Source organism: Mesoplodon bidens, assembly GCF_964165515.1.
Source record: "Mesoplodon bidens genome assembly, chromosome: 8".
Classification (NCBI taxonomy): domain Eukaryota; kingdom Metazoa; phylum Chordata; class Mammalia; order Artiodactyla; family Ziphiidae; genus Mesoplodon; species Mesoplodon bidens.
Window position 1 is genome coordinate 97,081,797 of NC_138165.1, and position 288,358 is coordinate 97,370,154.

A 288,358-nucleotide genomic window follows, 5' to 3' on the forward strand; every position below is an offset into this window, starting at 1 on the left:
TGCAGAGGAGCTATAAGAGTGCTGCCTCTGTCTGAAAACTTCAAAACCAAAGGTTACTGTGTAAGATAAGGCATCTTCTGAGCTTGCTCTCTACTCATACAAACTTTATCTCAGCAGCCAATGGGGGAAGTTTTCTCTGAATCAGAGATTATTTATTAGTCCTTGAGTAAGTTATGTAACCCGGCTGAGGCTCACTGCCCTTATCTGAAAATAAAAAGGGTGTTAATACTTGCCTCCCCTGTACAAGATTGAGGTGAGTCAGATGATCCAGTGTATGTATAAGTGCTTTGTGATGAATCAATTGATGCACAAATGCTCACCATTGCAATCAGTGCTGCAATGAGAGAGAAAGAAAGGTGATTTACAGACACAAGTGGTAGAAAACTACACTGAGCATTACAAGGCATACAAAGAGTATTCCCCTAGTGCTGAACATATAGAGAGAAAACAGGGAGGAGAACATATCTTTGAGGAGGGGTAAGAGCTGGGAGAGCTTGGTCTAGAAGGTTTTCATAGAGAAGATGAGACTTGAACAAACACCTGAGGAAGGAGGGAGTCCTCATGTAGCATACAGAAAGAAGAAAGGATGATTTGAGGGAAGTAACCACTACCAGAGGTCAGAGATTTTTCAAAAAGTGAAGCAGAAACAGGTATAGGGAAGTGCCAGGCAGGTTTGTCTGACAGGAGGATAAAAGCCGGGGGTGTAACAAGAGATGACAAAAATGAAATTAGAGAGGGACCAAATGGTGGGAGGGCTTAGAGATGGTGAGTAGGTCTGGAGGCAGGCAAGGGCATGATCAAAATAATATCTGAGACCACTGAGGGTCCTTCTCCCGTAGCAAATGAAAAAGTGTGCCTGAATTAAGGGAGCAGGGAGAGCCCCACTGCACTTTGTCAAGTCAGGTCACATCTGGAGAGCTGGGTTTTGTCTCCAGTGCCACATTTTTCAAAGGACATTGACTTGAAAACACCTAGAGGAGGCTGACCAGACTGGAGAAGTGAAGGAAACGTATATCCTGCAGGGAAGAATCGAAGGGTCTGGTTACATGTAAACCAGAAAAGTCAAGAAAAGAGAAGTAACCTTTTCTGTTTGGGTTGATCTCAGCTGACTTCAAGAGATTAAGGAAAATTTAAAACATAGGAGACACCACATGATTGAGAAGTCAGAGGTGCATGGGAATGTCCACTTACCTGGAAGCCAGAAGACTTGGATTTAGTTCCAACATTACTCCAACTTGTGGGTGCATTACTCACTTTCCAAGTCCTTAGTTAATTCATGTGTTTTTTAAAAATCTGATTAGACTAGAAAATCTCTAATATGTTCACCTAGCTGGCTAGGGCAGAGGCACAAGACATTGTCTATTGTGTTAAGTCTAGTAGTTACTTAAGTTCCCAGAAATATTGATTAATTTCCTGATCGTCATTTGGACTTACCTAAAAGAATGCAAACCAGACGCCAGAAATGGGAGGAGTTTGGAACTTCCCCATTGGTCCAGTGGTTAAGACTCCACCTTCCAATGCAGGCAGCGTGGGTTCAATCCCTGGTCAGGGAACTAAGATGCTGCATGCTACGTGGTGCAGGCAAAAAATTTTTTTAAAAGAAAGAAAGAAATGGAAGGAGTTTGTTCTAGTGCAAATTGGGCAAAATAATAAACAGAGTATTGAAACCCAATTACCCAAGAGATCCTACCAGAGTCATAGATAAGGAAAAACTCACTGAGAGTGTGGCTTAGAGGGAGGGTAGGTGAGAAGCCAGAGAAAGATGCCACTTCTGTTCAAGCTGTGTTCAAAGAAGCTTTGTGTTGGGGACTGAAGTTTTTTTGCCCCCTTCCTCCACAATTCATATGTGGAAACCCTACACCTGATGATGGTATTTGGAGGTGGGACCTTTGAGAGGCAATTAGATTTAAATGAGGTCATGAGGGTGGGATTAGCAGCCTTAAAAGGAGAGGAAGAGAGACCAGAGCTGTCTTTCTCTCTCTCTGCCAGGTGAGGACATAGCGAGAAGCCTACACTTTACAAGCCAGGAAGAGGGCTCTTTCTAAGAACCCATCCATGCTGGAACCCTGATCTTGGACTTCCAGCCTCCTGACCCGTGAGAAATAAATTTCTGCTGTTTAAGCCAGCCAGTCTGTAGTATTTTCTTAGAGCAGCTCGAGCTAAGACATCTAGTGTTTCTGGATGCTAAATGTCATTACTTCTCAGAAAAAATAAAAAATCAGAAGAGTTCCATGGCCAAATTAATCTGGGAAATGGCAGATTCAACAAAATAAAAGAGCTTTCTTTACTGAAGGATTTCTCAGCACCTTTAATTTGTTCAGGTGTCTGGTGATTCCACAAGGACATTGTGCAAAACAGTTTCTTTCTTTCTTTTATTTTTTTAAACCACAAAGGTGACCTTCCTCCTTACAACACCCACCACCTCTCCCTGCAAGCATTTTAGGGGAAGAAGTGTTTATCAAATTCCACTTTACAAAAACACTGGAGAGCCCAGCCCCTGGGTTGGATGATATCCTGGAGTTCAACTCACCCGGTGGAAACAAAGATCCCTAAATCAATCCTTAAACACTAATTAAGCACCTGCTGTTTGTCACTTACTGCATCGGATACAGAGACTAAAACCTACGGTCACTATTCCTAGAAATTTTCAAGATACTAAGAAAATAAAACTTGCACACATAAAAAGATAAATGCTCTGTAAGACTCATTTGCCAAGTGTCAAAAGGAGCAGACTGCTGTGGTCTCTGAGTCCTGCAGGAGCCCGGGAAGCTCTTCATAACTTGGGCAGCCAGGGGAGCGCTTCTCCAGGAGGGGAGTTGGGTACCCTTCCTGGAAAGACGAGCAGAGCCAGACTGGTTTATAAGAGTCAGGCATTCAGTAGAGAAAGTAATATGATCAAAGGACCAGGCAAACACCAGGGATACGGGGGGACATTAAAGAGATGAGTCCGAAGCTAAAAGTTCTGGAATAGAAGGGAATAATGCAGGGTGACGGGGGAGCTGATTAAAAAGAGACTCAAATACAAAATGCAGTGCATCCAGCCCCTGTCTTATAAGCAAAGGCAAGCTGCTAAAATTCTATAGCAAGTGTGTGACAAGATCAGAACACTCATGTCACCTTCAACTTCGCAGAAACAGACTGAAGGTGCCAACTCCTCATTAGTCCCCATTTCAAGGCAAAGAACTTTTATTTCTGGAGCAAAATATTCACTCGGTTTCAGAAGGAATTCAGGGAGAGGGGTGAAGAGTGCGTTTCTGTTTTCTCTCTTCTTCTGGCAAATAAACAATTCTTCTGGTGAAGGAAAGCATGCGGTGGACTATTTTTAGCCTCCTGCCAGTGGCCCCCCATGATAGAAGACATAAATGTGTTGTTCTATGCCAGCTCTGCACACTTTTTAAGTAAACATTCTAAAAACAATACAATAAACTTATAGAACCAGTAGAGACAAGCTGTGGATTACAAAGTGATATAAAGTTTTTCCTCATTCATTCTGGATGTTTCTTTGAATTTTAGCCAAGAAAAAACCACCATTGTGTCTAAAGGAAGGAGCCATCTTCCAGGGTATGGGAACTGGATTGCAACCCTCAGGACACTTTCCTTGCTCATCAAAGAGCAGGTCAGGGTGGCCAGGAGTGGTGGTATTTTATGGACCCTCCTCGTGTTCAGCTCAGAGTTGAGGATGGGGATGGAAATGGAGCAGAGAGAGAAAGGTGTAGAGAGTATGGTCCTGCATCATCACTCCCCAGCCTTATTCTTCCTCATCCTGCCCCATCCCAGTTGGCCTCACCTACCACCTGTTCACTGATACCGTAGGGCCATCAAGAAAGTAATCATGCTCCAAGGAGCTCTTTCTCCCACAAAGTCTTTCTTAGGTGAGGGAGTGGAGGAGAGGGACCATCTAGGCTGTGAGATAATAGAAAATATATATTGGTCTCTTCTCCCTGTTCCTGACCCAGAACCCCTGAAACCCTTGTAATTTCCTGGGTGATAGGAGTGTCTTTTGTTCTAATGAGGCGACTCTTAGTGGGCTACTGGTTGGCGCCTGGAGGAGGGCTGGTCACTGGAAACAAACCATGATTAGAAGCTTGGAATTTTCAGCCCCTCCCCTCATTCCCTTGAGAAGGGAGAAGGGTTGAAAATGAAGTTAATTGTCCATCATGCCTACCTGATGAAGCCTCACGTAAAAATCTCCATCATATGGGGTCTGGGAGCCTCCCAGTTGGTGAACGTATTCACGTACTGGGAGAATGATGCACCCCAACTCCTTGTGGACAGAAGCTCCTGCGCCTGGAACCCTCCCAGAGGGTCTATCTGGCTGTTTATCTGTATCCTTAATCATATCCTTTAATAAACTGGTAAACATAAATAAGCATTTCCCTGAGTTCTGTGAGCCTCTCTAGTAAATTAATCAAACCTGAGCAGGGGGTCATGGGAAACTGATTTGTAGCCAAGTTGGATAGCAGTTGTGGGTAACCTGGGGACCTACTGCTTGCGACTGGCATCTGAAGTGGGGAGCAGTCTCGTGGGACTGAGCCCTTAACCTGTGGGATCTGACGTTATCTCCAAGTAGATGGTGCCAGAAATGAATTAAATTGCAGGACACCCAGCTTGTTGGTGGGAGAAAACCTCCACACATCCGGGGACCACAGGTATCAGAAGTGAAGGGTTCTATGTGAGCAGTAAAGGAGACACACAGGAAAGAAGGATACGGGAGGAAAGAACTAGGTTTCCCCCTACATAGTAGGGAAGAACTGGGTTTTTCCTGATACAGGTATCAAATCCTTACTCTTAAGACTAGATCCCTTGGTTAATAGTTCAGGTATGTTTGCAAGAGTTACTTTAGACATCTATTTTTCTTTTCCTATGAATATCTCTAAGTACTGCTTCAGATAAAATACCATGCATCCATATTGGGAAGATTTCCCTTTTTCAATTTATATTTTTTATTATGAAGATCTGCACTCCCTATATACTTTAGTTAACCTAAGATTTAGGAGATCTTTCTACTGGTATGTTTTGTCATAAATAAAAGACACAAAAACAAAGGACCAACATTGCTAGGCAAGTAAAATATCAGACATTCTGAAATTATTTTCCAGGCTTCAGTGCTGACCCCCTACAAAACCTACAGTTCTATTGAGTGCAAGTTAAAAACCACTGCTGCCTTAGCCTCTGACTACTCCTTCTTAGAAGTGTTGCCAGCCTCCCCACCCAGAGAGGAGAGCCGTCCTGGCAAGGGCATGTGCTCAGCATTGTGAATGAATGCAACTGGATGGAAAATAAGCAAAAATGATATCCCTCTAGAACAGAGAACAGACCATGGATCGAACATTCAGTTGTCACTTCCCCCTTTTTAAATGAAACGGCCATCAGCTCTCCCCTTTAGAAGGAAAAGGCTGAGAGTCAAGCACTTCGCTTTTTTGGGTTTTGCTTACTCTAAATAATGCAATCAATCCAGCCTTTCCCTGGAAGAGAACATGGGAGGACAATATCCAATCTCATCACCAGTCCAGCGGGCTCTATCAAGCCAGAGCCTGACGCTCCCCTGAAAGCTCATTTATGGAAAAATACAATCAAGCCGGTCTCTAAGGGGCTGCCCACTGGGGAACTTCTGTGTTGTTGCCTTGAGGAGAAAGAAATTCACCTTGAGCTGCAATAAACTGACATTTTCTCCCTGATGTTATGCACCTGATTGAATGCAGCAAAAAATAAATCCAAGCTGCCCAGAATCTATCCGCTGACGGTTACGTTGGAGCAAGGAGGTAGGCAAGATGATGTTATATCGTTATGACACATGGCAATCATCTTCCTAAGATGATGAATCAAGAGACACACTATTCAGCCTATGAGAAACAAGAGTCTATGAACCAGGGAAGGAAACCAGTGGCTCATTATCATTTCAAATCACATACTGAGCAGGGGTTTGAGGAGATGCAGCACAAGGATTCCTGCCCTCTCTATAAGGGCTTGACAGAGTGAAATAAATCTGCCCATTGAAGACACCAAGCAGTCCCCATGGGCAAGGGAGTGGGGGAGGGCACTTAGACCACCTGAAGTTCCTGAAGCATCTTCAAGGCTAGTCAACTCCGGGAGAACCCACATGGAAGATGATAAAGATTGGAGTGGCTGCTGGTAACTGTGGTAAGCCCTCTTCCCTGTGAGTGCACAGGCAAGGTGTCAGCTGTGTGTTGAGTAGGCAGGACAATAGATACTGAGCCCCAGGTCCTGACGCTTCACAATTCTTTCTGACCATGGCTGGGCTCTGACCTCACTCAAAGGTGGATTCGTAGGGCAGATGATTTGGGAACCTGCAGGAGTTGGCCACCATCTGGGAAAGCCAACGTGTTAAAGCACAGAGAGCAAGTCACCAAAAATAAATGAGAAGGAACATGGAGAGTGGAGGCTAGCAGACCAGCTCCCAGCCACCTGGAACGGTTGTGGACAGAGTGACCAAGTGATGTAGAGCCCACACAGGGACCCTCACTATCAATAATTATACAACCAGAGAAAACTGAGACTGCTCTGACAAACCAGGATGGAGTGTCGCTCTAGTTGTGGGCAATATCAGGAGAGAAAATGAGAGTAACTTCATTTTAAATCTTCTCTCCCTGAGGAGTGTCTATGCCTATTTCCCCATCCAACTCTGGAGTCTGGGAAAAGAGTAGAAGATCCTACTCCAATTGGGCAGTGTCTCAGGTCAAGGTCAGCCCTACAGGGATGGCGACTCCTTAGCAAATGGTGTGACACCAAAGGCACTCCTAACTGGAGACAGAAAGATTGGGCCAGAAGGACCTGGGTTTGGGTCCAGATTCTGGCACTTCCTTAACTTCTTTAAGCCCCATCCAGTTTTCTCACATGTAAAATAAGAAGTAGAGACTTCTGTGTGGGGTGACTAGGAAGATTCAACAAGAGAATATAGGCTTAGAAATATCACTGCAGCTCACCAGGCATCAGGTACTCTTCTAACTCCACGTATGATTTACCTGTATTTATGTGTATTGTTGCTTTCAAGGCAGAGCGTCCAGCAGAGAAAAAGTTTTCAAAATGTACTAATTATTAACTTCTATGATTTTGTCACTTCTTTCTTGGCTTACAAATTACACTATTATGGGAAGCATGAAGAATAAAATTGGAGTAGGCACATGAAAAATACTCAACATCGCTAATTACTAGAGAAATACAAATCAAAACTACAGTGGGGTATCACCTCACATGGGTCAGAATGACCATCATTCAAAATTCTATAAACAATAACTGCTGGAGAGGGTGTAGAGAAAAGGGAACCCTCCTACGCTGTCGGTGGGAATGTAAATTGGTGCAGCAACTATGGAGAACGGTATGGAGGTTCCTTCAAAAACTAAAAATAGAGCTGCCATATGATCTAGCAATTCCACTCCTGAGCATATATCCCAAAAGATGAAAACACTTAAGTCAAAAAGATACGTAAACCCCAATGTCCCTAGTAGCACTATTTACAATAGCTAAGCCATCGAAGCAAACTAAATGTCCAGCAATGGATGAATGGATAAAGAAGATGTGGTATATATACACAATAGAATATTACTCAGCCATGAAAAAGAATGAAATAATGCTATTTGCAGCAACATGGATGGACCTAGAGATTATCATACTAAGAGAAGTAAGTCAGGTAGAGAAAGACAAATATTACATGATATCGCTTATGTGTGGAATCTAAAAAAAAAAAAGATACAAATGAACTTATTTACAAAACAGATATAGACTCACAGACATAGAAAACAAACTTCTGGTTACCAAAGAGGAAGAGGAGGGGAGGTAGAGGGATAAATTAGGAGTTTGGGATTAGCAGATACAAACTACTATATATAAAATAGATAAACAACAAGGAGCTACTGTATAACACAGGGAACTATATTCAGTATCCTGTGATAAACCATAATGGAAAAGAATCTGAAAAAGAATATATATATGTGTGTGTATATAATATATATATATATGTGTGTATATATAATATATATATATAACTGAATCTTTTTGCTGTACACATGAAACTAACACAACTACACCTCAATCAAAAAACAAAAAAAGAAAGGATACAATTAGAGCCAAATATAGTTGACGTCACTGCCCTAGAGGCCTCCCAATTAGACAATAAATACAGACTCTGTTAAGTCACGTGGAGGAAAACAATGCAGGCAGTATGAGACAGGATCACAGAGTGAATCTACTTTAGATGAGATGTTCAGGGAAGGCCTCGCGAGGAGGTAGCACCTCTCTGCTGGGTCCTGAATGGCAAGGAGGAAACAGCCCTCTGAGAGCAGGGCAAGGGCATTCCGGGGGCAGGGGAGGTGTGGGAGCAAAGCCCCTGACCCAGGCAAGGACTTGGCACATTTGGGGACCCTGGGGGAACGTGGAAGAGAAGGGAAGAAGAGGAGAAAGGCAGAGGGCAAAAGACTGCCTTGAGTAAGGCTCCAACAGTGAGTAGTGGCCATGCCATGTAGGGCCTTGGTAACCATTCATTCAATAAATACTTATGTGTGCCTACTATGTGCTCTTCTAGGTACCAAATGTTTGAATTTAACGGAAGGGTAATGAAAAGCCATTGAAGAGTTTCAAGCCTGGAAGAAGCATGATCTAATTACATTTGAAAAGTATCATTCTGATTGCCCAGTGGAAAAATCAGTGAGGAAGGAGGGGAAAGGAGTTGAAGGGGGCAATTAGGAAGCTCATTCTGTAATTCAGGAAATGGTGGATGATGGCCTGGACTGGGGCCATCTTGATAGAACTGCAAAGAAGTGGCTGAACTGATAACATACTTGGAGATGTGCTGATAGGACTTGGTGATACTGAGTGTGGAGAGAAAGAAGGATGGTATGAAGAATAATTCTACTCTGATACTTGGACCCCCTGGATGAATAAAGACTGGGAGAGGGCCAGGCTTGAGAAGAAAAGTAAAAATGCTGTTTGGATTTGTAAATTTTCAGATATTTGTCAGATATACTAGATAACTCAAGTAGGCAGGTCTCTGCATGGCTGTGAAGCCCAGCGGCGAGGTGTACATAATTAGGTGTAGTTGAAATATATATGATATTTAAAGATAAGGATAGATGCAATTATATGGAAAACTTGTAGAAAAAGAAAGGGCAAAATGTGTTAAAAACATTAATTTCCCCATCCCCTCACTGACCCTGAGAATTACTTTAAAAATAATGTTTGATCTTTGGCAAAAAGAAGGCATCTCATTATCAGCAACTTGATTTTTTATTACCTGCCTGTATAAGGTCTTCTCCCATATTTCTATTAAGAGAGTCATATTTTTGATTCATGAATATGCTTTTTATATTGAGGATATTTACTTTTACTACTTATGTTGCAAATCTCAGTTTGTCATTTGTCTTTTAAAATTCTTTTTGAGATTGAGTTTGTTTCCACCCTTTTTTCAGTAGTATAATTTTTGTGTTTTTGGTAGAGAAATTTAGACTTTTTCTTCATGGTTCTGCCTTTGGTATAATGTTTAGAAAGTCCTTGTTCACTACCAAGGTTTTAGAATAAAAATATAGAGCCATAGAAGTTTATTCCAGTGTTGTTTATAATAATATATTTTTAAAAACCAGAAAGCCTAAGAGTATATCAAAAATTGATTTGTTAAATATGTGACTTTACATAATAGAATGCTTTTCAGGTGTTAAAAATAATATGTGCCTCTATTTACTGACTATTCCGTCTACTAAATATTTAGTGAAAAAAAATAAAATATCATTGTAGAATGATTCCATTTTTGGAAAACATTTTGTATTAACCACTATATTTCTATCTACTACTGTTTCTATAATTTGAAAAGTAATCATTTTATTTATGTATATTTTTTCTCAATTAATTCTTGAGCTTGTATATTCTCTTTATATGTTACCTACTCAAAATCATAAATGATCTCTTACTGATGTGTATAAAATTTAATTAATTAACTGAAATTAGTCAAGTAATTGATTAATTTTATATACATTAATAAGAGATCATTTATAATTTTAAAAACATATTACTAATAATGATGCCCATCATTTATTTAGCATATAATATGTGCCAGAATTTGGCACACGCATACATCAGTTTAGAAGGATAGAGAACTAGCAACAAATATTTCAACGAACACAGAATGAAGTTATCACTGCCTTTCACCTAATTGGCAAGTCGGAAATTTGACTGTTGACTCTCTTTCATAAAACTCTTCCAGCTCTTTTCCTGGAAGTCATCAGGCTGGGAGCTTTCCTCCCTTCCATGGCCAGGGGCAAACATTTCAAATAATCCAGTATTGACCTTGACAGCCTCCTACCCGCCTTTTTTGCTCCACTCCACACACCTCTAGATACCCAGAACCAGCAAGCAACCCCCAGCCTCAGATTCTATTACCTACAGAGACCTCCTCTACCTTCCCTCCAGCCAGAGTTCTCTCCAACAAATCCCCTCCTTACCCTGCAGGGGTCTTATTTCTTTAGCACAGCTGGTTTTATCTAGGAATCATACGGAAGACAATCTGATTCAATTAGTTTATTCTGAAGTATTAATAGCTGACAGTCTTTTGATCTTCCAGGAGTTATTTGCATTGAAAATAAAATTAAGATGTAAAAGGGGAGGGAAGCCTACAACAAAAGTGACTCTTAATGGTGGAATGTTAACTAGTATGGCCAATTAAAGTGAAGAAATCCAGGCAGATGCCTGTGGACTGTCCTGCTTTGGCTAAGGGTCTAGCAGGAGGGAAGGGCAAGAAGGCAAATGTGTGTGTGTAGGGGGGAGGGTTGGGGGAGAGGGGATGGGAGGACCATTTTCTTTATGATGTTGTTGATTTTTGCAATGTCTTCCTTGTCTACCTACACTTTGAAACCTATAGATCCTCTAAAATCTCCACATTTGGTCTTGCCTTATTTTGTCGTGTTTTTCTGTAGACCTTTTTTCCCACTTCAGTGGCAGTGAGATCTCTGGAAATAGACAGGACCCACAAGGGGAGTGGGCTCCTGGTCCCTGATTGTACTCCCATGGGGAAAGTCAAGGAGATGTACCCCAAACCATTTCACCCATTTGCACTCTACATCCAACCTCATATTTCCTGTCTCCAAAGAGTCTCACCAGATCCTAAGTAGGCCAGGCCTTGAGAAAACTGAGAAACCACACTGTCTTTGTCCAAAGAAATGGAGACCCAGGGCTGACATTTTTTCTTCCATTAACATTCAAGTATTTTAATGAACACCAGATTTTACTATTTGTTCCTAGGGGAGGATATTTGAGTTTTCTGTGGCTTACTTTATTTTTAATACTTAAAAATCTTTTCCCTCAATGAGGCATAACCATAATTGTGTTTGTAAGAAGTAGGCTGTATTCGGTTAGTGGAACTCTTTTATAAATGTGGTGACAAAAATTAACTTTATGTTCCTTTTGTAAAGTGCTTTTCTCTTTTTTTTCATTTAATTTATCAAGACCTGAAGGTTTTTAAAGACAGCCCAGGTGCTGTAATGTGTGAATACCAATGCATAATAACTTATAAGACGCCACCTAAGCAGGTATATATAAGGAAAAACTCATGTGCAATAGGAAGGGTATTCAAATTGCTCCATCTAACCACAAAGAAGAGCAAATCATCCCCAAAGCATAAAGTGGTTTAAAGACAGGGAATTGAGAACTAAATTTGAAGCTGACATCTTGACAGTCTCATGACCTAGTTTCAGGCACAAAGCTATACAAGAGTGACAAATGAGGAAAAAGAAGGAGAGGCAGACAGAAGGAGCCAGAAAAAAAGAAGAAAAAGAAAAAAAAAGTGTGATGCCATGGAGGGAGGAGAAGAAAAGGCATCAGAAAACAATTAAGAATAAAGTATATTTTACATCAATTATACTTAAATTAAAAAAAAGAACGAAATACTATAACACAATATAGCAGACAGACTGACTGCCTTAAAGCTGTTCTTTGACAGGTGATCAAAACATGGAATAAAGATTACACATTTAAATATTTATAATATTTATTATTTATTATAATATTCAAATATTTATAATATTTATTATTATATTTATGAATAGAAATTTACGCTTTTCAGTACACTAGTGTCCAATTCTCTGTCTGCCAAAACAGCAACCCAGTGAAAACTGCAGGAGGGGAGATAAGTTTTATCTCATCTACTTTTTCCAACTTTTTAGATGATTAATACCAGGCATCCCAAATATATGAAGATTTTTTCATGACGTATGGGTAGATATCCCATTGAAGAACATGAATTTCCCAGAACACTGATCCAGAATTTATGGTTGTTGGATCTTCTTAAATCTCTGCCTTTCTTTTGACAAGGAGATGATTTCCAAACTTTTCACTCTCACTACCTCTGGGTTTAAAAGACAACATAAGGACCGCAAAATAACCAGAGGAAAAACGAAGACTACAGCACTGACTGGGGTTTGTAACAGTCTGTATCTCAGCTTTCAGCCCAAGCCCAGACCCCCACTACTTTTAAGTACATAATGGTTTATCAGAAAAGTACTACTTTTAGTTCCATTTACATTTTTTTTTTCTTTTCAATTTTTTTTTTTTTTTTTTTTTTTTTTTTTTTTTGCGGTATGCAGGCCTCTCACTGTTGTGGCCTCTCCCGTTGTGGAGCACAGGCTCCGGATGAGCAGGTTCAGCGGCCATGGCTCATGGGCCCAGCCGCTCCACGGCATGTGGAATCTTCCCAGACCGGGGCACGAACCCGTGTCCCCTGCATTGGCAGGCGGACCCTCAACCACTGTGCCACCAGGGAAGCCCTCCATTTACTTTTATAGGCAATCTTTCTGTGTGTCAGTGAGCCTTCTACTCAGTATCTATATGGCATCAACCAATTGGATGATGAAATCTGAAGAATGCTTTTTTGGGTGGGTATTTTTAAAACATTTAGATGTTTGTTGATATATGTCTGTATTGGGTTTCAATTTAAGATAATCCTTTTGGTGGGAATATTGCTAGAAGGAATGCTCCAAGATGGTCAAACTTAGTCCAGGACAGATCCCCTGGGGACATAGATTTATAGGAAATTAAAAGATTGATTGAAAAGAATCAGGTGCATGTTATAGAATTAATTATATGCAGTTTTCTAGCGAACATATATATGTATAGAAAATTGCTAATAATACATAGATATACCTACTGTGTACTCTTGCTTGCTATTTACTGATATATTTTCTCACTAACAAGTTCCTAGTTTCCACCCTGGGTTGTTAGGGAACATGGTGGTAATCAGAATTTTCAGAATGCTCAGAAGATTCTATTGCAAATGGTGCTGAGACCACATTTTGAACCTCAACTTTGATAATTGCAAAGTTCAAAAGTGAACATATGTAGTTTTTTACCCCTACTACTTAGAGTTCAACAGCAGCATTTTTACTTCACCAGTGCTTGAATGGAGAAGATATGAGGCTCAAACATGGTGATAAAAGAACTCAGTTACAACTCCTACTCTAAAGAATCCACTAGAGTTTAAGGCTTGGATTTGGATGAGAGCAGAATTGGTTGGATCCCTCCTCTCAAGAATCTTCTTGTTTCTAATTGACATAGATAAAAAGGAGATCCGCTGGGGGGAACCAAGATTACATTCTGTTCTTATTAGAGATTCAAACATGCATCCCTGATTCTTAGAATAACCCAGATTATAGGAAAGACAAGAAAAGTCCTGGAGGTGACCTCACAAGGTTGAGAGTGCATACATCAGCCAGATAACATTAGGCCTGAGGGTCATAGAAGAGAGCAAAGAAATACCCCTAGTAGAGTGTGCAGGTGGTCTTGAAGCCCAGCCTGGTATAGCCACCCAGCAGCGTGTGCATCACAGAATGGAGGAGGATTCATAGGCAGCTACCCTTCTATAAACAGAAGGGGTGGGTCTCCCAGACATTATGCATGGTACCACAGCAGCAACCAGATGACAGAAAGTAAGTCTTGCCTCAATGGGGCAAGTTCACAGCATCCTCCAGATTTGGGCTGTAGGGAATTGGCACTGGGTATTACAGCTTGTGGGGCAGCAACACCCAGGATTGAGGTATGGACTTTATAAACAATCCTGGGAAACCTTAGATATGTTAGGGGAATGGGAGACTTACACAGACTGTATCTCTTGACATCAATCAGGTAAGGTTTTGGAGCCAATGAAAATTGGGGATTCAAATCAATATAACCCACTCATAATCCCACATAAAGAAGGAGAGAAGGGTGGGTTAACTGGTTCCATTCGTACTGGTTGGTGCTTTTTTCTTTTTTCTTTTTTTTTTTTTTGGCTATAATACAAATCTGCCTAACAAAGGAAATCCTAAAGACAATTCCTCTGAGTGATGATTTTGAATGCCCAAAATTCCTTTTGCTAATAGTCTCCAATTTATGCCTCAGAGATGGAAGGGTTGTTTTTTAAAAAAATATATGCTAAGACTTAGGGTGAAAAATATATATGTACCTTCCAGGTTAAGAGTTACCTAGCACACTGTCATTACTCAAATGTCCATTCTTCTGGTGATGCTTTCCCCATTGCTTTAGCAGGGCTAAGGATGGCAGGGATCTTTGACGTTTCAGGTTTGTGAACACTGCATGTGGATTTCATTGTGGAAACCCAGCTCTAGGCCTTCTACATTCAGGCTTTGAGAAGCAGCCTCTCAATGGATCAATCCAATGCTTAATTTCAAATTCCATTTAATGTCCTCCCAAGGTGTTTTCAAAATGAACGGACTGAGTTTTCATTTGTGTATAACTTGAGCTTTTTAAAAGGTTAAGATAAAATTTGTCATAACAAAAATGAAGCACTGGTTAAGATCAATGTTCTGTCTGGGGCTCAACACACTTTTTCTGTAAAGAGCCAGTAAGTAAATATTTTGGGCTATGTGTGCCATACAGTTTCTGTCACAACTACCCAACTCTACCATTGGACCATGAAATAAACAATGATAATATATAAACAAATGGGTGTGGCAGTGTTCCAATAAAACTTTATTTACAAAAACAAGCAACCAGCCTACAGGTCACAGGTTGTTGACTCCTGTTCTAGGCTCTCATGTTCTGTCACAGATATCTTTGTTTTGCTTTGTTGTGTTGTGTTTAAAACAACAGTAGCCGTCTTTAGACGTGAGTAGAGAAGAGACAATATATTTCAGAAGATGGATACAGCCATTAAAACTGTGAAATGCCTAACTCCGTACAAAAGCATCAGATTGCTAAACAAACAACAAATTAAGTTAGTTTAGTAAACAAACACTTCCCCATGTTAAGAAAAAAATATCACAAAGGAGAAAACATATACCATGGTAAACTCTTGGTATGAAGAGCCTACAATAAGGATCTGGTAAATGTGTAGCCTAATTTTAAGACCACATCCATGCACACAGTGAAAAGCATGATGCTGTATAAAAACCATAAAGGAATTACCTTACTATGTGGATTGATGAATATTTGAAATGTATCGCTACATAAAGTCCCAACTAGCCAGGTAAGCAACAAAGCTGTGTCTCTTGACTGCTGATTAAACCCATAAATTCTTGGGAATGATAGGCATAAACAGCAAAAGCCAAAGAGTGAAGCCAAAAAAACAAAACAAAACTGCAAGCCTCTTACTTTGCTCTGGTCTCTTTCCATGGTAACCACTCTCAAAGCCATGAAGGGGCAGAAGAGAAACTTGCCTGTTAAAGAAGCCGATGGTTTTTCATTAGCAAATGTCATTTCCAAAGATAATATGTTGATTTAAACTTTCAACTTTCTTCAGGAAATATTTTTTATAGGTCTACATTTGAGTCAAGCCTCTCTTTCAAGAAATGAATATGCAAGCGGGGAGAGGGGATGTGACTGTTTTGTGGTTTCTATCATAATATAAACATAAATTCCTCTTGCAATTCTCCACTTTGTAGATCAGAAAACTAGCTTTATTCCAACTTGAAAAATAAAATCATGAATTCCTAGCAGCTTGTCTGGTAGGGATTCAGTAGTTTCTTTGACTTCTATGTGCAACTAGAAAGAAATCCCTTTGGCACTGGTTTCTTTTGTAAAAATTGTACTTAAATTTCGAAGAAAGAATGTTTGATATTCTTTTCTGTCCATCTTCCTACCTCTTTATTAAAGCTGAACTTATCATTAATATGTAGTAAAATTATCTTTTTCAGATGTACAGTTCTATGAATTTTAACACATGCGTACATTCAAGTAAACACTACAATAATCAGGATACAAAACAGCTCTTGCACACCCGAAAATTCCCTCATGCTGTTTCTTTACAATCACTCCTTCCTCCACCTCTACTCCCTGGCAACCTCTGATCTGTTCTCTGTCACTATAGTTTTAGCCTTTTGAGACTTCCTATAAAAAGAATCACTCAGTATGCAATCTTTTGAAATTGCTGTCTTTTTTCACTCATTATAGTGGTTTTGAGATCCAGCCAAGCTCTTCCATGTGTCAGCAGTCCATTCCTTTTTATTGCTGAGTAGTTTTCCATTATATTGATGTATCATGGATTGTTTACTCATGCACTGAAAGATAGTTGGAGTTTTTCTAGGGTTTGGTAATGAGGAATAGAACTGCTGTAAACATTCACGTATAGGTTTTTATACGAACATAAATTTTCATTGCACTTAGGTAAATTCCTAAGAATGGGATGCTGAATCATATGAGAACTGTATCTTTTGTTTCCAAAGTAGCTGTACCATTTTGCATCCCCAACAGCAATGTATGAGAGTTCCAGTTGCTCCGCTCACCAGCATCTGGTGTTGTAGGTTTTTTTTTTTTTTTTTTTTTTTACGTCATTTGAATTGGTGTGTAGTAGTAGCTCATCATCTTTCTTTCAAAAAAATTAATTTTCTCTTTCTGGTCTTCTATCTTATACTCTCACTAAAAACCATATCTTCTAACTCCCTGTTCTGTTCTAAGTACTACAGAATCTATGCCCTAAGGAAGATCGCACTTACTCCTTCAACTTTTTTTTCTCTATTTTTGGTGACTCCAACCTAACTGTAGATACAGTTTCTATTTTAGAAGAAACAAACTCATTTGATTAGGTCATTGTAGTAAGTTGTTAATAGAGAATGAATCACCCACTTTGGAGCAACACTCCTATTTGCCAGGAGTAAGCCATGTTGATTCAGGTGTGTGTGGTGTATTTTAAGAGCAGAGCCAGATTGTTCCAGCAAGGTAATGCACCTACAAATTAAATTAAGGCTTGACATCTAAAGGAGGTTCTTAACAAATACAATGCATCTCCCTGTATGTTGACAATCTATATAATAATAGGGTTACACAAGTCTCTAAACATCAGAAGGGACAAACTTGTCTCTGCATATCTAATATTTGGGTGAAGATTCTGTGGGCTAATTAACAATGGTAATGATAAGAGGATGTAATTGGAGATTTCAGTGCAAGGATTCATTTTGAAAACTGCCAAGGCAGAGAGAGTGGAGAGAAGAGTGGCGAGAGGGATGGTGCTGAGTGACCAGACAGGAAATGATGTTAACCTTGGTCTGGATCCACTTCCTTGGTTATCCATTCTTTTAAAGTGGGTAGCACTAGGGGAGCTTACAAATGAACATAAAGTAATGGGGATGAGAGGAGCTTTGCAGAAGTGTGGAGGTGAGAATGGGAAAACTGATGTTATGAGAACGTGCATGGGGTATTTTAAAGAAACTTTTCGCATTTTATTCATTCGAGGTTTTCAAGATTGTAAGTCACATATCACCTAAAAAATAGTTTTAAAGAGGATCTCAAAGCTACTATACTGAGTGAAAGCTTAGGATAACTTGGAGAAAGTAAGAGGGAAGAAGGGAAGCTTGTTGGAAGGCTCTTGGAATAATCTTGACCTAAAATTGTGAGGCACCAGACTCTGCTTTGTCTCTCATGTCCAGTCAATCTCAAATTCCTCTCTATTCCTTTCTTTACGTTCATATGAGCCTTACTTCGAGCAGCACCCTGATTCTTCACGCTTAGGTTACTAATGGTTCCATACTGACTAAATTATTCTCTCCTGCAGAATGTTTGGAACAAGTATCTCCTGTAGACAGCATACATATGGATAACTTTTAGAAGGGCAGAGGCTTAAAAATTTTTATCAAGAATGTTTTCAGTGTAAACTTTTTGTTTCATACTCTATTATTTCCCATTAAAAGAGAGGTTCAAGTTCAATGACATATGTGTCAGCAGAGTTCCTAAACTACTCTTCAATGAATATATTTCAACAGGCCCTCCCAAAACCCTTAGAATACACTAAAGACCTTTCTTGGGACTACTTTTTCTTGAATTTGAAGAGAGGAAGCAGCTAGAATCTGGACATTTCCAGGGTCGGGACCCCAAGAACTGCATAAATAAAGTCTGTGAAAATGGCTAAACTCAAACTTCAAGAATTTAGCACAGGCCTTACAGGCAGTAGTTAAAGTATACTTAGTAAATTGAAATGCATTACACCATTTTATTTGACATACCATTTTTTTTCTGCTCCACTTTCTTCCTTACTAGAAGACCAAGTAAAAATGAGCAGTTAGAGAGAAAAGGTTTTTGAAAGAGAAAAACACTAACCAACTAGATGTAGAAATTTTAAATGGCTATAAAACTCTTGACTTGTGGAGACATAATTTTTGTGGAGTCTTATGATGAAGCACTGCATGGCATGTGTATAAAACTCTCTGGGTGGTAAGTTTGATGATACACAATCAAGCTTACCTTTATTTAGAGTTCAGAGAGAAAGTTTCCATCAGAAAGTCTTCTGATTGGCTGCCACTGTCAATTTTTTATTCACTCTTATTTTCTACCTCTAGCTAGAGGCAATACAGAAGGAGACAAATCTTTGAATCACCTTGTCTTCTGTAGGCCCTGCTTAATTGCATGCATTTGGCTAACAATTTACTATATAAAAGTACCAGAAAGTCCGATAAGGTTAATACTACTTTCTAAGTATTACTTGGCAGTACCAACCTTCACCCATTCAATTATTCCATCAATCTGTAACTCAATCATTCTGCATTTTCTGAACAAATCTGCCTATCTAACTGATTAAAAACCAAGAAACCCAAAGTAATGTCTCTGATAAGAAATGTGTTAGCATGGCCTTTTAAAAAATATCTGAACATAAATCTAATCTCATCATTTTGGAGGTAAGATGGCAGGCTTAGCTGTTTTTTTCTTTTTAATAAAATAATCTAAGATGAGTGAGCAAGATACTACAGTAAGGCATACATAATATCCATCCACAGTTCATCTCTCCATCTGGAGCGGATATCACATGCAGGGCTTCCATACAAGATAACCTAACCAGTACCAGACTGACCTGACCAACCCCCATTGGTAATGATATCTAGTTTTCCTACTTACTGGGCAGTATGTTTTTAATTGACCACATTTTTAAAAGCTTCTACAGGATCAGTTCTATCATTTTCAGTGTTATGGCTACAAAATTTTTTTTTTAAAAAGCTCCTTTTTGGAAAATCACAGCATTTCTCATTATGTTTCTATTGTCAGAATCTGAGTTTGACATTTAAAAGAGTTACAGAAAACTATACCCACCTCATGCATTTTCCCCTTTTCCTTTTCCCATTTGTCTCATATAATCATACATCTGCATATAATCCATCAAAAAGATAATTAAATGTAACCCTGGGAAAAGCCAGGGTAAGTGTAATTTCACAAATATTTACAGGCTTTGTCTGAGGCTTTGCATATGGACATTTACCATTTTCATTTGTGCCAAGTTTTGGTTATATCTGGAGGATGACCGGTTGCTAAAAGAAGAATTAAGGAGACACGGGTTCTAACTGAGCCTGCTACTCACTTGAGACGTGACCTTAGGCAGAAAACATCTTGAATCCCAGCTGCTATTTCTATAAATGTTAAGGTGTGAGAGAGACAACCCCTCCAGGTAATCGTCCATTCTCCTTCCACCAGCAGTAGTCTGAGACTCCAAAGATAAATTTCTTTTTGTTGTCACCAGTCAGCCTGTAATTATTTGCATGTTTAACAAACAAGTCAAGACAGTTAGAAGCACAGTTTCATGGCTCCATGTTTCCCCTTGTGCTCCAGCTCCTGCTGTGCCTGCATAATTTCCAAGCATAGTTTGTCAACCGTAGAGGGCTACCTATACGAAATCCCACACTTCGCTCTTTGAGGTTGCTGAGTTCATCCTTTTCCTTCCCCACTGCCTCCATTTCATAACCTCTACAATAGCCAGGTGGCCTCGTCTAAATCACGTAGGGTTAATTAGTCGCTGTTTATTTGTAAGCTTCAGTACTCTCTGCTTCTAACCTCTGCTTCTTGTATTCAGTGTTTAGCATCAATCACTGCTCACCGTTGCCTCTGATGAGGTAGATTGGTCACTGGAGCAAGGTTTCAGGCAAATTTTAAGTCAGTTTTCTTCATTTTGTCACACTGAACAAAACTTTGTTGAGTAATGACTGAATTTGGTTAGGGAGAATTTATAGGCTCATGTAAAGTCCATGGTTTCTACTAAATTTAGTGTTAAATTTTATCTGTTAATGTTATTTACTGCCATTGCATGGACATAATAGTGGTAAAGAAAGACAATACAGTATTTTATAGGGTTCTTTTACTATCAGCTGCAATGAATGACTGCCTAATAATTGGGCCCTAAATTTTACCTTGGCATCTCCAACAGGAAAGAAAACTGTAAGATTGATCCTTAAAAGATTGTTATCATAGGAAAACAAACACATTTCACCCCTCTCCAAAGAGCTGTGAGGCATCTTGGCTGCACCCTGGATGGGGGAGGGTCTTGTTCAGTTTCCCAAGTGTAGTTTAGTTAAGGTGTATTCCAAGAGACACATGTAAAGATGAACCTCAAGAAACTTTAGTCCTGTCCATCATAAATGTGGCTCAGGGTGGCAATCCAAAAGGATCTCATTCTCTACTCCCAAGAAATATGGGGCTGGAGTCCTCCCAAAAGGAGAGAGTGGAAGAGAGAGAATAAATACTAGAGGTATTAGCTTGGCCAAAAAGTTCATTCGGATTGTTCCATAACGTCTTATGGGAAAACCCGAACGAACATTTTCGCCACCCCAAATATTTCTAACACTACAAAAATGGCATTTAAATTGATGTCATTATCTGCCATTTCAATTTCAGACAATAGCTGAAAATATTTTCAGCTACCCCACCCACTACTCCCAGGTAAAACACCATTTTATCAAAAGTTGATGTACTTATTATTTGCTCTATGTCTTGAGTTACTAGAAAGAAGCTTGAACTCCAAAGAATCAGTTCTGAACTAGCAGCCAATAGTGATTCCATGCCTCCTTCCAGAGAGCCTCAGCCACAGCCCAGGAATTCAAACACAAGTGGAAGTAGGAACTCGGCTTGTCTCAACATCAATAAACATGTCTTTATAATGAAAGACAAGACTTGTTTGCCAGAACTGGAAGGAAAACATATCTGTTTTGTGTACTGCAGAAAACTGGTCCATGGACAGTGTCACGAAATGAAGGCAGAGGCCTTTCAAGCCAGAAAGAAAGGTCTAATGAGACCCGAGGTTGCTGGCGGTGCGAGGGTCGCCTGATTTTACCAAATGTTCTCAGATGCTGCCTTCAAACGATTATCTGTTTTTTATCCACCCCTGATTGTCCCTTTTCAGCTCGTCCTGAAACCTATTTAAATTTTGCCAGTCAAATTTCTGGGGATTGATACCAAATCAAGACAGACTGATTGACGTTGATTTGGAGTTTATAAAAGGCAGGAAGAGTGCATAAATTTTCCATATGATTTTTTTTTTTTTTTTTTTTTTTTGCGGTACGTGGGCCTCTCACTGTTGTGGCCTCTCCCATTGTGGAGCACAGGCTCCGGACGCGCAGGCTCAGCGGCCATGGCTCACGGGCCCAGCCACTCCGCGGCATGTGGGATCTTCCCGGACCGGGGCACGAACCCGTGTCCCCTGCATCGGCAGGTGGACTCTCCACCACTGCATCACCAGGGAAGCCCTCCATATGATCTTTTATAGAAAAACATCTGAACCTGGATATGTTCATTGATAAGTGAAATCTTGAGGTATATTTATTTATGTTTGTCAGTTCCTTAAAGAGAAAGGAAGAGAGAGGGGAGAGAGAAAGAGAAGTTGATTGCGTTTGGAGCATGAGTTTCATAAAACCTCTCTAAAATGGGGCAAAATGAGTTGTTTCAAAAAACCAAAATGATAATGTCCCTAAACTATCTTGGTAAGCTTAGTTGGCTGGTATAAGAGAAAATAATTTAATTAGGAAAAGGAACTAGGAAATTGCATTAATTTAGTGACTTAAGTATGAAAATGAATGTAAAAAAAAACCAAATGTACATCAGCCAGAGGAATTTTTCTATTCATTCTTTTTTCCCCTTTTGGCATTCTGGAGAGTTTACATGAGCTGAGTAGGAAGGGCTTGTCTTGTTAGAAACAAGAGCCTAAGCCACATAGCCACCGTGAGCTTATTCCTTTTGCCCCGTTGCTATAGACAGTCTCAACTTTAACATTTAACTATTCTGTATTACCCTCTTTTATTAGAAGCATGAAAAGCAGATGCCACATCCTGAACTCAAGAGAGCAATCATTTGAATGTCCCAGGGTGTGGAATAACTTGTTCCTGTTGGCTAGGACAGCAGGTGTAATGGTTAGAGCACAGGCTTTGGGAACACAACATCCTAATTTAAATTCTGGCTCAGGCACTACTCTCTGGTTGAACTTGGGGAAAATGTTTTCAGTTACATAGTGGGAATAATAAGTCCCATCTCAGAAGGCCATTGGGGGGACTAAACCAAAATCAATTTGATCACTCGTAAGCTGTTACATTGTATCTGGCACACGTGCTAGGCCCTGAGTTTGGTGATGCTAGTGGGATGTGTATCATTTTATGTCATTTTAGACAGGGGAGGCAGTCAGAGATTCTACTCTAATCCTCTCATTTCCATCCTACTAGTATATAGATTGAATGCTTCTCTTCCAGCCATTGTTTAGAAGCAAACAGAGAAATCTTGCTCTGTTGGTCATGAAAAAAAAAAAAGAACTGTTATTGGAGGTGCCCAGGAGAAGCAACAAGGATATAGTAAATATAATAATGACTGAAATAAGAGGAATCGAAACAGGAATAAAGTTTTTCCTTTGTCCTAACTTAAAATAATGAAAAATAAACACCAGAGGCAGGTTTCTCTTGAAGACAAAGATAGTCAAATTTCTGAGCCCTCATTTCCTAAACACCTTCTAAAGTAATATTTACTTTCAGGTTGAATTTTGTATTATCTTCCCTAAGGAGGGTCCTCAGAATCATATCAGCTTCAAGCTGCATAAGACCTGGGTCCACCCTTGTGAAAGTGGTTTCTAGTTACATTTTCTCATATTCCTCCAGCTCTTCTTCCATACTAAACTTTTTATTTAAACTTTGAATGTGAAATTTGGAATCTGATGTGCAAAACAAACAGAAGGAAAGTGATCATCTTATTAACTGGCAAAACTCTCACACTCCGAAAGCACTGACATATGTTCACTCAGCAGTAGAACAGTACATCACATTTGGGTAATGCTTGCTCAATTATAGAGCATCATTTGAAAATTTCTTAACTGACAAATAGCATATACATTAATGAGCAGACAAACCATAAGTGAATAGCGGGTGGATGATTAGAAATTGAAGACATCCTTGCAACAAGGATCCATGTCTAATTAAATAAGCAACATTACCAACTTCCCAGAAAGCCCCCTACGCTCTGTCATTCATTTATTTTCTCAATTTCTTTAATCTAAGAAACTTCAAACCTTCAAAGAAATGAAATAATACAATCACCAAGGCACACGTTTTAGCTAGATTCATCCACCTCAACCGTTAACATGTAGCCACATTCCCCTTGCCCCTGCAGTCTCCCTCCCATCGTCTCTCTCATTTATCCATTTGAGAAGCATCATAACACCTCGCTCCTAAAAATTTCATGCATTCCCTAAGAGCAGGACATCCTCCTCTATAACCGCATTACCATTCTTACAATAAAATAAATGTTGATTCAGCGACACCATCTAATATCTAGTCCACATTCAAATTTCCCAATGTCCCCAAAGTTTCTTTTTAATTTTTTTCTCCATCCGCGATATAATCACTGTTTCTGTATTGCTTCTGTTTGTCATGGCTCTTTGGTCTTCTTTACTCTTGAACAGTCTCAGAACTATTTCTGCCTTTGGGACATTGAAAGCACAAAATACCTTACGAAGTGTCCTAGAGCTGAGTTTTGAAAGTGAGTCTCCTGACTTTACTCTTGTTCATGTTTATCATGTCTACTCTTAAGTGTGGCTACCTCAGATGTCCCAGGCAAGACCAGCTACATAATTTTGGAAACTGAGCAAAATTAAAATTCAAGACCTCTTGCTAAAAAGCAGGGGGAGAATGCTGTTTAAGATACTAAAATATAAAGCTTCTATCTTTAAAAATATTTTATTAGTATGAAATGTAATGGGGTAGCAGTAATACATAAAAAACAACATAAACTTATAAATTACAAAAATAAATTTTCATGTCATTTTTTTTTTTTTTTTTTTTTTTTTTTTGCAGTACGCGGGCCTCTCACTGTTGTGGCCTCTCCCATTGTGGAGCACAGGCTCCAGATGTGCAGGCTCAGCGGCCATGGCTCACGGGCCCAGCTGCTCCGCGGCATGTGGGATCTTCCCGAACTGGGGCACAAACCCGCATCCGCTGCATCGGCAGGCGGACTCTCAACCACTGCGCCACCAGGGAAGCCCTCATGTCATATTTTTATACAATAAATAATAATACTAATAAAGCCAATTCTTTATTAATAAGGACTACTATGGTATCGTGATCAATCATGAGATTTTTCTGGCTCTCTTTTCTGCCTATTCCTTTATTAGATCAATCAAATTTATAGTTTTAGCAACTTTGTTCTCAGTCAGTATAATTGAAAGTAATCATTGTTGGCAAATGAAATGTAGCAAATGATTTTTTATAATTTTTAGCTTTGAGAGGACTTTATGCCGATGCAACTGTTACTATAGCTGTTAAGAGTATTTTATATGATTCACAATACTGGGAGAAATTTTTGATAAGGCATTTTGAAATACAAATTTTAGAATATCTAGACTAATGATTCTTGAGAAACAATTTTTCTAAAAAGATTTAACTCTTTGTACAAATCCATTTTGTGTAAGCCTGAATATAATTTTAAGTGTAAATTTATACGATGGCATTTAAATGTTTCCTCTGACATTTTATGTAACTTGCAGAGATCATACAAGAAACTGAAAATGGCTTCATGGTGTGTATATAATTCAAATGCCTATTTATGCATTATACTGCTGTATCTTCAATTATAAGGAAACATTCATATAAAATTGTTTTCTTGCTAATAATTTGTTAATCCAAAGCTTCAAATGAAAATAACATTCTTTTCTTTCAAATGTGATCATTTTAAAATTTAGTTTCTATTTCTAAGCTTCTGAATAGTTGCTTTGCAATGGTACAACTGTTTTCAAGCACAGAGATTCTAAAGTTTTTGAAGAATTCTAGTAACGTCTTTTTTTTTTTCTTTTTTTTTCTTTTTTGGCTGTGTTGGGTCTTCATTGCTGCGTGCAGGCTTTCTCTAGTTGTGGCGAGCAGGGCCTATTCTTCTTTGCAGTGCTCGGGCTTCTCACTGCAGTGGCTTCTCTTGTCGTGGAGCACAGGCTCAGTAGTTGTGGCTCACGGGCTTGTTGCTCTGGGGCATGTAGGATCTTCCCAGACCAGGGATTGAACCCATGTTCCCTGCATTGCTAGGCAGATTCTTAACCACTGCGCCACCAGGGAAGTCTGCTAGTAACTTGTTAATATGCCTTATTGCAATGTCTATGCATACACTATTATTTTGTAGTAATTTACTGACGAAGTTTACTGCCTGAGTGCCAGTAGTTCCTGTGCTGGTTGTATATAGTCAGAAAGAATGTTCATCCCATCACTTCTTTGGGGACCCGTGGTGCCCTGGACTGCCCCAGGCATGCACGTGGACACTGGGCACCCAGGCCAATTGTACAGCAGGCATGCTGCCCACTGCCCCTCTGTGTCCATCAGCCTAAGCCCATACATGCTGCCAACAGGTATATCTATTCTGCTCACAGGCATGCTCCATTGTCTGAACACACTTCACTTACAAAACACAAAATCAAAGATAAAAGGATTAAGAATTTCAAGACAGAATAGCAGAGCATTAAATCAAACTCAGGACTCTTCTGAGAGTGGGGCCCTGTGACTGCAGAGATCACAGACCCTTGAGGCTGGCTGGCCCCAGGGACTTGCTAGGAAATTGTTCTTAATAAGGTCAGAGGCAAGTGAGTATAGGCACACCCATCATTTCTACAACTGGGTCCACAGCCAGCCGGGCCATCAAAGACCAGTGAGAGATGTCTGCTTCCAGGAAACTCCAGCAGATTGCTGCCGTAGGGCAGAGGGTCTCACACTTGGTGTGCATCAGAGTGAAATGGAGGGTGATTAAGATATGGGTTGCTGCGCCAAACCCCAGAGTTTCTGACTTCGTAGGTCTGGGAGGGCCCATGAATTTGCATTTCTGGGTGATGCTGATGTAGCGACTGCACTTTGAGAACCACTGCCATAGGGTAGAGTGGCACTGGTTTGCTTGATACTCCATTTTTGCTAAGAGAGAGCCAAAACCCAGATTTTATGTAAAATCTTCCAATTCTTTTCTTTTTTCCGCTTTATAACAAATTTAATCAGTCATACATATACATATGTTCCCATATCCCCTCCCTTTTGCGTCTCCCTCCCACCCTCCCTATCCCACCCCTACAGGCGGTCACAAAGCACCGAGCTGATCTCCCTGTGCTATGCGGCTGCTTCCCACTAGTTATCTACCTTACGTTTGGTAGTGTATATATGTCCATGCCGCTCTTTCACTTTGTCACAGCTTACCCTTCCCCCTCCCCATATCCTCAAGTCCATTCTCTAGTAGGTCTGTGTCTTTATTCCTGTCTTACCCCTAGGTTCTTCATGACATTTTTTTCCTTAAATTCCATATATATGTGTCAGCATACAGTATTTGTCTTTCTCTTTCTGACTTACTTCACTCTGTATGACAGACTCTAGGTCCATCCACCTCATTCCAAATAGCTCAATTTCATTTCTTTTTATGGCTGAGTAATATTCCATTGTATATATGTGCCACATCTTCTTTACCCATTCATCTGATGATGGACACTTAGGTTGTTTCCATCTCTGGGCTATTGTAAATAGGGCTGCTATGAACATTTTGGTACATGTCTCTTTTTGAATTATGGTTTTCTCAGGGTATATGCCTAGTAGTGGGATTGCTGGGTCATATGGTAGCTCTATTTGTAGTTTTTTAAGGAACCTCCATACCGTTCTCCATAGTGGCTGTACCAATTCACATTCCCACCAGCAGTGCAAGAGTGTTCCTTTTTTTCCACACCCTCTCCAGCATTTATTGTTTCTAGATTTTTTGATGATGGCCATTCTGACTGGTGTGAGATGATATCTCATTGTAGTTTTGATTTACATTTCTCTAATGAGCAAAGATGTTGAGCATCCTTTCATGTGTTTGTTGGCAGTCTGTATATCTTCTGTTGAGAAATGTCTATTTAGGTCTTCTGCCCATTTTTGGATTGGGTTGTTTGTTTTTTTTGTTATTGAGCTGCATGAACTGCTTATAAATTTTGGAGATTAATCCTTTGTCAGTTGCTTCATTTGCAAATATTTTCTCCCATTCTGAGGGTTGTCTTAAAAAATATTTAAAAAAATTAAAAAAATTCTTAAAAAATATTTGTTTGAAAGTTTTCAAACACCAAATGAAACATATGTGTGGGTAGAATTTGACCTGAGTGTTCTTGGTTTATTACTCTCCTGCCAGAAATTATGCTAAATTAGATCGAAATAACACTCAAAATCTTAATGTTGAAAAGTCTAGTAGGAAACTGGGTCAGGGATACAATTTCTGAAGAACCATCACCAATGAAAGTAGACTGTATTATTTATTCTAATAAGTTTTAGATAAAACTGCTATTATTTTCCCCCTGGACTCTAGTAAAAAAACAAAAAGTATGATGAGTAAAATGCATGGATACCTTCAGACTTATGTTATCAAAAGAAAAGGAAAACACATTAAACAAATTAGGTAATGGATTTCCCACTGTGGGTAGGAGTTACAAGGTAAAATAGATATATAGTGTCTGCCTCATTTTCGTCTGAAATGTCAAGTGCCTCTTTCACGTGAAGCCATCTCTCTCCAACACCTTCAACTCCTTTTCCTTCCAATCCCCAAACTTTCCTTTATCACAAATACCATACCATTGGCTGTGCAAATCCAATATTCAACCGTTCTAATTAAGATGGGGGAGAAAGGAATGAAGGCACGTTTTTCATAAAGTGAAAAACTACAGCTGAATTCATTTTACTTAGCAGCAATTAAAACACATTTGTGAATTTATAAATATTTTGTAGCGTGGTTCGGCAAGTGTTTCTAATTTGAGCGATGACAGGTGTTTGTTTAAAATAAATAGCGATCCTGGGGTCTTTTACTTAAGATTCAAAATATGTCACTGTGGAAGAATGAAATTGAATGTAAGCTATGTTTTCTCCAGAAATCAGTTGTGATATGCCCTGTTTAGTTAACTTTGACATATGTCAGAGTAGCATGTGAAAAGCACCTACTATGTGTCAGTGGCTAGTTCTCCTACTTGCATTTAACCTTCAGAACAATTCTGAGACATAGGTCTTTTAGCCCCTTGTTATGGATGAGGAAGCCGAGTTCGGAAAGGGTAAGTGACTTAGCCAAGCTCATATGTCCAAGAAGTACAGAGATGAAATCTGAGCACAAAGCCTGGATCTTACCCATCGGGATAGTCACTGGTGATGATCCTTACCTTTGCCAACCCTAGATCAGATGAATACCTGCAGGGACTGTCCCATTAGAGCAATGTCAGTCTTACACGCAGCTTACAGGGACGGGTAGCTGAGGGCCTCAAGTGAACAGTGATCCAGGTGCCCTCCTGGATTTGTTTTTGGGAGATGATTGCAAGATTAAATCCTAGACTGTGAAATCAGACTGTATTCAAATTTGATCTTTGTCACTTAGTAGTTTATGACCTTTGGCAAGTTGCTTGGCTGCTCAAAGCCTCAGTTTCCCTCCTTGGTAAAATGAGGATGATAATAGCACATACCCCAGGGACTGCACTGGGGATAAAATTAGATGATGAGTCGCTGGGCAGTCTACCTGGCACACCGTGGATGCTCTGTAAATCTGGGCTATTATGATGTTGTTTCATTTAAAGGGATTTTGGGGAGCACCTCCACCTCCAAATACCTTATCTATCCAAGAGCCACTTCTGAAGTCACAACAGGACAAATTCAGCAGGTCACTGACTCCTACTCTTAAGAGTCAATTCAGGTGTCATTTCTCCCAGGAAACTTTCCCATACCTTTTGTACACATTTGCCTACCATTCTGCTTATCCGATTATACACTATAGTAAAATAAATTCTTTTCTATTATGAAGTTTACAAATTTGACGTTTGCTCCACTTAGGCTGTGCGTTCTCTGAGAACTGACCTTCTTTCTTTCTTACCCACCTTGAGGTAGGTCTAGAAGTGTTGGCTCTTGCCCTAACTTGCTGGCACAGGGTCCTACCTCTGCAAAGCAGCCCCTCTGCCTGCAAAGCATTTCTGCGAATCACCAATAGCGTTGCTTTGCCTGGCAGGCACCATGGCCCTGCTGAGTTCCGTGAACTCACCTGCCTCTCCCTCTGGGTGTCACTTCCCCTGGTCCACCACAATCATCACCCCCCAAGCAGTGTAGGGACACCCTAAGTAACAAAACTGAGCAGTGGTCTGTGAACAAGAGGAAAAGAACCTTCTTTGCTGTCTGGATTTTGCTTTTTCCTAGAATTTCCCTCAGTAATAGTGGAGTAGGAATGGTGGGAAAATGGGAGTGATTCACTTTAGGTGAAGGTAGTACAGGGGGCATTGTCTGCAGACATTAAAAACTGGGACTTCCCTGCTGGGCCAGTGGTTAAGACTCTGCGCTCCCAATGCAGGGGGCCCAGGTTCAATCCCTAGTCAGGGAAGTAGATCCCGTATGCTTCAGCGAAGATCTAGCATGCTACAACTGAGAGCTGGTGCAGCCAAATAAATAAATATTAAAAATAATAAAACCAGGCTTCCCTGGTGGCGCAGTGGTTGAGAGTCCACCTGCCGATGCAGGGCACACGGGTTCATGCCCCAGTCCGGGAAGATCCCACATGCTGCGGAGTGGCTGGGCCCGTGAGCCATGGCCGCTGAGCCTGCGCGTCCGGAGCCTGTGCTCTGCAGCGGGAGAGGCCACAGCGGTGAGTGGCCTGCGTACCGCAAAAGAATAATAATAATAATAATAAAAGAAATAATAATAATAAAACCAACTAGAAGTCAATCTGCGGTTTTTTATTTTCTTTTTCTCTGGCCACACCACTCGGCTTGCAGGATCTCAGTTCCCCGACCAGGAATTGAATCCCTGGTTGAACCTGGGCCACGGGCAGTGAATGCCCAAATCCTAGCCACGAGACCACCGGGGAACTCCCTCAATCTGCTTTATTCTATCACTATGCACTGGCAATTCCAACAGTGCTAAACTAGTCCTCCCTGAAAAGCATCTTTAGTTGAGCTAAGTTCTAAACAACGGCTGCAATTGTTGTAGAGTTTTAATAATAATAAAGCAATGACTGTTTTAAGAGGAGATAAGGAAAAAGAAGCAGTTAAGTCTAAAATGTTGACTCAATTTTCCTTCCTTATCAAGTGGTGACCGGGAGTGAAGCAACATTTTATAGACTCTACCATTTTGAAGCCTAAGGGTATTTGGTGCTTTGATCTTTCAATAGGGCAGACAGTTGAAACTCAGCAAACAAGAATTTAAGTAAGACTTCCAGAGTTCTATGGAGACTGCCAGCTGTGGGCCTCCCTGTTGTTTGGACTGTAGCACCACCCACTGACTTCAGGGTGCCTCCTGACACCCCGCCACATCCTTGGGAAATTCAGGGAGGCCCACAAAACTCCATGGACTCCTGGTAAGATGGTCTTTGCTGCAGCCATGCCACCACCCACCTCACCCCTACCACCTGACCAAGTCTAAGAAAAGGCTATGAGAAGAGTTTAGTATTCACCTTCATCTAAAAGGCCATCACAGTCAAGCCAATTATGCTTTTTTTTTTTTTTTGCGGTACGCGTGCCTCTCACTGTTGTGCCGTCTCCCGTTGCGGAGCACAGGCTCCAGATGCGCAGGCTCAGCGGCCATGGCTCACGGGCCCAGCCGCTCCGCGGCATGTGGGATCTTCCCGGACCGGGGCACAAACCCGTGTCCCCTGCATCGGCAGCGAGACTCTCAACCACTGCGCCACCAGGGAAGCCCCAATTATGCTTTTAAATCAATCACTGCCAGAAGTTCAGGATTTCCAAGTTCCCATTATTACTCAGGTTTTATTCTCCTGTAGCCCTATAATCCCCTAATCTGACCCAGTCTCCCATCACTTCTCTGCCTCACAATCCTTTTCACTCTTTGATCTGAGATTTAGCGTCTATTATCAGCCGAATCCCATTATCTACAACACTTCCTCCAGGTGCGTCCTTTTCCTTCTTTCTCTAACAGCAGTCTGGCTGTTATCTGACAGCACTACTCCCCCCAACAGCCTTCACCAGCAACGATGATGTTTTTCTTCTGCTCCCATGTACCCTAGGGCCTGGGCATCATGTGGTATCTTCCCAGCTCCTCTTGGCCACTTCTGAACAATTTCTCATCCCTTCTTCCTCAAACATTCAGGCCTCTTAGACCCACATCTGTCAGGCAGGACCACCAACCACCCCTCCTTGGTTTACTCATCTAACAAGTATGCAATTTGGCCTCCATATTCATTGAAAATATTAACATCCAGCTCACTGCCTTTCTTGACAAAATTAACCCCATCCCTGTCATATTCTTGGCAGCTTCAACATCTAACAAAATAATCTGCCCATCACTCTAGACTCTCACTTCCAACAATCTATCCTTCAGTTCATCTTAGATATTAACTCCTATGATCTTAACAACTTAGATTTTTATGATCCCACACCCATGGTTATGTTACTTCCACTATCTTGATTTTAAGCATTGTACACTCTGATCATCAGTTCTATCTCTCTAGCTCACATAGTCTAACATCTGTCTCAATCCAACCATTCTTTGATCTTCATTGGAACTTCCAATCTATTGACTTTAATCTGCCTATCAGTCCCCCTAATGGGCTCATATCTTTCAATTCTCGACTTAGATTCTATGGATCACACAGTTTATATGGATCAAAATCAGAGAGAAGCTGGGTATTTCTGATTCAGAATCTCTGATGAAGTTGAAGTCAAGATGCCAGCTAGGATGATGGTTATCTAAAGGCTTGATTGGATCTGGGGGATCTGCTTCTAAGTTGGATCAGTCACATGGCTATTGGTAGGAGTCTTCAGTTCCTCACTAGGTGGACCTCTCCATAGGGCTGCTTGAGTATCTTTACAACATGGCAGCCAACTTCCCCCAGAGGAAAGGATCCAAACATGAGAGTAAACAGGAAGCCACAAGACCTTCTATAACCTCATCTTAGAAGCCACACGCCACTACGCCCACTATATTCTGTTAGAAAACAAGCACTAAGTCCAGAGCACACCTAAAAGGAGGAAAATTATACTCCACCTCTTGAAGGGAGGAGTGTCCATGAGTTTTGTGTACATATTTTAGAACTGCACACCACTTAACAGGTGAGGAAATTGATGTGTATAGAGGGCAAATAACTTACCTGTGGTCACATAGTCTCAAACATGATAGGATTCTACTTCTTGCTTATCTAAATTCCTGATCAGTGGATGCTTTGCCAAGTGGTAGCTCAAAGATCCAGTGTCCTTTCATTTTATGGCTCTACTATCTTCAATGCATGGCTTCCAAGACTGGCATTTTTGTCTACATTAAGCCCTGGAAAGGGAAAGAAGATGGAGAATCAAACATGGGATGTTTTTATGGGTCAGTCTTAGGAATGACACAGCATCATTTCTGCTCACACTCCATTGGCTAGAACTCAGTCACATGGCCACAACTACCCTCAAGGAACTTGCAAAATGTAATCTAGCCATGTATTCGGGAAGAAGAAGAAATGGATTTGGTAAGAAGTTAGCCCTCTGCCACACACAACCCCCATGCTCACACTTGTAGTCACTGTGATGGGACAACATCCACATGCATGTGTTAGTGGGAAAACGATGGCAGATGGAGGAGCAGGTAGGATCATAAACTGCTTCCACAAATAGGAGTTTTGTGTCTTTTTAGGATAAAATGGCAAAACCACATGGTATATCTTCAAATTGTTTCCAATTTTCTTTTAAATGTTTGTTCAATTGTTAGTTGACTAAAACCACCACTTGACATGTATATCCATTCCATTGTTTGTCTAAAAATAAGTTATGTAGGCCATTCTATACATAAATATATAGTTGCAGGCAAAATATGTTCTCTTGTCTTCACAATATGGATATAAGACTCATTGGGGGCTTTATTTTGGAATTATCTAGAAAGTGAGGTTAATCTCTCACTTAGTTTACCAAACAACACTATCCAAAGGAAACAAATACAAATTAATCTGTACCAATGCTCCTGCTTGTTTAGAAGTTTAGCCCCACTGAAAGTCTCTCCCAGGTAGTTCTTAGATTCTCCAAGGGTAGTAGCATCTAGTGTGCACTCAGCAACAAAAACACGCCTGCTTCACTGCTCCAACGTCTTACCAAGGCACCTGGCCACTGACTATAGGCAAGAGGCCTCTGGAGAAATACTGTTCTACCATGTTCATCAATTCTCTGCTGGTGGCAACTCTAAACCCTGGGTGCCAAAGCTGCACTATGGTCCTTGGCACTGTTTGGACCAACACTCATGAATATTTCATGAACACATATCCTTACTTTCTGGCTTTACCACTTGCAGTAGATTATAATGTTGTTCAGGAAATATTTGCTCACTTCCCCCTCCCTCACAACGGGAGAATGTGTCCTTCCCATCGATGTTGGTCTTAGGTATGTGATTTGTTTTAACCTCATGGTGGGTGAATGGACTTCCATACACTTTGGTCTTGAATTCAGCCATGTAACTTGTTTTTACTGAGGAGATATTAGTGTATAAGGTATATGCAGAAGTTTGAAATGTGCTTGGCATTTTAGGATAACTTGTAAGCAGATTTTATGCATCAAGAGGCAAGTTTCATCCTCTTCTCTGGTCTCAAGATCAGTCTTTGAGGCTGAGCCAGGGGAGTAGACACCAATCCATCCATTCCACTGTTTTTCCTCCTCCTCTGTTCCATTCAGACACTCCAGGATCAAACCAATCAAAATGAAACAAGGACCTAAATCCAGTTTGGGACTCAGCTGGGATCTCCTGGTACATTTGACCAACAGTGACCTGCCCATGTTCTTCATGAGTCAGCTTGTAGAATTTCCTAAAATTGGCATTTGGAAATAAAACTTTGGAATGAGTTTTCATTATCCCCTTAAAAATTCAGGCTTAACATTTCCTTTGAAAGAGAAGTTTACTGAAGTTTTCTCTAATTAGGCTTTCATGAGTTGTAGGTCTTTCACATAAGTGAACTCTCGCTGCAGGGTCGATGGAGTCTTTGGTGGCAAATATTTTACAAAGAAGGCATTTGTTTCAGAAATAAACATTTAATTTGGATGAATTTTAATAGCCACAGTGCTTGATTCTGATGAAAATGTTTACTAGCAGTATTTCTACTTTGGAACCAATTGTTTCTATTATTTTGACAGAAATAAAATTTGGTTGGTTGTTGTTTGAGATGTGAAATGGTTTTGTAAGCATTTCAGCTTGATGCCCAGGCAGGCAGTCACAATAATTCTTCTCCAGATAAATGGGAACCACCGTTTTTCTATTCATTACTTCAATAAGGAAGTTTAACCAGTGAAAGGATTTGCAAAACACTGCATCATAAAAACCCTAAAGAAAATTCAACAAAAGTTAGACACTGTAAATATTTTTGCAAAGGTCTGGGCAATCTTTTCTTTCTATAAATACTTGTCTGCACAGTAAGAGAAATGAAAAGTCAAAAGAGAAAACTGTGTTGTCTCATTTATAGTTTGGAACAGCAAATATTGAATTCAGCGGAGGGTTATTATATGCCTTATGAGTTGTACATAAGGTGGAAAAGTAGGGTAAATTTCCTGTCAGCATATTAAGCAACATAAAAGTGAATTCTGTAATTAAATCATTTTTTTAATCATCAAAGTTGAAAATAAGAGAAAACAACTTTTGAAGAAGTCCAGGGTCAATCGGCTAAATAAACTAAAGTCATTCAGTCAACTAGCATTGATTGGATTTTAGCAAGATGAAATTGACTTTGCTCCATCTCCACCCACTTCACAAACTAATTAAAAAAGCACATTAGTGACATCTTCAATCAGCTAAGGAAGATAAGTGGGCTTCAAAGCAATCAACTACAAAACTCTGTCAAGAATAGCAATAGATCCTCAAAGAACTTCGGAGAGATTTCTGGAAGTTACTCACGTCAATCAGAAAAACAAAAACTCAGAGCCATGCGCTTGTATTTTGGGGGGACTTTTTTGGACAATGTGGCCGACTTATAAGAAAGAAAACCACACACCAGCAGGGCATATATTAGCTTCCAAGATCTCACTCAACTTCAGTCCACCTAAATTCCCATCAAGCAAGAGTAATAACAATGCTTGGATCAGAAGGGCTTGAAGGTTCATTGGGCAAATCATTTAAGATGTCGGGAAATGTACAAGCTCATATAGTCCTTAAATGGAATAGAGGATTATTAGATTACCTTTTGCAAGGAACAGTGACTGCAGGTCAGTAAAAGACCTTGCATTGTGAGTACCTCATTCTTTTTACCATTCAAAACACCACAGATCATTCTGCTCATTTTTTGAATAAAGGAATGAATAAAAGAAGCACTTTGAGTTTATTTAATAGCACAAGAAATGTTCTCTATGTGCTTTCAGTCTCAAAGTACTGAAAGTTTAATTTTTTAATGAAAGATATCTACCTATTCAAAGCTCTGTGCTATTGACAATTCTAGGAAAAAAGATTCAGGAAATGCCTGAAAATAGAAATTTCTTTTCTTTAACTCTTGGATAATATAAAAAGAAGAAACAAAAGGAAAAGAGGGAAAAAAGAAAGAAAAGACAGAATGACACCAGAGACTATACATGTCTAATATAGTGTTAAGTTTTCATGTCATTCTTATTGATGTTTAGTGATAGCCATTGCACCTCTCTCTCTCTCTCTCTCTTTCTCTATCCTAGGTGTCTTTTTAAATTTATGTCTGCATACTCTATTTAGAGTTATTGTTATTTTATACATGTGAAAATATTTCTAAACCTTTCAAAAAATAATAAACTTCCATGAAATACCTTGACTCAATGATTGTGGGACTGCATAGGGGATAACGCATACAGCTAGGGTAATATGAGCCACTCAGGGTGCCTCAGAACAGAAGCCAGGTACCAACTAGCATGAAAGTACTTAAATATACAACTGCTACAGAAATACCAGTGCATATCTACTAAATAAAAGCAGTGCTGGCTGCCTTTCTTTTCTGTGTCTGTGTATAAACATTCCGGAATTCAGAAACTCATACACAGGAACCAAGAAATTTAAATTATACATTGAAATTTAGAGCAGAAAGACAGAGCTTAGGAAGCACAAATCCTGGTTTTAGAATAAGGAGTCATGAGTGACATACTTGCACTCATAAAGCTCTTTGTGTCAGAGTTCAGGCTAGATGGAATACCTTTTAAACTATACAATATTCTTTTTCAACAGCTCAAGGAGAGAGTACCTATTACACTAAGTAGATTTTCTATCACATTGGTCAACAGCTGGGGGAAAATCAATTTCAGGCCATAGACCAGAGAATTAAAAGTCTTACTTAAGAAGTGAAATATTTCTGGTTCTTACAAAAATTACAAATTTCCCCTATACCCCACTCCCCATCAAGACATTTGGACAGATAATAATGATAGGCAATTTATACCAAAAGAATGGCTGAAACAGATGGAAAGCAATACTTTCACAGGTTTGCTTTGTGGAAATACCACAGGAAATTAACCAGTGAGCCACGTTTCTCTTCACTTCTATTTCACTCCTTCAGGAGGCAGGAATGATGGTCTTATAGGAAGAACAGCATCTTCGGTGGCAGATGGATATGGCACAAATCTCAGTGTGGCCATTTCATAAGTAGGTAAAACCTGAATTAAATTCTTGATATTATAACTGTAAAATAGGAGTAATAATACTTGCAACCTGTTTGTTGTGGAAATTAAACAAGAAATCTACATATAACTCATAAGTCATCAGCCTCACCTGCCTGTGACTACAAAATGATGTTGCATTTTCTTTTCAAGCCCAGACTATTATGATCTGAACCCTTTACAGCTAACTCTTGGCACAGAAAACCTCCTCAAAGTTTTCTGGGTATTTCCCAGCATCCTACCTTCCACATGGTCTAGAACAAATCTGTCAGTTTCCTCCCCTTGCAACTTCTCCTGTGCTGCTGACAATCCTCATGATAGCACTTCCCTTCTGGGCAGCTATTTTTGACCACAGGCCCCCACTGCTCCTCCCTGATTTGATCATGAGCTTACTGCTGAACCCAATTCCCCACATTACAACCGGGAAAGGATTAGGGAAGATGTGATTTACTCTCAACTAAGGTTTAGGGTTACAGGGAATAACTCACAACTGCTAGCATCCCACATGCCCCAAATCTACCTTAGCTCCACTTATTAGGTCAACACCCATTCTACCTTCCAGCCTGCCTCCTTGCACAAGGGCTCACTAACTCTCACCACTGGAAATGCTCCAAACACTCCCATATCTAGAGTCCGGGACAACCTTCACTTCCCCACCTGGGGACCCATAAAAGAAAAGTGCCCTCTCCACCAGTCCAAGCGCTAGCTCATCTCCAGCTCTAGAACTGCCTACTTCCAGGAAAATTGATAGTGATTAACCTTTCATCCAGGGCAAAATTACCACCCATCATGAGTGGTCTGGCCAGATGGCTCAACTATGACATTCTTTAGAGTCAAGGGGATATTTTCCAAAGTCTGATATATTCAGTCTCAAATAACAACACATGCAGGAGAAGAGTTACTCAGTCCAAGTTGCTAAGACACACCCAGCATTTAAAAAATTTTTTCGAAGTATTTTTTCCAAAATGAAATACAAAAACATGACAAAGTACACATCACTCTTGTCATGGCCTGGTCTTACATTCTAATCTCATGTGAGCAAGGCTCAGTGACACACACACACACACACACAGGATCTAATAAGAAAAATGAAATGGATTTAGAGATAAATCATAGCCCAAACCTAAAATAAGAAACTTCTTACAAACCCATAAGTAGTAGACTTTCAGTTTAAAAAGACTCCAGTCTCCTATGATATATAGTAATACTTGTGTCTATTGTTATTTATAATTATAATTAGTATTAGTAGGATGAAGTAGTAGTTTGTAATATCCAAACTAAGAAAATGAAGGTCAGACACTAAATCTTAGGTGATAGTACTGGGGGCATATATATTATATGACTAAGGTTGTAGGGCATGAAGATAAGGAGTTACCATTTCTTAAGTGTCTATTACCACGTACCTGGCCACTTAACAACTATTTACTTTCACACAGCAACCTTAAATGTTAGATATCAGTCCCATTTTACAGATGAGGAAAGTATGCAAGTTACCTAAGATGACACTGGTAGTGAATGGTGAGGCTAGAATTCATGTCCAGTCTATTTCACACAAAAGCCAATGATCCTTCTAATCTTCTCAACACATTATTCCATCTGTCCAATACCTACACAGACAATGCCTGATGATGAAAGATGGTGACATTGAACATGAGAAAAATGAAGACAAAGAGTTTTGATAGCTTTATGATGATTCGCATATTTAGTACAAGAATATGTATTAAGGGTAATGACAGAGGATTCTTTCTTTCCTTGAATTTCAAAGCAGCAAAAACACATCACGAAGTTTCATTCTTTCATTCATTCAAGTAATTCAACCAGCATTAGTTAAACAGCTACCATGTGGAGAGCCATGGTAGCAGGCTTGAAGATATGGACAAGAAAAATTAAAGATTCCTAAGAATCTGATCATCTTAGGGTCAAGTGGGGGAAACCAACAAGAAAATCAGTAAGTACTTGGCATTGTTAAAAACACTGTCGGCAAGGTAGGCTCAAGGTGATGTGAGGAATCACGCGGCTGAGACTGAGGGGATGAAGAAGAACTTCTGTGAGGCACTGACTCAGGATCTTGAAGGATGATGGGCATTAACCAGGTGGACATGGTCTATAAACAGAATAGACAGCACAGGGGAGGCACTAAGGCATGAAAACGCTTGGTGCATTTGGAAAACTGTAGTAGTCTCAAACTACTGTACTTTGAGAAACCTGTAGTAGGTCTCTTTGAAACTTGGACAAGTGGTGCTTGTACCCTGAGGCTTAGTTTCTTCATGTGTGAATCAGAAATAATAAAAGTACTTTTTTTTTGTAGACCTGGATGTTTTATTTGAGCTAAAGTAAATTTGCACTTAGCACAGTTCTTGGTCCTTAGTACAGGCTCCATAAATTTTAGCTCTTATGATCACGGAGAACTTTGCAGGTCACGGAGGATATGCCTTTGGTTAATAGCACCCAAAAATCATCTGGGTCAAACTTACTTAACAATAAGGGGAGACTTTCTAGACTTCTGATATGAAAAGTGCAGGAGTCAGCCAAGGCTTCAGGCATGATTCAGTCAGAGGGCCAGCCAGTGGGAAGCTGGTAAATGTTTAACAACCAGATCTGTAAGCTAGGAGGAGGAGAAGGAGGAAGAGGAAAAAGAAAGAGGAGGAAAAGGGGAAGGAGAAAAAGAAGAAGCAGCCCTGATTTTTAGTGTTTGCAGATTTCCGTGGCATGAATACTTGCACCGTGGCCAATTTTAAGCTACCAACATGCTGACCGGCTCACAAGTTTCCTGAAAATTTAACAATTGGCTCTTGCGAGCTGGTTGGTGCTAGCCGGCTCCAGGAGACCACTGGATCCAGCTCTGTTTCTTTGAGATTCTTTTCACCTATGTGTGTCACTTTCATACCGAAGGTGACTTTTCTTATGATGGCAGAATGGCTGCCAGAGGAAATGGTACATTTTGTTCATGCAGGAGTGGGGTAGGGTTTCAGATAGGTGGTTTCCCACCCTATGGAAAAGGAGTCTCAAGTTTCACTTTGATTGGACCTCCTCTGAACCAATCCTTGTGTCAAGGGTTTATTGTGATTCAGACCCACTAGGGTAACTATAGCTGGGGATGGGTCAGTCCCACTCACATGATATAAAGAGAGGACATGTGTCGTGAAGTTAGGTGCTATTAGGAAGAGAACCAAGGGGGAGTGAATTCTGGTTGAACTACCAGCAAAAGTCCAAGACACAGCCTGGGGAGTTTATACCTTATTGCTAGGATGATGCAAAAATCCTGGGGAGACAAATCATTGGAAATGTAGTCTCCCAATATCAGATGCCAATCCTTATTTTAAAAACTTATCAAAAAAGCACTGTTTCTAGCATCATTATATCAGGGAAAAATGTGTATTACGTTAGCTAAGGTTTTCACATCAGATATTTTATAAACAACCAGGACCTAAGCTTTAAAGAGGCAATTTACAAGGATCTTCTCATTTTACAAACGAGAATTTGTTTTGATTGTCCAAGTTTCTGACCATTTCGAGGGGGAAAAAAAGATGAACTCAATTAAACTTTAACTGAATAGTAAATGCTGTGGCAATTCTATTGTGTCATCTACAAGATAATGCATAAGCAAGAAGAACTTACAGGGCAATTAGCCCCCTGAGAGCTTCTAATATTTCAATAAGTCATGGAAATAAATTCTGGGCAATTTAAAGAATAAAAACTCTATTGATTGTAATGTTCTCTTGCCCATATAAAAAAATGTGCATGTGTGTCTTCTTGCCTTTTTCTATCAAGTAGTTCCTGAACTTCTTTGCAACTTTCCAGCCCCTCACATTTGCCTCTGGCTGATTTTAAATTATGCTAATTGAAAGAGGGAAAAATGCTGGTAATGGAATAAAATGGAATGCTACTTCTTATAGCATCTGGTGCAATCTGAGCCATTTAAAAGTGCATCTTATGGAACAGAGATCTGAATAAGCAATGCCAGTCTGATTACAAACAACATGGGTCTCATTAGAATACGTCAATCTGATTGCTAGGTAGTGATACACTGCAGATTACTAAGCCGTAATTGCCTCTTACATATTATGGGTATAATATATAGTTTCTCTGGGTGCATGTTAAAGACACTTTCTCTCATGGCTATCTTTTCCAGCTCTACACAAAGCAATGTCTATGTTCTACTAAGTTGATTTTAACTAGGTCCTTAGGTCCTAATTCTATTTTCTTCTAAGCATTCATCAAGTTTTCCACAGCAGTGCTGTAAACAAAGAATTATATCTAGGATGATTGCCTGAAACAAGATATGTCAGGGGTCTATTACCCATTCAGCTGGGAGCAGTCAGTGGCTCAAGGCACTTCCTCCAAAGGGAAAGGGTAAAATCATTGAGGCCAAAGCCCATAATATAGCTACGAGTCCTAATTAGGTTGTTGATTTAAGTGTGTGGTACATTTTTTCATTGTCAAAATCCATTTGGTCCTTTACTATGACTAGGAGAATTCAGACATTAAGCCCATGTCATGACTGCTTCACACTGGTCATTTCATGACTTAAAACCTCCTATATGGGCTCCGAAATCAGGACTCAACAGTCAGACTCTCCAGTAGCACAATCTCTCCAACCTATGCTCCTGCATCACATGCTCTACCGCAGCCAGTTCATTGCAGCCCCTAGACCACCAATGAACAAAAGGCAAATCTCCGTGCAGCTGCAAATCCAGGTAAGTCCTTGGACTCTGCCTTGGGGTGTGGAGGTAGATGCACCATGGGCTGGGAGTCAAGCAACAGGACATCAGAGTTGTGCAATGTGGTGTGCATCTGTGGGCCTCTCCCTCCTTCAGTTTTCTCATCTGAATCCCCAGAGAATAGATGTCCAAATTGTGTTGCAGAGAACTTTCATTCTGTGGAGATGTTAAAAGGGTTTCATTATCAAATGTATTTGGAAAATGCTCAAAGTAGCAAAATTGGTTCCTTTCCCATAAGACTTCTCAGAGCCTTTAATGTATTAATGTATTAAAATGTTCTATGAATCTCCAAAAAGGAGTAGTGAAATGTATCACTGTTTTCCAATCCTATTTGACCATAGAAACCTTCTGACCCCAACCTACCATCTATTCAATAATACTCATTAACATCTTATCAACCTAATGTTTTATCTAAATACCTACTCTCTATTGTGTCACATTTGGACAACATGGCTTATTCACGTGGTCTAACTGGCCTATGTAGACATCCATATTTGCAGCTCTGGTTTTCCTTAGAATTGATGACTCTGAATTCTCACAAGACCCTGACAAAGTAGGCTCCCATTTTAAAGATGAGTAAACTGAGTTTCAGGGCAGTTAAGTGATTTGCCCAAGGTCACAAATGTAGTGAGTAGCCAAGGCAGGGTCCACATCAAATCTGTGTACGTTTTTATTCCATCATGCTTAGCCTTTACTTTGGTTAATTTTTCTCTCGTCTTTGGACCCTGTGAAGCAGTCATGACTTGGGCTTAATGTCTGAATTCTCCTAGTCATAGCAAAGGACCAAATGGATTTTGACAATGAAAAAATGTACCACACACTTAAATCAACAACCTAATTAAGACTCGTAGCTTTTTTTTTCTATTTGGTTAATAACTAGCCTCTTTGTCACAGGTCATCATCAAATGAAGAATGGCATTTGAGAAACGCTGTCCATGGTTTTTATGCTTAGAACATGAAAATGATAATTAAAGAAAATCACCACTTCCTCCCCCACTATATATCACAGGTGGTATCTTAGCAATAATAGCTTACACTCTGCTTTTAGTGAAAAGTAGACTTTGAAAATTAATTCTCACAAAACAAAGTGTGTAGGTGAACATTGTGCTTAAGGTATAGTTTGTTTCACTAGAGTTTATCAAAAATAATTAACATGACAAATCTGTCGAAAGTAAGCCATCTGGCACCAGAATAGGCAAGTGGTGTTTAGGGAAGAATGCACCAACGGATATACTGCTCACAATGGTCTGTAACATCATCATCAAACTGGAACATACCCATCGGACAAATTGATTAATAAGCTAGAAGGGAGCAACCCGGGTTCATCACATGGTATGGCAGTGGGAGTAGAGGCAACAAGCAATCTCTGGAGTCCAACTATTTGTCTTTAAATCCCAAATTCCAACACTTATTAGCAAGGTGGCCTTGGACTAGCTGTCTAATCAACTTATGCCTTAGTGTTTTCATCTATAAAATGGGTGTAAGAGTGCTTCTGTCATAGGCTGTTGTATTTAAATAAACAGAGTTTAGTACGTGGCTGGCACGCAGTTAAGTGTTTACAAATGTTTAAAGGAATGAAATCCTCTAAGCCTGCACTTTGTCTCTAATTCTGAAGATGTCTCAGAATAAGTCTTCAGGGTCATGTCCATCTGATAGGCATCAAGGGGTTAAGGTGGTGTGGTTTTACACACTCTAGTTGTGTCTTTATTTGGAGGAAAAAATAACACCTCAAATCTGTTGCTTACGTCAGGATTTATTCTATGCTCCCCACCCTCCTTTTCTCCTAGGGAAACTGAGTGGCTAAGGCAAGTTAAACCCTAAGAGGCAGGACTTTTGTGTATAAACCGAAGGTTGTGTGTAGCCAAAGTGTAGAGATCTGTGATGCAGAAAGGAAAATGCAATCCCTAAAGCATCTAGATAGACAAGGATGAGAAAGCAAATGTTGTAACAAGTCTGCTGATGCTTGTCTGCATCTCTGAGAAATGACCATGGGACACGTTTATAGGAGATCAGGCAAAGCTTACAGATGCACTTCACTTCTACAGGAAGTTTCCCTGACCTCCCCTAGGTGCATGGGGCTGCTGTACTTGTGATCGAGCCTGGCTAACTACTATAAGCATTTTAGTTCTTTTTCCTGTGCACACTTCCCAGCCTCCAAACAGGTTAGGCCCATGTGATTGGGTTCTGGTCAATGAAGAAGGGAAGTAGGAATATAATCTCTTTCCAAGCCTGGCCTTAAAGCCTCAAGACAATCTTCCACATTCTCTTCCCATTACACGTTGCCTTGGACACCACACGTGGCAGCCTCACAGGAGGGGAAGAGCTTGGATTCCTGAGTCACTGCTTGGAAAATTTCCAGGAAGATCCTCTGAATCTTCTCCAGGCTGTGATGTGAGCTGGAAAGAAAACTTTAGTGTTTTCACCACTGAGAATATAGGGTCAGAAGCTAGCTTGCACTACACTGAAATAAATCTCATAATTATTAAGACTACATGTGACAATTTTGACACCAGTCTACCAGCTCATTCTAGAAAATGTAGGGGAAAATACCGACAATGTGACAGTTAATTTTATGTGTCAAACTGATTGGCCATGGGGTGCCCAGGTTAAACATCATTTCTGGGTGTGCCTGTGAGGGTGTTTTCAGTTGAGATTAGCATTTGAATCAGTGGACTCAGCAGATTGCCCTCCCACTGTGGGTCCGAATCATCCAGTATGTTAGGATATAGATGGAGGAACCCCCACCCCGCCCCTTTTTCCCTGCCTCACTGTTTGAGCTGAGACATTTCATCTCATTTTCTCCTGCCCTTGGATAAGGATTTACACCATTGGCTTGACTGGTTCTCAGGCCTTTGGACTTGGGCTGAATTACACCTCTGGCCTTCCTGGGTATCCAGTTTGCAGATTGTGGAACTTTTCATTCTCCATAATTTTGTGAGCCATTTCCTCATAAAGAGGGTCTTTATATACTTATATCTTTATATCTCCATATATAGATATACATCTCCTATTAGTTATTTCTCTGGAGAATCACAGTTGCTTTTCCATCTTGCTGAACAAATCTGGGAGAAAATGTCAAGCCTAGTCTCCTTCCAATCACAAATACGTTGTCAACTACTCTACATATCAATATAGCTGATTCTAGAGAGGTGTTTCAGTAAGAAATAAACACGAAATAACCAGACGTAACCCAGATTCTTTTCATTTCAAGGCCCATGTTTTAAAATGTCCCTGGTAACACTAAAAGGCATGCCCTGCTCTCTGAAGCTAGCTGCACTTAAGTGCTTTAATTTATTATAGTAAGTCTTCAAGTCTGACTTCCAATTAACAAGGGCTTAGCCAATGGTAGTTTATTGAATGAAATAATATGTGGAGAGCATCCATTCTTAAAACTGTGGCCTTTAATATTTTCGTATCCTACACCAATTTAAGATTTGATAAAATTTATGAACTTTCTCCCCATCAAACCACACATATAATCATTAACAACTGCACCATGTTTTAGGAAAACTTTTCGACACCTTGGAGCTCCAGTGGTGTATCGTCAAGGGTCCATGGATCCTGGATTAAAAGCTCATGGTAGGGACGCGTAGCTAGCCACTTGGATCAGTAGCAACGGTGTTAGAGAGGTGCAGAACTGGGAATGTTAAAGACAGCTTGTATCCTCAGAAGAGCTACTGTTTGTTGAGTTCTGACTAGATGCTAGACATTGTGCTGACATTTGAATATAGTCTTCATAAAAGCTCTTGGCATTGTAATTGCCATTCTACAAAGAAATGGGCACAGGGAAATTAAGAAACTTGCCCTAGATTGTATGATGAGTAAGAGGTGGAGACTGAATTCTAACCAAAGTTCAGTCTTAATTACAGTGGGATACAGGATCTCACGGAATCTAAGCTAGATTTGTTAATACGTTGTTCTCAAGGGCGAGGACCATTTAGAAATCAATGCTTTTTATTCTCTAAATAAGCAAAATTAGAATTGAAGATGTTGTGTTCTAACCAAATGACAACAAGTGATTAATTTAGAAACACCATGCATGTGGCAAAAGTTGTTGAAAAGAGACAACTAGATTCCACGTTTGTATACGGCAACTACTTTATTATTTTCAAATGCAAACTCTTTGCATTTAGTTTGCTATTTTACAATTTTACAAACTAGGTATAAAAGACCATAAATAAATGACATAAGTTATGTGTACCTAAAATTCATGAAGGGAAAAAAAAATACCTTGACAAATTAAAACAAAATAGAAAAATCTCTGTCTAACTCAAGAGATCGCTCAAATTTTGGAACATGTCTGAACCAAGCATTGTTCTGTTAATTTCTTCTTCAGTATGAACTAAATTATAATATGCCTTATACATTCTAATTTTAACCACAGTCCTTGCATATTCCAACATGCTTGGAGTGATACAAAAAATAAATGCACTCTTCAGTGTGTACCAATGCTTGATGTTGTTTGGAGAATGTTAAAGAAGTGAAAATATTGCTTCTAGAACCTTCCTTTACTTGTCAGAATTTAAGTGTCTTCAGACAAATATTGAGGCTATAAGTGTGTATGGATTAATACACATATCCTTCACAGATTGAATACAAGAGGTCTCAAAAACACACACCAGCAGTGTAGTGAGCATAACTTTTCTTTAAAATAACTTTTTAAAACACACCGAAACATTTCATTCTTAAGATTGTTAAAAATAATTTGGGGCCAGCGAACACATGGTGAAGCTACTTGATTTGGTGCAGGGGAACAGCTTAATGCTGCCTAATGATTTAGCATCTGAGTATAAATTAGCATCTGACCTCACTAGGGCAGCATTCATTCCTGGGGCTAAATACAGCACCTTAAGTTGGTCTCCTGCCCTGACCTCCAGGGAAAGAAAACCCACTCAGAGATTCAACCTCATTTCTTTATACATATTTTTTCAGGCATCAATGCATAGGCACATCCCTTTAGAAATACATTAAAGTCCCCAAAAAGGGGTGAATTAACTTTGTCACTCTGGCATAGTTATGAGAATACAATGCCATACACCCTGTCAGAATGTAATAAATATTTATTGATGGTTTTCTCTACTTATCCAACAATATAAGGTTTGGAATCTTTTTTTTCCCCCATTTTTCCCTGATTTGATGTTATAGCTTATATAAATGGCCACAGTTTCTGCAACCATAGCTTAGAATAAGCAAGGCAGCCACTCTGATTATGAAAAATGGCAGTATGTTGGCTGGATTTTGGTATACATTATCAGATCAAAACTGAATCTTCACACACTGAACCTCAGATTCCAGAAGGCTGATGCACTTTTGAGGGTCATAGAAGTTAGCTGCATATTCATAACAGTCGAACTTTCCGTGTAAATTGGGAACCTGAAGTTGCTTGAGGCCATTTCATCCCTACTATGCTAACCTTAAGAGTCGCTGGCATGTATTTTTCTGTGATATTGGGAGACACAGTATTAATCCAGGACACAACATCTCAAAGCCGACACACGCGTCTACGTTCATCTCCGAAAGTATATGAATTGCATATATTTGTTCGCATTCAACACGTCCATTTATGCAGGAAAACAAAGGCTACTTGTATTCCATTTGGGGTTACTAGACAAATTCCATCCCCTTCTCTCCCTCCACCAAGGAACTGGTGATCCAGGTGAGGAGTTCAATCAGAATTCGTGATTTTGATGATGGGTTGTCACCTGAATGGATTTATATTCTAAAATCACTCCACCGCTAAGGTGAAAATGCCTCTGTCCAAAGCTGTAGGATGACTTACTAAGGTTAGCGTGGCTGCTACAAAATACACTTATAGATATAGGACATTTAACACTTCCGGGTTGTCCTTCTAAGGGGATGAGGCATGGTTTCCAGGCCCACTATCTCACGTGGCTCTTCATCTCAGAACTGGTGGCAAACCAGACCTCTCCACGTGTAGCATTCCGCAACATTCACAGGCAGTTCTAAGCATGAGGTTATATACTCACACACACGTACACACGCATACATACACACACACCTATGTACACACACCAAAAGAGATAGTCAGCTCATATTTAGTCTAGGAAAAAAATATATTTATATCACTGCGATGGCACACTCTGGGTAAAACGTTACTTTAGCAATGCATATCGTAGGCAGCTCACGGGAACTGGCTTTGTTTTGTGTGGTGGCACCGGACCTGGTGTCCATGGTAAAACCTGTAGCCTTCGGTCACTTGCTGCCACACCAATGCAGCAGGGACATACAGAAATGAGATATGGAAATACATATAAATAAAACCAAAGGAGTTGGGGAACAGGGGCTCTGCAGAGCTGGTGCTGCCAGACAGGACATTCCTCAGTGCAATTGGAAAACAGATGCCGAAGCTTGAATGTTTGCCATTTCTTTCACCGGGAAAGGGGATTTGAAAGTCAGAAATGTGTTCTTTTCAGGAATGAGTGTTGTTTCATCAGCGTCTTTGCTCCAGAACTGGCATAGTAGAAGCAGAAGAAACACGTTTAGAAGGAACTGAGGAGGGTGTGTTCTGTTTGCTTCTGTGGGCTTTGTAATCAAAAGGAAGGGCTGTGAGGCCAAGATAGCAGAATGTACTCCCTGGAGAGAAAAGAACAAGACTTCAGACAAAACATCAACCTATCTCACCAGCCAGTTGTCAACCCGTATAAGTACAGAGAAGGCAGGATGGCTCGGTATGGAGCCCAGGGAGAAGATCATAAATTCTTACTTTCCTCCTCTGAAAAAATGATAACTATAATAATAAAAATGTTTATTAACAGCTTCATTATTATAACTCAGAGTAAGATACTATTCATATCCCTATTATATGGATGAGGATATGGAAATGGAGAGAGGTTAAAAAACCTGCTTGTGTTTGTACGTTCTGAAGTAGCAGAGCTGGGATTAGAATCCATACAGTCCAAGTGTACAGCCAAGCTTTACCTACTATGGAAACAGCCTTTCTCTGAAATAAAAATTCTGAACTGTTATGGTTCATTTGTGCAAGAAGGGCTTAGAGCTGCTGAAAGGATGCAGATTGTACTACTCTAAAAAGTCAGTTGTTCCAAAGAGGGAAATTGTGTATTTTAGGGACATATCTGGAAACATCCCAATCCACCAATATTCAACAATATGATTGAAAAAATGCCAGCTACGAAATAAAAAGCATTGGATGTTTTTCGTAAAGAGAAAGTAACTTCTAACAAATGGGAGTATCTAATTAGTAAAGGATCCGTGCAATCTGCATATAACAGGTAGAGAGAGGAAACCCGGGGCCATGGGCACAGTGAGGGAGGTCTTGGGGACTGAAGTCCACCAAGAGACAGTCGCCACCGCCCCATCAGCTTAGATTCTAACAAGGCTGGCACAATGCAATGGAACCATTGTCCTCTCATTCATCAAATAATCAACTCAGGCCAAAAGAAGCAACTCTTCTTCTTTCCTTTTGATAACTTTCCATCAAGATTGCTCTTGGACTATATCTTCCACCACAGTGTCCGTGTTTAGCAGTTGGTGGCCTCAAGTGTAGAGCAAAAATTCAGACCAAAGTGCATCTTAGTATAGATCATTTTCCTTATTTTATCAAATCAATTTATCTGCTTGTTTTGTATATGTGCATTGTTTATTGTGTGAGGGAGATAAATCAAATTTAGTTTCTTGGAGGTAAATGACCATTACTTAAACCTGTAGAAAATACTTTAGTCTACTTGGAGAAAGTAATAAGATTTTTGTATAAAATATTTGGATAGACATTACTTCTTAAGCAATTTAAAATTATAAATGTGGGTAAGGACATTACTACCAAGGTCTTCAGGTAGTCACTTGTCAACATCATTCATTTTTGACAATTATGAAAAAAAATTAAAGAAAAAGGATCAGATCTATTTTTCCAACTCTTTTTTCTCTGGAAATCAGTAACTCTATCGAACATAGTTTTTTAAACCTGAATGTGCAGGGATTCCATCAGACAGACATGTATTTACATGAAGGACAAAGTGAACACAAACTTGACCTTAAAGACCCTGAAGGAGAATAACCAACTCCATATGGATATGCACACTTTTTGAAGGTGATTTTCTTTTGCTACTTAGAGGAGAAAGGGTCATCTCAAAAACACGTTTGCCCCGTTTGTGTCTGCCAACTCCCTTCTTCACTAAATGCCTGGATATAGATATATTTGTAATGTTCAGTGGCTATTTGGATACTCGGTGCATATATGAAAAAAGTGTGGGAATGTGGAGGGTTATATCTAGGTGATGTCAGAATAAAAGGGAGAAAAATAAATCTTTTCTTCCTTGAATTCAAGCAACCCCTTTATCGTGAGGAATTGCTTGAACAGAGACCAGACAAAGCATGTGGTCTGTGTGGGATCAGGAGTGAAAGATGTGACTTTCATGGTGACTAAATAAACAGCTTTGTTCCTCTGAGTCAGTCATGAAGACATCAAAGTGTCTTTATCATCCAGTTCTTTTCATTGCAATGGGGTCTTACTTGTACATTTCACTCTTCCCAATTATAAAATAACAATGTCATACATTTCAAGGCTAAATAATACAGGAGTGATTTGATAAGTCTACCACCTTCTGTATAGATACACATCTATCCCCAAACCCTCATACATCCATTGAAAGTGAAGAAGCTTCATCTGGATGGTTCCCTACCACTGAACTTTTCACCCCGCTCTGGCCTGCTGCAATAAAACGTTTGGGTTCACAAGTGAAAGATGGGTGAATAACACTTGGGAAACCTTGGAGGAAGAGTACTCCTTTCTTCTGTGAAGTTCAGTGTGTTCTACATAGGAGTAGTTCATATACACAACAACACCATGTGTTAGGAAAGGTGTTATTGTTAAAGTGTCATTATCGCTGATTTACAGGTGGAGGAACTGAGTTATAAAGAAACACAGAGTGAACTTCCCACTGTCAACAACTCAGTTGGTTTTGGAATCCAAGCTGTCTGGATGCCAGAGTCTGGCTCCACACCCTGGGCAACAATACAAATTCCTATTGTCCTCACATCTCTCTTTCAACGTGCATGACTTCCTGGAAGCAGTGGAGTTCCACTTTTACTGCTATTGGATATTATTTTAGACACATAGAAAGCCTTTTTTTGGTCTTTCCATTGGCCTGGGCTCTAACTCAGACAATGTGTAAAAATTAAGATTCAGAAAGCAACCTTTGAATGAATTTCCTATTCCACCTTTTCCTCAGTTCTCAGCTGAATATTTCATTTGCAGAGATACCTGCTAAGATGTAACAAATCCACTCCAACACAGTACATAACATGAACGTGTTAGGACATCTTAGAATTGACACACTCTCTTTTTAAAAACATTCTGCTTTGACTATGTTCGATGTTTAGAAAAATACCTCAAGTCTTAAGCTGCTGATTGTAAGAAAGCAAGACTTTTAATTATTCAATGTGTGCAAGGTAACATTCTCTTTTTACTCACAAGATAACACTATAATGCCACCTTATTTGAATTGGACTGCGGGAACTGAAAACAGAATATCCCACAGCTTTACAGAAGGAAAACAAATAATTTTTTTTAAAAGCAAGTGAACCTCCCCAAGATTTGTCAACTTTTAACATGAATAGCCAGAACTCCCTGACTTCAGCAAAAGCGGTGATAAAACAGAAATCCTTGGAGTAGTTTAGAAAACAAATTTCACAATCCTTCTGAACAGAAAAGTTTTCACGACTAGTGTTGTCAGAAGGTTCTTTCTAAGCTGTCATGATTTGACAGCATCAAATTTAACATTCCTTTTTGCTCTATAAGGACAAAACCAAGTGGGGGAGAAAGGCCATGAAAAGCAGCCAAGCTCTTCTTTAAAAGTGATAAAAACGGAAGAGGTAAAAAAGTTAAAATTTGTCCAGTCAAAAAAAGGTAGGCCATTTGCTTCTAGGAATCAACAGAGGCATTTAAAGTCACATGCGTTAAGAAGAAAATCCGGGATCAAAATAGAAGTACCTAAGGCTAATGGGCTGGATGGACGAAAAGACTATGTTTTTAGTAGGTCACTTTCTGATAATGAGTCAGTCAAGGTGTCTTCCAAGTCTCACCATTGACATCTAAGGTAAATCCTCCTTGGCTGACCCAGTTAGGTACAGGGGCTACTGGAGCAGGATAGGAACACTCCTGGGCATGTATCCGGAAGAACCACACTTTGAAAAGATACCTGCACCCAACGTTCATAGCAGCACTATTTACAATGGCCAAGACAGGGAAGCAACCTAAATGTCCATCGATAAAGAAACGGATAAAGAACATGTGGTGTGTATATATATATATATATATATATATATATATATGTATATATGTATGGTATGTATATATATATATATATACACACACACAGTGGAATATTACTTAGCCATAAAGAGAATAAAATAACGCCATTTGCAGCAATATGGATGGACGTAGAGATTATCATACTAAGTGAAGTAAGTCAGAGAAAGACAAATATCATATGATATCGCTTATATGTGGAATCTAGAACAATGATACAAATGAACTTATTTATAAAACAGAAACAGACTCACAGACTTCAAAAACAAACTTATGGTTACCAAAGGGGAAAGGGGAGGGGGAGGGATAAATTAGGAGGCTGGGATTAACATATACACACTACTGTATATAAAACAGGTAACCAACAAGGACCTACTGTACAGCACAGGGAACTCTACTCAGTATTCTGTAATAACCTCTGTGGGAAAAGAATCTGAAAAACGGTGGATATATGTATATGTATAACTGAATCACTTTGCTGCACATCTGAAACTAACACAACATTTTAATCAACTATACTCCAATATAAAATAAAAATTAAATTAAAAATAAAAGAAGGAAAAAAAAAAAGAAAATGAAACTCATGGAAAGACCCTCCAGTACTCCTTAACCGAAGCAAATTCTCCAAAGAATGGGGCATGTGCATGACCCAACAAGGTTAGAGGTTACTACCCAGTACCCAAAAGATGCTCAGTAAGCATCTGTGGCAGGAATGAAGGGCACCAAAGGACAAGAGGACCCTCATAGTATGAAAGAAAGCACAGCCAGTGGAGGTCTAGATGCCATCCTGACCTCATATAGTTCCTATTTCACTTCCTCCTGGAAGAACAGCAGAGAAGCCATACTGCTTTGGGTCTCCTCTCCCAATGTCAAGAGGGCTGAAATCTTTAAAAAAAACCTAAACTACCTGATAGCCATGAAAGATATTTACTGCTTAGTGTTTCAAATAAGAAAGTTTCAAAAAAAAGCTTTCATTGGAGAAGGACTCATTGCTGGTTCTTTTGCCTTACCTTGTAGATTTGGGTTTGCTTCTTTAAAGGAGGAAAGTATGAAACTTCCCTACACGAGATTGTCACAATCCACTATCCATAAGGTAGTTACGATAAGTTTGTAGAGTCCCCAGATAAGACTTATATGGCACAGCCTCGGGCCCAAAGAAACAGACCTCGTTTGTCCAGGTAGGGGGTATGGTGCTTGGGTTTTATTATTATTATTATTATTATTATTATTATTATTATTTTAAAATCCACTTTCCTTTTCTCTCCAGCCCCGCGTGTCTGCATAATCCACCAGGTGGCCCGAGCACCAAGCGGCAACACTGATGAGTCACATGACGTTCACCTAGGTTTTATCCCCGGTACGAACCAAGCCTTAAAAGTTTAACTGAGTCCTTCAAAAATGGGCATGGTCTTCATTCCAGTGAAAGAAGGATGGACTGTAATTTATGCCACAAACAAAACACTGCGGTTGTAATTCCAAATGGAGAGAAGATCAAGGATGTCTCGGAGAAGCTCAGCGCCTGGCAGCAAATACGGCATTGAAACAGGAGGCGGGTGTTCTATTTATATAGGTACATGTATTTTACAAATTGGTGATGGATGGATGGACTTCTGAGAAACAATTTGTTCCAGGTCTAATTCAAATGAAGGTTGTCATTTCTGTAAGCCCCACAGTTTCAGCCATCTGTACACCAAGCAACGCTGCAGATATTTTTTTCTTTAATTTCAGAGGGCGAAGACGAAGTAAAAAAAGTGCAGTTCTTCAATTAAAGTGCATGGATGAGGTAAACTAATTTCAAGAGTCTTGAGTTTATTCAATACTGGCTCAGACTGGAACCATTCTGCCGTGTATCTGCTGCATTTGGGTTCTCATTGCCTGGACACTGCTCAAGATCTTATTCTGGTGTGTGATAGCTGTGATGCCAATTCTGGCCAGGTCACTGTAAGTAGAGGGAGAAAAAAGTGGGAGAGGAGAACGTGATGAGGGCTGAGAATCTCTTTTCTGGGCTTCATGCAGACATGCATTTGAATCAGCCACAATTAATACAGCACAACAAGGCAGGTGTATTAAAATGTTTAATTAAGCAACTGAATGCAACAATGTAGGTGCTTTATAGAGGCTGTGCAAAATTACACTCAATCAATCAAAATGAAAGGCATTCCAGTTTTCTTTTCTTTTAAAAAATGAGTAGGATGATTATGCAGCTCAAAGCAAAAGAAGCAAAATACTATGAAATCTAGATTTACCCTTTTGTGTTACATCGCTGAGTACTTACTCCTGGTTCATGTGCACTACAGCCTCTAGTGTGGTATAACCAGCAGCAGTGAAGTTATCCTTATACCGGTCCATTTTAATGGCCTGGAGCCAATCACCCACCGATACCACAGCAGAGAATTCAGGGGAGCTTGGATCCAACAAGGCAGTGTTAGGTCTGGAAATGGAACGTGAAAGTGTAGACAGACAAGAATTATTAGGGAGACAGCCTGACTCAGAAGTCAAATGGTCTAAGACAGGCGAGGGGAACCGAAGCACCAAGAACGGGCTTCAGATGGAATCACCAACGTCAAATGTCATCATGTGATTTTTCACCCCTAATTTCATAAAGCTGCAAAAGCATGTCTCAATCACCCTATTTGTTCTTAACTTCATTTCCCACATTTGTTTTACGTGGACCTCTTAATGCATTAAGGACCAGAGGAGGTCTTTTAACATCCTAGCCTGGGGTAAAGAATGGGGGAGCCCTTGTGGCTGAAACCAGCTCAGTCTTTGAAGGAAGGGTCCAGTCCCTGCCAGCACTGAATATCACAGACTTTAGTTCAGCAACTATGGAAACCCTAGTGAAGGATGCGTAAGGAAAACTGTGAGCTTGTAACCCGCCAGACTTGATGGAAGCAGAGAAAACAGCGAGAGTTCAAGTCCGGCATGCTTCCAGCCAGGTTTGCAGGCAGGCTCAGTGCATTCAAACAAACTTGGGACAGCAGGGAGTTAATCCTCTCTTTAATCAACGCAGCCTGACCAGCACGTGTGCCAAGACTGGCAGGAAGAATGGCCACTTTGATCACTGTTTGGACTGTGGAATGTGCTTCTCGTTTTCCCTTGCTGGGGCTCCTAAAAGAATCATTTCAACAAATTCCAAGCCCTTCTTATTAACTTATTTATTAGTTGATGCATTTCTCAGGCCAGGTGTTTTACATTAGATCACTGTCAAGAGGGACTAGAGTTCAAGGCAAGTATTCTGTCATCCCTCTTGACATTGATACAGAATAAATAATCTATTTATGGAAAGTATTTCTTAAGAGAATTATAGTCATCTTCATCTCAAACTACATAATAATCATAAGGTAGACATTAACAGGGTATTTTATACCACCTTTATTATAATTACCTGTATAGCAACCTTGCTACTTGTTAAGTTCTATTTTCTTGAACTCCCTTTCCCTAGGAATTATAGAATGTGGTTGATCTTAACATTTTGACCTGATTTTCACCCTGAGACTATGCTGCTTGAATACGAACATCTAAATCAGAATTATATCATCACTACTGAATTTTCAACCAAAAAAATCCTTTTCTTGTAAAAACAAAATTAAGTCCCTCTAGTGGCTTAACTTTCTACATAGTAGAATTAATCCAATCCATTTTTCATTTTCATTGTTACCTAAATTAACTTGATTTGCATTACTTCTTTTTTTATATCAATATGTTAACAAAGACTTGCTTTATCAATCAGTTTTGTGTCCAAATAATAGCTTGTCTTTGTGACCTTTCTTTTTTTTTTGTCCATTATTTCAATTAAATCCAATTTTCTGAGTAAAATTCTGCAGATTTTTATGGTAAGAATCATCAAGATTTCATTCTTTTCCCAATTTTGAGCCAATAACAAACACTACCACATAGAATTTTAGACATTAGTGTTGAATGTTTACCAGGAATACTAACGAACAAAAACCAAAAGTTTGCATTTACTTCTAACTTTAAGCCAAAGCATTAAAAGGGCCACGTGGAGGTTCTAGGTACCTGACAAGGTCAAAATGACCTTAGAATGAAAATACCCTTACTCAGTATGGATGAACTCTAAGGGTCATTCTCAAGCTTGTTCTGGAAGTCTTTGTGTTCTTTGTGGAACACTGTGACATTTGCCTAATTTTGTGCTGAATCACATACCATGTTACACTACCTTGCATTATCAGCAAGCAGTAAGAAGCATCAAAGCTCTTAAGTCCCATCAATGAGAAAAATCTAGAAGTGAGAAAAGTGTGTCCAACAACCCAATTTGTTCTGTACTTTGGTGCAAAGCACACATTATACAGTGTTAGCAACTAAAGAGTTTATACCAGCAGGAGAAGCCCCAAGTACCAAAGAACCTTCAGACAAAATAACGTGGCATCCGGAGCTGGAGATAAAAAGCTGGAGGAGTTTTACCTTGGAATAAAAGAAACTAGCTACACCTGGAAAAGAGGCCTTAGTGCCATCTATTTTCACCCTCTTGGAGAAGAGAAGAACCAAAAATAGACCAGAAATGATTTTATTTTAGGTCATATAGCTACCAGTGGCAGAAGTGAGATGTGAATTCAGCCCAGTGTTATTTCAGGAGAGCATGGTCATTAACTCTTTGTATGGTGGCTAGTGGTACAGGATCTGAAAGTCTAAGAGAACACAGGGTATCTCTGCTGTTCACTCCCAATTCTTTTCCTCACATATTGTAATGGTAAGCGTATTCCTTCTCCTCCAATCTGTAGGCTAAGTTTTCAAGAAAAAGACTGCAGAAGAGCATCCTAGTGCCAGCCAAGACTGGAAGGGCTTGGATACTATGGGCAAAAATGTCTTCCTACTTTTAACTCAGGGTCTTGATGAAAGAGAAGACTTTGAGAAACACAGATCTGGAGATGAGTAGAGGCCTCTCTTCCTGCGGGCCTGAATCACCTAATCCTATTATGCCTGTCTTCTTAAACCATTTAACTCCTAACAATGGTCAATGGGACTGGTATCTAGGTATCCTGGATCTTATACCAGTAAAGCCCAATTTCCAGGTAGAAAAGGTCCTACTGAATTAATTATAAGACCTGCAGTATCTTTATCTTCTTTCTGGACTGAAATGCTTCTTTTTGCTCTTTTCAATGAAGTAACTACCTATTTTACAGGTGATTCAATCATTTTAGTTTTTAAAACTCTTCTCAAATATTCATCTGCATGCTTTGTAACTTGATCAGTTTTTATCTTGGTCCTGTTTCCTTCCCCTCTTGAAAGACTCAGAAAAGAGCAACTTTAAGAACTGAAACCCAGGAATCTCTTGCTAACAATTCACACTTTATTAAGTCGACTTAAAGATGTCTTCGAATTCTTATTTTTTGCTAACTCCATGTTCCTTCCCCTTTCAAAATACAGCATCTAGTAACCTGACCATCTTCCAAAAGTACATTTCATCCATCTTCCTAAGTTTTCAGGTCCAGCCTCACAAAATAATCACTTGAGCTGTTCCTTTGTCGTTGTTGTTGTTTTAAATTTGTTTTTCTGACTTCTGTTTGAGGCCTGACAAGTACTAGGGTCTTCAAAATGGTGAAAAGAACTACCATAAATACTCAAGGAGGAAGAAGCCACCCAGGTTGCAGACAGCTGTGAAGTGGCCTCTGACTAGAAGGCAGGAATTAAACTAAGTCACCACTTGCCTGCCATCTCTGATGTATCCTTTCATACATCAGTACTAAGTAAGCACGGCTGACCTGGAGCTCTCGGTCCCCGTCCTCTTCAAGCTGTTGGGATTGCGGATGAGTTTGTCCAACATGTTGACAATCTGCCCAAATTTAGGCCTGTCGCTTCTCTCCTTCTGCCAACAGTCTAGCATCAGCTGGTGGAGTGCAATGGGGCAGTCCATTGGAGGGGGCAGCCGATAGCCTTCCTCGATGGCCTTAATCACCTATCAAAAAAGCAAAACAAAACCAAAAACCCAGAATGGTATGTTAAGCTGCCAGGAAAGCTGTTGTTAGAGGTTCACCCTCCTGCTCAGCAAGTTTCCTGTCCATTAAGCTGCCAGCAAGCTTGAGCATGGGAATGGCTCCAATTCTTTCACAGAAGCCAGAGCTGGACCTGAGTATTGCTGGCAACAGGGCAGGGAAGCCAGCTGTTGCTATGAGGGGTTCTCAAATGGTAGACAATGCCCATCTGAAACTCCAAACTGAAGAAGTATCAACGTTCCAAAGTGGTTAGAACCTAATCAGATCAACCACATGGTGTTGGCCTGGCCCCAAGAGACCACAGGGCGACGACCCTCTCATTCTTCTATCAGCTAAACACTCTTAGCAAAAGAGACTCTAGCTTAGTGTTAAAGGCATTCCTTAGGAAGCATTAATAGTTGCCTACGAAACAAAAGTCCCTTTGCGTCACTTTAAGCCTCTGTATTCTTGCTCAGACAGCTGGTGGGTCAATACCAGAGCCCAACTTCCAGACCTTCCAATCCAGAAGACACTACCTCTCTCAGAAATAGCACATTCCTCAACCCCTCCAGATGTGCAGCCATTTTTAGTTTTGGAAGACCAAAATATACCAGTTTACCAATTCTGTATCTCTTTCTTGGTCTCAGTTGGCTGTCAACTGACCCTGTTAAAGGTGCTCAAAACTAGATTTAAAATTTTAAAAATAATTAATAATCCTTGGGGCATTTATATTTTAAAGAGGACCCTTACACATCTAAGGAAAGAAGTGATAATGGTAGGTGATAATTGCCTCCCGCCCAGAGCGGTCCTCCTGCCTGATAAGCCATAAATCATTCCACAGGCTTTCTTCTAATTCTAATTTTTCTAATCTATCTTCACAGGTATTACAACATTTCTTATTGGCTTTTCTCTAAACCCCCCTTCTTCAGGGTGTGAATTCCAATAACACAATATGATATGACTCATGCCAAATTTAAAAAGGGGAATTACTTCTTAATTTCTTGGCTACTCATAAGCTGGGTTTACGGGTATCCTATGAGATTGTGGAGGTGATTTTCTTTGGGGATTTTTAAAGTTTTAATTGTTTTAAATCAGTCCTTTTTCTCCCCCTACTAAAATGACAGCTCCTAGTGAGACCACCACTGGCTGCAGCCATCTCAGTGATCATGACAGAGTCCCCCTGAGGCGGGTCTATTACTGCTCAATGACTGGCCTTCAAGAGAAAATAATCAATTCAGTTGGGTCCAGTTTATTTGTACCAGTATAACTGTGGTTCTTTTAACCAGGATACTGTTTCAGTTTAACAATCATCTTGTGATTTATTAAGCCCTCTGAACCCTTTTCTCCCATGTATTTTTTGCCAACCTCCTACTGTATTAGTATTAATTTACTTCTCCTTCTAAAGTAGACTTCTATATGCTATCTAACTGAATGTGATTCTATTTATTTCTGGCAATGACATTAGGTCAGTTTGATCCTCTGACTTTCTTTTATCTTTCCAGGTGCATGGTGCTGACTCTAGATTTGATGAAAACATTTTACATTGAATTGATGAGAATGCAAGCAACATTGGGCTGATGCCAGGTTAACACAATTTGTTACAAACCCTCAGACTGCTTAGTATTCTTTCATTAGCTCCCTATCCACTGCCAGCTTGGAAGATGGCTTGTGGGTTAACAAAGCATATTTTCTCAGTTTACTGCTGAATGTCTTGGGGGGGAAGGTCGAGGATTAAAACAAACAAAAAACTTCATAAATTTGACATATTCTTAACAGTTACTTTGACTCCATTCACCATATGCCAAATGAATTCTACCCATGAAAGTAATTCTCCAGTTACATTTCCTGTAGATTCCTGTTCTACACAGACTCCAACAGAGACAAATACACGTGAATGATAGATCAATATTATTTGTGGGAGAGAATTGGCTTCAGATGCTTTTTCATGGATAAAGGCAGACAACTGAAAGTTTAAACCAACAAAATTATTTTAATATAATATAGAAGCTGTCAAAGCTACAGGTCTGAAAATATTTAGGGTGGGAAAACTGACAACATCTTTAGATATTCTGCTCTTATGAGCATTTGGCCACCACTCTCAACTGAAATAAAAGCTTAAATATCCAATAATTGAATAAGTAAATACAGGCACTCCTCCTTCTTCTAGGTTGTTGGTCTTTGTTCCTCTGAATGTCTCTAACTCAAAACCAAACGTTACTGTACAAGAAAGGTACTTGATGGTGTCTGCATAATCACATCAAACAATAGATTACACACTGTTCACTCCCATAGTCTGTCTCCAGCCTGTAATTATCTATCAGTTATGCTAGCTGCTGTTTTTCTTGCTATTTGCTATGAACTTTCCTTTATAATTTATAGATACTACAGTGTCAACACTACCGTTCCTCTTATACTGATTAGAGAATTCTTTTTGCCCCACTGGACACAGAATGCATTAGCTTCTGTATTGCTCTAAACATTCTTCTACTGATAAGGCAACATCCTATTTCTTGAGTGCACCTGGTTTTTCACTTAATTGTCAAGGTTTTGCAACATCCTGTTGTTTCAGGACAAGGCAGATGATCAGGTAACATTCCACATCAGAGAAAATTTTTTAAAAAAATCTCTTTGTAAAATACAATTTTTATTGATAAATTGAATACCACACATGCATAAACACACTCTATGATAATATTTTACCTCTCATATAAAAAAATTAGGAAGTTCAAGAAATGGCTATTTCAGTTTGTTCTGGTTTCCAACCCTTCTAGAACTAACTAACACCTTCCCAGAATTAGCTAATAAGTGTTCTAGGAAGATCCCCCCGGTCTAGGTTTGTTTTTTTCCTTTCTCACTGGAAATGTTTGTAATTAAATTCTATTACTCTGGAATCTTATTAGTGTCATTATTGAATGCTTTTCTAAAATTGGAGGCATTGTGGATACTCCCTTACAAAGTAGTCCAGATGGTACATTTAAAGGGATGTGTATAATTTACAAAGGGTCATTTAGTGAAGCTTTATTTTAGAGTCCTCAAGGGGCAAGCTCTAATTACAACTTTGCCAGCTTTAAAATATTCACTAATTTTCTTCCAATAAACCTTTCATGTCAGTTTCATCTCATGTGAAATTTGTGTTTTTCAGATATCCTTGCATTTTCTTAAAATTCAAGGTTTAGTTTTATTTCAGTATGGGTTTGAAAGTTAACAAAGTAAAAGTACTGTTCCATATCACTAATCGATCAAGCTATGCACATATCTATCTATCTTCCATATTATACCATTAAGGCTTTGTAATTTTGGTCCTCAAAATCCAGGACAGTAAGTTTTAGCTAGATTACTAGACACACCTGTATTAAGAATTTTAAGTTTAATGTATCATTTCAAGCTCAACACTTACTCCATCATACATTAATGCAAAGACATATATTTCAGAACATAAAGACTTACATCTTGATTGGACATATCCCAATAGGGTCTCTCTCCATACGACATCACTTCCCACATGACGATCCCGTAGCTCCATACATCACTTGCTGATGTGAATTTACGATAGGCAATTGCTTCTGGCGCAGTCCACCGGATAGGAATCTTGCCACCCTGTGAACATCCAAACTCTATGTTATCCCCCAAGTACACTGATGTGCCATTTTAGTTTCTGAATGTTGTTACTGTTTGCTAAGCAGGGCAAAAGCATTCCTGAGACAGCTTTCCAAACAATAACAGGATATTTGTTTATTCTAACTAAAATCTTCCAGGTTGAGACAGTTCTCATATATTTTCTTTAGTCACAGGGAAGTAAGCAACTAATATGTTTAATTATTTTTTAAAAAGCCTACCTATTATCTAAGCTCTACTTAAGGCAATACTGTAGAAGAAAGGACATTTTAGGTTTTACAAAATACACGTTATCCGTGGTATATAACATTGGATGTGCAGCTGACAGTAATTTTAAATTCTTGTTAGGTTCTCTCATCCAGCAGCACAAAGGCAGTACTTAATACTGCTTTGGAAATCATGACCTAAAAAAGTTAAATATGAACATTTCTATCCATCCCACTGTCATCCAACTCCTATAGAGCACGAGAAACATGACCAACGTAGCTAGAAGATAATAGGCTAAACAGACTCTTGGAGGAAGTCAAATAATACCAGATGCTAGAACCATTATTAATTTTAATGGCAGGAGGGCCAGATTTTGATTATTATTTACTTTTCTAAAAAAACCCTGCAAAAATGGTAAAGCAATTGAATATTACCCAAGAAAAGTTTAAACGCCTCAGATGTCTCTTGTTTGATTATGCTTATGTGCAAGGTATTTTTAATGGAGTTTCAAATTTCTTAGGGTTCCATCTGGGGAAATGAATTCAACTTCAATTCAGACCCTTAAGCTGTTCAAGAGGACATAATTTAAAAGTTTGCTTTATTAGAGCTACTAAACAGGGCAGTAAATTGTACTGCAAATTGCATTGATTCACTGCAGTTTACTCTGAAAATACACTGTATTACATTTATGTTTGTTCCATACAGCAAGACACTTGTGCTGCCTTCTGCTTTCCTTAAATATTTTGGCTATATAAGTGTATCATTCTAGAAGCTTCCTTTTACTTTCCTTTCTCCAACTACTGGGGAAAAATAAAAAGTCTTTAGCATGGACAAGGATGTATTCTTTCCTGAATGAATGGACTTTGAATTCAGAAGAGGGTATGTGTAGGAATCAACACTACAGCCAAAGAAACTGAACACTACCAGAAAACACACACACACATATACACACACCTCCAACAAACTATACCAAAAAACCCCAATGCTTACCATTGTAGATGCAAAATGGTGAGCATTAAAAGAAGAAAATGGCTGGTCTACTTCATGTTGATTTTAAGTATCAGCCCTAATGGACAATAACTTTTATGATTCTGTGTTTATTCCATTAGTATCTTATATTCAGATTGTCCGGCTAAGATAGCATAGCCATTAACTGTATACTGATAACTCTTAACTGTGCCTTAATCCTGGCTTATCTACCAGTAGTAAAACGCAGGCCATTAGATACTGGGAAACCTTGCGTAGTGTAAATGTTTTATAAATCCTGTATATACATTCTCAGATTCGGTAGGCAGCCGACTAGAAATATTGTTCTGTCCTGTTTAAAATATGAGTTTTTTTTAAATAATAAAAAGGAACCAAGTAGAAAATCTAAAACAAACAAGAAGAAAGGAAGGAAGGAAGGTAGGTTAAGTGTGAAAAAATACAATAATAAGTGACGCTCTAACTTGTGGCTTTGTAAAGTGGTCACACATCTAGAGGCTGTTTCAAAATCCCTCTTGGAAACATGGTTTAAAAATGGGTGCATGGCTATGACGGGGCTCTGAAGGATGAGGAAACTTGTAAAAATCACAAAGGTTTAAACATCAAAGTGAGAGGAACAGTTTCATCAGAGTCAAAGACCAGAGGTCACGAATCTTTCTTACCCTGGTGGTATAAGCTGCTTCTGGATCATCCTCTAGCACTCGGGACATGCCAAAATCAGACACTTTGCAGACCAAGTTGCTATTGACCAGAATGTTCCGTGCAGCCAGATCTCGATGCACGTAGCTCATATCAGATAAATACTTCATCCCGGACCCTATGCCACGAAGCATGCCCACCAGCTGAATGACCGTAAATCTGCCATCATTCTTCTGCAGAGGAAAGAAATAAGGGACAATCTCATTAGCATTAGGCCAAATTAATTTTCACCAAGCATTTATTACGTGGATCTTTTTTGATATCTGTATCCGGTGTGCAGTGAAACTCAATAGGATTTCCGGGCCTTTTTGACCAAAGCCACTAATTCATGAGTAGAGTATATCCTAGGAGCTGGGTTTGCTTCCTGTATAATAGATGGAAATTATCCAACTGTAATGAATTTATGACTCAAACAGCCCCACGATACAAGAATAAATCAAATACTACCCTCCTTGTACGTGGATTATTGAAGAGCCTTTAAAAATCACATCATTCTCTATTTCTCCTCTTCTTCCTTTGCCTCATTAGAAAAACGTCCATGAATACAACCAAACAGAACAAATACTCAAAGTCTGTTAGAGTTTTCTAAATACCAACATTCTTGGGTTTAATATAAAGTAGTCACATACCCTGAGGAATGCATCCAAGGAGCCATTCTCCATGTACTCTGTTATGATCATTACTGGTTTACCTAGAGTTTCCAGAAAGAAAAACACAAAACCCTTGATGAGCACTGCAGTTAATGAGATAAAAATGGGCTGTGCACAATTTTCCTGCCAGGACACCTGTCTTGTGCGATCTAATTTAATTAAAACAAGCCAAGCTTATGCCTCAGCTGTGGGGAGCTAGGAATGAAATATTAAAAGGACGAGTAGGTTTAAATTCCATCTGGAAGGTTAACCCTTTGGGTGGCTTGTTGACAAGTTCTTTAATAAAGTGGCCTCTGATATCCAGGGAGCACGTGGATGGGTATTTGCTCTCTCAAGCAAATGGAGAAGAAGATAAATGGCCCGTTTAAAGGAGAAAAAAATCTTTAAGACAATTAATTAATTCTGTCCCCAGAAGAGCCACTTGTGCAATGCTAAAGGAATCAATGAACAGAGAAACTCTTTTTTTTGTTACCTATTTGGAGGAACCCAAGCTTCTGGGAGCTATGTTGGATACTTCATTACCCAGACTCATCTTAAAGCTCAAGCATGTACCATCTTAGCTTTTCCCCCTGCCTCACTCAGGTCAGGGGCTATATCCTTTCTTTTCCCTTTTCCTATCTATAAATAAACTCAGTCTATTTGCTTCCTTAAGCTGCCAACCTCAGCAGCAGCAACAACAAAATCACAGAAAAGGGTCAATAAGTGATTTCATCCTAGGCAGCAAATTTAATTCAGGACTAGAACCTTTGTGTGCCCTTCTACCTTTTCTAAGCAAAGAAATCAGAATGATTTTATGGTTTTGAGAGAAGTGGGAAACACTTTCATTTCACTTTGGTTTTCTTTCTGAGGACCTTAGGAAATAAGGACCATTCTTTAGTTTCTTAATCCCTGGCAATGGACTCAAGGTCTGAAATTCCTTCTTTCTAAAGGGTATTTGTGGCAGTGGGGTGTAAATCTTCGATATTTTACTCAGGCAAGGGGTAAAGCCAAGAAAACAGAAGAGTTCCTGTGAGGAAAATAAAATGTTAGTTTGAAAAATCAAAAATATTCATTACTGTCCTTGTGGATTGTTTGGACGGAGACATCCAGTCAGGGAAAATGGGCTGGGCTGGGCTGTGCCACTGCCGGAAAGCCCCCAGAATTATTCTAAACGAGTACATTTCCCACCCAGAGCCCCTATCAGATGAGACTCTGTACTGGTGTGGGGAAAGGAGAAATGTCTTCATTTCAGAGGCACAATTTTAGAAGAGCAGACGTTTTTAATTTCAATGAAGTCTCATTTATCCATTTGTTCTTCGATTGAACATTTGGTACCGTGCCCAAGGAATTTTTCCGAGGCAAAAGTGCTGGATTAGAAAACACCACCACGAACATTTAATTTTCAAGTGATGAATGAAAGCAGGCAGAAAAAGCAGGAATCTCGGTGTAGACCAGAGGGTGGGTCAAAACCACTTCTAATCTCTTTCTCCTCGGCTGGAGGGAGTGGTCCCCGTACACCTTTCCATCCTCCATCAATATTACTAGGAAGCCTTTAGTCCTCAGGCTCATTTACCCTCTGCATCTGTGACCACATAGAACAAATGCATCTAAATGAGTTTTAATGAACCTGCCTCAATCAAATGATACTTTGTCAACTCATGAGAAGGGGTGACTCCCCTGATGGTGTATTAACACCTACTTCCATTTCACCAGATCCCTCTGGAAATGTGGGGAAGCAAGGAGATCCGCGGGCTAGTGGAGAGAATCTATAGTCTCCCTGTCCATTTACAAAGTTACTCAAGGAACTCCAGTCATGAATTCAGACTCTCCCACTCTTTCACCCTCACACCTCCCTAGTCTGTCGGCACTATCTTCACAATTATTCTCCGTTTTTTTGTTTATGAAAAGTATCCATTTGTCAGAATCTTTATCAGCTCTACAAGAGAAATAAAGATGAATATCTCCATAAGCACAGAGGGCTTATGAAATGGGTCCAGGTTGGGCTCCAGGGTAGAGACAGACCCTTTCCCGGAACAGGCAGGGAGGCAATGGGGAGGGGACGGGGGGTGGGGGAAGGGGATGGCGCCTCTGGTGGAAATTTTAAACCATTTTAATTCAGTGACAAGTGCATTATGCAAATGCATCCAGTCGTTTGTAACAGTTACAGCTGTAATAGCCACGGGTTTTAGAGGTGCGGTGGGACTTTAACACAAAGATGCCGTTTCTTCGCTCTTCTGCAGAGGTGCTACAAAAATCACTGTCTGCCCCAGGAAAAACACCCCAAGCTGAACAGAGCCTCCTTTTGAGAAAATGGACCTGCAGAAGTATTTAAAGGGAATGTTATCTTTTAATTAATGTAGTGAAGGGCTCTGGGCAGCTCCACAGACCACAGGCCACAGAAAAAAATATCCTGTCTGTAAAACTCATCTTAAAAAGCAAATAGAGCTATTCTACGCTAATTATAGCCTTCACCTTAGGTGAAAAATTATATACCCTTAGCACCAAAGTTCCTTTTTGAAAGGATTCCAAAGATGGGGAAAGATGTACTTTTTAAGACATAATAATGCCAGTTAACACTTAGCTTTTTTTTTTTAATTTGCTAAATAAGCATTATGCCAAACAGGCTAAATATTCTATTCCATTTTTATCTCTATTTTACAGATGAGGAAACTGAGAACTTGAGCAACTAGTCAAGGCCTCATAATTTACTAGCAGTAGATGATGTGTAAATCTTTGGTCACTAGGCCAAAGGTGCTCAAAGTGTGGTTCCAGGGACTATAGCTTGATTGACCTTGAGCTCTTCAGAAATGTGAACTCATGGGCTCCCACTCACTAAATCAAACCTCTGAAGATGAGGTCCAGGAAAGTGTTTTAATGAGTTTTCCAGAATTCTGATGTATGTTTAAGTTTGAGGACCTCTAAATTAGTGTATATCTGCTCTCACTTTTTAGTAATTTCCAAATTTTCCCTGCCTAAAGATTGTGTACCCTTGTCTTACTGCCCCCTTAGCCCCAGACCTAACATCCAACGTTTACACCTCCACTTCACCCACTGCGGCAGCCACTCTGCACCGGTTGATGGAGGACGCTTTTCCCAGGCACTTGGAATCTAATGGCACTTTGGCCGTCCTGGACACATAGCCCCAGGCTTACAAGATCCTTGACTTGTAGTAACTGTATTAGGTACTAAGGCTTCTGGAACAGAGCCACCTTCAATAGTAACCATTTCAGCTGCCCTGTCCATGTGGTGCTTTATAAGTTGGTCTTAGACAGTCTTACAGGTGTATTCAGGGTCTGCTTCGCAAAATGCATTTGTTGAGCTGTGTCGTATTTTAACTGAAGCGTGGTTCATGGGCTGAGCGAATGCTAATGGACTAAAAAAGGAAGGTGCAACCAGGTGTTACTGGAAATAGGTGCTGAACTGCAACTACAGCTGCCATAAATCAGGCAGAGCAGACAAGCAAATCCCCCAATATAATAGATTACCAAGATGTACTCCCTGCATCTGGAACCGAAGCTTCGAACATAAGGTGTGGTGAGGTTTTGTTGTGTTTTATATGAAAAGTACTTAAAATTTATTTTGCTTACCATCTGCTTGCACCTATCCTGTGACAATCAGTTTGGTCTAGCAAAGATTCGAAAGATGGCAAGGCACACCAAAAATCTGCAGTACTAATTTCGCTAAAATCTCACACAAGCTGCCTTGGAAATAGGGTATCAGCCTACACCATACACCCATTTAGAAATGACTACAAGATTAATGACTTGTCCTGCACTGATTTCCACCTATTAGCAATCAGTGGGTCTGCTCCATCTGTCATTTCCCCGGAAAGAAAATGTGTGTTTAATTTGCCAGTAACTTCTAACTTGGCTTTGTAAAGGGAGCGACGCACATACATTTGGTGACAACGCCTTCCAAGTGAATGATATTTGGGTGGTCAAACTGTCCCATGATGCTGGCCTCACTCAGGAAGTCCCTCCTCTGTTTGTCTGTATAACCAGCTTTCAATGTCTTGATAGCCACGTAGATTTCTCTTTTGCCAGGCACTTTGAGACGCCCACTGCATACTTCACCAAATTCACCTTTGAGAGAGAAAAAGAATTGACTCTGAACCAGAAACACGTTCAAGGAGAAGGAATAACAGCCAATAGCTAACATTTGTTGAGTGCTTATTATACACTAGGCACTGTGCTGGTGTTTTATGTAGATCAAGCAAATTTCAGGTACACAGATATTTACATATACAGGCACATACACTACATTCTAATGCATTTATATAATCCACATACATATATTTAATATCCACAAAGAAAATAGGCTTATAGACACAGACACTTACCAACTCCTATGACTTTTTCAATCTTAATGCAGGATGCGTCGATTTCTTTGGCAAATTCTCGAACTGCTTGGTTGGGATCTTCATACGTAAAGGGATCCACGTAAGTTCTAACACCTGAGTAATAAACACGCAAAAGGTTGGCGGAACACTTCTCAGGAACGACTAATAAACTGAAGTTCTCTGGGTCTAAAAATATTCAGCACAGAAAAAAATTTCTTAGCATGGGAAAAATACTTAGTGTAGACATAGGAAAATGTTTAAATTCTTGCTCTGGTTTTCGTTAGTGGGTAAACAAGAATTGTTTGCTACTTAAGAGGCTGTAGCTCTACTGAGTTCCTGGAATGTCTTCACACTTCAGGGATGAAATTTTAAAAACAACCTATCCCGTGGAAGAAAAGAGAGTCTCTATAAGGAAATTTGGAATGTGTTATCTAAATATTGCTGTCCCAAATGCTGGAGAGGGTGTGGAGAAAAGGGAACCCTCTTGCACTGTTGGTGGGAATGTAAATTGATACAGCCACTATGGAGAACAGTATGGAGGTTCCTTAAAAAACTAAAAATAGAACTACCATATGATCCAGCAATCCCACTACTGGGCATATACCCTGAGAAAACCATAATTCAAAGAGACACATGCACCCCAGTGTTCATTGCAGCACTATTTACAATAGCCAGGTCATGGAAACACCCTAAATGTCCATTGACAGACGAATGGATAAAGAAGATGTGGTACATATATACAATGGGATATTACTCAGCCATAAAAAGGAACGAAATTGGGTCATTTGTAGAGATGTGGATGAATCTAGAGACTGTCATACAGAGTGAAGTAAGTCAGAAAGAGAAAAACAAATATCACATATTAACGCATATAGGTGGAACCTAGAAAAATGGTACAGATGAACTGGTTTGCAGGGCAGAAATTGAGACACGGATGTAGAGAACAAATGTATGGACACCAAGGGGGGAAAGAGGTGGCGGGGTGGTGGTAGTGGTGGGATGAATTGGGAGATTGGGATTGACATGTATACACTAATATGTATAAAATGGATAACTAATAAGAACTTGCTGTATTAAAAAATAAATAAAATAAAATTCAAAAACTCAAAAAAAAACCACTAAACACAATTTTAAAAAATAATAAATAAATATTGTTGTCCCAATCAATTGCTCACATCCTACCCACCATCTCTAGTTTTCTTCCCTTAGGGAAGATGATAGAAACTTTCTCAAATGACCTGTGTTACAAGATATCATCTTTTGCCTCATATCTGGACCAAAAATTGACAACAATTAACAACAATTAACAAACTAAGATTAAAATTAGGTTAAGTGGACGAGAGGGATAGTAACTGCTATTTGATTTGAAAATACAAACTCTGTATTGGAGTTCCACTTTTATTCTGTTTTGGAAAGAAAGTGCTGTAAGAAAAGACATTGAATTTCACCTGGAAATTTTGGTAAATCAATGGTTTAAATACTAGAAAGGGTAATTCGGCCACAACCCATAGTCACTGGTAAACTGAATTTGGAATGTGAGCTCTGGGGCAGCCAGAGATGTCCGGGACAAGATGCATTAGAGATTACTGGGAACTTTCCACTGGCATTCACACCCCGCCTCTCCCTGCTCGAGCTCCTGGGGCTTTGGGGCGTTGAGAGGTGTAGGATACCGGTTGGCCCAAACCCTTTGATTTTCCAAGACTGTCAGTTTTGTCCTCATCTCAAAAAAATGCATCATTTTTGTTTTTAAAAATATATACCACATGCAAATGAGAAAGTGTGGTTTTAGAAAGGAAACAAGATGAACAAACGGAAAATTATCAGACACTCCATGACCCTTCATCACTTCACATGCTCTAGCCATGAAAACCTTTCTCAGGATTATTCTTCCAGCCCTTCTACCTCCCTGTGCTAATAAGGTAGCTATTAACCACTTGGTGTTATTTAGATATAAATCAGTTAAAATTAAATAAAATTTAAAATTCACTTCCTCATTCACACTAACTACTTTTCACGTATTCAGTGGTGCTTGTGGCCCCTTGGCTAATGCATTGGGTGGTGTAGATAAAGACCACTGCCATCACCTCAGAAAGTTCTCATGGATAGTACTCCTGGAGAGACACCAACCACTGTCCATTCCAGAGTCTTCTATCTTGTTCAAGTCATTCAGAGACGATTCTTTGAATTTAGTCTTTGACTCCACTTGGACTATCAAAATAACTAAAATCCACTAAAGAAATATTGATAGTCCTGAATTCCACAGCACATATTCTGTGGTGTGTTCAATTTCTTATTCTATTGTCTCCAAAATGTTTACCTTATAATAAGAGAAAAATTGTTACCTTCTAAATCCTGCCACCCAGCTACAAAAATGAGCCAGCTAGACCAATACTTTTTCAGGTTGGAGGATAAAATAAGGAAAAAGAAGCATCTAAGGAAATTACCCAAACTCCATCTTTAATTTCACTTAAAAAAAAAATACCAATCACCTATTTCAGTTTGAAACCCTGAAGTACATTATTTGGATAATTTCATGAAAGGAATATAATATTAATAGCCATGTGAATATTATTTACACATTTCTAAACTGAAAACACGAGACATGCTCTAAAAATAAAATTACTTTTAATCCAGTTTTCTGTACCTTGGTTCAAATGTTTCTCTTCATCTGCTTCTTGTTTTGCTTTACTGTATTTACTCCGTCTATTAAAAGATAAAAAACAATATTTTCAAAAGCTGTAAACCACAAGTTCTCTACTACCATAATATAAGTCAGGCAGATATGTAATGCACATTTCACAGATGAGAAAACTGAGGTTTATGGGAGTTGAAATAACAGGGTAAGTAACTTGTCACCACAGAGTCTCTGCTCGTAACCATAGTATTAAACTGAGGTGATACAGCAAATATTTTACAATACAATTATAATTTTAAATCCCCAGGAGAAATTTATTGTATTGAAAATAGATTAGAAGTTTACTGGCTAATTTCCCCACATACATATTCTGAATTAAAATAAGTTTCCCTAGGTGAATTCTGCATACATCAAAGGCAATCGTAGTCAGTATGTGATAAGTAATAGTAAGCCGTGTTGCTTTCACCACAATAACTACTACCACAAAAAAACTCATTATCCTATTATATGATATTCTTAAAACAATAGTTTTGTGGTTATTGGCTTCAGCTGCTGCATACAAATTCCTAAATGATTAACGACAATTTAAAAGGTAAACATTTGCTTCGTACTGGATTACATTCCTTAAGAGTTTGTAGAAAACTTGCAGCAGTAAAAATAAGGATTCAGGACTTCCCTGGAGGCCCAGTGGTTAAGAATCCGCCTTCCAATGCAGGGGACTTGAGTTCAATCCCTGGTCAGGGAACTAAGATTCCACATGCCGCAGGCCAACTAAGCCTGTGTGCTCTAGAGCCCGCGGGCCGCAACTACTGACCCCGTGCGCTCAGGAGCCCATGCGCCATAACTAGAGAGAAGCCGGCGCACAGCAACAGAAGATCCCACGTGTCACAACAAAGATCCCGCAATTAAGACCCCATTCAGGGCTTCCCTGGTGGCGCAGTGGTTGAGAGTCCGCTTGCCGATGCAGGGGACGTGGGTTCGTGCCCCGGTCCGGGAAGATCCCACATGCCGCGGGGCGGCTGGGCCCGTGAGCCATGGCTGCTGAGCCTGCGCGTCCGGAGCCTGTGCTCCGCAACGAGAGAGGCCACAACAGTGAGAGGCCCACGTACCGCAAAAAAAAAAAAAAAAAAAAAGACCCCATTCAGCCAAATAAAAACAAAACAAAAAATAAGTTTCCATTTGTCGCCTAATTCTTTTCTCCAAAAAACAGTGTATGGTCCCACAGTTGGCCTTCTTCTCTCCGTGTCCCATAGGAGTGAGATCAGGCTTGGTTATAAAAAGTCTTGGGAAAAAGAACTCTTGAATATATATAATTCTTGAATCAGTAATCTTGATACATTATACATAGACACATATATATGTGTCTATGTGTATGTATGTTAAATTGGAAAATCAATTCAGTCCATATTAGAACTCTGTAAAGTTGGAAGATGAGACCATATTAGTGAATAAAATATGTACATGTATGTTTTTGGTCAAAAATGTGAAGTTTATATTGCACTTTATAATCATCTTGTAATTTTCTTAGAGCTTTAAAGATGAGGTCAGTCAAGACTCTTATATATGAGGAAACAGGCTTTGTGGTGACAAGAGTCCCTGGAGGCCACAGGGGGTCGCAGCAGTGTGGTCCTGTCTGAATCTGATAACCTGAACCCCTGCACTTTGAACAAGTCAAGAAGGGCAGGATGGTCATGGAAAAGAGAGAGGGCCATGCAGTGTCACCAGAGAGCAGCCCAGTCACAGTCACGTGTCCCAGCCCCTCACCCACATTCCTCTCCTAATTGTCAGCAACGCAGGAACCAGCTCTGCAAGCAGACCCTCAGAGCCTACAGATGTTCCTCTGTGTGTATAATTCCCTTGCAAATAATAATACTTGGCATTTTTACACTGCATTTAACTTCTCAAAGTGCTCTCATCACATATATTATCTCTTCCCCTAAATGTTTGCAAAGCAGGAACCAGCTCAGTAAACAGAGACCTCAGTTACTAGAGTTCACTTCGAAGTGTGAGTCATTCAGTCCCAAATAATAGCTTGCATTTTTACTTTGTATTTAACTTTTAAAAGAGCCTTCACATATAACATTTCATGGCATCTTCTCAACAACCCTATGAAAGCAATCAGGCAGACAGACACATGTTCAGTCCCATTGTACAGATGAGAACATGGAGGCAGGAGGGCAAGTCATTTACCCACGACCCTCCTAGCAAATACAGGAGGAGTGTGTCTGCCCCGTCCAGCTCACTACCTCACACGCCTCTCCCAGAGTGGACGAAGTTATATGATGATAGCTGGTGAGAGTTAATTATAAGTTATAGCACATTTTATATGAGTAAATCCACTTAAATTGGATTCCACTTGCTCTCAAAATCCATTGCTTCATCAAAGAAGCTAAACAGGTTTAAACATCCAGAAACCAAACATTTGTATGAAAGATGTAGTCCTCTCCAAAACTCCCCCTCCCCTCTCCTTTTAAAGGAAATATAAGAGTGTTAGGTCAGGGACTATGAAGATAGCATTTTATGCCAGGGAAATGCGTGCCTAGGTCCCAAGGGTGTGATAGGGTCCTGCCAGCCCGGGAGATTGTATCTTATCAGAGCTCCTAAAAGCATTATCTTAAATTACAAGTATATATTTTAAACCACTTTAGATCTTGAATACTGATTTGAATTTCTTTCCTTTAAAGAAGAAAAAAATGCATCGAGCAGGGAAGCTTTTGTCCCAACTTTAAATTGTCAGAGTTCATCAAAAACCCTTGTAGATACCAAAAGAAAGGAGCAGCCTCAAGCAGCCCAGGAGTGCCATTTTCCATCAACATATTCATGAAATCTGTGCAAAGCCAGAGAAATGTAAAATGGCAGGGATCATTACAAGGCTGACCTGCCCATCCCCTCCTCAGGCTTCTGAACATAGAAGGAGGAAGTAAATTAGAGGAGAAAGTGTATTTTTTTTATATAAAACTCTATATTTTTATTCCCTCCCCACCAATGTTTTATGTTTGTTTGTTTGTTTCCGGTATGCGGGCCTCCCACTGTTGTGGCCTCTCCCGTTGTGGAGCACAGGCTCCGGACACGCAGGCTCAGCGGCCATGGCTCACGGGCCCAGCCGCTCCGCGGCATGTGGGATCCTCCCGGACCAGGGCATGAACCCGTGTCCCCTGCATCGGCAGGCGGACTCTCAACCACCGCACCACCAGAGAAGCCCTGTTTTATGTTTTTGGTGTCACAGTTTACATATTTTTATCTTGTGTATCTCTTAGCAAAGTATTGTAGTTATAGCTGTTTTTACTACTCATGTCTTTTAATCTTCATACACGCTTTGTAAGTAATTAGCCTTACAACTTTAAATTATTCTGATTTTTACTGCATATTTACCTTTACCAGTGAGATTTATACTTTCATACGTTCTCCTGCAACTAATTAACACCCTGTTGTTTCAGCTTAAATAAGTCCTTTTAACATTTCTTGTAAGGCCAGTCTAGGGGTAATGAGCTCCATTAGCTTTTGCTTGTCTGGAAAACTCTTTCTCTCTCCTTCAACTCTGAAGGACAGCTTTTCTGGTAGAGGTGTATTTTTATTTTCATTTTTTTTTACATCTTTATTGGAGTATAATTGCTTTACAATGGTGTGTTAGTTTCTGCTTTATAACAAAAGTGAATCAGTTATACATATACATCTGTTCCCATATCTCTTCCCTCTTGCGTCTCCCTCCCTCCCACACTCCCTATAAAGAAACTTTACTTGGAGTGTTACTTGGAGGAGAAGACCCCGGTAGAGTACAGGGAATGCTGACAAAGAAACACAGGGATTACTGTTCAAAAGCTAATTGTAGCCTATTAGCTACTTAATAATACCTTTAAAACTAAAAAGCCTGAGTCCTGCTCTACCTTTGTCACCTGATGACCCTTTCTCCTTTGGCTCAGGGTGGGACAATGTGCTCGTTATTGTCCAGAGAAAAGAAAGCCTATGGAAGCTTAGCGTTGGGTCAGCCAGCCCAGAGGAAACCACATCGCCTAAAAGAGTGCTAAATTGACATCCAAGGCAGATCACCTGAATGACAGAAGGAAACCTTTGTGGAAGGTTTTCTAATTATTGAGATGTGGGCAAGCTGATTAAAAAAAGGGGGGAAGGAGGGGAGTGGTTTGTGAGTGAATGCTCCAGAAGGAAACATGGAACCTTTTAACTGCAGGAGGTAAAGGGACTCCTCTGCAGGTGAAACTTTGAAAGCCTGTGACTAAGCTCGCCTCTGTCAAAGGGAGGCGGAATCAGGGTATTAACAGACATTGTCCAGGGACAGCATGAGACCCCAGCCCTGCCCTCCCAACCAATGTGTTGTTCCTGGCACCCTGACTACCCGATAATATCAACAAAATAGTGGAGCAAAGCGTGACAGGGCCCAGCGCGCACCCCACTTTTACTAAAATACTGACTTCCCTGATCAAGTCGATGGATTTGATTGATGGGGCTCACTGTTCCAAAACTAATTAGCAAAAGGTAAGTAATTTATTCAGCTAAAGTGCAGATTAAAGAAGATAAAGCAATGTAATAACTAGCATAGCTCCAGGAGGACACTTTCCAGCGTTTAACGGCATGACCTATGAAGATTCATCGAAGCTATTCTTCTTTTTCCCCTTCCTTAAGCTGTCACGGTTCTTGCACCAAATGACGGCTAAATGTTCTTCATGAGCAACATCTTGACATGGGTGGGATTGAACCACACGAGTGCACACAGGTTGTTTAGAAATGTTCCCGCAGTACCATCTGCCAACTAATGGTAGGAATTTACATGACTTTATCAGAGCCAATTTAGGCTAACATTTAAGTGTATTCATTCTTATGTGACCATAATATTACAATTAGGACACCGGGGAAGATAAAGTCTGAATGGTGACTGTTTTAGCATTCAGCTCCAAAGTGGAAAATCGTAACCTTCCAAAGAAGATAAAACTAACTTGCAAGGTCTGACTTTATAGCATGTGTTAGATTGTACATCAAATCACACATCACACATGGTACCAACATCATGAAGAAGACTCCTGAAGCTCTGGTTTGCTACAATTGTCAATGCTAATTTTTTTTTTTTTTCGTGGTACGAGGGCCTCTCATTGTTGTGGCCTCTCCCGTTAGGGAGCACAGGCTCCGAATGCGCAGGCTCAGCGGCCATGGCTCACGGGCCCAGCCGCTCCGCGGCATGTGGGATCTTCCCAGACCGGGGCACGAACCCGCATCCCCTGCATCGGCAGGCAGACTCTCAACCAGTGCGCCACCAGGGAAGCCCATCAATGCTAACTTTTGATGTAGGTCAATGTTTTCAGTCCAGAAGACATTAAAATAATCTATCTAGGCCAGTACTGGAAGCCAGGAGAGATGGACTCCTGTCCTGATTAGGCAACTAACTAGCTGTGTGACCTTGGTGCAGTTAACTGTTTCACCTCCTGTCCAGGCCTCAAGTTCCTAATATACAAGATGCCAGTAGTTTCCTACCTTGAGCCGTATGTGTACCTCCTTCACAAATTTTGCAATAGTCATTTCATTTTTTTCTTAAAATCAATTAATTCACTTCTTTAATTCAAGTAAAAGGGGTACTTTATAACCCTAACATAAATGGAAACCCGGCAGCACCAGAGATCATCAGAATGTCAGTAGAAATGCCACCTATGGCTGGTTATCAGGCAGTACTTGTCTCTGGTCACCAAACTGTCCTTTAGAAAAGAGGAACTCATCTTGCATTCTAGTTCTTTCTTAAAAGCGTTTCTCATACATACTGAACAATAAAATACTATTTGGGGAAGACACACTGGCCTAAAGCAACCTGAATTAATACTATTTAGGATGCTTGGAGGTAAACTGATAAAATCATTAATATAAAAGGGGGAGGTAGTTGTCAGAAGAATTTAACATAGTTGATCACTAAGTTCATTAGTCCTGAGGTTATGACCTTATCATTGCATTTTATGATGTCACTGTTAATGGTCAAAAATCACTTTTAAAAGCAATAAAGTGGTTACACTGGAGATCACAAATGTGAACCTACAGGAGTATAAGGAAATGGTGCCATGTTGCCAACAGAATGTGCTTATGCAGTTTAGGAAGACTTCTAGAGACAGCATTACATAAATACAAGAAATGCTGCACCTTAAACCACCCAGATGGCTGGTACAATTACATTCTCTGAAAAGCTGAGAGAATCCTTAAATTATAACGTATGTGATAAGTGACACAGGAAGACACTGATCAAAGATGCCTATAAAAAATGTAAGTTAATTTCCTCAACATAATGTGGATGGAAAAAACATACAATAAATCTAAGTCAATGTATTCTGTATATTATTTAAAATATATAAATAAAATTTATAAATTTAGGAATTTCATTCTTTCACTGAGATCCCCAAATGTTTACAATTCCAAGTTGGACAAAAGAAAAAAAGTAGATCTTCTCATTGGAAAAATTAAAGATCACTCTGACTTGCTTAAAGCTCATACTTCTCCATATAAAGTAAATATAATAAAATAAACAATTGCTGTAAAAAAAAAAAAAAACAATCCAGCAAGATACTAGCTGTGAGCCTGAGGCCATTTCCTCTTTCTTAAATGACAAATTAGCAAACAGATTTGCCTTTGAAGTAATTGGAAGGACTGAAACTTTTCTCACTGTGTGGATCTCTGCCCATCTACCTCTTAAAACAATCTCCCATGTCATCAGCAGTGTGGGGAATCACCCTATAAGGGGTCCGTCCCTCGCATCCATTCTGCCGTCAACTATCCATGGCTCTATGAGGCAAGAAGCAGCCCCATCATTTTCCAGGCTAGGATGTTTCATCTGTTGCTTTCCCAGATGGCTGGCTGCAGGGTGGTGAGATGATTTTAGGGGTACCATTTACCATCTTTCATTTGTACTCTCACTAAAAGCATGGACCAGACTTTTGTCTGCACTACCTGTCTCTTCTCTTCTCACCTGTTCTTGTCCCATTTAAACATCTGCGGTCCGTTACGACAGAGCACACAGCCTACTTGTGGAGAAGAATCAGCTGAGTGTGCACTGGCCGCGCAAAGCCTGTCAGCTACCTGGCTCCAGGCAGCCTTTCCATGACAGCTTTATGTCCGACACTAAAGAAGAATCAATAGGAGGCCAAGGGGTTGACATTTCATTTTCTAAGAAGTGATCCATTGAGGACCAATCACCAAGCAGTGTTTATCAGCCTTGGGAAGTAACATTTTTTTTTTAATGGGGGAGAAGGGACAAGATCATGGCTGGGTAACTTGACAGGCTCAGTTCTCTAAGGTGGGGACTCATAATTGGAAATCCGATCAATCCTGCCTTATATAATAAAGTGATCAATAAAAGCAGAAAGGAAATTAAGTCATCAAGCTTGCGATGCTATTTTCTATAGCTACACCTTTTAATAAACTTGTCTTCCTGTATTACATTTTCATCTGCTTTTCTTTTTTTTTCTTTTGTCAAAGAAGAACATCTGAATAAAAACTTATAACTAGATGACTTATTTCTAATTACTCCTGTCTGACTGCTGTATTTAGGATAACTTAAAATACAAAAAACAAACAAAAAAAGTAACTCTAAAGGAAAGCCAGACTACAACTAGAGAATGCCTCCAACCAATATCTTGGTTGAGATTCGAGACGAGACCCACTTTCTGTAAACAAGTGTTCTCTCAAATGGTTCTGAACATTCTGGGGTGCTGGATTTCAGTCAAATATTTTTTTGCAGTGGCAGTTATTAATAATTTTTTCCTTAGTTTTAAACTTTTAAACAACTTTATTTTCTGATGACACAAGTTGTTTATACACACTGTAAAAATTTCAAATGTAGAAATACGTAATAATGAAAGCAAAAGCCCATGTAAATCTATACACTCCTCATCCCACTCCCTCCTCCTGGCTATCAGATGGATATAGATTAATGCCTATAGTTCCCATGTGTTTATGAGCCTGGCATGTGTACATGCACAAAGTCAAATGGCAATGAATAAGAAAGAGGTCCATCTTGATTGACTTCCAAAATCAAAAGCCAGGAAAGGAAAGAACTCTGGGAATTCAGATTCTGTTCAGGCCAAGTTGAAGTTTCCAAAGCCTGAGCTGTACTATTATATAGGGTACAGTGGGCATGTCTAGATGTATGTTTGTGTGTGTGTATTACAGCAACAGGGATGAGTGTTTGTGGTGGGTTTAACTCCTTCAAGACGAAATTCACTGCTCTAATCCAACAGACTTTGAACCAAAAAGAACAAACACGATGGCAAATGTAGGTGCCCACACACAATAAGGAGTTGTGTTGTACTGTGTGATAGAGATCATGATTGATCTCTATATACCAGGACATTCTGGAGAGTGAGAGTAGAGACATGATATTAATAAATACGGGTGACAACTGAAACCATCCAGGCAAACTAAGATATATGGTCATCATCTTAATTATAATGTACCACAAAGTGAGAGAAAATCATGGTGGCTTGCCCAGGTCAGTGGAAATAGCCAGAGGCTATGCTGTGACATCAATGAGCTCACCAACTGATGAGCCAGGAAAAGACAGTGCAACAGACAGTGGCTTGAGATCCAAGCACGGCTATTGGGGGTCCAGTAGCAGATCTACCACTAAAGCAATATAGTGACTCCAGACAAGGACTATACCTTTCTGAGTATCAGTTTCCTCTTCTATGACATGAAAAGATTTATATTTAAGAGGATCATTTTGACATCCCCAGGTTCTGCTTTTTTCTTAAAAGCCCCACCTTGTAAAACAGTTGATGGCATGGGGGGTGGGGGTGGGGGGGTAAAGGTTGGAGAAGGGGATGATTCTCACACGTGAGACAAAGAGGACCTAGATGTGGACACACATTGAAGATGAGCAGCTGTCCCCTCAAACCCCCTCCCCACCCATTCTTCTGGAAGCTCCAGGCAGTGTTAATACTTGATGGAGGCAATGATAATAAGAAAAACTGGATCAAAAGAATATTCTGTCAAGCTCAGGGGTTGGCAAAGTATGGCCCTCAGCCAAATCCAGCTCACCACCTGTTTTTGTAAATAAAGTTTTATTGTAACACACACACACAAAAGAATATGCTGTCAAGCTCTTTCTATGTCTCTCTTTTCTAGACTGTTTTTTAAGTATCAAGTTAGAGCGTAAACTCTCATAGAATAAGTAATTGCTGTTTTAGATCCATTTCCAAGCACAATGCCATGCCCATGAAGTGCTCAAAGGATACTCTCTGGAAATGTTGATGGCTTTTCCTAAGGGAAAATGGAATGCCCACTTCCTTGCTTTGGTTACTGTCATTATGAACCAATATCATGTTGAAGTACTCTCTGTGTGACAGATTATCTACTTTGCCTATCAAAACTCTCCTGTCAATAACTCTTAGAGGCAGATATTTTATTATCCCTATTTTACAAAAAGGAAACAATGACTCAAAGAGGTGAAGTAACACAGTTGACAAATAGCAGAGCTCAAATTTGAGGTCTGTTTTATATGGCTTTTTTTTTTTTTTTGGCCTTTGGCAGTCAGTTCAGGCTTAAGAGAGGTATAAATGTAACACCTTACAGCCTAGAGTATCTAGAAAGTTCCCAATGGCCTGCTTTTCAGCTTAGTTTCCTGCAATCAGTTGGGTCTTTCCAGGACTCTCAGTGGTAAGGGCTGCCACCAGGGTCCAGCGGAAGCTCTAGCAGCGGGGTGGGGAGATCAAAGCAAAGAGGAGGGAGTTTGTCCTGCAAATGCCATGTTTATGATGCTAATCAAAAGCCTCAGCTTTGTGTGGAGGAGACAAAAAGCTCCCTCACAAAAACTGGGAAGGGGGTCAGGGGCAGTGAGTGGCTTAAGTGCTTACCTCCTGCTGATGACAAAAGCGGCGATGAGAATAACCACTAGCACCACGCTGCCGGAGACGGAGACCAGCAGGACGGTGGAGTTGGCCCCGTCTCCAATGATCCGGGAAGGCACTGGCAAAGACAGTTACACAAGGATCACCTTGGGCAAGGTCCTAAGAGCTAGAGCTTCTGACTGTCACAAGTTTCAACTCTCTGAAGCCATTTGAAATGCTCACAGCCTATTTTGCTCTACGTTAAGTATTCACACAACAGCATCTTCTAAGACAGTCTTAATGAGACAAAGACATTCTTTTTTATAATTGTATGAAGAACTCCAACCAGAAGACTCTTATTAAATCCTATGGTAAACATTTCTACTCATTGCTTTTTCTTCTTTTCTTTTCCAGTCTCAGCCCAAACTCTTACTTAAGGATCTGATGAATTCCTTAGTGAGATAAACACCTGGAAATTTCCAAAAGGACAAGAAGTTTTGAATGACCCCTCCACTGCATCCTCACACCCCATCTATAAAAAACCTGTCTATGATTGCCCAGCTCAAAAGCCACTTCCTCCTTGAAGACTTCCAGGATAATCTCAAAGGATGTCAAACCCCTTCAGATTTTATTCTAGAGTACTTTCTTTCTTTTTTTCATTCATATTCTATTTAATAATTTGTGAATAAAATTACTTTCTAGAACTAACGTAGAAAATTCTGCCCCACCAGCTCCTTATCCAGTAGGCTCAATTTTGGTTTGTTAATTATGGAGGGGGGATGTCTTATGTAAATTGCTTATTCATAGGTATGCCCTCTATTAACATTTTGATTCAATCATCCAGTTGGTCCAGCTCACAATGTTAAAAGATTGATGTAGTTGTCTAGAGGGGCTTTTAAAAAAACTGATCTGACTTGATTTGAACAGATTCCTAGAAATAAATAGGAGAGAAAAAAAAATTGGTACCTTCTCTAATCTTCCCAGGGAGAAAACTCCTTAGCTTAATGTAAGATAGTTATGCAACTGTCCATTAGTCAGTTTGGCAATCCCAGTTTTCATGGTTTTTGGAAGGCTCAACACAGGAGAAAGATAGACATTTTTCAATCATATGAAAAGACAGATCAGATACCGTTACGAAAAATGTTTTTCTCTAAATAGCAAGAGGTGTGCTAAGTTACAGACACTGGCTATCTAGTTTCAAGCAATAGTCTTTGCAACAAAATGTTTGCCTAACCAAAAATGTGTATAGCTTCTTAGTTCACCATAATGGGATTTGCCCTGGATTGTACAAAGAATCTCAGAACTCGTTACCTGTGTTGGTTGTGACCTCCAGGGGCTCGCTGAAATCTCCATAGCCAGCTGCTGTCCTGGCTCGGACATGGAAAACATAGGAAGTCAGAGGGTTCAGGCCTTTGATATCCGTGTTCCTGGCAGCCGTCCTAACAATCCGATAGCTTCGTTCATTCTGATCCTACATTACGAGAGGATAAAATTAAGGAAGGTGGCAAAATAAATCTCCCACTTACTCCCATACAGTATTAAAGCAGCCAAGCCAGTCCACTCAGAGGTTGAAAGTAAATGGAGATTGATAAACTCTAAACACTATATTCAGTTCAATGTTACAAGTACTATTGTTACTTAGATGTTGAAAGAAATGTGGAGTTCAGGTATGATCGCTATTGACACTGACCATATCCAGATCTTTACCCATAATCTTTTTTTGAAAAGAACATTAGATGATGGTTGATGGCTTTTCTCACTCCACACCCAGCAATTTCACAGAAATAACTACTGCAAGAAGGTCCCTTTTCTTTTTCTATTTTCCATTCTAGAAAATGTCAAAAATGTTATAATCTGGTTTCAAAAAAAAAAAAATCCTGTCCCCTTTCTGCTTTTAATAAGGAAGCCAATAAGTGATTACCTTTAAAAAGAAAGAGAAGATAATTGTTCATTTTCTAGACAACCTTGAATGCAAATAGCTCTCTTCAGAATGCTGTCCTTTAAGAGACAAGTTATTTGTAAAAAATAATGTCTTTCTATAACTTTAAGAGGCTGAAGAATGCAATTTTCTTTCCTTGATTTTCTATTAAAAGTCATCAAAATCCACACCTTGATTCTGAATAGCAGTGATCTACTTAAACAGATCATTATTTCAACTTTTATGAGTCACTCTTCCTGATAGAAGGTTTATAGATAAGACATTCTTAGCTTAGCTATCTTGATTTGCAGGACTAGAAAGAAAACATAGTTATATTAGAACATAACGTATTTTTTCTCTTTTTTAAGATTAGCAACTTAATACATAAAATTCATAATTGGATTTGATTGGGAAGCAAAATGCATTTGGTTTTGAGATTTACTAGTATTCCAGGACTTATAACTGACCAAAACTATAGAGAGAAAGAAAGGAAGGAAGGAAGGAAGGAACGAGGGAAGCAAAGAGGGGTTGGGGGGAAGAAAGGAGAAGAACCTTGCTTATTCAAGTAATACCTTCTCATAATACTTGACTTCATACTCCAAGATCACCCCATTGGGCCGGTCTGGTTCCAGCCAAGCCAGAGCAACACTGTATCTTGTAACTTCTTTAGCCTGGACCAAAGCAATGGATGAGGGTGCTAGTGGGAAAAAAAAAAAGATATCTTACTTTAGGGGGAAAAATTGGTGGCATCAGTCAATAATATCATCTTATTTTAGAAAACTGTGAAGGATTGTCTTGTCTTCTGCCAGATCCCCGTTTTCCTCTTCCCTAGTACAAAAGCATACCATTTTATGGTTCTTTCCAATATTTTTTTGTATATGGTTTGTCTTAAAAAGACAATCTCTGAAGTAGTCTGGTAAGTCCATGGGCCTTACAGTATCACCTCTATAGCACCTGCAGCCATTCCGCAGAAAGGCCGTAGGTATAGAGGATGCTATCTGCTTGTTTGTTTTTTTGCGAGCCATGAAAACCTTTGGAAAATCTCCTCTTAAGCTCAGAGCAACTGCATCTCATCCTACCTCCAAAGAATTGAGTGTCGTGTTATTGGTCTTTAATTTTAGACGAGAGACTTTGCAACTCTTCCAAAGGTACTGTAGGGAATGCCAGAAGGCAAACAATTTACATACTTTCCAATATAAATAAAAGTATTGCTTAATTACAGTAAGAGTTTACAGTTTGAACACAACCAGGCAAATAATGAAGAGCACAAATAAAGCCATGATAGTCTCTCTGGACATATATGGCATTTTGCAACTCTTTTACAAGTTGAAATATTGCTTTTGCCTGCTGAGTAGCAAACCTTCTTCTTTCCACTGAGAAAGACACAAAAGCCGTCCTCCACCGGCTGTATTATCAGGGTTGGGGAGCAGAAACTTTTATCAACCCAGGCTACCTAACCCTTGCTTCTCCACTGTGGTGGTCGCATCTCCAGCCACCCGTTATCAAGCTCTGCGGTGACCAACAATGGCACAAATGTGCCATCTCCAGGAAGAAGAGGGAGCGTTCACGAAATCTGTGATCTTATCTAACCAAGCTGCTATAGAACCAGATATTAGAGGTTTTCCTTAATTGAATGTATATTTTTATTCATTCTCAAATTGTGAATATATATATGGAAACAAACGTCCAAAAGTGGCCACTGAGGAACAACAGAGTAGTGCTGGGTTATCCTCCTGCTCTTCCCCGACACACACAACTGCCAAATCCTAACTCAGAGGAAGAAAAAGAAAGTAAAATAAATTATCTGAAAATGGAATGGGACTCGCTGCAAACCCTCTGATCGCATCTGACAGGTATGCTGGTGGCAAGGGATGCAACCAGATACACCAAAGTTACATGTCACACAAGGGAATCTTCCTGCTAAAGCTAATCCAGCAGAGAGCACCTCTTGGGGGGGACCATCTGACAGCCTGGCATCTCTGTTAGGGGTGCCTTGAGATGGTAACACACACGCACACACACGCGCGCGCACACACACACACACACTCTCTCTCTTCCCTATTTCTCCTTCTCCTTTTCCCCCCACCCCCGCCCCCAAAGCTATTCCAGATTGGATCTCAGGCATAAACACAAGTGAAGTTTCGATACCGTAAACACATACATCCTCCATCAAAGGCAACCCCAATGTTAGTAATAGCAAACTGAGTGAACAGAGAGACACGCAGCAGACATATGAAAGCCACTGAACACCTGAGGATAATGAGAACCGGAAATGTGCTCATTCGCTGTGTTAAGGCTCCCCTGCAGCCTCCCACATTTTCTCTCTCTCTTTCTTTATTGGTTGACACAGAGCCATTGTCCAGCACAATGCAAGCAGTGACTTTCTTAAACATAGAGGGAGCAAGGAGGCGAGGAAGGTTGCCTGGCTGTGAAAAGCCATTTCACTCCAGTTAATAAATATACGGCCTAACAGAGCACTTTAGCATCCAATCCATAAAAAGGGGCTCTCCCAACTCTCATGTTCAGGATTGGGAAGTGAAGTAGAAAAGTGAGGCCGTTAGAAAGAAAGCAGGAGGGAGGAAAATCATAAAGTTCTAAAATGAACTGACGGTCAGAAATGTTCTGGATCAGATCCTGATCAGACAGATTTCTCGGGAAAGAATTGTCTGGCTGCCCTTGGAGTGAGCGCACTGATGAACTAAGATGGTTTCTCTCTGGTTGGGTTATCCCTAAATTATTGCATGTGGGAAGTGAACCTGATTCCCACTTCAGGAGCTGGAGCGGCAGTGCTCCTGTGGCCGTTCAAAGGGCATATGAGCTCCACCGAGGGCTCACAAAATCTCAGACAGGCAGTTAACAATATCATCGTGGTAACTAATTGGATATTCCTAATGCAGCCCTACTTGGAAAATTCATAGGCACGAACATAAAAATAAACCGAGAGCATATGCTTACTCAGCTGTTATAAAAATGGAGGAAAATGAGATTAAAGAGGAAAGGAGAATAAATCATTGTAATTTATAAAAAGTATGATACTGTGTGGCTGTGAAGTCTGAATTCTTTCCAAACAGCTCTTTTTCAGAAGAGCATTTTTATCAGGTCATAGTGACAGAAGCAACCCAAGACCAAGTGAGATTGAGAATCAGACCTAAAACTGGGACGCACGTTATAGTCAATAGGTCAGTTATTCCTCCCCCTGGAGAAGAGCTTCTTAACTTCTTTGGCAAGAAAAGCACTAGTTTGGGAAAAACTGGGCTTTGCCACACGGCCACTTGGGCGAGAAGATGCCCTCCACGTTACAAGCCGCATAAGGGTTCTTACCTCGCCTTTCCTACCCTGCTTCCAATACAGCCTCCAACTCTACATTTAGAAGCCATCGCCGTGCCTTGTGTGCCTTGCCTGTGGCTCATTTCGCTAGAGGAGGCATTTGGCAATGGCATTTCTCAATCATTTCCCTCCCCCAGTGGTTCCCAAGCATCAGTCTTCTCATGCCACCCAAGTAATTGCTGCCACATCCCGCTGCAATGTGGACTATGATTTAAATAACAATTTTCTGAAGATGACATACTTTATTTCTCGAAAGAAAACTTCCCTCTAGAGTTATCACGTGCAATGAATGGCAGGTAACCATGCAAATAAAATTAATATATACTTTACAGAATATGCAATAATAGTATAATTAATACAATGTAAAAAAAATACATAAATGCTCTTGCCTCTCTAGGCTTTGCCCAAAAAAGAGATTAGCCAGTGTTAGAGAAGCATTAAGGATAATCCTGACACCAATTTGAGATTCTGACCTTAGAGAAATCAGAAGTGAGAGAGAATGGAAAAGGAACTAACTTTCACACAGAGCAACTCAGTATTACATAACGTTCCATCTGCGTCTCCCCTAAAATCATCTCTGACGCCAGCACTGGTATGTTTCCACACGTTGGTAAACACGGCCAAACCCTACTCTGTTTAGAAGTGTTTTGGATCCTGAGTCCCAGTACCTCAGGGCTCTGCCCTTTGCCAACAGAATTAGAAGAGGAGATAAAAGACTAATAAAATAACAGATTGAACACTCGTCGCAGATACGTGGTTTAATAGGAGCTTTGACAAATCAGTGTCTTAGTTCAAAAGAAGGCTTCTCATCATACCGGGAATTTTGGTCCACATAAAAAGACCAAGCAGGGCTTCCCTGGTGGCGCAGTGGTTGAGAGTCCGCCTGCCGATGCAGGGGACACGGGTTTGTGCCCCGGTCCAGGAGGATCCCACGTGCCGCGGAGCGGCTGGGCCCGTGAGCCATGGCCGCTGGGCCTGCGCGTCCGGAGCCTGTGCTCCGCAATAGGAGAGGCCACAACAGTGAGAGGCCCACGTACTGCAAAAAAAAAAAAGACCAAGCAGAAGAAAGGTCCTGCTTGCCTCCCAGTTTACATTCCCAAACCTTATGGAGACTTGGCTCTTCCTCCGTACTGACTCATCCACTAACCACAAACTTAATGAGCACCAATGGAACACGGCTAAGATGGAAACGGGCAAACAAAGCTAAATTAAATACAATCTTTGGTATCCAATTAAGTGCCATCTTATCCTTTAGCCTCTTAACTGAAAAAAAAAAAAAGACAGAGAATTTTTTAATAGTCTTACAGAGAAGACACTCTTCAGTGTCAACCCAGAGAATCCATTTTCTAGAACTCAAGAAACAGTTCCTGCTAACCTTCTTATCCAAGTTTCATCATGGCAATAGGGAGAAGAGGCTTCCTCATTACACTGTGTCTTCAGACACATAATACACCTGCAGAAGAGTGAGAGAAGCTGGGAGGAAGCTGAGGGTTGATGTAGGTATGCTCATTGTAGGAAAAAGGCACATCTTAGACTGAAAGACATTCCTCCCTACCCACAGACTTCCTTCATAAAAGAGATGTTTGCTTTAAGGAAACTTTTGTGTCCCTGGACATAAGCAGGCTGCCTTAAATGGCTAGAATTTTGACATAACACACAACCAGAAGAGCTGGTCGTGCTAGTTGACAGCAGTGTGCTTAGAGAATCGTGACGGATGGATGCAAAAATCACAAAGGCAAGAACTCCTAAAGGGTAGTTTCTAAAGAAAGATTTGTGATTTAATTCAAATCAGCCCTTAATTTTCAATTTTTTAGAGAATTTTCAATGTCCATTTTCCTGTCCTGAGATGCAGATGTCTGAGACCACCTTTTCCTATTACTCTCAAGGGGATTTCAGTAGTTTTGAATCCAAAACATGGCCTCCATTTCCTCTTCTTTTTACTTACAAATCATGCTGACACATCAATCATCATTCAATCATTCTACAAATGTCCTTTAAGCCTTTGCTTGAGGAACTTAAAGTAGAGCTAAACAGGCATTTATGTTTTAAAACTTAGACAGTACTTGACTAAACAGACAGTAACTGGGATAAGAAGCCAGAATGTAGAGGACTGCATTGTGGATTACAGAAAGAACCAACCATGGAGGATTGGGACTAAGGTTGGGGAAGTGTGGTCCAGATTGATTTGTTGGGGCAAACAAGAAGCAGAAAGGGGAGAGGATGGCTGATCACAGCTGCACTGCTGCACATGTGACTGGAAAGTTCAGGAAATCACTAGCACCTTGGTTCTGTGAGGGCTCATCTAGGACACATGAAATGAGGTAAAGATGAAAAAGCATCCTGATCCACGTGGAGTGGTCTTCATTTTACTAATTTGATGGGAAAAATCAATGAATTTAAAAAGGATTTTGGATAAGAATCCAGGTTTGAAATTTACTAGCTGCCATCTTGGACAAGTTACTCAAGTTTCCTTGCCTCCATTCTCCCATCTGTAAAACACCTTCCTTTCAGATACAAGCATGTAGGCTATTAGAATGCACAACCTATAAGCACAAGACTTATCTCTATATGCCCGCTATTCAAGATCTTGTATGGCATACAGTGGGTGCTCAATAAATTTGTCAAATGAACAAAGGTGAACTAAATGTTTAAATAGACCTAAAAAAACTCTTTGTAGTCAGCACAATGTTTTCTAAATATAAAGTATCAGAAGTAAGTCACCTCTAAAACAACTTTATATCTGCACCTGTTTCAGATGACCTTTTGTGGGTTTGGTGTTGCTATTTAGGTTAACTACGATATTGACAATCAGGGGTGAAGCAAATGACAATTCTAATTTTAAATGGAGTCTCTGTTTCCTAAGGGTTTTTTGGCGCTTCTGAACTTTTGTCGAACACACAGGCTGTAAAATGTCATTCAAAAGTAAGTTAACATTAAAACTAGTTTTCACTGCACCTGTTACAGACAGCATTTTGAGAAACTGCTCTTTCCCTGGATGAGGGCGTTGACAATATGTTCGGTATTTCTCCTCTGTGTCTGGAGGGCATATGCAAATAGTTTTCCGGACTTCCTAACTACAAAGGTGAGTGGTGTTGAGATTCCCTTCAAGTTAGAATCCTAAATCCAGAAAGAGCCCCAAGCAGCCCCCTAGTTTGACAAGACCAGAGTTATCTCTAAAGACTCACTAGTGTAAGCAAAGTCACCACCAGGGGCAGCCCTTAGTACAGCATATATCCTTGAAATCCCACAGAAAGGACATCATTGTTGAAGTGTCTGGGTAACCAAGTAGAGTGCCCCCTGCAGTCAGGGTAGGGACAGCAAGATTAAGCGTGTGAAACAGACAAGTAAAATGGTAGAAAACATCACTTTTTAAAGATGGAGCAAAAACTCAAGAGGATAAAAGGAAACTTTTACCGAAGCTTGAGGCTGAATGATCTGAGCTTTCCACTAGGAAGCCAAGATAAATTCTCTCCCCATCAAATAATTCTGTATTCAAAATAATACGTACCCTTGAGAAACTGAGAATGCTTTCCCCGTAGAATCCGCATTGGCTATGTACCTGTGATTACTTTTGGTTTGAGAGCAGACCACAGAGCATCCAGAAGGCACAGGTGGGTTTTATCTCTATGTGTGTTTTGGATAAACAGAAATAGCATAGATTCGGGGCTCCATCACGACTTTCTAACAGTCGTGCGTCTCACAATGAAGAATTACAGGAGGTGCTTTGATGTCAAACAGAGGTGGTTCCTTTTAGGAAAATGGTAAATTTCACCTTCTTTGGTTCAAAGCTCAGCAGTTCTAACCACTCCCCACCGATGTGAATGCTGCAATTTTCTTTTATTCACTTCCTCAATGACTTGCCATCAAACACCTACAAGTCATTTTACTGCAGCAGTTTGGTTCTTGTGACACCCAATAGGATGAAGAGAAAAAGAGACATGGAGAAAAGAAAGGGAGGAAGGAGTCACTATAGTCCTTCACTTGTGGGCTGTAAAACTGTCTTCTTGGGTCCTGCATCACAAGCATTGAATTATAAAGAGTTTGGGGGACCTTGGGTGGGGAACACAGATGAAAAAGACCCACTGCATTTCATTACTGGCTCAAATTAGCGGGGAGAAAGGAATAAGGCAGGAAATAAACAGATGCAACAAAAGGTCTCCAGCCTGTGGACAAGGAAGAGTGAAAATGGCCCTTTATGGACCTTAAGAAACCTAAAGCCAAGGATGCCAGTGGTTCTCAAACCCATCGTTTGAAGGGAAGACGTCTTTAACCTCAGCAGAGTTTTGTTTCCCTCCCCAGGATCTGAATTGAAAGAGGTGATGTTTACTTAAGGGGTCTTTCCCTGATAGGAAAAATAAACCCACAGTTTATACATAGCTCTACTTAATGCAAATAGCATATTTAGATTGAATTATTTGGAGCTTAAGATGGTCTTTGTTCCCTCTTTCTTTCTCCTTTCAACGCCACAGCTCTGATTTGCTCTTTATCAAAGGTTGGTGCATTTTAAAATGCTGTCAAGCATCAAAATTAAATGCTTCAGAGCACTAATGATATCCTTGTGATTAAGGGTTTTGCCATCGCAGAGATGCTAAGAACTCGGGTGCTAATATTAATTGCTGTCTTCCACATCCCACCAAAGGGAGGACAGGATTCTTCCTCTGAGCTTTGTACTTCCTATGGCACCAAACACCACTGAGCAACTTTTATTTTTTACTATGATATTGCAGTAGTTCATAGCACTCAACAGTGCACAGAGTGCTTTCCTAGACGCACGATCTTGTTTGCACTACATTCAATCAATCAGCTGGATTAGCCCTCTGCTAATCCTTAGATAAAAATCATTAAAAGACTCAATCCCCATCCACCCTCCCTGAATACATCACTGATGTTGTAAGAACTCAGCTCTGCACCCCATAGCTTTTAGCTGCTGGACCATTAATAAGTACCGAAGCATATTTTCTCATAGTCAAGAAGTGAAATTGTTTTTAAAACAAACAGACAAAAGGTATGGAAAAACCTGATTATTCTCAAATTGATATGGAATTATTTTCCTATTCAACAAGAGACGTGGAGCCAAATTCTCAACTAAAGTCTTCAGGAGACTGAATTAAATGAAGTTCATTTATATTTAAATATGGAAATATTAATATTAAGCTTATACTTAAAATGTATGGGGGATGCACTTTGTTTCCCATAAAATGATTTCCAAGGTCAGTACATACAGAATCTATTTTAAACAAATATTGTAACATAAAGCAGGGTACAGTAACATTTACCAAAAGATACAACAGACCTGTGCTTCCAGTGAGGGACAGAATCTGATCTGGGGACATTAATGGTGCTTTAACTAAGTGATCCAAGAGCAAGACTTTAAAGCGTTTAACTCAGACTCTTATTTCTGCAGAGAAATGGGTGGCAGATTATCTCAGGCAAATTCTTTACAGAGAGCTATCACCCACATTTTAAATAAAGGAATATGATGCAATTCTTAGCCTTTACATTAAGTGTTTGCATACAGAAGGTGAAGGTCTTGGGATAGGCCTCTGTGGCTAACTGCCCCAAAATGGGAGTTCCCTTCCCATAAATGTTTCTGGGATGGAGCTGCTTAGACAAGGTCTACATTTCCTAGATCTCTTCACATGTAGGATGGTTCACGTCCCTGAGTTCTGGGTGTGGGTTGGAGTAGTGAATCCCCTTCTAGATCTATCACATAAATAGCTCCCTTGGGACTCTCCATCCTCTCTAACCCACAATCTGCCAGCTCCATGTTGGTGCTCAGGTCCATCTTGGAAGCTCCCCATAGACCCTCCCCCCCTTCACCACCAAGTGGATGGGACTTGAGCAGGAAACAATTTTCTATCATGTTAACCTGCTAACTGACATTTGGGGTGACAGCAGCCCATTCAGGTAAAGTGGAGCCATTCAGGGAAAAAAGGGGCATCTTCATCTACAGATGGTCCGAGACTTACGGTGACTGTGGTTCGACTTGCTATTTTTAGACTTTATGATAGCGTGAAAACAATGCGCATTCAGTCGAAACCGTACTTCGAATTTTGGATTTTGATCTTTTCCCGGGCTAGCAGACGTACTCAGAAAATCGTTCTGGTTTTCACTTTCAGTACTCAATAAATTCAACACTTTATTATAAAATAGGCTTTGTGTTAGATGATCTCTGCCCAACCTAAGTGTTCTGAGCACATCTGAGCTGGGCGAGGCTAAGCTATGATGTTTGATGGGTTAGGTGTATTTAGTGTATTTTCAACTTACAATGAATTTATTGGGGAGTAACCCCATTATAAGCAGAGGAAGAGCTGCAATAACATCTTCATACAATAACTAACTAAAATAAAGTGTAGGAGTACTGTGGCCTGCAGAAGATTGAGCTGCACTTGAAAGCTGCCTGAATGGTCTCCCTCTTGGAAGCTCCAGCTCCTGGGCACCCACAGCAAGCGGAGAGCCACTAGTTTGTGAGACACTGGCCGAGTGCTGCCCTGTGGGGTCAAAAATGCCAGGAACAGACTGTGCAGCTTTGCAGGGACACAAGACACAAGCACAGACCCAGATCTTCTAACAGTGACTGAATTCCGCAGAATCATGAAATGTTGGGCAGAAAGATTCAGCTGAGCTTGCTTTAATGGGAAATGGGAAAAGACAGCAATGTTCTCAAAATGGCTTCGTTTAGTTTTGTTTTTAGAAAAGAGTTAGCCTTCGTTGAATAGCTGACAGCTCATGCAGGTAAAGACTTGGGCCACGTGAATCAGAGCTAAACAGAGAAGAATGGGCAAATGAGCAAAAATATGCTTTGGGCCTCCTCTGCAAGGCACTTTCACACACTTAACATCATTTAATCCTTGCAACTCTCTTAAGTCCACAGTTATCATTAGCACCTTTGATTTTCTATTTGGAAACTCCTGCAGCACAAGGAAATGAAATGATTTGATCAAAGCTATAAAATGAGATTTTTAAACCCAAGTCTGCCTGACTCAAAAGTATGTGATCCTCTCTCCATATCACATGTCTGTAAACACACACACTCAACCGGTGTTTATGAAGTAACTAGTAAGTGCCAAGCACTGTTTTCAATCTCTTGCATGGATTAATTCATATAATCCTTACAAATACCCTCTCAGGCAATGTACTATTATTATTTCCATTTTATAGATTAGAAAAATAAGGTAAAGAAAGTTTGAACAACTTGCCCCAAGTTATAGCTTGTAAGTGATGAATTCAAAGGTCAGGTCCTAGAGCCCACATTTTCAACCACTGATCTATAAAAACCTCTAGTCTCTCCCCTTCTTTCACTGATAAGAAATTAGAGATTTGAAGGCTAAATGGCCTCTTCTTCCACAGCATCAGCTGCATCAGTAACAGAGCAAATGTTAGGTCTGCTATATGTTAGGTTCAGGGCCATCTATGTACATTGTTGGTTGCCAGAAATCCAGAGATAAATTAGACATGATCCCCGTTAATAGACAAAGTGTAAAGCTTTGGTGATGAATCATCTCAGAACTACCTACAGAGCTAAGAAGAGAATCACCTAAAACTGAAAATTTAATTACAAAATAAAATAATAGTATTTGGAGTTAAGGAAGAAGTGGGGGGCAAAAGGCAGGCAGGCTTCTGGAAGGTTGGCAATGTTCTTCTATTCTTTGACCTGGTTGCTGGTCACAGAGATGTTTGCTTTGCGATAATTCATTGACAATACATTTGTCTTGTCTATTTTTCTGTATGTGTATATATTTTTCAATAAAAATGTTAAAGAACAAATAAAAGTGTTAGCTAAGAGTATAAAAGATGGAATATTAAAATTAATAATAGCAAGACCCATTCACAATTTTTAGTTAACCCTCTGGGGTAAAAAAATCTGAAAGTGCCATGAAAGATGCAAATTTTTGCAAATTAGGGCTTTTATAACTATTTAATCGCTATATTTAATACCTGAGCCATACAGCAATTGCTGCTTTCCGCAGTAAGGAAAATGCATTCTTTAAATGCCTGTTTTTCTTTTCAAAATAACTCTCTTGAATTAGCATTCCTACATGGATAGCCATTCCATTGGTGTAGAATTACAAGTGAGTGATGTCTCAATGTGAAACCAAGGCCACACCCCCCAGAATTAACTGGGAATGACTCAGGGGGAACCCGAGCGTCTCTGATGCAATACAAGTGTGTCTTCTGTTTCGTCTGAGAGCTGCTTGTTTTACTTTCTCTTTGCTTACTAAGAAATCTGTTGGCAGGTTCTGACAAGGATTGTCCAACACTTGCCAACAGAAACATGGCAGGATTCAGTGTATATTTCCTGTTAAGTAAGAATGCCAGTTTGAGGCAAACAGGAAAACAAGTCTTTCCACTGGAAGGGGATTTTTAAGAATTTGTCTGAGCAAGACAACCTTTTTAAGATAAGAGAACAGGGTAAATCTAGCAACAACAGAAAAAAATTAAATAAATATTTTTCCTCTGAACGCCTCTAGGAAGATGAATCTTCTCATGGCGCCTCAGTATGTTGGAAAGTATCTTGTATAAACGCTTAGTTGAAATTGTTTTATGTGTCTTGCTTAGAATGAAGAGCCCTAGGCAATATAGCCCCCTCCATGACCAACAATGCCCTCTGAAATTAATCTTGAATATGAAGGATGGTGTCAAGGAAACGTTTCCTCCTATTGAGCAGAAATACAGCATAGAGAGCGGAAAAGGATTAGCTGCTGTGAACCAAGGCTTCTGTTCCTTTAGCTGTCAGCTCCACTGGAGAGCTTCAGGCATTCCAAATCTGGAAAATAAAAGCTGTGCTGTGGGCTTCAGGTTCTTTTGTTACTCAGACAGTTGCTAATCGTCCTGCTGTGTTAGGAACCAATGAGACAATGCTGTAACATTTAGCTTTCTGACATCCAAGGCATCTAGATCAGTCCCCAATTAAAGATGTATTAATCACAAAGACTCTAAAAGCCAGGATGATAGATGCACCCAGTAAATCTTTGCTCTTGCCTTTTACTTTCACACTCAGGTTTCCACATTTACAGGCAGAAATGCTTAAAAGCCTACTCTAGAAACTGACCAATAAAAAGCCTTGTCATTACTCTCTATCAGATGCTTGACGATTTCCTATGCCTGAAAAGCCTTTCAGAAAGAGGTAAGACATTGATCATTCTGCTAAAAGAGGCTGTCTGCTTTAATAAATAGATCCACTGAGGCTGTTTTCATCTTGACTTTTAAGTGTGATAACTAAATCAGGAGTATGGCTTTGCCGCTTGCTACAGGGATATCCAAATTGTCTGCGTAGTTTAAAAAAAAAGCCCTTAGATAAACCTAGGAAAATTCAAGGAACAAAATATTAATAACGCTAATACTAATAATACTAATAATCTCCTCCAAGTCAGGCCAAGTCACCCTCAGGTCATGGCCCCAGTGACAGTGAATAAATTATGATTCAGATACCTGGAACAACAGAAAAGGGTATGTGTTGGATGAAGCCCCTTGAATTCTGTGCTTTGAAATTTATGGTAATTAAAGCCTCAAAGTTACTTCTTCACATTGGTTTCCATTTCACAAGGCCATTGAAGATAGCCTTATTAAATTCTCCATCAAAGGGTATCATCCATATTGTTTGCTGTGAATAAGTGACCTGGTAATCAACCCCAAAACAAACAAAGAAAACAATTACAAAATAAAAGCAGGTAGCCTGACTGATACTATCATACAGGCCAAGAATCCAATTTCTTTTTTTCATCCTTATATAAAATTTTCATAGGAGGCATCTAATTACTCTAATACAAAATAAAGAGAAAAAGCCTCAACACATGAGGCTCATGTAACCTCAGAAAAACAGCATTCGCCATTCTGAGTTAGGGCAAATCTATTGAAATTAGATTCCTATTTTCTATTTCTGAGGTTAATGGAACCCGTAAGAGACAAGTACAATATTTGCAAGGTGCCAGGTTGGTGCCAGCTCGAGGTACTGAATTCCTTGGCTTTCAATGGAGCCTGAATATATCATGAATAACTCCTTCCCCATCACCGTCTCAGTGACAGTCCACTGTCTTCCAAGTTGAAAGATAGGAAGTCAATTAGTGTCACTTATGATGTGAACACCTGTCGACTAAGACCTGGACTGGGACCAATTCCATTACCATAGCCATTCAATGGCTGCCAGATGGTCAGGCCTTGGACCACTTATGGTGTAGTCCAGATACAAGAAGATGACCTAAAGACAGAAAGGTCCAGAGTCCCATTAGTCATCTCTTGATGACTAATCATCATCCATCTCCTGATGACTAGTCATCATCCAATTCCCCATCACATATAGAGTTGGAACAGGATACCTATTCTTCCTAATGGTTATTTTAAAAGACCTCATGAGCTGCTCAAAAAAAAAAAAAAAGTCATGGCGACCCTAAATTGAGTATATAATCTCCATAAATGGTAAGGATTTTCACCAGCCATTGTTATTTTTATCTTTGAAATTACTTTTTAGTATCTCATCTTTCTTTCTGTTATTGCATTTTGAAACACATAGGCAGAAAAGAGAAAAAAACAGAGATGAAAAATATCTGACAAAGAATAAAGTGGAGCATGAAATTATAGGCTACAGATGATCACTGACAGGATGAGATAGGCAGAGGAAACATTCCAATACAATTTTGGTTGCAAACCTATGTGTTGTATGCTACTCGGAACTTTTCCAAGTCCAAATGTTGTTTGGCTGAAAGAAAAATGGCTAAATACTGAGAAGTGATGGCCATGGGTGGTTTAGTAGAAGGTTACAAGTAGAAAGAGAGACAGAGAGAGAAACAGGAAGAAGACCAATCAGGTGAAGTACTGAGGCTCTCCATCTTATTTTCAGTTTGGTTTCACTATATGGAAGTCTGGGAAAGCTCTGAACACAGAGGATCATACTCAGGGGACAATATCCATGAACCATAGCATGCTGAGGAACTGGGGTTTAAGACTACCTAAGGAAGCCTTCGTTTTATTTGTAGCTAAACCTCTCTCATTCAGTTTCTTGCTGGCTATATAGACAAGCACAAAGAAGTGACTGGTAAGGGGAGAGTAGAGATACAGAGACCTTGGGGTTAAATTACAACCAGCATGTTTTAAAAATGCTTCATATAGGGCTTCCCTGGTGGCACAGTGGTTGAGAGTCTGCCTGCCAATGCAGGGGACACGGGTTCGTGCCCCAGTCTGGGAAGATCCCACATGCCACGGAGCGGCTGGGCCCGTGAGCCATGGCCGCTGGGCCTGTGTGTCCGGAGCCTGTGCTCTGCAATGTGAGAGGCCACAGCAGTGAGAGGCCCAGGTACTGCAAAAAAAAAAAAAAGCTTCAATATATAAACCGTCACCACATGCTAGGCTCTCAAAAAATGTAGCAATGAAATGGTATTCTTGCAGCCCTCCTATTTGAAACTCTATCTTTCTGGCAATTCTTTTGAAAGCTACGATAGAGGTTAAAAAAAAGGAGCATAATTTAAGAGAAGGGATTTTAAGCTTGGGAATTGCCAACCAAAGAATTAATTTTTTTTTAATTTGGGGGTATCAGCCAGAAACTAAACTGTATGTGCCAGAGTTTAAACTCCTATAGGCATTATAAGACTGAGGCTGAGAACAACCAAGATGTGAAATTTTAAAATGTTATTAAGGCCAATAGATGTCTCCAAGTGGGTCTGTGCTTGAGAATCCAAGATGACTTTTGTAGTCATAAAGAATAACAAAGAATGTATTAGGAAAGTTATAACTGTTTTAGGACCTGATTATTTTTAAAACTAGGAGGTTCACAGCATCTCACTGGGGCCTTTCTAACACAACTTGCTGAAGTGTAAAATTCAGTATTACTAGCTCCAACCAGGAATCAATCTGTAAATATCGGAAGGACCTCATTAGATCAACATTTCACCCAGAAGTAGTCCCACAGCGTGGTCTCTAAGAAAGATGTTGGAACAGGGCTCCATTACACTATGAGCAGTTTTATGAATGTTATTTCGTGTGTGTTCTAAAATAGGAAGGAAGGAAGAAAAGAGAAAGAGTGAAAGCCATCCTCCAAAGAACTCATACACTTAAGGTTATACCCTTGAAGAGTTAACAGTGAGATGCTTCCCATCTATCCATCTCCCCAAACGATACACTTTTACATTATATCAAGATTCCTTAAATATATTACCAGCCTCTTAGAGCCACACCTTAATGAGTTGACTAATCAGCATTGATGTATACAAGGAGGGCTGTGAATATAACTTATGCTTTTTAAAATCTATGACCACTGTTCTGGTTATAAAGACATTCAATGCTCGTACGGCAAGGTTCTGCTGTATTTATACTTCTCGCTTTCAATGGAAAACAACGCAAGAAGGGTCCTGATTATATACTGTAATGGCAATCTTACCCCTATTTTTTTTTTTTTTTTTTTTTTTTGCGGTACGCGGGCCTCTCACTGTTGTGGCCTCTCCCATTGCGGAACACTGGTTCCGGACGTGCAGGCTCAGCGGCCATGGCTCACGGGCCCAGCCGCTCCGCAGCATGTGGGATCTTCCCGGACCGGGGAACGAACCCGTGTCCCCTGCACCGGCAGGCGGACTCCCAACCACTTCGCCACCAGGGAAGCCCCCTACCCCTATTTTAAATGGGGAAAATGAGATGATGTTAGCCAGGGGCTCCCCAACCCCAGGGTCTGGTCCCCGCTACAGGTCCGCAGCCTGTTAGGAACCGGGCCACACAACAGGAGGTGGGCGGCGGGCTAGCAAACGAAGCTTCATCTGCTGCTTCCCATGATCACACGCATTACCTCCTGAACCATCCCTCCTACCCTCAATCCCCCGTGGAAAAATTGTCTTCCACGAAACCGGTCCCTGGTGCCAAAAAAGGTTGGGGACCGCTGATGTTAGCAACAAGAACTCCCAAGCCTCCAAAAGCATCCTCCTAGAAAGTTTCCCAAAACCTTGCTCTCCTGAAGCCCTGTAGAATCGGGATGGAATTTAGTGGGTTTCAATGCAAGTAAGGGCTCCGCCAGCAACGCTTAGGATAACCTGCAACTTTCATATATCTATATATATATATATATATATATATATATATATATATATATATATATATATATATATATATATATATATAAAAGTCCTTGATTATCTTGGAGAGGGGAAGGAACACTCGATTAAGCTTTCAGGTAGTTGCATATTCAAAATCCCTGGCCTTGTTTATATGTTTGCCCTGGCTTTGATAAAGGGACATGGAAGAAGCTGTGCTCTCATCCACCTTCACGCTATTAGGCTCAAAATACACACTTATTATGTGTGTATTTAAAAAAAAGTGGGGGTGGAATTCAGGAGGCAGACTTATAGCTTGCAGTACCTTACCTAGACAACACCAACTCTCCAGGGAGCCATTGTGAGCTTGCCCCTTTCAGTGCTTGTTCCAATGGATGGATCTTATCCAAGCCTGTTACACACAGCAAACCTGCTGGAGGCGGGTCCCTATTTAGCACCCACTGTGAAGCTGAAGCTACACATTGAAGTTGCATTTGTATGCACACACCACCGACAAAAGGTTCCTAGATAAGAAACTTTTAAATTCAGCTACCTCCCAGCCTTCATCAAAGAGGCTTTTTTGACCAAACTGTCTGAGAAATTCATGTACATAGATTATCGTTTAGAAGATGCCAGGCAAAAAGGAGTGGCCCACCCTTCCTCTTGTTCTTCCTCTCCCCTTCCCTTCCAAGAAGGGTGGCAAATCCCTACCATTTTCCCCATAAGATATTTTAGATAGATTATGTTTTAGAGAGTAGCTCCTGTGCTTTGTCATAAAGCACATAAAGCACAGGAGAACCACAGAAGAGCTCCTCGAGGGTGGGCTGACCAATCTATCAGAATAGGGAAAGAAGGAATTTAACGTCAGAGCTGTTTCTTCAGCTATGGGTCTATATTGGCAGTCATTCGACTGACTGTTCAGCTAGATTCCAGCACTCTGGGGTACCAACCTTCACATGTATGACCAAAATCATTAGTGACCTTTCCCAATGAAAGCCACGGTATTCATGAGGCAAGTGATGTGTGGCACCATCTCTCTGTTTCTGTTACTGCAGTTTTGGGGGCAACCAAGGGAAACTTGTCCATTCTTCTGGCACAAGCTAAGGAGGAAAACATTTGTGTGTGTGTGCGTGCGCGTGCGCGTGTGTGTGCCCACCTGTGTGCGTGGGGGGGGTGAAAGGTAGAGGGGGACGATCTATTAAAAAAAGATTTTTAACACTCATAGAAATAGCTACGTAACGTATGCCTACCTTGACAGATTTAAAGTGTAAAACCTAAAAGAAATCCTCACGAGTCTTTACCTGAAGGCAACACAGAAAATGCTCTCTTCTTGTATACCAGCATGAAAACAATACATGGACACTGAGTTTCAGAGAAGGCTCTGTACAGCAGGGACAGCTGTTTTAATAGCCTCTGCAGATTTAAGATCTCTCAATGCAGGATTAGTCCTGCAGCATGGCTCTTGGTTTCCCCCGTGTTTAAAGAAAAAAACTCTTCAAAGACATCAGTATGGGGTTAGTGAAACTTTGATAGAAGTTTCTCTGGATCTTTTTGTTGATGTTTAGTTGCAAACTGGACCCCAGAGAGTCTCTTCTGGCTCCTCTGAGGAGACCGTCATTCATTCAGCCAGCTGGAGTGAAAACTAGACAATTTAGAAGCTCATCCAGAACCTTTGCTAGCCCTGCACTATCCATTTCTCATCTCAGTACTTATTTTTCAAATCTCTCGAAGGCTTCTCCGTAGGGTGTAAAAGTTGGCCGTCGTGTCCGAAGGAACAAGCATTAACACTAAGGAATGAAAAGCAAATCAGCATTAAGACTGTCAAGCGTTTAGGGTGAACGCTGGTGAAATGATTTCCCTTCTCACAAATGGACATGTGTGTATACTTATGTAGGAGTGAAGGGAAAAGAATTAGGAAGAATAATGCTCTCAGTTCTGGGCGTATAAATAAAACTCATTTTCTTAGAGTGAAATATTCACCTCTTTAAAAATGCAACCCAGTTTTTACTTATATGCAGTAATTACCACTAGGCTCTACAGACATACTATTTGTCTGTGCTGTTCAGTCAACCTTGAAGCTGGATAATTTAGTAGGTTCTTTTGGAAGGCTTTTTATTTTTTTTCCCCACCAGGACTTGTGGCACCCACCATGAATACAAATTCTTGGACCCTGGTGCCACGCACAAGAAGCTGTACCATTGTCTATCTACTGGTTTATTTTATTCTTCATCATGATCATAATTAGTGAGCATGCGTAATAATTATCGGGGTGGCAACAATATTCCATAGGCATGAACTTATTTTATATATAAAGTTAGAATCAAGAGACTGTTCTCTTTTTAAAAAAAAAATTGTACTGCATATTTTTAAAATGTATATTTCCTAGGCATTACGAAATTAAACCAGGAGCCCATGGCTGGATCAGAGCTGTTAATGAGAAAACCACAGCCTGGCTTCTCTGAAGCCCACTGTGTGCTTGTTTAGGCCTATAATGATCCCGGCACAGAAAGGACTCTCCAACCAGCTTCCACCTTAGAGGTCCTAACAATTGCATACCAACCGTTGAGGATGTACAAACAACTTTTCAGCAAAATTTCTCAATGGAATTGTTTACAATTTGTTTGAAGAATTTTAAAATGTGTCTTTAGAAAGATTTCTAACTTAAAGATTTCACTAGTTTCATCATGTGTTTTCCCTTTACATTTCTTAGGAGTAAGGGAAAAAAAATCACTTATTTGAGATCAAAGGCAAAGGAGACATCATCTCAGTGAGGGAGCAACCTTAAAAAGCAGCACAGATGATTATTTAAAAAATGCTGCCAGCATCTAGGAACCATACAGCAGTGCTAAGAATGCATGTTTTCAAGAGAACCGGAACACTGCCCCCTCAGAACAGTCCCTCAAGCATGTGCCACATTCTATATTTAAACCTGAATGTTATAAAGCAGAAACTAACACACCATTGTAAAGCAATCATACTCCAATAAAGATGTTTAAAAAAAAACACAACAAAAACCTGAGTGTCATTGGGAAAAGATTTGTGGTACAAGAAACTAAAGGCGTGTTTGAAATCCTAATTATTTTTGTGAAATCTTGTTCATAGAGTCAAAACCTCTAGAAAGAAGCTGTCTTGCTAAATATCAAAATTGTTTCTAATGTGAGATGAACCTAAATGTCAATCCGTCCCATCCTTTGCTGGGGTAGTTTCTGACAAATGAAACCAGCATTTCAACCTCTTCTCGTTGGTCCTTTCCAACTAGAGGGGTAACAATTTGAAGTAAGATTTCCAAATAATGAGCTTAAACTTTTTTAAGGCAATGTTAATTGGATACCTGCTAGAAGCTGGGCATGTGATTTCACATTTGATCTTCAGTATAAACTTGTGAGGATTAAATAGGCTGATGTGATGTGGGTAATGGTTAAGAACATGGACCCTAAAGCCAGTTACCTCCCAGCTCAAGGATTGGCTCTGGCCCAGGGCCTGATTTTGTAAATAACGTTTTATTGGGACACAGCCACACCCATTTACATATTGTCTATGGCGGCTCTTGCTTTAAAATGAAGAGTTGCATGCTGCAATGTCATCCTCTTTGATTTAGTACTCCAGAGCAGGGAATGGCAAACTTTTTCTGGAGAGATCTAGATGGTGAATATGTCTGCTGTGCAGGCAACCCTGCCAAAGGAACTCCACTCTGCTGTGGTTCTGGGAAAGCAGTCTTAGGCAACACATACACACAGATAAGTGGGCCTTTGTTCCAATAAAACTTCTTTACAGACACTGACATTTGAATTTTATATAATTTCCACATCTCACAAAATATTATTTTTTGATTATTTCCAGCCCTTTAGAAATAGAAAAAAACATTCTTAGGGGGTTTCAAAGCAGGGGATCAGGATTTGGGCTCTGGTTTGCCAACCCCTGCTCTAAAGCACTAACAGAAGCCAGATATTTGTCCCTCAAAAATATCAACAGATATTTCCTCGATCTCCTCCTTCCTGTTTAAGCTTATAGGAAATCCAGATCCTTCACATCTCATTTGGGTTTAGCAACCTGTTACCATTCTGCTTGTGCTTTCTGCTTGTTAATTTGATCTCATACCACACTTGAGGCCCATCCAGCACTGTCCCTCCCCACCAGCTATAGGCCAGAACCGCTCCAGTATCACCCTTGCACTACATGACCTTTCCTATTAAGCCAAACTGGACTTCTTGCAATCTCTACTTTCTTCTTGTTTCTTTGTACTTTTAGGCATAATTACACAATAGTCCCATGCAACTAAGAGGCAGGATTTTATATATTGAAGCTAAGGAAGCTTGCATGGGCCCTTTCCAAAGCTTGATTCTTCATCTGATATGTGTAGATTTGTAGGTCTTTTCCTGAAATCACACAAAAATTGTCTAAGCTTCAGACTCCACCAAACCTGCCCTACTCTACCATGCCTGGAGCACACTGCGTAACACAATTGCTCTAAGATGTTTCCCTTTCTTCCAACATCTCCTTGAAGCTGTCCTCTTACCACCTAGAAGACAAGTAGCAATTATACCCAGTGGGGACGAGAATTCCCACCGTTCCCCTTTATCCCACTCAAATAACATAATATGTCTAATTAAAAGACAGCCAAGAAAGAGAGAACGGGAACTTACCAGTTGAGTAACAAAAGACAGAATGCCTCTTGTACTGAGTTATTTTCTTTTCTCTTCTCATTATTTTGGTTTTATTAACTTTATCACTACTTGACAAAGATCATTCGCTAATTGTTTTTACTGTAAATAAATGTGTTAATCAACAGACGGGTATTGAATATCTATGCTGTGCGGTGGCATTACAATGAGGTTCCTTCCACTCTATCCTCAATGTGGCATTTTCTTGCAGTTTTCTTAATGGTCCATCCTAGGGAACAAGGCCAGTCTGACAAGCAGCACCGATTCATCTGATGACAAAGCAACCAGGATTCTTCACAAGAGGCCTCAGAGAGCCTTTTATAACTGTCTATCCTCTGAGAATAGTGTTGCGAGCCCTGTGCTCCCAGCATGGAGAGATGGAACCAAACAAAGACAGGTCGGGGATGGAACTCTGAGAAGGTGGGCATTGCTATGACGTCATAAGATCTGGTTTTCAAGCATGGCACTAGAGCAGAGTTTCTCCATCTTGGCACTATGGACTTTTCACACCAGATGCTTCTTTGTTGTGGGGCAGCCCTGTGCGTTCTAGGATGTTTAGCAGCATCCCTGGACTTCACCCGGTAGATGCAATAGCACTGCCCCTCCTCCTAGTTTTGACAACCAAAAATGTCTCCCAACGTTGCCAAATGAATGGGGAGGGGTGTGGAACACCTATCCTAGAAGTACAGCTTGGAAGGATGGAGGAGAGGCAGGATTCAGATGCGTTCTGATAATTCTGCTGAAGCATTTTTGGAAGGTTTTCCCACTCTTGGAATTGCCTTAAGAGCCAGTTTCTGAACAACATATGGAAATGAGGCCCTACTTCAAGCCCATGCTTCATTGCTCATGGCTATATTCCTGGAATCACAGAATTTTAAAATTGGAAAAGATCTTAGAGATTAGCTAGGTTCAAATAATTATGTAACCCACTGAATATCTGGACTTGTCCAAACCCAGCATGTTAAAGATGTTTTGTCACTAGGACATGACATCCGTGCTAAAGAGAGATTATCAGATGTATTTCATTGTAAAGCATCTAGAACGGCATCATATGCAAAGTAAAAGTCAAAATGTTAGAGTTGTCCTGGGTGCAACTTGGGGTAAGTAGAGAATATCAGCCATAGGGGTTCATCATGATTTAAAACAAACAAAAGAACCTAGAGTATGGTCCAGCCCCAGAGCTGGGAGACAGGTGCTGGGGGAGGTTTAGGGGGTGCAGAGTGAAAACTGGTTCGGCGATATTAAGGTCTGCTGCCGGCTGCCATCACAGCATTTTTAGCGAAAAGTCACAGTTTTGTTGCTTGGTCAGGAAAACCTTGTTTCATTTATACAGTATTTCTCTCTCCTAGACACACATCCTGCATTCATTTCCCTGAGATGGTCCACTTAAGTAAAAGTAAACTGAAGGAAAGTCATCTAGAAAACAAATCACCCAGCGGTCTGCTTATTCATTTTTCATAAGCATCAAAACCATCTCTTCCTGGGGCTTCCCTGGTGGCGCAGTGGTTGAGAGTCCACCTGCCGATGCAGGGGACACGGGTTTGTGCCCCCGTCCGGGAAGATCCCACATGCCGCGGAGAGGCTGGGCCCGTGAGCCATGGCCGCTGAGCCTGCGCGTCCGGAGCCTGTGCTCCGCAACGGGAGAGGCCGCGACAGTGAGAGGCCCGTGTACGGCAAAAAAAAAAAAATCTCTTCCTAAACAAAAGACGGAACAAACACCATCTCTTCCAAAACAAAAGATGGAAGATGGAGGAAGGAAAAAGAGTTTTCAAGGGATTCTCATTTTGTTCCGTCTGGACTGCAATGGAGGAAAGTAAGTGTAGGGAGAACATCCATTTTCCTTGTCTGATGTTTTCCTCTGGGGCTACTTCTGCTGAAGCCTCCCCATCCTCGCCTTCTCCTCACCTCTACTTCATGCTCTTGGCCTGCGGTGTGGGTGGAGGCTTAGGAAGAGGATCTGGGAGACGTCGTAGGTCCTCAGCTCAACCCTCGCTGCTCCCTCCCTCCCTGCCTCCTAAAGCATCCAGAGTGACCTGAGCAGAGCAGGCTCTGTCCTGGCAAGGAGCCTGCAGTCAGCCAGCTGGGTTACACTGTCCCTGGGTGACACTGGGGCCGTGTCACCAGAGCCAGCCCTTTTGGCTATAGATACAAAGCTCACATCCTTTCATCAGCTGTTCAGCAATAAAGCTGGCACTCTGAGTTCCCTTTGTCTTGTCTTGTGTGTCAGTTGGGTTTGAACTCAGGAGGGGAGGAAAAGGGTGTTATTAGCTCCTTAAGATACCAACTGTAAGACTGGGGTTAGAATGGTTTAAATAACCGCGTGAGAACACTGGCCCATTCACACCACATCCCACAACTACATGATCGAAGCCCAGTTAGACCCCCATCTCCAGGCTCAGATACTCAAGAGTCTGGTCTCACAAATGTGGAGATGCCAAGCTGACTACAGGAATGCTATTAATTAAGTACCTCATAATTTTAAAAGAAAGCAACTTTCTCCTTTTGGGGCAAGGATTCTCCCCAAGTTCAAGTGCTGGCTCTGATACGAGCTTAGGTGAGTTTCACCTTCACGGGGCTGTTCAACTGTGACGGTCTCAGAGGTGGTGATGATAAAACCAGGAATTCTAGGTTTTGTGTTTGTTTTTAAATATGTTACCACCGGTTAGAGAAAGAACCCTGTGAAAACAGAGCAAAAATGCAGAGCCGTGAAACTTGGTGGCCTCCAGGTGGTTAAAGCTAACATTCATTTATTCTATGTATTCCTTATAGAGTGAGACATCATTGCCTATAGAGGACCCTAAGGAATTTAATTTAATGAAATGATCAGAACAACGGCAATTAGAATATAATTGTGTGTACGTAAATATGGATAGGGGAACTTTGATAGAGTTTATGGTTGCTACATTCATCCAGAATTTTGGCCTACATTATTAATCTGCACTACTATGAAGAAAAGGTTTGTTAGTCAAAGACAAACCATCCTGATGATTTTGAATTACTGAACTCCAAATCGCTGTGGGATCATGAGACGGCACTGTGCGCACATACGACTCTCTGCTAAGCAGGAGCCTTCTGGCCGGCCACATAGGAGGTCTCCTTATTGAAAGATTTATTTTTAATTTTGAACAGCTTCCCAGCATTACCCTTTACGAAAATTAAAATAAGGAGCTGGAATTTTGTCCTATTCAGCAAACCTCCTGGGAGGACTGCTTGCCGTGTCAGAGAAAACACCTCATTGTGTCAGAGGAATTCCCTGTCCACCATTTCCCTAGATCTAGAAGAATTACACCTACTTTTTAAATACAACTTTCACTTTGTTTCCTTCCCAGGCGTAATGTTTTTGCACATTTTCTTCTTCTGGAGGATTTTTGGCCTGTCTTCCTTGTGTTCTTTGTGCCTTCTGGCTTGGTAGGGGTTGACATAATCCCTTCCGGCTTGAATCTTTAAATATACAGAGTCAGAGAAGTCTCCCCACAAAATCTGTGGGAGCCAAGCCTGTCCTCAGTACATCTCCCGGAGGCTACCCTCCGCCAAAGAGAATGACTTCACCTTGTACAGCTGAGGCTTCAAAGGTCCATTCCTAGTTTTAATTCCATTAAGAACACAAAGTAGTGTTGTACTGGAAGATAGCTGGAAGAATACAGGGGGGCTGAACATAAGAATATTGATTGAATCATAAACCAGATTCTCTAGGGGTGCAAAGACCATTCTGCACCTTCTTGAATCCCTGTAACTCAGAGACACTCAACATCCTAGGTTTCCCAGGACCTATGTGCAATATTTCCATTGCTTCTTCCAAAAGACAACTAATAAAAAGCTGGCATTCACAGAGTCCTTGTGATGCTATTAAAACCTCCTAAGTTGGGCTTCCCTTGTGGCGCAATGATTAGGAATCTGCCTGCCAATACAGTGGACACAGGTTCGAGGCCTGGTCCGGGAAGATCCCACATGCTGCGGAGCAACTGAGCCCGTGAGCCATGGCTGCTGAGCCTGTGCTCTACAGCTATGAGCCACAACTGCTGAGCCCACATGCCACAACTACTGAAGCCCGTGCGCCTAGAGCTCGTGCTCCACAACAAGGGAAGCCACCGCAATGAGAAGCCCACGTGCAGCAACGAAGACCCAAAGCAGCCAAAAATAGATAAATTAATTAATTAAATAAATTGATTTAAAAAATAATTTAAAAAAAACCCCAAAACCTCCTAAATCATACTAGCCTGTGTAGAGAAATAAAAGCGATGACCACAACAGTGTTCACATCCTAGAAGTGCAGAAATAAAAGGCAAAAACATAAGCAGAGGATCTGTTCACACTACGTATTTTTAAAGACTGGTCACATCTGTGTAACTGAAACTACCTTCTGGGAAGATTTGTCAGTCTAGCACCAATTCAAAATCTTCCCTCAGTCTTAGCTTTTTATTTATTCTAGAGAGTTCAGGGAAAAGTGGAAAAAGAATGACTTTGGATCGGGATACTGGAATACTTCTCACTATGGAGTCCATTAGTACAGATATATTTTACTTAATTATTGAGTGCACTTACTGAAACATTCACCTAAGGGAGAAGTGCAGTAAGAGGGGATAGGATTGTTGGCAATTTATGATCCTTTTCTGATGAAGTGGGTTGTTCTTAAGAGCTTCACAAAAGGATAAACCACAGTCCTTTTTTCCTCCTCCCCTTTAAATCCCCAGAAATAAATAACATGGAGGTGGCAATGTGAAACATGTGGTAGAAATCCAGAATGGAAAATTATCATGAGAAACTGTGGAAACTTCTTTGGGGGAAGAATGGGAGTAAGTGGGTCAGGAACAGAGCCTAGAAATCTCGATTCTAGTTCACACTTTGGAATACCTGATATTCAAGACTGGATAACAGTTCTGCAATTAGCTCAGCAGAAACTCTCCATGAGCAGAAAATGCTTTCCAGTTATCTGAATTAGAAGAGGAAAGTGATGCAGGAAACAAGGTAAATTAACTCTCCTCCTCCACCTGTCAAGTGTGAATTTAACTATGAAAGTGGCTACAAAAGTAGCATGTGTTTGAAGGAACATTTTGTCAACCACACAGAGCAAGCTACCCATTAAACCATTCATCGTTCACAGGCTTACCACCTGGTGATTCCAATAAAGACCCGTGTCAATTATTTTTTAATTTTTAAAATAAAAAAACAAGATCAAAACTACATCCACTAATGCTGTTGTTGGAAAATACAGCAAATGCCAATAGAGCACTCTGTGTTGGTAAAAATCAACGCTATATTCCTAAATAATACGTAAATGCGCTGATATCTGACCATGACCTTGTGATTAAAATGGCCAAGACCCATCCCTTACAAGAGAAGTCTAGCATGGAGTGACCCAACCCAAGGTCATCTGTTTTCAACCAGACACTGTCTTAGCCTTCATTTAATCTCCACCACCTAGTACAATGCATGTTACACAGTTGGTATCCAAAAAAATATCTGCTGAATGAATAAACATCCTTCTAGGTATCTTTTGTATTATAATGCAGCTCACAGGTTTATGATTAGATCCCTGTAGTTCTTCTTCAACTGGAGAACTTTAGCAACCTTCATGGATATCAACACAAGCTCTTTCTCCATAAATGTTTAGATAAACGATAAAGAGGAGCCAATCCCTACCTGCTTGGTTGGTGGTCACAGTGACGGACACAGATTGGTCTGGGCTAGGGTTATACTTGGACACGCCATTCACTGCCCAGATTTCAAACGTGTAGTTGGTATGAGCCAGGAGGTCAGTGATGGAGACCTTGGTGGACTTCAGTCCGTTCTGCTGCGGGGTGTAGTGGACCCCACTTCCGCAGGGCCGGCACTTGCTGGAGTCACCTGTTCCACATTTCTTGCACACGACATTGTAGGCAATATCCTGGCGGCCACCCGTGTTCTGAGGGCTGCTCCATTCCAAGTTCACTGACGTCTCATTGACGTTTGAAATCAAGTTCAGAGGAGCAGACGGTGGACCTGGAAAACGAAAACCACACAACAGAACTTACTATCATATCAAGAACTGAAACGAGCCTCTGGAATCTCTTGTGGCTTATATTCTTCTCTGCAGCTACAAGAAGCAAGATGGTCCTGTTTGGCAAAGAAAGCCAAAAGCAAATCAAGCCAGCAACAGTCTTTTAAAAGAGCAATATGGTAGGGAATTCCCTGGCAGTCCAGTGTTTAGGAGTCCACGCTTCCTCTGCAGCGGGCATACGTTTGGTCTCTGGTCGGGGAATTAAGATCCCACAGGCCGTGCAGCCGGAAAAAAAAAAAAAAAAAAAAAAAGAGCAATATGATTGCAGGCTGTATGTGTGAGTGTCATTCTCCTTCCTGAACAAACAAAGGTAGCATTGACTGCCACTCTGAGACTTGAAACAACTCTATATCAAATGGGCTCCAAGCCTGACTTGCCCTCTGAAGTGGCCAGGCTTTTTTTCTCATAACTTATCTAGTCTTAATCTAATCATCTGAAAGATGGGTATACGAATGTGTTTCTAATTCCCAGGGCTGTTGTGGGACTCTGGTAAATTAATAGTTATATACCACTTCTGAAGATAAATGATGATTCCTAAGTACAGGGCATCACCAATATGGAATAAAAATAACTGCACTGTATAGATACGCCTCTTCAGTCTGACATGGCAGTTGAGAGTTAAGCTGTTTATGGGTAATTAAGTAGGAACTGGTTTAACCTGGTTGCAGAGACGTCGGAGGTACTATTGTTGAGAAATCTCAACTCCAGGGCAGGGATTGTGCAAAGACTCCCAAGACCCCATGTCCTGTCCTTCAACTGACCGGGGCTGCACCAGGCTCTTCTTATGATACACATTTCCACTGACATCAAAGGTTTCCAAAATATGTCTGGTGGCAGTGGCTGTTTTGAAACAGAACAACCGATTGCAAACAACATAAATGGTTGGTTTAAAAATAGTAACAATAAATAAGACCACAGACTCACGATGAACCATCTCGATTCTTGCTGTAGATTAGTCTCAATGCCAAGATGTTGTGACACAAACTGTCTTCAGGGAGAAGAATCAGGGTGAAACAGAAAAGGGGGAATTTTTCTAGTCTGAGCTGATTCCAAAGGTCTAAAAGATACCTGCTGCACTCTAAGAAAAAGTATTGACTCACTGCAACAATTGGAAAGTTCTCTCTTTTCTTTCCTCTTTCCCATTTTGGTGTTCCAAGAAAAACGCCAAAGCAAGTTTCAGTGACAATCTGAGGCTTCTTGCTTACTGTTTCTATTCTACTTCTAATATATTTGTAATGACTGCTTTCAAGGAAATGTGTCCATGTTCCCCAGAAAAAGGAGCTTAACCGGAAGCCTGCATGAGGTCAGGAGAAGCTTCACCTAGTCAACCATAATGGAATATACTGTTCCAGACTAGCCATTGCCAGAGAATTGGAAGAGGTAACTTTCACGAATAAGGAGTCATATTCAGTATTTATTACTTAGTTCACAGTGATGAATGGCTAAAGGATTTTGGTAGTAATATTGAATAAGGGTAATTCACTCTCCTTTTCTCTTTATACAAATTAATTGAAGCCTTTATTTTAACAAGGTATGCAGGACCTCCCAATCTCCCTGGGAGACTAATTACTGACAACCTCTCTCTTAGTGTTAAGACCTGGTCCCCATCCTGAGAACCTTAAAGGAAAGACAGTGCTGTAAAATTTGCGTTAAAGGTAAGATTGCCCCCACAGAAGTCCTCAGAAAGAAAGCACAAATTTCCTTCTTGATTAGATTCCAAATTTATATCTATGGTCCTTAGTAGAGTGATGGAAAACAACAGGATTAAGTAAGTGTTTTTTTGAATACATGATTAGAGCTATTTGAAATCACAGACTCCTAGAGCCAGATAAGATGTTAAAGATCATTTGGCTAAATAGTCTTATTTTATAGATGAGGAAATTGAGAGCCAGAAAGCAGAGCTGACAATACTGAAAGTTCCTGCAACCTAATTAGTGACAGAGTCCAACTAAAATCCCACACTCTGGGGTTATTTCCACATTAAAGGTAAAATAACAACAAAATCAGTAGCTTCAGCCAAAGTTTGAGAGGTAAAGATAGGAAAAGGGAAGGTGTATCTTCAATCCTGTTCAAATTCTGTAGATGTTTCTTTCCATCATAGTGAAATTGATTGCTAGTCTGCCACTGAAGTTGACCACAGCTTGGTTCATAAAATGGGTCAAGCCACTGGTTCTTATTTTGCTGTGACTTTCAGGGTTAAATAAGAGTGACTCTCAAATCCATTAACCTCCTTGCCAAGGTTCCTAGTCCACTTTCACATGGGAAAATGTGACACAGTGAATCAAGCACAGAAGCAAAAAGTCAGTAATTAGTATGTAGGACGGGGCATCGCAATGTCTAAACAGAGAAGAAATGGAGCAGAAAACTAAATGGTCACAGGACTCAGAGATATAACGCTGCCACGTGAAAAAAAAATACAAAGATGCTGCAGGGTTTCAAAATGGAGGGCTGGCATGAAAACAAGATGCAATGCGGAAGAGCCTTCTTCCTTGGGTCAGTGATTCTTAAAGAATCTACCCTGGGGCATATGGGAAGACAGAGAACTAATAAGCAAGTTCAAGTTCAATGCTGCCTCCATGAATGGTTTGGTGAATAGTACTGCATATGTTTTATGTTTTGTTGCCATATAGGGAGTGATGGTTACACGGGGGCATAGCAGCAGCTTACAAATTGGACTATAACCAGAGAATTGAGGTGGGGGGAAGGAATAATAGAAATGTGCACCCAGTATGATTATTATTTTGGCCTGCATAAACCTGGGAAAGCACACTTGCTTTATAAATTAAAATCACAATGGTGGTTGTATTGTATTTGAGTTTTTTCTTTTTAAAAAATTTTTGCCAATTAAAAGATGGTAAACACATCACGTGTGTTTCCATGTATAGGGAAGGGCCCTCTCTTCCTCAGAAAAGAAAGTATCCTCTTCTCAAGAAAATTTTAAAAAAGCATGGCCTTTAATACAGCCAAGTCAATCTGGGCCCAATGGTCATACTTAACAGCAGCATCTTAAAATAATTACCCGTAGAGAGGACTAGAGAGAATAATACAGGCAACATGAGTAACACTGAGTTTTCTCAATAAACACAAGGCATTCAGAAGGAAAAAAAACTTAACTCTTAGATTATCTTGTCTTCTTTTTTTAAAGTATTGAAACCCAGCAGGACTCTGTAGGGCCTTCCTGGGGACAGATCCCCATGGCCCCTGTCTCTTGTTTGTGGAAAAGCTTTAGCCTCCTAGGCCTTCCCCGAGTTCCAAAGAGCAAATTTAATCAGAGAAGTGGGAATATGCAGAAACAAAGGAAAACAGTCAAGCAAGACAAAATAATAAGAGTTTAGCCATAAAACAAAGTCAAGGACCTTTAATTCCTCCTCAAGGGCTGCAGATAATATCCTGAACCATAGCCTTGACTTGTTCTGCAGATACTAAAACCCCCATCAGGTAAAAGAAGTTAATTCCATGCTGACACAAGCACTAGACCCCAGGCCAGTTGGAACCAGAAGGTCGATGACTGAGATTCCCGAAATATCACCCTGTTACCTCACCATCAACCAATCAGAGAATTGAGCATGAGCTGATCACATAGCTTGAGACTCTCTCCCTCACACTGTCTTTAGAAACCCTTCCCTGAAAGTCATCAGAGAGTTCCAGTCTTTTGAGCATTAGCTGTCCATTCTCCTCACTTGGGGCCTGGCAATAAATGCTATACTTTCCTTCACCACAACCTTGTGTCAGTAGATTGGTTTTGCCACAGGTCAGGTGAGCAGGCCCAAGCTTGGTTCGGTAATAGCATCATATCTAGATACTTAGGAACAATTAAATTTATGACAAATGCTTGCCTTTCTCATCAGAAATATGTCCACCTCTAAATGTCTCCAATTTCAAATATGAGATTTATAACTAATAGGGATAATCGTACCATTTAATTTTCTAGTCTCCATATTGACATCATATGTACCAAGCATACACCAACATCAGGTAGCTGCAGGTCATTGTGAATTATAGGGTTTTACGTCTTCCCAAACTGCCCACTACTAGCCTCAATGTAGGACTGGCAGTAATCCTGCTTATGAGATTATTCCATATTTCAGGGCATTATTTCTATTTCCTACTCTGTCTCGAACATGTAAAGGGGTCTTGCTAATCAGACACCCAGTACATATCTGTTTCGATCACAGTCTGTGTGCTCCTCAAGAGAAGAATTGATGTCTTCCTCATTTCCCAGTATCTCCTATGATTCCTAGTTCAGAGCAAGCTCAATAAACTTTTGAAGAGTCATGAATGACTGGATGGAAAACTAACAAGGTCCTCTAATGCATCTTCTGCCCATCTACCTACAATGTTATTTTAAGCCTGTGAATTAATACAAGCTTCTCTGAGATAAGGCTGTACTAGCCAGCTTTTCACATACTGATTCATTACCGTTAAGCCCTGTAAAGGAGTATCTCCACGTAGCTAGTTTAATTCAAGTTCCTCTTTTCTACATTTAAAAAATACTTTGGGGGTTTCCCTGGTGGCGCAGTGGTTGAGAGTCCGCCTGCCGATGCAGGGGACACGGGTTCGTGCCCTGGTCCGGGAGGATCCCACATGCCACTGAGCGGCTGGGCCCGTGAGCCATGGCCGCTGAGCCTGCGTGTCCGGAGCCTGTGCTCTGCAATGGGAGAGGCCACAACAGTGAGAGGCCAGTGTACCGCAAAAAAAACCCAAAACAAACAAACAAACAAACAAAAACTTTGGAACAAGTAGGGAGGGCTATGTATCATATAGAGATGGTTTCTTCTGTTAGGAAGGACTGTGGAATCATTCAATCACTCAACAAATATTTATTGTGTCCAGTATTTGTCACCGGCTCTAGAGGAGGGAGGAAAAAGAAATATTCTGATTCATTTTGATACTTTCCTGGATAGTTGAAGGAAGGGGCAGGAAATCAAAGGGGGAAGGAAGAGACTAAAGGAAGTTAAATATGGGCCATGTGAGCGTCAGGAGGGTGGAAAGGCAAATACTCTTTCCTCTCTTGTTTTTACAGCTCGACAACCAGCCAGTATGGCTGGAAATTTAAAATGTGGGCTGTATCAATTGAAGTTTTGTTAATTTGGGATTGGTCATTATGACTTTTCTTCCTCCATCTTGACTTCAGGGAATGATTTCTTCAGGCATGAAGCTGTGGAAAACTTTATCTCTGAAGACAGTTAATTTTAATGGTTTCATGGGCCTTTTCCTTATTAGCCTTTATAGAAGTATGTTTTTTCTTTTAATTTTACTTTTATGGGCAAAATTAAGACATTTTAAAATACAAATCAATCAAATACTGAAGTATATTTAAGGGGATAATAAAAATCCTTCCTTTACATTTTTGGTTTTATTTGTAAAACCTGCTTGATATTCACATATAAGCCTAAGGTTCTCTCTTCCTGCATCAAAGAATGGGGCTAGCATGCAAAACTATTTTAAAGTTCTCATGTTTAGAATGCCTTTCACATTTTTAACATAATTTAGTGGCATGGGTAATAGCTTAACTACTAGAACAAGAAGTCAAAGGCAATAGCCCTTAACTTACTAACCCTTTAGAACAACATTCAACAAACCTCTGTAAAGGGTCAGATAGTCAATATTTTAGCCTTTATGGGCTATATGGTCTCTGTAGCAACTGTTCAACTCTGCATGGTACCTTGAAAGCGATCATAGACAATACCTAAACAAATGCGTATGACTGTGTCCCAAGAAAATTTTATTTGCAAAAACAAGGGCAGCTGAATTTGACCCTCAGACCATAGTTTCCCAAGCTCTGCTACAGGGACTTTGACAGGAGCAAAGCACTCTCTTTCCAGAAAGATGATCACTCATAATTTTGCACATAATTCTAGGGACTTCAAGCATACTCTGAACTAATCTAGGGAGATCACACCCCTGATTTACACACTTATACAGGTCAGGTAACAACTCTGGCTTCTGAAGTCCAAGTTACACCTGCTTTCTTTGATTAAGGAAGGAATCAAATACAGAATAGTATGGCCTATTTTTTGGGTTTCTCATTGCTCTGACAGAAATAGCCTCTGTATTTCTTGCCACTGTGGATAAATTTAATGAACATCCGTTTGCTTCACTAGTGTGAAAGACTTTCTGTATCGCACAGCAGGTACTGGTGGAAGGTGCTACAATGGGTAATTATTATTTTCTAGTGGGATGTCAACTTGCATTCAGTTGACAGGAGTTTGACAGTATGAAGTCCCCAAGAAACTGTAGCCAAATTACAGCAGAAGCAAAGGACTATCGTATCATATCATGTTATATCATAAAAGAAATCTTGATCTTCCTTAACCTATCATGTGCTTTCCTCTGGGAAAGGACAAACTTTCAGAAATGAACCACACACTATCTAGAGAAATTAAATGAATGTGACATCTAAGAAGGGCAATATTCCAAGCATCAAAGAAAATTCCAGTAATTCCACAAATCATAATTCTTCCCTCCCATGTATTAGACTAAAGTGTAATTCCTGGGTAATTTAGAAAACATATACTTGATGGCTTATGCCAGGATTTAAAGTAGCCCATTTAGGACAACCTGATGTTTTATAAATACACATGAAATCTGTAGGAGCCTTAATAAAATGGTTCCAAAAGTATCAGCCAACAGTAAATCCAAAGTCAAAAATACCTCCATTGAGAACTTGGAGTTATAAACCACCCCATGGAAAGTCTAGGTCAGGATAATTGCACCTTATGTACCCCATTCCAAAGTCACAAGTCAGGTAAAATTCACTTCTTTATTCTTAGAGCAAGTAACTGAAATTTCAGCAAATGATGGAACCCACTTTGAGAAATGCATTTAAAAGTAGGTTCTGCAAAAGAGTTTAAATCTATATGGACACAAGGTGAAATGTGCCACATAAACCTGAAATTTCTGTTACTTACAACAACTGGAATTAAAGTGCCAATAGACTCCAGGACCAAAGAGTAGAAATAAGTCAAGTTTAAAACTCACATTGTCAGTAAAACTTTAAACATGCAACTCAAATTCTTTAGACTTGGTAGTTGTGCCTGGAATTCTGTCCCCTGGCTTCTTCAATAGCAGCCTCTTCCCCGCCTCCCCCGCCCCCTGGGGGGGGGCGTGTCTCAGCTCAAATCTCACCTGACCACTCTCCGCAAAGTGAAATTCTTCCCTTTCCTCTATTTTAACCCTGTCTCATGAACTTTTTTTTTCTTTCTTGTGAGAATTTTACATTATCTTGTTTATTATTCCCATTAAAACAGAAGCTCTATGAGAACAGGAATCTTTTCTCTTTTCTGGTTTATGAGCATCTTCCGGCCCTTAGAAAAATGCCAAAGGTGTAGTAGATGTTTACTAAATATCTGCTGAACAAGTGAATGAATGATGATTCTTTAAGCCCAGTCAGGCTCAATCCTCAGAAGCATCACAGCCACAGCACTTGGGTATATTACATCGCAAAAGGCAAAGGTGATGGGGGAGGAAAAAACGGCAATTACATGCTAAAAGCTTTAAAAAAAAGTCTGCAACCAGGGCTAGGAGATAACTGCTAGGAAACCAAAGTAGCCAGGCTCAAGTATAAAGCAGCTTCCAAAGCTATCACACACTTTTAATACTTAGCTGATTTTTAATCACCGTTTGAAAATTCGATGCCTGTGCCATGAAATTAATTCTGGATACGGAAGAAACATTCCCCCAGAGCATGGGCAGAAACATAATTCTTAAATGATCAATTTCTTGAAGCGCTACTGTCATGCTACTAAAATGCCGAGGCACCCAGGACAAGCCAGAGCTTCCGAGGAAGAGGCTCCTCGGGTCTTGAGTTCCATTTCGTAAGGCTTCATTAATCATGTACAACTTTTGGACTGTCAATAAGACTTCAGTGCCTTAGCTGTAAAACCCTCTAACCCTTCAGATAAGCCTTTGTTAATCTCTCTCCAGCTGAAAGACAGGTTATAAGGCAGAATAAACAGTTGGGGTGTGTTAAGTTTTGACTCTGAAACAAAGCCCATGCATCCCCCCTGACAGTTATATATGTGTCACTACTAATTGCCTTCTCTCAGACTTTGCTGCCCTGGGTGAGTTTACACGAAGACTGCTGCTGGGACACCTCTTCCAAGATGTATGCACAGTGCATAACCTTTTATAGCGGCAGTTTATGTGTTTAACAATGAATAGAGTCAAAGCAGAACTGCCCATTATTAAAAAAAACAGAAACATTCCAACACATCAATCACTTATTACTGTCACGAAAAATTCTTGGTTTCCTGTAGAGGTAACTCCTTGCTGAAATTTTGCTACCACCTATTTTTTTGGTATATCTATTTTTCCTATTCTACACCCAGGAACCATCTGTCTTTTCTTTACTAGGTTAATTGAAGTTGGAGTTTCTTTATTTTAAGATGACTAGTTTATGGCTGAAGTGCTTTATACAGTTAACTCTCAGTTATACAGGAAGAAGTTACAGTATGAAAGACCACGAAAAGTAATTTTTTAAAGAAAATTTTAAGTATTTTGCTTTAGAATTAGCTAGCTTGTGAATTCATCTCTTGCAAAGTCCTTTTTCATCCTTTATCTCATTTAATCCCCATAATAAAATCTGGCAGAAAAGTATTTGTTACCCCAAGCAATCTGATGACCAAAAACTAAGATATGAAAAGTGAAGCAACTCACCCAAATTCACACAGCCCATATGTGCGAAGATAGGATCAGAAAGCCTGATTCAAAGGCTAAAACGACCCCCTTCCCAGAGATACGGACAATTCAAAGGAAAAATGAAGCATATCTACGAATTCTTTGTGGACCCAGCTGGAGTGTTCTCACATTTCTCCTGGCTGCTCTGCCCTCCAGGCTACAGTTTGCTGGCATTACCTCCTGGACGGTGCTCTTGTCTTAGCTGAGATGTCCCCTCTGCCTGATTCCTACATTCCACTCAAGAGTAGGAGTTTTTGTTAAAGATGCTTTCCTGGGTGGAAGGTCACGGGAGGGTGGGGGGCAATTCTATCTATGTAACAGGCCTCTCCCCTCAGTCCATCTTCTGCCGAGCTGTGGATGGCATGTAGAGCAAGAGTCAGCTATGACAGGAAAATCAAAATGCTGATAGCAGAGAAGGCATCCACTTCTCACCCCAGGGGATCTCAGGAAAGTGTCTAATTGACCTTGTTTCACAGAAGCGTGCTGTGCACAGCCACTGTAGGACTTCCATGAGTCGTGTCAAAAGTGCTATCCAGAAATGACGGGGCTCGGGTGATAACAAGCCATTCTTAATTATTCATGGTGGTGGAAAAATTGTAATAACCTGGCTAAATGACGCTGGCAGAAGAGTCAAGTCTTTCACTTAGGCACACATTCGTGTTCTTCAAACATATGCATTTTTCGGCTGAATCCACACTGTACTATTAATCCCGATAAAATGTCCACATGGGACTGCTTATCTATATAAAGCTAGAATAAGGTTGGAGGATAATGCGGAGTCTAAAGTAGTATTTTTGAAAAATAACTCAATGAGCTGATATCTGATCTTTATTGAATACCTTAGAACTTTTAAAATTTTACCAAATGGCAAGCGATCAGCCTGGGATCTGTCTAGTGCTTTCCATTAAGCACACTTGATGCTTTTTTCCCCTTATACCCTTAATTGTCTTTAGACAAGAATCATGCACTTGGGTTCTTTAGAGGTAATTGTTTCTATTCACAGTCAAAATGCTGAAAGATAACTTAAAAGGAAGAAACAAGGATGTGGTTTACTCACTAACTGATGTCAGACCTTGAACTAGAGATCTAACTAAAGATGCAGCCTAAAAATGGAATGGGTGGAAGGCTGCATCTGAATCATGAAAATGTCTTTGGTTGTTTTGATCAGTTTTTATGGTCCAGAAGACAGGCACATTTGGTGGCCTATCAACTGGCTTAACAGGCAGTGGGACCGTATGTTCTGCCTTAAAAACTACGTCACATGATCTGGCAAAGGGGGAGTTGGTGTCTTAATTGAGTTTTTGTCCTATGCAATGCAGTATGAAACTACACTCTAATATTGCAAATTTTATAAATCACATGAAATAACCAAACCTTAGATTCAAGAATTTTCATAAAATATGTTCTCAAAAAAGGATTGATAACATAGACAATAAAATGTGAAGTGGTTAGGGATCAACCAATGGATCTTCTGAAACACTTTCATGAACAAAACTTTAGGAATCTTTGGCCTTTATTCTCACTCTTCCACTAACTAGTCTGTCACCAGAGCCAATTACACTCTCATTGATCAATTTCACAGAATGTCCTTGCTTCCATCATTATATTATTAGTTACTTACAGTTCCAAAGCAAAAAGAAATATGCTTTTGGGTGGGGAAGAAATGTAGTTTACTTGAAACCGAAGGCTACCTTTTATCCTATGGTTTATAACATCAAAGTCTCCTGTTAGATATCCCTTCCAAAATCCCTTAGCTGGACTGTTAAGCATGAAAATCTTCGGGGTAGAGATGAACATCAGGGGAACCTTCAAGGGCTTGTTGGAAAATGGATATGAGATTTCCAAAATTAAAGCACTTAAAAAAAGAAAAAAGGGGGCTTCCCTGGTGGCCCAGTGGTTGAGAGTCCGCCTGCCGATGCAGGAGACACGGGTTCGTGCCCCGGTCCGGGAAGATCCCACATGCCGCGGAGCGGCTGGACCCGTGAGCCATGGCCGCTGAGCCTGCGCGTCCGGAGCCTGTGCTCCGCAACGGGAGAGGCCACAACAGTGAGAGCCTGCGTACCGCAAAAAAAAAAAAAAAAAAGAAAACAAAAGAAAGAAAAAAATCTCTCTCTTCTCCTGACCTTGGAAACAAGTAAGGACGATGTTATTTTAATTTGCATTCAAATGTTAACAACGCAGTCACACAGCACCACTGGGATCCACGTTGGGTTTCCACTGAAGATTGCTCATCATTTCATTATGGTTCATTATGTTGATAACTGTCAGAAAGCATTAGAAGGGAGGGCTTTGAGTAACAGAACTGAAATGGTAATTTTAAAACAATACATTTTCTAGAGGAAATACAGTGGTGCGATAAATTCAATTAGAAAAGGCAAATGTAAAGACAAAGTAAGTGATGCTTTGCTGTTTGGAGCTAGGCTGTTTCTATTCCTTGATAAACTAAACCTGCAGAAAGCTTTCTCACATCAGGACCTTTCGTCATAGATCTTGGTAAATTTGCCCTCATTAGCACTGAGCTCCTCCAGTACAAATTATCTTAAAAGCTGCAATTTTGGAATATTTTAGGCCACATCTAAGTATCAATCAATCATTCTTTGTTTGTTTGGCATAGCTGACTGAATTATTCAAGGCCGTTTACTTACAGACAGATTTGTGAAGGCCCTTCAAGTTAGCAATCTAAAATAATAATCTCTGATTTACAGAGTGCCCCCAATCATGAGGCTCTAATAAGTTTCATCAAACAAGTTAAACAAAGAGGACCCAACAGCACAAGGACAAATTTCCAATTGAAAAGTATGGAAAACTACTCCCGTAATGGTGCTCAGAAGTAAAAGAGGAAAAATAACAAATCAGTTATTTCTTTCCAGATATACAAAGACAATTTGCTTTTTCACAAGGCATTTTTCCAGTACATTTTGAAACACAATGAAGGATTGGAAAGTTACCTTAAATGTAATATAGGTTCGATCTTCCAAAGGGGGAAAAGAACACCGACTAGAATCATTGAACGAGCAACTTATGACTAAGGCATCAAGGTCTTCCTGCACTGGTCTCCCAGCACTGCTGATCGCCAGACTACGTTCCCCGACTCCAAGGAAAGGTAAAGGGAAGGGGGAAGAGACCTGGAGGGGAGGGGTTGGTGATCATTAGAGTTAAAGGACATTGATTTCACTGATAAAAATCACACTGACTGGTTGGAATGGCCATCATTAAAATGTCTACAAATAATAAATGCTGGAGCAGGTGTGGCAAAAAAGGAGCCCTCCTACACTGTTGGGGGGAATGTAAATCAGTGAAGCCACTATGGAGAACAGTATGGGAGCTCCTTAAAAAACCAAAAATAGAGTTCCTGTATGATCCAGCAATCCCACTCCTGGGCATATATCCAGAAAGGACGAAATCTCTAAGTCATGAAGGTATGTGCTCCCCACGTTCACAGCAGCACTATTCACAATAGCCAAGATATGGAAGCAACATAAATGTCCATCCATAGATGAATGGATAAAGAAGATGTGGTATATATATTCAATGGAATATTACTCAGCCATAAAAAAAGAATGAAATGCTATTTGTAGCAACATGGATGGACCTACAGATTATCATACTAAGTGAAGTAAGTCAGAGAAAGACAAACATCATGTAGTATCACTTATATGTGGAAGCTTAAAAAAATGATACAAATGAACTTATTTACAACATGGAAATAGACTCACAGACATAGAAAACAAACTTATGTTTACCAAAGGGCAAAGGAGAGGAGAGGGATAAATTGGGAATTTGGGATTAACAGATACACACTACTATACATAAAATAGATAAACAACAGGGACCTACTGTATAGCACAGGAAACTATATTCAATATCTTGTAATAACCTCTAATGGAAAAGAATCTGAAAAAGAATACACACACACACACACACACACACACACACACATATATATAACTGAATCACTTTGCTGTACACCTAAAACACTGTAAATCAACTATACTCCAATTTTTAAAAATCACATTGACATTTCTTCTAAGAAATGGTTCATGAAATCAAAATCCCTTCATCAGCTTAGATGGCATCCTTGTATGTATGGAGGCCTGCGTGTCTGCCTTGCTGGCAATGTCTCCAAAAACCCTGTTGACTTTCTTGACTGATGTCTGTGCCTAAAGGGAACACTGACATTTCCACTCTTTGGCTGTAACCTAGTAACATAGTAGAGACTCCACGGTGCCTGTGTTTGATTATGCAACTCCAAACCAGGTTGGATTTTCTTCATCTGGGAGACAAATGAAGTACTCGATTTCCATTAAGGGAGAATGTTCAGAACCCTTGAAATCTCTCTCTAGAGTCACCAATGACCTGAAGAAATGGCCTGAAAGTGACAAGGACAGAAGAGAGGGTCTCCCATCACATGCGATCCATCAGGGAGGCTCTAAATTCCTACTGGCTAAAGGTGGTCCCCAGACCGGCACCATCAGCAGCATCTGGGGACTTGTTAAAAATGCAGAACGTCGGGGCTTCCCTGGTGGTGCAGTGGTTGAGAGTCCGCCTGCCGGTGCAGGGGACACGGGTTCGTGCCCCGGTCCGGGAGGATCCCACGTGCCGCAGAGCGGCTGGGCCCGTGAGCCATGGCCACTGAGTGTGCACGTCCAGAGCCTGTGCTCCGCAACGGGAGAGGCCACAGCAGTGAGAGGCCCGCATACAGCAAAAAAAAAAAAATGCAGAACGTCAAGCCTGACATCTCCTACCAATCCCTAGGTGTCTTTTGCGTGATTCTACGCACATTCATGTTTAAGAAGCATTGTTCTTACTCTCTATTCTAACAGGTACAGATTATTTTCTTGAAAATGTTCACATGATGCCGCCATTGAAAACTGCCTATCTTTCTCACAGCCATTTATGCTAACCTAAGCTAACCAGAAGCTCCGTCCAAAGTCCTCCTAGAGATAAAGTTTATTCTCCATTAAATTCTCTGAAGTTCTCCAGCAATGCCGACGGTGTGAAGAACTTCTTAGGCATTTCCCTTCTAAATTAGCCAATGCTGCTTGTATTCCTGGTCTAATCGTTCTCCAAGTGAACAAAAACCTGATTTTACAAGCCAGTAGAGCAGAGTCTCTCTTTGGCTAGAAGAATGAGTCTCAGAGAGTGTGTTTTATTTCTTCATTAGTGTGCCGTCACAGTGAGCGATCACTAAACTCAGGGCTGCATAGGAATGTTGGGGTTAAAGACAGCATAATGAACAAAGAAGTCCCTGATTATCATGGCTGTCAGCACAAGGGAATTGGGTTTGTCACCTGGCTTAACCAACTGGGAAGAACTGATTAGAGGCTGGAATCATTTTGAAAGGATCCCTGATGTTTATGTTCCTTTCCATCCCCATATCTTGTCAAGAGAAGCCGATAAAGCTGGGGGTGGGGCGAGGGGGAAGGGCTTCATTTTCTGGGTTATTTGATCAAGGGGTTCTCTGAGAAACTCCCACTGTCTTCTCTATTGGAAAATCTACCACCACACTGTCCAATGGAACTTTCTGTGATCATAGAAATATTCTATAGCAGTGCTGTTCAGTATGGTCACCACTAGTCACATGTGGCTATTGAGCCCTGAAATGTGGCCATGAAAACAGTCATGTGTGCCTCGTGGCTACAGTCTTGGACAATGCAGGTCCACTGTATTCACCAGGATGGAAGAAATCTAGAAGGAGAGCCGTAGGTTAGAATAGATTCTAATTCTGCTATTTAATTTACTAGTCTATCTGTTACTATCTGTTATAGATTACCCCTATCTCAAAGAGGTCTTAAAGAGTCTTGTGTAGTTAATATTTATTAAACTAAAAAATAAAACTTAAAAATTCAACTCTGTAGAGAAGTGGTCTCAACCTTGTCTGTAAAGTAGGATTATGGGGGCAACTTTTGAAAATACTGATGCCTCAGTCCTACCCCCCAGAGTTTCTGGAGTACAGTACAGCCATTGGTAATTTAATCATGTAGTCAAATGAGACAATCCCTTTAGAGGGGCAGTGAGATGCACCGGCTGTCTGCTGTGGAGGTCATTTGGGGAAGGAAGTGACCAGCTGGGAATAAAAGAAGAGAACAAACATTCGTAAGATCCCTACCATGTGCCAGACCTTTGCAAATATCTTCTTGTTTAATTCTTTTTTTAAAAAAATATTTATTTATTTATTTATTTGGCTGCTCCGGGTCTTAGTTGCAGCACGCGGGATCTTCATTGCCACATGCGGGATCTTTAGCTGAGGCATGTGGGCTCTTTTAGTTGCAGCATGAAGGATCTAGTTCCCTGACTAGGTATTGAACCCAGACCCGCTGCACTGGGAGCACAGAGTCTTAACCACTGGACCACCAGGGAAGTCCCTCCTTGTTTAATTCTTAAAACCACCTCACAGGTAGATAATGAGAATCCCATTTTACAGATCAGTAAACTGAGGCTTGGAGAGATTAAATAGCCTCTCAAGTGTGTGGTATTAACGTCAGCACTGTGTTTCCTCTTAACTCAGAGTTGGAGAGATACAATAAATGCAATGATCTTGTTAGGAAAGTGTTAAGGATCACATATTGCTTTGGTATTTTCATGGGTCTCTTATCAATGACACAAAAAGCCACCTCTCTTACGTTCTTGAAAACAATCTCTGAAAAATGCAAAAGTTACTTTCATGTTAAAACTTTCAGGTCTGTCCATAGGCTAAAATCAATATTTTCTTTCTCTCATTTGCGTAGTCAAGGTAAAGCTAATAATTTCCTCCTACAGAAACATACAACTCCAAGGGTTCAGAAACCACTTTTACACATATGGTAAACATACCAGTAACTCAGGCATGTGGCAACCTTTGGGGTCTCCCTAAACTCCCACATAGCAAGCTGCAAGAATTAAGTGATTGGCCCATGGCCCCCTAGAATGCTAGATAACAGATCAGAATCATAAGACTGAAAATACCTGGGAGAAAAAGCCAGGTTGTCTTGCCATCAGAGGTGAATTTTATGAGGTTCACAATCAAGCCCCAGCCTAGAGAAGACTTATCTGTGTGGAAAGTAGGTGTTGGACTGCATGATGCAAATTGAAGGCAATTATCACACTGTCCTCCCACTATATTTCCCTTTGAGCTTGCTATTATGCCCTAAAATCACAACTGGAGAAATGTTGGTAGTGGGTGTGGACAGAGGACGAGAGTTTATTATGAAGCTAATTGCACACAATGGAACATAAGAGAAGAATACTTAGACTGGAAAAGAAACAGGCTGGGACTTGAGCATATCAAATATACGTGGCATCCAGAGAAAGTACCTAGTCTATGGAAGGAACAGAAAAAGAAGATGAGGAAATCTTTGTCCAGTTATGTTTACAACTAAGCCTGGCCCTTATATACTCCTTCCCTCTGGAAATTTGTGCATGAGCTAAGGAAGAGGGCAAGACTGCCTCCCAATAAATAGAAACTTCTGGTGTTGCGGCACCATCACCAAACTGGGGTGGAGTCCTGGTCACGACCCCTAACATCTCTGAGCTGGCAGTTACCTCGTCTCTAAAATAAAGATAATGTCTGGGCTTCCCTGGTGGCGCAGTGGTTGAGAGTCCGCCTGCCGATGCAGGGGACACGGGTTCGTGCCCTGGTCTGGGAAGATCCCACATGCTGTGGAGTGGCTGGGCCCATGAGCCATGGCCGCTGAGCCTGCGCATCCGGAGCCTGTGCTCCGCAACGGGAGAGGCCACAACGGTGAGAGGCCCTCGTACCGCAAAAAAAAAAAAAAAAAAAAAAAAAGATAATGTCTATCTCGTAGATTGTTATCATATGAGCCCTATGATAAAGTTAATCAAAAGTGCCTAATGCATTACCTGGGTATAATGATAAAATGGTTGTTGTAGTTATTATGACAATAATTATTATCCTCTCTGGTTATGAAATGAACTCCGGAGGGTACAGCAATTTCAGTACAAATTTGGTATGGCCCTGAAATTTCTCCGCTCGCTCCTATTAAAGGTGGTCCTTGACTGGGCTAGACAATGGCCCCCCAGCTGACCTAACTGACTCCAAACCAGAAACAAAACTGCTCTTTGTGGTGATGTTTACAGGCCAGCCAAGATGGAATGTACGGTAGTTAAGGAACAAAATAATGAAAGTCCTAATGACAGTAAAAGCTAACATCTGTCAAGTAGCATGATTTTATGCATTTTACATAGTATGTAAATAACATGAGGGTACTGAGTAGCAACAACCATGAGGGAGGTACTATTATTAGTCCATTCTACAGATGAGGAGACTGAGACTTAAAAGGCTAAATAGTCATTTGGGTACCAAATGGTGGGCTGGGAAACAAAGCCAAAACCTGCGGAAAGCTCTTGTGCCTGGCCACTCAGCTCTGAACCTCCAAACACAGGCTCAGTCAATGAGAACACAGGGGTGGAATACCCGGGCCCACCACTCCCTTCTCTGGTCAAGGTCATAGCCATTGCAGGGTGTATGAATCCCAGAGTATGCATGAAAGGAATGTCAACCCCCAGAAACACTGTCCATATAAAGTGTGAGAAAGGAGTCCTCTATTTCCCTGCATACCGGTGCCAACCCCATCCATTCCTTAACCCAGCATGTGTTCAGTGTTTATCATTAAACAAGCATTTATTAGGATCCAGGTCTAAATGTTATGAGCACAAAACTATGAGGAAAGAAGGAAGAAGGGTAACGACATTGCAAGCTATGACATCCGTGCACAGAACTGAAACCACTTGCCCACATGTGATCCCATCCTATACCTGTTTCCCTTGCAGCTGTCATGCTTCCCCCAAGAGTCCCAGATGAAACGGTAAAGCCGTTTATAAATTCCAGTCTCAGCTCTAATTACGCTGTGTCAGACAACCCATGAATGTTCAATCTCTGCTCCACCAAGTCGTCTGTTGGCAGCTGTGCATTTTGAAGGCGACAAACTCAGTGAGAAAGAGCCTTTCTTTTCCTGAGGATTGCCCCTGCTCTGACTGAGAAAAGATGCATGTTTCATTTCATTTGCCCCCTGCATGGCTATCCTGGGAGAAGGCCTAGCAGTGCCCTGCTAGGTGGAAATGAAAGCTGTTGGCATCAAAGAAACGGGAGATGAGCATACAACTTACGGGTGCAGGGCATGGAGGCAGCATCGTTGTCGGCTCTGAAAAAGCCTCGGTCACAGGTGCACGATGTGGCTCCTTCCCAGACAGAATAGCTGTGTGGTGGACACTTGGCACAGCTGGCATCTGTGGACAGGGCCTTGTAATATCCAATTTTGCAAGCTAAAGGAAAGCAGAAAAAAAAATAATCAACATAAACCCCTGATAACATAGCAAAGCAAAATGTTACCTCCTTGATTCAGAAGAAAGGAGACATTTTTGCTAATCACTAGTGAGCATCTGGCTTGAGATGCAGGTAAAACAACCCAAAACATTTGGGTTATCTGACTGTTATCAAACAGTCACTCTATAAGAGCCATTAACATTACGGTCAGGTGGCAAAGCCCTGTGGAAAAAAATTTCCTAAAACCGGTTGTGTCAATAAAAGCACGGCTGAAGTTTACCCAGAGCTTCCTACATGCTTATATGCATGATGCTGTTTGATTCTTATGGCGCCCCTTTTCCAAAGGCACTGTTGCTAGTCTTACCTTGGAAATGAGGAATACCAGCTTTGAGCGGTAAACTGTCGGCACCAGACCATGCATCTGGTAAATGTCAGGGACCAGCTTTGACTGCAAGTGTTCGGCCCCCAAAGCCTGTACTCTTGGCCCCATGCTATGGAATCTGACAGCATGGTTTTGAACCAAATAGTTGGAAGTGTATCCCAGCGCCAACAAAAAATTGGTAGGTGATTATTTCCTAATTATGCTCAGCTACAGAGAGAACCAAAGTGAAAGACCAACAGAAGCAACCAAGCATAAAAGAAAAGAGCCGGTAAGACGTGGATCATGATTTCAGGGGAAAGTAATATAAAACTACCCACAGTAGATTCTGGAATATAATATGTTCAGGGTTTTTTTTTGCGTTCATTTTCAAATTCATAAAACCCTCATGTTTCCCCCTTCCTCCATTTTTCCAACACCGCCCTCCCTCTGCACACACAGCCCAAGTGGCTGGTGGAGAGAACTTGGGCCATACAGTTCCTTATGCACCTGACACGTTTCCATGACCTCATCTTTACAAACATCGCACTGACACCGAGGACTGCTTTGATTAATGTGGAAAGACTCAATAATTCTGGGAAATCTCACCATAAATAATAATTAATAGCATCTTTCTCTCCCTTTTTTTTCTCCCCTATGCCCTTCAAGATCATCTCCCAAATCTGTCTCAACCTCAAATAAAAATTGACTGACACCATCCATATTAAACCCACAGTGACAAGGCCATTAAAAATAAAGTTATTTTATAAGACCAGAGGTACCATAAAAATGTTACAGTTACCCACAACCTTTCCAGTATGATTCACTCTCAATTTTCTCCATTTATCACACACTTTGGGTATTTCTAAACTATCAAAAATATCAGCTGGGAGAAGGGCCTTTTCCATCAGCTTGACCACCGCAAGAGACCAACCGCACCAGCAATCAGCAGATTTTACTCAAACCAGTAGATAAAAAGAGATCCACAGAACTATGTGATTCTCTGAGGAGATGTGGCCACGTTCCCTGTCTCGTTACTCATCCATCAAGCATCCGTACGGCTTCAAGTTGAAGTCTGTTCCCCCGTCCAGCACATCCTGTTGGTATTTTCTTAATCATGCTCTGGTAACGGCAGGCGGAAACAGAGTTCAGCAGAAGCTCCGGAAAAGCACGCAGTTACTTCACCATTATTAACTAGAGTTGCTTACGGAATTTCCTTTAACGAGCCAAAACTTTATGGTGTGTGGAGCACCGACAATAAAAGCGCTCGGAGATCAATCTCTCCCTTATTTGCTTTCGTCTGTCACTGGACCGGAGCATCTTAGAAAAACAAGTTGCTCCAATGACTATGACTGAGATTTATGTGTCTCAAGTTTATACACATCATATCATTAGCTAAGGTTCAACATGCAAGGTGCTTCTTGGTCACGCTTAAGATGGCCCTAGGGTTTCGATTAAAATCAAAAACTGTGGCTTTGGCAGGAAGAAGCACCGAGGGTCAGACCCGTTCTTCCCACTTCAAACACAATGAGTCCTTGAACTTGACACAAACCCACTGGGTCTCGTGTCTCACTCAGTCAGTCACAGCCCACAAAGGCAACTTGTGGAAACCTGGTCGCTCGGGGCTGGGACGGCCAAAAAGGGATAAATTGCTTTTATTTTTTCACAGCTGGATGTTGGAGGAAAACTTTCCACGTTCCTGCCTAATCCTTGCGCATCTTCGTTTCGTCAGGAATTAAAATGTAAAAACTCACAGTGGGAGTGGGAGATTGACAACAAAATTGGCCTATGACTGATTCATTGCCATGTGAAAACAGAACACATTCAAAAACTTGTTAAGAAAGGAAAACAGCATTGCTATTTCCTCCACTTCTATTCCAATCAGACTACTTCCAGTTAAAGAATTGGATTCCTAGTTCACAAAAATCAAATTGAAGGATATCTTGAATTTCCTAAAGTTCAAAAATTAGTTGTGTATATACATGTTTATTTAAGGGAAAAGTGAATTTTCAATCTTATACTTCTTTTCTGTTTCCTTGAAGCTAGTATATTAATGTTACCAAGAGTAAGTATTTGTGAATTCATTTGGAGAATACAGAGTTTTATATCTATTTGGGAAGTTGAAGGCTGCTGTTCTTTAAACACACTATTTTTACTCTCTTTTCCTCTTGCTTTTACAAGCGCAAGCAGAAAATACAACATTGTCATTGTGCTCTTTTCAGCAACCCTCTCTACCCTTCACACATTCTTGTGTCTTCAACTACATTAAGACCATGTTATTAATATTTCAGGATTCTTAGGAAGGATCTCTCAAAATACAGTAGTGGTTTTTCATGCACACAGCCATTTTGCTGCCTACATTCAAAATGACCTTCTAAATTGACGGCTAAGTACATTTCTTTGCTCTGAGTGGTTCACAGCCTTGCAGCGTTTGGTGCATGAATGTGTAAGTACATCCCATATTTAATCACCATTTATTTGCATCTTAAAATCTTCACTACATCTTTCATTCTAAACAAACCCCCCATGAAACGTGTATAGCAAGCACTGACACGTGTTACGATTTTCCATCCTTCTCTTTTGGGTGAAAACCATTACACTCGGTAAGCAAGTTTGGGGAGAACCAAACTGCACACCCAAGACATGCCTTCCTTCTGCCCTGCTGCTGGTGAGGGTTCACGAGATGGGGTACAGAGAAGGAGTGCCTTACTTGACCTATCAAATATGCCATTGTGGGAAGATTAATTCACATGTGGCATGCAAAACTCTGAATTCTTTTCCTTTAGCTTTGCCTTAATTAGTTCTTTCTGCTGAATTTAAATAAAAGAAGATAGGGGCTTCCCTGGTGGCGCAGTGGTTGAGAGTCCGCCTGCCGATGCAGGGGACACGGGTTCGTGCCCCGGTCTGGGAAGATCCCACATGCCGCGGAGCGGCTGGGCCCGTGAGCCATGGCCGCTGAGCCTGCGCGTCTGGAGCCTGTGCTCTGCAACAGGAGAGGCCACAACAGTGAGAGACCCGCGTACCACAAAGAAAAAGAAAAAAAAAAGATAAATGAAGACAAAGAACAGATAGAAAAACTTTTGTTTCATTGGCTCACCCACTACTATAATGAGGTTGTATTTTAGGATAGTCTTCTGTAGAAGTTTCTTTGTGGAATATTTAAATATAACTACTTTTGGTTAAAAACAAAAACAAAATGGTTCTTAAGGCAAGGTAGTATCTTCAGGATTTCTTGGTGTATAGATGATTTGCATGAGGTGTAATGCCCAATTTCAGGAACTAGTGAAACCTACTCTTAAAAGATATTATATATATAGATGTTTGGTCATTTTTCTCCTTTTTAGAGAAATACAGAAAGATTGATCGCACCTGACTGCCTTTATAGTTCATGTTTAAACTAATTTAGTTTGTAAAAATAGCTACTAATAATATCAGTTGTGATGATACATCAAATATTCATTGAGCATTTATGGTGTTTACATGCAAATGAAAAAACTGAGGGTTTTAAGTAACTTGCCCAAGGTCACACAGCTAAGTGGTGGAGTCAGCATTAAGACTGACTTCTAGCAAAATGTGACACTGATATAAATGAGTGGTGGGGAAGTACGGGTGGTCCCAACTTCCATTTGTCCCTCCAGCCCACCAGGTTGCTGCCTCGGTCAACCACATGTCTGTGACCCACTTTCCAGGTCTACGCTGTCCAGAGTAACTACTGGCCACAAGTGGGCCCTGAGCGCTTGAAACGGGAGTGGTCAGAATTGAGACAAACTGTAAATGTGAAATACACAGGAGATTTCAAAGACTTAGTACTCAAAAAGGAGAACTATATTATTAATAATTTTTATATTGATTACATATTGAAGCAACATTTTGGATATACTGAGTTAAATAAAATACCATTAAATTTAATTTCACCTTTGAAACTTTACATTTTTTAATGTGGCTACTAAAAATCTTAAAATCATCTGTGTGACTTGCACTGTATTTCTATTGAACAATGCCATGCTAAAGTCTGGACTCTTAAGTCGCGCACACGCGCGCGTGTGTGTGTGTTCATGTGTGACCACACACAGGCACTCTTGCAAATGCTGGGTGCTGACAGTGATGGGGGATGGACCTTTGCTCAAATTTACCCCGAGCCCACCTCTGGGAGGCTGATTCACTTCTATTTAAGCACTGCTCTCAGGCAGCTGGCTAATTTGAGAAAACCTAATTTGTGCTAAAGTACTAACAAATAAACATTAATGTGTTAAAAATTACCTTCCTTGGTAACAAATTTGCATTTTAATTTGGAGTCTCCAGAAGGTTAAAGATGAAATTCCAACAGTGGCTCCCTTGGGGCAATCTGAGCCATTTATGCAAACTGGTCCAGGGGGAACATTTGGCTCTCGGAGGCCTGTGGGTCTCTCTACCCTCATCATGTGGGTAGGATACTGGGCACACACTTCCAGACGGGTACTATGGGGAACTCTGCCTTTGGTGTACTGGATATACAGTATTTTCAGTATGCTTAGGAATTTATTTTAGAAATATCAGTTACATAATGGCCATTATCAAATTAGTTTTTGATTAACTGTTCACTTGCTAGACTGTATATTATATGAATAACATAAGAGGTTTTCCTAAGGGGAAAACAATCTGTCAAAGAGAATTTCTTGGGGCTTCCCTGGCGGTCCAGTGGTTAAGACTCCGTGCTCCCAATGCAAGGGACACAAGTTTGATCCCTGCTCAGGGAACTAAGATCCCGCATGCTGCATGGTGAGGCCCAAAAAAATAAGTTTTTTTTAATTAAAAAAAATTAAATGTATAAGAAAATTAAAATAAAAAATAAAATGAGGTCTCTAAAGAAGGTTTCTGCTTTCAGGTTTTTGCAGAAATGTGCAATCCCCAGCCATCTTTGGGGAAGTTGTGAACATCAACAAATCCCCCACAGTACAGATGGGAAAACTGAGGCAGAAAGGTTAACGATCTGCCCAAGGCAGGGTTGGTTTTCTAACCCAGGCAGTGTAGCTTAACCTATAAATCAGGCTTATAGACCTCCTCATGCTTTTTGAAATCTACAGGGTAAAGATGGACAATTGTTATAGGGAAACAGGGCTCTGCTTTGGGACCGTCGACTATTCCATTCATAAATAGCAAAACACTGGCAAAACCACACTGTGCCAGTCACCTGCATTCCACGACTGGTTTTCCTGATATGTGTTGGAAAAAAAAAAAAAAGGAAATTGAGTTTTTTAAGGAACCTTAGAGATCATCTAATTCAAGGGCGAGCAAACATTTCTGTAAAGCACTAGATAGTAAAAAATTTAGGCTTTGCAGGCCAAGAGGAAGACCAAGGATATTAAGAAGGTAATTACATAACAAGATAAAATTCTAAGAAATTTCTACAAATTTTTTACTGATGAAATTCAGAATATAATAGTAACAATTAAGTGCTATTTATTAATGAGAAGAATGGAATTCCTATCTGGAGGGATAATATTTCACTCAATTGGAGTTCAAAAAAAGTGTGCCTTATTATCAAATTGATTGCAAATGTCATCTATAAAAATCATTCTTAGCTCTCAGACCATAAAAAACAGATGTCAGGCCTGGGGGTCATACTTTGCCAATATTAAATCTAGTCCAACACACTCATTTTCAAGATGAATGACTTGCCCACAATTCCTTCTAGAGCATGCCAGGATCAAGTGTGGAATCTAAGGTTCCTTGATCTCTGTTACCCTGCAGTGTCTCCCTGAGTTCCAAGCAGTTACTAATCAGAGAAGTGATGGAATGCAGAAACAAAGGAAAAGCAGTTAAGCAAGATAGCTTGAACAATAGTTCAGAGATAAAACAGAGCCCTAGTTCCTCCTCAAGGGCTATACATGACAATCGGATAGACATCTCTGAGTTCTGTAGGAACTATGACCCCCACCCAGGTGGTAAATAGTAACTACAATGAGACCCCAGACTGGTTGGAATCAGAAAGTTGATGATTAAGATTCCTGGAACACCACCCTGTTACCTCATCACTAACCAATCAGAAGAAAGTCATATATCCTGCAGCAGTCACCCCAAATGTTGCCTTTAAAAACCCTTCTCTGAAAGCCAATTTAAAGTGAATGTACATATTATAGTACTGAGTCAAATTAGTTTTCTGGTAAGATGGTTGGTGGAAAGTTTACTCTTTTGCAGCAATGGTAATAAAGTGATGTAGCCTGACTTGGGGGTTGATGTACTTATTAGGTGAGACAATACCTACGCAGTGAAACACAGTGTCCGGTCTGTATTAACTACTCACTAAAAGGGTAACATATTATTACCACAGTGCTGCAAAGGTGCAGATAATCCATATATTTTTAAAAAATAATAAATAAAACTCAAGTTTTTGTTTTGTTTTTGAACAGAACTGGATATAATTTCAAAAACACTATGAGATAACGTGTTCATTGTTTTATTTCCTTTGTTAACATGATGTGAAAAACCCTGGATTGAATTCTGTCTCATAGCATCGGCAACTTATTTAGTGATCATACACAAGATAGGTTTCAGGTAAAGTTTTATTTTTATCTTAAAAATATGTAAGAACATTTTTTAAATTAAGTAAATTATTGGGTTGGGTTTTGAGATTTCTGTTTTCCATCAATAGTTTATGATGCAGACCATCTCCTTCAGCAAACCACTGTTCCAACCTATTCTCTACCCTCCAGCTCCTTCCATTGTTTCCACTCTTATCTTGGAACTAGCTTCCATAAAAAATAGACAAAGAGGAAGAAAATGACAAAAAAATCTACACCGAAAACTGACTTGCTCTTTCAAGAACAGAATGCAGTATAATTCCATAAATAGGTAGGTAATTCTAAAATGTCAGATGCAGACAGTTTTCACATAAGATACAGTACATCCTCTAGAAGCAAGTTCACATAAAGCCTGCTAAATTTAAATTAACTCCATAAAAATTATTAAACACAAGTAAAAAGAATGCAATGGAGAAATACCTTATTATTTTTCCCTGCTTGCCTCAAAAACACACAGTCTAATTATTTGAGGAGCTATTTCTCTTTGGTAAACTTGGAGGGAGTCAACATGAACAGAAGAAATTCCAAAGACAAAGTTCAACTAAACATGGAAAAGAAGAAAATGAATTAGTAGATTCAGCATATTAATAAGGCATAATTCCATTGCCAGAAACTGCTTTAAAAAAGCCTTCCTCTGTATATATGTAAAGGTACTGACCTGAATGTAGGTTGCTAGCTCCAATCTCTGGCTACATCAGTTTGGGATTCTCTCTCATGGGGGAAGTTTTAAGAGCTCCAACAAAGGCAATTAGGTTTCCAAATTTAGATGTAAGTGACTTGACAGATAGGACAAATAAAGGGCTTCAGTATTTTTGAAAGAGACAGAATCTATTCTGATCTAAAGCCCAGAGGTTGCTACGAGAATTGACCACAGTGAGGCTAGAAACTTTAACTTAGTTTGATCTTTACAATTTTCTCTAAGATGGGAGTTAACATGAATTTATAATAAATCAGAATAGAGCATTGCTAGAAACAAATAAGTTACTTCAATTTTATAGGGGGTAACAATTTTAAAATAGAAGGCAGCACAACAAACTGTAATCACTCTCTCTCTCTCTCTCTCTCTCTCTCTCTCTATATATATATATATATATATATATTTAATATGTAGTTTGTTAAATAAAGATTCTTTATTCTTACCTCTAACCCTTGTTCTTATGCTCCCATTTAGGAAACTGAAAATTTGCTATATTAAAAAAAAGAAATCATGGATTTCAATATTGCCTTGAAAAACAATGAGACTATTTCAAGGAAACGATTTAATCCCCAGAGCTCTACAAATTTTGTGGTTCTTTTCCTTTTATTTCATACTAAATTTCACATATCAATGACCGTGACTTTCTTTGATAAAATTTGAGATTAATGATTGATTTTTTTTCAATTTATTGATCGTATTGAAGATATAAATTTGCATAGGTTGAGCAGAACTTAATTGAATGATTTATAATAATGTTTTTAAGGCTTTGACAAAATTTAAGTTTATCTGCTTTTCTAATATGTAAAAGTTTATATTAGGAAAGGAAACAAATGTAAGTTAAAAATCACAAATGTCTAAAATATAAAGAAAAACAAATACTTTAAGATGAGCTAAACATACAAAGTGTTTAATCATGGCTTAAAAAAATTTTTTTTTATTATTGTTTTTTTTTTTTGGCTGTGCCATGCAGCTTGTGGGACCTAAGTTCCCCGACCAGGGACTGAAGAACCTGGACCCTGGCAGTGAAAGCGCCAAGTCCTAACCACTGGACTGCCAGGGAATTTCCTAATCATGTTTTTAAAAACACCTAATCCCTGCCTTGAACTTGAATATAAAATTACCGAAAATAGGGGCTTCCCTGGTGGCGCAGTGGTTGAGAATCTGCCTGCTAATGCAGGGGACACGTGTTCGAGCCCTGGTCTGGGAGGATCCCACATGCCGCGGAGCAACTAGGCCCGTGAGCCACAACTACTGAGCCTGCACGTCTGGAACCTGTGCTCCGCAACAAGAGAGGCCGCGATAGTGAGAGGCCCGCCCACTGCGATGAAGAGTGGCCCCCGCTTGCCATAACTAGAGAAAGCCCTTGCACAGAAAAGAAGACCCAACACAGCAAAAATAAATAAATAAACTCCTACCTCCAACATCTTAAAAAGAAAAAAAAATTACTGAAAATATATGGGAACATAATAAGTGCAGCTATATAGGCTCCATCCTCACCACTGATAGTACATTAATCACAGTGATGGCATGCAACTCTGAAGCCACTAACACCGAACTTGATTACCCCTGACATTTCAGAGAGGGACCAACTTTCCAATGAGTTGTGCTATCGCCTTCTTCGGCCTCTGATCTTTGGGGTACATAAAGACTAGTGGTTCATTACACATCCACTGATTTCAAATAAGAGGTCAGAGCACTGAATAGAGGAAACAGCTACATTTTTTCCCACTCCTCACACTCTGAATTTAATACTTGAATCCATGTGGTCAGCATCATTACGTAAAGAGATCATCCACTAGCAGGTATGCACACCTTTTCATTCATTTGGACCTTCATGTTTTAGCAAACATTTATTAAGCATGATTATAATGTTTTTGTTAAGTCTTTATAGTAACAATGATAGCAAGTATTCATTGAGCACATCCTAAGCCCTAAGAAATCTGGGAAATGTTGCCTTCAGGAAGGGAGTAGACTGCTGCCCCCACTCCCATCTTAAGGACGCTCTCTGGCAGGGGTACCTGAAGGCTTCTATGGGGACCTTTCTGACGTACCTAACCCAAGGCTATCTGCTTATTTTTTTTGGCCGCGCCTTGCAAGCATGCAGGATCTTAGTTCCCCAACCAGGGATGGAACCTGCGGCCCCTGCAGTGGAAGCAAGGAGTTTTAACCACTGGACCACCAGGGAAGTCCCAAGACTGTCTGCATATAGAAGGAACGGAGTAGAAAGATGGCATCTGTAAGAACAGGTGACCCCTGAGTAGAATGTTCCTGAAGGAAAAAGAGTTTGGCCAGGAAGCTGATTCTACCCAGAAGAAAATAAAACAAGAGTTAGTGATTGCCAGCCAGGAACAGATCACAGAAGTGGGCACTCTGGGTATTTACCAGCTGATTTCGACAAGGCGCCTCTTTTTAGGGAGATCACAGCCCAGGTGGATGTCCTCTTATTAACTCTAGGTACATCCTATACTTGCTGTTTCTCCATTTAAAAGTAAACATTGTGGGCTTCCCTGGTGGCGCAGTGGTTGAGAGTCCGCCTGCCGATGCAGGGGACACGGGTTCGTGCCCCGGTCTGGGAAGATCCCACATGCCTCAGAGCGGCTGGGCCCGTGAGCCATGGCTGCCGAGCCTGCGCGTCCGGAGCCTGTGCTCTGCAAGGGGAGAGGCCACAACAGTGAGAGGCCCGCCTACCGCAAAAAAAAAAAAAAAAAGTAAACATTGTAAAGACTGGGAATGAATGAAATATATTCTGAAGCCAGGGCCAGACCAAGAGAAACACGTGTTAAACAACTATTTGATTAACTCTGGCAGTGTCGCTGGTCATTGTCATCCAAACGACTTTACAGCCTGAGTTGTCACAGATCACGATTTATGTGGCTGAAATGACTACAGTAATAACTGCTCAGTGTCCCCCTCTTCTTTTTTGTTATGTTGATGGGGCCCAAGGAGATCAGAAGAAGAAAAAGAAGCTTTAAAAGACTCACTGCTAAGGTTATTAGGGATGCATTACAATTCTCTGCTGAGGTTTTGATCATGGGCCCCTTCACTGTTTACTTTTTGAATATTATCGTACTGAGAATTTTTGGAGAGAGTTTTAAAATTCTGAGTACTCATGATGAAAAGGGGATTTATGTTGAACGGATATGAGCAGGTTAAACATTTGTTTTGTTTTTGGTATTGCATTAGTGGATTAGTGATTTTATATAACTATCTGTCAGCATTTAATATTACATGTGTTTGACTATTCCAACACTGCTCATGTCTGAGGAGAACAACAGAAAATTCCTAAGTAGGGGCTTCCCTGGTGGCGCAGTGGTTGAGAGTCTGCCTGCCGATGCAGGGGACGCGGGTTCGTGCCCCGGTCCGGGAAGATCCCACATGCCGCGGAGTGGCTGGGCCCGTGAGCCATGGCTGCTGAGCCTGCGTGTCTGGAGCCTGTGCTCCGCAACGGGAGAGGCCACAACAGTGAGAGGCCCACGTACTGCACAAAAAAAAAAAAAAATTCCCAAGGAGCTCCTTGAAGAGTCCTAGTCTAGACCAAATGAAATTCATGGGGCACGTGCACCATCTGTTTGGTGTTGTATAGAGGCAATCTGAGAGATCAGAGCAAGAACCAGCAGACCAAACATTTGAGATCACTCATGACTTCACTATTATATAAAATAGTGCGAGTACCAACTCACTCTCTCCCACTGACTCCTGCAAGTTACACTCCTGCAAGCTTCAGGGGTGGGGTGGGTTTGATCCTTTATCTAACGCATTTTCAGCCCATCAGGCTGACAGATCATGGTCCCAAGAAATCAGTTTAAAGCTAGCAGGAATATGCAACGTGACACTGAGAGCCCATGGGCACCCACCTTGACAAGGATGGACTAGCAACTGGTCAGGGCTTACCTGTGAGCTTTCTACAGGACCCCTTGGACAAAAGGGAGGCTGGGGAGGTGCACATTCATAGATCTGAGCTCCACAGCACTAGGACAATTTCTTTGCTTTCACCGGATCTCCTCTAATAAAAGCACAAAGGGCAGGGCTCTAGGATGGTCCTTACAGTATGGCAGGTGGGGCCGGTCCCTCCCTCAGGGGCTCTCCTGCTGAAAGTGCTTTGGCAGCATCAGCTTTCTCTGTCAGCAGTTTGAATTCATGGGAAAGGGCAAGATGCCAAAAGTGCTTGCAGGTGAATTCTTTGTCCCTTTCAAGTGCATCTGACTTACACTGATGACTTATACAGGTGTTTATCTTTTGTTGGGAAAGATTATCAGTTAGGTCAGTAAATCTTTTCCAGGTATAAATTATAAATCACAAACAGGGATGCCAGGGGGAAATATCAAGTCATAATCTGTGCATTTGTATCTCATCCCAGATATCAAACACAAGCAATCACGATGAAAATTGATATTAATAAAAACAAAAACAAGACCATGATACTGACAAGTTCCCACAGTGTTGGGTCATATGAAGGGAGAGTGGGACAACTCTTGTTCGTAAAATATAGATGGGGTGACAGTGAGAGCCACTTAAAGCCAGCAGGAGAACAAATCAGGCTTATTGCCAAACACAAAAGAAGTGAATTTCACTAACATAACCTAAATTCATCTCAGATGTACAAATATCTTTACTGGCCCAAAACAAGTTTCTGAACTAACCTTCAAAAATGATTATAAGCAGCATGGGAAATTGAAAACGTTCTTTAGGATTCTATTTACAAGATTGTAACCAACCTGGATTTTGGAAAACGGTTTAATTTCTTTGCTAATTACACTTACTTTCTGTATATCACAAAGCAGTTGAAAAACATTAAAAGTCCTTCCACAGAGCTGTCAAAAGTAGATCAGTTTTGTGCCTGGAAAGCTGAGACCATGAGAAGACCTGTATTTTATTTATTAGAATAGAAAACTTTTTCCTAGCCCTGAGGTGGGATCATTTTGAATGAGGTTCAGATTTGAAGAAGTAAAAAAAAAAAAAAAAAGGATGAAGTCATAAATCATCCTCCCGGAGGAGAAAAAAAAGAAAGCATTAAAAAAATTTGGCAGGTGGATGATCATCTCCATGAACAAAATGAAGCTTTTTTCCTCAAGGCTATGTCAAGGTTACACTTGGTATGTCAGAATTCATTCCTAGCATATGTGTAAGTTCAGGAAGTGAATCCAGAGGCCAGGCTCTGTGGGGACCAGAGCTGGGTTCTAGTCCCAATATTTACCAACTGAAGGTCTCTGGGCCTCTGTTTCCTCTCAGGACACCAGACTACATAATTTATAAAATCTCTTTTTAAACTTCTAAAATTCTGGTCTATACTCCTCCCAGGATGTGATCGACTCAGTGATTCTGAAAGAGCTAACATGTTTTAATAAACATTAAAGTCATTTATGGTTTGGTTCAAAGGTTATTCAGCAAGTGACTCCAGTACATTTACCTTCCCTTCCAGGCCTGGTGTGGGCTCATCCACAGAACTCAGGACCTGAGTTCGACCACTTACCAGCCATCGGTCTGAGTTACGGGCTTATCAAAACAACCCACCCTCCTATAAATTCATAACTTTAAACTCTTTGGGCCTCTCACTGTTGTGGCCTCTCCCGTTGCGGAGCACAGGCTCCAGACGTGCAGGCTCAGTGGCCATGGCTCACGGGCCCAGCCGCTCCGCAGCATGTGGTATCTTCCTGGACCAGGGCACAAACCCGCGTCCCCTGCATCGGCAGGCGGACTCTCAACCACTGCGCCACCAGCGAAGCCCATAACTTTAAACTCTTTATTGAACTTTCTCTTACCTGTCTTAGCAGAGATTTCTGAGTGTTCCTATGCTCCTTTTGCCACTTACTAAAATCAGAAAAAAAAAACGAAGAAAACAAATGTCTTTTCTCTATGGCATCAAGGCTCACTCACTCCACATGTACAGTTGAGCAGCTGCATGTGCCTGGCAGAGGGAGGGGATGACAGAGAGGGCGTCTGTGCTTTGGAAGAGCACACACTCTAGTGGCTCGGGTATAATTACAAGAGAGCAAAGTGGTAACATGAAAGAGACTGGGGAAAGGGCTTAGAGCCCGTGCTTAGGGAAGGCCTTTTATAGGTGACCCATGAGCTGGGCTCTGAACTAAGAAAGGGCCAGCAAATGTGAAGACTTATGTGAGAAAAGCATTCCAGGAGAAAAAGGAAGTTGCAAAGGCCCCTGAGGAGGTGTGCATCCATTAGAGAAGAAGAGATGTCTCTAGGGAAGGCTTGAGGAGGAAAGCCAACACTGAGCTCCAAGAGACCAGCAGGGTAGAGATTTTTCAAAAGATCACTTTGGGTGCTGGTGGAAGATGGGTGGTAGGAAGTGTACCAGTAGAAGCAGGGTCACCAGTGAGGAGGCTGTTGAGGGAGACCAAGAAGAGACGATGGTGACCTGGACCAGGGTGGGGATAGAGGAGCAGGGATCAGAGCTTGGGTTCCAAGTAAATGACATAAAGGACTCGCTTTGCTCTTCAGTGAGGTCACAAAATATTCCTGGATGTGGACTTAAGATACCAGACAAGGGACACGAGGAGAAAATGTTGGTTTTCCCCTTGGCTGTGTCCTTTGAAATGAGTCATGTCTAGATGTACCTGAGCAGACTGGGCCAACACTCCCACGGCTGGTGACAGAACACCTCCCACCAACACAACCGTCTCTACGAGGCTGGTAACCAGGCCCAGGTTTCCGACCACTTACATACAGCAGCCACACCTTGATGGCAGCTGCATGACAGCACCCACTGACAAGGAGCCCGCCTGAGGGCCGGATTCCTGAGCACGATGCAAACCGGAACCAGGAGTGCAACTGACAAGAATGTGTCGACAGCAACCGAAGTGAAGGAAGAGCCATTAGCTTTTTTTTTTTTTTTTTTTTTTGCGGTACGCGGGCCTCTCACTGCTGTGGCCTCTCCCGCCGCGGAGCACAGGCTCCGGACGCACAGGCTCAGCGGCCATGGCTCACGGGCCCAGCCGCTCCACGGCATGTGGGATCCTCCCGGACTGGGGCACGAACCCATGTCCCCTGCATCGGCAGGCGGACTCTCAACCACTGTGCCACCAGGGAAGCCCCGCCATTAGCTTTTGAGTTGACATTAGGTTGCTGTTGGTGTGGGCAGGCTCTGTTGGTTTTCAAGTGGGGTCTTTACTTTCCTGTTTCCACACAGAGCTGACGTTGACCTAATTGGGAGACCGCAGATAGCTAGCTGGTTTCCAGAAAACTGAAAAAATTAGAGTAGAATTTTCAGATTTGGCACCATTCATACCCTCTTTTCCTGATAGTCCCTGTGATCATATAGCTCAGTTCTTAGCCTACAGTGCAAAACAGTCGTCTTCAGCTTATAAGAAAAGAAGGGACTCCTAGGATGCCGGTACCAGCCACAAGGAAAGCCTCACTCTTACAGACCCTCTCCTCAACCCTGCCTTCGGCACAAGTATATCGTTCAGTAATGAACTGTGTGTTTAGAGGTTCCCGGCCCATCTCCCCCTGTAGAATGCATCTCTTGATCAGCAGCAGTAGTAAATGTGCCTATCCTGTTTGCGATGAAATCTCCAGCACTGCGTATAGCATCTTGGTAGCTGTTCATGATATATTAGTAGGCTGGATAAATGGACGGATGAATTGCCTGTAGCATCTAAACCTTGATGACCAGCTCTAGAAGGCTGGACACACGACCAGACCAGCCCTGGCTCTGTGAACCAAGCTTTACAAAGATCATTTTGGGTTCCCTTTCCTGTTCCTATGTTTCTTGGCCACTGGGACTCAGATTTCCCTTCAAACAGCCTTGCAACTTTACAGGCTGTGCTGAAAGTTGCCAAAGGAAAAAGAGTACAATCCCAACGCAGGCAGGCAAGAAGGTTTTGCTGGTAATACTTAAAGGGTGGGGGAAGTGGGGAGGCAAAATGTGAATGCTCTCTGCTTGTGAGCCCCTGGCACTCAAAGGAGTAGGAAGCCCATGGTTCAGGTCACCCAACGGAAAATAAATCCAGAGGGCTGACTAGTTTTGAAAAGCTGAACTATTTAGATATGAAAAATTGGGGGAGAAAAGAGCAGTACAGGTTGGAGTGGGTGGGGCTGGTGAGGGAAGAAATAAGTCATATCAAAGGCAGCCTTGGGACCTCGGGCAGATAGGATGAGAGATAAGTCTCTTTGCTGAGTTAGTCACACCTACCTACATACAATTCTCTTGGCAAAGTTTCCTTTACTAACAAAGCAGGTGCATGTTTTAAACAAAACAGTGCAGCGTCACAGCTAGGGTGCCTATAAATGTAGTTTTAAATGAAAAGAAATCAAAGAGGGTAGAATATAACAAAACATGACCCATGGTTTGAGAATATGAGAATACTAAGATTACTAGGGTCCTATGGCCACAAAGGAAACCTGTTTCCTCAACGTACTTGAAATGATGCAGTTTCTGATCAAGGATGTTTGAACCTTGAGTCACAGACTGCAGAGTTGATATTAACCCCAACACCCTGTGAGGTGGAAAACAGATGATGATTCAGAGCAAGAATCTGAGGGAAAGAGAGAGGTGGAGAACAGGAAGGGACATCAAGAAAACATTTCCTTTTCTTCAGCTCTTCAGGCTCATCCAACAGAACTTCATTCTTCTGCTCCAGCTATAAAGATATCCCACTTAGGAGACTGGTCCTGGATGGTATTAATGCTGCTGGCATTGCCACTCGAAGTTAATACTACAGCTAACTAGCCCCTAGGAAAGGAGCCTCTCAGGGTTTAAGGATAAAAAAACATGAAAAGACCTGGGCATACTGGTAGAACAACCAAAGTAAACTTTCAAAGGCAAGGCAAGGATAGCATTCTAAACTCCCAGCCCAAGTAAACAAAAGCAGGTTACCTCCAGCACAACCTAGAGCTCCAGCCATGCCCTTCCTAGCTCTTCGACCAAGATCTTTCTACTTCCCCTGTAGTTTCTCAGTTTTTCTGTCTCTCTCCCTTCCTCTAGTTTCTGCTTTCACTTTCTTCATTGGCCATTATCTGGATTTAAGCGTAATTTTTAAATACCCATTTTGTGTAATAAAGAAAATACAATGTCCACACTGATTGTGTCATGCCTGTGTTTAAAATCTTTCAAGGGGCCCCATTCCATCAAATTTGAACAGAAGAGTAGAGACACTCAAAAGCCTCATAACCACCCCCAATTGTTCCTCAGATATCCTACATTTCAATCAAACTAGACCGTGTAGCATTTGTTCTTACTTGGATGGTTCACGGGTTCTCAGTCACTTCCGAATAATAAAATCTTAACCTCTCCTCTGCAGAACAAAAACGTGTTGCCTGCGATTTCAGTAAACAAGGAATGTTGCCCACCATCAAGCCATCAGCCCCCAATGACAGTGTACCCTGTAGGGAGTTCAGGATGGAGAAAAACAGGATACTAACCCTAAATAGTTAAGATATATATATATATTTAAGGAATAGTTTCAATGAGCCCAGACTTTTGCATATTCCCATACACAAAGGAGCACTACATCATAACTTAAGTGTCTGTTTTTTGTGATGAGCAGTAACCTTTTGACGTTCAACTATGTGGTTGTATTTTTTGTTGTTGTTTTTTGTTTTCCAACAAAAACTCCTATATATCCTGGCTCCTCCTTACCTCTTCAGAAGTTCCTCACTCTGCTGGGCTATAGTCCTCAGTAAGGCCCCCGAATAAAACATAACTCACAACATTTAGGTTGTGTGTTTTTCTTCGGTGGGCACTTCCAAGCCTAAATAAAGCCAGCCACCACATCTTCTGTGAAGCATTACTACGTTGGGGAATCAGACCTCACATTTACTTTGTGCGCACTGCACTCCTTTATCTTCATGCTTATTTACACGTATATTTATTTGCCTGTTATCCAGCAAGCAATTGCTAAACCCAGAAGACAGGACTTATCCTAGACACACACACACACACACACACACACACACACACACAAACCTATCTTGATTATAACAGATGGGAGTTCTAAACTTCCTAGTCAAGTGTTTTGAGATTTTCAATTCTGATTTCTCTTCCCCCAAATCTAATTTTTGAAAGCTCATGTAATCTCTGATTTTTCTTTTTCCTATGCATTTGTGACTCTGAACAAATGAAAGTCAATAATCCTTGAAATCTATGTTTCATCATATGACATCATAACATTTGATGAAACCCCCCAACAGTTGCACTTTCAGTATGCATTATTTGAAAAATTCTACAATGACAAAAGGTTACTACACCTTCAATAACCCTTTAAAATACATTTGCATTTTATTAACTATAGTAGCACCTGCATGTATTTGAAAAATAGAGATTATGAGAGACAGGTTATTCCATATACAGCAAGGTTTGGCCTGGTCCATACAGTGCTAACCAGGGACATTTTGCAATAATTCCTTCCCTATTCTCAGCCCCACAGACTCTGTGACCTTCAACTGTCAGTATCAATCAAGTAACCATTGCTTGGCCTAACTTCAAGCAGCTAACTTTACTTCCAAACTTGCCCTTGAAGGAGGAAAGGAAGAACGCTCTACCCAAGACCAAACCAATAGTTCTAATTAGATGTTGCAGGATGTAGAAAAAGTGGAATTGAAACTAGCCATAAGGTTTCCAGACCAAATACCTGAGAGAAGAGACACCATAACCAAAATAGGGACTAGAAGAAGAGGAGTTGATTTTGGAAGGAAGAGCATGAAGTCAGCTAGGTGGTCACTGAATTCAAGACCTTTAAATTGAGATGTTCAGGAAGCAATTGGAAATACAGGTCTGGAGGTCAGCACAATTAGAGACAGAGATTTGGAAAATATCTGCAAAGAACACAAGAATCACAGGAGTGGAGAAGCTGTAGATTCAGAAAAAGTTCAGGAAGGAATCTTGTAAATACCATCTTTCAAAGACAATTGGAAAAAAGGCAGGATAGACAACAGAACAGAGCAAGAAGGGAACTTGAATTTATTGGCCACCACCAGGCACTAGGCCATGCACTTTAAATATGTGATCACATTTAACCATCACCAATTGCTCTTGACCTAGGCATTGCCGGTTATGCCCACCGTGCATGAAAGGCACCTGAGGATGTCAGTGTCCACTGCTACAGATCAAATGCTACATTCACTATGGAAGAACCAGGAAAGTGCATGAAAAAAGCTAAAGGAGATCAGAATTTCAAACAGTCAAGGTGATTAATAAGGAGGAAGAGGCCTAGGAAGGGACAGGTTGTCAATGTCAAAGACGCCTGTATTCTTTGAGAACAGTATCAGGGGAGTGATGTGGGAGCAGCTAAATTGTAGGATTGGTCCAGTTTATAGAGCACAACAAGTCAAAAAGTGAGCTAACCAAACCTATGCAATGACCAGTCTAGAAATTATATAAGGACAGTAGGTTACTGTTATAACAAAGCTCACTATTACAGGGATTTAAACCCAATCAACACACCCAATAAACACCCACTCCAGAACATGACTCTATCAGGGTCTCCCACACTTCACAGACCTATGTTCCATTTTCAGGGGTTTTATCTTCTGAAAGTTCAATCATTTTCTTAATTTCTTAACTCAAAAGCCAATATCCCTTGCCATAAATTGAAGGTGATAATAAAAATAAAATTCTAGGGCTTCCCTGGCGGCGCAGTGGTTGAGAGTCCGCCTGCCGATGCAGGGTACGCGGGTTCGTGCCCCGGTCTGGGAGGATCCCACATGCCGTGGAGTGGCTGGGCCCGTAAGCCATGGCCACTGAGCCTGTGCATCCAGAGCCTGTGCTCCGCAACGGGAGAGGCCACAGCAGTGAGAGGCCCGCGTACCGCCAAAAAAGTAAATAAATAAAATAAAATAAAATTCTAATTGTTACATTATTTTAAAACTGTGCATTATCGCCTAGAATTTGAGAACCTCAGTATCATCAATATGCTTCCAAAAAGATATACTTCAGTTGAGAAAACCAAGGCACCCAAACAGTGCTTGACTTGCAGAGGCAATAAAATATTTATTAAGTGGTGGATGGGAGGTCAGATGCAGAGAGAATGGCTCCAGAGCAAAGGCTCTAGCCACTCCTGTGTGCCTCCTGCCAGGTACTACCCTCCCTCCTTAGCACCAGAACTCCCCAAGAGTTTAAGTATTAAACCCACCAGATTCTGTCTGAGTGCATTTTCATGCCAGGCTTCTGAATGGAAGAAAGGAAAATGAAACTTGAGAAAGCATAAGCATGTGCAGATAGTCAATAAGGCAAGTGGTAAATGAAATGATCATTCCTCAGGTGTTTGCCTATCTTTGCAGGTGTTTTTCTACAATGAGAATAAGAATGCAGGGCAATGGTCAGTCCATGTTAAATCTTAATATAGCTGTAAGTCATCATGACCCACCGAAGATAGACTTATAACCAGTTTTACGTAAGGATGAATGTTACCTGGGAAGTACAATTGTCATTTCCTAATGAAGCCTATGTCAAATGAATAGGCAAACTAAAACAGATAAGGAAGTATAGTTCTAGAGAGTGGTCTTTCAGAATTTCCCAAATGCTTAACCGTCTACATAAAATTTAAATATATCTTAATGACTTAAGCCAGAAAGATACAACATATAAGAAATTTCTACTTGGACTTCTCAATACTTTCAACATCTCAAGGGTCCATTCAGATTAGTAAACACAACCTAAATCTGTTGTCACATAACTGATCTTTCTTAGCATCCCAAACCTAGATTTGATTTGATCACATTTTAATGGCTATTGCCAATGAATTACTAGGAACATGCTCATATTTAAGGCATTTGTTCCCCCAATTCAGATTTAAAATAAAAATTTTCAAATAATGATTATGACTTTATAACTCTTTAAATTCCCCTGACTGTACTATGTGTTGTCTCATTCACCTGGGATGAGTGTGTAAGAGGGAGAAGAAATAGAGCAAATTTCATACAAATATGTAATTTTACAGCCTTCTGAAAGAGCTTGCTAATTTCAATACTCAGCAAATTACATGCCCATGATAGAAATTTCTATTTCATAAAAGAATGTGATAAAAATTGATGATGTAAACTAGACCCATCTGTCAAGTAACGTGGCATTCACAATGGCCTCAGGGCAAAGCAGCTGCAAGACATTTGTCCCCTACAATGTGTACACAGAGAGGACATCCATTATGCTGCATGAAACTTACCATTTAGGTGGATGAAAATTGGTGCTAGACTCCGTGTACGACATATATATTAAGTTAAAAGGTTCATTTTCTGACTCGTGGTCTGGATATTAGGACTGTGGAGGTAAACAAGTTATCATATGCTCCCTAAATTACCTTTCAGTGAAACAAGATAAGGAGGTGAGAAAGGGATGTGTCCTCTATTTAGCTCCATTAGTTCTGGTGGTGGGGATACCCGTGCTCCCAGCTCCACCATGTTCCCTCAGGGCGGGTAGGACGGCTCAGGGGTTAGGCACACAACCGGAAGTCAGGCAGACCTGAATGATGGAGCTGACACTCGACAGTAAGATGTGAGACTTAACCCCCAGCTGTGATTTCCTCAGTGAAACTGGGAAAACATTGTGTGAGAAATAATGGAAAACTGCCCACCAAGTACATGGCATAGAGCTCAGAATACACTGCTTACCACGCTGCCCTGAGGTCCTCAACAGGAAACATAAACGTGGCACCTACATCCTCACTACAGAAGTGCTTCTTCCTGAAATTGACATTCCCTGAAATAACATTGCCAAGGAAAGAGGCTATGAGTGGGGAAGGAAGAAGAAACCTATCGTGTACTTTTAGGTTCTGTGTCCCCAAAATGCTGAAGTGCATGATCCTCTTTACAACTCAGAATTAGATACTGTTTTCCCCATTTTATTTTCTAGATGAGAAAATGGAGGTTCAGGCAAAGGTTCCACCTAGTTAAAAATGTCCAAAGTGACAGTCAAATTGAGGTTTTCCACATTCTAAAAATAATTATAACTAATATTTATTGAATGAGTACGGCTCAGCACTTTACATGGGTAATCTTACTAAATACTTAAGACGACCTGATAAATAAGGAAACACATGACCTCTATTTTAAATTAAGGAAACTGAGGCATGTAGAGTTAAGGAAATGCTAGATTGCTTGTTGGTAATAAATTTCAGAGTCAGTATTTGAACCAAGAAGTGTAATTCCAGAACTATGCATGCCTCAAAAGCTTGTCTTTCCCTTGTGTGCTCAGGGAACAATAATAGGATCCAGGGTCAAGAAAAATTCACACCCACCACACACACACACATACCTACCACATACATACACATAAACACACCCACACACACCCACCATACACACACACACACACCATACACATACACACTACACACACACACATTTAAAATGAGGAAAAGCATTAAAGTCATAGTCTACTAATCTGTCTTAGAACAACATAAGAAAAAAAAATGGTGTGGAAATCAGGTAACTTCAACATGTCCCCATCTTCTCTTGGTTCAGAGGATTCTTATTAACAAACATGTTCAACTCTTCAATGACAAATGTCTCTGATTAACGTCCATACTCACAGGCCCACCAGCCCAGTCTCTCAATGAAAAATGTTAAGAGGGAGGGAACAGGAAAGGAGAAACACTCCTCTATGACACTGGGAAGAGGTAGCTGAAATGAACAGACGTGTCTTCAAAAGACACCCTGGACAGAACTTGATAGTGTCCAGATTTAGGACAAGGACTCAGCCCCACAGGATGAAGGGGGTCACAGTTCAAAGTGCAGCCCTGACCCTCCACCTTCCACCTTCATCCCCACCTAGAAGTGAACAGCCCAGCATGGTGGCCCCAGCACAGGAAGGGAGGCCCACCTGGGTCTCCTCCGCACTCATGGAACCTGGAGGTCCATGCTGCCTCAGGACCACTTGTCAAATCCTTCCAGAGGAGTCAAGGCAAAGTTGGCATGGGTCGGTCCTAAAGATATTAATGGCTTATCCTTATCCCACAACAGCCCTAGGAGTTAGATACTATTGTTATTTCCATTTTACCTAAGAGGAAATTGAAACACATAAAATAAAGATGAAGTAACTTGCGTAGCTAAGTACTGGATGGGACAGGGTATAGACTGAGGCAATCTGACTCCAGAGCTCTCGCAGGTGCCCTGCACACTCCTTCTTTTAGTATTCCCCCCATTCCAGAAGCTCAGGAGCAGAGACAAAGAAATTCTTTCACAGATTACAAGTGTTTGGACATCATTCCCAGCTCCCACCCCAACCCAATTTCTCCGTCTTTCCCCTCACACATGAAACACAAACCTTATCTGTTGTTTAAAACACAGAGCTCTGCCTGTCCGGTTCACCCTTGTGTAAATGCAGCAAGATTCCTGATATGGAGGCCTGTAATCCCACAGCAAAAGTCTGATAAGGGTCTCTTAGGTGAGAGAGCAAACATATTAGCTTTACAGGAGAATGTACTTATTGAGTTAAAAATACACAGACGAGAGAAGGAAGAGTGACCACAGTGAAATAGCAAAGAAAATCATCCTAATTCCAGGCTGGATAACCACCTTCACAGAAAGTCCACATTAACCATTAAATGCATTAACAACAACAACAATAAAATCAGATCAGACAATTAAACCTTTTACCTGCACACCCACCTACAACTCCCAGCCACCTTTGGTCACTTTATTCTTATTCCCTTTGAATCACCACGGCCAGGTCCGACCACCTTTTTTATTAGAATAATATTATCTGATTCTTGCAGTGCTTGCTTACAATTCATCTTCACAAACAGTACCTCGTATAATGAACTGAATCATCAATACAACCCAGAAAAGCTGGAGTTCTCCCATTTCCCAGGTTAGAAAATAGAGCTTCAGGGAGGTTGCCAGCCAGCAGAGCAGGAAGCTGATCTTCTGATTCTAAATCCAGCGCTGCTCCCATTTCACCATTTTCGGTCCCTCGGATGGCCACTTCCACACCCTTCCTCCTCTATCTCAGCTCTCTGGTCCTATGTTCTTCTGTGTCATCCCCAAATATGCTACAGCTCAACATTTCAAACAGTTTTCAAACGCTCACACAACTAAAGGCGTGCTCTTAGCCTTGGTCAGATATGTCCCTCTGATAGAACCAGATCAAGAATCGAATTAGCTTGTGCAGTCTCAAATAAATTATAAGCAGAGAGCATTAAAAACAGTCTGTCCATATGCACCCCCGCCTCCACCAAAACGAAGAAAAATTAAAAAAAAAAATACCTCAAGAATATACATAATCTAGTAAGAGTGGGTCTCTCTGAATGATAGGATTGTGGGTAATTTTCTTCACGCAATACTTTACTTTCTGAATTTTCTATAATTAATATATATCACACACTGACATCAGGGAAAAATGACTTAAAAACTGTTAAGCAATGAAAACACTGAGATGTCGGGTCAATTGAGGAAGGAAGGAAAGGGATTTATTTTGCTGCGTCCTGAGGGGGCTGTGGAGAAGGTGGGGTGAAGGTGGCGGCCACCATCCGCAGAGCACATGGGGGTAACTGAGTGGACGGCTTCCTCTCTCCACCGGGGACTGTGACTTCTGCGAAACAGCCGCCACTCCCTAAGGACCACCAGCCCTTCCCACATCTAAACACAACACGCTGACTTGGACCAACAGAGAATGCCTATCCTCTAAAACAAGTTTAAAGATTGTTTGGATCTGAGGAGAGAGGGAGGTGATTATCCTGTAGGCAGAGCTAATTATTTCGACCAAACGTATTGAGATCCCCCTGGTATCCAATCTCTGACTCAGAAGCATCTCAGAGGTCATCACACCTGGTCTTGAAGCCCAGACTTAAGAGCAAAATTTGAGTTGCTGCCGAAAGGCATAACCTCTTCAACTTTCAGTGATTCCGCATTCTTATCACTGAAGGTGGCAGAAACTTTGGTCGTCAACCGTGATGGTTTCTAGGCATGACACACGGAGCTTTTGGACCCAAATCCGACAACCGTTTTCCTTCAGTGGCAAACCTCCAAGTACGGTTTCCTCAACGTGAAGACAGAGCACTAGAAACGGAAAAGGTGTTTTAACCTGAGTATTATTTTCACATGAGGAAATCTGACCTCCCACAAAACCACTCATGAAAAGGGTGAAAAACGGATTCAAAAAGTGAAAGGAGGGCCTTCCCTGGTGGTGCAGTGGTTAAGAATCCGCCGGCCAATGCAGGGGACACGGGTTTGTGCCCTGGTCTGGTAAGACCCCACATGCCGCGGAGCAACTAAGCCCGTGCGCCACAACTACTGAGCCTGTGCTCTAGAGCCCGTGAGCCTCATCTACTGAAACCCGCACGCCTACAGCCCGTGCTCCACAACAAGAGAAGCCACCACAATGAGAAGCCCGCACACCGCAACGAAGAGTAGCCCCCGCTCACCACAACTAGAGAAAGCCTGCGTGCAGCAACAAAGACCCAATGCAGCCAAAAATAAAATAAATAGGGCTTCCCTAGTGGCGCAGTGGTTTAGAGTCCGCCTGCCGATGCAGGGGACACGGGTTCGTGCCCCAGTCCGGGAAGATCCCACATGCCACAGAGCGGCTGGGCCCATGAGCCATGGCCGCTGAGCCTGCATGTCTGGAGCCTGTGCTCCGCAACAGGAGTAGGCCGCAATGGTGAGAGGCCCGCATACCACACACACACACAAAAATAAATAAATAAAATAAAAGAAAGAAAGAAAGAAAGAAAGAAAGTGAGAGGATTTCAAGTGCGATATTAGCTAAATGTCAAAATAATAACCAAAACAGACAGACCAGCAGGAGCAGGTAATAAATCAAAACAATTGTGGGAATCGGACCTCATTAGGTTTGAAAAAGGAACACTGCTGCACAAACTGGTTATTAGCACAAGGCTCTCTCTCCCTCCCTCTTTTTTTTTTCTCTTTGAAAAAAAAATAATTGGGACCAGACCCAAATCTTTAATACGTAATTTCTTTCCTTACTGTACATGTCTCAGCAAGTCGCCATCACCTATTTGTTATTAAGGATCTATATAAACATTAAGGCCAGGAGACTGACTCATGCAGAAGAACAGGAAGAGAAAGGATTTGATCACACTGTTACTTTCAACTGCCTTTGTGTTCAGCATCATCCATCAGAGAGGAGATGGCCGTTAACAAACAGTGAAGCCTTTGAGCGCAGTTGGAAGCAAATTCTAAAATAAAACAACACAGCAGCAGGTAACCACGGATGGACTGATAGACTTAGGGATGGGCGAATACCTGTGCCTGGCATGGGATGAGTGGTGACTCTGTCACATAGTGGAATCCTGCAGGGGTACTGGGACACGTGGACCCCTGGGCATCCTTCTCAGGAGAGCTGCTGGGCTCGGCATCCTTAAACATGTGGGCTGAGGGCTTGATGCGTATGATTTGGGAATGGGGGACAGGGGAAATTCTGTTCTCCAGCTCTGCTGGGTACATCCGTAGCCCTGTGGGAGCCAGGAAGGGAAGAATTACAGCAGGACGTTGCAGTGCGCAGGAAGGCAGTTCTTTTTGTTGTCCACTCCTCCATTGTGCTGTGAGTAAATGTGATTCTCTGAGCCCCTACCGCCACCCCCAAGTACCCTGGAAGTCCTTCAAATACTAGCTATAAGTGGCTGAAGACAGAATGACACCTCCAAGGCCTGGGAACTAACTGCTACAATCAAGTTAAGAAAAGCATCAGTTAAGATACAACTGCTTCAATTGCAGCAAATAAGTATGTTCTAAGATGACTCAAGAAAGCAAGGTCAAGAAAAAATTACTACTAGAAAAGTCCAACAAGGGTTTCTAAACCTGTTTAGTATTAAAACTGCAAAATTAGAAAAGTAATGTTCAACTCTCTATTAGATAAGCTTGCAAGACCAAATCTAGTTAGAAAGTGTTTATACTTGGGGGTGTATTACTCTAGTACAGATAAATAGATTAACCATTTCAATGCCTCTGAAACACCAATCATTTCTTACATTCTTCAAAGCATTAGACTTGTTTCTGTTTGCAAAAGCCACGTGTACTTTTTAAGCTTAAAGAGCCAGTATGGCTTAGACTCAAAATCCTCTTTTAAAGAACTTGTATAATTTTTATAAAATTCTTGGAAGTCTTCAGGCAGGAATTTCAAAGTAATCACACATGGAAGTAAAAAATAATAATAAAGATATTCTAATTCAACATTGAACCATGATAGAAAGGAAAAATATAAAAATCTACTTCTTGTACAAATAAGTACATTTGCCTTCCAACTCAGGGCTGATTTTTAATGATATCCTTTTTCTTCATTGATGTATGTGAAAAGCTTTTTTCTTTTCTTGTTTTTAAAGAACAAAAGTAATATAAAAAGGATCACGTTATATCCATCTATCTGTATCACACCTATATCTGGTCTAAACAATTTTTATGTATCTAGATACAGTATAGACAAAAACATTTGATCTAGATGTCTGTTTTATTTTTACTTTTTACATCGCAGCTATTCAAACCCAAACAGAATGTTGTATCTGTGCCAAGGCCAGGGCTTAATGGTCCTCTCAGGGAAGCAGAGACTGAAGACAAATGTCTGCTGAATGAAGGTAAGGATAAATGAGAGACCATGTGCAGAATTTCCCAATGAAAATGTGTCAGGGAAATTCCCTGGTGGTCCAGTGGTTAGGACTCAGAGCTTCCACTGGAGAGGGCCTGGGTTCGATCCCAGGTCAGGGAACTAAGATCCCACAAGCAGCATGGTACAGCCAAAAACAAAACAAAACAAAACAAAACAAAAAAGGAAAATGTGTCAGAAGAAAGAACCTTTAGCGACCATCATTGACCCTTTTCCTTTCTCAAGGTGTGGCCAATGCTCTTTCAAAGTGGGACACTGCTGAGACAAACCAGCCTCATTAAGGTGTTTGCAAGGTAAATTTCAAACATTGTTACAGGGATAGTTAAATATATCCTATTGAAAGATGGGAAAAATCCCATCTGTTGAGATTTCACAATGAGTTCTGATTGTTGGCCACCTTTAACTTGCCAAGTAGACATGATTTACCCAAATCCCTTCTCATTCTAAGGGCAGGTTATTAATTTCCAGTTCCTGCTCAAGGAACCAAAACTTTGAGCCAATTTATGAGCTTCAAGAAAACCAGGGGAAAAGTAAAGCAGTTATGTCAAAATTGCCTGTTACATTTTATTTGAGCCACACAAATGGCCTTGGCATGGAAAGTATAAAGGAGTTTCACTGAACAATATACGTGTGTTATAGTAAACTCATTATTTATCCTATCATCTGGCAGCTCTACTTCTCAAAACACTGGCATTTTTTGTTCAAAACGTGTTACAACAAATCATAAGCCTGGCCGGTCTTCTTTTGACTTGGTTTCTCTTTCAGTTTGTGGCCCTTTGCTAAATGTTTGAATGAGGAAATGGAGGAAAGATAGTCACCTGCCCCACCCCACCCCCAGTTGTATCAATAAAGGACACAGAGGTACACTTGATTAAGGGGGTTGATAACTGAAAGAAGAAAACTGATGTGCTCAAAGCATAGGCTCATAGGTGTGTCCCTGAAAGAAAAATGTTGAAACCCTGGTCGACACCCATCTGTAACTCCAAAATTCAACGTAGCTTCTAGACACACAGATTATAGGGCACTGAATGAGTTCCAGTTTATGGAGTTTCAAAAAATATGGAATAATGATGGCACCTGGGACTGTACCTCTTCTGAGAAAATCAATCTGACTTCAAATGCATCCAGACTTTTAGTTTGGTATCTATTTTGTCAGAACTACACCTGTGAGGTAGGACTGAGATGGTAAAGACTGGAGACATCATTTCTTCTCTATGAAAACCAGAACAGCCTTCTACAAGTTACTGCACCCCACTTCCAGACGCTTCGCCAACTTGGAAGCCATACTATGTATAAGAGAGTCAGCAGGCCTACTAGAGAATGGACTTGAGGATATGGGGAGGCGGAAGGGTAAGCTGTGACAAAGCGAAAGAGAGGCATGGACATATATACACTACCAAACGTAAGGTAGATAGCTAGTGGGAAGCAGCCGCATAGCACAGGGAGATCAGCTCGGTGCTTTGTGACCGCCTGGAGGGGTGGGATAGGGAGGGTGGGAGGGAGACGCAAGAGGGAGGGGATATGGGAACATATGTATATGTATAACTGATTCATTTTGTTATAAAGCAGAAACTGGGACACAAGAGGGAGGGGATATGGGAACATATGTATATGTATAACTGATTTATTTTGTTATAAAGCAGAAACTAACACACCATTGTTAAGCAATTATACTCCAATAAAGATGTAAAATAAATAAATAAATAAAAATAAAAACTAAAAAAAAAAAAGAGAGAGAGAGTCAGCAGGGCCAGAGAAGAGCGGGGGCCAAAGCCCTCCTGAGATCACCTTTTCCCACACCTTTGCGTCACAGTGTGTGTTTCATACCAAGTAAATAAAATATCCCTAAGAGGAGCCCCAGTAAAGGCACCATTCTCTCCTGGTGATTATTTGGTCTGTCCAATCTGGATGGGCAGAGACTAGATGGCAAATGTCACCCCAACTACTTCTCCTGAAGGAGAATATTAGCGGAGATCCTTTACACTGAGATCTTTCTAAGGATAACTAAAAGGAAGATTTGAGAATTGCCCACATGCGCAAAGAGAAGTTTCAAAAAATATGGAATAATGATGGCACCTGGGACTGTGCCTCTTCCGAGAAATTCATTCTTGAATAAAGAATGAATTTGTGCAAAAACAGACCTCTAATGAATAAACAAATCATTGACATTCCAGGCACCCACCAGTGGTTTGAAAAAATGTCTCTGCCCTGGTCTCAGCTCTGGTGCTGGTACTGATTCTACTTCCATTTGTTGATCTTCTTGGCTAATCCACGTCCAGCCCTGCTCTACAAAGTTCTCCTTTTAACCAGAATGCTAGGCTGACTCCAGAAAATTCGGAGAGTCTTTATCTGCAAATGCTCTAACACTGGCATGTAGGAAGGCTCTCCCTCCCAGAAAACTGTCTCTTGCCTGATAGCCTGAAATGGCCTTCTTCACTGGTCTGGCTGCAGGGGTGGGGTTGAGTGAATTTCCCTACCTTTTTTAAAGGAAGAGAACAAACAATCAGCAAGCTATGATTCTCCCTGGAACCCAAGGTCAATCTGTTGGCTCCTGTTTAAAAGTCTTAATATTTGATAACTTTTTGATTGGCTCTTCTTTGTTTTACTAGGGCTGCCACATTTAGTTGATAATTTTATGCCTAAATCCAAACTGAATAGCCCTTCACTTCTGTGTAGTTGTCCTTCCAACTACTTTTTCCCCCAAGAAACAGTCTCCATAAAAAAGGGGTAAATAACTCACAATTCTCCAGTAGACAGAACTGCTCTTTGCTTGAGCATCTACATGATTTAATTTTTGTATTAATCAGAAAGAATATTATTTACAGCATCCAAGCAAAACAGTGTGGTATTGGCTAATTTCTGTCTATCTGAACTTGACCTCATGGGCCTAGAAGGGTGTAGGCTCCATCCACAATTTTAACCAGAACCACCTGGGAGTTTGTTAACAATTTAGATCACAAACTCAAAACTCTTGAGATGTGACCTTAAACACGTATATTTGTAGCAAGAACCGCAAATGATTCTAATGTACAAAACTCATTTTCAGAACCACTGGGGTTCATCATCAGAGAGAAAAGCCTCAAAACAATCGCATTCCACCAACTTATTTTATGCCATTCCTACACCTAAAAAAAAAAAATGAACAGCCATGTGTTAACCTTTTAGAACAGTTCCAAATTCCAAATTGAATAAACATCATCATCATTTGTTTACTGTCCTAAACTACCCATCTACAAAGCAATAAAACAATCATGCCAAATCAAGGGCACTTTGTTTTTTTGCTCTTCAAACAACTGATTTGTCATTTTCTCCTTTTGCTTAAATTAAGCAAATTATCCTTTAACTATAACCTTCAGGTCAACTTTACTGGGAGGCTTTCCTTATCTTTCTTCTGCATGCCTTAACAGTAGAACAAAGATTTCGGTAAACATTACAAATCTTCATAACGACAAAACATTCTCTTTGGTTGGATGAAATATCTAGAATGTTCCAAGATCAATGGTTCTCAATGGCCAGAAGAGAGCAGGCAATCAAGGACTATATGATAAATGAGCCTGGTGGAAGAGACCAAATCTCTCCTCTGCTCTTCAAATTCGTCCAAAAATCCAGTCTCCTCAGCCCCAGGGTGTGACAGCTAATTCCCTGTTCTTAGCTCAAGGGGCATTCATTCCTCTTGTACCACCTTTACTATCTAAGTTTTATCAAGTTCCTCTTCTCCCTGGAAGCCTTTCCAGATAACTCCAGCCAACATAGATTTCTTTTTTCCCCCCTGATCTCCAGAGAACCAGCACTTAATATCCTATCACACATTTTGACACTTAAGAGTTAAAAGGCATCCTGTAAAAGACTTATTCCAGCTAATTATTTTCTAGATGAGGAAATTGATGTGGGAAAGGTAAGGAACTTCTCCATGATCAGATAATTGGATACTTTCATAACAGAGATTAGAAGCTCAGTGTTTCCACCCTAAAGTACTCCTTCTCAAGAAACTGTAGGCCTTTTGGGAGCTTGAGCTTTAGATGAGAAATTATTTTAAATAAATGTACTGGTGGTTTACCCTTTCATTGAAAGCTGCCCATTACATTCCTTGGCTAAGGTTGCTCTGCAGTAGACCCTTGACATTCTTTAAAGACATTTCCCCAAACCCCCATTAGTTCCTAAATTAGAAAATCCCTATTATAAAACATAATTTGGTCAAATCCCTTATCTCTAAAAGGATTTCTATATCCCCTGTTTAGGAGGATTGAAACCATAATGTGAAAAACAGATACACTGAAAGGAAGCATAGAATCCTGGTTAAGACTGTAAATCAGTAGCCGGACTTCTCAGGTTGAGTCCAGACCCATTTACTAACTGTGTGGCTTTGGCTTTGGGCAAGTTGCTTTGCTTCTCTAGGCCTTAGTTTCCTCATCTATGAAAAAGGGAATAATGACAGTCACTACTTCACCAGGTTGTAGTGCTACAAAGAAATACTGCAAGAGGGCTTCCCTGGTGATGCAGTGGTTGAGAGTCCGCCTGCCGATGCAGGGGACACGGGTTCATGCCCCGGTCTGGGAGGATCCCACATGTCGTGGGGTGGCTGGGCCCATGAGCCATGGCCACTGAGCCTGTGCGTCTGGAGTCTGTGCTCTGCAACAGGAGAGGCCACAACAGTGAGAGGCCTGCGTACCGCAAAAAAAAAAAAAAAAGAAATACTGCAAGAAAAGAAAAGAGGTTAACATAGAACCAAATTCTCACCAGGTAAGTGACCTTAACACAAATTATTTAAAGTAATGCCAGAAAGTTAAATAATAATAAACAAGATAAACTACTATATGTTCAAGGGCCTATAATTGCATTTGTGAACTGCTGTTAACATTCATCCATGCAAGCTTCCATTCACTCGCTCATTCATTTCAATAGCAAGTTCCAGGATTCTGAGGATTCAAGAGGGAACAAACTAGACTTGACTTCTTAGAGGCCACATTGCGACTGACAGCTAAACCCCAGAATGCTGGAGACCTACCACACCCTTATCCTACTAATGCTCCAAATACTTCTTTTGAGGCTGCATTCAAAGTAAGATTACTCATGAAAAGAGTCTGTTACATTGCAATCACTCATTGTTCTTGAATTAAGAAATACGTATTACACAGCATGATTGATCTTCTCATCTATCAACAACCTTGTCTATAAATTATGTGATTTCCAAAAATGAAATCCACCTTAAAGCACAGAATTGTCCAGTACTAAGCACATTTGAAAAAAAGACATTAGACTTTTTTTTTTTTTTTTTTTTTGCGGTACGCGGGCCTCTCACTGTTGTGGCCTCTCCCGTTGGGGAGCACAGGCTCTGGACGCAAAGGCTCAGCGGCCATGGCTCACGGGCCCAGCCACTCCACGGCATGTGGGATCTTCCCGAACCGGGGCACGAATCCGTGTCCCCTGCATCGGCAGGCGGACTCTCAACCACTGTGCCACCAGGGAAGCCCTGACATTAGACATTTTTAAAAACATGGTTCCAAAAACGTTTCAAAGTCATGGCAGCATTATACTAATCCTATAAAACTGTCAGGGTGACCAGTTCAAGGACTCATTTGCATAAAAGTCTCTAAGGGCTCTTTGGATAAAATCATGATGTACTTGAGAGTTACACAGACTTTTGTGTAAGTACACTGCTCAGCAACACTGAGTGTCTAGCATACAGCAAGTACAAAACGAGTAATTTATTGAATTGAGCTAAGAGCCTAAAACGTACTAGAATGAAATAGATGTGTGAGTAGGGTTATAAGTCTTCTATTCTAAGACACAAATGAAAATCTCCTTAGGGATACAGCTCTACCTGTAATTTATCTTTACATTATTCTTATATGTAATATTATTTTTTGGCATGTTAATGTATTGTCAAAGAATTCCAATCTAGTGACATGGCAAAAGCTGTATTTCATTTTGGAATGTAAAAAGTGTGAAAATCAATTGAATTATATATCAATGACATGCAATAATGGCAACCAGGATATTCTGGGTAATGTCACTTTTCCGAAATGATTAGCAGCCTAGAGCTATTAGATTAATTACTAGAGTTTTATTCTTACTTTTATAATCATTTGGATTTGCTGAAGGGAGATAAAGACTCAAAGCTCTTATTCTCCCCCCCAAAAAAGAAAGAGTGATTTGCCAGGATCCGCATAATTCAGATGATTAACTTCTTTTCTTGGCACTCGACTAAACCTTTGAGTTTATGCTGGCAAATAAAATACGTGCTGAAAGTTGAAGTCACTCTTTGATCTAGTAAATCAACCCACAGAAAATTTACCCTCAATTTCACTTTTTAAATTTATGACATATCCAGTATTGTAACAAGATGGTGAAAAATAGTACTTTCTTACTGAAAATACATGATACAGTCTGTGAGCATGCTTCAAAAATCAATGGGCCTCTTATAAATAAACAAAACTGCAGTGACATTTTTCTTTTTACATTTGTTTATTCATTCATTTCAGTGACCACATATGGAGTACCAGAACAGAAGAGAACTCAGTGTACTATATTTTAGGCACTAGAAAGGATGCAAAGATAAATGGAATATATACATAGGCCTGGGAGAACATAGATTCTGATACTGAACTGTCGTATACAGTTATATAGGCTGTTCACTGAACGAGGGCATCAAACTGAAGGGGAAAGTGGGGTCTGAAATGCAGCTGAAATTCTGCTCACCAAGCTCAGGGCCCTGAAACAGGACCATAACAACCCAGTAGTAGTAGTAGTAGTAGTAGTAGTTGTGTAACGGGGAAGAGCCAAATATGACTACATGTTGGATCTGTTTCTTTTATTTAACCTTTGCTTTCCGCAGCTTTTGCTCACTAAAAGGATACTGTCTATACATAATGGCCTGCCTTGGGGAACCCTGCCCCTCCGCCTGAATGTTAAACCAAAGTACCTTTGTTCAGGGAAACATCCGGACCCTGTCCACATGTGGATGGCCGCAAGAAAGAAGAAATTAACACATCCCCTCCCCGAGACTGGCCATTCCAGGGGATATTTACAAAACTTATGGCCTTTTTACTTCACTTCCTCATCTCCTCCCCCTCTCTGTGCTATAAAGGAAACTGGCATCCAAACCCCGATAAGATGGTTATTTTTGAGACATTAGTCTGCCGTCTTCTCGGTCTGCAGGCTTTCCGGATAAAGTCGTCTTCCCTGCCTCAACACCTCGTCTCCGATCCATTGGCCTGTCATGTGGTGAGCAGAGCGAGCCTGGACTCAGTAACAGTCGTAGTAGCAGTAGTAGTAGTAGTAGTAGTAGTAGTAGTAGTAGTAGTAGTAGTAAAAGATAATATTTATTGAGCAGTTACTATGTTCCAGGCATGGTTCAGGTGCTTTGCAAGTACTTACATGGCTAATCCAAACAACCACCTGTGGAGGAGGTACTATTACTGTCTGAATTTTTTCTTTTTTTTTGAGGTACGTGGGCCTCTCACTGTCGTGGCCCCTCCCATTGCAGAGCACAGGCTCCGGAGGCGCAGGCTCAGTGGCCATGGCTCACGGGCCCAGCCGCTCCGCGCGTGTGGGATCTTCCCGGACTGGGGCATGAACCCGCATCCCCTGCATCGGCTGGCGGACTCTCAACCACTGCGCCACCAGGGAAGCCCCTGTCTGCATTTTATATACAAGTAAACTAAGCACAGAGAAACAAACTGACTTGCCAGAAGTCAAACAGCTAATAAGTAGTAGGGAGTTTACTCACTAATACTCTGTGCCCTAAAAAGTAAGAATATGTTAATAGAAAGTATCAGTGACATTAAGGAATGCAATCAATAAAGACCTAAATGTAAGACTGCACACTGTAAAACTCTTAGAGGAAAACATAGGAAGAACACTGACATAAATCACAGCAAGATCTTTTTTGACCCGCCTCCTAGAGAAATGGAAATAAAAACAAAAATAAACAAATGGGACCTAATGAAACTTAAAAGCTTTTGCGCAGCAAAGGAAACTATAAACAAGACGAAAAGACAAACCTCAGAATGGCAGAAAATAATTGCAAATGAATCAATGGACAAAAGATTAATCTCCAAAATATATAAACAGCTCATGTAGCTCAATATTAAAAAAAAAACAACCCAATCAAAAAATGGGCAGAAGACCTAAATAGACATTTCTCCAAGGAAGATATACAGATGGCCAAGAAGCACATGAAAAGCTGCTCAACATAACTAATTATTAGAGAAATGTGAATCAAAACTACAATGAGGTATCACCTCACACCAGTTAGAATGGGCATCATCAGAAAATCTACAAACAACAAATGCTGGAGAGGGTGTGGAGAAAAGGGAACCCTCTTCCACTGTTGGTGGGAATGTAAATTGATACAGCCACTATGGAGAACAGTATGGAGGTTCCTTAAAAAACTAAAAATAGAGCTACCATATGACCCAGCAATCCCACTACTGGGCATATACCCAGAGAAAACCATAATTCAAAAAGACACATGCACCCCAATGTTCATTGCAGCACTATTTACAATAGCCAAGTCATGGAAGCAGCCTAAATGCCCATCGACAGAGAAATGGATAAAGATGTGGTACATATATACAATGGAATATTACCCAGCCATAAAAAGGAACGAAATTGGGTCATTTGTAGAGACGTGGATGGACCTAGAGACTGTCATACAGAGTGAAATCAGAAAGAGAAAAACAAATATCGTATATTAACGCATATATGTGGAATCTAGAAAAATGGTACAGATGAACCAGTTTGCATGGCAGAAATAGAGACACAGATGTAGAGAATAAAAGTATGGACACCAAGGGGTGGAAGTGGCGGGGAGGGTGGTCGTGGTGAATTGGGAGACTGGAATTGACATGTAGACACTAATATGTATAAAATAGATAACTAGTAAGAACCTGCTGTATTAAAAAAAAAAGGAATGCAATCAAAACTCTCAGGAGAGTTCAAAGGGAAAAGAAAATGCTGCTTGAGAGGGCCTCGAAGAATGTGTCTAATAGTGACAGGCAGGAAAGCATGTGGCACAGGGGAAACGGTGTGGGCAAAAGCCCTGGAAGCTGGATTCTTAGAGCAGTGAAGCAACATTAAAGAAAGAGCTTGTACCTCCTTTCCCTGCAGGGTCATAGGTAAAAAAGCCAGGGGTGATTTCAGAGTAGGAGTGTCACATGATCAACACTCAGGTTTAGGAAGATTTATAATCCCAGACTATATCCCATTATAATTATATAATCCCACCTATATCATAATGGCTAGATAGGTTTGGAGGAGGGGAACAGAGAGAAGAGGGAAGACAATTGTCAATTTTGCCTAAGCACTACTTCATTTATTAGCACTTGTCCATTTTTACAAGATACTTTTCTTAATTAATAAACTCAGTATATTCTCTCTAGTCAAGCAAAATATCCAGCCAGGGCTCTTGTGATCACTCAACTTTCCATGTGCAAAACAAAACAAATATACATCCAGCTGGTGAAACATTGTATCCAGTGAATCAAACCTTTCTTAGTTGTCTTAATATCTGACAGAAATAGACAGGATTGATATGTAATTTAAATAATTTGGCCAATACAATTTAAATTACCAAACAGCCACTTCTGATTAACATGTTATTATTTTTTTCCCTCCTTTTGTATGGATATGACCTTTTTAAAATGTGATTTTACATTCAATGCACATACAGCAAGCCTTCCATACCAATCAGTGCTCTCAGCATAGGATCAGAAAAATAAATGAGAGAATTTTTACTGAACCTGTGATAGGTAGAGGCATTTACTGTTGAATTATAATAATCTCAAAATTATAAGGGATAAGAGCAGTTATTCCAGTCCTTCTTTCCAGTGAGGGACTTGCTGAAGCTTCTCTTACTAAAGACTCCCTCTAGTTTCTGCTTAAACGCTTTCCATGGCATAGAGCTGCTTGTCTTTGAAGTGTTGGCTGTTCAAACATGTAAAACTTCACTGACACAGGCAGCAGAGGGAGATGAATCTGAGAGGAGACTAGATCTAAAGAAAGTGACGTAGGGCCAAATTAGTGTCCGAAATAGCATGGAGAACTAAGTCTTGATTTGGGACAACATCAAACTCTCAGGACTCCCAGTCAGAGAGAGGGTCCTAAGAAGGTACCACCCTAGAAGTCAGGTAGGTGACCCACATTCAAGTTCCTGATGATTCAGAACAAGATTCTGTGGAATTGAGAAACAGGGTGTAACATCCTAGGGGAAGGGTTCGGCAAACTCATTCACAGAGGATTTTGGGGTTACAGTCAAAGGTGCTGGTCCCATTGGGGATCTGGAATGCCAAGCTGCAAAGAGAAAGGAGTAGCTGGAATTTCTGGGCCAATAAAGTATGTGGGAAGCTGCAACATCACAGGCACATAGATGACAATATTCGCTCCAAGCAGGACAGGAATGCAGCCTACAACAGCAAAACAAATCACCCACCCAGCAAGTAGGTGATTCTGAGGTTATTAATGAAGCACTTCCTTGCTCTGCACTGGCAGGAAAAAGGAAAAGACAAGTGCCACGAGGCAGAGAAACACCATTCTACACTTAGACAGGGACAGCAAGAAACCAGAGGACGGGTACGAGGATGATCCCAAATGTGACTTCCGGTTTCCTTTTCTTGTTTTCCAAATGCTCTGCAATGAACAGGATGAGTTTCATGAATAAAATGTGAGAATTCATTTAATAGGGAAAAATAAATTTAAAAATAACATGGTTTTATTTTTCATATTGGTAAGAGATGAGTTGCCCAAAGAAGAATGAATAGTTTAGGTATGAGGACATGCGTGCAAGGTTTCACTGTCCTTAGAGATGCTACTCTATTTTCAAATGACAAGATCTTCCAGCTAAGAGCCAATATGTACAGGATTCCTTCACTGAGAAAGATGGAGGCAAAAGGAGTCTAGGAAGTGGGAAAGAAAGGATGCAATGTTCTTCTATATTCCATTCATGCAATTGGAGAAATAACTTGCAAGATGTTTAATTCATTTTAAAAAGGGGAAGGTGCAAAACTGAACTGCATAATTAATATTCCATGGTGAGTAAGTGGGTACTGGGAGATAAGTGCAGAGAATGCTAGTATAGGCACTTGGATGACCCAGTTTAAAGGTGTTAAATCTCTGGAGTGTAGCAAGATGAATTTTAAGGCCACAGAAACAATTGATTACACAGCAATCAATGCATTTAACTCATAAAAAAGAAGAATCAGCCAACCCTTCAGGAATTTGAATTGCTGGTTTCTGTGTGTGTAGTTATTTTAAAGCCCACTCATAATCCAGGAAGTCATTTTCCTTTCCAGTTGGTGAAGCCCTGAAGGCATTCTTTAAAACTATAAGACAACAGTATCTAAGAGATTATATAAAACAACCAGCCTCATCAAGCTCACTTTAACAATGTCTTTATGAAAGGCAGTGATTCTCTGAGTTTTAAGAGCAGTGATGTTCCTTAGATAGTGGGAGGGAAAATTTACAGTAGATTTAGAGGCAATAATGTTTATCAGGTGACTAAACTATGTTATCATTTATAGTAAAGGCTATCCTTTATATGAAAGGGTTCCTGCTAATAGCTATCACATAGCCAATGAATCCTACATTTGTTTAAAATAAAGCTTAAAAGTTAATTGCTTTTTTTTAGGATGAAAAGAAAGGGTTTGTTGGCAAAAACCTTAAAGGAAGTTTTCTAACGTGCACGTGCTAATGAGTAAAACTACCTCCACTTTGGAGTGCACTTCATTAATGAGTGTTGCATGGAAATTGTCATATGAAGTCACTAGAGGTTTGCTATTTCTCATTGTTTCAAGCTTAAGTAAGCATGTATCTCAAAACTGAGTCTTTTCCAATAAATATCAAAGCCTCTATCTAAAGCTGCACATTTTTCAAACCTACAATTATTAAAAAATAATTAAGCCTATATTTTAAGATGTTCCTGTAAGGATATTCAGGGCAATGTTATTAAAAGCACCACACTAAAAGCAACCTAAAAGCCCAAAAACAGAGGGTGGGTGAAGAAACGGAGGTACATCCAAGCAACAGAAATCTCTGTCACCTTTAAAAATGATGTTATCAAGTTATATGTATTGATCTGGAAAGACTTTTTATCATCATGCTATACGATCAATAACTCAGTGAGTGTGTGTGGCAATGTGTGCATCAAAGAAAGTTTGGAAGCATAGAAACCAAAACAATAAGTATGACTCTCATTATGTGGTGACATTATAGACGACTGTGCCAGTCTTTTTACTTGCCAATGGTATTACCACATTTTTCTACAAAAAACAGGAATGTCTCATGATTTTTTTCTCACCCCAATAACCTTGTGATTCATCAGTTCCCTTCAACATGGCTTAAAACCATATTTTCATACTCCAATAAGTAGGGTTTCCCATGGTATACTTAGCTGCTATAAACATAATAAAACCAGAGTACAGTTAACGTGAGAAATCTATGTTTTGGTCAAATGAAGTATTAATCAGCTGAAATATTTTAAAAATGAAATATTAAAGTATCTTCTTTAACCAAAGACATAATAGATATATTAAAAAATGTAACATGTATACAAATCAGACTAATTATACTGCAAAATTAAATGTAGTAACAGTACCCCCATTTCACAGATGAGGAATAGAAGAAACTAGAGGGATTAAGTGATTTGCACAAGATCCACACTCCTGGAAGAGCCCTAGTCACCCCACCCTGTGCCCAAGCCCTAGGCCACCAAACCACACTGTCTTCACGAAAAACCCACAAAGGCATAAATAAATAAATAAATAAAACTCGAAGATATGAAGGCAGAAACCTTGACAGAAAGGCTAAGTTTTAATGATCAAGGAGAAAGGCATTTTTCATCTCCTGTGATGGAATGAATTGTATAGTGATTCTAGTCTTAGACTAAGGAAATCCTTGTTTTTCTACAAGGTCAAATTCAGAAATGAAAAGCAAATAAAACTATGGTCATCCTTCCCTTCCTGGACCACTACCCTCATCCTTTCTTATATTCTACATATAACAAGTATAAACTAAACTAATCCTCTATCCTGCCAGGTCAAACCACCCTCCCTTAAAAATTACCTCATCGCCTAGGATTTCCTTAATCTAAGAATAGAATCACTAAGCATTGTTGCACCAAACCTACAACCCTGAAGTTACTCAAAACATTCCCTTTCACACACACCCTAGATCCCACTGGCCACTGAGTCCACCAGTGGACCAATGCACCAATACTATGTCCAAATTTCCAAAAACCTTCCTTTACATCTCACCTCCAGCAGCACTCAGCATCTCCCTCTTCCAGGTCCTCACACTTCACTTATCACACATCATAAATATTTTTACTGGGCTGCCTGCTCCCTTAGACTGCAAACTCTTTTGCAAAGGAAATAGTGCACAAAAATGCATGGAGACCTCAGAATGTATTGAAGCGGACAAAAAGTCAGAGCATATCCGAGGATTTCAAGCTTTTATGGGGGTGGGGGGCAAACAGTTTACTGAAACCCCAATGATTGCAGTCAAGGACCAAGTTTGATCTCATATCAAAAGCCTAATTTGGGGAGTAGACTTGAGTATATAGGACTTAGTTCTCCAAGGCCAACTTCAAAGGTATGTAGATGTGGCTGCCCACATCTTTTCTGGGATTATCCTCCCTTTGACACAGTCAAGAAGGCAAGACTCTGAAATTCCGTATTTCAGGAGCCAGTCTTTTTATCTTTTTAATTATTTTTTTCTTTCTTTTTTACTTTTTTTTTCACTTTTTTTTAGTTGAATGTTTAATTTTTTTAAAGTATAGTTGATTTACAAGGTTGTGTTAGTTTCAAATGTACAGCAAAGTGATTCAGTTATATATATGTATATATATTTTTCAGATTCTTTTCCATTATAAGTTATTACTAGATATTGAATATAGTTCTCTGTGCTATACAGTAGGTCCTTGTTGTTTATCTGTTTTATATATAGTAGTATGTATCTGTAAAATCCCTCTCTCCCCACCCCCTACCCCTGGTAACAACAAATCTGTTTTTCCATAAGGTTGTTTGTTTGAAGTATAACTGACCTAGAACTCTATGTTAGTTCCTGGTGAACAGCATAGCAATATTTCTATACATTACAAAATGATCACCACGATGTCTACTTACCATCTGTCACCATGCAAAGATATTACATTATTACTGACTATATTCCCCACGCTGTACATTTCATCCCCGTGACTCATTTAGTTTGTAACTGAAGTTTGTACCTCTTTATTAATTTATTACATACTTTATTAATATGAGCCTCAGTTTTCTCATCTGTAATATGAGAAGCATGAACTAAATAAAGGATTTCTAAGGTCATTAGGGCTTGAATATTCTTCAACACTCAGAAGAGAGATATCTCACTTCGCAAAGCCACTGTACGGAAGAGGGTTCTCTCTCCTATTAGCAGCAGAACCCAAACTAGTCCATCCTGCCATCAGGCTGAGGAGGGAGAACAAAATAGCCATCCAATATGTTTTTGTTGTTTATAGGACTAGAAAGGAATCTTTTGGAAAAGTAACTACTCAGCTTGGGCAAACACATTATGCTTCCTATGTGAAACATTTGTCTATAGAAGACTAGTTTTCAGTTAAAGTAATGACCTCTTTTATTAATTAGGGTTGTGATGCAAGCAAGAGAAAACCTGATTCTAAATGACTTAGCCCCCCACAAAAAGGATTTTTGAGACTTCCATAATAGAACAATTCAGGATGTAGCTGGTTTTAGGTGCTGAAAGGTGAACCATTTCCACTGAAGCCACTAGGTAGCAACACAATGGGGGGAAAGTAGAATGGCTGTGTGGATGCCGAAGGAATCACATACACCACCATTTGCAATGTTTAGCTCACCTTTTTTCTCCTTCTGCTTTACTGCAGAAATGAATTGCATCACAAATGATTCTGTTGCCATTTCTTTTTCTGCATACATTTGCAAATAAATACTCTACCTGAACCAGCATAAAAGCACAAGCCCAACATTTAGATTATGAAAAGTTCATCCTCCTTTTTAGATTGATTTTCCTTCTAAATAGCTCTGGATTTATTGTACAGCATTTGAGAAATCAAAAAAGTTCTCATTTGGTTCAGCTGTCCTCCAGTTAAGAGGAGATGATGTTCTGTCTTATGTAAACTCGGATCTATGCTTATAACCTCCCTCTGTGCTGTGGTTCAGAGTCAAAATAAGAATAATTTGTTCAGTAACACACTCTATGACAAGGTCTTCAGCTTTAATAATTGCAAGGTCACATTTTGCTCTTTGCCAGGCCATTTGAAAGAATACAAAGGCCACCCATTGGCAGATGAGTGTTTTACAAATCTTGGAGTAAATACAGGGTGCTGTTTACATAAGTTTATAACTCAGGCATTTAAAATGTTCTTCTTACCTTGTAAGAATACAAGGCAGTTTCCATATTTTTAGTTACGTTGGTGAGACATTTCTTGATTTCTAACACTTCTTACCCAGGGAAAGTATGGTATAGAGTTGGCAACTTGGAGGCTAGAGCCAGCCTACCTGGTTTCAAATCGTTTTAAGTAGTCTGCATAACCTTGGGCACCTTTCCATGCCTCAGCCTTCCCAACTGTAAAATGGGGATAATACCACTACCTGCCTTATAAGGCTGTTTTAGGACTAAATAAGTCAGTAGGGAACCTGGTTGTTGGTCATCATTACAGATGCTTTTATAACATGTGAGCAATTTCTTCCAGAAGACATTCCCCCTCTCCTTTAATTGGTGCCTATTGGGGAAACAGATGATGATGCTATGGTGTACGCTTAGATTTAAGGAAAATAAAAACAGAGAGGTTGATAGCCGGGAGTGTTTGAAAAGCTTCTCCATCTTTTCTATGCTACAAGATCCTAGACCTGGGACTTCCCTGGTGGTCAAGTGGCTAAGACGCCGTGCTCCCAATGCAGGGGGCTGTGGTTCGATCCCTGGTTGGGGAACTAGATCCTACATGCCGCAACGAAGATCCCACGTGCTACAACTAAGACCCGGCGTAGCCAAATAAATAAATATTACAAAAAAAAAAAAAAAGATCCTAGACCTGGATTACCTATCCTATAGGAAATATGAAACATTTGTAACGGGGGACCAAATACCCTACTATCTTAGAATCTTAACAGTTGTAAGTTATCTTATAGTTTGTCTAGTTTAGAAGCTTGCAACTGAGATTAGTAAACATACCTGAGGCAGCTGGACACGTGAGGGGAGGTTTTGGCCTGTCACATTGACTGCAGGATGACGTAGGCATTTACTGCCCAAGGACTACTCAGGACACCAAATGCCTTGCAAAGTGCATACCCACCGTGCACAGGATGGACCCGCAGTGCTTGGTAAATATTACACTCAGGGAAGAATCATCCTGCCCAAAATGACAATGGTGCACCTTTTAAGGAACACAGGGTCTCCATTCTCTTACTGGAGGGATACAGTTAGATGCCCTGGGGTCATCCAGCCAGTGCGAACACCAGCTCCAAAGGGGAACTCATCCTCTCAAAAGGCATCACATTCCACTCTTGTCTAGTTCAAAATATTAGATGGGTCTTTCCTTATACTGAGGCGACATCTGTCCTCTGGTCCTCGTGTAGCTTGCATGAGGCCCACAGAATCATTTGAAATGAAAAAAATGAAGCTTACCAATCCTCAAAACCAATATAAAATATTGACAGATTATGATGTCAAAGTTGCAGCTCTAAGGAACACCAGATGTTTCTAGAACAGGGAATCTGTCACTTCAAGTTCTTTCTCTCTCAATTAAAAAAAAAAAAAAAGAGCAAAGCACCAGAGCTCAGAGGAGCTGCATCCACATTCACTCTGCAGTGAAATGCAGCTTTTCCTAATGAGATATTAAATATCGTCTCAACTAGATCCTCATTAACAGCCAGGATCCTGATTTATGACTAGCTCAACCATACCTATGCATTAACTCCAGGTTGAACGATCCTATTGCCTTTAACTTATACGTTTAAGATCTACACAAGTAATGAGAAATCTCAGTGATGTAATTACAAAGGAGAGCAATGTGGCATCTGTGCTTTCCGCTCTGAAGTCAACAGAGGCTAGGAATAGCCCAGATCAGAGTCAGAGAGCACATCTAACTATGGAATGGAAGAGTCACTTATGTGCCTAGAAAAGCAAATGAATGAGGTTCCAGAGTCAGTTTCCTGGTTGGGGTTGTTGCATTTTTTTATTGAAGTCTAGCAAATATACAGAAAAGTGCCCATATCCTAAGTGCACAGTCTAGAGCCAGTTTTAATGGCGAAATCTTTCAAACTTGGAGAGTAAAGCTAGATCCCCTGAACACGAACTTTCCCAATGTTAATTAAAAAATGGAAAACTATCGTGATTAACTTTATGACTCAATTATAATCCTAAAACCTGATAAGAATAGGAGGGCAGAAAGAGAGAGAGATACAGTAGAGAGAAAGAGAAAAGGGGAATATATAGGTTAATATCAATTGGTTATTTATTAAAAATTCAAAATAAAAATAATACAAATTTCTACATTTTACTGAGCCCTGAATAGATGTCACTTCCTAGTAAGGCTTACATACATTGCCTTATTTAATCCTAAGGCTACCCATGGGGTAGGTATCATTATTCTCCTGTTACAGAGGAGAAAACAAAAGCGCTAAAGTTGAGTACCTAGAGCCCATTGTCACATTGTAAATAAAGCTGAGATTAAAATTAAATTCTTATTCCAAAATCCTGGCTCTTCATCACCATTTTCGATTAACAAATAGAATTTAAGGAACTATTTATCAAAATTTACTGCCACCTAATAGGATTTTTTTTCCCACAAATGCAAAGAGAGTTTACGGATTATTTTCAGAAAAATCTACTAATATATTCAGTCCCATAAACACAGCAAGTCAGAAAGGTCACATAGCTAAAAGAGATACTTGAAGTCATTGCAAAATTCAAAAGCCCTTCTTCCTTAGAAATGTTTAAAAATTGGAAATATGATATGAAGACAATATATCTCATAGCATACTTAAATTATGCCCTCTAAAATTGGGCATAAAATAAAGATGCTTACAATCTACACTATTATTCTTCTCTGGCCTGAAAATTCTGGCCAATTTTGTAAGATAGAAATCATAAATAAGAGGTTTAATTTTTTTTCTTAAAAGGAAAAATATATGATTGCTTGCACCTAAAACTCTTAGTTCTCTAGAAAACCTAGAGCATTAACTGAAAACCTATTAGTATTCACAAGGCAGTTCAAGAAAAAGATTGGATACAAGATAAACATAGAAAAATCAATAGCTTTCCTGTAGATCAGTGATAACCAGCTAGAAAATAGAATGGGAAATACTGGGAAAACTCAATAGGTTTTTTCAATCATTATCTGTAGTAGGATTCAACGATCCTTTTGAGGGGGGTAGGGGTTATTTTTAGTATATCTATTTTTTAAAGTTGCAATAATAGTTGTGGTTTTTATAAGGTCAGACATTACTTCTCTTAAGTAAATGACTTTGTTTCTCTAGAAGAAAAGGAAAGATCTGATAATGGTTCAGTACAATTGCTGAAATCATAGTGCAAAATTCTTGCCATATCAAGTACCCATTTAAAAATTACTGAAATAGTTATAGCCACAACATTTTGTAAATGAGGATCCCAGAATCCTTCCTGAAGTTTAGAAGAAAGTATGTACTGGGCTTTGTTTAGCTCAGTACAGTAGCCATTTTTTGTCCTGTGGAGGATAACTTCCTAAAGCAAGACCATTTGGGCCCCTCAGGTGGGGAGTTTCAAACTTTTTAAAAGCTTTTCTTTTTAGTCATGCAAAGACAAGTTCTCATTTTTCCATCAACAGGAGTTCCTTGGTGCAAAATTACCTGCACTTTTATATTGTTTTACTGTAGCCCTGCATTAGGCTAATTGAAAACTCTAGGATAAACAGAGGCAGTTCCTAAAGCAAACACTTTAAAAGAAACCTGAATGTTCAAAATATTACTTTCAGCTGCACATCTTTGCTGGCACCTAGTTAGAGACCAGAGTAATGAAATCTCAATTTCTCCCATTTGTTAATTAGCACCTTTGCATCTTAAGTACTAGAAGTGTTACAGTGTTAATTACCTACAAGTCCGCTCTCAAAAATCAGTGGCTGCTTATGGTTTTTTTTCTAATGCATGGCTTTACACAACCCTTAAAAAGCCAACCTATAAAATAGTCTTCCATGTGCATAGGCTAAATGTTACAAAATGTAGTATTTAACAGCTAAAGGTGAGTTCAAGTCAACTAGTGCCCCTGTATTGATCTCTTATTTCTCCCAACACTTTTCTTCTAATCCTCTCCATAATTACATGAACTGCTAGAGCTTTGCTGAAGCTGTCAATGCCTCTTGCATCCATTTTCAAATGGCCAGCAGAGAAGTTGTCTGGGCACTAGATCAAACCGTCAATGTTCCCTACTCAGGGCAATCGACAATCCTCTTGAAGTCTCCTGGCACATCTGTCAAGAGCCTCCTAGGGTTCTTCAAAACTCTTCCCCCTCAGAAGAGAGCAGGAGGGTGGAGGAAGCAGAAAGGTATTGACCCATTCTTTTAACATGCTAATTGGCCTGGGGGCTGCTTCAGTCAGTGCCAAGCTGGACACTTCAAAAGGAAACTGTTTTTCAAAGTGGAGATGTCTTTTTCAAACACTTAATACTGAAAACAAATGAATCTGAGCATCAAGGTCACAGTGCAATGTGAAGGAGGTTGGCCAAATAGAAATGGGATAGGGATATACACAAAGGTGGCCTTTGCATCAATTCATTGATAGTAACAGAAAGTTTGAAAGATACTTTAAACTTCTACAGCCTGTGTGTCCAACATGAACAATTAAGATATAACCTATTGAGTAGCTTACATTAATCCTTAGGAGAAAAATTAACACTGATATAATTAAACTGATATTAATTAAATTAATGTAAATTTAAATTTACATTAAATTAAATGTAAAATATTAATAACATGTTGATGAATGCTTGGACATCTCCATAAATGGTGAAAATGGGAATAAAATTGTTTGCTTAATTATACCTCTAATTGGCAACACACCATGAAGCCTGGACTGAAAAAAAAAAATGGAGGGTGGGTAAGAGCACCACTATTAAAGGATCTTTGTCTACCGCCTTTGTTATCAGTTTATTATTTCATCCATGAAACACACAGTATAGATAAGACTACAAGACATAATTAAATGTGTAAAGATTGCAAAGTATTGTTAAGTTGGTAAAATTAATTCATCAAATGTGATGATATGCTCAGTTTTCAGGTCATGTATTTCTGGGGATATATTGTTAGCTGTGAATGGTTATTAACGGAAAAAGCTATACAAGAGACAGCAGCTCTGGTAATGAAGAAGCCGCTGTGGAAGGCAAGAGCTGGGAAACTCAGCATCTCAAATCAGGGAAGTTCTTAAGGACAAAAGCCCATGAGAAAAGCACTCCTGACTTAGCTGCATCTTAACTAATCATGAGTTTGGCCCATATTTACCTGCCATGGTATTATGAGAGGAAATCAGTATTCTGTTAACCTCTGACCCCTCGGATCTGCAGCTGACAAAGGACCGATCTGGAGGCCTGGGAGAACCTCGCCAAATGTCAAACAGCAGGGAAGCGATTGTTACGGAGGAAACAGTTGGCTTGGGCGCAGCCAGCTTCATTGGGGCAGACTGCTATTCACAGAAACAAGCCATGAAGAGATAACGCCATAAAATATGAACCAAATGGAACCTTTTTTGCCTTGCTTCTAAATTGTTAGCTTTATGGGACTTCATGCTGAACAGTATGAAAAAAATCCAATTTGCTCTGAAGCGCATTCGTCTAACATCCTAATTATTGTTTACATTGCCATTTGCCTTCTATTAAGAATTGAATAATTACCCAGCACTTCATAGTTTAAAAATACAAGCAAACAGGATTATCTGGGTAATTAAGAAACTGTACCATAGCTTTGTACTGCTGTGGAAAATATCTGTACACGTAGGGGAAATGATAATTATCAATCAACTTACTTCAAATGGTATTTTCAGGATTTTGAGCAATTGGAGATCTGTAACTTATTAAGAAGAGGTTAGTAAGATCACCTTTGAGAAGTGTGGGTCTGTTTAAATCCATTCTTCGAAACAAGAGCCAGATAAGCAGCTGAATTTTCTCATCCGCTAATGACACGAGAGAATATACCAAGTACAGAGCCTTCTGCTGTTCTTTAATCCTAATAATCCATCCCAAATGGACTTTGAACAGCATCATCAAATTTTGTCAGGCCATGTGGAGCTGAACCAAAGCTCTTCTACATTTAGATGTTGTTTTAGCTGACCCAGCCCTTCCACCTAATTACACTGCAAAGTCTGGCTATTCTGCCCTGTGAATCAGTTCGAACTCAAAACTAATTGAACTTCAAAAACATTTCATGCCCAATCCTCTTCTTCTAGTTTATAGAATACATATGATCACGGCCTTCTGAAGACAGTGCTGTTTTCAAGCAGAAAGTGAAGTTTGTTGGGTTAACTATAAGTGTGCTCGCATTACCATTCTAAAGGAATAAAGCAAAGGTTAAGTAAATTTGGAGACACTGGGTGGGGTGGGAAGACAGGAATTCAAAAGGCAACATTCAACCCAAAGCGAATATACATATAGAATAGGAACAGAATTATAGTCACTATGCCTTTGAAAGAAATTTATCTCGGACGTAAGTGAAAATAAGAGATTTTAATCATGATTCTAGATATGAAGACGGTTGTGTTCATTCATAGATTGAAGGACACTAACACAATGAAAATACCCATGGTGATTTGTACATTATATGCTTTCAGTATCTATTTGTTGAATGAGTGAATAGGTTCCAGCCCACTAGTGACCTAAAGCCTCTTTTTGGAATTGCCTGAGATCTTAACAAATCTTTCTCCAAGAATTTTATCTTTTACTTGACAATTTTTTAAGACCTTTGTTGGGCCACTTCTAAACATTCCTAGCATAATCTGAATAGTGCCATCTCCTCCCTCCTCAGAAAGAACAGCAAGATTCCAGCTGAAACTGTCACTAAACAGGCAAGCCAAGGGATTCACCAAGACTAGGTTCCTTTCCAAAGGTCACAATAAAATGAGCAGCGGGACCGTGGGTTGTTTTGCATGGGGCAAGGGGCCCGGGGAGTGACAACCAGCCACACTGGGTCGAGGGGAGCGGGGAGGGTGCGGAGTTGTGTACAAAAAGGGCCCTGTGCAAATACCCCACTCTCCGCCTACACCCCCAATCTCTGAAAGCATTCAAATCAAAACCGAATTAATTTGCATGGTGTCTAAATCATTGGGTTCTGCATAAACAGAAGGAGATTTTGGCTGGAGTTTCCAAAGGAAGCCCTCTAGCCTCTGTGAAAGGGGGAAATGGGTGTGCTGTTTTGCATGAGGGCGCATACAGAATATGCAAATGAGGAATCTGCTGCCTGCAAAAGCAACCCTAGGCAGACAGCTGACGACCCGCATTCACGCAGAAAACGCTCCGTGTCTCCAAAGGGAGTTGTCAGCGGTACCAACCCGATTGTTTCCCCAGAAGCCCAAATAGACTCTGAATATTCATAAAATGTCCATTTAGTCATGGGACTATTAATTACCCTCCAGATCATGGGACCCAGTGACCTCACCTGCTCTCCTCCTCCCAAAACAGCTCAGAGGTACCAGCTGGAAGCGGACACAGTGAGAAAGGTTTTAGGTCCTAAGTGAAAAAGATACAGTCTCTCAGGGTCCAGGGGCCAGCTGAGGCCTTCTTTAATCATTCCTTCTCACAAGCACAGTAAAACTTGAGAGCACTGAGGCATGTTATTGGACACAGATAAACCATTTTTAAAAAGCTAAGCGCTACAAATTGCTGCCTAATTTTATAGAAACATCTAAAGGGTTGAATAAATGCCATTCTTCTAAGCTACCTAAATCTCCCAGATTCTGAAAGTTTCCAGAGCTTTCTTATTTTACTTTAATTTTAAAGTGTCTACAGAAGACAGAAGTGCACTCTCTGTACCTGCCAGAAAACAAAAAGCTGATGGACCAGTGCAGCGGTTCTCAAACTTTTTGGTCTCATGACCCTTTTACACACTCTTTAAAAAACTGGGGATGCCAAAGTGCTTTTGTTTATGTGGGTTAAAGCTACCAATATTTACCATTAGAAACTGAAACTGAGAGGAACTTATCTAAAAGTATCGATAATAAGCCCATTACATGTTAACACAATTAATAGGTTTTAATGAAAAAAATTACTATATTTTCTAAAACAAAATTAGTGAGAAGAGTGACATCGTTAATGCCTGGCTTAACAGGGGACAGCTGGATTCTCATACTTGCTTCTCTATTCAATTTGATGAGATGAGCTATCACGTATCAGCCTCTGGAAAACTCCATTCATGAGAAAAGGGGAGGGAAAAGGCGAATGACATATTAGTATTAAAGTTTTGACCTTGCAGACCACATGAAAGGGTCTTGGGGAACCCAGCTGGAACACACTTTGAGAATCACTGCAGTAGGCTGGAGAACAGAAGATTTGATCAATGCAGATAAGAACAGCCATTTCATACCATCCCCTACCCTTGCATATGTCACCACTGCCCTCACCTCCCCCCCCAAAAAATCTACTTCAAACCCTAAACCGGTTTCCATTGTTGGACAGACAATGACCTAATAGGCCATACTGTCACCATATTTCTATCGAACAACAATAATATTTTCCACTTCATTAGTGCTTAATCATTCTAGGCACTGTGCTAAACCCTTTGTACATGCATGCTGATATGTATGTGTCATACATAATAACATACCATTGTCAGCAGTTTGCAGATGTAAACTTGAGGTTAGGGAGGTTAAGTTAGTGACCATGATTGCACACCTGGTTAAGCAGCACACCTAGAAACTAAACTCAAGTCTCAAACTTCAAAGGCAGGTCTTAGCCATTTTGTACTAATAACTATGTTAACTCATGGGCTGCAGAGATTTTTGAACATTCAGACCATAGAGATGGTTCATAAACATGATGAAAATAGTTAAGACCCAACTGAAGTAGGAATTACAAAAAAGGACCTCATTAATATGTTACTCACATGCAAAGATTCTGATATATCATGTTGACTCCATGAAACATTACTCCACCAAATAAATGTTTAATATGAAACAGGCCACAATACCTTATGCATTTATTTATTCATTCATTCAATGAACATTTAATGAGACTCCACTATGTTCCTTAACTGTCAGTGGTCTTACTTGTCTGGTTATCCTAGACTGACCTCCTCCACATACATGCTCATAGTCAAGAAGTTTTACTAAATTCACTTGTCCAAGATAAAGCCAGAAAAATAACAAACAAAGCAAAGTTAATCCAATTTTTTTTAAGTGCACATGTATGATTTACAAATTAAAGTGTTCGTTTAAAAATATTACCAGTAAAAACTAAGACACCCTAACTATCAACCAACAAGGGAAAAAGTTAAAGTATGATATATTCATACTACAGAATATTAATTATCAATTATGAAGGATGAAAAAAAGTTATATTCTCTAATATGGAATGATATCCATGACAAACAGTCAAGCATCTTAAAAACAAGATGACAAGAAGATGATTCCATTTCTGTAATTTTTTAAAATACATGAATATAGATATATTTGCATTATCTGCCAGATCATAAAGACTGGTAACTCAGAAATAAGTTGGAGTAAGAGTTTGAAGCATACAGTTCTTTGGTAATGTTAAATTCATTAATTAAATGTAAAAAAAAATTGCCCCCCAAAAACCTAAGTATTAAAATTCAATGATGTGAAAGTTAAACACGTATCATGACCACCTCTGTTTCGCGCTGTAGTAACTGAAAAGCCATTTAATCTGTCTTTCTCCTAAAGACTCAAGTCTTAACAGAATAATTATGTCTTAATTCATTTTTGAAAAGTACAAGGAAGTTCAGTCAGATTAAAATAAATCATCAAATCTTAAATATCGGATTCAAAAATCCCTGAGATAATTCCTACATGGTGCTTTGGTAAATCCAAAATAGAGACCATTGCCTGATTCACACTCACAAAAGAAGCCCGGTCACACGTAGAAGGGAAAATAAAAAGGATAACGGAGAAAGGACAATAATTAAACCCTGCTCTTCTCAGAGGTAAAGATCATGTCTTTCAATGATCACAGCCATGCTTCAAAGCCAGAGATAAAAGCAGCCATGTGACTTAAGCAATTGATTCTTAAAGACATGATTCAAAGGTAGAAGAAAAATTTCAGAAGTGGAAAGGATATAACAGTATCTCTCTGAACTATATTTTAAATGCTTTCTTTCCAGTACTGTGTTCTCCTACGGTCCTTCTATAATATATTAGGAAAACAAAGTAATAATTTTTGTTTAATCACAGCCCTCTCCCTCTTTTCAGAGCACAGATATGAAATATTTCTATTTTACAGCCATCAAAGCATTTCTATATCATTCTTTCTCAAAAGAGCTTTTAATAAGATACCTTTTGCTGATATGAAGGCATCATATATGTAATGATAGATAATATAGGTCCTAGATATATAGGACCCCAACAATTTACAGCAAAATTATGTATTTATGTAAGGTTTAATTCCTACCTAGCTTAATTTTGTCACAGCTATTATTTGCGATTATTTGGCCGTAAGTGACTCCATAAGAATGTTTCCGTTTCATTAGTATTATTTTTATACATGCTCTCTGAAAATATTGCTTATTAATCTTTCACAAAGAGTAAATCTGTGACTTCCCTTTCACTGTTCAGCTCTTTAATTAAGCAAAAAATAAGTTAATAAAGAATCTTTTCCTCTTCCTCCTGCTTAATATTTCTGAGGTAATAAAAAACCCTGTAAAACATCTGGAACATTCCCTCCTGGGGGGGGGGGTATGTGTAGGGGGAGGGGGGACATGTCTGAGGAGGATTTTGTTTCCTTTTTCCTACTAACCAGCACAGTTACTTATCCGCTGCACCCAATCAAACTACTGCTAACACCAGCCAGACATTCTCCTGGAGAAGACAAATGAGTGGCTTACACTCTTTTTTGTCCTGCTGAGACTGAGCCAGATCATTCCAGAAAATGGTATTCAAGAGCAGCATGAACTTGCAGCTGCCGCAGAAGGCATGCCCGCCCTCACCCGGCCGCTCTTGACACTTTGGACGCGGCTACTCACCTCCGTCTGCATTTGCATGTACTGGTTGGAGGTAAGAACTCCAAGAGGAAGTGTAGTCCTGTCCCCAAGGTCCCTTGAGGACTCCGGCTGATGACCAGGGTTATATTCAAACAACAGCACACCCCAGGCCCCCACCCGCCCTGGCCATTTTTGCCCAAGGATCTTTTGTCAAACATTTAAGATCTTAATCAATCTTCACTCTGACCTCCCAGACCCCAAGGAAGATGGATGAGGAAGTAGGTGACCTTTCACCTGTTCTTCTATTTGTCCTGCCACAGCAGACTCATTGAAAAGACAATTGGGGAGGAACCTGCTGCCAGAGTTCTGAAGACTTGCCCATTCTCCTTTATATCCTTTCTTAAGCTCCCTTTACGCCCTGGTCTTTCTTATCCCACTTCCAAATCACTTTTCTTTCACTCAGAAGAAAGTTCTCTTTCCTGTAGGGGAGGAAAAAAAAATGACACTCTCCAAATATCATTTTCAAATGAATGTTATTCTTTGTTAGGGCAAAGGCAATGCTTCCTATCTTTGTCCTTGACTTCTAAGAGCGGTTGTAAGATGGACTTCCCTTTTACCATTTTAACTCGACACCCTTAAAATTCAACAGTTATGACCTTGGTAAGAGCTGAGTGATAAAGGAAACGTTAGCATTAACATCAGATTAATGCTTTATGATCTAAAAGGTGATTTTTACTAATTTTACATCACTATGTCCTCATAGCAAGTCTCTAAGCTAAGTACAATTATTATCAACCCATTTTATAGATGAACAAACCAAGGCTCAGAGGGCTTAAGAAACATGCTCAAGGTCTTTCAGCTAAGTGACCAAACTGAGACACATTTACTTGTGTCGATGTTCTTTCTGCTCTTCCTAGATAATCCTGATACTCCAGTAATGATGGCATGGATGGAGGAAACCATTTTCATTACTCTTAAGATGTTTACAGTCTTGAGTTATCCCTAAAAATTCTCACTCAAATTTGGAATTTTAGAATTCTTGTCATTCAAGTTTTTTCTTCCTCCCTAAATTCATCAGAGATTCTTACCTGGTAGTCTTAAATACAAGCAAAGTGCAAGGTTTTGTGCAAAAAGTGTCTTCTTGAAAGATTTAATCATTTTACAAGTAGCAAAGAAAACACCTGGGTAGCAAGAGTGCAGAGAACAAAGATTCTCAAAAATAGCTTAATCAACCTTCCCCTTCCATTAAATATCTCGCTTTGTGTTAGGAACAGTTTGCTCAGAAATGGACTGGACCTAAAACATGAAGCCTCACCCTTTCCATGGACCACATGATGAGGAACTGGATTCCCAAGGTTATTTCCATAAAGCCAACCACTACCATGTTCAATTGCCTTTACATTCACTTCCCCCTCCATCTTTTTCTCTTTTCCTTCTAATTTGGGTTGTAAAAATGTCAAGGAGTCTCACAGTGCAGCAATGTATGAGTTACTGGGCTCTGTGACAATTGGAAATCAATGACGTTAGATACAGAGAAATGTACTAATGCCAGAAGCATGAACATTTGAGCAAGAAATGGAAGACAATGTATGTGTGTGTGTTTTAAAATATATATAAGAATCTTGAAATGTAAAGATGTTCAAGTCCTGTCTTACAAAAACCAAAAAGGCAGAATAATTTACTCTAAAATGTGATGCAATGTCACTGCCCTATTCGTTTCACTCTTCCTGCTATGATGATTGTAATTTCAGTGCCAGTAACAATGCACTCACATATTTTCTAATGTTAATACCAGAATCTACTTCAGGGTTTCCATTTGGTACAGCTTACCTAGTAGTTGCCAAGTCAAGAGTTAACAAAATGGCAAGAAATCAACCTTTGTAAAAACAAAACAAAACAAAAAAACCCTTGAAATTCCAACCTTTAGATTTTCAAGTTCACAAGTTTACCTTTTGACTCTAGGTCAACAGAAAAGTTTGCCAGCCTTTATTCTGTTTTACTTTTCAATGCAATTAAAACACAGTCATTGTTAGCTATGCCTAGAAATAACTATAGCAGATCAAGAATGACACTTATGAACTCTGAAAGGAGAAATGCATAACTCTATGACACCAAACTACCCCAAATGCAACTTTCTTTAGGTTATAACTGTTGATTTCCAATCAGTCAAGTGGATTGCTCCATAGTTAATCCCACCCTGTCATTAAGATGGTTGAAATGCCAGACAAATTGTTTGGCAGTCAGTTATTTCGGGCTCTTTAATCGCCAAATCAGATGAACCATGTGGCAATGTAGTCTACAGTTCAACAATCACCCTGAGAAAAGATTAATCTGATCTGTTCCAGAGATGGGACCAAGAGTTACACGCTTTAGTAGTAACCATAATAAGACTGGCAGCAGCAGACTATTAATAACCACTGAAAATAAATACCAAGCAAAAATACAAATCTTGGAATGACTGCTTTTTTTTTAAGCCTTAATCCACACATGGCATGAGCAATCCATATAAATACGGATTACTCCCAGCCCTTCCTCAAACACAAAGCTGCTATAAAGAAAACAAGTTTGCAAACTCCCCAGAAAGACGAAATAAGGGAAGAGGGAATTGCAGACACAGAACTTTAGGTGAGAGGAAAAAAAAAAAGTCACCTTAGTAATATGATAAACAGTAATTAACATGATTTAAAAAATCTGGATTTCTTCAGAAACTCAATAATCAAAATGGATTACAATTTACTATTGCCTCTGACCACAGATCGAATAAGAAGACTTTTCCTAGCTCTTTATCACATCCTCAGGGAAATCAAGAGGTCTTTCATCAAGATTCATTTCACTTGGAAACCCTATCAATGGGCGCTCAGTGGAACATAAGGCACTTGAAACCTTGTCACTCCACTTTGCTGGGCCATGTCTACACTGGTCCACAAGGCAGGAAAAACTGGACTTTCCTCGCACAGCTCAATTTTAATCAGCAGGAGAAAACTGGAACAACAAATCCTAATTCCACATGTAAATCATTCATGTACACATCCATACGAGGAGAGATGTTTACGGACAGGAGAACCATGGCTCGAAAATGTGTCGGCCCTCTTTAAGTAAGGATCAATCAAGGCCTTTCTTCAGCTTGTTCATTTACATTTCAGAGGGCACATCAAGCCGGTTCAGATCTAAGTGCCCGTTAGCAAATGTGTTTGGCCTTCTGCTGATTACAGCAGCATCATTTATTTTGTCAGTATTAGAATCGTCTTAGCTTTGCCACCTGGAGCTGTAGCACTTACTCATTAGACCCCTCTGTCCCACCACATCCCACAGGGGCTGCTAATTACTGGCTTTACTCCATTTAGTCTCATCTCTGATTTAATTATGTGCACTAAGCCCTAATGAAAAGTACAAGATGGCTCTCCTTACCTTGGCATTCTCCATTCCGCTCTTCATGCCCGGCATGGCATAGGCAGTTGCCAATGGGTACCAGCCATTCACCATCTGCCCCGCAGTACATTTTTGGCACATCCTTCTCTTCTGAGTTGTTGACACAGGAGCCTCGAACTTCCACCAGGGAAGACGTATCGGCGCCTGTGATGGTGTCTGGAAACTGAGCCAGATTGCGAACGGTGAGCGGACACTTCTTGTAGAACACTCGGACCGAAACCAAGGCGATGCAGGCCCCTACATCCTGAAACGCCAGATAGAACCCCTTTTTGCTCAATGGCCCTACATCCCGGATTTCCGTGTTCAGCTTCATGATTCGGTCGCCAATGTCCACTTGGGTGAAGCTCTCGTCGGCGGCGATGGTGTCAATTTTGGCAAACTGGCTCTCTCGGATAAAACGCTCCTTGTCGTTGTCTGATTCATAGTAGTACAGGTTAAACGTCTCCTTGCAAGTGCCCATGACACCCGGAAGACTGTTGCAGTCCCTCAAGGTGAACTTGATCTCAATGTACACCCTCTGAGCCCCTTCTCGGGTGATCCAATCAGTTCGCAGCCAATTATTCTGGCTGGGCTCCATCACGTTGCACACTTGGTAGGTTCGGATTGGCGTATTTTTTTCATCCATGATACTCACTTCCTCCCACTGCAAAGATCCAAAGGAAATGCATCGATTACAAAAATTTCATCATACCGTGACTTATCAGTTCTATTTTACCCTCATAGGACAGTGATGATTTTTGTTGCAATAAGAAAGAAAGCTACCTAGCACTAATTCCTCACCAAGATGATATTATATTGGGAAAGTATTTTAATTTTCACTCTTTTGCCTCAGATCCAGAGGTTTTGCTGGATGGATTGCTTTTGAGTTCTCAGCAGTTCCTCATCCGTGGTGGTCTAACAACCTCAAATTCACCTATTACAACTGCTACAATTTCAAGTGACAACAGTTCAAACTTACTCATAAATGAATAGACTAGGATGTGTATTGTTTCAACAACTGAGCAGAGACCTGCAAATTAAGAGCAGGAAGTGCAGAGTCTGCCAAAGGAAGACAATTATCAGTCAATTAGTGGTGCTCCTGTCAGAACTTTGCTCTCTAATACCTAAAAAAAAAGTCTTTTTTTTTTTGTTTTTTTTTTGGCGATGTCACTACTCTTTAAAGGGGTAAAGAAAATCTCACCATTCTGGTTTTGGTAAGCCTGGGAAGATAGAGAGTAAACTTTATGGTCAGATTTCTCAAATACACTGTCATTTATAATGGTAGAACACTTTTCAAAAAGATGTATTCAGTCAAAAAGTGTGTATACTGTTCTTATTTTTAAAACAAAGTAAACACGAATGCACACGTGCATTGCTTCTAAATAGTCTGTGGATATTGAGAATAAAATAGTAAGTGGTATTTATGAGTGAAAGCCCAAGAAAATTAAAGAAGGATAGTAGGGTTTTCTTTCAATCTACTTCTTAACATAGAGATTCTCATAGTGGGATAATCTGAGTTCAGCAAATTTCACTGTGACTAGCGTTGTAGTTTCATTCTCGCTGTGGCTTTTAAAATAATCCTAAAAGCAGCAAGATAATTTGGGGCTCCTACCAGACTGATAGGCAGCCTCCAATTCTTCATTAATATCTACAGTAATGCCTTTATATAGATCTGGTATAAATCAGCTTAAGTATCTAACACATGAATATAATTAGAAGAAAAAAGATAGTTTAAAAAAATTCGTATTCTATAATAGCTATATTTAAAGCTCCATTCAAGCCAATGAAGTACATAGAATCATAACATATCTTTTAACAGGTTTCCCATCTGTGCATTGGAAAACTATTAATGGATGGAAATGTTACTATGTGAAGGGCCATAATGCATAAAATTCTGTATCCCTTTCATCTGCCACCATTATGAAAGTTTTAGAACTGGGAGAGTTAAGTGCCCTGTGGTGATTAAAATTTCTTTTTATCCACTAAGCAATAAATCACCAGTAATTTACTTATTTGGGGGAAATTCATGTAAATCCGAAAATAGATCCCCACCTTCAAAAAAAACCTACTCAGCATGCTTCTCATCTCAGAACAAAGGAAATATGGAAAAACACATTTATCAATGTAAATGAAAGCACATAGGGATATCTCCACAGTTCATACACATAATTCAGGTCTAATTCGAATTTTCCAGCCCGAACTTAACTGTCTAAACACATTGATCAATTCAGCAGAACAATGACAAATCTCCCCTTAGTTTTGCATTTTACAATCTGTGTCAGAAACTCAGTATACTCCTTTAAATGAACACTGAAAAGAAATTAGGTTTTTGCTACAATGTTGCTATCAGAAACCATCATTTTCCATTATTTTCATGTTCTGCTTAGCTGTTCTGATAGAAAAATGAAAGAACAGTGACTACAGTTCATTTTTGACCCGGTGGTGTTGTCAAATAAGGTTTCTTTTTCTTTTTAAAAATAACAACAACAAACAAATAAATGTCATTATTGGTCAAAATTATAATCTCAAATTTCCAGCCAAGAAAGATGTGAACTGTTCTAACAATAAGTAGAGATTTCAGAATAATCAAAAGATTCAAATATGCTTTTACACTCAGAAAGACTTCTTTAAAGCCAATCCACCCCCTACTTGTTAGATATCCAATTTACCCCTTCATTCTAGGCCCAAAGTCTTCTTTATTACAAAATCTAGAAATTAATTAAACTTTATAATTTGGCACATAATTTCTCAATGGCTACTATGTATTTTGGAAGGAGTAATTCTATTATACACAAATAAAATTTCATTTCTTATGTTTCATAACAATATTTAAAACATTACACGCATGGTATTTAAGGAAAAGGAAGGAGTACATTCTATATTCAGAAGTCCACATTCTGCCCATAAAAGGTTCTGGGTTGTGTACAGTCAGCTATGCACAGTATTTTTTTTTTTTTTTTAAGGGACATGGAGACAACCAAAAGAAGTTTTGTGTCTAGAAAAAGTGACCAGGTGCTCTTTCAACAGTTCTCTGGGAGCTGGGGTGGGGGGAGGGAGATGTCTGTAGCATATTAAGTTGCAATAAAAGCTTCCCAGAAACTAGATAGACCATGAACTGTACTTGAAAATGTGTTACTCCTTGCTTTTCAATAGGTCACATGTATATTTAGTGTAACAAGTCAGGTCCCAAATCATACTAGATGTATCTTCTCTTCAAACTTGGGAACAGCCAGTAAGAAAAATAAGGCTCATTAATTTTTTTAATGCAAGTACTGATACCTTCCATCCTCAGTTTTGCCAGCAGTTCTAATACATTCAGCCTACAGAGCAATACCTCTGGTGTAGCATGGGAAAGCCTCCTTGAATCAGTGACCTTTCCAGGGTATAGGATTAACAAGAGTCTGACTCTCACAAGATAAAGCTGTACCTTTCTTCACATTCAAAGGATGAGGGCAATTGCCTGCAATCAGCGGTGAATACAGCCTGTCTACACTGCCAGAGGCCTGCCAATCATTCTCCCTCCCTTTAAAAAAAAATGGTTTTGAGGGCAGACTAGAATTTTTCAGCAGAGTCCCAACCAACTTCAGTCAAATTCAGGCAGAAAAACAGGAAGGCAGGACAATCTCCATTTTATTTCAAATGGATGACAAGACTTGCTTTGGAAAAAGCCTAAAATTTTCCATTCTTGCCTTGTCTTATTTTTGAAGCCCATCTTCTATAACAGTTTCTGTGAATCTTTATTTTTTTCAATCCTTTATTGTTTATTCAATGGCCAGGTGTGAAGCGCCATACTGGGTGCTGGCATTACAGTTTTTGCCTGATGAAGACTCCTAATCTTTCACCCCCCATTGCTTTTAATCAAATGACTCAGTCATAGACTATCAAGCATGTAAAGGTAGGATGATATGCTTAATTTTTAAAGGATTTGAGAGTTTCAATTTGGCAGATGCCAGAGTTACACATTGTACTGATTTCTTTCCAAAGCTGATTCATTCTGACTTATTATTAAGGGGGGAGGATGGGGTAGGAGAATGTGGCTATTGACCTAATTCTATTCTCATGGCAAATTCAAGAAGAAATGAACAGTGATGCACTCTCATACTCTATAATCCAGCCTCCCCAATCCCCAAAGATCCAAGATTCCAAATACTTTAACTTTCACATTTAGTAACAACAATGCCAAACTTGGGGCTTTTCTTCTTTTTTTCTGCATAGATATTGCCCTTGGTACAAGTTCGTAAGGCTTTCTCTCAGCGTGCAAGTGAAAAGCAGCTGATTTAAGATTGTCATAGCAAGTTACAGAGCCCCCCGCTGCTCACACACAGAACTAAACCTGCTCCTGGTACAATTAGAAATGTTCTCTCCCTGGTATTTTTATTTATTCATTTTCCTCCTCTGGAAATAGAACAATTGCCCTAAAATTAACCCTGTCAGGACTTCATGGCTATCACAGCAATAGGCATAAATACTAATTTGGTCCCCAGATCGCATTTCTTGTTGGTGTTTTAGTCTTAAACAGGCATCTAAGGCAATGCCTCCACCAATCTCCTAGTTTTTTTTTTTTTTTTTTTTTTTTTTTTTTTTTTTTTTTCTTTTTGCGGTATGCGGGCCTCTCACTGTCGTGGCCTCTCCCGTTGCGGAGCACAGGCTCCGGATGCGCAGGCCCAGCGGCCATGGCTCACGGGCCCAGCCGCTCCGCGGCATATGGGATCCTCCCGGACCGGGGCACGAACCCGTATCCCCTGCATCGGCAGGCGGACTCTCAACCACTGCGCCACCAGGGAGGCCCCGATCTCCTAGTTTTGAAACCCCTTTTTGCCCTTTTGGATTCCAGTTCTTCCATGACAGAGCTATCCAAAGGGAGTATAGGATTTCTCCAACAAAGCGTAATTCACTTCATAGGCCATAGCGGAAATCTGACCCCCGGCCACAATCAACAAGAATCACGCCATTAGGACTCTCAGAAAGTTGCTAATCACTCCTTTTTACCCTGTGGATCAGAGAGCAATTCGGAACTTACCCCTCCTTCCAGAGGGCTTGCTATCCACCCAAGTTCTCCCTGAACAGATCTGGAATCCAGTAAAGTAACTGCAAAAAAACAAAGAAAAATAGATTAATTTCCAATTGCAAAAAGCCAATACTACAAAAAAACCATTTGCCTGAGCGTTTCCATATGTGCCGAGGGTGTGCATATCCAACTCTGATCAAAACCTAAACCCGGTCTCACTTATGTAAATAATCATTACTCACTCGATCTTCTCCCCTCTTTAAATCTGCAGGTTCTTATTTATTTAACTTGCTTAGCATTTAAAATTCCATCCCAGGACTCAGTTGATTCTTTTTCTAAAAAGGATGAATTGAGAATCTCAAGTACAATTCAAAAAATAAATATATCTATGTAGGGCAGTTACACTCCCAAGCAAAATCTGCATTCATCTCTGTCTGGTATCTACTAGAGTTATTTGTTTTTGCAAGTTTCAGATGACCGCATAACTCATCATCATGGTGACAGAGCCACAAGTGAATTCTATCAGAGAGTATTCAAAAGGGTCATGAAAAGGCTGTCTCCCCTACCATTTTTTTTTCCTCCACCACCAAATAAATAGGCCCTGGATGTGGTATCCGCTGCTTTTTTAAATATCAAAGTTTCAGAGGGGGAAATGGCAGACGTGTGGAATTAGAATGCAAATACACTTAAGTATTCTCTTTGGCCTTTTTGAAGACAATCGGAGACTTCTTCCCCCAAGAGGAAATCACTGGTTTAAATTTTAGTTATGGAGGACTGCCTAATAGATTTAGTATGCTTGTGCTACACCTAAGAGTATGCATCCAAGCTTGTGGGGACCGGGAGGGCGGCTATGCAGCGGTCGCACCCCGCCCGCGCTGGAACAGTCCTAGGCACCGAGAACACTGAAAACGACGCAATGAATTCCTAAACTCTCCACATTGTCTTTCCCACCGAGATCTGCAGGCCTGGGGGTCGAAAGGCCCATCTCAAAGGAACCACTGGATTATTAATTTGATCAGGGAGGCTGGCTCTTCAGGCTGGGGGAGGGGTGGGAAATGGGAAACCTTCATCCTTGCTCGTGCGCACCCCATCTCTCAGTCTCGTCCCCCGGCCCCTGAATTCTACCCACCTCTCCTCTCATTTCACCCCGACGTCCAAGTAGTTAAAAATGAGCCTCTTTCTCCTGATTTTCCCGAGAAACCTGAATTCCTAGGGTCTGTTAATTATTTTAAAATGTAGAGCCTTCCCTGGGTCGCTCCCGCCCGGAGTTGCGCCCCCCCTTTCTGTCCTCTCGGTCCCTAGAGAAAAGCCCGCTACATCCATTTGGATTTATGTAAGGTGGATTAGGGACACAAAGGGAACAATAAGACCCAATTTACAAAAAAAGGAAGGGAGTAGAAAGGGAGGGTAAAAGGGAGAAAAGAAAACGTGATGGGAATAAAAAGCAACAAAATGAATTAATTTTTAAGGGGGAGGAGGGGTCGGAGAGGGGGTGACCCCCCCTCCTTTCTACATCAGCCTACAGCTCCATCACCGCCTTTTTTGTCTAAGGCTCCCAAGTTTTGCTCCCAAAAGGAAAAACAAGGGGAAAAAAGGAAAAAACATCTCTGCGTTTGGTGCAGAGAGGTCTTGGGGGACGTCCTAACAAGAGTGCGAAGTAGTCAGGAGAACGCGGGATCTACGATCCCGCTCAGAGGAACGACCCCGGGGACCGAGGGGCAGCAGGGACCGAGATGGCCCACGTCGGTAGGAGAGAGGAGATCGAAAGGGTGACAGAGCGCCTCTTTCCTCCCAAGCCTTGTCTGCCGGCAGGTGTGTGAATCTCTGGGAGGTTGCGTCTAGCGAGCTCTTGGTACCGCTTGCCCAGCCAAGGCTAAGTTGGTTTTTGGCTCCCTCCTTCGGAACAGGGAAAATGATAGATTGTACGGGGATGGATGCACGGATCCTGGAGAGATGGACAGACGGATGGATGGATGGATGGATGGATGGGGGAGGGTGGGAAGGTGAAGGAGTCGGCGAGCCAGTTGCGTGCAGACTCGAGCGCGAGCATCGCCGGAACATAAGCGCACACAATCGGGGCACTCGAGCACAGGCACACAATTGTCCGCGTCGACGCGGGCACCCGCGCACCCACAGACACCCATATGCGCGCGCGCGCGCGCATACCCACACGCACACGCAACTCGCCTTTCTCTGAGATCATCAGAAACTAAATGATAAACCCCCACCTCCCCGACACAGACACAGACACACACACACACACACACAGCTCTCCAGCACGTCCAAACAGACGCACATAAAACTGAGCACCCACACTGATCCAGTTGGTCCGGCACGTTCCCTTCAAACTAACCCGGTGTACAGTTCTAGGGGCAAAAAGCTAAAACTCGAGTACGTTCAGCTTGCCGGCGGGTTCCCAAGGTCTGCGGGGTGACATGAGGAGCTTGGTGTCCCCTAGGCCAGCAATCGCACCCCGACGGCGCGGGGGCCCGGCTGGGAGAAAGGTATCTGACGCCGGGTGCTAGCAATCAGGTCACCAGCGACCGGCGAGCGGCGCCACGACCGCTGCGCGGCGGAGGCCCGGCAGCCAGGTCCCGGGAAGCGCAGGGCTCGGGAAACTTTGCAGAAACCAGAGCTTGCAAAGCTTTCGCAAGAACCCGAGAGCACCGCCATACCCTCAAGGAGCTCCAGGCTTCCGTTCCCCCTCGACCTGGGCTGAGTGGGTAAGTGGTGGTAGGAGGAGGTCCACAAAATTTATTTATTTATTTGTTTTCTTGGCGTTGTCTCCCGTGCATCCCCTCGGGGCACCTCGGGCTGCCCTCGCCGGTGGATGCCGATAAACTTTGTCCTTTCGCTACAAACTTGGGCAACCTCGCCACACGCACAGGTCACCGCCCCGAGGCAGGCTGCCTGGCCGCTCCCCGCCTTCCCTTCGCTGTTCCCCCCGCTCCAGACCCCTTTCTCCGGAGTCAAGGCGACCGCTCGCGCCGGGATCCCCCTGCACCCTCCGGCCTCGCGCTCCCGGGGACCATTCACCAGCCGATCTTCGCCTCTGTGTCCCAGACCGCAGAAAGGCCGCCCCGTTCTTACCTTCATTCGCGGGATACACCCTGGAACCGGTGACAGCGTCGCAAATCCCAAACAGAAAGGAAAAGAGGAGGAAATAAAAAATCCCAGCCATGGTTCACCGGTGCTAACGCTGCTCCTGCCGCTTCTATCCCAGTGGAATAAATGCTTAAGTTAGGAGTGCAGCAGGCTGAAGACATTGCCAAGGGGGTGGGCCCGGCCCGTGACGTGAACCCGCCAGTCAGGGGCCCGCAGCCAATAGTAGCGCAGAAGGGGTTGCTTGCTCCGCCCCCGATGAGCAGAGCCCGCCCCTATGCCCCTCCCACTCTGGGCTCGGCTGGGCGCTAGGTCTCCCCGGGATTAAGGGGGCGAGTTCTGCCGCGTCCCTCCCCTGCTGGAATGAGGCAGGGGGTCCCCTGGTCGCATCTCAGCGGTCCAGACCCTGGACGGCGGAAGGAGCTTGGAAAGACTCTGAATTGGTTGGGGGAAGTCCGAGGAAAGGTTGGGAACCCGCTCTTACGCCTCGGGCGGTTTGAGATGGAGGAAAATGCTCTTCTATTTCAATAAAAAAGTATCAAGTTGACCTGCCTCTTTGCTGTTGCTCTTTTCTGAGGGTCGAAGTGTTCGCCTCCCGCGTGCCCCGACTCAGGCTACACGTTCACTCCTGCACGCGGCCGCGGCCACTCTCTGCTACCTGGCCCCTGGCCCCGTTTTGTGTCTTTGTGGTGCACCTCCATATGAAATGCTCTTTGGGGAGAGTTTTGTGGCTTGATTACTGCTTTTTTCCCAGGCTCCCAGCTGCCTGGAGAGCGGTACATAATCAGTCCCGAACGTCGAGTGCAGCCCTCGGCCCGTCTCCAGAGACTGAACGAAAGACTTTCTAGCAGCGGAGAAGCCCCCTCAGGCCCCATTTCCGCGCTCAGCCGTTGAGGGAAAGGCGCTTCCACCTCCCCGGCCCCGGGACAGGACTCCCCACCCCGGCAAGGCGCCCCGAGATGGCCTTGGCTGCCGGGAACCAACTGTGTGTTCCCCGTGGGGAGTCCCTGGAACCGGGCCTAGCAAGTTCGGGGCCCGGGGGTTAGAAGCGAAGAGCTGAAGTGGGAGTGCGGGGACCTGCCGCAAACCCGAGCTCGGGGGCTGCCCGGAGCGGTTGCTGCCGCCCTGCGCTCCCGTCGCTCCCCTGCGCTGGGGACAGCTCTCGCCTCCCCAGGAGACGCTGGTGAGCGACAGGACCCGCAGAAATCCGCGCAGCCGCCCCCGCCGAGGTGCTGCGGGTGTCACTGTGGGCCTCCTGGGGACCCAGGCAGCACTGGTCCCTGGTTTGTCCCCTGATGCCCCGGACGCGGACTCAGCCAACTGAGCGCTGCCCAGAGACCGCAACGCAGCAGGCGGCCCGGGGCCCTGCCCACGACGTGACTCGGTGAATTTCTCCGGACGTTTGAAGACGCCCTGATTCCTGACGAGGCCTCCCTCCTTCCCTCCTCCTCCCAAACCGCCCCTCTTCTGGCTCCCCACGGGGTAGGGACAGGTTTTCCTCCTGGGCCTTGGTCCCAGCGGGAAGGCGACCGCGGAGAGATGGAAGCGCCTTTCCCTCTCCGGCAGCAGCTCATCGTGAACCAACCGCGCCACCTGCCGGCCATAAAAGGGAGTGCGAGGCCCGCGCGGAAGGGCGAGCGGACAAAGACCGCACCACGCAGTCCGCAGAGAGTAGGTGTGTCCGTGGGGTATCTTTTCATCCACCCGCCCCTCTCCGGAGCACCCAGGCCACCCCTGCGGAGTGGTGGCAGGTGGCCGTGGAGAGGGCCCGGGAGTCCTGTCGCACTTCTCGCCAGCTGGATTGCAGAAGACGAAATCAGAAAGCGTTTCAAGGAGAAACTCTTAGTATCCCAGGGGTTGCCTGAGTAGCTGCCATCCCTGAAATAGAAATCCTAGAGAAAGAACGAGGGGTGTAGGGCGGTGTGGAGGAGAGAGCAGATCGCGGCCACGGTTTCAGGTCACTGGCCTCCATAGCACATCGTGTCTACTCCACTTGTGCAAATTCAGACCCGGGCTAATGAGATGGGCAACTTTTACTTGAGCCTGCTTGGCGAGGCGCTGGGCAGTAGCTGTGTGAGTCGGTGGCCTAGAGGGACAGCTTGTGCGGCTCCAGACTTTCTGACTTCTCCGTGAAAGACCTGCTGAAATGTCACAGTCTGAGGAAGTGGATTTCAGTTATTGTAGCTACTGATTTTACACAAGTAAAAAGGGGGAAAGAAATGCACGTGGGGGATATATATGCACGTGTGTGTATAAATTATTTAAAATAACTGCACGAAGTCCTTCTAAGGAATGCATTTCTAGGTTCTTTCATGTGTCTCCCTGAGGTTTATTGAGAAAGGAGATGAATATTGGTCCCTGTCATTCTGTGCACAGACTCAGCGGAGAAAAAGAGCAATCCGAATTAATTTTAAAACGTTTTTAAACAATGGTTGCTGGTTGCCTCTGTGCGAGATTTGAGTGCTGCGTGTATGGGTGGTTGAAATGGGAAATTGACTGGCTACCTCCTTAGAAACAGTAAAATTTCTAAAACATGAACCATCCCCCCCCGCCCCCGGTATATGCACACTGATTATTAAAGTCTTTCTAGCCACAGCTGCCTGAAAGCAAGGCTTCACTTGCTAGGGGACATTCAGTGATGTCCATCCCTTTTTTCTTCCCATTTCCCTTTTCAGGACCCAAAGCAGCCCAATAATCTGGAGACCCAAGAGGCAGGAAATGCTAACTTGGGAAAACTGAACTATAACTTCCTCTTCATAGCATTTCTGGGCTGAAGATCAGAAATGAGCTGTTGAATAGTGAAGTATTTTGGATGAAAGTATACGATAGCTTGGATTTCTGTAGAAACATTCCAATAAAAAAAGAAAAAAAAAAGAAAGGAAAAGAATAAAGGAATAAATAGATAAAACAGAATTGGGAAATTTGGGTATATTTTTAAGTGCCAAATAATAAGACTTGAGAATTCATTATACTATTCTTTCTATGCTTATGTGTGTTCAATGTTTTTCGTAATAAAAGTTATAGTAGAAAAAAACAAGAAATGAGATGCTGAAAATTCCTCTGTCCACTGTGACAACCTAGAGGAAAAGTGTTCTAATCCAACAGACATGATTCCTCCTTAAAAACAGGACAAAAATGAAAAAAAATGATGGTAGTCCTGGTTCACCATCTATGCAAACCCCCTACTTTATTGGAAAACGCCTTGGAATTTTCAGACGTTTGAGAGTATTTGCAACAAATCAGTCACTCGGTGAAGTCAAAAGCATACAATAGAATACCACACAAAAAGCACCTAAAATCACCTACTTTTAGTATAAATTAGCTTGACTCTTTAATAAAACTAGCCTCCCAACTGCTGTGCGAAATTGGGAGTATTTTGAATCCAATAAGAGATATGTCAAAACATATATGCTTATAAGCTTAATGAAAATAATAATTCAATAATTTGAAATTCTTGGCATAATTTTTCTTTTTGTACAGTGCCTACCATAAAATCTTGAGCTACAAAGTACATTTTAGATGCTTATTTGAATTAAGGTTGAATTTCAAACGTATGTCTAATTTTTAAAGACATTTCAAAATAACACCAAGTATCTTAGAAGTTTCTGCGTCTAAACGGAGGACCAATTTTACCAAAGTAAAAAGAACCTTGGACCTTTGGACAAAAAAAACAACAATAAAGCAAGGGCATGGAAGACTAGAGAAAAGGTTAGAATGAGAACAGGAATCCACTCTGCCTTTTACTAGACACTCTGCCAGATTTTCTAGCTAGTGTAGCTGGACTTCCCTGGACCTTGGCCTCTTTATTAATAAATGGAGTCTCCAACAGTGCTCCAATGACTCCCTGTCATTGCCAGAACCAGGATTTTCAAGACTGACATCCCTAGTTTAACATTCTAACAGTTCTTTTACTAGCTGGGTGTCTTTGTGTAAGTTACTTAACCTCTCTGAGATACGGTTTTCTTATCTGTGAATTGTAGATAGTTATGTGATTCTTCTAAAAATGGAATAAATTTTGTAGAGCACGTAGTATGGTGTCTGGCTCATGATCAGTAGCTATTATTACTTTCAAATAATATCTCATTAATAACTATTAACATTTTTTAAATGCGCAATCATTTGTTCAGCTTGAAACTTCCGTTCCATGAGGAAACCATTCTCTGTGATTCACCTTTTGCTCTCCATGAGAGGAGAAGGCTTTATTTCACCCACTCCTGGAGTAGGCAGGGGAAATAAATTCTAAGTGCTTCCCTTCTTTCATTGTTGATTTATTACAGCTCACACTAAACTCTTATATCCCTACATGATTTCAGTGGGATTTGAACCTAGGGATTGTAGCTGTCTTCAAATATAATAGTTTCAAAAATAATTAAATGAAACAAGGTGTAAGGAATTAAAAAATGTCACCACCAAGTCAAGATATTGGTGATAATGAATAACCAAAGCTCTAATGAAATATCAACTTTTGTCAGAAAAATGCCCCTAAGCTTAGCTACCACCTGAAATATAATGACCTGAAACTATAGTTGGTGGGCTTCTTAAAGCTCCCAGGAAACTTTGTTGGAGATTTTATCTTTTGATGTCAAGGCTTTGCTGCTATTTCTTATGCAAATAAGAAGCAGGCCACTTGTTAGCCCTTTACACCTCAGTGGGAAAGAGAGCCACAGGAACTCAGGTCTTGACCAGTCAGACGGGTGAGATACTAACACACAGGAAAAGATCTTCAGAATCCCTGAGGAAAAGGACAAGAAAATAAGGATGGGGATCTCAGGGGTCAAGACTTTTCTGAAAGTCTGTCTGGTGCTATATCTGAATTTTTGTTCAACTCAAACATTATTCAAGTGCCTACTATGTGTCAAAGACCACGTGATTAAGATGTGAATGTTGTCTTTTCAGCCCTGGGCAGACACGACACCCACCGCATGGGGGTGGGGGAACCGAACAGAAACCACCGGGAAACTTTTGTTCTCCTGGGAGCTGTGGAGAGGGAGGTGGAACGAGAGGAAGACACCCACCCAGTTCAGTCCTGCAGCAACTCTAGATATCCAGAACTAAACATTTGGCAGAGACAATGCACCTTTCTTCAGGAGAATTCAGAGGAGATCACTTGCATCTGTTTTTGGCTGCCCTGGGAACATGAGTCAAACATCAAAACTATTTGATTTTTCAGGCACGAAAGCCATGTCTGCGAAGAAATGTAGAATGCTTTTTACTTGGAACCCTTTGATACAACACCTAGCAAATGGTGTTCACTCATTCTTACTCAAAATGCCAATATAAAGCTGCAAGTTACAGCCACTATTTTGGCTATTAAATATTTTAATATTTAATAGCTATGTTGATTTATGATTATTAAAAGAGCTTTGGAATTACAGTTGTTTTATGATGAAAAACTAATGATAATATATATGGGGATGACATAAACTGGAACTATTTTTTTTTTTAGCCCCGTTAAAAGAGAAGTAATTATCTGGTTAGAGAACCAATTTCTAGAAGCACAGCAACAGCCACTCCTCCCTTTTATTTTTTCTTTCTGAAAAACCATATGTAATTGCAGTGAAATGCTGTAAGAAAAATAATAGGATTGTGAACCTGATTTATAATTTAGTGCATAATGAGAATGGAAGTTTAGAAATGTAACTTTCCTTTCCCCTATCATAGTCTAAAGCATTTACAGAGTGCTTGTACCTCCAACATTTATTTTGTAATTTCAAAGATCTCTGAATATTCTAAAAATGTCTTAAATGACAGATATGTACTGTGGACAAAAAATTGTTGCCTGCCATTTCAATAAACAAAGAACACTGTTCACCATCAAGGCATCAGCCACGGCAGCTGTCCCCAACGGTGCACCCTGAGGGGAATTCGGGATGCAGAAAAACAGGATACTGGCCCTAGATAGTTAAGATGCATATCAAAGAAATAATTTCAACATGCCCAGAATCTTGCATCTTTCCATACATAGAAAAGCAATCAAATGATTAACTTGAGATATCTGGTTTTTGTGATTAGCAGTAATCTTTTGATGTTGGATTACATGTTTTGTTTTTTTGGTGTGTGTGTGTGTGTGTGTGTGTGTGTGTGTGTGTGTTTTAGCAAAAGCTCCTGTATATCCTGGCTCCTCTCTTACCCCCTTGGAACAGTTCCTCAGAGCTTTCTGAGAGGCTGCTTTCCCGGCCTATAGTCCTCGGTAATGCCCCGGATAAAACATAATTCTCAACTTTTAGTTTGTGTGTTTCTTTCAGTCAGCAGTAAAATATAAATTCTTTAAATGTTTATTTAATGAATGGAACGTTATAAGCATATTTATAGAGGAAATATTGCTTTTGAAATTATGTTTATATTTTATTTCTTTAACCTAATCATTTATTTCAATTAATAAATAAGGAAAGCTTTTTGCCTGCAAAAGATTATGCCTTTTGACTGTTTATTCAAAAGGACTAAAGAGGAAACTCAGCCAAAACTCCAAGAAACATAGTATAGGCTTTTTTTTTTTTCTGAATTACAATACTACTTGAGTCCCAATGTAAATCAGTAAAACCTTATTAAAATCAATTGAACGTAAGTAAATTCCCTATATAAAGAAATAAAGTGAGGTTCATAAACATGCTTTACTTAGAACTGGCATTATTTGGACATAGAATGTTTAAAAACAATGAAAAATTCATATAAAATAAATGCTAACTCAGGAGTCTATGCACAAACCTACATCATACAACTTTAAAATATATTAAGCAGCCCTCTTTTACTTAGTTATATGTGGAATTACTTTTTCTTAGATCATGCCTATATCTGCACAAATAAACTGGCTGAAATTCAGGCCAACAATGAGTTATTTGAAGTAGGGAGGTGAAAAGAAATTCAGTTAGTAACGGATCATTTGACTCAAACTGACATTTAAAGTATATCAGTTGGACCATTTGGCTTTTTTCTTATTCAGTTCTATGTGTATGCACCCCAGGTTTTCTTTTGATGGGGCAGTCAGAGAAGAAGTTAAAAACTAGGCATTAAGATGCAGAGAATGGTAGTCCGATGACATTTATTATTTAAATTTGTGACTCTATTAACACAGCCTTTTAAGAAGAACATCCTGAAACATTTCTAGCTGGATTGGAAACTGAGTCATCCCAGTTTGGGATAAATCTTTCTTCTATATAGAATATTTGTACCTGATAAATATTATAGGATTTATCTCCTGAGACTTGATGCTCCACTCTGACATTCAGGATTAACATGTGGGTTTCAATATATGGCCTGACTTTTAAGTCTCTATCTCTTGCAGCTCTGAATTAAAACAAATTTGAACCAAAACATGCACAGGTGATTATAAGAGATATTTCAACACGCATTAACTTTAAGAGTGAGGTCTCATTGCAGAAGCTTTAACCTGCCTAGTTATATTACATAGACACCTCTCAGAGGTAATTGGTCATCGGCAGGAAATTAATCAAGTCTGTTCCATTAAATGGTCAGTTTACTGCAGCTCAGTAAAGCTGGGGGCGGGGGGCGGAATGAATTGGGAGATTGGGACTGACATGTATACACTGTTGATACTATGTATAAAATAGATAACTAACAAGAATTTACTGTGTAGCACAGGGAACTCTACTCAATGCTCTGTGGTGACCTAAATGGGAAAGCAATCCAAAAAAGAGGGGATATATGTATACGTATAGCTGATTCACTCTGCTGTACAGTAGAAACTAACGTAACATTGTAAAGCAACTATACTCCAATAAAAATTAAAAAACAAAACAAAACTGGGCTGCATATCCTCCATGTGTCTCATTATGTTTTCATCTGAAACTTTTATAGTTTTCAATCAGATTATTATTATTTAAATACTTTGATAAATGCCCAGTTGTGCCCATACTGCTTAACAGGGCTCCCTGGTTAAGTGACTCCAAGAACTAAAGTTACAATGCAGAAATCACCACACAGTTGAATTGCCAAGGCAAAGAGGAAATTCAGGATGCTCTGGGTCTTGCCATTTATAGTTTTCTTTAGCAATACAGCTATTTTGCCACTTTACAATATGTATTTATGTGTTATAGCTATCCATCTATTTATAAACTTGGGTACTTGTTTTAAAACCTGACTTCGATTAAAAATAAAACTAGGCGGCTTTAAAGCTTCTCAAGGCTGCTAAGGCTGGAAGGGTCTGTGGTTTAGAAGCTTCCTCTTGCTGTATTCTGATTGAATCTGCTGAGCTCTCTGTTTTTTCCATGTCCACCTACACACAGCTGTCCATCTCCCGGCAACCTTTTTGCTGTCAGTCAAGTGACAGCCTTGGATGGAAGCTTTGTGCGCCAAGGCATCCTGAGGCCCAGCACTACATTTAGGTAGAAAAGGGTGGGGGGGCACATAACTAATTCTTCTTCAAAGGCTGGTGACGAGAGCCTACCAGAGGGAGGGTTTGATCCACAGTCCTTCAGAAACTGCTTTCTCAAACACAGGCAAAAATGCAAACACATATATATACCAAACTCCCACATCTGTAGCCCAACAATGTGGTGTAATAATCACCCTGGGAAGGCAAGCATTCCAAGGCTTGTTGATGCAAAGAATAAAGCTCCCTTGCTGAATCTTTTTGGGGACTGGTGCCCAAGAATAGTCCTAGTTTCTCTCCTAGTTTGAGTGATCAGAGGTTCTAGCTTCCCCTTTCTCGGATTGATTGATTCTTAGCTGACCTGTAAGTACTAATATCTCTTCATAAAATTACTTGGGAACATTTGTTTTTGCTAATTGGAAAGTAGCTGGAGGAATGTTACGCTTGAGACTTTGCACGGATTGCATCTTGTATAATGTAATGTCTTAATATTGGAAGGAGGTTGCATTCTACAATATGAAGCCCCGCTATTGAGATGTTTCTATTTGTACAGTAGATTACTTCTCTGAAAAGTCAGATAGGTCACTAGCACAAATTAAAATTCCAGTCTCTAGAAAGAGAGACTGGATTAAGATGTAAGCCTCATTTTAATTACTTTGTTTTTATTTGGTGCCATCTGCATTCTGATTATGAGTCTCTAAAGCTGAACATCATATTTCCTGATCTGCTAAAGTTGCAGGGTCTTTAAACAAAATGTTCCAAGTTTACTCTAAAATCACTAGGAGCCCTGATATTCTCTAAAAATAAACAGATTAATTTTCGCCTTGTCACAGGAAATAAAATATATTTACCTCTGTTTCAATTAAGGTACATACTACCTAAAATATTTAATACATTATAACATGGTAATATATTATAGCTTACTTTTTTGCATTAGCTGTACTCAAGTTTTACTTTTACTATGTTTCTATTTTTTGTCTTCTTGGAGATAAGAAGATACAAAAGTAAAACACATGAAAGGTATAAATTTGAATATTATAGCTTATCATCTTGTGTAAATTATCTGTTTTGCTGTGGGTCTGGGAGCACTGTCGCTTATAACATTTGGGTTTCTGGTCTACCAGGCAAAAGGCAAGCAGTAGTTTTTCAGGGGCAAGAGTGTAACCAATAAACCTGAGCAAATAACTTTATAACCCTGGAGCTTACTTGGGATGTTAACACAGATGGTTGGCAAATCCATGGGGAATGTTGAGCAAATGTTTGATTCACCAATGCCTTAAACCTGTTGAGTGCAAAGCTAATAATTACCACGGAAATAATTTTGTGATTCTTTTTTTCTGAACACAGCTAATCTTCAAAAACTGCTTCTTTTGGTACTTAGTATAAAAAAAGAGAACAAATCTAAATGTAAAGAATTCTGGAAAAATATGCACACATGAAACTAAGAGTTGTAAAGATAGAAAAGCCTTAAACTTTTAGAATTAAAGCCATATTATTGATTATTCTCTGTTTACACAAATCCTTCTTCAAAGATAATTTACCTATTTATAATTCTGTAATATGTTTTGCTCTTCATGTTCTGATGAAATTCACATGCATAATTTAAATCTAACATCACTTAGAGTTCAACTTTTTTGCCAATTGATTAATTTTCAAACATGAAATTGGTGAGAACAAATGAAGTAGTACTCGGAATTAATATTTTAAAGCTCTTGGAAACCTCCAATAAATTATACTTGGTTGTGGATAGAAATGGGTTTTCAATAAATTGTCTTCTTTGTAAGATAATTGGTCTTTAGAATTCAATTTGGGTTTGTTTGGTGTATTTTAATACAAAGTGTTCTTGGAGATTATCTGTACAAATACGCATATACATAGGCACAAACACACAAGCCTAGAAATACTCTTGGCAAGCCACTGAGGTTAATTATCTCTATAAAGAATATGCTTTCGAGTAATACCATCTTGCCTTCTAACTCAGAATAAAAGCAGTTTATATGGGGAAAGGGGGAAGGATGGTTGATTAAAGAAAAAATATAAACTCATTAAAAATTGGCATCTGTATAAAATTGCCTCTTGAAACTTCAAAATAAGTTATTGATTTTCTCTTTCAAGTCCATATTATTGAATTTCTCCTTAATTCTTTTTCACCATGGAAAACATACATTTTTCCATTTATGTTCAGGGTATTTAATTTGGGAAATAACCATAAAAAATGGATTTCAGTAGGTAGTCATATTGTGTGTGGACAGGTGTTTTCCTTTAGGTATATTCATCAATGAATCAGGTTGTAATTAACCGATGCTATAAAATTGAACTAGCTGATGGTGAAAATTTTCCCAAAATTTTGGGAGGTTTGCTTCTTTTCTGTGACCACATAGGATTTCCATTGACTTTCTTTATGGGGCCCATTACTTATAGCCATTTGGGGAATAAATGCAGATTTTTCATACAATTACTTGCTTGCTGCCAAACCAAAATGGATGGCCTTGGGTTACACCGTATTGGACAAATGTGCCCACTTCCCTAAACAGAGTATCTAACTACATTCCCCATTATCTCTGCAGTCCACTTTTGATTTCAGGAGCTTGAAGCCTGTCCCCCAAAGTCACCAGCATTATTAGCTTCTTTTTTTAGCTGATTATTTGCCTGCCCCCAACACAAAGAGAAATAAAACCCAAAACAAACACAAATGGCTTAGCTATTTGTTAGCAAGTGTGCTTAAAAGTTAGATGGTTTAGAAGATTCAAATTCGTGATTAAAATGAGGTTCAGAGAAACTAATGCTTTTTCATTTCTTTCCCTGTTCTCACTTTTTGTCAAGAATCAAAGAAAATTTAGAATTGTCTGACCTTTCAAAAATATTATCAGAATTAAGCATTGTATAAAAACCTATTTCTTCATGGATGTGACATAGAAAGATTTAATGGTGAAAGGTTTGACCATTTGAGAGTAACCTTGACTGCCCATGACATGTGATTTGTAACTTTATTGAGACCCAAATTCAAATTGTGCATCTATGGCTAAAGCAGGAGAGAGAATCATTTAGTTAAAAGACCCTAACTGTCCATCTGATATTCAACCTCATCTCAGCTCTTGTGTTTTCTGTTCTTCTTCTCACACACAGTAACTCTCTTTACATTTATCACATTCTAGGAGGGAAATGTATGCCCTAGTGAGAGCCTCAGTTTCTTCATCTGTAAAATGGGACTAATAATAGTGCCCACTTCAGGATTGTTATAGGAATTCAGTGAGATACTCTATATTCAGCCATAGGCATAGTGTCTGGCACAAAATAATTGTTTGTTGTTAATATTATTGTACCTTAATTTGGTGAGGTGCTAGATAACTGCAGTAAATCATTTTTTAAAAATTGGACCATACATTTTTATTATTTATGTAATTGTCTGAAAGATGTTTTTAAATAGCCTCACAAGTACTTTTTCACCAAAAATTTACTGTTTCCATTTGTTATTAGTCTTAAATTCAAAGGTAGACTCACTGTTAGTCCATGGGGAATTGTCTTCCTGTGTACCATCTCTTGCAGAGATTAATCTGTTTTTATATGTAGATATTTTACATGGTGAGCACACACACACACAAACTGCTTCTTTGCTTGGCTACCACAAAGTGTGAGTCTTGATTTCTTTCCTGTACCTGATATTTACATGGAAGTAAAGATATCAGTCAAAATTTATTTCTCCCAAACACAGATGACAAAATCTTAACTAATGGAATGTAGATTCTATGTATAACTTAGCAAAGCAGAGCATAAAAATCAAACAATTTATCTCAGGGTACTATAAAACATGTTAAACAGTGAAAGAAACGCCATATTAAGAAAGCAAGAATCTTAGATTCTGGATTGTCTGATATTGGACAAGTAATCACATCTCTTTAAGCCTCAGTTTTCAATCTAGAGCATCTTGATCTAGATGATTGAAAGGATCATCTTCCTTTCAATGCTAAACTAATATAATCCTGGTTCTACCAATTTTCACACTTCCTCCTTGAGGAAGAATAAAGCTCCATATTCAGTCACTTCAAAGTAATTATCCACTATTCATAAGCAAAGCAAACATCAAATGGTTCATATGCAACTTGATGTTTTTGTATGTAAATCCTAATTTCTGTTAAAATTCTATAAGAACAGTTAAAATCTATTTTGCATTTTATATAAAAAAGCTCTATTTTCTAAAATTACATGTTTAAAAATTCAAACCTATTAAAGAAATATATGAAATGCTCTGTATATTTAACTTTTGTTATAATGTTAACCTTTATTGTGCTGATGAATGCAATCTTATGAATTCATAACTCTCACAGTTAGAGGGTCTTCATAAATAAAACAACACACTTAGATCTGCATTTTTCAAATAGCAAGGCAACAAGCAAACCAACAGATGGATGCATTTTTAATTAGTCAATCTATTGCTATCTTTTGGTTAGAAAATTTTCTTGTGGGTGGTAACAAATCTTTTATTGAGAGCAAAAATAAGGACAATCTCAGAATGACAGGTTTCCTAAAAGAATTTATATTTCAATACTTTGATAACCTATTCAGGTTTTGTAAAGTGATAAATTAAACTAAATTATTGGTGGAAAAACAAATCAAACAAAATAATTTGAGGTTATTGTAAATCTGAGACATAAATAAAATTACCATCAGAATCTAGCTTCTTTCATGTTTACTGATTTTAACTGAATTAAGTAAGCAGCCAGTATGATCTAATTCAATTCAAGGCTGTTTTTGCAATATTGTAAGGAAATAATCTACAATATTATGATTCAACTTTTAATTTGCATTATACTGACAAATAACTTTAGAAAAAGATGCCCTTTGTTTTGGAAAAATTGTTATAAAAATGAGAAGATAATATTTATCAAAAGAAGCCAGATGCAAAACTGTGAAAAGTTTTCAGAGACTATATTGGGTGGTTCCCAATTTTAAAAGCTGTCTTTTTATAAAAAGAAAAAAACAGTCTATCAGATTATCTCTTCATATGCACATAGTAAAGGCAATGGAGAAATGGAGTAATTATTTCCATAATTCAGGCACTTAAAACTTTCTTCTGAAATATCCAAATGATTGATATGATAATTTTGACTGAATTAGTCAAATTACTCTTTCACAGTTTGCCTTCTCATTACACTAGTAGATACAGTCTAAGTGTGTATTTATATACATTTATAAATGCAGAAGACTAAACTCATAGCTTACAATACCTTTCAAGATTCATTCAATTATATATAATCACTTACTTTTTGGCAACATAGATAGTAACAATTTATCAACCTCTTCTTCAAAAGCACCTGTTTAGAACTTTTTTCTCTGGGACACTTTAGCCTGGCTATACAAAAGATTTCAACCTGCAACGCTAGACCATTATAACCATACAACTACTGCCAGCATCTGTGGCATATACACACATGAAATATAGGTAACAATGTAAACACTGTGCTTAGAATTAAATGAATAATGAGTTTAACAATATTTTACCAGGCCATTTAATAGTGTCAAGATATTACATGTTTCTGCAGAGGCTACCAAAAAAAAAAAAAAAAGAGAGAGAGAGAGAGAATCAGTCCTAAATTAGAAATTCACTGGATTGTTTCTATAGAAAATCTGATGACAATTTGTATTTTTAAGAAATTATTTTTTAAGAAAAAAAAGAAAAAAAATGTCATGAAGAACATAGAGGTAAGACAGGAATAAAGACACAGACCTACTAGAGAATGGACTTGAGGATATGGGGAGGGGGGAGGGTAAGCTGTGACAAAGTGAAAGAGCGGCATGGACATATATACACTACCAAACGTAAGGTAGATAGCTAGTGGGAAGCAGCCGCATAGCACAGGGAGATCAGCTCAGTGCTTTGTGACCGCCTGGAGGGGTGGGATAGGGAGGGTGGGAGGGAGACACAAAAGGGAGGGGATATGGGAACATATGTATATGTATAACTGATTAAATTTGTTATAAAGCAAAAAATAAAAAAAATAAAAAAATAAAAATAAAATAAAATAATATTTTTTTCATTTTAATTGACTACATTTTTACATCTTTATAAGTCAGAAACATACTATAAGTACAGATGGGAGAAAAACAAGTATACAAAATGTCTAAATGATCTACTAGTAAATCCAGCTATAGAAACAAAGAGAGTCTCTTGGAATCTAGTCTCATTATCTTGATGAAAGTTATTTAGAAAACGAGGTGTACCTTTTGCCTTCAGAAAATGAATTAAGAACATAATTGTTGATCATGTCTGGGGAAAAATGCTTTAACATCATTAATAATAAAAGAAAGAAGGCAAAAGACCTATTTGGCTTAATTTTCCTTCTTTTCAATGAGATGAAGAGATAACTTTCAAACTGGAAAGAGAAGGAAAAAAAGATTAAAAATTTAAGCAGTCAACAATTAGTCTCTACATTAGATGCCAGGCTACCATGATAACCAAGGCAGATACAGTTTCCCCAGGATGAGGGAAAGAAAGAAGAAAAGAAAGAGCAACTTTAAATAACTATAAATCTCCAAGTACAGTTCACCTCTTCCCCAGGAAAATAAAATAACTTACAGGTATGATTGTGGAATTGTGGCTGATAACCTTTAAGACACCTTGAGAATGGATGGAATATGGAAAAAGTGGCAAGCTGCAAATGGTGTCTTGTTATCTGAAAAGTTAAAATGTTGAACTACGGAAATTATAAACCAGTAAGATCAATAATGAAGTCTGGCAAAATGTCCTAACAGATTGTTAAAGATACAGCTTGGGAACATGTAGAGAAGGAAGAGGTGATCACTAGGCATCAGAATTGTTTCACTGAATTCAAATCATACTTCAATGTCTAGAAGATTTCTGGCCATTGTAGATGCACAGTAAATAGTTACTGACTGCAATTGTTTTCTGGTAGAATAGTTTGACCAGATAACACCACAGTGCATACGGATTTTAGAAAAACAGTTGACAAAGTCTCTTTATTAATGGACAAGGTGGCTCCGTCTAGTTCAATACATTTATCAGTGAGTAAGATGACATCGAAAGCAAGTTTATCATGTCTTTGACTGGCACACGACTGAGAAGCACAGCTAATTTACTGAGCAAGGACCAGACAAAATTACCTTGTAATAAAGCGCACAAGTAAGGTTTCACGGAGGTAAACATAAAGCCTTGGGTTTCAATTTTTAAAAGATCAATTATTTAAGTGTTGGATAAAGAAGTTATGACTTCATAACAGTTTATATGAAAAAATATCTATTAGGTTGAGCAGACGAGAAGTTCAACATGTGTCAACAATGGGAGAGAGGAGGTGATGAAACAAATGTAGTCTTAGGCTGTGTCGGGAAGAAGAGATGGAATAATCTTACTGTTTCTACACAGTGTGCACCACATCTGGAGTTGGATGTCCTCTTCTGGATCTCTCATTTTTACAGGGACATTGACAAATGACAAAAGTCTGGAGGAGGGCAACAAGGATGGTTGAGCCTCGAGGCCACGACTTATGAGAAATTGTTGAGGGGAGTGGGTAATGTTTAACAAAGAAGCTTAGCTTAGCAGACCATGACAGCTGTCTTCAAGTAAATGGAGGGCTGTCATGTGGATGAGAAGCACCCTTACTCTATTTTTTTTCCAAGGGCAGAGCTAAGATTAGTGGGTAGCTTTTATGAAGGAAGCAGATTTCTTGTCAATGTAAAGAAAAGCATTCTTATAATTTGAGTTCTTCTCTATCTTATATTCTGTAAAGTAGGGGCCCCAGGGAAAGACTCAAGCAGAGCCTGGTTAGCCATCCATCAGCATTGCTTTAAGAGGGAATTCCTGCGTTAATGGGAAAACCGAATTCTTTAACCTCTAAGAGTATTTATGAAATGATGGCTAAAACAAGCAAATTGCTAGGCAATCCAGAAAGAATTAGGTATGGAAATTCTGCATGGATTCCAGCTATTGTAAATGTCTGTAAGGATTAAGAAGGTAGTACTGATCAGAGAGGAGGTTTAGAAGAGAAATCTATCATCTAGGACAGTGTTGTCCATAAAACTATAATATGGAACATATATGTGAGTCACATATGTAACTTTAAATGTTTTAGTAGCCATTTTATAAAATAAAAAAGCTAATAATATATTTTATTTGACCCCATATATCTGAAATATTACCATTTCAATATACAATCCAAATTTAAAAATTTATTGAGATAATTTACACTCTTTTTTTCATATTAAGTCTTTGAAGACCTTTGTGTATATTACAGTTACATATGGCACATCTCAATTTCAACTAATCCCGTTTCAAGGGCTCAAAAGCCACATGTGGCGAGTGGGAGCTTAAATCCCTAAGCATGGCTAGTTAAAATAAAAGAAGTTTTTAGTAAAATCAGGAAGAACTGTACAGGTTACCAAGACACTCCAAAGACACAGCCAAAATAAAGAGGGTAAAGCTGCGGAATGTTTTCTTCTGGCAACCACAAGAGTGATAAGGGCCAGGAGTACAGGTGGAGTTTGACCAAACAGCCGAGAATCTATTTGAGGCTGAACTGCACCTGCCCCACTCCTGGTTGCTCTGGCAACCACACTCCCTCCCCATGCTAATGACATTATAATGAGAACATCCACATGCAAATGAATTAAACAGTAATTACAGGCAGATCCTCACTTGTTCTACTAGCTCCACTTACGGTGGGGGGGTGGTGGTGGTGGTTGAGAGAGGACTTGGGGAGAGTTTGATACTGCACAGAGGAGATAGCAAAAGGAAAGGATCTGAGTTATGAAATCAAATGGTATCTGGAGCCTGTACACCAGGCAATAAAGTCACGTAGTTACAGATCCACATTTCCCGTTTTCCCTGCTCTTACCATCACTCGGGGAGAGAGAGACCACCCAGGGGAAAGAGGGCAAAGAACAGGGAAACAGCAGCAACTTCACAAGGAAGGCCAGGTTTAGGGAGAAATGCTAACACCTCCCCCAACCCCTCAGCAATTTCAAAATAAATTGCTTATGAACTCTTCCACCTCTCAACCCACCCATGGGGAGCTACAGTGAAAAACGTTGAAACTCTGGGAAGAGATAAAAAGAAGAAAGCCTGTCCTTTATTCTTCAGTCTGGTTTGCTCTTAATTGCTTTTTACAGTTTCCCCAAGTAGATCAGAGCCATGTATTAATTAACAGTGAACATGTTGAATGCTGAACTTCAGAAACTTGATAACCCTGGCAACAAGGAGAACTTGGCTGATGTGGGAACAGTGAATATACTGAGGCTTTGCATCTTGTAGGAACTTTTAGGTTTCCAGAATCTTTTAAGGCCTCTTGGGAAAAAAAAAAAAAAAATATATATATATATATATATACACATACACATAAAGAAAAATCTGGTTGCTATTTTCAGAAAATATTCAGCAACTTATTAAACAATTAGATGTGTATTAAAGGTGTATCACTTTGACCACCACACCAATAAGAATATTACTAGCAGTATACATCAGTAATAGCTTGCAAATGTGGGTTTATAAAGGAATAATAGAACACTCTTTTCTTTCTTTTGGAATAATAAAGAATATTATAGTGCTTACTACATGCTGGGGACTATTCTAAGTTACACAGCAACTCTATAAGGTAAGCTTTATTGTTAGCCCATTTTACAGATGAGGAAATAAAGTAACTTGCCTAAGCTCAGAAGTGGCAGAGACAAGAACTGATTCCGTTAGCTTGGCTCCAGAATTCTCTGATACGTTACAAAATGTCTAGGATAGAATCTTCAAAAATATAAACCAGTTTTTGTTAATGGTTAATTTTTATTGACAACAAAATAATCAACTATTTTGCTGTCTATTCGATAGAACTACTAATCTAGTGTAATTATTTATTTAGTTACCACATTTAGAGCAAAAGATGGAATAAAGGATAGGCCAATCTGGCAGAATGGAAAGTTCACACAGAGCATAAAAGGAAGGTGGTGGTAAGGGCTGGACTGTGAAGGAATGTTAAGACAAAGAGGCTCCAGAAAGTTGCCATTGAAAATCTTTGATGTGGGAGAAACAGTATTAGCAGTATTTAGCAGTAGAGTGTCAGGATAGGAGGGAAAAGAGTGTTGAGCTACTGAGAGCAGTGAAACTATTATTTTTTTTACCCAAGTGCTTGCATGCAAATACTGCTGTAATAGGAATGAAGAAAATAATCAATGAACAGAAATTTCCAAGGAAAAAACCCAAGTGAAACTCTGGATATTGAATGGAGTGGGAAACCTGAGGAAAACAGAAAAGAAGAGTAACAACTCAGGATTAAATGCAGGACCTTCTGTCGGAGTGAGTAGGTGAGAGAAATGGGGATGTTTCAGTGGCAATTAGATTAGGGCAGACTTTCAGCTTGGACTTTTTTGATATTTTGAGCCAGAGAATTCTTTGTTATGGGGGGGCTGTCTTTTGGACCTCAGGGTGTTCAGCATTACCCTTGACCTCTATCCACTAGGTGCCAGTAGCAGCTCTTCCCGGTGTGACAATGTCTTCAGATATTGCTAAATGTTCCCAGGAGGTGGGGGGACGGGCAGTGGCAAAATCACCCTCCACTGAGAACCACTGGTTGAGGGAAATAGAGTGTGAGTTTAGTAGGCTTTGAGGCAGTAGTGGGACGATCCGGTGAAAATATCCAGGAGACCTGGGAAGGGCATAATTCAAATTCCAGAGAGAGAGAAGAGCTCAGTATGAAGATTTTTTATTATCTCCCAAAGAAGCAATAGTAGATGATACTTCTGGTGATGGTTTAGAACAACAACAACAAAACAAACCAAAACCCCACAGAGCTCTGGAGTAAGCAGAACTTGAAAGACGGAAAAACACCAACAAAGGAAACAGAGGCAGGATCCTGAGGTGAGGAGAAGGAAGCTAGGTTGGTTGATGTGAGCATCTCAAGGGATGGAGCTGGGTGGAGGAAGCGCTGGGCCATGGTTCCAGGAGTGGCTGAGCAGCCACTGCGAAAGGTGCGGTTGGTTAGGATGATGAGTAGGTCTCCATGTGTGCGTGTATGAGTGTGTGTGTGTGTGTGTGTGTGTGTGTGTTGGAGGGGGTTGATGGTGGTGATGGTGTAGAAATTAGATTTCATAAAGTTAAGGAATGAGTAGGTGGTGATGAAAAGTTGATGGCAATGAGTCTGGATTATTTTTGGAAGAACTCTGGCACCGACAGCTACAGGAGAACTCGGGCACCTTGGAAAATGGCAAGGATGAAAGACTTTTCTTTTTAGGATATGAAATAATAGAGAAAGTTTTCAGGCAGGCAGCCAGGAACTATCAAGAGACAACAGAGGGGCCAGGGAATCGCAGAAAGATCACGGGCCCCGGTTTGATCCTTCAAGCAAGAAGGCAGAACTTCTGGGATGAACATCCCTCTATAAACTCCCAAGAAACTAGAAACTCTTCCTAGAAACTCCCAAGAGCAAGAGGTAGAACAGAAAACAAAGCTGCAAATTTACTTCTTGGTGAAACTGGGAAACCAACTCCAAAATATTTACTTTGTAAGAGAAAGGGGCTTTTCACCATATGCCTTTCATACTTTTTGATGTTTGACTCATATAAATGTATTATTAGTTTTTGCAAAAAATTAAATACTTTTGCTTAAAGAAAGGCAAGAGCTGGAAAATAAAAAATGCTTTTGTGGTTTTCTCTCAAAGAGAGAATTCTAGAATGGTATTGTGCACGGTTTTAAAGACACATTATCTGTGGGTGTGAGGCTATACAAAATTGGTCTTTTGCCAACTGTCTCAGTTGTTTGGATGTTGAAGTTAAACAAACATAGTGTCATAAATAAGTGTGCTGAAGGGGAGTAGCTTACATAATTGGTAAGAAAAGTAGATTTTAAGTTTTTGGAATCATCCATTTTTTAAAATTTGTTCAAAGTATAATCCCAAGTCCCCTAGAAGAAAGACTTTTTAACAACTGAAGTCTCTCATGGAAATTTACCTTCCTTTTTTATCAACATTTTCATCTATCTATGTATTTGGAGCTAACTAGAATTAGAGGTGTTTACTACATACAAAAATTTCAGATTGTTTTAATTCAGTTTAAATTATTCTAAAAGTACACACACTCACTGAAACTTTTAAAATAGTGTATATGCAAGAAAATCTCCCCATTCATCACTGTAGTTGCTTACCATCAGCAAATCTAATGTAGGCATTAATAATGCATCCTTTTTGGCAAACGCGAACATTATATAAAATTCAGGAATCTAAGTATCGACTACAACATGCTGAACTTGGTTTCATTTAATTGATTTTAAGGGCCTTTATTTCATGAGTCATGGAATAATACCTTGAGGATTTTAGAAATTTTAATCATAAAGCTTTATTATGTTTTATCTATAACCTCCTTTCCTACTCCTTTTCAGCCGCTCTGTGGAAAAGTACTTATTGAAAATGATCTACTGAAAAAGATTATTTGTGCAATGCATACTAAAATACTCTGCGTAAAGCACTTCATTTGAATGAAGAAATATTTTACATTACAACTGGTGTTAGAAGATCATAATTACACACGTGAAAAGTCTTCTTGGTGTTCTTCTTTTATCTATTTCCAAAAGAACACGTGTATTTCATATATATTCTAACATTTGCATGTAGTTTTTTGAGTGCCAGCCACTATGTGAAGTGCTAAGACTGCTGTAGGGAGCAAGTAGCAAAGTCCCTGTCCTCTTAGAGGCCACTTCTAGTTGGGGAGAGGGACAATAAAGCAAGTGAGCAAATCACATCATGCAATAAGTGATAAAGGTGATGGCAGTGGCATGGACATATATACACTACCAAATGTAAAATAGATAGTGGGAAGTGGGAAGTAGCCACATGGCACAGGGAGATCAGCTTGGTGCTTTGTGACCACCTAGAAGGGCGGGATGGGGGGCTGGGAGGGAGGGGATATGGGGATATATGTATATGTATAGCTGACTCACTTTGTTATACAGCAGAAACTAACACAACATTGTAGAGCAATTATACTCGAATAAAGATGTTAAAAAAAAAAAGGTGATGGCAGCTGAAGGTGGAGGCACACTGAAGCTACAGGAATAAGATGTCAGAGAAGGTTGCTCAGATGAGGTAGTATATCCACATATGGACTGTGTTCTCTGGTATGCCCACAGTGTTTACATATGCAATGTATAAATTACATTTTCATACATATCTTTATGCTGAGTTAAACCCTTACTCATCCAAGTTAGAATGTCAGTCTCCAAGTGTCTGATCAAAAAGGAAGAGATATTTAAAATGTCAATTAATTTATCAATATTTTAGCATAGTCTCTTACTTGCATTGGATCTGGTTATTTAAATTGTAGTTTAATTCTAACAAGAAAACATTGTTTATAGGAAACATATAGTAAATAAATTCTTTTGTCCTTAGGTTTGTACTTTTTTTGACTTGGATTTTAAGAACTGGGTTATATATGGTATTTTTATTGTATCTTGAATAACATCAATTTGCTCTTAATACTTAGTAATAATCATGTGCTTAATTTTGCTTTGTTACTTTTCCCAACCTACATTTTGGTTCACAATTTATAAATGAGAACTAAATCAGAATTTTCTCACAAACAGAGTAAGAACTTGTCATTTCCACCAGGTAATCTCTACCATTAGTATACATGATAAATATGAAATATTTTTATTGCATCAATGCCCCCAAATAAAAGTTGTTTCAGGCTGCAATACAATATTAACATTGTACAAACTTCTGGAACTCAAGCAAGGAATATATTCAGGAATGTATACAATAACTTGACCACAATATAAATTAACTCTTTGTGTGTATATGGAAAATATTAGAAGAAACAAGAATAATAAAAATCTAGGAAGAAAGTAATTAATATGGGCATATTCAAAGGATGTGAGAATAGTGATGAAAACACTGTACTATGGGATTTTCCCGGATAAACTTGAAGTGCCAGCTTCAGGATATGGTTGGTATTTTCATAGGGTTGTTTCCAAACACAACAATGCATTCAGTCAGCAAAAGTCCCAATTATTGTACACTCAGACAAGTTATTGCCTTAGAGAACTGTCCTTTATTCATAGTTTTATGTATTCCTATGATTTAGTAACAAATACACCTAGATTCACCTGTAAATGGGCTATTTATACTATGGTATAAACAGGCCTAGAACATGAAGTGTGGGCACAATTTTTAGGGTTTGAACCTGTAAAATTATTCTGAACAAGCATAGGACCTTCAGGTTACTAATATCCTCAATTCAAGTGACAAAATTGAACTGCTTAGCTTTATATTTCTTTGATATGGTCCAAGTCAATAATTTCAAACCTTGTTTTTTTCACTCTGCATGTTGTCTTCAGTTTTCTTATACAGTCTTTGGAAATATTGAAAACAAAAACAGAAGCAAAACCTTTTAAAACCAACTGATTAGTCATCAAGCAACTAGTAAGTGTTTAATATGGAATTGGGCCCTGTGAAGACCAAAGGGACACCACTATCCATGGCCTCTGCACTTGGAGAGCTTGTACTTTTTTTGGAAGATGAGATGAAAAACAAATAGTTTAAGAAGTTAAAACAAGAGAATATAATATAAATTTAATTATAACACATTACAATGTCAAATGTGTGTGTCTTCATGCCATTTCATACTTTGAAATTAAACGAAAAACACTTGGATGTGAGGACAGGTTGTCATCATACTGTGATATGGAGACATAGCTTATTTGTTTTTCTTGCTCCTCTTAACCCCAATCCATATTTTGTATATTTGAGATAATTACTTTAAAGTAAGATCTGTAAGGAAAACTGAAAGAAGTGGAAGTGAACCTGGGCCTAATCTCTGTGTCTCTGAGCAGCTGTCCCAGTGAGTGCTTCTGAGCACCCATGTGTCCTTGCCTTGCCCATGTTGTCCTGGCCTTCTTGGAACATCATGGTAGTGCTAACCCAGTTTATGAGATCCAGAAACATCTGGTGGCGTTGGCATCCTTGTTCAGCTCTGATTGTCACTCCCTGTCGCCAGATGAATTGTCCTGAGTGGTTGTTGAGGTGTGTGATAATAAAGCCTGTATTAGCAAACGTTGGTGTGGGGTGGGCAGAGGCATTCCTGGGCCTCCCCATGCAGTAGAGCAAGAAAGGCGAGGTGGCAGGATGCACAAAAGTGCTGATGCCAGAAGGCCTGACACGCTGCAGGCGGTACGTGACATCTAGTGGCTTTTGGCTGTTCTTGGATGTGATGTGTGTCAGAGTCATGATGGATGACTTTCAGCTCTTTCCCATTAAATCATATCGGTAAGAAATCGCCTCTTCCTCAAATGTCTTTTTGTTCCCCCACCCCTGAGCTGCAGATGGCGTCTACCCACGCATCCCCATTGTGGGAGGCCTACAGAGGACCTGCCATTCTTCTGGATATCCTGCTCACGGTTGAACTGCTAGCATTCAATTAAGACTCGAAATTATGGCTTTGGGCAGTTTAACCTCTTTTATCACAGAGTAATGGTAGTTTCTGTGGCCATTTAGGAATTTCCAGACTTACCACTTATTTATTTCATTAAGATCTGAAAGGAGAGAATCAGTGGATAAGATAAAGGCAATGGTTTTTATCTACTCACTGCAGAATGAAACTCTTCTTTACAAAGAAAAAAATATTCTCTTTGTGAATAAACCCATTTGTATACACGTACATGAATGTATGTATACAACACCATATGAAGTGATCTCTCAATTGCAAAATTCAACCTAGGCATACTCGTATTAGGTGCAAAGGTTAAACATACATGAATTGATAGTAGGCCAAAGTAATAGCTTCTTCTTTTTCTTTTCCCCTTTAGCTCAGTGACATAGATTTTACATGTCTAATTTATGTAACAAATGTTTTTTACTTATGAAAAGCTGCAATAATGAGTAATGAATAATGTGGAAAGGGGCAGACTGATATACAGCCTTTCCTGTTTCTTTCTTATGATTGTTCCAAGCATTGTATAAAAGAGAATACCGGGCTTCCCTGGTGGCGCAGTGGTTGACAGTCCACCTGCCGATGCAGGGGACACAGGTTCGTGCCCCGGTCCGGGAAGATCCCACATGCCGCGGAACGACTGGGCCCGTGAGCCATGGCTGCCGAGCCTGCGCATCTGGAGCCTGTGCTCCGCAATGGGAGGGGCCACAACAATGAGAGGCCTGCGTACAGCAAAAAAAAAAAAAAAAAAGAAAGAAAGAAAGAAAGAGAATACCAGCTGTAGTTATGGATAAATCAGTGAATGAGCATAAGAATTTTTCTGAAGTAGGGAAAAAAATCAACATGTCTTCTGGGTTGCTCCCAGGTTCAACATAACCTCCATGACATGTGCATTGTGTGGGTGGTCCAGAAAACTCAAATCGAATATTCCAGAATAATGTGCAAATATTTGTGCATTGAAGTGACATTAGTTAGAGAGGGTAAGAGCCTGGAAAGCTCAGATTAATTTTAAATAATCAGTCTCAGACTCCAGAGAACAGGTAAATTGGGTTTAGAGGGTAGGATCAAGGCACATACCTTGATGATTATCAATGGAATGTTAGAATTCCCAGGAAGGGTTCCTTGTGTGAACAGATAAAGAATCAAATGACTCTTGGAAAAGTCAGCATCAGGAGGAACACTCAGTTAAAGAAAGAGATAAGAAAGCCATCAAAATAGGAGAGTTAATAAAAAAGAGACAGGAATTTAGTTAAATAGCTGGGGAAAAAGACAAAAAGAATCGTGGATGTAATAAATACAAGGCTCTGGGCCATTGACTGAGAAGACTAATGGTTTTTGAAGGCTGACCTAGTTAAATGATAATCCTTATCTACACCAAGTATGATGGGAAAATAATAATATCTAACACTTCAGCGCTTACTATGTGCCACTCTTCTAAGTGTTCTGCATGTATCAAGCAACCTTTTGAAAGATAGCTACCCAATCTATAAATACATAATTTAATATGGTGTGTTTTGTGGCCTCCCATGTATGTGCATTCTCCTAAGGCACTGTTTCCCAAATTACCAAATCATATGATTCTCTGGGTGCTATTTAAATATATAGGTTCCTAGGGCCCTCCCACAGAGGTCTAAGCTGGGCTAAGAGCCTTTACTCTTAATAAGTAACCAGATAATTTGTTTTATGCTCAGAACATTTTGGAAAACACTGAGTTAAGGAAAAATGAAAAGTTTTCTAGATTATTTGTTTACATTTTAAGATAATATTTCCACGTTCAGAAGTAAGCCTAGCAAAAATTTATACTTTGCATATATATTATTGGGCAGTGGACACAATACATATCTTTGAATGATGTGTGAACACCTTGGATTATAGAATATTACTAAAGAAAGATAGTCTAAAGTTCAAGGGTAGCTTGACAATGGATAAAGGAAATTTTCAAGTAAAAGTCTTGCCTGGTCTGTTTTAATTAGAATTCTTCAGAATAAATGACTTATAATGAAGACATTGCTTGTTATGAAATGGCCTAATGACTGACTGTACAGTGGGTCTTGTCAAAGTGAGTGGATCAAGGTTTGTTTCTGAGAACAAAATGGTGTCCAGTGCATCTCTCTCATTTAACTACGAGACATCTAAAAGAGGATTTTGCATTCTAACGAGATGCCACACTATACTGCTTAGGCAAGCTCAAAGTCTTCTTTTCTATCAACTCTGAAACATCTAGAATTCTGACTTGAATTAGCAGGATTCTATGAGTCAAAAAGACTAGAAAAGAGGAGTTTTTTTCTTTTGAAATTCTGACTATAGCAATTCTCTTATTCAAAATAGTTACTTGAGCACTCTGCAAAAATCACCAGACGTCTGTCTACAGTGTTACAGGAGAAAATGGGAGTATAAAGGTGATTGAAAATCACTTTTTTTTTGTAAAGACCATAACTTGTAAAAATCAAATAAGTTCCAAGGTAAAAATGTTATCAGTAGTGTGCTGGGCTCTCAAAAAATCCACACACAAAGGAAAATGTAGATGTATGGGTCCATAGAGCTGCCAAGCCATTTCTGGGCATCAGATTCTTAATCACGAGAGGGATGCAAGAGTGAAATAACGGTGTGGGGAATTACTTCATCCTGACAAAAGTTTGGGCTTTAGCCCAGTTACTAAATAATGAATCCAAAAATCAAGCTGAATATTTATCAAACTTTAAATTTTCAATGCACGAATTCGAAGCATCATTACAGTAAATGGGTTATGAATATGTGATTGTCACCTAAGAAAAGTTGTGATTCGATTATCCTTAAAGAAAATATAAGCTTTATCTCTTGGTAAAAATGCTCTCATGAAATCAAAGGACAAGTGGAGGGGAAGTGAGGGGACCGACTAATACAGGGTCTCTCGACTTTGGCACTGTTGATATTTTGGGTTGAATACTTCTTTTTGGGCGGGAAGTCTGACTTGTGCGTTGCAGGATGTTGAGCAGCATCCCTGGTCTCTACTTACTAGATGCCTGCTGCACTCCCCACCCAATTGTGACAATCAAAAATATCGCGGGGCTTCCCTGGTGGCACAGTGGTTGAGAGTCCACCTGCCGATGCAGGGGACGCGGGTTCGTGCCCCGGTCTGGGAAGATCCCACATGCCACAGAGTGGCTGGGCCCGTGAGCCATGGCCACTGAGCCTGCACGTCCAGAGCCTGTGCTCTGCAATGGGAGAGGCCACAACAGTAAGAGGCCCGCATACTGCAAAAAAAAAAAAAAAAATCTCTAAACATTGCCACATGTCTCCTGGTGAGGGATGGAGGATTACCCTCAGTTGAGAACTACTACTGTTGTGTAAGCATCCCTCAGAGGAATGCTATTCCATTTTACCAGACTATTTTACTAGCTTCTCAAGAAAATGGTCCCAATGGTGTTTGTAATCAATGGTAGTACAATAATGTTCTTTTTGGCTATGGAACAGTGGCCTTTTTTTTTTTTTTTTTCTTATCCCGACATTTCTAAAATCCCTGAAAATGGATTCAATAGTAGCCTCCAAAGCATCCTGCTCATAGCATGCTAATATAAATAGACGGATTGGGGAAAAGAGCATTTCCCTTAGAAATTCCGGATGTTGCAGGAAGTGGACTCACTCTTCAGTAGTCCACTCTTATCCTTCCAACAAATAGTAAAGGAATATTTTCTACTGGGAGGTGACTTCCCTTCTCTGGACACATTTTTATTTTGTTTGTTTTACCATACTTAGTGCTAAGAAGACATAAGACTCAGTGTCTCTTTAGGTTTATTTAAAATGTCTTGTATTCCCCTCCCACATATAGCCCCTTGCATAATCCACTCTACAGTAGTTTTCTTCTACTTCACAGTGCAATGAAAATCTCTGTGGCAAGAAATCCTATGTCCTTGAAAAGCGCTTTGTTTTATGTAGGTGGAGGCTGCATTTTGCTTGCAGGTGAAGTAAGCCCAGGAAACTAGCCTATTAAACATGTAAAGAACTTCGGTCACAATGAAAGTCAGATAATATTCAGGATCTAGAATGAGAGAAAAATACTGCTCTCCATAATAACCCTACAATATGATAAATAGCCTTGAAATGAATTCTGGTACATTTGTGGAGGACGTTAGCCTCATAGAAATAGATTGCCCCAAATTTGTATTATTTTTCAGAAAAGTATTTTCAGTTATTATATCTATATTCTAAGGGCAAAAATGTGCATATCTGTTAATGTACATATTTATAGCTAAATATCATTAGGAAGCACATTGCTTCCTAAATGTTTTTTTTGCTACAGAGAATAAAGCTAGCACTTTTAGTGCTAACCTATTTGATCAAACTTTACCTTGAATCATAAATTTGTCCTCCCCCTAGTAGGCTAAATAGGATTATGGATTTTTTTTTCAATTTTATTTATTTATTTTGGCTTTGGTTGCGTTGGGTCTTCGTTGCTGCATGTGGGCTTTCTCTAGTTGCGGCGGGCCAGGGTTACTCTTCGTTGCAGTGCATGGGCATCTCATTGCGGTGCTTCTCTTGTTGTAGAGCATGGGCTCTAGGTGCAGGGGCTTCAGTAGTTGTGACACGTGGGCTCAGCAGTTGTGGCTCATGGGCTCTAGAGCACAGGTTCAGTAGTTGTGGCGCACAGGCTTAGTTGCTCCGTGGCATGTGGGATCTTCCCAGACCAGGGATCGAACCTGTGGCTCCTGCATTGGCAGGCAGATCCTTAACCACTGTGCCACCAGGGAAGTCCCAAATCATGGATTATTAATTTGTTTTTTCTCCTCTTTATGAAGGTATGAGCTTGCATTTCTGACAACCATCTGCTCTCACGTGTTCCCTGCCTCGTTCTGTGTCACACGCCCTCTCCCTCTCCGTCTCTCCCCTGCACCCTGTTACTGTAGAATGGTAGAAAAGAGTTGAGTTCATTGGCTTGAATGAGATGAAAGTTCTATAAGGTCAGAGGCAGAGACATTTTTAAAAGACTGAATTACTTAAAATTACGTGCATGCAATAGGACTCTCTAAAAGATCGTCTAAGAGTCCCAAGAATTTTTTTTTCCCAAGAAATCAGCAGTTGTTACTTAGTGTAGAGTACTACTTAATATTCACTTCAATCAATGTCCCATCTCTAATGGTTGCTTCTCTGAGTGGCATCCACCCAGGGCTCCAGTGATAAATATTTAATAAAGGGAATTCCCTCTACTTTTTTTTCTTTTTCCCTTATGCATTAAATTAATTACGTGATTTTAACAAGCAAAGCTGCTCTCTCAAATGGTGCTATGTCAATATTCACAATCTTGAAAACCCTCTTTGTACCTGGCTGTTTTACAGTGAAACATTTTTAAAGATTAAAGTTTTGGGGGTGGATTTGGGAAGGAAAAAAAACTATAAAATTTTGATGCTTAGCCCACAAAGTGGAAATGTTCTAATGTGCTTCCCTTCTTCAGAGTTGGTGGGCATTGCTCCATATTTGGTCATTTCAACAGTACGGCATAGAATTTTTGCTTCCTGCAAAGGGGAAAATAAAGACATTTTACTGGCTTTGTGGAGCGCTTGATTTCCCAGAGACTTTTTTTTTCTCCTTTTCTTCTTTTTCTTTTTCTTTTGGTAGAATTCTCTGTGTGCTGAAGACATTCTGTTCTGGTGAGCTCTGCACTTCTTATTCATGGCAATTACGTTCACATCTTTGATCTTGGATGAGATCTCTTGTGCATATTTTGTTCTATTTATGTCTTTGATCTGGTTTCTTGTGATTTTTTTAAGGTTGTGTTTTTACTCGAAAGAGATTCAGCCTACAATATCTAAAAAGTAAAAAGAGGTGAAGTTTATTTTATCCATATGACATTGTCTTTTTAGGCATATGGATAAATTAGACTGTCTCTGCACCTCCTCAGTGCCTTCTTCCAGTATACTGATAATTTGTATTTTTCAGCTGTCATAACAGTGGAAATCTCAACGATCAGATGGATTGCAACGTGGTTGATCAAATTCAGCTCTACAGTTTTGCAATCTTGTTATTCCACTTGTCATAAAAGAATCAAATCGATCTTCCAATGATATATGGACGGTGATATAGCTGGAGAATAGTAAGAGAATAAATTCATAGAATTCCTGCTTATGGATGGCTTGAGGAGTCTTATTTATTTGTTATTACCATGATCATTTTATTTAATATGAATTTATTTTCTTGTTTATATAACATATCATTTACACTCAGGTTTCAAGAATTCACCCAGGTAGCTTCAAGGTGATATGTAAGGGGAGATTAGGTAATCAGATAACAGCTAGCGGTCACTGTAGTGATGGCAAAGTGTTATGAATAAGGGAGCCGCACGGGACCTAGGAATGTACATGACAAAAATTGGTCACCATGGCAACATTTGAGCAGTGGGAGACAGGAGCTGAACTGAGCAACACAGAACTGCAGTGGCCTGATTGAAAAGAACTGCCTATAATTTAGCTTGACTGACTCATTATGTAATATGTTTTTTGTACTATGCAAATGACTATAGAAATGTGAGAATCCAAAATAGTCTATAAATTTAGACTGCAATAAAAAACATACACCTTTCTTTGGAAGCAAGATTAGAAATTCCAATTTGTAGCAAACAAGCCAGAGGGTTTTTTGTTCCTAATGATCTTAGACTGTAAGCATTATCACAGGTATTTCTCTATAAAGCCACATCTATAAATAGGATTTCCATATTTTAGAGGCTTATTTATGCAAACGCTAAATATCATTTTATAAAAGCAAGTAAAACCAGAACTAGAAGGCATAGAAAAGTGGCACAAATACAAGAAATTGCTAAGCTGAGTAGCTCCATGGTGAGCTTCCTCATAGAAAATATAGCTCAATACAATTTTCCTTTTAATTTCTTTCTAGCAAGTGCTTGCTCCTTGAATTATGTGGATAATTGTCTTTATTTTCCTTTTCAATTCATTTGTGTGACACAGAACTAGTTACAGAGATATAAGGGACCTCAAACATCTTTGTGACCTGGTAAACAAAAGCTGACTGGTGTTTTACAGTTTTATATTTACATAAGCTAAGGGACCTCTATCGTGTGTGGATAAGGACGACTCGAATATAACCTATTCAAAATGTTTTAGGAACAACGATACCTCAGTCTATACATCTTCTAAACATGAAGTCTATTCCTGAGATTCAGCAGTGTTGAGCATACAAGCACTTTATATATCATTTAAGCAGGATGATGAAGAATCATATAGTTTAATGGCAATATCTCTGCTAAGCTGTGCATGTGGTAATAATAATAAACTTATTAGTAGCTATAGAAATAGACCTTAAATTTACTGAGTATTATGTATATGCCAGGTGCTCTGTTGCCTCATTTAATTCTCCTAAAATTGCTGCAAGTTAGAAACAAACATTCCCCAGTTTTGCGATTGAGGCTTAGAGAGCTAAAGTAATTTGCCCAAAGTTACACAGATAGTAAATTTCCCTGATTAGAACCTAGGGCCCTCTGGTTCCCAAACCTTATTTTCTAAGCATGGTTCCTTTTTGCCACGTATTCAGATTACTTCTTAATAAGGCCTTTCTTCTCTATTCTTATTACTAACCCTTTTCTCTGCTCAGATCATCTCTTATCAATTAATTTCAGCCCTTCCTTGATGAGTCCTGGCTTCCAGTCCTACACCCAGACACTGGAAACTTAACTTCTTTGCTTTGTAATCTAACACTCACAAACTTGCCTCTTATAAATTTTCTAATTGTAAAGTTTTCTTCCCTTATGATAATATATCACTTAGCCTTTCCTTCTATTTTATTTGGCCAAACTAGATTAGGAAGAAGAATTTGTCTTTGTTTAAGTCTTGAATGTCCTCATTCAAGTAATGTTTGTGTATAGATATTGTGAAGGGATCAGGAAGTAAAAAAGAAGAACTAGCTAGGATTTACTAGAACTCAAAACTGACTTAGGCTGGAAGCAATGAGTCAGGGGTTTCTCTATTCTTGGTTCTGGCTCCTGTCACTCAACATTATATTTGTGATTATTCTTCCACGTTGCGTTGTGTAGCAGTAGTTTGTTATGTGCCATTTCTGTATGGTATTCCACTGTATGATCATTCTATAATTTATATATCTTGGTTGTTTCCAGTTTGGGGCTAGTGTGAATATTCTAGTATGTATCTTTTAAGAAATATATGCACACATTTCTTTAGGTGCTACAGTTGGTGGGACATGGGAGAGGCATCTGATCAACTCTTGGCAGTAAATACTACCTTAGTGTTTTCAAACACGATTGTACCATTTACCTTACCACCAGCAAACAACATAGGAAAATTCCACTTGTTTTACATCTTCACCAGCACTTGGTGTTGTCAAAGGTTTTAATTTTAGCCATTCAGAAGTTGTGAGGTGGTATTGTTTTTGATCACTGAGACTAAGCATCCTTTCACATGTATGTGGTCCGTATGGATATCTTCTTTTATAAGGCACATTTTCAAGTATCTTGCCCATTTTTTTATTTGGCCATCTGTCTTTCCCTTATTGGTTTTTAGAAGTGTTCATTTTAAGTCATAAGTCAATGCATTGATAAATTATATACATGGGAAACTGTTCACTCTTTTTCTCTTTTTCCATTCTTTCCAGATCTTTATCTATTTTCTTCTTTTATGGCATTTGAGTATTAGTTAAAATACAATCTAGTCTACCATTATAAAAATCCCAAAATGCAGTGGCTTAAATAAGGTAGAAATTATATCTTTCTCATGTAACAGTCTAAATAGCCCAGGATGTTGAGAAGCTCAGCTGTGTTGGGAACCAAGTCTCCAATGAAATATCTGAAATCTTGAAGGTATTGCTTTTGTCCTGAAGGTAGATTCATCAACATTTTCACACTTAGACTCAGGGGTAAAAGGAAGAGGGGCATGCTTCTTCAACTTTATGGATAGGGCTCAAAGATTACACACCTCAACTGACATCTCATTATCCAGATTCTAGCTTTATGGCCAAACCTCCCCACTAGCATAAAGGCTGGAAATATACTCTTAATCTGATGCTGGTTTTACCTCTCTAAAGCCTCTATTCTGTGGAATAAGGGGAGAAAGAATATTGTTGATTGACTGCAGTCTTTGCCATCACTCAATTGCCAGGTCTCTAATCCCTGAATTTAGAGATAGAAAGATTTCTCAAGTAGGCACCTCCAGTGTGTTTCTTTCAGATTACAAGACTGGGATCTGAAAAGTACTTGATACCAGCCCCCTCCCCCGAGGTAGTAGTCCCCAACAGGGATAGCATTTCAAAAGTTTTCCCCTAATAGATTAAGAGCTTGCATAAAATTTTCACATGGAAACAAATTTAGATATCTTTAGATTGCCAATTAAGGTCACACCATTTATAAACCAGTGAGTGACTGTGTGTGGTGGTTTGTACTAGTTTAGTTTTGTTTTGTTTTTTGTCTGCGTTAAGTCTTCGTGCTGCACGCAAGCTTTCTCTAGTTGCAGCGATTGGGGACTACTCTTCGTTGTGGTGCACGGGCTCCTCATTGTGGTGGCTTCTCTTGTTATAGAGCATGGGCTCAGTAGTTGTGGCACACAGGCTTAGTTGCTCCGCAGCATGTGGGATCTTCCCGGACCAGGGATCAAACCGTGTCCCCTGCATTGGCAGGTGGATTCTTAACTGCTGTGCCACCAGGGAAGTCCCTGTACTAGTTTTTTTAGGGCTGATGTAACAAATACCACAGCCTAGGTGGCTTAAACCTCAGAAATTTATTTTCTCACAATTCTGGAGGTTAGCAATCCAAGATTAAGGTGTCAGACAAATTGTTTTCTTCTGAGGTCTCTCTTCTTGGCTTGTAGATGGACTTCTCCCTGTGTCTTCACATGGTCTTTTCTCTATATGTATCTGTGCCCTAATCATTTCTTCTTATAAGGACAGCAGTCATACAAAATTAGATCCACCTTGGTGACCTAATTTAACTTAATTACCTCTTTAAAACTCTGTCTCTAAATGCAGTCACATTTTGAGGTATAAGAGGTCAGGGTTTTAACATATGAATTTGGAGAGTGACATAATTCAGCCCAAAACAGGTGTGGAAAGGATTTTAGTTGATTGTGGTGATGTAACTATCTACACAAATAAATCTTAACCAAAGAAAAAGAAAGTTTTGTGAGACTTTTCAGGCTAGCAATTTTCAACTGTGTTATTTTAACAATTTCTAAAGTTTCCAGAGAGAGACATCAGCAAGATGACCAAATAAGACATCCCTCACTTATATCACCCCACCCAAACAATTTGGCATCTGTCCATAGACAAAGGTGCCTTTGTGGCAGCGCAGAGCTCCAGGTAAGAGTGAGACCTGGTGTAGTCCATGAATGAGGAGAGCAGTTTTGAGAAGATAGGCCCACATCAGGCAGCTAACCTGCCAACTGTGGTCCCAGCTATAGACCTGAAAACAGCTCTCTGCCTCTGAGGGCTCAGTTACAGGCCCTTTTGGCTTTGGTCTGTCACCAGCACCATATGCCTGGGACCCAGGAGGAGTTTCCACCCACCCATGTGTCAGGTAATAGGCACACAGACCTCGGTCCTGGCTGTGGACACAGAAGTGCCTCATGAACTTGCTCCAGCCCCTCTCCCCTCTGGGACCACCTGGAGAACACTGTCTCAGACAATCATCCATGAATGAGAGAGCCTTGGTGGAAGTCTCTTCCAGCAGAGAAGTCCTAGCACCCTGTTGTGGAAAAAATCAAGGTGGGATGCATCAGGCAGGGTGAGAGGAACAGTTTGACTTAACCTGCATCACTGCTTCTCCAAGGTGGCACAGCTCAGTGCCAAGAGAGCTTTTCTTGGCCCGTGATTTCTCCTGGGGGCAGGGAAGTGATACTGTATGAGTAAGCGCCTGGCTTCCCCATCTTTGTCAGACACTGCCAAAAAGGCCCATTTCCCTCTTGCCACATCCAGAGTACTGTGTTCCATGCCTGAGGGCATGAGTGGTAGGAGAACAGCAGCCATGGCTCAGAACAGAACATATCAAGTGGATGTAGATCCCACTAACCACATCAGAGACTAAATAGGGTGGCCTGCCTACGAGCCACTGGGGACACTTTGCTTACAGATCTCCCCAGCTGATCCATGGGCATCCCCAGCACTCCTCACGCTTTACCCATACACCTCTGCACCATGGTTGACCTCTTGTGCATGTTCCAGATGGTGGCAAGAGCAAGCTGCTGCAGATAGCTGGTAAGCACGTACAGAAAGCTGGCCCAAATATGCAGACCTGGAAGAGACCACTCTTGGGAAAGCAAAAGAGAGGTTTCAGCACATGGCCTGGCTCTGAAGGAGCTAGAGAATACAAACAGGCTCAAGATTTCTGCTACAAGAGGTAGCAAGAAGTGAGGAGCAAGTGTATCCATAGAAAGTCTGAGAAAGCCTCAGAATACCTAGCAGAGCTGATGGAAGGTATCTCTCTCCTGAAGTCAGTCAGTAAAGACTACAGGATGTGACCACTACTTTCAGTGTGAAGACAACAATGCAAGACTTTAATAAACATGAAAAATCAAGGGAATACTATGAAGGGAACACAGTAATTTCTGGTAACCTATCCTAAAGGCATGGAGATCTGTGTTTTACCTCACAAGGAATTCAAAATAGTTGTTTTAAGGAAGTTTGGTGAGTCACTAGAAAATACAGAAACACAATTCAATGAAATAAGGAAAACAATACACAAACAAAATTAAAAAGTTTAACAAAGAGATATAAATTGTAAAAAAGATCCAAACTGAAATTCTGGAGCTGATGAGTACAATGAATGAAAAAAAAAAAAAAAAAAAGAAAGAAAAACAGAGAAAATCAATATCAGAATGGATCAAGCAGAAGAAAGAATATGTGAATTGAAAGACAGTACATTTAAAATTACCCAGTCAGAGGAGAACAAAGAAAAAAGATTGAAAAGGAATGAATAAAGCCTACTTGATCTGTGGGATACCACTAAAAGAGACAAACTGTGGTTGATGGAGTCCCAGAAGGAGAAGAGAGGGAGAAGGGGGCAGAAAGCTTATTTAAAGAAATAATGGCTGGGAATTCCCAAATCTGGGAAGATATTTGAACACTCAAGTTCATGTGTCTCATAGGTCCCCAAACAAACTCAACTTAAAAATGTCTTCTCCAAGACATGTTATAATAAATAAAAAAATTATAAAATACAATAAGTAAAAATCCAAGAAACATAATAAAAAAACCCAAAAAAAAACAAAGAGGGAATCTTAAAAGAAGCAAGAGAAAAGAAGTTTGCAATTTACAAGGGAACCCCCATAAAACTATAAGTGAATTTCCCAGTAGAAACTTTACCAGCCAAGAGGTAAGAATAATATATTCCAAGTGCTGAAAGAAAAAAAAAATTGCCAACCAAAACTACTCTATGCAACAAAGTTGTCCTTCTGAAATGAGGGAGAGATAAAGACTTCCCCAGACAAACAAAAGCTGAGGGAGTTCATCACCACTAGACCTGACTTGTAAGAAATGCTGAAAAGAATCTTCAAGCTGAAATAAAAGGAGACTAATTAGTAACATGAAAACATAAAACAGTGATAAAAGTGAGTATATAGTCAAATTCAGAATACTTTAAAACTGTAATATGGTGGCGTGTTAACCACTTAACTCTAGTATAAAGGTTAAAGGACAAAAGTATTAAAAATAATTGTACCTAAAATAATTTTTAAAATAAATAATAGTATAAAAAGAAGTAAACTATTTCATTAAATATATAAAAGAGGAGATTAAAGAGGCAGAGGTTTTTCATTTTTTTCTTTTTTTATATGATCAAAGTTGTTATCAACATAAAATAGATAGCTATATCTATAAGATGTTTTAAGCCCCATGGTAACCCCAAAGGGAAAATCCTGCAGTAGATACACAAAAGATAAAAGGAAGGAAATCAAAGCATACTCCTATTGAAAATTATCAGTTCACAAAGAAAGACAGAAATACAGGAAGAAAGGAACATGCGCCAGAAAACAATAAGATGACGTTAGTAAGCCCTCACCTATCAATAACTACTCTAAATGTAAATGGATTAAATTCTCCAGTAAAAAGGCACAAAAATAGCTGAATGGAAAAAAAGAAAAAAGATGAGACCTGACTATACACTGACTACAGGAGACTTACTTTAGCTTCAAGGATACATACCGGCTCAAAATGAAGAGCTGGAAGAAGATATTACATGCAAGTGGAAACCAAAAGGCAACAAAGGTAATTATGCTTATAGCAAATAAAATAGAATTTGACTCCAAAGCTGTTAAAAGAGATAAAGAGGGCCATTATATAATGATAAAGGTGTACATTCATCAAGAGAACATAACAATCATAAGTAGATATGCACTGAACATGGGAGCACTCCAAATATATTAAGCAAATACTAACAGATCTGAAGTGAAAAATAGATAAAAATACAATGATATATTGTGCTCCCTCAGAGGGACACACTGAGGCCCTGAGGCAGGTGCAGGGGAAATAGCAGGCAATTCCCCAATAGGTAAATCATCCAGGCAGAAAAATCAATAAGGAAAAGGCAGATCTGAACTGTACTTTAGACCAAGTGAACCTAACAGATATGTGGAGAACATTCCATCCAAGAGTAGCAGAACACATATTCTTCTCAAGTGCAAGTGGAACATTCTCCAGGATAGATCACATATTAGGTCACAAAACAAGTGTTAGCAAATTTAAGAAGATTTAAAACATACCAAGTATCTTTTATGACCACAGTGGTATGGAAGTAGAAATCAATAGCAGGAAGAAAACTGAAAATTTCACAGTATGTGAGAATTAAATAATACACTTTTGAACAATAAATGGGTTAAAGAAGAAATAAAAAGGGAAATTAAAAAAAATCTTAAAACATACAAAAATGAAAACACAATATACCAAAACTTATGTGTTGCAGCAAAAACAGTTCTAAGAGGAAAGTTTATAGTGATAAACACTTACATTAAGAATCTTATTTGGCTACAAAAAGGAAGGAAATTCTGCCATATGTGACAACAGAGAAAGACAAATACTATATGATTTCATTTACGTGTGAGATCTAAAAAAGCTAAACTCAGAACAGAGACTAGAATGGTGGTTGTCAGGGCTGGGGGGTGGGGGAGAAAGGAAAGATGTTGGTCAAAGTGTTCAAACTTCTAGTTATAAGATGAATAAGTTCTGGGAATCTAAGGTATAGCATAGTGATAATAGTTAACAACACTATATTACATGCTTGAAAATTGTTAAGAGAGTAAACTGTAAATATTCTTACTACACACACACAAAATAATTACATGAGGTGATGGAGGTGTTAACTAACCCTATCATGGTAGTAATTTTGCAATAGATACTGATACATATATCAAATCATCACCTGTACACCTTAAAGTTACTCAATGTTTCACATAATTATATCTCATTAAAGCTGGGGGAAATTTTTGTCCAACAGTTGCAAGGTTTCTCTCTTCCCTTGTGAACTTGGGTGTGAATGTTTGTGAGGCTTATCCCCTCTTACCCCATTCTTGCTTAATTACTGAGGCTCTTTGTTTGTATGTTACTGAAGATTCCAATCACCAAACATTACCATGTTCCTATGCAGAAGTGCATTGCTATAGCTGATGTGAATATCAGGAACACACCTACTCTTAACTGCAGGCTTAGAAGTGAGAACAGAGGTTTCTTCTCAAACCACTCAAGCTGCCTGTTGGTTGTAGGCTTGAAGGTACTGATGGGGTTTCCTCTGGCCAGACAAAGAAGATCCAGGGCTTGTGATAAGAGCTCCTCATGCTGTGAGTATAGAAACCAGAGCAGGAACTCTGAAATGAGGCAAGTAATATGAGGGGCACACTGAGACCCTGAGGCAGGTGCAGGGGAAATAGCAGGCAATGGTGGACAGGGAGAGCTGCGGTGGAGGGAGTGGCTCTTAGCCATGATGTGGAAACAGGGCAGACGCTGCCCCTCTTTTACCTTCAGCATTCTGCCTCACCTCTCTTGCCATCACTGACAAGTAGATAAGAAGGGTGTTTGGAACAGTGGAGGGGATATAAGGGCTGGGAAGGAAAGAGAATTGTAAGATATACAGTAGCTGGAGGAAAGAGGGGCTGATATAGGAGTGGAAATAACGGAGAGTTTCTGTAGCAATGCAGCTGGAATTGTTACCCCAGGCAAAGCTAAATGTAAGTTTCATTTCCCATGCTCACCATAGTAAACCTACATAATCTTTTCTTTTTTTAACATTATATTTTATTTTATTTATTTTTATTTTTTGGCTGTGTTGGATCTTCGTTGCTGCATGCGGGCTTTCTCTAGTTGCAGCAAGAGGGGGCTACTCTTCGTTGTGGTGCATGGGTTTCTCATCGTGGTGGCTTCTCTTGTTGTGGAGCACGGGCTCTAGGCGTGCAGGCTTCAGTAGTTGCAGCATGCAGACTCAGTAGTTGTGGTTCTCAGGCTCTAGAGCACAGGCTCAGTAGTTGCGGCACACAGGCTTCGTTGCTCCACGGCATGTGGGATCTTTCTGGTCCAGGGATCGAACCAGTGTCCCCTGCATTGGCAGGCGGATTCGTAACCACTGCACCACCAGGGAAGTCCCCTACATAAACTTTTAATCATTTATACTTTTGTGTTTTGTTCTTTTACCAGGAACAATGGTAATGTGGTCATTTTTTCCAACTGAAAAAAAAATAAACGACATCACAAGTAAGGGCTGAATTAGTTTAATTAAATTTAAATTTATTTAGAAGTTGTGAGACTCAAAGCCTCTTTTAGAAATTCTATATCTTACATTTAATTCTGGAAAAGCACATACTTTAATTTGATATAACAATAAAAATTATAGAAATGGATGAATATGTTTTTCTGTGACTCTTTTTTTGCATACTAGATGTTATAAGAAAAGAGCATGAAGTCATTCAGATGTAAAAGTATTTGATGGGCTTCCCTGGTGGCGCAGTGGTTGAGAGTCCACCTGCCGATGCAGGGGACACGGGTGCATGCCCTGGTCCGGGAAGATCCTGCATGCCGCAGAGCAGCTGAGCCCGTGAGCCATGGCCACTGAGCCTGCGCATCCGGAGCCTGTGCTCCACAATGGGAGAGACCACAACAGTGAGAGGCCCGCGTACCACACAAAAAAATAAAAATAAAAAAATATTTGAGTTCTCTCTGTGCATGTATATTCTTTGCATTTTCATCTCTCTGTATACTTAGTGCATCTGTGTCAAAGCAGCTCATTCTATGCACAGAGCCACATTTCCACTGGAGCCATTACCTACATATGGTGAAGATATAATTCTAAACAAATAATTAAGCCGTCGCCTAATTTTTCTTTTGTTTCCTCACCCCTATTGCCTATTAGTACCTCTGTACTGAATGCTTATTGGAAGAAAAGCACCATGCTAGCTAGCTGTGATGAGGTCTAACCTGGTCTGAAGAAATGATCTTTGCCCTTCAGCAACTTAGGAACTAAGTGGGGTGAGAGCCATCCCAATTCCCAGCCCATATGTCAGGGGAGAGGACTGTCATATGGCTACATAATGATGATCACTCTGTAGAGGTTCTTTCCTCTGTAGGCACAGAACTCTGTGGCCTGCTCAGACTCGACATATATTAGATTTGCTGTCTGGAAGATCTGTGCCATCTGGGACCTAGTAGGATGGGCCAAGAGTACACGCAGTGTATAGTTCCTGTGGTTTTTTTCAGGAAGCTGGGCAGCAATGCTGCGTGGACTTGACAAAGGAGTCCATTGTAACAAGAGTCTTAATACACATGGAGTTGGAGATGGGAGAAGGGTTTCTTTTTACTCTGAGAAGACTTCAGAGGGAAGGTGAGGTGAAGCCCATGGAACAGAAGACTCAAAGTGAGGGAACAGAAAGAAGCACATTTTTATAAATTAGCCATCATTTGTACGTATTTACAATGCAGTCAAAGTGGTAAGAAAGAGGGAGGGGTGGTAAGTCTCTTTCTTGTTCACAAGCTTTGGAAGTAATTCATTCAGGAAAGACTTATGACTTATGGAGTGCCTGATGTGTACCAGGTACTGTCCTACATCCTGGGGAAACATCAATGAAGAAAACAAAACAAATCTGCTGCTTTTGTAGAGTTTATGTTTTAATGGCGAGAGCTACAAAGCAAGAGAAATAAATAGATATGTTACATATTATCTTAGAAGGTAATAAGTGCTATGGGAAAAATGAAGTTGGTTTAAGAGAATGGAGGGTTATGGGAAAAAATAACATTTGAGCAGAGACTTGAAAGAAGTGAGGGTGATAAGCCATAGATAGAATGGGACAGAAGAAACAAGAAGTGCAAAGGCCCTGAGGTGGCAACAAGGATAATAGTGAGAAAGCCATTGTGCCCAGAGCAGGATAAGCAGAAGGGAGAGCTGAGGATGGACATTCAGAAAGGAAAGGAGAGCCAGACCATGTTGGGGTTTTTGGACTCTAGTGAGGACTTTGGCTTTTACTCTGAGTCAAGAGGGCAGGCTTTGGGGCATTTTGAGAAGCAAAGTATACTCATGGATTTAAATATTCCATAAGCCTATGTTTCAGACATGGTTCACAGTGTATTGGAGAATTTGGTCCCTGGTGCCACCTAATGAAGGGACATGGCAGGTTGGGAGCAGGCATAGCAGAGAAAGTATATAGCTGGCAAAAAGTCCTAGATGTGGGCAGTAGCTTGATCATATGCTTTGAGAAGCATTAGAAATATGATGCAAGATTCATCTTTAGTGAATCTCCCCAACCTCTACAGATCACCCTCTGGAAAACAGCATTCCCCAGGGGGCGGGGTTTCCACTCTTAGAAGCCTGAAGTGTTGATAGGTGCATTTATTATATCTCTTATACTATAATCAAATGTTTTTGCAGGGACAGTGAGTTGTCTTCATCTATCCAGTACCATACCTTAGTGAAAGGAGCTTGAGCTCTCTCCTTCTCCTTTTGCTTTGAAGGGCAAAAAGGAGCAGAATCTGAAATGACTAAATGCTTGAGGTGGAAATCAGGGCGGAAAAAGGGGGAGTCGGAGATTTACAATCATACTGTTCGATGACACCAAAGGTAGACTTATCCCGAGGCACACAATAGTAGGACATGGACTATGTGACCACGTAATAGAGTTAAACGGTGTAAAGGAGGTAACCCAGGTAGTGACAAAAGCTATGGAAGGAGTTGGAGGGGAAATGAGTGAACTTCGGCAGCAGTACAGAAGCTAAAGCATTACCAATTGTTAATAAACTGAATAAAATGTGCAAAGACAGGATCTCCTATTTGTTACAGTGCTTTCTGAATATCTGAGTACATGAACTATACCAGCTCATTCATTTCTTCAGGAATGCTCCAAAGTTTCAATTTTCCCTTATGGTTTGATTTCCATTGGGATTCCCTTTTGGAAACGACCTGGTATCTTAAGTCAGTATTATTGTCTTGTACATATTTTAGTGAAAAAAAAAAAAAAGGGAGAGAGAGCAAGGAGGCTTCCATCTTATTTCTAGTTTTTGCTTTTTAAGGGAGAAAATACCTAAATATTTTATGCATTCTGCCAAGGGTTGGCAAATATTTTCCATAAACAGCAAGGTAAATATTTTAGCTTTACAGGCCATATATTATCTATTGCAGTGTAAAGCAGCCATAGATGGTGTGTAAGTGAATGAGTGTGGCTGGGTTCCAATAAAACTTTACTTACAAAAATAGGCTGTGGGCCAGATTTGGTGCTAGAGCCAGAGTTCCGAAATTATATTCCCATCTTTAAAATCTGCCTCTGTTGAAGATGCTTTTACTTACAACTATTTGCTGTTGAGTTAATGTGATTCATTTTTATTCCTGTTCTGTATCATGTTTTACATCCAAATATAATGATTTTAACAGCAGAAATTTTAAAAGGTTAAAGTTTTTCATGGTTTGGGGGTTTTTTGGGGTCAAATTTTAGTCTTCTGTGAACTTTTAGGACGGATACAAGCAATGGCAAAGCTTTTAACCGTCTACTTTCTTTTCCCTGAAGGAAATAAAATTCATAATTTCTTGTGTCATTTTTATGCTACAGCAGCTATATCATCAGTAGTTTTCCACTGCAGATGTAATAAAAAAACTGAAAATTAATTTTCTATCATTTGAATCAGTGTCCCAATGCCTCAATATGGTGCTAAAGTAAAACTGTAAAGTTAATGGAATATTATAATCTGCAAGATGCTCTTTTGTTAAAGAAGGAAAATTGGCTCATCCTCCATGGTTTGAAAGGTTTATAGCAACAGGACCAACTAAATCAGCAGTTAACAGTAAAAACACCAGATGAAAATGGATCGGTTCCATCCTTTTTAACCGAGACAATAGAAATTCCTATCAAAATACTCTAAGGTTGCCTCATTTTTAATGCTTAGGTAAACAAAAGCCTTTGCTTCTAAACCTTGCATTGGAAAAAAAAATAGCAGTGTTAAAAAAGAGTAACATTTATTCTTTGCCTGCACGGGAGTGATTAAAATGTTGACAGCATCCCGGCGTCCCTGAGCTTCGTGACAGCTGCCATTGCTATTGAGCGCAGCCACAGAGCCAGGGCAGGGTTTATTAGTCAACTGATCTGCTGGGCCACAGACGCTCTACCTCCATTTCACACTAGCATCTGTTGCTGTATTTTAAAGCTTTATTCCAGAAACTTTGACAAAGGCAAAGACTCCAGACCATATGCATTTTCTCCTCCAATAGGGTGGGATTCGTCGGTTTTCCAGGACAGAGATCATAAGCTTTTGTTTCTAGAAACGGATGCTGAATTTTGCCCCCTCCCACCTTTTGTTAACAGCAAAAACGTCTTTACTCCTTGCACAATCTGTGTTTCGGAAACGGAAATCACAGTGTGTTAAAATTTTTCCTTTTTGGCAGAAGAGAGAATGAATGCTTCTATCAAGCCTCACCAAATAAGACTTCCAGCAACTTTTAGGCATTTTCAGTTTGTCCCAGTTTGTGGAGACAGTCCTAGTCTCATGTCATCCCCTGATGACAACAGCTTCAACTGGGGCTGTACCAACGCTCCGGAGACATCCATTTAAAAAGAGAAGCATGTAAAATCCAGATTTGAAATTCAATAAGGAATTCAGAGGAAAGTCTAGCTTTCAGGCCATCGCCTAGCTAAATGAATAGGCAAACTATTGCATCAAAAAAAAAAAAAAACAAATCTAGAAGGCAACCAAAGGAAGCCTTGCTCACTAATGTCTGAAAATAGCCCCGTCTGGAAAGGTATGCTTTTAGACTAAGAAAGCAGAAAAAACTAATTAGACAAGAAGCAACCGTGAACAAACATGTTAGCAGAATCAATAACTGGAACTGATCAGCTATTTCTTTAATTGTGCCAGCTGGGCGTCTGTGATGTGCTTAGCAGAGCATAATTACCAGTTTCCATCCCATAGCACAGATCTTTTCTTTTCTTTTTTCTTCCTTTAACATAAATACTGGGAATATGCCATTTAATAATAGTAATTTTTTAAACTGAAAAAATTAGTGGAAAATGAGACATCTCATGTAAGATAATATTTTATGAATAATTAGAAGGAGGCCAAGCAAGGACGCCAACGGTGCTAATAAGAATGTGAGCTATCAAGGAAATGTAACTAATTTCTTAATTTAAAGGCCATATGGGCTCCGTGTGCAAAGCTGCATTATTAAAAGTAGGGACAATTTGCTTTGCTATTTTAGTAGGAGTTCCATAGTTTGTTCGCATTTGTAGAGCTATGACTGATTTGAGCCCAAAGCTTTGAACCTACTGCAACTTGAAGGACCATGGAATACAGTTGTCTGGTAACATTAGGAGGAATTAAGGCACACAGAGTTTGTGTGAGTAGAAAAGAATAGATAAGAGAAAGGTTTTACTAGTTAATTCAAAGAAAAAAAAATCCTGGCCCAATTGATTTGTACACTTTTTTTTTCCCCTGAGGGACAGCAAAAGAAAGGTCTGTGAGCATGTAATAGACTGGAAAGACCAGTGTTTTAAAGTCCACGTTTAGCTGTGTGTAACCAAAAAATGCTTATCATTTCTGACATATTGCTGTGGGAAACTCGCCTCTTTAAGGCAGTTGTCACCTGGAAAAATGACATGTTAAGGAAAATATGTACATAAGGGATGAAGAGCAAGCCAGAAAATACTGGAAGATTCTGATAAAAATAGGGATTTTCTGATGCTTATTCAAAACCTAAGATGTCTTTTTCTGGAAAGAAAATGTTTCCTCAATTTGTTTTGAACAGAATGAAAAAGCCCATAATAACAAATCCTTTGGCACATTTGTTCCCAGATGAAAAGAGCTTATTGGTAAAAAGAACAAAAAAAAAAAAAAAAGAAAAAGAAAATAAATATTCAAATGACAAAGGGTCTCAAGTCCACTTTTATTTTTTCCAAGTTCCACTGTTATCCATGAAATTAGAAAAAAGACTGCTTTACCCAGCAGTCATAACTCACTAGTGCTACACTGGAGCTGTTAATACCTGGGTTCTACCAGCCCTGGAGAATGGTTCCGGTTTCTTCCGTAATGTTCAGGAAGGAGAGTTCCTGCACCATCTCCCTTCATTACCAACAATTAAGTTCAATTCAACTGAATTTGGCTCAGTTCAGTGCAACCTAAAAAATCTTTATTGTGCAACTACTATGCACCAGCCTATTGTGAATAACTTGTCCTCAGAGACCCATCACCTTTTAGCCCTAGAGGGAATCATGAGTTTCCTTTTTCCCAGGCTCTCAAAAGGAAGAGTGGAACCGGTTTATTCCTACTTGGCAGCAAAAAAGAAATAAGTTACTGGCTCTAGGAGCTTCCAACCTTGGGGCTGCTAGCTAATTTGGCTTCAGCAGGAATGAGGTGAGAGCAAAGTACTTACATCCATAATTTGCTTTGTGACTTTGCATAGGTTATTTGACTTCTCTGGGAGCTCATGGGTCTCACATGTAAAATGGAGGTTACAATATTTATCTCATAATATTTCTCTTTTGGTGGGAACATTTTAAAATTTTTGGTGAGAATCTGTAGATGGTAAACTATCATAATCTTTGTATGTTGAAAATACCTTTCTCTCTTTTTTTTCTCTCTTGATTGACAATTTAGCAGAATATGAAGTTCTAAATTGGCCATTTTTATCCCTCGGCACTATGAAGATACTAGTTCCTGATCTTCTGGCCTCTATTATAGGTTACAAGAATTCTCTGTAAATCTAATGGCCATTCATTTTAAGGTAAAGTACACAACAGTAATAATGAAAGAAAAATGTTATTTTTTAGGTCTCTTTCACAATACTAACAAAAACTATAAGGTGCTTACATGTAAAATAAAAGATGTGTAAAATCTTTGTGAAGAAAATTACAAAACTTTTCCAAAATGATCCAAATAGCCTTATATGTAGCTCATGTCCACAGATATATATATATCCATATATTCATCTATATATATAAAAAAGATATAAATTCTTTCTAAATTTCATTCAATCCCAGTAAATATCCCAAAATTTTTTAATAAAATGTGGCAAGCTTATCTTGTAAGTATGATGGGAGAGCTAAGGGTCGAAAAGAAGACAATTTTGAAAAGGAACAGTAAGGGATTGAGAACATGTCTTATAAGGTAAAATATATGGTAAAGCATATAACTGGCAAAGGGAGAGACTGAGAGCCTCACGGAACAGAATAGGAAACCTATGTTATTGTTACTGTCTGCCTTTCTTAGCATCAGTTTTCTTCTTAGGTTTGGAAGTTGGCTTCGCAGGTTCATTTTGAGGGAAGTTTTGGTTTCTGTTTTATTTTCATTTTTCTATTTTTTGTCTTTAGCAGTTTTGTAATTTTGAGTTTCCTCCACTGAAGTCCTTTTCTTCCAGTTAAGAACCAGGTCTTAAAATGCAATTTGGGGAGACCTGTCCTGCAGCGATGTCAAGGGTGTCACAGATCCAGTGCAGTGAGCAGCTTGATTCCTGGTCACATGAATGTCAGGACGCAGCTTCTTTTAAAGCCCTGACCCCGGAATTCAGTAGGGCAGCTTTTTGGTTTTTTTTTTTTTTTTTTTTTTGGTCTCTCTTCACAAGCTAGCCAGCCTCCTCCAAGTCTAATCTTCAGATGCTGCGTTCTCATCATCCACTTTATAATTTTAGTCCTTACCACCCTTCATAAATTGGACTCTCAGCCACTACTGCTGGTTTCCAGCAACAGAGCCCATCAGGCCAGGGGTTTCAGCTCTACTCGTTGGCACCCCTAACCCCTTTCTGCTTTTCATAAGTCTTTGGGAAGTGATGGAGCAGAGAGGATGGACGAATATCTCAAATTATGAATTTATGGAACCATCCTGAAGAGAGATATCTTGGATTACCATCAATTCTTTTCAAAATTTACTCCCAATAAAATAAGAGATCATGAGTTCTTGTCTGGGCTACAAAAAAACTCTTAATTTGAGTATGAATAAAGTAAATGTCTAAGTGACCATCCAAACTGAATTCTAAGCAGATTCAACAAATTCTGCTCTTGGCATCTTTTATAAAAAATTTATTTTATTTACTTATTTTTGGCTGCATTGGGTCTTTGCTGTTGTGCGCAGGCTTTCTCTAGTTGCAGCAAGTGGGGGCTACTCTTTGTTGCAGTGCGTGGGCTTCTCACTGTGGTGGCCTCTCTTGTTGCAGAGCACGGGCTCTAGGTGTGCGGGCTTCAGCAGCTGTAGCACGCAGGCTCAGTAATTGTGGCTTGTGGGCTCTAGAGCTCAGGCTCAGTAGTTGTGGCGCATGGGCTTAGTTGCTCTGCAGCATGTGGGATCCTCCTGTACCAGGGCTTGAACCCCTGTCCCCCTGCATTGGCAGGCAGATTCCTAACCACTGTGCCACCAGGGAAGCACACTGGCATCTTTGCATATGAAAGTATTCAATGAAAATTAAAGCTACATACTCATGAACTCATAAAAAATGGAGTGTCTGCCCATTTTCAGCTACTGGCTGTCCCCTGCCTAACCAACACAGAGCACTAGTATGTGTACTTGACCTACAGCAGTTCTTTTCAGACTGTGTTCTAGAAAGTCTGTGGAGGCCAAGTTGAAGAGCTCTGTCTTTTTGGTTTTTGTTTTGGGGTTCTGTGTAATTTTTCATTTTAGAGACAGTTCCACTGCTATAAATGTGTTTGAAGATTCATGGCCTATGGTAGAATCAACCCATAAATTACTAACTATAATAGAACCTTGATATTCTCCAGCACTGTATACTGAGACCCTCACAATTCTCAAAGTAGTATTTGCAAATAACCACTACACAATTAGTGTTCTTTTTTTTTAAATTTACACTGCTTGTTTATATTTAATTATTTTTTTATTTTATCTTTTTAAATTTTTAAAGTTTTATTTTTTAATATTTATTTATTTAGTTTTTAATTTATTTTTAAATTTTGGTTGCACTGGGTCTTAATTGCAGCAGGCATGCTCCTTAGTTGCTGCTTGTGGGCTCCTTACTTGTGGCTCACAGGCTCTTTAGTTGTGGCATGCGAACTCTTGGTTGCGGCATGATGTGGGATCTAGTTCCCTGAACAGGTATCGAACCCTGGCCCCCTGCACTGGGAGCACGGAGCCTTAACCACTGTGCCCCCAGGGAAGCCCCTAATTAGTGTTATGTTACAAGTTTTTTTAGGAGTTAGATAAGATCGTATGTTGAAAAAAGAAGGCCCAAGGCTTCATTTAGAGGGAAGTTGGCTGATAAGCAAGTCTCTTTCTAGCTCAGTGATTTCTCTCATACACCAGCTTTGGAACACATGTGATTCTAGTTCATGCCAAGGGGGGAAATAATATTATAAACTGTGGAATTTGGCTTATCAATAGATAATCAAAACCACAAATGTCCCTTTGAAAATGGCAAGGGCCCTTGAAGTCAGAGGTCTTAAAGCCCTCAAAACACTTGGACTGAGATTTCTTCATCTTTCTAGGAGACGTCTGTAATGTTATATCAGCAAACTTCCCCAGGTAAACACATCTCAAAGACACACTTCCATTCTTAGTAAATAAAATATCCACAGAGCCAAATAACCCCAAAAACAAAAAGGATCAATGAAGAAGTCAGTATGTATTTATGGAGCACAGTACTGGGTTTGTACCCTGCCCAAGAAAATTTAAAGAGTAAGATTTATAGCAAATCATCTGAATTGTTATTTAACAATACAAGACAAGAATCCTCAGTGGAGATTTGGAGGAACTGATAAATGCTATAGGAAATCCGTGGTAGGAGAGCTCACGATGGTGCTGCTTCACAGAAGCCTTGATGCTTAAGGATTTCCCTTTGGTGGTGAGGGATGCTGATGGAAGTGGTACCAAGGGAGCAGTGGTTAAGGGTTTGGGCTCTGAATCCAGGCTTCCTGAATACAAATTCCAATCCTGACTTTTCCTGTTTCCATGATCTTGGGCAAATTATCTAACCTCTCTGTTTCTCAGTTTTCTCATCTGTACAATGGATTTTAATAACAGTACCTGTCCTAATAGGGCTGTTGTGAAGATTAAATATTTTAATTTCTCAAGTGCTCAGAACAGTGCCTAACATCTAAGTAAGCACTGTGCCAGTGTTTGTTCAATAAAATAAATTAGAATTTGAAGAGTGCCTGACTTGACTCAAATTAAACTGCTTTTTCAGAGCTCTATGCAAAGCACTGAGTGATGGGAAAGGGGAGCTTTTCTGAGTCTCCAAAACAGATGGGCTTGATTTCTTCTCCTGCTAAGATTCTTGGACTATTTATAGACACATATGAAAACAGTGAACTACAGAATGGTCTTGAAACTCGTGTTGCTTGCTCAGTGGTTTAGGCAAGTTAAATTCGTGATGGAACAGACAGCAAATTTAGATTAAATGCAGTATTCTAAAAGCCCGATTCCTTTGGTGAATCTGTCCCTGTGTGGAGTGAGCTAAGCACACTGGTCTTTGATAATAATTGCTCCTTCTGCTGAGATGAATTAGCTCTACCAGAGTCCCAGGGGATTACTGAATATGTTACCTTTTCCAATTAGGAGCTCTGAAAGAAGTTGTATTTTTTTGGATTCTATAATTTAAATTGTTCTGCTCCCTTGTACCAAACGTAATTTGGCATAAGTAGAATTAGACAAGCTATCTTGTCTGCCTAAATTGCTATCACCCAAGTGCTGATTTGAAATAGCAACTAAAGAGATAAAGCATGTATATCTGCCACAAATGTGTGAGCACTGGGGTTCGGAGGTAGAGCAACTTGAAGCCATGTCACTGTCAGCTAAGACAACAAAGCTCTCTGAAGGGTTTCTTTCTAGCACCAAATTACAGTCTGTCCAAACAGAGAAAATTAAATTAGACGGCTTATAAATTAAACCTCTTCCACAAGCAAGATTGTGCTGCCCTAAAGGAAGTGTTACTCTCGGGGCATCAGTAACTTCAATAACATGACAGCTGGATCTGCCACAGAATGCAGAAAGCCATTCAGAAAGGTCGTCCTCCTCTCTCCTCCCAGCGCCTACCTCACTCAGAGAGAATGAAGTTGGCACCGGTAAGCTGTTTGGAATCACAGTTGCTGCAGACCCATCTGGGTATCATATGTCTGACATGTTCATCCTTTCAGAGCAGGGTTTGCAAGGTTGGTCTCCCGTATTTGTAGGAGGCCATATTCATGGTGCACTGTCTGAAGATGCCAAGCTCCAAAATATCTTCTCCACTGCTCTTCTCTCAGGTCCGAAATGCTCTCAATGGATAGTTATTCTTGTGGGTTAGGTTAGGGAAGGGGTTGGCAAACTTTTCCTGTAAAGGACCAGGTAGCAAATATTTTAGGTTTTGTGGGCCGTATGGTTCCTGTGGCAATTACTCAACTCTGCCTTATAGCAAGTGAAAGCAGCTATTGACAATATGTAAATAAATAGCTATGGCTGTGTCCCAGTAAAACTTTATTGACTGAAAGAAGCAGCTGGCCAGATGTGCTTTGGCCCTCTTTTTAGACAGAAAAGAAAACAAAACAAAAGGCTACTTACATAAGACAATCAGAGAAGTATCAGATTTCTCTTTTGTAAACCTCAAAGCTAAAATAATAGTTGAACAATGCACACGCACTTGTAAATCCCAAGATTTCTATAACCAGCAAAGACATCCTTCAGCTGTGGCGGAAAAAGGAGAACATTTTCATATGTACAGAACTTCAGAAAGTATACCACCAAAGAAGTCTTGTAAAGACCCGAGGAATTACTTTAACCAATGAAAATTAAATCAGATTGAGAATGCAAGATAGGGAAAGACAATAAAAATCAATGGTGAATAATGACTTGTAAAATGCAGAGTAAATAATGATAATAAATTCTATGCATTACAAATGAATTTTTGTAAAGGATTAGCTGTACTTTAAGAGAAAACTTAATGCCCTGAATTAAAAGCAGCTATAATCAAAAGACTTTGATAATGGCAGATTATTAGCAAAATATGGCATTGAAATCTAGACATTGATGGATATAATTGAAATCTGAAGTACAGAAATAAAGGCAAGCTCATGTGAAGATGCACGTGATAAAGGTAGCATGACAGGCCCATGGAAAAGTGATGGATTATTCAATATAGCATTGGAACAGCTGGCTAGCTATCTGAGACAAGCTAGTGAAGGACTTCTATCTCATAATATATCCAAAAATAACTTGCAGGAGGATTGAATAGCCATGTAAATTTAAAACATCAAAGGGAAATATAGGCAAATATTTGTTAAACTTCTGAGGTGGAGAGCACCCTAATAAGCAAGACAAGAAATTCCGTATTTTTTTCATTAAACAATTAACAAGTTTGAATCTATAAAAATATAAAAGTTATGTGAACAGCATAGATGTAAGATAGAGTGAGAGTAAATATTCAGAAGGGTGCCCCAGATGACCAAAAAATGCAACAAAAAACACGATTGAAAAAACACTGTAGGGCTTCTCTGGTGGTGCAGTGGTTAAGAATCCGCCTGCCAGTGCAGGGGACACGGGTTCGAGCCCTGGTCTGGGAAGATCCCATATGCCACGGAGCAGCTAAGCCCACGCACCACAACTACTGAGCCTACGCTCTAGAGCCCACGAGCCACAACTACTGAGCCCACGTGCCACAACCACTGAAGCCCGTGCGCCTAGAGCCCGTGCTCTGAAACAAAGAGAAAGCACCGCAAGGAGAAGCCCACGCACTGCAACGAAGAGTAGCCCACACTCACCGCAACTAGAGAAAGGCCGCACACAGCAGTGAAGACCCAATGCAGCCAAAAAATAAATAAATAAATTTATTAAAAAAAAACAACAACACTGCAATATGTTTTGACAGGTCTGCATCTGACTGTAGCACCATTTAATCCCTACATGTAACTTGAACTCTGATTCAGAGTTAACTGCACGCATAAACAAACATAAAGATGCAATAACAAACAACAACACATACTACAAAAGTAAATGTTTCTTTTTCCCTTAACTGAGCATAAATAGGGTTTTTATAGGGTCTTACAGAATCTCTGAAAGAAGCCATCTAAGTTCTGAGAATTGGATACATAAAGATAACCCTCTCCTGGGCTTCCCTGGTGGCGCAATGGTTGAGAGTCCGCCTGCCGATGCAGGGGACATGGGTTCGTGCCCCGGTCCGGGAAGATCCCACATGCCGCGGAGTGGCTGGGCCCATGAACCATGGCCGCTGAGCCTGCGCATCCGGAGCCTGTGCTTCGCAACGGGAGAGGCCACAACAGTGAGAGGCTCGCATACCGCAAAAAAAAAAAAGAAAAAAGATAACCCTCTCCCCACTACACACACTTACATATATAATATTATTAGGGCACCCTAATACACACTTTATCAACTATAAGTTAAGAATATAGAAAAAAATCACAAGACATCTGAAAATACTCTGAAGGCCTAGTTTGACCCTCAGGACCAATCTGAGGAATGAGATTAGATGCTTCTATATGAAACCAATTTAAAAGCAACAAAAAAACAAAAATTAAAAATTATCAGAAGTATACTATCAGTACAGCTCCTTAGGATATTGCATAATAAAATGGGAAAGAAGCAAGTTACAGAAGACTGGATTTCCATACAAGTTTAATTTTAAAATGAAATGAAGGCAGCAAATAGCAGACTGGCTAGGACAGAAAACCAGTTCAGGTATTAGAAGATTAAATCAAAAAATTATCCTATTCTAAGACAAGTAAGCACTCAGAAAATAGAGCATCCACATATATTTCTTAATTAAATTAAATGAAAAACATATTATAGCTGATTACTAAGTTAAACAATATAATGCACTAAAGAATAAGGAAGATATATAAAATGATGATGATAAAGTCAGTTTATCATAATTTATATAAAAATAATGGTTGTAAAAATGGTTATAAAACTTAAATGAAAACATTAAAATTCTTGGAATTTTACATTTTCTTGAAATTCTTGAGCAAGGAGGAATCAAATGTGTCTATTTATCCATAATGACCTGTTTATTCCTATAAAAGTCATTTATTCCTATAAAATTATGGATGGTAAGTTCAGGAGATAAAGGAATTAATTTCTTCCTAAATGTTTATGAGCCTCTATGAAAAGCATTCAAAGATGTTATTTCTCATTTGTTAGAGAAGCTTTTTTTTTTTTTTTGCCTCAAAGGTAACTAGCAGAAAAGTGGAATGTATTTTTCCAAATCAATGTATTATTTCCAAATAAGACTTAAGTGATATAACAAATGAGATTAAAAGGAGAAAAACAATCAGGATGCATAGAAAACAACAAAACAGGTAGGTAGGAAAGAACATAGGGGTGGAAGAAATGGGTAACTGGTTTTGTTTTGTTTAAATAAATTTATTTTAAAAAGAAAATAGATAATACATATTTGGTTATTAAAATTAATGTAAATAGGCAAAACTCTTCTATTAAAAAACAAAAATTGCAGATTTGTTTAAGATGCACACCTAAAATAAAATGCCTTAGAAAAATTAAAATAAAAGAGATGGGTAAAAACATGTTAGCACAGAAAGAAACCAAAAATAATTCGTCTACAAAGCTTCTCTTTTCTCATGTAAAAAACTATAGCTTCAAATTAGAAGAAACCTGGTGTTGAGCTATAAGGAACTGCCTAAATAATTTCTGGCACATTCATATGATGGAATGCTTAAAGTTAGTGCTGAAGATTCAATGTTAAATTAATAAAGTGAATTACAAAACAATGTTATACTGACATTAATGTGAGTGACATTTAAAAAATATACATCCTCCCTAGATCACGTCAGAGAAAAGTGCCTGAATTAGTTATTTGCTTCATAAATTGCCTGGCAGGAGTGAAAGCAGTCATATGACTCTCTCCACAAATTGAAAGCCTCCATGCAAGAGCACAGGGTAAATATAAATAAGCTGGATATAAAAGAGGAAATGAACCCTATCCAAAAGTGATGTAGAAGTGGTCCATATGGAAGATAGCAAACAAACCCAATCAAAAGTCTCTTTCAGGAAGTAAAAATGCTAAAAGCATTTAATGGATTAGGAATAGATGTATTAAGAGAAGGCCCTAATCTGCATCTTCATTTGGCCCAGCCAAATCCTTGTCCTGGAAGCACTTGGATCCATAATGACTGTATTTCTGATGAAACAGCTTCTCTAGTTACTCTGTGTCCCTATGTACCCCTGAAACAGATCCTTGTTATCAGTAGTAATCTGTGATGTTTCTTCTTTCAGATCTTATAGAACTTGATATATATATATATATATATATATATATATATATATATGCACAATATAATCTCATTGCTTATAAACATAAAGAAATATCTGGAAGTCTATGCAGTAGGATGTTGTGTGGTTAACTCTGAGGGTTGGAATTGCTCCTGATTCTAACTTACTTCCTGTTACATATTTGTATTGTCTACTTTTTCTATAATAAATATGGGCTATTTATGCAATAGAAAAACAATAAAAGTTACTTCAAAGTTAAATTTAATTTAAAGGCAAATTAATTTTATAAAAATGAATAACAATGCTTTCTAAGCCATTTGGTAATAGGCTTATATAAGCTTTAAAATTCTTCATGTTCTTTGACCCAGTCATTCTACTTCTGGGAATCAACCCTAAGAAAATTATCTTTGATACAGAAAAATCTTTACATACAAAGTTGTTTATCAAAGCATTATTTATAATAATTCAGAGATGGAAGCAAACTAAATTTTCACTATAAAAAGTTTGGAAATGCCATTTAATAGAATATAGTGGAGTAAAAGATAATACCAAAGGTTTATTATAATGTGGAAAACTGCTTATGAAAGAGTGAAAAATCACATCTAGGGGTAAGTACTATTTTTATAAGAAAAAATATATAAACTATATATATAAAAAATAAAAGTAAAAGAGAGTAGAAGTAATAAGCATCACAGCTTTTTTTTCCCCCATGATGAAATTTGACTATAACTGCTCTCCTACCCAGTGGTGAGATGAGATAAACCTGAGCTTCTTAATAACATACTCAGACCATGTTGAAGTGTCTGTACAGAGACACAAAGTTTCCTGACCAACCACCAATCCCTGCAATGCCTGGTTCAACCACCTTTGACTAGTGGACACTACTTTTAGAGTCCAGTGCTCTTTGGGAATGGGAAAAAGAGATTGATGGGAAGAAAGAACGTGCTGACCTAAAACAACAGACTTCCAGTTATTTTTCCAGCAAAATGGGTTTATTCAGGATCAACAAAGAATTGTAATTCTGGGTCTGTGACCATGGCGAGCCACATACAAGTCCCTGCAGGGCAAGGAAAGGACAATTTTTTATAGGGAGGAAAAGAAAGTTGAGAAGGCTATAATAAACAAAAATTCCATGGCTTTTCATTGGTTGAGTTGTTGCCAGAAAAGAAGTCTTTTTTTTCTTCCTCTTGGGCTTGGCTATCATAGTAGGGTAGGAGCAGAGTTCCTGCTTCTGTCTCCTGACTGTTTAATGGAGGTTTCTGTTTATTAAATTTTTGCAAAAGTAAAGCTGTCCTGTGATAGGAAGCACTCTGTCATTCATTAGTCTCACTCAAAGGTGAGAGCAGGCGGGCAAAGCTTTGACATCTTTCCTTGTCTCTGAGTCTGTCCCAGAGTGCCATCTTGCTCCAAGGGCCAGAATGCCAACTGAAGAGGAGGCTTGTCCCACATGGAGTGAAGACAGGGGTAGCAGTTTCTTTAACTCGTCTTCTTTGGGACTTGCTCCCCAGGTATCCTTGAGCTCTTGTGACCAGTTCATAAATATTCATAAATATTTATTAAGCAACCATCCATTTATTCAGTCACTTTCAGCAATATTTGAGTATCTACTATGTGGCATGTATTGTATTGGGTAGATTGTCCCTGACCTTAATATGATGGGGTGTCAAAAATTAAATATAAATCTCATATCATATTTGAACACTAACAGGATATTTGATAATTTGTAAAAACCCATTAATTTTTGGCAACCTAAGAGTGTGAAAATATTTTGTGGATTTTTTTTAAAGAAAGAGTCCTTATTTTCTAGAGGTACAGGCTAAGGTATTTAAGGATAAAATTTAAGGATAAAACTTAAGGATAAAATGATATTTGGGGAGGCAGTAAGGCAGTATAAAAGATACAAAAGATAAAAGATCCACATGTTGTTGACTGTTCAGGCAGGGAGAAGGAAATGGGGGTTCCATTATATTCTACTTTGTACATGCTTGAAAATTTACATGATAAATTTTTATTATTTTTTTTATGAACACAAAGAAAATTAGATGCCATTAAACAAAAATAATTGCCCAGAAACATGAGATTTTGAACTGAGATGAGTATTTGGAAGGAAAAGAACATAGAACTAGGAAAATGAGTAGCAGGAAACTTGACCTAGATTGAGTTTTCAAGGAGGCTTGACCTAGTGATTCTTGGACTGACATGAGGAGAAGGAACTATTAGTCCTGTGAAATACTGGAAGGGGTGAAACATTCTCATCAGTGGGACCTGCCTGTATTCAGATCATTGGGTGGGGCAACTGCATGGAATATGAAAAAATATGGCTCAAATTGAGTGAGACTGGCTGTAGAGGTCATACAGGGTCAGACTGTGCAAGAGGGCTGTAGGTCAACCTAAGGATATAAATTCTTGTCCTAAGAACAATAAGAAGCCATTAAAGTTTGGGGGCATAATCCTACTTACAATTTGCAAAGCTTACCATGGCTACAATGAAAAGAACAAATGAAGGTGCTGGGCTGGGGGTATGTGTGAAGGGACATGGGGAGGCCTGATAAGAAGCTAATGTAACAGTACAGGTAAGAGATAATGATGGCCTTGTGGTTTGAGTGGAGATGGAGAGAGGTTGATGGCCTTGAAAGATGTCTGGAGGTAATGGTCACATGATTTAGTGATAGATTAGATCATTCAGAAGAGGGAGTGTTTCAAGGATGGCTGGCCTAGAGCTTTATGTCACAAAGATGAGTATAAAAACACTCCATCTTAAGAGAATTTAGAGTCATTGGGTTGGGGCAGGAGTGATAAGCAGTTTTCACCCAATATGGTAAGTGGTAAGATAGAAGTAAGCCCAATCGCAGCAACATGGATGCAATTAGAGATTATCATACTAACTAAAGTAAGTCAGAAGGAGATAGACAAATACCATATGGTGATAACACTTATATGTGGAATCTAAAATATGGCACAAATGAACCTCTCTACAAAACAGAAACAGACTCATAGACATAGAGAACAAACTTTTGGTTGCCAAGGGGGAGGGGGGGGTGGGGAAGGGATGGACTGGGAGTTTGGGGTTGGCAGATGCAAGCTATTACATTTAGAATGGATAAAGAACAAGGCCCAATGTGTAGCACAGGGAACTATATTCAACATCCTGTGGAAAACCATACTGGAAAAGAATATAAAAAAGAATGTATGTATGTGTATAACTGAGTCGCTTTGCTGTACAGCAGAGATTGACACGACATTGTAAGTCAACTATACTTCAAAAAAAATTTGAAAGAAAAAAGATAGAAGTGGGAGCATAGAAGGTATAAGTAAACTTACATCAACCTGGGGAGTCAGAAAATGCTTCCCAGGAAATGCTCAGTTAAACCCAATCTAAAATATGTGAGTGAGAACTGGCAGGAAAAGGAAGGTGAAAATAGTGTTCCAGCAAAGGCAACCATATGAGTCAAGAAGTGGAAGCTATAAAACAGCAAGAAGTTCAAGGAGGAGACCAGCTTGGAGCAAGCAAGACCCTTAGGGCACAACATTCAGGGAGGCACTCATTCTCAGGTGTGCTTGTGTGATCCCAAGAGTCGGTACCTCCTTAAAGTTTGTGTCCTTAGACACCTTGCTTGCATCACCCTTATGCCTGCCCTGATGATGTGTCTACTTACTGATGCCTGTGTCTGAGACAGAGTCATAGGAGGGGAGGTGGCAGCACTGAGATATGGAAGGTCTTGTTTTGTGTCCTAAAAAGCTTGGACTTCATTCTACAGGAATAGGAAAACATCAAAGGGCATCATGCATAAGAGTTAAAGGTCAGTTTTATATTTTTGATAAATCTTTTGATGTAGACTAGACAAGGAGAGAAGATGGAGAGAAAACAGAGAGACCTGTTTAAGATGTTATTGCCTCATAATCCAAGGGGCAGATGGTAATGGTTTGGTTAGGATGATACGATGATACAAAAGTCTACATATTTACAGGATACTTGGAAAAACTCGGATAAGATGAGTCAAAGATAACTTGTGGGTTTTGCAGTTGGGTAACTGAATAGATGACATGGCATTTATTGAGATTTCCTATATGCATACATGCATACACACACACACACACACACACACACACTCATTTTCATACGTTCAGAAAGCCACAGACTATTTACTGCATTCAGACACTATATTTTCCAATTACACTGCTTTGCTTTGCAGAAAAAATGCAAAAACAAAACCCCAAACTCAGCACATTGTCTAGTTTCTACACCATAGCTTTTTTCCCTGAAACGTTATGACTGTGAATACTTTCAAGACTTGAGTTTAATTTTAAAAGCAGTAGATGGTGGAGGGTAATGACATGCAGTATGAAGGAATTACTTTTCTTTTTAACACAAACAAAGATAGGTTCATGACTGTAAGCTCTGTAAGATCAGGTAGCATGTCTGCTTTATTTAAGATCACATCCCCAGCAGGTCCTGGTATGGGGTCGGTATTCACATATTTATGGAATAAAAGGATAGTATTTTAAGTTCAAGAGATCTGTTGGGTTTTCTGCGAAACAAGCTGGCCCCAAATGCAATGGTTAACAACAATCTGGAAGGAATTCTCAGTTGCCACATTATTATTCCCGACAGGACCTAGCGCAGGGCAGTGCGGGGACACACGAAGAAGTATTCAACGGGTGTTGGTTGAATTGTTCTGTGCCTCGCTGATATGAACTGATAGTGTTCTTACTCATGTTCCTGTAGGTCAGTGAGGTCACTTGATGGAGGATGGGCTCAGCTGGGGTTGGTGCCAAGGCATGGACAGCATTCTGGGTTATCTCCATATATTTCAGGGCTCTGTTTGTGTTATATTTGCAAATATCTCATTGGCTAATAAAAGTCACATGTCCGAGGCCAATGACAGGGTCAGAGGGACTCCTTTCACTCTAGTCGGAAGAACTACAAAGTCTCATGGCAAAAGTTATAGATGCAGAGGGGAGTGAAGTGCTGGAGCTAATAATTTAATCTACTACTGTTCACACTCTTGGTCACAATTATTCATGTTCCTCCCACTTGAAAAATATACACACCTCTATCCCAAGACCTCCAAAGGGCCATCCTCTAGCCCATCCTCTCTTCTGGGTCTCCAATTTTCTGACTCACCCTGTAGATAGTCACAGCAGTGTGATGCTCCAAGGGAACATGAAATCACATGGAGAAAGTACTGCATCTACAGGGAGCACCCATTCTAGTCAATGGTAACTAATTTTAAAATTTATTTTAACATTAAATTAACATGGGGGCTTCCCTGGTGGCACAGTGGTTGAGAGTCAGCGTGCCAATGCAGGGGACACGGGTTCATGCCCCGGTCCGGGAGGATCCCACATGCCGCGGAGTGGCTGGGCCTGTGAGCCGTGGCCACTGAGCCTGCACGTCCAGAGCCTGTGCTCCGCAACGGGAGAGGCCACAGCAGTCAGAGGCGCGCATACTGCAAAAAATAAATAAATAAAATAAAATAAAAAATAAAATAACATGGATCTATTATGGAGTAAAATGTAGTATATATATATATATATATATATATATATATATATATATATATATATATATATATATATATATATATATATAGTATTATATATAATAATATATCTATATTATTATTATTATTATTATTATTATTATTATTATTATTATTATTTTTAACCTACAGCAGTACGTCAAAGATGTGCCATGCCCACTGCAGTCATTTGGGGCCACATGTTCAGATCCTCGGAATTACAAAATAATCTTTTCTGCCTTCAGTAGTACATTGGTAAAAATGTTGAGAAACGGAGACTTCCGGGTAAGATGGCGGAAGAGTAAGGCTCGGAGATCACCTTCCTCCCCACAGATACACCAGAAATACAGCTACACGTGGAACAACTCCTACAGAGCACCTACTGAACGCTGGCAGAAGACCCCAGACCTCCCAAAAGGCAAGAAACTCCCCACATACCTGGGTAGGGCAAAGCAGAGAGATCCCCACACAGAGGATCGGTGCCGAGCGGCACTCACCAGCCCGAGGGGCTTGTCTGCTCGCCGGCCGGGGCGGGCGGCGCTGGAAGCTGAGGCTCGGGCTTCGGTCAGAGCGCAGGGTGAGGACTGGGGCTGGCGGCGAGAACTCAGCCTGAAGGGGGCTAATGTGCCACAGCTAGCCGGCAGGGAGTCCGGGAAAACTCTGGAGCTGCCGAAGAGGCAAGAGACTTTTTCTTCCCTCTTGGTTTCCTGGTGCGCGAGGAGAGGGGATTAAGAGCGCTGCTTAAAGGGGCTCCACAGACGGGCGCGAGTCGCGACTGAAAGCGCGGAGCCCAGTGACGGGCGTGGGACGCTGGGGCTGCTGCTGGCGCCGCCAAGAAGCCTGTGTGCGAGCGCAGGTCACTGTCCACACCGCCCTTCCGGGAGCCTGTGCAGCCCGCCACTGCCGGGGTCCCGGGATCCAGGGGCGGCTTCCCTGGGAGAACGCACGGCGCGCCTCGGGCTGGTGCAACGTCACGCCGACCTCTGCCGCTGCAGGCTCGCCCCGCACTCCGTGCCCCTCCCTCCCGCCCGGCCTGAGTGAGCCAGAGTCCCCGAAGAGGCTGCTCCTTTAACCCTGTCCTGTCTGAGCGAAGAACAGACGCCCTTCGGCGACCTACGCGCAGAGGCGGGGCCAAATCCAAAGCTGAGACCCAGGAGCTGTGAGAACAAAGAAGAGAAAGGGAAACCTCTCCCAGCAGCCTCAGAAGCAGCGGATTAAAGCTCCACAATCAACTTGATGTACCCTGCATCTGTGGAATACATGAATAGACAACAAATCATCGCAAATTGAGGAGCCAGGAGTCAGTGCTGTGCCTCTGAGGTGGGAGAGCCAACTTCAGGACACTGGTCCACAAGAGACCTCCCAGATCCACATAATATCAAACGGCGAAAATCTTCCAGAGATCTCCATCTCAACACCAGCACCCAGCTTCACTCAACGACCAGCAAGCTACAGTGCTGGACACCCTATGCCAAACAACTAGCAAGACAGGAACACAACGCCACCCATTAGCAGAGAGGTGGCCTAAAATCATAAAAAGTCCGCAGACACCCCAAAACACACCACCAGACGTGGACCTGCCCACCAGAAAGACAAGATCCAGCCTCACCCACCAGAACACAGGCACTAGTCCCCTCCAGCAGGAAGCCTACACAACCCACTAAACCAACCTTAGCCACTGGGGACAGACACCAAAAACAACGGGAACTACGAACCTGCAGCCTGCAAAAAGGAGACCCCAAACACAGTAACATAAGCAAAATGAGAAGACAGAAAAACACACAGCAGGTGAAGGAGCAACATAAAAACCTACCAGACCTAACAAATGAAGAGGTAATAGGCAGTCTACCTGAAAAAGAATTCAGAATAATGATGGTAAAGATGATCCAAGATTCTATTTCCCAGATCCAAAATCTTGGAAATAGAATAGACAAAATGCAAGAAACAGTTAACAAGGACCTAGAAGAACTAAAGATGAATCAAGCATCGATTAAAAACACAATAAATGAAATGAAAAATACTCTAGATGGGATCAATAGCAGGATAACTGAGGCAGAAGAACGGATAAGTGAGGTGGAAGATAAAATAGTGGAAATAACTGCTGCAGAGCAAAATAAAGAAAAAAGAATGAAAAGAACAGAGGACAGTCTCAGAGACCTCTGGGACAACATTAAATGCACCAACATTCGAATTATAGGGGTTCCAGAAGAAGAAGAGAAAAAGAAAGGGACTGAGAAAATATTTGAAGAGATTATAGTTGAAAACTTCCCTAATATGGGAAAGGAAATAGTTAATCAAGTCCAGGAGGCACAGAGAGTCCCATACAGAATAAATCCAAGGAGAAATACGCCAAGACACATATTAATCAAACTGTCAAAAATTAAACACAAAGAAATCATATTAAAAGCAGCAAGGGAAAAACAACAAATAACACACAAGGGAATCCCCATCAGGTTAACAGCTGATCTCTCAGCAGAAACTCTACAAGCCAGAAGGGAGTGGCAGGACATAATTAAAGTGATGAAGGAGAAAAACCTGCAACCAAGATTACTCTACCCAGCAAGGATCTCATTCAGATTTGATGGAGAAATTAAAATGTTTACAGACAAGCAAAAGCTGAGAGAGTTCAGCACCACCAAACCAGCTTTACAACAAATGCTAAAGGAACTTCTCTAGGCAAGAAACACAACAGAAGGAATATACCTACAATAATGAACCCAAAGCAATTAAGGAAATGGGAATAGGAACACACATATCAATAATTACCTTAAATGTAAATGGACTAAATGCTCCCACCAAAAGACACAGAGTGGCTGAATGGATACAAAAACAAGACCCATATATATGCTGTCTATAAGAGACCCACTTCAGACCTAGAGACACATACAGACTGAAAGTAAGGGGATGGAAAAAGATATTCCATGCAAATGGAAACCAAAAGAAAGCTGGAGTAGCAATTCTCATATCAGACAAAATAGACTTTAAAATAAATACTACTAGAAGAGACAAAGAAGGACACTACATAATGATCAAGGGATCGATCCAAGAAGAAGATATAACAATTGTAAATATTTATGCACCCAACATAGGAGCACCTCAATACATAAGGCAAATACTAACAGCCATAAAAGGAGAAATCAACAGTAACACAGTCATGGTAGGGGACTTTAACACCCCACTTTCACCGATGGACAGATCATCCAAAATGAAAATAAATAAGGAAACACAAGCTTTAAATGATACATTAAACAAGATGGACTTAATTGATATTTATAGGATATTCCATCCAAAAACAACAGAATACACATTTTTCTCAAGTGCTCATGGAACATACTCCAGGCTAGACCATATCTTGGGTCACAAATCAAGCCTTGGTAAATTTAAGAAAATTGAAATTGTATCAAGTATCTTTTCCGACCACAATGCTATGAGACTAGACATCAATTACAGGAAAAGATCTGTAAAAAATACAAACACATGGAGGCTAAACATTACACTACTCAATAACGAAGTGATCCCTGAAGAAATCAAAGAGGAAATTAAAAAATACCTAGAAACAAATGAAAATGAAGACACGACGACCCAAAACCTATGGGAGGCAGCAAAAGCAGTTCTAAGGGGGAAGTTTATAGCAATACAATCCCACCTTAAGAAACAGGAAACATCTCGAGTAAACAACCTGACCCTGCACCTAAAGCAGTTAGAGAAAGAAGAACAAAATCCCCCAAAGTTAGCAGAAGGAAAGAAATCATAAAAATAAGATCAGAAATAATTGAAAAAGAAATGAAGGAAAAGATAGCAAAGATCAACCAAACTAAAAGCTGGTTCTTTGAGAAGATAAACAAAATTGACAAACCATTAGCTACACTCATCAAGAAAAAAAGGGAGAAGACTCAAATCAATAGAATAAGAAATGAAAAAGGAGAGGTAACAACTGACACTGCAGAAATACAAAAGATCATGAGAGATTATTACAAGAAACTCTATGCCAATAAAATGGACAACCTGGAAGAAATGGACAAATTCTTAGAAATGCACAACCTGCCAAGACTGAATCAGGAAGAAATAGAAAATATGAACAGACCAATCACAAGCACTGAAATTGAAACTGTGATAAAAAATCTTAAAACAAACAAAAGCCCAGGACCAGATGGCTTCACAGGTGAATTCTATCAAGCATTTAGAGAAGAGCTAACACCTATCCTTCTCAAACTCTTCCAAAATATAGCAGAGGGAGGAACACTCCCAAACTCATTCTACGAGGCCACCATCACCGTGATACCAAAACCAGGCAAGGATGTCACAAAGAAAGAAAACTACAGGCCAATGTCACTGATGAACATAGATGCAAAAATCCTCAACAAAATACTAGCAAACAGAATCCAACGGCACATTAAAAGGATCATACACCATGATCAAGTGGGGTTTATTCCAGGAATGCAAGGATTCTTCAATATACGCAAATCAATCAACGTGATACACCATATTAACAAATTGAAGGAGAAAAACCATATGATCATCTCAATAGATGCAGAGAAAGCTTTCGACAAAATTCAACACCCATTTATGATAAAATCCCTGGAGAAAGTAGTCATAGAGGGAAATTTCCTCAACATAATAAAGGCCATATATGACAAACCCACAGCCAGCATCGTCCTCAATGGTGAAAAACTGAAACCATTTCCACTAAGATCAGGAACAAGACAGGGTTGCCCACTCTCACCACTCTTATTCAACCTAGTTTTGGAAGTTTTAGCCACAGCAATCAGAGAAGAAAAGGAAATAAAAGGAATCCAAATCGGAAAAGAAGAAGTAAAGCTGTCACTGTTTGCAGATGACATGATACTATACATAGAGAATCCTAAAGATGCTACCAGAAAACTACTAGAGCTAATCAATGAATTTGGTAAAGTAGCAGGATACAAAATTAATGTACAGAAATCTCTGGCATTCCTGTACACTAATGATGAAAAATCTGAAAATGAAATCAAGGAAACACTCCCATTTACCATTGCAACAAAAAGAATAAAATATCTAGGAATAAACCTACCTAAGGAGACAAAAGACCTGTATGCAGAAAATTATAAGATACTGATGAAAGAAATTAAAGATGATACAAATAGATGGAGAGATGTACCATGTTCTTGGATTGGAAGAATCAACATTGTGAAAATGACTCTACTACCCAAAGCAATCTACAGATTCAATGCAATCCCTATCAAACTACCCCTGGCATTTTTCACAGAACTAGAGCAAAAAATTTCACAATTTGTATGGAAACACAAAAGAACCCGAATAGCCAAAGCAATCTTGAGAACGAAAAATGGAGCTGGAGGAATCAGGCTCCCTGACTTCAGACTATACTACAAAGCTACAGTAATCAAGACAGTATGGTACTGGCACAAAAACAGAAAGATAGATCAATGGAACAGGATAGAAAGCCCAGAGATAAACCAACGGACATATGGTCACCTTATCTTTGATAAAGGAGGCAGGAATATACAGTGGAGAAAGGACAGTCGCTTCAATAAGTGGTGCTGGGAAAACTGGATAGGGACATGTAAAAGTATGAGATTAGATCACTCCCTAACGCCATACACAAAAATAAGCTCATAATGGATTAAAGACCTAAATGTAAGACCAGACACTATCAAACTCTTAGAGGAAAACATAGGCAGAACACTCTATGACATAAATCACAGCAAGATCCTTTTGGACCCACCTCCTAAAGAAATGGAAATAAAGACAAAAATAAACACATGGGACCTAATGAAACTTAAAAGCTTTTGCACAGCAAAGGAAACCATAAACAAGACCAAAAGACAACCCTCAGAATGGGAGAAAATATTTGTAAATGAAGCAACTGACAAAGGATTAATCTCCAAAATTTATAAGCTGCTCATGCAGCTCAATAACAAAAAACAAACAACCCAATCCAAAAATGGGCAGAAGACCTACATAGACATTTCTCCACAGAAGATATACAGACTGCCAACAAAAACATGAAAGGATGCTCAACATCTTTACTCATTAGAGAAATGCAAGTCAAAACCACAATGAGATATCATCTCACACCAGTCAGAATGGCCATCATCAAAAAATCTAGAAACAATAAATGCTGGAGAGGGTGTGGAAAAAAAGGAACACTCTTGCACTGCTGGTGGGAGTGTGAATTGGTACAGCCACTATGGAGAACGGTATGGAGGTTCCTTAAAAAACTACAAATAGAACTACCATATGACCCAGCAATCCCACTACTGGGCATATACCCTGAGAAAACCATAATTCAAAAAGAGACATGTACCAAAATGTTCATAGCAGCCCTATTTACAATAGCCCAGAGATGGAAACAACCTAAGTGTCCATCATCGGATGAATGGGTAAAGAAGATGTGGCACATATATACAATGGAATATTACTCAGCCATAAAAAGGAATGAAATTGAGCTATTTGGAATGAGGTGGATGGACCTAGAGTCTGTCATACAGAGTGAAGTAAGTCAGAAAGAGAAAGACAAATACTGTATGCTGACACATATATATAGAATTTAAGAAAAAAAAATGTCATGAAGAACATAGGGGTAAGACAGGAATACAGACACAGACCTACTAGAGAATGGACTTGAGGATATGGGGATGGGGAAGTGTAAGCTGTGACAAAGTGAAAGAGCAGCATGGACATATATACACTACCAATCGTAAGGTAGATAGCTAGTGGGAAGCAGCCGCATAGCACAGGGAGATCAGCTCGGTGCTTTGTGACCACCTGTAGGGGTGGGATAGGGAGGGTGGGAGGGAGACCCAAGAGGGAGGGGATATGGGAACATATGTATATGTATAACTGATTCATTTTATTATAAAGGAAAAAAAATGTTGAGAAACATTTTACCTCCACACCTGTATTCTCCACCTCCTTGTTGAGGATATTCCTTGAGGTCAGGGATTCTGCAGTTGCCATTTAATTATTCCTGGCAGTAGCTAATATAGGGCATGTCACAGAAAAAGCACTTAACTGATGTGGGTTGAACTGCCCTGTGCCTTGCTGATATGATCTTATATCTATATCCCTGATAAAAGAGTCAGGCAAACCTCAGACTGAATCCAGACTCTTCCCTCATAGTTATATGACCATGAGTAAACTACTTAACTTCTTTGAGATTCAGTTTTCTTGCCTGAAAAATCTGGGATATAATACCCATTACATGGGGTTATTATAAGATTTAAAGGAAATATTGTGTAAAGTACCCAGGACAATTTGTGATACAAAGTAGGTACTCAAGTATTGAGGGCTGTTACCATAGTAATGATGCTGCTGGGGATGTTAGTGATGTTAGCTCAATCTTAACAACTGGAAGAAATGATGAAAGAGCTATAAGTGAACAATAATGATTGGGGGAAAACAAATAAATATTTTTTGCTCAACATCAAATATCAATTTTATTCCATCTAGTAAAAAGGATAAAGTAAAACTGGAGAATGCTCTAAGTCCACTAAGAGGTACTAACTTGAGCGGACAAAACCATCAATATTGTCTTTCCCAAATCTAAGTATTAAATGGAGATCCCAAGTCTTACTCATATTTTCTAAGTTAATTATGAATCAGATACAATCAATGATGTTATAGGGAAAACACTAAAAATAAAACAAATGTGTCTAGGGGGAAAAGCTTTAAACAGAGCTGTGAGAGATGGATACCACCAACGTCAGTTTTCTCTGTCCATTTTGGCGAGAGCATTTTAAGAAGATGTTTTTATCCTAGACTTATCATTATGGGAGAGTGACAATATGAAAAAATCTTCTCACAGACCTAGAGAGTCTAATGAAAATGTGCAAACTTCTGTTCTAAGTACAGCGAAGACATCTGAGGCCCATGTCCTGGAAAGGGACTGTTCTTTGCCACCCTCCACATCTGTTCAGTCTGAGCAAACATCACCTTCCCCGCAACCTAGCAATGAGGGCTGCACTCTCCATGTTATCAAATCCAGTTCAGTCTTTAATCAGAAACCTCCGTTTCTGAAATGACGCATGTCTGTCACAGCAGTCCTGGCTGGATGATGACTTCAAACGTATCTTTAAGTCCCCTGCTTCCCAATAATTGAGGGCCATTTCCTGATAGTAAGAGTGTCTCACCACATATCTGTCTAGGCAGAACCTACTCCTGGGAGCAACTATCCACTGAGGAAAAATCCACGTCCCGCACTCCTTGGCCCCGGGGTGAAATAGCGCAGGATGGTTCTAATGAAACAAATATATAGGTCTTAATGAATACAAACACGGCCTATTTGGGAAACTTGGGTGATGATAAATAGTGCTTATTTTCTCCGCCTGAATTCTGAACCAAGTAAGAGGTTTATACTTGCCTTAGGTGTGGAGAAACAATGGGCTCCCTGGGACTGAACCGCACAATTAGACTGACGCACCTGCTCAGGTTCAGGCTGGGCGGGACCTCCTGGGGCCTGGGCTGTCGTGCTTGCGTTGTGGAGGAGCAGGGCAGAAGCTTGTGAGCCGCGCATCCCCTAGAAGAAAGGCAGGAAGAAAGGGCTGGTCTGTGTGTGCCCAGGTGCTCTGCCACATCGCGCCCATCTGAGGAACACTCCCTCTTCTCTGTCGGGGAGCAAAGCAAGGCCGTGGGGTTGAGGTGATGGAACGACATCCAGTGGAAAGCAGATCTGAGGAGTCCGGGATAGCCTTTCCCTCTCATAGCGTCTGCAGGGTTTCTCAACCTCAGCACTAATGCCAATTTGGACCAGATACGTCTTTGTTGAGGGTCTGCCCTGCACGAGGTAGGATATTTAGCAGGATCCCTGGCCTGTACTCTCTAGACACTAAGAGCACCCCCGCTCCCAAGTTGTGACAACTAAAAATGTCTCTGCTGCCTTCGGGGTGGTGGCAAAATCACCCTCGGTTGGGAACCACTGGCCTAGACTCCAGTTCTATTTGCTATAAATGTGTTCTTTCTGAGCACTTACTTCTGCTTAGCACTCACTGGGTGCCAGGCTGGAGCAGGGGGAAGACAGAGAAGACCTAGCTCTGGCCTTAAAGAGCTGTGTCTCGTGGACTCGCAGAGGTGCCTCTAAGGTGACATCTGGCAGGGCACAAGAATTTGTGGTCATTCCCCAGCCAACGCATTGAATCAGGAAAACCCAACTTGACCACGTAGATGCTGATCTGTCATTCCTTCCATGGTGAACTGCCTTTTAGGGAAACATACTTCTCTGCAGGTTCTTCGGTTTCTGTTTTGAGAATGACAATGGCATAGGGCCTTGACATTCAGAACGTATGCCTGCAGCCCATGAAATTTGTTTTCTCTCTGAATAACGGGGCTCTTCCCCCCATCTCTCTATGGCATCTATGAGATCAAAGCCATTTGTTTGATGACAAATATTAAAGCCCTAACAACTCAATCTTGACAGAAGGCAGAATCTCTAGGGAAAATGCAGAGAGTTTAAACAAAAATAACTCACTAATGCCCTCATCCCCGTACTTCTGAATTTTATCACCAAATATAGTGAACAATTGACTGATATGATTGCTATATGTAGGATATCATGTCATTGTTTTTAAGGAAGTAACTTTCCATTTTCACTACCTAAATATGGCTGATGATGGTGGCCTCAATGTAAAGACCTCACAGGGAAACATTTTCTATGGTACCTTTTTTCCACAAAGTTGTCAGACGTCTAGGGGACAAAGGACAGAGACATTTGGGCTTGATGTTATAAAAAATAATTTCAGAGCAATAGGAAGGAAAATAGTATCTTTTTATAATAGTAGCCCTCACATTTTTCTAGGGCACAGGCCATTTTCATGAAAGATTCCCTTTGTGCCTTCCTATATTCCAATCCATAGAAACATCACCAGGGAAAATGGAAATATGGCTTTTATTTTTAACAGGATGCTAAATCAAAGACAAGGAAGGATAAGAAACTCAACAGGGGTCAGGACACCTGAGCTCCAGGCCCAGATTTACTTCTGTCTGTGAGATGATCTTTAAGTAATTTCCCTGCCATCATATTAAGGTCTAGAAGTAAGATAATCTGAGTTTCCTTTATTTATTTACTCATTTTTTAATTGAATTTTTATTTTGTAATGGAGTATAGTCGGTTTACCATGTTGTGTTAGTTTCAGGTGTACAGCAAAGTGATACAGTTATGCATATACTGAGTTTCCTGACTTTAAAATAAAGGGTTTGGGCAAGATAAACTCTAAGTTCTCTTGAAGTTCTGGAATTCTATGAGTCTAAGGAGATAACATTTAAAAATGTTATTACTAATATTGAATAACTTTATTCCTGCAATGACATTTATTCATGGTCTACCCTGTACTGTGTTCAATTTCAGGCACTAGGGCTACAACTAAAAAGAATTGTTAATTTAGGTAAGAAAATAAGTACAGATACTATTTCATGACAAATATCAAGATCTAAAAAGGCTACTTTCAAGAACCCCATAATGGTGTCTGCATTATTTTTTTTAAATGCTCTCCATATTTAAAGTAAACTTTAGGAATTTACCCATAACATTTAGGCATCTGGAAATATGAAAGAGGTCTCCTCCCCACCCTTGATAAGAGAGCCACTAGAATGAGTAGAATAAATCCTGGTCAGGCTAAGAGGTATGCAGTTTTGTGATTTATAGGAAAAATATATATCTGGTCATTCCGATGACCAAATATACATTTATCATATATAGACCAAGTATATATGGTGTTCATCCACAGTTTCTGGCTCACAGCTCCTAAAACCCTTGGCATTTCCTGAGTGATAAGAGCAATGGTATAATATCTGGTCTCTTGTCCTTGGTTCCTGAAAATGCTTCAGAAAAGATAACTTTTGGATGTCACCAAAGGGTGGGGCCTTTTTGCCAGGAGAAGCACCCCTGTGATTAGAGTGTTGAAACTTTCAGTCCCATCCCCTGATTTCTAGGGAAGAGAGAGGGGGCTACAGGTTGAATCACTTGCCATTGGTCAATGATTTAGTCAATCATGACTATGTAATAAAACCTCCATAAAAAGCCCAAAGGAGAGCTTTTTATCCTTTCTCAAAGAGCTTCCACATTGGGGAACCAGAACGCTTCTGCGTACCACCGTGCTGGGCCCCATGCTTCATGGGGACACGAGCTCCTTTGTTTGGGACGTCACCCTATGTTTCTCATCATTTGGCTGTTGATTTGCATCCCTTAATATCCTTTTATAATAAATCAATAATCTAGTGAGTAATGAGTTTTCCTAAGTCCTGTGAGCTGTTCTAGCAAATTAATCGAACCCAAGGAGGGTGTCGTGAGAATCTCTGATTTATAGTCAGTTGGTCAGGAGCACAGGTAACAATGTGGGCTTGTTACCTTGGAAGTGAAGGGTGGCCTTGTGGGACTGAACCCCTTACCTGCTGAATCAGAGTCTATCTCTGGGTAGATAGTGTCAGAATTGAGTTGAATTCTCAGACACCATGCTGGCATCGGAGAATTGCTTGTTGGTGTGGGGAAGTCTCCATACATGTTGGAATTGGGTCCAGGAACTCTTTGCAGGACAAAGCAGAATACAGCCAAGCTTATACTGGCCTGGGATTCCCCAGGGCTCACTTCCCTATCTTCACATCTATCCTCCCAACACTCTGTGTGTCTGTCTAGGGAAAACTGAAAATCACCCCACCAAGCATCTAGACACTCACACACACACACACACACACACACACACACACACACACACACACACACACTCAACATATACGTTGAGTATGGGCCTACACCTGGGCCTGAGCTCCTACAAGTGGCTAGCTAAATCCACGAGGAAACACTAGAGAGATGGCATCACTTTCCTGAGCTCAAAAGACTGAATTTCACTAAATGTCATCAGGTAAACATTTGAAATTTAAAACTCCAAAAGCCCTGATGGACAGAGAAAACATAGTACATGCACTTAGTATAAAAGGACAGTAAAAATTATTTCCAGTCAATGATAGTGAATCTTTCATGGAAATCTTGGTTGATATTTTGGCTGATTAGACAATCCTGGAATTTAAAATGTTTTTCTGTATTGAGTACAACACTTCCACATAATGACTGAGGGTGATCTTTCCAGTTTAAAGAAAGGAGATTGGTAGCTAAATTTGGAGAAAAATGTAATTAGCTTTATAGTGTCACTTGCAATATAAATTAATCTCCTTTGAACACTGAGATCCTTGACCATCCTCCTAAGTGACATTTATTAATTTTCTTGATCATGTTCAGAAAATCGTAGTACTAAGTGATGGTGCTTCTTTTCAGTGGAATGAAACAGTGTAAGAGGGGCAAAAAGAGAGTTTATGGCTCTCCCAGGAATGCTCAAAAAAGGATTCTTAGAGATATCAGAATGCAGGACTAACCCATTTACTTTTCAATAAAGACTGCATATAATTTATTTTTTGAGATTTTGCTTAATTTGAACCCCTAATTCTATGGTTAATCCTGCCAGTTTCCCCTGTAACTACAATCTGGTAAAATTTCAAACAGATAGGAGGTTGTGAATGTCTTTTAAATTCTGTTAGTAGAAAACCTGTTATTCAGGCAGCCTGAATTCCACCAAGAGGGAGAACCATGGAGGTAAGGAATCAGATAGACCAGACACAGGACGTGAGAATGTAATATGGATAAACCCACAGGCTGGGATGCGATTTCAAAAACATACCTGCTACTGTTCCTCCATCCTGTGCCTAGGTGATCATAAGCACAGTTTTTAGAATCCTTTGCAACCCAGGCAGCCTTGACTGTTTGATTATCCTGAGCACTAGAGATGAAACCTATTTCTCATTTTTTTTTGGATAGGATTTGTGGGATAAAAGACACAAAATCATGGGCAGCTGAATCAAATATATCTCTGAATACTCACTAAGCAGGTGGCCCAGAAGTCCTGTTCTGAAAAATGCCTTAGACACAAATTTTACAAATGAGGAAGCTAAGTTTCAGAAGGCTGTTCCTTGACAAACACCAGTATAATTGATGACAACCATAAATAGCATGTTTCAATGGCATCACTGTGTATACCATCCCACCCATCAATCAGAAGCATGCATCTGCATTTTAAAATATGCTTATAATTGCTTATTATTCAAGTTTACTGTTGGGAAAGCACTCTTGGTCCCATATACTGTGAGTAATTGAATCTCTACTCTATATTGTTAAATGATTTGCATGATCTGGATCCTGAGGTCCTAGCATGACATTTTCCTCTTTTCCCATTACTGGCTATTCACAGCATCCAAAGACATGACAGAGGCCCCAACTATGATGCCCTGGATCACTGCCAGCCCCCAGGCATTGAAGCCAAGCTTGCTGCAATTCTCTTTGGCTAAGTTAGACACATGCTAAAATGGATACAAGGATCCCAAAGCAATTGTAGGACACTTAAACGAAGGCAAGTGAACACAAGGTGGACAAGGGAAAGCTTTCAAAACCTTGCAATTGAATTTGGAGTCACTAATAGAGCTGGGAAATGATAGCACTGAATGTCTCAAGGTCACTTGCAACAGAGAAGGGGGCTTTATTTCAAAGAAATTGCCCTGTCTGCCAAGATAAAAAGGAGACATATACACGGCAAAGAAAAGGAACAGCTGCTACAGAGCACTAGCAAGAGAGAGGCTGCAAAAGAGATCATCAGTGGGGAAGGGAAGGGAATGAGAAACGCCACACATTTCTTCCATCATTGGGTCAGAAGAGCTCCCCCGTCTCACTCACAGGACAAAAAGTAGGCTGGCTCCAAACGGCTGTTTAGGCCCAGTAGGGCTATTTGCAAGAATGGGAAAAGCTAGAGGATAATATGATTTTCTCCACTGCGTCAAATCAATGGCTGTATTACAACTGCTGCTGCTGGATCATAAAGGCAAAGGCTGAAGCATGTTTGGAGCCATTTTGGACCACATGGTTCCCATAGTCAGAGGCTACTCCCCAAAACACCATTTTCTACTACCCGTGGATCAGACATCCAACAAATTCCAGGAGACAATGTAAATTGACTGAAATCTTCCTTGTTTCTGGAGGGGATGTAGAGGATACTGCAGAGCCAAGATTTTCTCCTATGCTTTCTTCTGGAAATTTTACAGTTTTAGGTTTCCCATTAAGTCTATGATGTGTTTTGAGTTAATTTTTTTGTGTATGGTGTAAGATATGGATCACAGTTTGAATATGCACATGGATATCTAATTGTTCCAGCACCATTTGATGAAAAGACTATCCTTTCTCCACTAAATTGCCTTTTCAACTTTGAAATGAATGAATTAACCCACAAATGTGTGTGTCTATTTCTGGACTCTATTCCATTCCACTGATCATTTGTCCTTTTGCCATTACCACATTGGCTTGATTACTGTAGTTTATAGCAAGTCTTGAAATCAAGTATTGTGAGTGGTTCAACTTTGTTCTTTTTCAAAATTGTTCTGGCTATTTTTGTTCCTTTGCCTTACCAAATACATTTTAGAATCAGGTTGTTGATTTCCACAAAAAAATTCTACTGGGATTTTTGATTGGAATTATATTGAATTTATACATTATTATTATTATTAAGAGAAATTGCTTCATGAATTTATACTGATGATTCCAGTTCAAATTCAAGGCTCTAGCGTTTTTCACATAACCTCTTATCTGTTACATATGTGTCTCCTTTATTCTATATCCTGGCTCTCTAGGACGCTGAACACGATGGAATTAGAATATTCCATAATTGCTCATTAACTTTATTCCACATTACATACATAGTCTCTAAATAATAAGACTCATATTGTTACCACCAATACGACTATTGATGACAATTAAAACCTTTTTGCTTGCCGCTTTGTTCTTCTCCTATCTTTTTAATTGTACTATTTCTACATTTTCTGAACATATATAGTCATCCCAAGCATATAGTCATCCCATAAAAAAACTCTTTCTCTTAATTGAGATTTTTCTCCTTAAAGGCACACATTAAATCAATTTATTTAACTTAGTTATACTCTGCTTCTTTCAAAAATGACTTTAAGCTGCTTTTTAAAAAGGAAAACACAGTTGAGAAAAAACGAAGACACAAACATGTCAACCATAGTTTAAACATATGTTGTAATTAAGCACAATATTTGGATCTATGGATCCTAACAGCCAAGCTGAATATGAAATGTGACAGGTTACATAAATTTGGGCGGGTTTTTTAAAGAAAATTCTTATTTTATTTTGCCTTCTTCCTCAAGATAAATGTCCAAAACATTTTTTCATATTGTATCAGTAGGAGATGAAGGTTTCACAGAAATGTGAAAGTGAAATTCATATGGAAAAAAGTTCAAAACATAATATTGAAGTGCAAATCAGTAAGACTGAGTGATCTTTGAAGGAAGAGATCTTCTCTTACACTCCATCTTTTAATACCTTATTAGGTACATAAAGGAGGTGTTTCTGTCTGTCTCTCCCCACCCAGTTACATTATATGTATATATTATATATAATATATTATAATTATAAAGGTAATATAATATATGCATTTGTTTTCATATTTATTATTATTATTATTATTATTATTATTAATTTATTTATTTTATGGTACGTGGGCCTCTCACTGTTGTGGCCTCTCCTGTTGTGGAGCACAGGCTCCGGACGCACAGGCTCAGCAGCCATGGCTCATGGGCCCAGCCACCCCGCGGCATGTGGGATCTTCCCGGACCGGGGCACGAACCCACGTCCCCTGCATCGGCAGGTGGACTCTCAACCGCTGCACCACCAGGGAAGCCCCATATTTATTATTTTATATTTACATAAATATAGTAACTATACATATACATATATATAACTTTTTGCTTTTTTAATTAGAAAGAATTTTCCTTCTATCAAGATTACCACCCAGAACCTTAGCTAACTGTTTGAATCAAGAAAAGACATCTGAGGGAGTTCCCGGGTGGTCTAGTGGTTAGAATTCGGCACTTTCACTGCTGTGGCCCGGGTTCAATTCCTGGTAGTGGAACTGAGATCCCTCAAGCAGTGCAGCATGGCCAAAATTTTTAAAAGGACACTTGAAAATTATAATTAGCTACCCCTTAGAAATCGTCACAGGTGCTTTGCCACCATGCTTATTGTGTGCTAAAGCAAACTTAGCATCAAGTTCAGGGGCAAAATAGAGGAAGAAGATATTAGATGCAGTTATAATTATATGGGAAGATGGCATCAAAAATAAGAAAGTATGAACGAGGCATGTGACTAGTGGGGTGGGCAGTGGGAGAAAAGTAATAGGGACTCTGAACTAGTGACAAGGAAAGGAAGACCATTGTGCCATTGACTGCTCATTGTAAAATCCCCTCAGGACCTAAAGGGAATGGCTGTGTCTTGGAGAAGTCTGAATTTGTTAAGAGGAAGATGGCTTTAATAGACAGTAAATTACGCAATTACTGGGGAAGGTAATCTGAACAGGAATAGGGTCAACAATCAAAAATTAAAGTTTCCTTCATGCTCCCACATAGTTAAAATTCCATTAAAAAATTCTATTACAAAAATATTTTCCATATTAAAACATGCTTCATGATTTTGCTTTATGAAATAGCATCTCATTTGCTTGAGAGCTTGCCCATTTTCAGCTCACTAAATTCTTATTACCACTTGAGAGCAGGTAGGCTCTCTCAGAAAATCTTGAGCTTATACACGTTGGATGGTCCCATAGTTTTATGCCAATTTTCCTGTTTTTCTCTTGTTCCTCTGTATTTTATCTTAGCACTGCAAGGACATTCTGACCTCTTATTTCCTTGAGGGCTACAATTAACCAGAAACACTCTTGACTGCATAGGAATTGAATGGGAACTCTTGATAGGCCTTCCGTCAATCACTTAAGAAAATCTATTTCATGTAAGTCATTACTGGAAATTTTTGTATTACTTAATCATGCTGGGCACCCTTTTGCTTCCCTCTCATGACGTAAGGACACACAGGTTAATGTGAAAGAAGCATATTCACTTGCTAAAGAAATCAAACTTTTTAAGTGATTGATATATGGGCTAGTTGTAATATTAACACTGATTTCTTATGTTCTTTCTTTATGACACTTAAGTAACACCTTATCTGCATTCAGAAATTATTGAAATTTCATATGATTAGTAATAAAAGGTCCTCATTAGAAAAAAAAAAGTCTTACCAACGGGAAGCAAAAGTTTTGCTTGGAAAGGATAGAAAATATATACCCTTAGCAAAGTGAGATAGAAAGTCTGTTGTGTTAGAACACTGGACCAGAGGTATGGGCTCAAACCTTAAGTCTGTAACTTACAAGTTATATAAGATTGGATGAGTCATTGACTATTTCTGGGCCTTGAATGTCTTTGGGCCGTAAAATAGATATAATAATAATAGTTGCCTCATGGGGTTGTAGTCATGGTTAAATGAAATAATATGTGGAAACGTTCTTAGTAAACACCCCTAATACTCTGTAACTGTAGTCTGTCCGTGTGGGTGACAGTTTATAAAATTCTAGCTCTGCTCTGCTTGACCACAAAAAATCCCCTTTCAGACTATTCTGGTGAGAAACTTGCCTTCATGCTGTCACATCTCCCCAAACAGTTGTAATTGGTTATTAGGAGTCGCCATTCCTCCCACCTGCCGAGAATGACTGGCTGTGTATAACCCCTCAAGCCGTCCAGGGAGCAGGAGCCAGGGAACTGGGTGGACAGTGAGACACATTGGCTCCATAGTCAGTACATCATGTCCCCCATCTCAGGCCATGACAGCTTCCAACTCTGAAGAACATCAAGCCAAATATTCCTTTCTTCTTCAGGGCAAGAAACTGGCTGCTTTAAGATTACAGAGGTTATTTACAGGGTTGAGAGCAGAAATGATCAGACACACTACTATGTTTTCATCAGCTTTTGAAGGAGACCCCTCCTCCGTCCACACCCTCCCCTCCCAGCACACACCCGCTGGTTATGCACCAAAACATGACATTAAAGAATAAGTTTTCCTTTTTGCTGACAAACAAAATCAGATGCTAATCAATAGGAATTCAGTTGGCAGAGATGTCTTGCTCATCAGTGAAATTACATCTGGATCTTATTGTCTTGATGGTAAGAAACCCTTCGGATGGGAGGCAAAAATGAAAAAATATGTGCTCTGTCACTTATCATAGGAAAATGTAAACAACCATAACATTCACTCAGTCAACCAAGCAAACAAACAAAAACCCCTCCACTGTTAGGGTGCTGTGAATCAATTTTATCACTCTGTGCCTCCTTCCAATAAAAAAATGATCCAATAAAATACAATAGATTTGCTTATTCAAAATTTAACTGTTCTTTCTAGGTGATTACTCTCAAGAAGAGTTGGGGCTCAGACAGGCCTGTCCTGTTGTTTTTGTGACCACCTGTGTCACTCAGAACTTACCCTTTCAGTCATATTCAATGAGATTACTACCCTAGCTCTGTAGCTATTATTTACCCCTTAAAGGAAACACATAAAATATTAGCATTTCCTAACAATAAGTCTCCCCAGATGGTCTTATGTAGGTAGAGCAGCTTCATCCATCAGTGACGATCCATCAGCCAAGTTGTATATCTAGGCTGGTTTTGACAATTTTGTTATTAACCAAGCTTCTAGCACATAAAAAGAAAGTTGCTTACCCCCTCTTCTCTCCACCAAACATTGTGAAGACAATAGAGTGAAAAACAAACAAACAAACATAAGCACAGTCTATGATAGGATGGTGATTAAACGAGATATAGTAGCTCTCTCAGAAATATTTCTAACCTCACTCTAGAGTGTTTTGTTTCCTTCAGATAAATACCCAGAAGTTGTACTGCTGGATAGTATGGTAGTTCTATGCTAGTTCTATTTTTCATTTCTTGAGGAACCTCCATACTGATTTCCATAATGACTATACCAATTTGCAGTCCCACCAACAGTGTACAAGTGTTCCCTTTAATCCACATCCTCACCAATACTTGTTATTTCTTGTCTCTTTGATAATTGACATCTTAACAGGTGTAAGGTATCTCATTGTGGTTTTGACTGCATTTCCCTGAGGATTAGTGATTTTGAGCATCTTTTCATGTACCTGTTGGCTATCTGTATATCTTCTTTGGGAAAATGTCTACTCAGGTTCTTTCTCCACTTATTAATTGCTTTGTTTTGATTTTCACTATTAAGTTGTATGACTTCTTTGTATATTTTGATTATTAACTCATTATAGGATAGGTGGTTTGCAAATATTTTCTTCCATTCCATAGGTCACCTTTTTATTTTGTTGATGGCTTCCTTCGCTGAGCCGAAGCTTTTTAGTTGGATGTAGCCATTAGCTCACAGAGATATCTGTATGTGTGTATGTATTGGGTTGGCCAAAAAGTTCATTTAGGTTTCTGTAAGATGTTACAGAAAAACCCGAATGAACTTTTTGCCCAACCCTATACATTCAGCCTTAAAAAGGAAGGAAATTCTGTCATTTGTGACAATATGGATGAACTTGGAAGACATTATGCTAATTGAAATAAGCCAGAGAGAGAAAGATAAATACTGCATAGTATCACTTATATGTGAAATCTTAAAAAAAAATGAACTTATAGAAACAGAGTGGTTGCTAGAGACTGGAGGTTGGGGGAAATAGGGAGAGATTGGTAAAGGGTAAAAGGTACAAACTTTCATCTATAAGATGTTTACAATCTGAGGATCTAAAGAAAACATGATGACGATAGCTGATAACACTGTATCTTATAATTGAAATTTGCTAAGAGTAGAACTTAAATATTCTCACCAAAAAAAAAAAAAGGTAAATAGGTAAATATGTGAGGTGATTGATGTGTTAATTAACCCAATGGGGGGGGAGTCCTTTCACCATATATACCTATGTAAAATCATCACATTTTATGCTTTAAATATATTACAATTTTATTCATCAATTATATCTCAGTAAAGCTCAAAAAAGAAGAGTGTTTTGGAATTGTCAAGCCTTTAAAATAGAATGTTGAATGCCTTGGGCTCCTTCCTTCCTCCTTTCCTTCTCATTCCCTTTCTTTCTCGTCCTTTTTCCTTCCTCCCTTCTTCCCTCCCTTCTTCTCTCTCTCGCTCTCTTTCTTTCTTTCTTTCTGGCTGAAGGGTCTCCAAATGTTTTCACATAAGTCAATTTACTTTATCTTCACAGATATCCTAAGAAATAGGACCACTAGAATGATATTTGGGTATTACAAATTAGATTGGTGACTTTTTCAAGGTGAACCATTTTAGAGTTGATACATCTGACGTTCAAACTCAAATTCCCTAACAACTGATGCAAGACCTTTTTTTCAGTATTTCTTACCACCCAAATACTCAAATGCTACTTAATTTAGATAACAAATATCTATTGGTCAATCCAATCCTTAGGGATGCATTCAGTAGAATCAGTTATAAGTATGAAAACCCAAGCAAGCAAAAAAACGTATTGAAAACTGTTTCAAAATTCTGGAAGAACTACTAAAAATATCAACAAGAATAAGCATTTTCTAGCTTAATCTTCCACATAAATAGATGCTACTGCTGACAGTGTTTCTTCCAGAGCTGGACTTCCTACTGTCAGCAAGATGCATGCTGAGATATTTACAGTGATCATGTTTTACATCACACCATCTACACCCTTTCTGACTTTCTCAGCATCTTCTGCACAAGGTGGGATAAAAGGCTGGTACCATGTAACGATGACCTCAAAAGCCCCAGGCTGGGCATTGTCAGTATAGCATGTTCTCCAGCTTTCCGTTCTTGAATCCCTGCTCTGACAACCAGATGGATTCCTACGCACTAGCTTGTGTAATTTGGCCCCCCATATTAAACTGACTACATTTCTAGTTTCTTATAGACAAGGATAGAGGACTTACCTTAAATCTGAGTTTCCAATTGTCCTCAGTCTTCACACTCAGTGTTGATTATCTCCTTGCCTGTAATAAACCAAGAAGGGCCACTACTATGGCTGAGCCTGAATCCTCCAGTAATTTAAATTCACTGCAATACCACCAAGCTGTGTGTGTGTGTGTGCCTATCACTACTTTCAAGGATTGGGCTAGGGTAGGGTATCAATACTTTCAAGAACCTGAACTTCAAGTATATAAAAATCATTTCTTAGAAAGGAGAAATAGTGAAAAGGAAAGGGAAACAAAAGGGGCTACCAGAATGGGTAGAGATGATTGGTTTCACACGGAAGTTAAAAAATTGGAAAATGACAGTCTTACAAAGTCTGACATTTCTCTTGGACCTTTCCATTCCCATTCTTTCTTTCTGCCCTTGCTTCCCCTAAAGTTCCTCTTCAAAAGCTCTCACCTGTTTAGTCTCCCAAAAACCTCCCCTTAGCAACAAATGTATTGAAATTCACCATCAGTGGTGAGCTAGCCAGGAGCCAAAGGCTGCCTTTCTAATTTTCAGACTGATGTTGAAGTAAATTTCTCTTTGTGCTTTGCATTGAATGCAACTTCCACTGTCCAAATCTTGATGATTCCTTCTGTGTCTCCAATGCCTTGAGTTTGTGCTTCTTTCATAGCATTCATTTGCTTTGGACATGTTTTACAAGGAGTAGCTTACAACTGTGTCTGCCCCCTAGTTCATAATGTCCCTAAGGCAAGGATTGTGTCCTTTTAGAAAACTGTGTTCAATATATTAGGACATTGATGTGGACATAATATATCTCTGAAAACTCTAACAGAGGTTCTTAACAGGGTAATTCTGTCCCTTGCCCTGGAGATAAAGAGGGGGGCATTGGCCATGTCTGGAAACATTTTTGGTGGTCACAACTTTGGGAGAGGGCTGTTACTAGCATCTAGTAGGTAGAGGCCAGAGATACTGATAAATGTCCTACAATGCAAAGGATAGCTCCCCACTACAAAGAAGTATCCAGCTCAAAATAGTGATAGTGCTGAGGTTGAAAACCCTTGATAACAAAGTAAACTATCATCTCCAAATAAATTGATATCCCCATCTCTCCAAATGGTCTGTTCTTCTTAGGTAGACCTGACTAGCATGTCTGTCAGGAGTAGCCTCTTAACCCAACTCATAGTGTTTCCAGCATATTATGTCTTCTTTCCCCAGCCTTAGCTCATTTAGTATTTATAACCCTTTGTGAAGTCTATTAGGTAGATTTATTCTTCCCATTTTAATGAATTTGAGACTAAGAAGAGTTAAGTAACCTGTAAAGTTTTCATACCTAGGAATGTAGCAGCAGAACTTGAATCTAGGACTCTGGTTCCATAGTCATGAAAAAAAGAATAAGAAAAGACACAAAAGCATAAAAATTCAGGTCATGTTGAGAGATCAACCAGTAGTAGATGCTGCTAAATCCTAGGGTACAAGAAAGTTAAATTGCCCCTTGAGTTAAAGCTAAATTGTTTTGGGGTCAGATGGTTGAGGTTCCTGTATGCCTTTTTAGGCATTTTGAACTTAATAGAGGTGGAGGACTGGGGGTAGATAGCATTGTAGCTGGTTAGAAATTCTCTTTAGAAGGATCAGTCTGGCAGTCAATGGGCTGCTTGGAGAAGGGGTCATTTAGAAGATGGAGGCAATTCTTCTGGTCTCACTAGGGGTGGATGACAAAGAGCGGTGCACATCAACTCTTAGAAGTTGCTAGAAGCTGCCACAGTCCACTCCAGACAATGTCAATGTGTTTGGGAGGGTAAATAACTACCCTATGGAAGTCTTTATACACACTTTGTGCCTGTGCCACCACACGCTGAACTAAAGCCACAAATCCTTAGATTTCACATTTCAAACCAATAACCTAGACATATATAATCTATAGACCTACATATGATTGGTGGAATAAGCAATTAACTCATTTCCAGAACTTGAAAGCAACATTGAGAGACTTCTTTCCCCTTAAACTATTTGAGCCTTTATGAACAAAGTGACTCACTACTGTCTTTTAGAGTATAAGGATTTAGAAAACATATTATAGAAGAAGGTTATCATGGGGTTTCTTCTCAATAAATCTGAGTCTGATTTTCAGTTTTGAGATGAAAAATATTCTAAGCAGCTAGAATTTCAGGGGGGTGTATATATGCTCTCAAAAGAATAATATACAAACAAGCCCAAGAGGCTCCCACCAGTTACACCTGGAGTGAAATGTATTCTTCTGTGAATGTATTTCTTCTTAACCTCCCACAGATGAAACAGAAGCCAGTGTCACCTGTGATCTATTTCTCATATAACTAGTGGTGACAGCTTGTTTGGCATTTTTTTTTTTTTTGCCTTCTTTTTAGACATCAGACTAATCCATCATGAACAGCAACTGCTTTCATTGTATAGGCCTTTGAATTTCAGAATGCCTAATTTGCTTATTTAAATGAAAAAGAGTTTGCAGAAGAAAGCAGAAAAGCTAAGAAGAGGTGTATCTTCTCACTTGCAGCCAAATATTCATTTTGCCTCTGTGATCTCCATTTTGAGAGCTGTCAAGGCACAAATATTCTGTAAAAGCCTCATTAGAGGGAGGATCTCTATTGAAATGGTCAGAAGACTTGTCTTCAGGTCACAGCCATTCTGACCTTCCAGTTGTTTGGCCATTTTCACAGCACAGCATATTTAGTGACTTTGTGAAGATTTTCTTCCCAAACCTATTAATAGTTGAGCAAATATTTACCTCATGCATCACTGCTCTGGTTGTGGTATCTAGGATAGAACTGGAAAAAATTTTAGACAAAGGATACTCATCAATGAATATGCTTCTCTCTTTTGCATTACAAAAAAATCTCAATTCTTTTATACTTGTTCTTCAATGTTTGGCTGGAGGGGAGAAAATTTCCCTAGGCAAGGCATATCTTTGTGGACATGTCAGAAGAATGCTCCAGAACATTGTACAGCTGAACTCCTGTCCATGAGTGCTTCTCTGTTCCAGCACAAAACTTCAGAATGTCTTCTATCAGAATATACCTGGCATACTGAAGAGAATCAATTAGATTAATCCAAATTACAGATCTGTGGATTGTGTGTCAACCATTAAGAATTTACTGAGTTCCTATTAAGTGCTCTTTCCTGTAAAGGTTATATTGAAGATGACATGCTGCTATACTGTTTTTGAGCAGTTTAGGTGTGGTTGGATGGCAATGCAAATTTACTCAAAACAACTGCAGAGGGCTTCCCTGGTGGCGCAGTGGTTGAGAGTCTGCCTGCCGATGCGGGGGACACGAGTTCGTGCCCCGGTCCGGGAAGATCCCACATGCTGCGGAGCGGCTGGGCCCATGAGCCATGGCCGCTGAGCCTGCGCGTCCGGAACCTGTGCTCTGCAGCGGGAGAGGCCACAGCAGTGAGAGGCCCACGTACTGCAAAAACTAACAAACAAAAACAACTGCAGAGGGATAAACAATGGTTTCTGATCAAGGGAGAGGACTTATTTGGTGTGGACTTTAAGTGTGCTTTTATAATTCAGAGAAGAAGGAGGTAAATGAAGGTTGGCAAGCTCAGAGAATATCTCCTTGAAGAGATCATTCTTGAACTGGATTTTAAGTCTTAACATTTGAGTATATCACAGTGAGGAGATGTAATTTCAAATCTGGAGAACAACACAAATAAATAAAAAGTTGGGAGGACACAGTAGTATTAGGGGATAGGAAAGTGGCAGTGTAGACAGGAGGTCTTTCCGATAAAACCTAGGTTTTAAGTGTTAGAGAGTAGAATATAAGATTGGAGAAGTATAATGGGAACAGATTGAAGGAGCTTGAAAACTTAACAGAGGAATTTAGACTTGATGCCACATGCAGTAGAGTTATTATAAATTCTTGGAAGGAAGATCCATGATGAAAGCAGCACTGGTGTACAAAATTTATTCAACAGGGCATAGGTTGGGGGATAAGTTAGAGAAAGGTAGGTATGAAGCACTGAGGACTTGTGCTCATGTTCATTAAAGAGGAAGAAGGAAGGCAGGGATAAATCCAAGATCCCTCTTGAAGGTTTGGTGACTGACTGAGGGTCGAAGGATTGAGCATCATTGAAAGTGATTCCAAGACTAGAGGTGGGACTTTTATAACCCATGGAAGGATATCTTCCACAGGTTCAAGAAGGAGCTCCTGTCTCTTTACCCAGGAGAAGAGATCCCTTTTAGGCTTTCCTTAAAGAGAATTGGGAATGAAAAAATCAAAACCCCAAACTAGCTATGGTTCTCTCAAAACTGGTGGAAGACTAAAATGGTATTTCTGAAGAATAAGTCCTTTCAAACATGAAACATTATTGATTTGATGGAGTACTTGATTTAGTCCATTTAAAAAAAGTTCTGTTATAACAATGTCAATATAACTATAACAATATAGTTTTTGGAAACAAAATCAACAGAGAGGAAAAACATAACACTCCATCCTTATTCCTTCATGTTCTTATAGCACAGGCTCTTGACTACATAGGGACCCCTGACTTCTTCTGTGGTCTATGTTGTCACAGCCTCCTTCCACCTCTTATACCCTTATAATTCCACTAATACAAAACCCTCTTCCACATAGTGCACCAAGAACCAAACAGTCTTCCTCCTCATTTTCAATTACCACTCTCAACTCTTCACTTTCTTACCAAGAACTCTTCCCTCTACTCTCAGTTGGGACAATCTAGTTAACTAGAAAGTAAGTTAACATACAATCAGTATCTTGCTGTTCTTTGTCTCAATTCTTTTCACTCTAATCTAAGGAAACCATCTCTAGGAAGGAGTGGGAATAAAATGCTTGGAACTGGCTGCTCTGGTCTCTCAGGCAGCATAAAGCAGTGGAAGGTAATTTTGCAAATAAATATAGCTTTACACACATAACGGGCTGCATTCAAATATTTACATGCTTCTTTTAATTGCTTATTTTTATTGCTTTGCCGAAACTGCATGTCTATCACATTGCTCACACAGTCTCACATAGGGCCTTTTAATGGAATCCTTGACTGCAGTGAGTTTTAATTTACGGGTTTTCAAATCAAATTAATGACTTTCCTAACAGGATAAGAAGGTGAGCAGAAGCGAATAGTGTAGAGGAAGAGCCCTGGGTCTGGTGCAGATTGAACCCAAGAGAAGCTGGAATACTTAGGATAATTCTAATTTGCATTGGTGATGTTCTCTCCCGTATCTCTTGCCTTAGCAATTGTCTCTTTTCTGATTTAGTCCAAGAGAAAACTGTCCTTAAATGTGTGGACAGGATCTAGTCTATAGGCATTGTAGCTAAGCTTCTTCCTTGTGGAAATGCCCTTTGCCCAAATGTAGCTCATCTGTAGCTGCTGAATTCCAAGGTGGCTGCTACACTAGAGAAGTTCAGAATATGATTTTGGGCCAGTTGGGAAGACCACTGAGGTTTGAATTTTGTCTTTGCCATTGATCAGGTTTGTGACCTTAGTAAAATCATTAATTGGTCTCAACCTTGATTTTTCTGTAAAATTAGAATAATAATAATTACTTGACTGTTGTGAGAATTAAATAAGAATGTATGTAAATAAGAATGTACACAAGCACCTGATAAAATATTTAGCATCCAATAAATATTTAGCACTGAATAAAATATTGCAATTTGTCATTGTGCCCTATGACCTCTCTATGAGCCTGAGGGACATCTTTATAATGATAAGTACAAATATCTTAAGTTTGTTCTGAAAAAAAAAGAACCTGTTTTATTTTCCAACAATGACTCTTCTCACTGTCCTTATGCTGACTAATAATATAATCAATCTCCCAGCTGATTTCAGGTTAAGAACTATTGGATTTTTAATTTTTTTTTTTAGTCCCTAACCCCCCCATCCTCTAACCTAGTTAATCAATTCTCTATTACAGCCAGTTTTTCCTTTAAAACAATGGTTTTCCAACTTTTTGTGGTTTATAGGTCCTTTGAGGTTTTGTGAAACCATGAACCTCTCCAAAGAATAATGCATTCAAGTGTGTAAAATTTTATAGGCCATTTTTTTGGGATAAACAGACCTCCCAGAGCTCAAATAGGTACCTTCTAGATGTCTAGGGACTCAAGGTTGAGAACTCCAAAACTGAAATATTTTTTCAATCTAGATGACCCTTTCCATTTTTCTGGCCTCCACTCTAGTTTCAGCCCTCATCACCTGTTGCCTAAATCCAGCTTGGTCTCCAGATTCCTGTGTGTTCTTCCTCCTACCCAGACAAAATGCTGCTTCCAGAATCTTTTGTCTCTAAAATAACATTTTCTTAACAAATTCTTTTGAAATTTTTAAAGTTTTGTTACACAGTGGTCCTCAAACTTTACTGTGCATAGTGAGCTGGAGAGGTTCTGAATGTAGACCCAGATGGGTTCCTGAGATTTACATACTTCAAAAAAATGTCCTAGGTTATTCAAATGCTAGTAGTCCCAGACCACCCTTTGAGAAAAATTATCCTGAGATGGTCTTTAGAGGCTAATTTCCTCATTCATCCTTCTGTTTAACCCTGCCTTTGTACTTTCACTATCTGAGTATGTTTAGAAATTGTCCTTTGCTTTTATTTGTCCTTTAACCTAGGAAACTCTCTTTACTATCACAACATTGTGGAAAAACTACCTATCTTCTATGGCTCACTACAACTGCAACTCTTTTATGGCTTTTTTCTTCAACAATTCCCCTAATAAAAATGTATTCACACCCTGTCCCAATGTACCACCATTAGAGCACATGGTAGACTTTCCCCTGGATTATTGTTGATTGTATGCAAGTTTCTTACCTTCACTAGATTATATAATTCTTGAAGGCAGACCAGATCCTGCTCACTCTTTATACCATCACAATGCTCAACACAGAGCCTTATATGTTGTAGATATTCATAAAATGTTTGCTGAATGATCAAATTTGCTGTTTTTCATATTCATGTGTCCCAACATTTGAAATATTGCATCTGTGTCCTTAGAGCAGCAGGACTCATAGTTATGATACAGAAGAGCCTCACAATGAGAGCCTCATTGTGAGAGTGAAGTACTGGGCTTTTGCACTTGAGCTAGCTTGAACTGGCTTAGAATAACCACTTGTGTGCATTTCTTTCCAACTCTGAGTTCAGTGATATTTTTGGTAAGCTTAAAATCAGTCATGGTGATAGTATTGTACTTACACCACAGGAATCAGAAAAAGCTACAAATAAGGTTTCTGTTTTTGTCTTTTTTTTTTTTGAGAATGATTTACTAGTATACTAGTAACTACTAAGTAGTATACTAGTAACTAGTAACTAGTATACTAGTATAGTAACCATATATTTAGTAACAAAAATAGTCAGAGAATCCCTGTGTGCCTTCATATTATCCAATCTAAAAGGAAAAACTCATTTAGCAATCTTAAGAACCCCATTTATAAGTAAAATGCTACACGTAGATCAAAACCTTGGAAACTTCACTCCCAGAATGGCATGGAGTAAAATATATCAAAGCATCAAGATCTAGGATTTTCTTGGATCTTCCATTTGTAATGTAAGACATTACGCAAATTGCTTGCATCTCTTCTGTGCCTTAATGTCATCACCTAAGAGAAAAAAAAAATATTGCCTTCTTCTTCCGATCTCAAGAGCCATATTGAGGATAAATGAGTGAAGCCATATGTGCAGAAGCATTTTATAAAATTTATTTATTTATTTATTTATTTTTGGCTGTGCTGCATCTTCATTGTGGTGCATGGACTTCTCACTGCAGTGGCTTCTCTTGTTGCGGAGCATGGGCTCTAGGTGTGTGAGCTTCAGTAGTTGTGGAACACAGCCTCAGTAGTTGTGGGACATGGGCTCAGTAGTTGTGGTACATGGGCTTAGTTGCTCTGTGACATGTGAGATCTTCCCGGATCAGGGCTCGAACCCATGTCCCCTGCATCGGCAAGTGGATTCTTCACCACTGCACCACCAGGGAAGCCCCAGAAGCCTTTTTAAAATTGTAAACTTCTGTCAAAATGTGTTCTTCTTTGAGCTCCTAGATTTAGTTTTATGAAAGAGAACCCAGCTAGTAAGAGAGTGACAGTTCTTCATTTATCTTCACTAATCAATTTAAATTCATGACATCAGTACATGTTTTAAATGCTGCTTGTACCACTCATTTCTTACCCACTACGTCAACCAAAGTATGGATTTTACCTCCTCTGTCGAGATTTTCCTTTTATTTGCATAGAATTTTTCTTTTCCTTAGAACAATAAAGCCTAGAATAATCTTCTCTTTATCACAAAATTTATTGAAATACAGACATACTGTGTAACTACACTCCCTACTCCTCATACTACAAAAATAAAATGGAATTGATTAGTGATTGACTTCAAAGTGAGTAATTGAGCTTTAATGGGTTTATAAAAGGGATTGAAATCAAGGCAATAAAGTAAAAGCAAAATAAAAGAGTAAACAAGAAAGGAGGTTTTACAACTTGGTTCCATTACAGTCTATGCTAACCAGATTAAAAAGTAATTGCCATGTCAAGAAAAATTATAGTGGGATCTGCAAAATGAAAGAGCAGTGGGCTCTCTTTGTGTATAGGGTATAAAATAAAAAGGAAAGGAAAAGAGTGCAGGGAGTGGGGAGAAGGCAGACTACTTTTTCCTGGTGGTCATTATGCTTTCAGTATCTGAGATCTCTTCATAGAAAAAGGCATTATCATCAACACATGCTAACGAGCTGACTGATTTCAACTGAACTCTTTAATGTCCTCTATTATCTTTGTATTGCATATCAGAGTATATTTATGACTGAATGGTTTATATTTTAAATGTCCTTAAATCAATGACATTGAAAAGATAGAATATTCTCAATAATTTAGGAGTTCTTTTTACTAGACAGTTTTTTTTTTTAATAAAGAGGGTTACATATTATCTAAGATAAGAGGCACGGATGATTGGAAAATCAAAAGCCACCATAAAATAGGGAGATTTCATAAGTAAATTGGATCTAGCTATGTCTCTATGAGCCTTGATGATACGTCATGGGGCACTTAAGGAATTGAATGCATAGGACCACAGCTCATTATCTCTGAGAATTCATGGCTGGTTGGTGAGAAGCCTAAAGAGTAGCAAAGGGCAAATGTAGCAGCAATTTTTTAAAAGAACTGTCTCTAGAATGTCCCCAGCCTAAGAACCTATTCTTAAATACATCTGAAAAGATACAAGCATCAAGATTCAAGACGGAGTATCTGTTGATCAATCTGATAAGCAAAGCCATGTGACTTAAAGTGTATACAGGGGATTGTACTGGTGCAATGTCAACGGCAAAGAATTGGAATTAACCAAACTTCCCCACAGACACATCTATCCATTAGTTGGGGCTTCCAAGTTAGACTGGGAACACTTGTATAAGATTCCTGGAAGAGTCAAGGTGGCCAAATGAAGAATCTGTTATGAGATAATAAGAATGTTTTCCAAGAGTGCTAAGATCAGCTTTCCAGTAACTGGAGAATCTTGACTGCTAACAAAGTCTTATGCCTCACAGACAAAGTGGTCATGCCAGTAAAAAAAGGAGAACAGATCTGCTTGTACTTTTATCACATGCTAAATGAGGACTAACACTGGCTTGTATTGTGCATTGACTTTAAAAATCTGTAATCCTGGCTAGATTGAGTTCAAGAAAATAAATTGGCAGATGTTTAGATAGTTATACAGATTAATCACCCCCTGAAAGATTAGTCACTTAATTCTATTTACATTTAATATCATTTTTATAATCCTCCTTTGAGTAGATCTGGGATTAAATTTAAGAGATCAATTGTTACTCCAAAGCCATATGATAGAGATTTCTTTTTCTAGTTTTTATATTTAAAAAAATTTAATGTGTTTAATATATTTTCCTATTTTCAAGCTGTGTCTTAAAAAGCCCATGACCACAAAAGAGGAGGCACGGTTCAAATTGATTTAAAAACTTGGAAAGAATTTTATGTCAAGTTGAAGAATTGTTTATCTTCATTTCCATAATGCACATGTTTTTAGTTTGAGTTACTTTAATCAGGTTTGCTCAGACAAGTTAGCCCAGTTGCTTAGAATCATTGCAGGATTAAAATATATATATATATATATATATATATATATATATATATTCTTAATTTTGCAGATATTAAAAAGCAAGAACAAAACATTGATTTAAAAAAAAAAGTGATTTAATTCAAAATGGAATAGTATATGACCTGGTAGGAAAAAACCAAATGGTCCTTAAACATACTAAGATATTCATTAAATTCACTAAAGAGAAAATAAAAGCAAAATAAAACTAAACTGAATATCATTTTTTCACACATCACTGTGACAAAAGTCCAAAAGTTTAATAGCACACTGAGTATGAAAACTGTGGGGAAACAGAAACAGAAATATTTGGCCATATCTAGAAAAAGGCATCAGTGTGTACACCTTATAGTGTTTATACCATAGATATTCTCATGCATGAGTAATAGATATTTTCAAGGCAATTCATTGAGTAATGGTTGTATTGGGTTGGCCAAAAATTCACTCAGGTTTTTCTTATGGAAAGATATTATGGAAAAACCTGAGAGAACTTTTTGGCCAACCCAATAATTGGCAAAGAACTGAAACAATGTTAATGTCCATCAAGAGAGTACTGATAAAATAAATTATGGTAGATTCATATAATGGACTACTATGTAGCTGTGAAAAAGAGCAAAAAGAGATAATGAAATCAATCTCCAAGATAGATTGAAAACAGCAAAAAAAGCAATGTGAAGAACAGTTTGTATAGTATGATATCTTTTGTGTACAAATGAGCAGGAATAAAACTATATATTTATATCTGCATGTATGTACCTAGAAACCCTGAAAGGATACACAAATATTCATTACAGTGATTACCTGGATTGGTAGAAGAAGTAGGTTATGCTTGACAGTTCTAAGGAAGTATATTTTAAATGACAGCCACAAATCATTTTGTTACCTTGCTTGTGATAATTGAAAGGTGGAAACTTCTGGGAGCTTGAATAAATATTAACTAATATTAATTAATATTAACTTCTTCTTAACTTTGAAACTTTTGGGGTTTAGTACTAAATTCAAACTTAGATTTTTCATCTGTTTCAAAGTGTACTTAATTTGACTCATTCATCACAGGTCCTAACGTGTACTAGAAAGCTAAATTCCAGCCCTTTCTTAGTCTTTCATGAAGTCAAATGACTGTTCTTTATAGACCAACACATACATAATTATATATGGTAGACACATAACTTTCCTGTGAGGGTGTATTCAGGAGACCATATTGAACCCCCCACCTTTGCAAGTGTAGAAAAATCTGTGTGGCTTTGTGACTTTCTCCTGAGTCTTATTTCCGCTAAGTATCTGTTGTGTTCTACACATTTCCTTACTCCACAAAATAATTATCTTTTCAATTTCTGATAAACATTCATCTCTCCCATGATGATCACTTCTCAGTTTAAACTAGTACCTGCTAGTACTAGTACTAGTATAACCTTCCAGCACCATCTACTTTTCCTTGCTAACACTTGTACTTCCCAAGTTATTTCTGTGATTATCTGTTTAATGCTAATCCCTGGCACCCAAATGTAAATCCTATGAGGGCAGAGAATGTGTCTGTTTTCTCTCTGCTGTATCCTCTAGACCTAGCACAAAGTTGTTAAATCAGTATATGCTGAATTAGTGAAACACTACTCTAAATGCACCCAACTCTAATTTTTATTCTAAGTAAACATATTATTTTTATTATTAACTAGTACATAACAATACATAGAAGGCAACAAAATGTACAATGAGCTTGCATTTCAGGCAGACCTGAGTTACTTCTAGGGAGCATTGACACTAGTAGTTTGTCCTTAGACAATTTGACTTTCCTAATCCTCAGCTGTTTATTCTATAAAATAGAAAAAAAAACAGTGATAGTAATCATAGGGTTATTTTGAGGATTGAATGAAATCAAGAAAGCAAAACACAGCACAATGTCTGTCCCAGGAGAATTCAACTATATGACCTGTTATTGTTATTATTATTGTTCATGAGCTGAAGAGTTTGCCAACTATGCTCACTTACTAGCTGGCTGTTGTTCCCAGGGATATTTAATAAATTAATGTAATCCAAATTTATGGCACAGAAAATTGACAAACTCTTTGGGCCTTTGACTCCCCTCCAAACCACTTTGTAAGTGTATACATACAAAGGGTTGACTGTAACTCATTGTGATTCCCCAGGTTATCTAGCACTTGACTGGTGATTATATCTTAAGATATGTGATTCTAAATAAATGTTTTCAACATCTAGGGTGAGAATTTTCTATGGTGAAAAAGTCATTCCTCTATAAGGGATTAATTCCATATATTTCCTTTATTAAAGGTAAACTGTGGGCTTCCCTGGTGGCACAGTGGTTAAGAATCCACCTTCTAATGTAGGGGACATGGGTTTGAGCCCTGGTCTGGGAAGATCCCGTGTGCCACAGAGCAACTAAGCCCGTGCACCACAACTAATGAGCCTGTGCTCTAGAGCCCACAAGTCACTACTACTGAAGCCCATGTGCTACAGCTGCTGAGGCCCATGTGCCTAGAGCTCATGCTCCACAACAAGAGAGGCCACCACAGTGAGAAGCCCGCACACCACAGTGAAGATTAACCCGCACCCGTCACAACTAGAGAAAGCCTGTGTGAAACAATGAAGACCCAAAGCAGCCCAAAATAAAAATTAATTAACTAATTAATTAAAAAAATAAAAATAAAGGTAAAGTGTAGTATTTCAGAAATAAGTATTCAATAAAGTTCTTCATTAGAGCAAATAAAAATGGACTGTTATTTCACTACTAATATTTGCATTGACCCTTTCCAGGAAATCATAAAAACTGTGTCAGTAAAAGAGATAAAACCAAGCCCTAAGTTTTTGTGGGTCTGTGAATTTTCTTTTGTACACATTCTTGCTCAAAAAGCAAGACCTAATGACAGCTGCAAATGTGTTAAGAGAAGATTTAAAGTAGTGGTTAAAATCAGAGACTGGTTTCAGACCATTTAATCCCAGCTCTGCCACTCACCACTTTCTAGCTGTGTGGCCTTGAGCAAGTTTTTTTGAAACCCTCTGTGTCTCAGTCTCTTTACCTGAAATGTGGAGTTTAATGGAGCTCTTTGGGTTGTTGATTAAATGAGGCAAAGTACCTAGAAGACCACCTGATATAGAAATGCAAAATTCAGGCTCTTATTCTGTCATGTGAGGAAAGTTTTATTATTGTCCCTATTTCTGTAGATCAGATATTGAAGCCAAATTTACACATCCAGGAATTACCATCCAGACCAAACACAGTTCTTTCATCTCCAAGACCCCAAGACTTACATTTGGGTTTTTTTGTTTTTGCTTTTGTTTTTTGATGCCAATGTGCCTTAGTCTAAAACATGTATTCTCAGTGGGGGGTGATATTGCACTAAGGGTGCAAAAATTGAGTCTTTGGAAGCAACCAAAAATTCTTAGCTATTAAAGTGGTTTGTGGAGAGATTGGTTCAAGATGGTGGAGTAGAAGGATATGTGCTTACTCCCTCTTGTGAGAGCACCAGAATCACAACTAAATGCTGAACAGTCATCGACAGGAAGACACTGGAACTCACTAAAAAGATACCCCACATCCAAAGACAAAGGAGAAGCTGCAATGAGATGGTAGGAAGGGCACAATCACCATAAAATCAAATCCCATAACTGCTGGGTGGGTGACTCACAAACTGGAGAACTTATCCCACAGAAGTGCACCCACTGGAGTGAAGGTTCTGAGCCCCACGTCAGGCTTCCCATCCTGGGGGTCTGGCAACAGGAGGAGGAATTCCTAGAGAATCAGTCATTGAAGGCTAGTAGGATTTGATTTCAGGACTTCGACAGGACTGGGAGAAACAAAGACTCCAATCTTGGAGGACACACACAAAGTAGTGTACGCATCAGGACCAAGGAGAAGGAGCAGTAACCCCATAGGAGACTGAACCACACATAACTGCTAGTGTTGGAGGGTCTCCTGCAGAAGCAGAGGGTGACTGTGGCTCACTGTGGGGACAAGGACACTGACAGCAGAAGTTCTGGGACGTATTCCTTGGTGTGATCCCTCCCAGAGTCCACCATTAGCCCCACCAAAGAGCTGGGTAGGCTCCAGTGCTGGGTGGCCTCAGGCCAAATAATCAACAGGGAGGGAACCTAGCCCCACTCATCAGCAGACAAGCAGATTAAAATTTTACTGAGCTCTGCCCACCAGAGTGACACCCAGCTCTACCCACCACCAGTCCCTCCCATCAGGAAGCTTTCATAGCCACTTAGATAGCCTCATCCACCAGAGGGCAGACAGCAGAAGCAAGAAGAACTACAGTTCTGCAGGGTGGAAGGAAAACCACAATCACTGAAAAATAGACAAAATGAAAAGACAGAGGACTATGTACCAGATGAAGGAACAAGATAAAACCCCAGGAAAACAACTAAATGAAGTGGAGATAGGAAAACTTCCAGAAAAAGAATTCATAATAATGATAGTGAAGATGATCCAGGACCTCAGAAAAAGAATGGAGGCAAAGATCGAGAAAATGCAAGAAATGTTTAACAAAGACCTGGAAGAATTAAAGAATAAACAAACAGAGATGAACAATACAAAAACTGAAATAAAAAATACACTAGAAGGAATCAATAGCAGAATAACTGAGGCAGAAGAACGGATAAGTGACCTGGAAGACAGAATGGTGGAATTCACTGCTGTGGAACAGAATAAAGAAAAAAAGAATGAAAAGAAATGAGACAACCCAAGAGACCTCTGGGACAACATTAAATGCAACAACATTCACATTATAGGGGTCCCAGAAGGAGAAGAGAGAGAGAAAGGACCTGAGAAAATATTTGAAGAGATTTTAGTTGAAAACTTCCCTAACATGGGAAAGCAAATAGCCACCCAAGTCCAGGAAGTGCAAATGGTCCCAGGCAGGATAAACGCAAGGAAACACATGCTGAGAC

The 288,358-nt window shown here is 39.9% G+C and overlaps 1 protein-coding gene across 2 annotated transcripts; it reads right to left on the bottom strand.

The window, feature by feature from the left end:
• Window positions 1–45,891: 45,891 nt before the first annotated feature.
• On the bottom strand, window positions 45,892–192,847 carry EPHA4 (EPH receptor A4; the record flags this gene model as incomplete). 2 transcript variants are annotated; one of them, XM_081243311.1, is made up of 18 exons in its annotated part: window positions 192,726–192,847; window positions 189,648–189,715; window positions 184,628–185,291; window positions 127,822–127,977; window positions 109,641–109,979; window positions 83,575–83,699; window positions 82,396–82,555; window positions 81,112–81,223; window positions 71,285–71,343; window positions 68,641–68,754; window positions 68,198–68,383; window positions 64,302–64,363; window positions 63,636–63,845; window positions 61,615–61,764; window positions 57,958–58,151; window positions 54,513–54,668; window positions 53,248–54,176; window positions 45,892–48,546 (listed from the first exon to the last, which is right to left on the bottom strand). In XM_081243311.1, the coding sequence occupies exons 1-17, from the start codon at window positions 192,814–192,816 to the stop codon at window positions 54,062–54,064; spliced, it is 2,961 nt and encodes a 986-aa protein (XP_081099437.1). In that variant the 5' UTR covers window positions 192,817–192,847. The 2 variants fall into 2 exon arrangements, with proteins under 2 accessions (XP_081099437.1, XP_081099438.1); XM_081243312.1 differs by lacking the exons at window positions 45,892–48,546; window positions 53,248–54,176 and having other exon boundaries at window positions 54,509–54,668.
• Window positions 192,848–288,358: the final 95,511 nt, after the last annotated feature.